The sequence below is a fragment of the Jaculus jaculus genome, chromosome 23, assembly GCF_020740685.1.
Source record: "Jaculus jaculus isolate mJacJac1 chromosome 23, mJacJac1.mat.Y.cur, whole genome shotgun sequence".
Taxonomy (NCBI): domain Eukaryota; kingdom Metazoa; phylum Chordata; class Mammalia; order Rodentia; family Dipodidae; genus Jaculus; species Jaculus jaculus.
Window position 1 is genome coordinate 1,301,424 of NC_059124.1, and position 251,431 is coordinate 1,552,854.

Sequence of the window (251,431 nt, forward strand, 5' to 3'; positions counted from 1 at the left end):
ACCCAGTTTATAAGCAGTTTTCTTAGTGTTCATACCCATATATTAATGCTACTCTCTCTTTTGGCTAGAGGAGCTTCTCTTTTCAGATGGCGGTGACCTTGGGATGATTCAAAAGTCATCATAATGCTGAGAAGTGACAGTGGAGTGTTCAGCACGAGACATTCCTATCACACCTTCCAAGGATCAGGGTCCAGTTGCGGAAGAAGTGGTGGGCAGAATTAAGCCAAAAGAAGGTTACGGGATGAACCTCCAAACCAGGCAGTTTGTGGGAGGAATGCTATTTATTTGAAGCTCACAGATAGGAGGAAGTTCCAGAATAGTGAAAAAGAGAAAACCCACCACCTAAAGCAAGGACAAAAAAACTGGCAGCTGAGCAACAGGAAACCCAGGCAGAACTCAAAACTCAAGCACTTTGCATGCTTTCGGCTGGGATTTAGATCTGCCCACAGTGACACTTCCTCTAGCCAGGTAGCTGGAAATCCAACAAGTTTTAATGAAACCCCTGAATCTACTGGGGAACATCCATTTAAACCACCACAGAAGGGTAGGACTACTTCCAATGCACTCTTCCAGACACAAAATGGCCTGGATATTCCATGATCTCATAGTGCCTGGCACTCTACACAAGACCATCATAATAGGAGGAAAGGATGACGACATCAAAATAAAAGAGACAGAGAGATATGGAGGGTGAATTTGTGAGGGGTAAAGGTGTGGGGAGATTTATTGTCTATAATTATGGGAGCTGTCAATTGAAACTGTTCAAAAAAATAAAAAAAGAACCAAGCATGGTGGCATATGCTTTTAATTCCAGCTCTTGGGAGGAAGAGAAGGAGGATCGCCGTGAGGATGAAACCCCCCCCCCCCACCTCCAGGCCGAGATTACATATGAATTCTAGAGCGGCCTGGGATAGTGGAAGTACATCGAAAAGCAACAAACAAAAATCAAAAGCAACCTCAAGACACAAGCAAAGCTGACCAATAATACATCAATCAAATCTAATTAATACATCAGTATTTTTCTCTTCAGTTGGCTACATTTGAATTCTTCCCATCCCTGGGAATTCATATTTAGTTTCTGCCCTGCTATGGAAGGTACAGTTAGCATTTTCAGTGCAGGCCTATAGATGTGGCTTTGGGGCAGGTATCATCCCAGTACAAGACAGTCCTGGTAACCTTTTGGGGTGGCTTCCAGTGCCAGTGCTCTTGAGTGTGAGGTTGGTTACTTCTCTGTTGCACTGTGGGCAGGTTAGTTGGTAGATCTGCTCTTCAGATACGCTGTGCTGTGTGGCTGAAGGTGGCTCTGATTTCTTGACTTTTGAGATCTGCAGTGGTTCCTCCTGCATGTGGTTGAGGGAGGAGAAGCTGTGGAGAGTGCCTGAATTTGTTCCATGGCTCCGCTGCTGGTCCCTTGTCATCTTCTCCTTCAGGTTTTGTTTTCAAGGTGAGGTCTTGCTCTAGAGCAGGCTGACCTGGAATCCACTCTGTAGTCTGATGCTGGCCTTGAACTCACAGTGACCCTCCTCCCTCTGCCTCCCCAGGGCTGGGATTAAAAGTGGGTGGCACCCCGGCCTGTTCTCCTTCAGGCTTTGACTTTCCTAGGCTAGTGTGGATGGAGACTCCCTTCACCATTGCTCTGCATCTGCTGGCTCAGGGAGGGTTTGGGGGCAAAGCTCTTCCCAGCGCCACTGGAGCTGCGTCTGGAGCCCATTCTGGCTGCTCGTGTGGTTGCTAGAAGCTCTGGGTCTCTCCTGCTTCTCTGCTAGGGTTAATAATTCCTTATGTGCATTCAGGTTTATTTGTTTGTTTGTTTTCTTGAGGTAGGGTCTCACTCTGGTCCAGGCTGACCTGGAATTAACTCTGTAGTCTCAGGGTGGCCTTGAACTCATGGCGATCCTCCTACCTCTGCCTCCCGAGTGCTGGGATTAAAGGCGTGCACCACCACGCCCGGCTTGCATTCAGTTTTTGATGGCAGAGTGTTTTATTATGTGTTTTTCTGTCCCCCTCCCCCCAGGATTCTTTGGTGTGGCTACTGTTCGGCCATCTTAAGTGCCAATACCTTAACCATATGAGTGGAGCGACCGAAGGCATGTGCCACCAGGCTGACCCTACTCCAGACGCATGTGCCTCCTTGTGCATCTGGCATATGTGGGTTCTGGGGAATTGAACCGAGGTCCTTTGGCTTTGCAGGCAAGTGCCTTAACCACTAAGCCAACTCTCCAGCCCAAGAAAGACCTATTTTTTAAAAAAGTATTGTATTAATTATTTATTTTGGTTCCTGCTCCCAGGTCAAAAGACCACAGGAGGGTGGAGAGATGGCTTAGTGGTTAAGTGCTGACCTGTGAAGCCTAAGGACCCTGGTTCCAGGCTTAATTCCCCAGGATCCACGTTAGCCAGTGCACAAGGGGGCACATGCATCTGGAGTTTGTTGGCAGTGGTTGGAGGCCCTGGCATGCTCATTCTCCCCCCCCCATGTCGCTCTCAAATAAATAAATAAAAAATAAACAACAACAACAATTTAAAAAAGATCACAGGACATAATGGGGACACTTCCAGTCTCTGATAAGTAGTAACTTGTATTTTATTTATTTATTTATTTTGAAGAAGGGTCTCAGTCTAGCTCATGCTGACCTAGAATTCACTGTATAGTCTCAGGCTGGCCTCCAATTCATGGCTATCCACCTACGTATGCCTCCTGAGAGCTGGGATTAAAGGCATGCGCCACCACTGCCTGATAACCTGTGTTCTTGATCAGGAAGGACCTGGAGACATGGAGATGGACTCCAAGTCAGTGTATCTGCAAAAAGAGAGTCACAACAAATACTTCCAAAGGAAGCTGCGTGGTCACATGGACTTCTCTTCCCCTCGCAGACGACACAGCACTGAGAGTTGTAGAGCTCTTCACAGGTTCCGAAGCATCTCTTCTACCATTACTGACTTGTGAAAATGCATCATTAATTTTGGCTGCCTACAGGGTCTTAAACACCCAGCAAGAGAATATAATAACAATATAAATAAAAATGCAGACCAAAGGCTTTCCTGTCTGATGTTGGCTTACAATATTAAGCACTTACATTAATTTATGCCTTCTGCCACTGCCTGGCCCTAATTAGTTAGCTGCTATTTGCATTTATTTATTTATTTTAATATTTATTTATTTGAGAGAGAGAGAGAAGGAGAGAGAGAGAGAAAGAGACAGATAGAAAGAGAATGGGTACACCAGGGCTTCTAGCCACTGCAAACAAACTACAGACGCATGTGCCCCGTTGTACATCTGGCTCATGTGGGTGCGGAAGAATCAAACCAGGGTCCTTAGGCTTTATAGGCAAATGCTTTAACCACTAAACCATTTCCCCAGCCCCATGATTTCTTTTAAATAAAAAAGTATGGAAATGGTCGCACTGGTTATGTTTACCTGAAGGTTACTGATTTGTATTAGTTTGGTATCTCCTTGTTATGCCTTATCACAACAGAAATGTTTATTCTGTGCCTTTATGTGTTAAAAATATGTAACTTTGAGCCGGGTGTGGTGGTGCATGCCTTTAATCCCAGCACTCGGGAGGCAGAGGTAGGAGGATCGCCGAGAGTTCGAGGCCACCCTGAGACTACATAGTGAATTCCAGGTCAGCATTAGCCAGAGTGAGATCCTACCTCAAAAAACCAAAAAAAAAAAAAAGTAACTTGTTTTGATTTTACAGGACATACAGTTATCAGACAGTCCTAAATCTCAGATGAGACTTGGGACTTCAAAACAGTCTTAAAGTTGGTAAAGGTATGGAGACCCTAAAACTTGAACCAAATACAATTTACATTATGAGATGGTCATGAGTCTATGGGGACCAAAGACAAAATGTAATGATTTATATTTGTGGCCCTGGGCCAGGCATGGTGGCACATGCCTTTAATCCCAGCACTTGGGAGGCAGAAGCTGGGGGATTGCCATGAGTTTGAGGCCACCCTGAGACCATATAGTGAATTCTAGGTCAGCCTGTGCTAGAATGAGACCCTACGTTGAAAAACCCATGGTGCATACCTACCAGCCAAGATACATGGTATAGAATCATCACACCAGAGACAAGAAGACAGTATCCTCAGCCAATTATAATGGCTGATAGTCCCCTCACAGACAAGCTCCAGGACACTTTCCCCTAATAAGGAGGCTGTAGCTCTCTGCTCCAGTCACAATCCTGGAAGCTGACTTGTGTCCACGTGTGGCAGAAGCCTGAGGAATGTGATGTAAGATACTTGGGAAAATGGTCACAATGTCCACCAGTCCCACTGGAACTATTAAAAAAAAACAAAAAACTCTAACCATGTTCCTTATGTATTTGCTGTGCCTGGTTAGAGAATTTATATGTTTCTTATAACAGCTTGTGCACTATTAAGTTCTATAAGTCAGAGATAGTGATAGACACATGATAAGGATCCTGGTTTCTTCCATTTGCTGGCCCCCTCCTGATGCTCATTGCAGTGCTTCTGTTTGGCCCTTATATTGTCAATAATGATAGCCAAATAAAATTCCAAATACTCCTCCAAGAATATCAAGGAGTTAACATCTGTGATGATAACAGAATAGGTGTCATCACTTGGTAGTATTTACAAAAGACATCAAAAGGGGGGAATGTGGTAGACGAAATTTAACAAAGAAATGAGACCCAGATGACACTCTAAAATACAGTTTCTATTGTACAAGCTTTACCAGGGAGATAGCATGACCCTGAATCTCCTCCTTATTTGTGCAGCTGCACCCTGCTTGTATGTTATCTGGTTATTGTAGCCATAGACACAAACACCTCTTTCTCCTCATTTGTTCTTTTTCTTTCTTTTTTCCTTTTCTTTCTCTCTTTCTTTCTATCCTTTCTTCAATGTAGAGTCTCACTCTAGCCCAGGCTGACCTGGAATTCACTATGTAGTCTCAGGGTGGCCTCAAACTCACAGCAGTCCTCCTACCTCTGCCTTCCAAGTGCTGGGATTAAAGGTGTGTGCCACCATGCCTGCCTTTTTTTTTTTTTTTTGTGCCCCCAAATCACATAACCTTAGAAACTTGTAACTCACCAATAGTGTAAAGAATTCAATAATAATAATAAAAAAAAAGAGATCTGGGCATTGTGGCTATGAGCTTCAATAAATCCCTTCCTCCATAACTGTTCTGAAAGTTTATCTCAGTGAACCTGAATCTGACTGCTACAGAACTTGGTACAAGGAGTGGGTTGAGATGAACCTGACCATGTGGATGTTGATCTTTTGGAACCTTTGCTTTGGAGGAATGGGCCTGGACCTGGTGCTTGCAACTGAAGATGCCTTCTGGAGTGATAAGCCAAGTTTTATGGACTATTCTGATCAGAGTTTGAGAATGCTAAGTGCAGACAGTATTGAACTTCAAGGGTTGGCTTATGAACTTTCTAAGGGGAAGGAAAGACTGCAGAGGACTTTGTTGGAACTGGGCTAATGGCATAAGGGCCGGCTGCGTCCTGCTGCCCAGGCCCAGAGACTTTGATCAAGGTTAAATTTGTAATGGACTGATGTGCTTGGCTACAGATATTAAACTGAGAGATTTAAGATTTTAAGGTGAAAAATCTCAAGCACATTAAAATTACAGGCACTGAGACTGGTTTAGGTTACTGAATCTGCTATTGTCAAACACATTAGCAATGTTAAAGGAAGATGGTCCAATTGTTTTACCACGGAAAGGATGCCTGAGGAAAGACTATCATAGAAATGCAAACACTTTTGGAAAGAGTTGACTGGAGAAGGAGCCTGCTTTTCAAGGCTGTGATTTGTTTTGTCCCTGAATTAAGAATATGGCTGTGTCCTGAACACCTGGCACTGGTTTCAGAAGCATGAACAATGTGAGGAGTGGTCGTGAATTGCACACAGTTCAAGAGCCGCTGCTGAGATGCGCCATGAGGCAGAGTGTGATGCCATGATCGGCTGAAAGAGCCTTTGGAAGATGGACTGTGACTTGCATGAGGACCCGAAGATATTTTGGATATACCAGGGTTGGGCAAGGGCTACCATGGAGTGCACTGTTAGCCTGGGATGGACGTCTTCCCTGGCTACTCTGCCCAGCTGGAGGGGCGTAATTGGAAAATCTGGAGACTGTCAGTCCCTCATTGTATTGAACTCGAACTGACAAAATTTGATGTTTTTTTTTTTTTTTTTTTTTTTTTGGTTTTTCGAGGTAAGGTCTCACTCTAGTCCAGGTTGATGTGTTTTTTGATGGTGGTTGAGTATGCATTGTTTTAGTCTCTCCTTGCTATGCCTTATACCAGTTGAAATGTTTACTCTGTGCCTTTATATGTTAGAATTGTTTAACTTGTTTGATTTTACAGGTCTTAATATCTTAAATTGGTCAAGACTGTAGGGTCCTTTGAAACTGAACTGAGTACAATTTACAATGTGTGATGGTTATAAATGTATTGGGGACCAGGGGCAGAATGTGATAGCTTGAATAGATGGCCCCCAATGCATTCAGATTTTTATTGTTTGTAGTTTACATCTGCAGCCACCTGGCTGGAGGCAGTGTCACTGGGTGGATCTTATGGTGTGGTGGTGGGTTTCAGATTTCAATCTAAAGATATGCAAAGTGTGTCTAGCTGGAGTTCCTAAAGTGTGCTATGAGATGTTGGCTTTTGGCTTGTGCTTCTTTCTCTCTGCTTGGTCCTGTGAAGGCAGGCCAGCTTCTTCTGCCATTTATGGAACTTCCCCTGGATCTGTAAGCTTCAATAAATCCCTTCCTCCATTAACTGTGCCTGGTCTGGAAGTTTATCTCAGTGAACTTGAATCTGTCTGCTACAGTGGCACACACCTTTAATCCCAGCACTCAATAGGTAGAGGTGGGAGTTTGAGTCCACCCTAAGACTACATAGCAAATTCCAGCTTAGCCTGGGCTAGAGTATGACCCTACCTTGAAAAAAAAACAAAACAATCTAAGGGGTTATGAATAAGTCATATGGAAACCCAATTTTTACCCAGAATCCATAGACTGTTAATAGAAAATTTTCAGTGCCAGGGATGGGATACCTTCCAGTGAGGTGTTGGTCAGGGAGGTCCCTGATGATCACCAAACATTACAGGATCCCCACCAGGAATTGATGGTAAGACCCTATTGCTGAACACTCCACATGCTTGGGCTGCAAGGTCACTGAGAAATCCTGCTGGAGCTGAGCTGAAAATCTCTTCTGTGTAGACCAGCTGACAGAGAGCTGGAAAAAGCTATGCAATAGGAGAGAGAGAAGTCATCATTGGAAATAAACAACAGTGGACACTGCAAACCTTGCTTGGCCAGCCAGGCCAAATGAGCCAATGGATGCAATAGTAGCATGTCCATCATTTGGGAATCCAACCTCTACAATTGGACTGGAGACCTCCTTTACAGGAAGGGAATACATGCCTGATACTGAAAACCTATGATGGGGGAAGTCATGAGACCTAGGGATGTAACATCTGCTGGTGTTTGCCTAATTGTATACACTGTGCTCACCAAACTGCCTGTGAAGCACTTCTCTTAATGGTCACTCCCATATGTTAATGCTACTCTCACTTTTGGTTAGATAAGCTTCTCTTTTCAGATGATGTGACCTTGGGATGACTCAGAAGGCACCATAGTGCTGAGAAGAAGTTACAGAGGAGTGTTTTGCACTGAAACATCTCTTTCACACCTTCCAAGGCTCAGGGTCCATTGCAGAGGAGGTGGCGGAAAGAATGTAAGAGCCAAAGGAAGGGTAGGACTCTTACAATGCACTCATCCAGACACAAAATGACCTGGATATCCATGACATCGCAGCACACTACCTGCACAAGACCAATATAATAGGAGGAAAAGATGATGACATCAAAATAACAGAGAGGAGCCAGGCATTGGTGGCGCACGCCTTTAATCCCAGCACTCAGCAGGCAGAGGTAGAAGGATCACTGTGAATTTGAGGCCACTGTGAGACTACATAGTGAATTCCAGGTCAGCCTGGGCTAGAGTGAGACCCTACCTCAAAAAGCAAAACAAACAAAACAACAACATTAACAAAAACCCCACACAAACAAACAAACAGAGTTTGATTAAGAGGGGGAAGGGTTATGATGGAGAGTGGAGTTGTGAAGGAGAAAGTGAGGGCAACGGAATTACCATGGTTTATTTTCTATAATAATGGAAGTTATCAATAAAAAAAAAAAAGAATTCAGAGCTGGGCATGGGGGTCCACACTTTTAATCTCAGCACTTTGGAGGCAAAGATAGAATGATTGCCATGAATTTGAGGCCATCCTGAGACTACATAGTCAACTCTCAGCCTGTGCTAGAGTGAAACCCTACCTTGAAAAAACAAGAACTCAGATTGCTTGGCATACAGTCTGTAAAGCCTCTGAGCTGTCAGCGCTCAGGACTCAGGCTTTAGAAGTTATTCCCCTGAGTCCATGTTGGCATGAATGAAATTTCTGATTCTGCATTCTATCTCTGGTACCATCTCTGTGCGTCACGGTTTCCTGTAATAGTACAGCCATTGTGGAAATCAGTGTGTAGGTTCCTGGGCAGATGAAAGTAGTTTTACAATATGACCCAGCTATTCCACTCCTTCATACATAGTATAAGGATTCATTACTATTGCAATATTTACTCATCCTTGTTTACTGTTACTCTGTTCACAATATCTAGGAAATGGAACCAGCCTAGGTGCCCATCAACTGATGCATGGATAATGAAGATGTGGCACATTTACACAATGGAGTTTTGTTTGAATGGAAAGAAAAAAATGACATCATGAAAATTTCAGGAAATGGATGAATCTAGAAATATTATACTTTGTTAGGTAGTTCAGGCTCAGTAAGTCAAATACTACACGTACTCTCTCACATAGCTCCAAATGCTTCCATGTGTAATTAAGTCGAGGAAAAGTTGAAAGTAGTGGCTAGGAATCTACAGAGAGCCCTGACGGAGGGAGGGTATAGTAGATGTGTAGAGTTGCTGAATAACTGGGCGGGGGGGGGGGGTCAGTGGAAGTGATGGAGAAGGGGGAATGAGAGAGAATTAATCAAAATGGACAATGTTGCCGGCATTTGGAGGAGCACACCTGTTACTCCCAGCACTTGGGAGGCCAATGTAAGACGACTGCTGTGTGTTCAAGGCCAGCCTGAGACTACATAATGAGCTCCACATAGTCCTAGGCTAGAGAAAGACCCTACCTTGAAAAGCAAACAAAAATAGGACAGGAGAGCCGGGTGTGGTGGGGCACGCCTTTAGTCCCAGCACTCAGGAGGCAGAGATAGGAGGATTGCCAAGAGTTCGAGGCCACCCTGAGAGTACATAGTGAATTCCAGGTCATCCTGGGCTAGAGTGAGACCCTACCTCGAAAAACCAGAAAAAAAAAAGACGGGAAAATTGAAGATGTTATGAATAAGCCATTTGGAAACGTAGTTTTCACTAGGTAATACGTTTAGAAAGAGTCTAGGCAGAAGTATGCTGTGGGGGTAGATAATGCTGTGGCCAGAGGCCATAGACTGTTACAAGGAAATTGGAGTGGCAGGGTGGGAAACCTTTACAGCAAGTTGTTGCTCAAGGAGAGTTGTTGCCCCCTAGAACAACATAGGCGACTGCCAAGGCTCTTGGTTGTCCACCAGAACTAGATAGAAAGAGCCTACTGCTAAACACTCCACATGCTGGATCTGAAGGTCACTAAGAAATCAAGCTGGAGATGATCTGGAAGCCCCCTCCCCATTGAAGAACTGTCTGGATGCTGGAATTGCACAGCCTGTTGGGGGGGAGAAGCCATCAACGACCTTAACCAGCAGTGGCCCCTGCAAGCTGTATGGCTGGCCACTCGGACTAAATATCCTAACTGGTACAATAGGAGCATGTTTGTGTACAGAGAAATCACCTGCTCTCTGGACTCGAGGTCCACTCCATGGGAGGGAATTCCCGCCTGGTATGGAAAACCTAATCAGAAAGCCTATGGTGCCAGGCGTGGTGGCTCATGTCTTTAATCCCAGCACTCTGGAGCAAAGAGGTAGGAGGAGCGCTGTGAGTTTGAGGCCAGCCTGAGACAACATAGTGAATTCCAAGTCAGCCTGGGCTAGAGTGAAACCCTACTTCGAAAAACCAAGCTTATGGCTTGAAAGGTAATGGGTAATGACTGTTGCCTGGCTAAGTGGGTATATTATGTCAATATATTAATAATACTCTCACTTTTGGCTAGAGTTGCTTCTCAGATGGCAGTGACCATTTGAGAGACTCGGGACTCAACAAATGCTGAGAGGAAATTAGAGCTGTGTATTCACTGAGATACCTCTATCACACCCTCCAAGGCTCAGGGACCCTTGTGGAAGAGTTGGCAAAACAATGTAACAGCCAAAGGAAGAGGGTGTACTTTGCCATATTGTCTCCCAGACACAAAGTGGCTTTGGTATAGTGACCTCACAGTGGCGGATGCTGTCTGCACAAGACCTGCATGCTAGGAAGACAAAAGACGATGACATCAGAATGGAAGAGAGACTAGCTGGAAAGGAGAAGGGGTTCCGTGGAGAGAGGAGTTAGGAGGGAAAGGGGATGGTAGGAGGGATGATGGTTATGTTTTGTTATATATATGGATGTTGTCAATAAAATTGAAAAATGAGCCAGTTGTGGTTAAAATAATGAGCCAGGTGTGGTGGCACATACCTTTAACCCCAATACTCTGGAGGCAAAGGTAGGAGGATCGCTGTGAATTGGAGACCATTACCAACAAAAATAAATGAAAAAGAACTCTAAAAAGCAGTGTAATTTACATGCCAATTGAAAAGTGAATGTCATGTTTTGTTACATCAATATTTATATGTATGAAGCCGGGCATGGTGGCACACACTTTTAATCCCAGCACTCGGGAGGCAGAGGTCGGAGGATCGCCGAGAATTCGAGGCCATCCTGAAACTACATAGTGAATTCCAGGTCAGCCTGAAATAGAGTGAGACCCTACCTTGAAAAACAAAACAAAACAAAACAGAAAAAAATTCACACGTATGATATACAAACAAGAGGGTTATTGATTAGTTTGCATTGCAAATATTTTTTCTAGTAGCTGTTTACAAATGTTGGAAATAATACCATTACTTCTTTTAGCAAGAAAACCTTACACTTGAACTTGAGTAAAATGAAAACCTACCTGTAACATTACAGACAAGTGATTTTGCAAAGGAAAAATCTTTTGAATCTCTGTGAATAGAGGGGGAGGATCTGAGAAATCGATTTGCCTTTCTTCTTACCTAAGTTTTACTGCTGGTCACCTCTTCATAGCCTGTAAAAGCGTGACTGCCTCATCCTACTGACTTTCTCCATAGTCTGTTAGCTGCCTTTTGTTGTGAGGGCCCAGAGCAAGATGCATGAAGGATTCCCTTGGGGAATGCAAGTAGGAAAATGATAATTAGGAGAGCAGATGTTTAATGTCCTGGTTCCCATTATTGTAAGGCTGAGCAATGGGAGTCATGTGTCCTCTTATATTTGTGTCTACGGTTTTTTTTAGGTAGGGTCTCACTCTAGCCCAGGCTGACCTGGAATTCACTCTGTAGTCTCAGGGTGGCCTCGAACTTGTGGCAATGCTCATACCTCTGCCTCCTGAGTGCTGGGATTAAAGGTGTGCATCACAGCGCCCTGCTTATGTTTTTAATATGTATGGTTCTCTGAGACGTGGAATCAGGCCAAAGGGCTGTCTTGTCCAGGCACAACTGGGGCACTGATTTCTTCTAGTCGGTCGGTGACAGCTAAACATAGTCTAACAGGAGTCATTTCACTCATGTACATAGTCTCACTATTGAAAGATGGTTCTAGCCAGGTTAGCCCTTCACTGGTATCTTTCTATACTAGGCCTCATTTTCCCCATGCTGGGGGTTGTATCCAGACCCTTTTATTTTCAGGATAGGGTAGGGTCTCACTCTAGTCTCAGGCTGGTCTTGAACTCACAGTAATCCTCCTACCTCTGCCTCCTGAGTGCTGAGATTAAAGGCGTGCGCCACTACGCCAGGCCCCAGATCCTTTTGTAGGTAAGTGATCTACCACTGAGTCATATCTCCAGTTCTCTTTCTACTTTTTAAAAGAGTTGGGCTGGAGAGATGGCTTAGCGGTTAAGCGCTTGCCTGTGAAGCCTAAGGGCCCCGGTTCGAGGGTCAGTTCCCCAGGACCCACGTTAGCCAGATGCACAAGGGGGCGCACGCGTCTGGAGTTTGTTTGCAGTGGCTGGAAGCCCTGGTGTGCCCATTCTGTCTCTCTCTCTCTCTCTTTCTCTACCTGCCTCTTTCTCTCTCTGTCACTCTCAAATAAATAAATAAAAATGAACAAAAAAATTGTTTAAAACTATTTTATTTATTAGAGATAAATATGAGAGAGACCCAGAAACAGAGAAAGAAGCAGAATGTGGGCATGCCAGGGCCTCTTGCCACTGTAAAAATCTCCAGATGCATGTGTCTCTTTGCACATATGGCTTTAGGTGGGTACTAGAACTGAACCTGGGCCAGCAGTCTTGCAAACAAGTATCTTTATCCACGCAGCCATCTTTCCAGCCCTATTTTGTGACAGGCTTCACTAAGTTTTCCATGCTGGCCTTGACCTCCCTCAGCAGCTCAGGCGGAGCTTTGGATTCTTGTCTCCTCAGTAGCTGGGATCACAGGCCTTTGCTACCTGGTCCAGCCTTGACAGGCTTCACATTCACGTTTTTTCAAAAATTGTGTTAAGTTTAAAAATTTTTTGTGTGGCCAGGCATGGTGGCGCAAGCCTTTAATCCCAGCACTTGGGAGGTAAAGGTAGAAGGATCGCTGTGAATTGGAGGCCACCCTGAGACTACAGATTGAATTCCAGGTCAGCCTGGGCTTGAAAAACCCCACCAGATAAAAATTTTTTGAGGACTGGAGAGATGGCTCAGTGGTTAAGGTTCTTTGCCTTACAACCCTAGTTTGATTGCCCAGTACCCATGTAAAACCAGATGTACAAAGTGGCGCATGCATCTGGAGTTTGTTTGCAGGGGTTAGAGGCCCTGGCACACCCATTCTCTCTGTTGGACCTGGAGGCACATACTTTTAATCCCAGAACTTGGGAGGCACAGGTAGCAGGATTGCTGTGAGTCTGAGGCCACTTTGAGAGTACATAGAAAATTCCAGGTCTGCCTGGGCTAGAGTGAGACCCTACCTTGAAACCACCCCTCTCAGAAAAAAAAAAAATTTTTTTTATGAGGTACATTTTCATGAGTGGTTGATATGTGAAGACCATAGTCTTCGAAGCTCATCGAGTTTCTTGGCAGAATTTAGTTCCTCATCTCTGTGACGGAGGGCTTTGGTGCTTTTGCCAGTTGTGTTCTCAGATCAGTTGAACACACAGACTTCCTGTAGTCACTTTGCCATGGGACTGCTGTATTTATTAAGCTAGTTGTTTTGGGAGCCTTCTCCTGGGGAGGCATGAACTAAAGTCTTCACCCCAGATAGGGTTCAGGTGACAGAACAAAACTACACAAAAACTAGTTTTGGTGAACCAATGGGTTTATTCGGGTTACTTACAGATTCGGATGAGGATTGCTTTGGTGACCCCATAACTGCTGCACCACCAAGAAGGCCCATCCCACCCTGGGGGACAGCCTCCCCACAGGCACTTCCTGGTTTGGGATTACCCCTGCAGGTTTTAGGTTGAGGCCGCACCAACAGAACATGGAGACGCCATTGAGAACCACTGTGAACCATTGAGAACTCGCATCTCATGTGGGCGATGGCCCAGTGGCAGCTGTGTCACTGGGAAGCCCACTTGGGGACCAGCGAGGACTCAGGGACCCTTCCTCTCTGGAGCACACTGCACCACCCAGGCAGCTCAGGGAGTCTGGAGCGCACCCCAGGACTTGCAGGCAGCTCAGATAGTCTCCTCTCAAACCACCATTTTTTTCTTCCCTTCGTCTAGCCTTAGGGTAGGATTTGCAACCTTTTTCCAGATTTGACTTTTTGATTCTCTGGAACTTCCTTACTGCCCCCATCCAGGAAGGAGGGTTTCAGCTTCTAATTAACATAACCTTGGTGTGATTGTGTGACCTTTAAGTCTCAGGTCTCCCCAACTTGACTCCTGAGTCAGAGCCTCCTCCTCATTCTCCCTTCTGGAGAAGACACTGCAATTCAGCGGGTTCTACACAGCACCAGCTAAAATCTCAGGTAAGGTCCATTTATTTAATTAATTGATGAATTCATTTATTTGTTAAGATAGGGTCTCTACCTCACTCTAGCCCTGGCTGACCTGGAACTCATTCTGTAGTCCCAGCCTGGCCTTGAACTCACAGGATCCGCCTACCTCCACTGGTGCTGGGATTAAAGGCCATGCTTAGCCTTTTTTTTTTTTTTCTTCATGAGAGCCCTTTTCTTTTGCCAGATAAAGTTGGGTTTACCCAAGATAATGTTTCTTTTTGATGTACTAAAAAGCAATTTAAGATCTTAATTTTCCTGGACCCATACTCTATTCCCTATGAGCCAATCACAGATTCTGTCCACCTTCAAGGGACAAGGATTATACAGAACTTGAAGGTATGGGTGAGGTGTCCTGGGAATCATCTTAGAGTTCTGGCTACTCAGGGCCCAGGTTCCCAGTAAGCATAAGGCCCTGAGTTCAATCCATTGTAGTGAAAAATAAAGGCGGGGTACATATATAGCATGTTTGAGGCCCTATGTTCAATCCCAGCACTGAAATACATATGTGTATATACAGATCTGGCTATTGCTAGGGGTATAGGTCATTTGGCAGAGTGCGGCTCATCTCTCATGCATGAAGCCCTGAACCCATTTCTTAGCAACTCATGGAATAGGGCATAAACATAGATGCCTATATTCCCAGCACTTGGTCGGTGGAGGCAGGAGGGTCAGAAGTTCAAGATCATTCTTAGCTTCTTAGTGACTTGGGGCCAGCGTGGGACACATGAGACTCTGTGTTTAAAATGGGATAATTTTCCATAGATTAGTGCTGCTCTCAGCTTTGGTAAGAACAGAGACTCATAACCACTCATGTTATGGGAAACTGAGTCAAACTATGGCACCAGCGATAAGAGTGGATAATTAGAAAATTTATTCCTGTCGGCATGGATTTAGGGAATAACTTTCAAAGCCTCAGCTCAGGGGTTTTGTAGACTGTGTAGCAGGCAGTTTGACATCATCTTGAATTCATTATCCTGTTTATTGGTAGGTTACAAGGTTCTAAGGTTACATGATTTGGGGGGCACGAACAGAAAATTCCTTAGCAGAAAGTCAGTGATAAGAAAGTACAGTGTAGAACAGAAAGCTGTTTGTTCAGGGTGTTTGTGGCTGCGGCTGCATCACCAGATAACACAGCAGCAGGCCGCAGCCGCAGAGATAGGGAGGAGACCCAGGGCCCTGCCGTCTCCCTGGTGAAGCTCGTGCAACAGAAACTGTGTTTGGAGGATCATCTGGGCCTGGATTGTTCAGTTTCTTCCCAGTGCTGAGAATAAGTGACTGGGGAGTGCTCAGCCCTGAAACCTTTCTAGCTGTCCCTCCCTCGCCACCCAAGGTCCAGTGAACTTCGGGGAAATGTGGAGCGGGAAGAAGTCAGCAGCCGGAGGGAAGGGTGGAGCGCTGTGGAGGGCCGTCCTGGGGCCTGACGTGGCTGCCGCGCTCCCGGGACTCCCAGCAGTTGACTGTCTTCTCTGCACAAGATGGGTCCTAGCCAACATTTTGTTGTTGAGGGGCGAAAGGTTCTATCCACGTCCTTACAGGGAGCTGGCAGTGGGTGGGGGGAAGGGATTAGCAGGCCCCCTAGCATCTGGACAGCGACCCGAGGCTGGGGGCGGGGCTCCCGGGGATTTGGACGGTTAACGGCTCGCACCTGCGAGGCCCCGCCCCTTCCGGGTTAAGTCTGTTAAAAGCGGTTAGCTGGGCGGGGCTGGCGAGGCCCCGCCCCTTCCGGGTTAAGTCTGTTAAAAGCGGTTAGCTGGGAGGGGCTGGCGAGGCCCCGCCCCTTCCTGAGGATTTATAGTGGTGTCCGGCCTGTGCTCCTGTGAGCCTGTAAGTACCCTCATCAAACTCATTAGTTTTCTCTCTCTCACACACACAAAGTTGGGAAAAAGATACCCAACACGGGTGGGAGAGGCATAAGAGTAAATAAGGAGGGGGTGAGTATACTCAAAGTATGTTACAGGCATGTATGAAAATGTCCGTATCTATGCTAATAAACAAATTCTTATTTTTCTTTAACCTATTTCATCTTTTGTCTTCCTTTTTTTTAGTTTTTTGAAGTAGGGTCTCACTCTAGCCCAGGCTGACCTGGAATGCACTATGGAGTTTCTAGGTGGCCTTGAACTCACGGCAATCCTCGTACCTCTGTGCTGGGATTAAAGGCGTGCGCCACCATGGCCGGCTCATCTTTCTTTTTTTAAAATTTTTCTTAATTTTTAAAATTTTTTATTAGTTTTGTACTCATCAAATACAGTCAGTTTGGTACCATTATTAGGCTCATTGTGACCTACCCCCTCCCCTTGGCCCCTCCTTGTTGAGGTATATGGGTCATGCATTGTGGAGTTGGCCCACAGTTGTGGGTAGGATAAATGTCTCTGCATATCATGACCTAACATGTGACTCTGACATTCTTTCTGCCCCCTCTTCTGCAAAATTTCCCTGAGCCATGTTGGGTTCATTTTTGGTCTGCTTCAGTGATAAGGTGTTGGGAGCCGCTGAGTCTCTGACTGATTTGCTAGGAGTTGATTTTTCCCTGTGTTAATCTCCTTCACCCTTGTGCTGTACCCGGTTCAACAGGAAAACAGCACCCTTGCTTGTTTTGCCAAGTTTTCTTCGTTTTAGCTGGGGCCCTTTTGAGGTATGATGGGGTGGTCATCTTTCTTCTTGAAGAAAGGTCCTTGGCCCAAGCAGACCTGGAAAACTTACTCTGTAGCCCCAGGCTAACCAAGAACTCACCACTCTCCTTGTGCTGCTATCACAGGCGTGAATCCTAAGGAGCTGTTTCTTTTGTTTCTTTTCTTTTTTCTATTTTTAAAATTTTGTTGTAGTATATTTATTTATTTGCGAGAGAGAGAAAGAAAGAAAGAATGGGTGTGTGGGGGGGCTCCAGCCACTGCAAAGGAACTCCAGGTACATGTGCTCCCTTGTGTATGTGGTTCTGGGGAATCAAACCAGGGTCCTTTGGCTTTGCAAAGAAGCATTTTAACTGCTAAGCCATCTCTCCAGCCCTGGAGCTGTTTCTTCAAATTAAATTTCCCAGGTTTGCCTGCTTAGTATCCCAACCATTTTGTTATAGGAGGTTGAGATTGATTGCTTTCTTCTTTCTTTTCTTTTCCTTTTTTTTTTTTTTTTTTTTTTTTTTTATGTATTGTGCTAGCTCAGGCTGGCCTTGAACTCACAGTGAACCTACTACCCCTGCCTTCCTGAGTGCTGGGATAAACCATGTCTGCCATCACTTCCAGATAACTGTTTATTTGAGCCCAGTTATCACTATTTTAGAAGTGAGCTCAAGTGAGAGAACTGAGGAGTCACCACTTTGAAATAAAACTTTATTTTTACTTACTTATTTGAGAGAGAGAAAGAAAGAGGGAAAGAGAGGGGCCTCCAGCCACTGTAAATGAACTCCAGAGGTACATGTCCCCTTGTATATCTGGTTTACTTGGGTCCTGGGGAATCAAAGCTGGATCCTTTGGCTTTTCAGGCAAGCATGTTGGGAGCATATGATTAGTACTGCTGTCACAAATCACATACAAAAAGATGTTTTCTACGTATCCTGATTAATACAGTTCAATTATAATCGACATAAAAAAAAAAAGATGACTCCCATAGCCCTAGTACATGGCAGACTAAGGAAGGAGGATCACGAGGAGGAGACCAACCTCAGCTACATAGTGGGTTCCAGGACCAGACTTGGCCTAACAGTATGACTTTTCTCAAAACAAAACAAAAAATTAAAAAACAAACTAATGAATAAATTAATCTAGGACTCCAGATTTTTTTTTTTTTTTTTTGAGAATCTCTCAGCTTTTCTAATTTATTTCCTTCCTTTCTCCAGTCTCCTAGAGGGTTTTCCTAAAGTGCTATCACCAAACTGAGGAATCTCCAAATCAACAACAAAAAAAACCCAACAAAAACCTTTACCTTAGTGGGGGGGTGGAGGGGGAAGGCAACAACAACAAAACCTTCATAAAATGCAACTGGCAAAGCCACAGCGCCACCACCTCAGAACTTCTCCTTTGCAGGGCTGGCGTGAGCGGGGCGGGTGGGGCGTGGCCAAAGGCCCTCATTCAAATTAAAAAGCCCTGATATTTGCATAGGGAGTAGCCATGTCTCGCGGTGATTGGTCGCGTGGGAGGTGGGCGGGGATTTCCAGAGGCCCGCCCACCTCTATTTGCATAACGGCCCCGGCGCGTGCGAGCGGGGTTTGTGTTTTTTGAAACCCGCGGAGGTGGCGGCAGTGGCGGCGGCGGCGTGTGGAGCGCGCGCGCGAGCGAGACTTGGGGCGGCAGCGTCGAGGGACGGCTGCGCGTGGGGGGGACCGACTCCGTGGGGCAGGAACTTGGTTCCTAGACGCCCTTCGCCTCCCGCCCCGGCAGGTATAGGGGCCCCTGTTGTCAACCACGCTGTTTTTTTCTCTCTCGGAAAATTTTACTATGGTGTCTCGGAGGAGGTCAAGACGCGAGCGCATCATGGCGGCCGCGGGCGTGCAGTGTGCGCGTGCGCGCTGCCGGCGGGGCCGCGGGCGGGCCGCTGCATGGGAGCACGTGATCTCCGCGGCTGGGCGGGGCTGCGCGGGGCGGGGGCTGCGCAGGCGCAGCGGCGGCTCTCCAGATCTCATGTTCTCGTCGGGCGCCATTCGGGTTCTAGGTGTGATTTTTTTTCATCGTTCTTGAAGGCTTTATTTTTTCTGTTCCCGTCACCGTCAGCTCGCCTGGTGTTTTCTTTTCCTTCCCCCCTCCCCGAGGGCGCCCGTCTCGCCCCAGCCGTCGCACGTCGCTCTCCGTGGTGCCGGCCCCGCGTTCTGGATCTGCGTCCCCGCGAGGCTGTGCAGCGGCTCTCGGGCGGAGGTTCCCCGAGGTTCCGGGTTCTAATCCCGCTGTTGCCCGTCGCTGCCGGCTGCCGCGCGTTCCGCAGTCGGGCGCGCCGACGGTCGTTGCCTAGCGGCGTCGTCACGGGAAGTGCATGCACTCGAGCTGCATGGCTGTAAATAAATTTTAACCCCACTTCTGCCGGTTCTCATTGAGCGAAGGTGTTCGAGGAGATGCTTACAGAATAGAAACAAGTTTTTTTGTTTTTGTTTCTGCTTTTGGAAAATTTTTGCGCTACAGTGAAAGAATGTGTAAAGTAGTTAAAAGCGAAATCTCAGTTTCCTCAGGTATTATTTCTTTTTTTTTTTTTCCCTTGAATCTGATCTAAAGTCAATGATAGTTTAATTTTAATCAGTTTGTGCGCTGGGCATTTGTATGTTGTTTATTTTTAGTTCTTTTGCTCACTTGTCCATTATTGCTTCAGTTAGGTAATTTCTTTTTTTAAAAATTAACTCATTTTCTTAGCATGTTGTTTGGGTTATAAATAACCTATAATACATGGTAAATTTTTTTTCTGTCCAAGAATTCTACAAAGAATTCCAACTTGCACTGAGGCCTTTATGAAGAAATCAGGTGAATCAATTATTGACTTGAAATATGAATACTGTACTTGAGATTTTATATATATGTATGTATGTATGTATATACATAAATATATGTAATTTTTAGTTAAGTGTTTCTAGGATTTTTTTAAATTTTAGTTTAGTTTCTTAAAGAAGATGGTTTTCAATGTGCTCTGACCAAAATGTCATTGTCTCTAAATTTAAGTCATATAACACACTTGGGGGAATGTATATGAGATTTAATATGATTCTCCTGTTGTGCTAATTGTTACTAGGCTAAACACTTGTAAATGGTTTCATGAACTTCATTTGTGGTTCATGTATATTGTTGCTTTCTCTTTTGATTAAAATTTGGATCAGTCTTGCTGTCAAATGGAAAGTGGCTACTGTTTTATAATTCTGCGTTGTGTGGGTTATCTTTATCACCCCAGACTAATACCCTTTGTAAGCATGAACTACATGGAATTGAACGGAGCACTTTTGGTTGGTAGGTTTTTCAATTGATGTCACATGAGATAAAATGGAATGATTGGGAAGGTTTTCTTTTCTCCTCCCCAGAATCTTAATTTCACCAGATGTGATTCTTCTACCTCTGTTGTTGACACCTTCATGCTTCTGACATTGTTAGCCCCTTCACTCACACTTGCACACTATTACACTGGCCAGTAGATTCATCCTTACGCTTTCATTTGAATATGCAGATAATTGAATCTTGTGTTAATATTGGAGGTCAATAAGAAGTACAAGAAGAGCATACATAATATATAATTTAAATGTTGATAGAATAATTTTGCTGTCAGTTTCTTAGCAAAAATGTAACTATAAATTTATTATAAGAATGAATTGTCTGAATATCAGTGACTTATTCTTTCGTACTTTGTAAAAATACACATTTAGAAACTTTGAAAACTATGCCTCAAAATTTTGACACATGTAGCATATTAAGACTAGGTTTCCTTTTTTTTTTCAAGGAAGGGTCTCAAGGCTGACCTGATTCACTATGTAATCTCATGATGACCTCGAACTCAGGGCTGGGAGTGCTGGGATTAAAGGTGTGTACCATCACACCAGGCAAAGCTAGGTTTCTTTTTTCTTTTTTAAACTTTTTATTAACAACTTCCATGATTGTAAACAATATCCCATGGTAATGCCCTCCCTCCCTCCACTTTCCCCTTTGAAACTCCGTTCTCCACCATATTCCCTCCCCCTCTTAATCATTCTCTTAATTTTGATGTCATGATCTTTTCTTCCTATTATGATGGTCTTGTGTAGGTAGTGTCAGGTACTGTGAGGTCATGGATATATATCCGGGCCATTTTGTGTGTGGGGGGGTGGGGGGGGAGAAGCACGTTTTAAGGAGTCCAACCCTTTGGCTCTTAATTTTTTCTGCCATGTCTTTCGCAAGACTAGGTTTCTTAATGAACACTATTCAAGTTAATTGAAATCTTTATCATTTTGTAAATTTTATAAACTTTTAGTTTTGAGAAAACAGACTTGAATATTTTACCTGTAAATCGTCAAATTGTGTTTTTGTTTCAGTTTGGAGTAAATGTTTTTAAGTATTTAACATATTTATTTTTTTTGTTTTTCTGAGGTAAGAGTTTCACTGTAGTTCAGGGTGGCCTTGAATTCACAACAATCCTCTTACCTCTGCCTCCTGAGTGCTGTGATTAAAGGCGTGCATGCAAGCCTTTTTTTTTTTTTAAAGCGTGTGTGTGTGTGTGTGTGTGTGTGTGTGTGTGTGTGTACTCAGGCTAGGGCCTTTCCCTGGTGCAAATGAACACCAGGTGCTTGCATCACTTCTCTCTGTCCAGCCATATGGATGGTGTGGGAATTGAACCCAGGCAGCCAAGCTATGCAAGCAAGCGCCCCTAACTGCTGAACCATCTTCTTAACCCCTAAATATACTTTTAAATTTACTTATATTTTTATATATTGTATATAGATGGGTTGCTAATACACATTTTTTTTCCCTAGTTTTACTAGAATTTTATGCTGCTGGTGCATCTTTTATTACTCTGGTTCTTCCTCTCCCCCACTGGGGATCGAACCTAGGGCCATACGCATGTTCATGTATGTATGGTTGCTTTTGTATGTGTGCATGTGTGTGGAGGCCCGAGGTCTATGATGGGATATTTCTCAGTTACCTCTACCTCATTCTTGGTGACAGGATATCACTGATCCCAGAGTTTATGGATTTGGCTAGATTAGTCTCCCCAGTGAGTCCCAGAGAATTCTCTGCCTCCTGAGTGCTGGGGTTGCGGGTATTTGCCCCACATGGCATTTTACATTGGTCCTGGGGATCAGAACTCAAGTCTTTATGTTTGCAGGGTGAGCCCTTTATACCCTGAACTATCTTCTCCATTCCCATGCTTGCTTTTGTTGATCATCTCTTAGGTATTCGATTTGAGCATACAGTTCTGGTTCATCCCGTAGGGTTGTTTAACCTGGCGTCCAGTGATCTCTAGGGTTCTATAGATAAGCTTAAAGAGTTACACAGATTCCTTTTTGCTTTGTACAATTGCATTCTTTTTAAAAATTGGAACAAGGTTAAAGATTTTATTAGTTTTTCAAAGGAATATACTTTATTTACTTATTTATGCTATGCTGTTTATATGTTTTGCAGTACTAGGTATTGAACCTAGAGCCCTTTTCATAAGTAGGAAAGCCCCTTACGACACTGAGCTGTATGTGTGCCCAGTTCTACTTGGCAAGCAGGTGCTTTAAACTGCTGAGCCATCTTCCCAGGTCCTCTACTTTCTTTAAAAATGGTCTTAACACTTACTGGATAGTGTTATAGTGTTGTTGTGACAGTTAAATGAGATAACATAGAATACTCAGAAAAGCCTGGTGTGGTAGCATATGCCTTTAATCTCGGCATTTTTGGGAGGCAGAGGTAGGAAGATCACTGTGAGTTTGAGGCCAGCCTGAGACTAAATAGTAACAATTAAGCCTGGGTTAGGCTAGAGGGAGACCCTATCTCAAAAAAAAAAAAAGAAAGAAAGAAAAACAGAATATTCAGCATTTATGCTTGACGTGTTTTTCTAGCTTAAGTCAATTACGATGCAACTATGTAGAAACAACCCTGCAATGCAGTTACATTTAAGGAAAATCATATTCTTGGCTTCTAGAGCTAGTATTCATAAAATAATTTAGAAAAATAGAGTTGATAATAAATACCACTACAGAATCTAAGTATTGAGAAAGTAGTTGAGTTGACTTGCAAGTTTTGTAACAATCTGGTTTTAAGACTAAATCTTAAAAAAAAAATAAACAAATGGGTCTTTAAGGGAGAAAAATCCATTTAAGCTTACTAAAGTTATTAAATTTACAGTAAACTTTATCATGGTAGAAAAGCAGCTGCTTTTTCAACATTAATTATATCTAGAAGGTTTTACATATTTCTTCAAGCAGTCTTTTTTGTCAAAGCTAAGAATGAAGTCATTTATTTTATTTTTATTTATTTGAGAGAGACAGAGTCATACAGAAGGAGAGAGAGAATGGGCACGCCAGGGCATCCAGCCACTGCAAATGAACTCCAGACACATGCACCATCATGTGCATCTGGCTTATGTGGGCCTTGGAGAATCGAACCTATGTCCTTTGGCTTTGCAAGTAAGTGCCTTAACCTGTAAGCCATCTCTCTAGCACTGAAGTCATTTATTTTGAAGACCAGAGCCATACTAGATCCATACCTCTTCTTTACTTTTTTTAAAATCTCAAGAGTGCAAAGTTCTCCTCTTCCCCATGTCACTTTCCCTCTAGTTTTAGAGTTTACTGGACAAGTTTGGCATGATAGCCAGCAGGCTTGGCAACCAGGGGGCTAAGTTAGAAGGATCCATGAGCCCAATAGTTAGTTCTGTGTGAAGCCTAGGCAACAGTGATACTCTTAAAATGAGAGTTCCCTTCCTCCTTCCCTCCCTCCCTCTGTCTTCCTTCCTTCCTCCCTCCCTCCCTCCCTCCCTCCCTCCCTCCCTCCCTCCCTCTCTCCCTCCCTCTCTTTTGGAGATGGTCTCATGCATGCTACAGTCCAGATGGATGTTTTCACAGTTCAGGCCTCACTGAAGCCTGCCATTTGCCTGTCATGCTGGGTGTTACTATACCTATTGTCTAAAAAATAATGATTGAGGCAAAAAAAAAATTGTCTTGTTCTTTTCTATAGATTTCCTAGTAACTAAACTCTTTAGACTTCTAACAGATTTAGCCATATAGGGAGATCTACTGATTTTCTAGTTGCGTTTTGTTGCTGCTGTTTTTGAAACAGGGTCTCATCTCATGTAGGGGAGGATGGAGGAGGATGAATTTGAACTCCTGATCTCCTGCCTCCAGTTCCATGCCAGGGATTCCAGGCATATGTTACCCAGGCCTAGTACTAATTCTACATCTACTTGCTATTTTATTTGATCACTTACTGTTTTAAATAGGTCTAATTAGGTATTAATTTCAGAACTAACTGTGTCCTGTTATCTTATAAAATATTACATTTTATATGGATAGAGGATCAGAAAACAAAAGCAATCTGAATTGTCTAAACAGATTCTCATCTGCAGTGCTTATACTATAGTAGGGTATTACAGTTCTCAGATTCTCTCATGTCAGTTCCTGTCCTCTTAAGAACAGATATTGTTTATTCCCTTTAAAAAATAATTTTATTTATTTATTTGAGAGAGAGAGAGAGAGACACAGAGAGTGAGTATGGGCATACCAGGGCCTCTTGCCACTGCTGGTGAACTCCAGACACATGCATCATTTTGTGCATCTGGCTTTACGTGGGTATTGGGGAATTGAACCCAGGTTGTCAGGCTTTGTAAGCAAGTGCTTTTAACTGCTGAGCCAACCCTTTATTTCCTTTCAAGCTTGGACTCTAACTTATAGAAGAGGTGCTAAGTTTATTTCCTGTGGAGACTTACTGTGTATCATTTCTACATGTGAAATATCATACCTAAATATGACAAACGCATTTATTTTCAGATGTTATATTTTTGTTTATTTATTTGAGAAGGAGAGAATGGGTGCACCAGGGCCTGTAGCTACTGCAAATGAACTCCAGATGCATGCGCCACCTTGTGCATCTGGCTTATGTGGGTACTGTGGAATTGAACCTGGGTCCTTAGGCTTCACAAGCAAGCACCTTAATCACTAAGCCATCTCTCACAGCCCCAGGTTTGTTTTTAAATGCTGCATTGTTGTTGTCATAATTACAAATTTGATTTATCCAGTTTTATACTGGTGGAAAGGAAAACAGATCCTTATTGAATCTGTGTAAGCTGACTTACTAAAAATAAAAATAAGAATGAGCTGGGCATGGTGATACACTTGTTTAGTTTAGCACTTGAGAGGAGGAGCACCTAAGTTCAAGGCCAGGCTAGGGTACAGAGTGAGTTTTAAATAGTTCTGGGTTAGAGTAAGACCCTGCCTTGAAAAACAAAAAACAAGAGAATGGGTTATGGATGTTTTATGTAATACTTAACATTGTTCTGAGTAATACTTGTCCACAAAACTATTCTTAAAATGTTTGTGATAGTTACTCATGTATTGCCTATGTGATCATTATATTTCTCTTTGAGCCATTTAAAACAAGCATAATTCATTTAGTACTAAGTAACTCTTGATTATTGATTTTGGGTTAAGTAAAGTACTTTCACAAAACTGGCTGCTCTGTATTAATAGAATCAAAAAAAAATCCTGATCTATTCCTTTGATACAGTTCTGGCAAATTGATTCATGATGGTAATACCAACCTTATATCAAGATGCCTGTATCCATGTAATAGTAGTAGTCCAGATGGTTTGATACAGTTGTTTTGTGTGTGTGCATGTACGTATGCACTTGTTCTTGTAATATGCTGTGCATCAAACCTAGGGCTTTACACATGCTAGGCAAGTAAGTATCCTACTACTGCACTACATCCCTGTCCAGTTTGATGTATCTTTTCATTTATTTATTGATTTATTTTCAGAGGCAGGGTCTTACTCTAGACCAGGCTGACTTGGAATGCACTCTGTAATCCCAAGGTTTGCCTTGAACTCACAGGCATGCACCACCACACCCAGCTGGGTGTAGAACTTTGCTGAGGATATTTTGGTATTTACAAGGTGCATTCCCCTCAGGTTCTGTAGCAACAAGGGTCTTGATTCACATTGTTTCCTTTGACTCATTGCTAGTCTGGTCTGTCTTGTATGCAGCAATCATGTGTAGAAGTCTGTTCACTATCACAGAAATTTTCTTTTCCCTTGGACCTTTGTTGTTCATATGGTATGTATTTTAATTGACTTCTTCTGTCTCCAGGGTGAGGGGGAGCTAGGTGTGATACTACATTCTCTAGTACCTTTTTGGGGAATGGCACGTTAAAGGTTTTTTTTTTAAAGTCTATTTGCAATAGAAAAAATTCCATATTTTTATGCTGGATTGATAGTTTGGCTGGGTATAGAATTCTAAGTTGAAAACAGTTTTCTTCAGTTTTTTTTTGTTTATTTGTTGTGCAGTGTAAGATTATACCTAAGACTGCTAATATGCTAAGCAAGTATTCCACTACTGAGCTCTGGCACGTTTTCTTCTCTCTCTCTTTTTATTTTTTCGAGGAGGGAGGGGTCAATATTTGTGGGAGGGTCTCACTATAGCCAAGGCTGACCTGGAACTCACTTTGTGGCTGGCTACAAACTCATGGCAATCCTCCAACCTTGACCTCCTTCCAAGTTCTGGGATTCAAGGTGTACCACCATACCTGGCTGTTGGAAAGTTTTCTTTAGTGATTTTTTTGGCCATATCTATCTTCTACTGTTTTTCATTCTACTTTGAATTTTTGTATAGATATTTCAACTGTATTTTTTCCCTTTATTTGTACTTCTTTTTTACACAAATATACTTCTTTAGTTTTATCATTCAATTTTTTTTCATTTCTTTAATTTCCATTTCTTCATTTTTGGCTTATAGTTTTTTATTCTCAACTCAAGAATGTAATATTTTTCTATGTATATTAGTGGTTTTTGAGGTATTCTTCCTGTATAACCTTGTCACTGTGTTTTTTTTTTAACTTGTCTATCTTCCATGTTAATGACTTCTTTCTCATTTAGCTTTCTTCTTGGTTAAAGGCATAACGTGATGTGGAAGAATAAAGTTAAAGGCTGAAGGGATGGCTTTGTGGGTAAAGCACTTGCCTACAAAGCAAAGGATGACTTAGGTTCGATTCCCTGGGACCCACATAAGCCAGATGCACAAGGTGGTGCATGCATCTGGTGTTCGTTTGCTGTGGCTGGAGGCTCTAATGCACCCATTTTCTATCTGCTCCTTACTCACTCTCATAAATAAATAAAAATTTAAAAAAAAGAATAAAGTTCATTGGAATATCTAAATTTAGTAGCTTTCAATTGCTCATGGGATGATCTGGATGATTTTTTTTTTTCTTTTGGTTTTTCAAGGTAAGGTTCTCACTCTAGCTCAGGCTGACCTGGGCCGGGAACTCACTCTTTTCTTAGGCTTGCCTTGAACTCGCAGTGATCCTCCTACCTCTGCCTCCAGAGTGGTGGGATTAAAGGCGTGCACCTGGCAAGTTAAGTACCAGCAAAGGCTTCAAAAGAGTATAGATTCTGGGTAGTGGACAGGGCCTAGAATTCCTTGCCTTTGCTTGAAATTGCCTGTAGAAGGCTGCTGCAGGAGAAGGGAATATGGAAGGAGGGGAACCTCAGTGAAGAGGGGCTCCAGTGCCAAGCTGCTGGGACTCCTCAGCATTCGCCTAGTGCCTGGGGCCTTGGTCTCCCCATCCTCATCTTTATCCCCCTCCCCCATAAAGCACTCGTCACCACCGCATCTTGCAATAGTGTTTTGAGAATTGCCAAATTTGTTGCCATTGGCTCTGCTTAATTTTTGTTTTACTGAAAGAAGTTTCTTTTCTCACTGTTGTAGAAGTTAAGCATTCAAAAGTACTTTTGCTAGGTTGTAGACACAGCTCAGTGGTAGAGTATTTGGCTAGCATACGCAGTGGTAGGGGTGTGAATCCCATTACCACAAAACAAAACCTTTCAAAAAACTACTAGCTGGGCGTGGTGGTGCACACCTTTAATCCCAGCACTTGGGAGGCAGAGGTAGGAGTTTGAGGCCAGCCTGAGACAACATAGTGAGTGGACATCCTGGACTACAGTGAGACCCTACTTTGAAATAAGCAAAAACTAAAATAAAACAAAACAGCTTTTACTGTATAATTAGTAGTAGCATTTGATGACATAAAATGAAATGAAGTGCGGTGTTTCTAGTTTGTTTGTTTGTTTGTTTGTTTTGTGAGGTAGGGCTTCCTGAGTGCTGGCATTAAAGGCTAGAGCCACCATGCCAGGCTCTAGTTTGTATCTTAATACCTTTCTCTCTGTGTGTGTTTTAAAGATGTACAATGTGATAATAGTTGGTTTTGAATATCCCAACTAAATCAATGAAACATTCTCTCATAACATAGTGAAAGTTTTACCTGAGGATTTGTGTTGTTACTCCTGCACATAAAAATTGAAGATAACACTTATACGTTACATGGTCATTATAATAATGAAATAAAAATTGAAACACAGGAGGTATTTATTTATTTGACAGAGAAAGAGGGAGAGAGAGAGTGAGAGAATGTGCATGCTAGGGCCTCTAGCCACTGCAAACAAACTTCAGATGTGTGTGTTCCCTTGTGCATCTGGCTAATGCGGGTCCTGGGGAATTGAACCTGGGTCCTTTGGCCTTGCAGGCAAACATCTTAACCTTTCAGCCCCATAGTAGCTTTTAATTAGGAAGAGATTAAACATGAGACAGTCAGAAATGTTTACCTAACATTAGAAATTCTTTCTGAATAATGTTTCCACAATTATTCTGTCTAAAATTTTATAAGATAATATGAGGATAAATAATCAAGCATTATTTAACATAGCAGTTTTAATAGAATTAAAAAAATTAATATATTTGCAAGGAGTATGAGAGAGAGAGAATGGGCACACCAAGGCCTATTTTGTGCAGCTGGCTTTATGTGGGCCCTGGGGAATCAAACCCCGAGTCATTAGGATTTGCAGGCAAACACCTTAACTGCTGAGTCATCTCTCCAGCCCTATTAATAGAATTTAAAAGCAAATAATTCACTTATATATACCTATTACTTTGAATGTTGATTAAAAAACAAACCCCTAAAAAACAAAGCAAATGACTCATTTATGTAGCTGCTGTGGAATACCTATGAAAACCCTAGAAACTGTGAAGTGCTCTACAAAAGGTGTTTTCCCATTTTGGATTCTGAGCTGCAGAGGCTTTTAGCATAGAACTAAAACTTCAGTTGACTACTACTTTCTAGAAAGTAAAAAACAAAGACTCTAAAAGTAAAGGTTCTTCAAGATGTCAAATTTTCTGAGTTTGTTGTGGTAGTAACAAAACAGTAGGAATTAGTTCCAATATTTCTGTATAGAAACTAGTTTTACATTCTTGAGTGGAAAATATTATTCAAATAAAAGATGAATTAAGATGTTATTTCTGTTACACATTTATTTATATAATGAAATGTGATAGGTGCAAGTGAAGATGGGAATTAAAGATCTTGAGAGACCAATGATGCAAGCTCTGAGGCATGGGCAGAGAAAGAGTAATGAGACTGTAGTAAGTTGGAAGCTAGGCATGATGGTCATGTCTACAATCCCATTACTTGAAGATTGTTGTGAGCTCCAAACCAGCCTGGGCTAAAGAGCAAGGTATTTTCCTCCCTTCCCCCAAATTGAGGGAATCCTGAGTAGAATTCTTCAGGTGAGCTAGTCTAGTTTCTTTAAGATACAGAATGAAAGATGTGGGGAGTGGCTTCATTTATTGGAATAATACTTTTCACTTTCCATTCTTGTTTCCATCAGACAAACAGAATCAATGTATGAAGGGATGGGTGAAAATGTATGGATTGAGTCTTGAGTGTTGTATGGATTATATATTAGAGAGGGGAGGGAGGGAAAGAATGGGCATTCCAGGACCTCCAGCCATTGCAAACAAGCTCTAGATGCATGTACCACCTTGTGCATCTGGCTTATTATGTGTGTCCTGGGGAACTGAACCTGAGAGAGAGAGAAAGAGAGAGAAGGAGGGAGGGGAAGAGGGAGAGAATGGGAGTGCTGGGGCCTTCAGTCAGTGCAGATGAACTCCAGATACATGTGCCACCTTGTGTGTGTGGTTTACACGGGTCCTGGGGAATCAAATTCTGGGTTTTTTGGATTGGCAGGCAAGAGCCTTAACCACTAAATCATCTCTCCTGCCCTTCTCTCTATTTAAAATTTCTTTTTTCTTCTTTTTTTTTAATTTTAGAGAGAGAGAGAGAGACAGACAGACAGAGGATTGGTGTGCCAGGGCCTCAGTCAATGAACTCGAACTCCAGGTGCTTTTGCCACCTATTGGGCATGTGTGACCTTGCCTCATCTTTGTATGTTAGGCTTACATGGGATCTGGAGAGTCAAATCAGGGTCCTTAGGCTTTGCAGGCAAGCGCCTTAACCGCTAAGCCATCTCTCTAGCCCTTCTTACTGCTTTAAAAAATATATATTTGTTTTTGTTTATTTAATTTGGTTTTTTGTTTGTTTGTTCTTTCGAGGTAGGGTCTCACTGTAGCCCAGGATGACCTGTAATTATTTTGATTTTTTGATGTAGGGTCTCACTCTAGCTCAGGCTGACCTGGTATTCACTCTGAGGTCTCAGGTTAAAATACATTGGGAGATAGGAAGGGGGTAGAGTGTGTGTGTGTATGTGTGCATGCCCATCAGGGCCTCATGCCACCACAAACTTCAGATGTGTGTGCCCCTTTGTACATCTGGCTTTACATGGCACAGGGTCAAACCCTGACTGGCAAATTTTGCAAACAAGCTTCTTTAACAGCTGAACATCTCTCCAGCACCTCTTTTTTTAAAAATTTTTTTTTTGTTACTTTTATTTATTTACTTGAGAGCGACAGAGAAAGAGGCAGAGAGAGAGAGAGAGAGAGAGAGAGAAAGAAAGAGAATATGGGTGTGCCAAGGCCTCACCCACTGCAAACGAACTCCAGACTGTCCTGGGGAATTGAGACTCGAACCGTGGTCCTTGGACTTCACAGGCAAGTGCTTAACGGCTAAGCCATCTTTCCAGCCCCCTCTTCTCTTTTTAAATCCATGATGTCACTCTTTCCCAGGCTAACCTGGAACTCACAGTGATCCTTTTACCTCAGCCTCCCCCATGCTGGATTATAGGCATGAACCACTGGACCCAGACTCATTGTTTTTTTCCTAATACAGTTCTTGGAGCACTCTAAAATGCATTATCCCACTTGCCTTGTGGAAAATTGAACAAGAACTTTTCGAGGCTTGAGTAATTAAAACTTATCGTGGAAAATGTCAGACGTGTGCAGGAGGATAAGGTACTGATCCACAAGGGCTCGTTACTCAATTTTAGTGATTTGGTGACCTCATGGAGCCAGCCTCCCACTAGCCATATTCCTATCACTTAAACAGCTGTAGCAAATAGCTACATTTCATAATGGGTAGAAATTACACAGGATAGCTAAAATTGAGGACATCAGGCCAAGAACAGTGAAGAAAGATGTGGGCTGTGGTTGATGGGAACTCTCAAACCAGTGTGTCTTTTTCTGTGCTTGTATTTGGTCTTTTCTTCCCTTCCCCCACCCACTCCAAGGTAGGGTTTCATGCTAGCACAGGCTGACTTGGAACTCATTCTGTACTCCCAGGCTGGTCTTGAACTCACAATGATCCTCTTCTGCTTCTTGATTGCTGGGATCAAATGTGTGCACCATGACACCCAGCTTTGGCCTTTTCTTTTTTTGAGGTAGGGTCTCACACTAGCCCAGGCTGATCTGGAATTCACTATGTAGTAGTCTCAGGCTGGCCTCAAACTCCTACCTCTGCCTCCCAAGTGCTGGGATTAAAGGCATGAGCCACTACACCCAGCTCTTTTCTTTTTTCTTTTTTTTCCAGCTCTTTTCATGATGGCTGTGTTACTCCCAAGAAAGGTTTGCTCGAAATGTTCTCAGATTGTTTTATTACCCACTTTCAGATTGGGCTGTACCCTTTTGTGCTTGCTGCTTTTCTTCTTGGTGTTGTCTACATTCATTATTTACTTTTCACCAGTATTAAAATGTTGGGTAGTCTGTGGCAGGGCATGAAATGTAATTTGTCCTGGGACCAAACATTCACCTGAAGATGCATTTGTAATGTCTGCACAGCCAGGAGAAGAGTTCTTTTACATTAGGAAGAATTGCTCAGAGTGAGCTTTGTTGCCATCTTATTTCTAAAGTTCCATTGTCAAGATTAAAAAATGTGATTATAACCTAGCCATTCTGCTAGCTTTGAGTACTTTGAAGCTTAGGTTCTGTGGGGAAATCTTTAATTAGCTCTCTATAAATTAAAACTAACTTGATCCAATGAATATGAGTATTTAAGTAATTTGACTCTTAGTGATGAAAGATAACATTAAAGGTGGAAAAAAAAATAAAGAAAGAAAAAGGAACAGAAAAAAAGGCCTTGAGCAAGGTTTGACTTTTTTCACCCCTTTTTTTTCTGGACTGAAATGGAAGCTTTCTTTCAGGCGAATTCCCTGATGTTTGCTCTGTGTGACTTGGCTCCATATCTGTTCCTGCTAATATGTGGCATGGATTTGAGGTGGTTTGGGATCCGGATGTGCCCAAGTCTGTATTGCAAGTCGGGATTCACAGGCATTTTGTTGTAAAACTGGCTTGCTGCCTTCTGTTTTCCCTTTCTATCCTGAGTAGCTGCATTGTTTGTTGCAGTATATGCATTAGCTGTCCTCTGTGTTTAGTTTCCTGTAAGCTGACAAAGTGGGAGGGGCTTTATTTGATCCATGGCTGAATTTCACTGTATGAGTTCTTGAGTGTACACTGCAGCCATCTTAATTACACTGCTGTGCGACTGAGACTGTGCAGCTGTCTCAAAATGGCTGCTGACCCAATCTGTGTAGCTGCCTGGGCAGCAAGTGTGCAGTGAGGAGCCTTGTCACATGCACCAGGATCAGAGGTAAGAAGCAGTTACTCTACATTTTAAACATTACAGTCAGTAGACATTAGAATTTAACTAAGTTTATGTAGGAAAGTGAACTTGCTTGTGCAAAAGTTGAAGTGTTTGCTAGAACCTTTTAACCTGCATTATAGAAACAGTACACAGGATGTTGAGGTCAAAGGTTAATTCCTGTGATTTCTCACCATTTCATGTTGTGTCATTGTCTGGTCATTTGATCACCACTGTATTGCTTTTCTGACCCCACCTAATTTAATGTTCTGTTTGTGTTGTATATTTAGTTTAATTGATATTTGAAGAAATTCAAATAATATATTAATGCAATAGTTTTTTTAAAAAAGAAGGTATAACCCTTGATTTAGAGAAAAGCATGATTTTTTTTCCCTGCTTTTCAAAATAAATTATTATTTGGAAGCTTTCTAGGAAGGATAGTAATTACATAAATCATACAAAGTTTTTGGTATTGCCTTTTGCTTTTCTTTCTCTTTTGTTTTCGCAGTTTGGGCTCTAATTCTTTGTTAAACCTGCTGCCTTCTGGTACTCTTCTCTTAAATTTTTATAGTGTCTCACTTTATCCTTCAGAATTTTTTTTGGCTTAAAATGGAATTCTGATTCAGATTTTAAATTTAGGAATAATTTTACATCTAGACCTCCATAACTTTTTAAATTTAATGTATTCTTATGCCAAAAGAGCTGGAGTAAGTACTTGTTTTAGTTAAATGACATTATGTGCATTTATAGTAATATTGCAATTTTATATTATAATTTTCAAAAATATCTTAGCCTTGTTGTAAAGTAGAAATATTTATTGAGCTACTATAATTCCATTATTTCCCAGAAAATTGGGAGTAGGAATTAAAAAAAATTTTTTTTTGAGACAGGTCTCAATGTTGCTTTGGCCTGTAACTCTCTAAGGCCCTCATGGGCCCACCTTGGACCTCTGATCCTCCTGGCTCTACTTCTTAAACACTGAGTTTATAGACCCCCTACTGCCTAGCCTTCACACCAGAGAGAATGAAATTCTTTTTCACATACTTCAGATAGCAGAACAGTTACACTTTAAGTAGTACTTACATTGCAGTACTTATTAAACTTAAAAAAATATTTATTTATTTATTTGAGAGATAGAGGAAGAGAGAGAAAGAAAGGCAGATAGAGGGAGAGAATAGGTGTGCCAGGGCCTTTAGCCACCACAAACAAACTTTAGATCCATGTGCCACCTTGTGCAACCGGTTTATTGGTTTACATGGGTGCTGGTGAATCCAACTTGGGTCCCTGGGCTGTGAAGGCAAGAACCTTACCTGCTAAGTCGTCTCTTGCATCCTAAGTTGTTTTAAATGACATTCCCCCCCCCCCCCGCAAATATGCTAGAGTGATGGGAATATATTACTATTATGATACAGAACAGTAAATTCTGAACAAAGGAATTCTTTAGTTTTTTTTTTTTAGTTTTTACTCTCTCCCTTTTAGTTTTTACTTTCTCTCTCTCTCTCTTTTTTTTTTTCCCCTGAGGTAGCCCAGGCTGACATGGAATTCACTGTGTAGTCTCTCAGGGTGGCCTCGAACTCATGGCAGTTCTCCTACCTCTGCCTCCCGAGTGCTGGGATTAAAGGCGTGTGCCACCACACTGGCAGTTTTTACTCTTTTACACAATGCCTCATATACCCCGGGCTCACCCCCAATACTTAAATACTTGCTTTGTAGCTCAGGCTTGCCGTGAACTTGCAGTCTTCCTGTTGCAGCCTCCCAAGTGTTGCGATTACCTGTGTGCCCCACTATACCTAGCTGTAGAGCAACTGGTTTTTTTTTTTTTTTTTTTCCTCTCATGGTGGGATCTTACTGTATCCCAGGCTGACCTAGAACTCACTCTGGAGTCCCAGGCTGCTCTCAAACTATAAGTGATTCTCCTACGTGTGCTGGGATTAAATTTGTGTGCCACAATGCCGATTAGAGTTAACTTTTAGAACATCAACCTTTTGCAAATTAAATACTTATGGGGCACCCCAGCAAATAAAAAGGGTGCACATGGTATTTTATTGGAATGTACTTACTCTATAGTATAAATTTATAACATGTTTATAAGTATGTTTAATAAAAATAAAATGAAAGTGAGCAGTTAGGTTGAATCAAACTTTGAAATGAAATGACATATGACTCTTAGGGCTTTATATTAGTGTCCAGGTCTAGTTTGCTTATTTGTAGAACTTGAGTCTATAAGAGATTGGAATTCTGTTTGAAATTTATTCTAGAATTTATTAACCTTATAATGTTCTTTTGATTTTTACAATGGTCTGGAGTACAAGAGATACATATTAGATTTAATAGCTCAAAATTTCTGCCTTGTTGCAAACTTGTGTTTATTCTTACTATTGGTTATGATTTTATTATTTATATTTATTTATTTTTTCAAGGTAGGGTAGCCCAGGCTGACCTGGAATTTACTATGTAGTCTCAGGGTGGCTTCCAACTCACAATAATCCTACTTCTGTTTCCCATGTGCTGGGATTAAAGGCATGCACCACCATGCCCGGCTTGGTTTGTTATTGTAAATGTTGGATAAAAAGTTACTCAGTTGAAATTATTGAGCACGTTATGTTGGTTTTCCGTGGAACCCTAGGGAAATTTCAGTGATCCATTTTCTTTGCCTTCTATTGTGGACTAAAATCTACTCCTATGCTAAATAACCTTGTCACTTATCATGGGGAAACACTAACGCTCTGTGGTTACTTACTCTGTTATTACTAACGTTTTTCACTGCCATGTTGCAGTTTTGTAGTTGTAATATAAGCTAGACTTCTGGGATTATTACTTTCTGTCCAGTTGGTGGTACTTTTTCTGTATTGAATTACAGGTTTTGGGAACTGAATAATTAAGCTTGTGTATTACTCTGTTTTGTCATTCCCATTTGTTTATTATTTTTTATAAGTTGTTTTATTAGCATAAGCCTCAAAAAGGAGTAGCTCAAAAGTAGATAACTCATTGACCAAAAATATAGACCTAAATTTGAATCCCTTTCTGGCTACTTTTTTCTAATATTGACCAGCTAGTTCCATCTTGTTTACTTATCTATTAAGTCTGGGAAAAAGCCCTATTTGGCAAACATAAACTGAGAATTAGTTTACACAGTGTTTCTGAATAGTATCGTGAAATATTCTACAAATATCAGGTGTTCTAATTTTCCCAGTAATATTTGAATGTTTCTTAGTTTACTGATTTTCAAATGTCATCATATACTTTGTTATGTGTGACTAGAGTATTTTGAAAAATCTTGGCAGATTTGTCATATAATTCATGGTCAAAGGTAAGAAGTACTAAATAACATCAGTTTTTTACTTACTACAATTCCTTATTTATGTCTTTACTTCTGGGTCCTACTCTTGTTACATAATTAACCATCCTTTGCTGTGTGGGGATAATGATAGATGTATTCATAAAGTCAAGCCAGTATATAATGTTGTCATTACAGAATTGGAAGTGTAGGATAAATGTTTAAGTTCTAGTCTGGCTGAGTCTTCCACATACATTGTAAGAAAAATATCTCTATAAAGTGATAAGCCTAGTGTTTTGGATATTCAGTACAAATGAGAATCTGAAGAACAGCTCTCTTCAGTGGCTTTAAACTGACAGCTGCCAGATTTAGTTTTACCCTTTAACCATTACCCCATTTCTCTGTTGCTAATATTTAGTTGTCAAATTTAGCACAAATATCTAGGAAAAAAATGTTAGAATGGCAGACTTGTTTTCCTCTTGAGCACTGTAATCTGCATTGAATAAATGCTGCTCCTTCCTACAGGGCTTTACACCGGATTCTCCTCGTTAATTCATAGTGCGCTCCTGGCCAAAGGCAGTTCCTCTTCACTCTCTTTCATGCTTATTTAATGGCTGATTGTCAGTCCTCAGTATTTTAACCAGGACTAGTATATGCAAAGTAAATCTATTCTCTAGAACATATGACACCTTTGATAGCTTTTCACTCTGTCCTAATTTTTTAATGTTAAGAGTACCGTGGAGGCTAATTGAAAGGAGATTTAGTGACATTGTCCTAAAGTGACAATTGATTTTAAGTGAGAAGATTAAAGAAGTGCCCATTAGAAACATATAAAAGGACTCCTGAGGTCGTTTATTGTGATGATAATCTGTTTTCTTTCTATAAATGTTTTCACTATGCTAAAGACATTATTCCTGTCAACTTAATGTTTTTAATGGTGCTACTGAATAAGAAAGCATTTAATTGTATTCTAAAATGCAGTTTACTGAACACGTAAATGAAGTAACATTTTATAAATGATTGTTGCTGAGATTAATTGAATTCATAAATTTTTACATGGATTAAATTTTCTAATAGAAAAATTTAATTGAAAATGTTTTCTAATAAAAAGATTCCTTAAGTAAATTAGATAACATTGGAAGCCACTATACACAATTTTTGAGAATTCATGTTTACTTACAATAAAGTACACTTACTGTATTAGCTGTGTAAGAACTGCCTTGGTGTTGCATGAAGTATTGTAGTTTATAATCTTTTTATTTATTTGCTTATTTGAGAGAGAAAGAAGCACATAGAGAGAATGGGTTCACCAGGGCCTCTAGCCACTGTGAAGGAACTCCAGACATGTGTGCCACCTAGTACAGGTGGCTTACATGGGTCCTGAAGCCTCAAACCTGAGTCCTTAGGCTTCACAGGCAAGCACCGTAACTGCTAAGACCCTTAGGCAGTATATCTTTTTTTCAAATTTTTATTAACAACTTCCATGATTATAAAAAATATCCCATGGTAATACCCTCCCTCCCCCCACTTTCCTCTTTGGAACTCCATTCTCCATCATATCCTCTCCCCCTCTCAATCTGTCTCTTTTATTTTGATGTCATGATCTTTTCCTACTTTTATGATGGTCTTGTGTGAGTAGTGTCAGGCACTGTGAGGTCATGGATATCCAGGCCATTTTGTGTCTGGAGGAATGTGTTGTAAGGAGTCCTGCCCTTCCTTTGGCTCTTACATTCTTTCTGCCACCTCTTCCGCAATGGACCCTGAGCCTTGGAAGGTGTGATAGAGATATTGCAGTGCTGAGCACTCTGGTCACTTCTTTCCAGCACCATGATGCCTTTTGAGTCACCCCAAGGTCACTGCCATCTGAAAAGAGAAGATTCTCTATCAAAAGTGAGAGTAGCGTTAATATAAGGGTATGAACATTAAGAGAAGTGTTTACTGGGCAGTTTGATAAGCATAGTATATACATTTAGCCAGACAGCAGCAGATGTTACACCCCTAGGGCTCATGACTACCCCTCTTTTAAGTTTTTAGTATCAGGGATGTATTCCCTCCCATGGAGTGGGCCTCCAGTCCAATTAGAGGGCATTTGGCTTCCACCATGACAGATGTGCCACTATTGCACCCGTTGGCTCATTTGGCCTGGCTGGCCAAATATAAGCTTCCAGTGTCCACTGTTGAGTATCTTCACTGGTGATTTCTCTTTCTCCCATTGAACTGCATGCAGAATGGCTTCTTCCAGCTTTCTGTCAGCTGGTCTACATGGAGGAGGTTATCAGCTCAGTTCCAGTAGGATTTTTCAGTGGCCTTGCAGCCCAGGTATGTGGAGTCTTCAGCAATAGGGTCTTACCATCTATTCCTGGTGGGAAACCAAGGGTTAGGCAGTATTTTTATGGGATGAGGAAATTACTTGTTTCTAAGACATCAGTTTCTTATTTTAGAATGGGGATAATGTATTCCTTATGGAGCAGATACTGGAATAACCAACATAAATTATATAGTTCAGTGGGGCACCAAGTAGGTGTGAATTACAGTGTTTACCTTTCCTCACAGGTTCCTTGTAGTAGATTTTTTTCTTTCTTCGTTTTTTCTTCCAGTAATTTTTTTCAGGAAGAGTGGAGTTGAAGAGAAATGTGGGCTGCTTGTTGCTGTAGAAAAGAGTCTTTAGGGATAGGGGCTTCTTGAGTGACGTACGACAGTTCCCGTGAGCAAAGTGTTCAGAATCTCAAAGCAAACACCTTAAATGAAAGCCTGTAGTGGCAGCACAGGGCTATGATTCCAGCCCCTGGGAAGTAGGGGCAGGAGAGTCAGGGCTTCAAGGCCAGCCTGGGCTACATGAGAGCCTGTTTCATAAAACACACACACACACAAACCCAAAACTAAACCAAAACAAAAACCAAAAAGAGCTGAGACGATGGCTCAGTGGTTAATGATGTTTGCTTGCAAAGTATGTTGGCCTGGGTTTGATTCCCCAATACCTACATAAAAGGCAGATGCAAATGAACTCCAGACACATGTACTGCCTTGTGCATCTGGTTTATGTGAGTACAGGAGAATCAAACTGGAGTCAGGCTTCACAGGCAAGCGCTTTATCCCCTAAGTCATCTTGTCAGTCCTGAGATCTCAGAGATCCTTTTGTTTGTTTGTTTGTTTTGAGGTAGGGTCTTACCCAGGCTGACTTGGAATTCACTAGGTAATCTCAGGGTGGCCTCGAACTCACGGCAATATTCTCCAGTGCTGGGATTAAAGGCATGTACCACCACTCCTGGCCAGAGATCTTTAAAAAAAATATTTTTGTTGTTTTTGGTTTTTTCTAAGGTAGGGTCTCACTCTAGCTCAGGCTAACCTGGAATTCATTATGTATTCTCAGGGTGGCCTCGAACTCCCAGTGATCCTCCTACCTCTGCCTCCCGAGTGCTGGGATTAAAGGCGTGCACCACCACGCCTGGCTACTAAATATATTTTTTATGTATTTATGAGATTAAAAGTTAGACAGTGTGTGCTATTGCTGCTTATATGAATTCCAGACACATGTACCACTTTGTGTGTCTGGTGTTACATGGGAATTGGGGACTTGAACCCAGGCTGGCAAGCTTTGCAAACAAGTGCTTTTAACTTTTGAGCCAGCTCCCCAGCCCAGTGCAGAGATCCTGAGATAAGAATATAGCCTGGGTAACATTTAAGTTATCTACCTGTTAGTAACCTACATTAATCTTTTTATTAGGTCTTCATTATATATGGTGGGGTGGGGGTGATCTCCACTGTAGCCCAGGCTGACCTGGAAATCATTATGCAGTCCTAGGCTGTTCTTGAACACACGACTATCTTCCTACTGCTGCCTCCCATGTGTCAATATGTCCAGTGAAAACGCACATTTTTACATTAATTTATTTATATGTTTGTGTATGGACATGATAAGGTCTCTTGACACGCAGATGCAGGTGCCTCTTGGTGTTTGGCTTTTATGTGGGTGTTGGGTGTCTGGCTTTGCAAGCAGTCTTCTCTAGCCACTGAGTCATTTCTGTAGCCTTGAATGATTTTTTTTTTTTTTTTTTTTTTTTTGGTTTTTCGAGGTAGGGTCTAACTTTAGCCCATCCTGAGACTATCTAGTGAATCGCATGTCAGCCTGGGCTAGAGTGAGACCGAAAAAGTGGAGATGTAGAATTATATAGTCATAGGTCATAAAGTAGCGAAAAGCCATTTATTTTTTAATATTTATTTTTTTGAGAGATAAAGAATGGGTAGGCCAGGGTCTCCTGCCTCTGCAAACAGAGTCCAGACATATGTGCCACCTTGGGCATCTGGCTTTAAGGGGATCAAGAATCAAACCTGGGCTAGCAGGTTTTGCAAGCAAAACCCTAGGCCATTTCTCCTGTGCTCTAAAAGCATTTTAAACAAAGACATTCACATGCATACGTTCTTGCCCAGTAAAATCTGGCTAATATAACTATGTCAATGATGTAGGGTTTAAAATTTTTTTAATTACTATTTTTCATTTTTTTTTTTTTTTTGAGGGTAAGGGTCTATGCTGACCTGAAACTCACTCTCTAGCCTAGGCTGGCCTAGAACGCACTGGGATCCTCCTACCTCTCAGCCTTCCTGAGTGCTGGGATTAAAGATGTATGCTACCACAAAAGGTTTAATAATGTAGTTTTGACAAGAGTGAGGCACTGACAAAATAGGTCCTTGTGAGGATGTTTGTACTTTAATGTGTCTGTGTTTTGATAATTAGAACATACATGCTTTAGTGATATTACTAAGCAGTAAATTTATTGAATTATTTGACCATTATAATGATATCTTTTGAGTATGCACATGTCTTATTTGGTGAACTATGTTTCTAAGAGCAAATCTGCTTAATGATATTTACTATCTAATTGATTAATAAAATTTGAAAAGTTATTGTAGATTAGAGTGAGGGATACTTTTTGGTAGTATGAATTACAGTTTTAATGATTGTAAAATAGCAACTGTTAAATTTCATGTGCTTAGTAGTGTATAACACAATTAAGCTAAAGGTTTTTAGTATCTTTGAAGATTAAATTTTTATGTGCCTGGGGTGGAATTTCAGCTATATAAGAATTATAAACTCATTTTACTACTTGAATTATGTTAATAAATACATATATTCTAGAACCAGTCAGTGCTTGTTGGGGAATGAATGGGGAGGGTTTACTTAGGAGTGTACTCTCTTAGTTTGGTCTTGAAATTGGGACTGCTTTATGTAAATTGTTCTTACTGGCGCCAGCTAGCTGTAGCTGCAGTCTGGCTGTGTTAGGGCAGCGAATAATATGTGTCATGGATTTTCTCTTTGGAATGTATAAGAATTCAGCCTTGGACTCACTGAAAGAACAGAGTTGGTGCATTAGAATCACAGTAGTGAGACCTCCAAGGTTGGCAGTGAATATGTGGAACAGTGAGCGCATATAAAAACCTTTTAAACTTTTAGTTCTGCTCTTAAGGATTTCTGCCTATTGATTCTACTGGGTAATATGTGAGAGGTTCTTAACTACATACAGTTGCTGCAGATCCACAGTGGTTGACATCATTGAAAGCAGTACAAAGCATATGGATTCTAGTCATTTTCTCTTGAAACACTCATTTTGGAGATAAACTGTGTGTTCTGTTAGCTTCTTTGATGTATTGAATGACTTTTTTTTGGCTTTGTGTTTAATGGGATATTTGCTGCACAAACTATACAACAGATGTGAAACATCATCGAAAGGAATTTTAATATGTAGCCAGTCTATATTTCTGTTCTTTTTTTAATGAATATGAACCAAACAAGAAATCTAAACTCAAGAAGGCTGAGCTAGAAGTCTGTTAGCTTTTAATGTTTATAAAAATGAACTAATAGCAGTGGCTTAAAGAAGAGGAAGCCTTTCACAGGATCAAGCTGCCCACAGGTAAGAAATAGATTTAGGCCCTTCTGTGACACCTCTGCTGCCCCTAGGTGTTAGACCTAGTGTTTTTATTTTTGTTTCTAGTTGTAGTAATAACAGGTTGGTAGATTGTTTAATGTTAATATTCAGGAAAATTTGAGTGCCATGTTTGGATTTAGTCTTTTATAAAAATGTTATTTTCATCTTTTCTTTATTTCCTCACAGTTGAGTTGAAATGAACAACAATGGGCTTCATATGACTGTTACTCATGAATGTAATTTGTTCATACCACTTAGAAATAAGTTATAGATATTTTTTCACTGTAGTCTGTGTTCTCAGTTGTACTGACAACCACTGGTACATGTAGAGAGATAACATTCTATAACTTTACTAACTGTAAATTTTATTTTGTTTTACTTTTTTGAGGCAGGGTCTTTCTCTAGCCCAGACTGACCTGGAACTCACCCTGGAGCCCAGGCGGGCTTCAAATCATGGTGACCCTACTACCTCAGCCTCCCACATGCTAAGATTTAAGGTGTGAGCCATTATGCTTAGCATGTATAAATTCTCAGTGTCAATTGAACCCTTTGTATTGTACAAATTGGATTGCTTAATGTACATTAGACAACATACGTTTACACATGCGTAATCATCAAGCTTCTCATTCCACATTAATAACCATTCCAACATATTTAAATTTTTAACAAAATGAGTGTAAAACTAACATGAATGTGTTAATTAGAAATTTCCTTGCACTTAATACTTTATTTCATAAATTCACCAAATGGTGCACAGCATTTGTTATTCTTTCTGATTTTTGTGAGGTAGGGTCTCACTCTAGCCCATGTTATCCTTTTTTTTTTTATATCTTCTAAAATGCTGTGTATAGGAAAACAGACCCAGTGAAATAAAAACAAACAACTATATAAAATAAAAGCTATATATATCTTTAATGTTACGGTGTGAAAGTATGTTTGTGAAGAAATGCATGTATGCATGTCCATTGCCCAAAAATAAATTATCTCACTTATTTATTTAATCATTTTGGGGGAGTTGGCATAGGGGAATAAGAAAAATTCATTAGGCACTTTCCTGATCTTTTCCTTAAAACAATAGACTCTGCAAAAGTGTTCATGCTTGTCAGGTGTTGGTGGCACTGAGGTAGGAGGATGGCTGCAGCGAGTTTGAGGACAGCGTGGGCTGCTGAGCGAATTCTAGGTCAGCCTGGGCTGGAATGAGACCCTGCTTCAACAATGACAAAAAGTGATAGTGTTAGGTGGGGTTCCAGTTCTTTAGCTTCTGAGAGGTAACTAACTGGTTATTTATTACTATGTGGTTGTGTGTTTAAAACTTGAAAGCTAGCTGTTGTAGAATACAATCAGATTTCAAGAGCATGAACTTATTTTGTTGCCTTTTGGCAAAGAGAAAAGTCATGAAGATACAAGTGTATAATTTGTGAGACTGTTGAGATTTGGTGTATGTGACCCAAAATCTGGGGCTTATCTGATGTCGTCACTCACACTGCTGGTAATCTCAGCAATTGGAAAGTTGAGGCAGGAGGATTAAAACGCCAGACAGGACTACTTAAGTGAATTCAAGGACAACCTGGATTACTTAGTGAGACTTCCAAAATAACAACAAAACCTAAACCAAGCTGGGCTTGTTGGTGCAAGCCTCTAACCCTCAGCATTCTGGAGGCAGAGGGTAGGACACTTGCTTTGAATTTGAGGCCAACCTGGGACTATAGAGTGAGTTTCAGGTCAGCTTGGGCTAGAGTGAGACCCTGCTTTGAAAAATAAAACTAAACAAGCAAACAAAAACCAACCCAAGTCAAAATCTGGAGGATAAAAGTGAGTTTTTTAGTCCTTTATTCCTTTTAGACAATAAAATTATTAAGCATACGGTGTAGAACCACAAAAGTTTTTGACATGATATGCGCCAAAGTGGATGAGTAGCGCTTACATTCACTTTGCGCAGGACTCCACTGCTCCTGACAAGTGATACTTCATTTCTGCTTCAGCATTTAAAAAATTTATTAACTTGAAAGACAGACAGAGAGAGAGAGAGAGAGAGAGAGAGCACGAGAGTGAGAGAGAAACATGGCATGCCAGGGCCTCTAGTCACTGCAACTGAATTCCAGACTTAGGAGCCACTTTGTGTATTGGGCTTTATGTGCATACTGGGGAATCAAACTCTGGTCATCAAGCTTTGCAAGCCTCTAAATGCCAAGCTGTTGCCTCTGTTTCAGCATTTAAAAAATATTTATTTATTTTACAGAGAGAGAGATTGGGGGGGGGAGAAAACGAGGGTGCCAGGGCTTCCAACCACTGCAAATGGACTCCAGACGCATGGGCTACTTGTGCATCTGGCTTATATGGGTTCTGGGGAATCAGACCTGGGTTCTTAGGCTTCAAAGGCAAGTTCTTTAACTGCCATCTTTCCAGTCTTGGCTTTAGCATTTTTAATGGCCAGTTCGATCAACTCTGATTTCATAATCCACCTCCATTTTTTTTTTTTTTTTTTTTGGTGGACATCCGACAAACTTGTTTTAAGACAAAATTGCCTTTTACCTTACCTTGTCACTTCCATTTGCCTCATGTCTGAGTTTGCCTGAAACCATTAAAATTTCCATATCTTTTCTAGGTTAACTGTGATTTCTTTTCCCCAGGGTTATTTGTATATGTCACAGACTATTCCTTGGCATGGCTATCCTCTTAACTCTTTTTGTTTTTAAATAAATTCATAGTTTCATTAAGACAAAACTGACAGTATACCATGAAGTTTACATTTAAACAAAATTTTTGAACATTTAACACATGTCTAAAATGATTTAACAATGTAGCTATAGATGCAGGTCTAGACGATATGGAGAACTGATGAGTCTCATGATTCAAGACCAAGCATTTTGGGTATCGGTTAATCTGAAGATTTTATATTGTGCTTTCTTTTTTTTTTAAAAAAAAAAATATATATATATTTTTAAGTCCAAGCAGAAAGCGATAGAAGAGACAGAATGGGCGTGCCAGACCCTCCATTTGCTTTGTGTGTCTGGGTCTACATGGGCACTGGGGAATCAGACTCAGGTTGTTAGGCTCTATAGGCAAGTGCCTTAACCACTGCACAATGTCTCCAGCCCGATATTGTGTTTTCAAGTCAACCACTACCCCAATATGAAAATTAATTGTCTCCTGAGACCAGGGCTTTTGAAGTATTCAACCCTTGAATTGATTCAGTGAAATTTGTGTTGTCTATGACTGAATTCTGCCATTCAATTTCAGAGTTCAAATTTGGGGGTGGGGAATGGGCTCCAAGAGGTTTACCCCTTAAGAAAAGGGTTTCCTATCTCTTATGCTACCCCTTGCCCTTCCCACAGTGCTTCAGCCAGTGGCTTGGATGGACAAACTGATACAAAGTTTTTATTTTTATTTATTTGAGACAGAGAGAGAGAGACGGGGGGGGGGGACACAAGACAGAGAAAGTGTGTGAGAGAGAGGCAGCCAGCGAGAGAGAAAATATGAATGGGTACACTTAGGGCATTCAGCCACTGCAAGTGAACTCCAGATGCATGCACTACCTTGTGCATCTGGCTTACGTGGGACTTGGAGGACTGAATGTTAGGCTTTGCAGACAAACACCTTAACCACTAAGACATCTCTCCAGCCTTTTTTTTTTTTCAAAATAATTATTTAATTTATTTGATGGATGCACCAGGGCCTCTAGCCACTGCAAACAAATTCCAAATACATGTGCCACCTTGTGCATCAGGCTTTTTGTGGGTACTGGGGAATTAGACCTGGGTCTTTTAACTTTGCAGGCAAATGCTTTAAGTGTTAAGCCATGTACCTCTCCAGCCCTCAGGCCTCTAATTTTATCCAAGCCCATGCTGTTCATCCCTACTCCTCCCTACCCCATCCCTCCCACCCCTAATTAATATACCAGTAATAGCCAAAAACTATACTAAGAATTAATCTTTCTCTTTTTTGTCATCCTCCTCCAAGGGCCTTTCCTCATAGAAGGATGTGACAACCTGTGGGCATTGATTGACATTGGCTTCCTTGCAGGGACCAGGTCAGCCGCATCCCCGGGCTTGCATTTCCTCGGGAGCATGGGCTCTCCACTGGACTCTAGTACAATAAACCACCCTGGCTGCACACCTTGAGCACAGCCTCGTGGCTTTTCCGACTCTGGTTTGTTCCCCTCTCCCTCCCCTCCCCTCCCCTCCCCTCCTCTCCCTTCCCCCTCATCTCTCCTCTTAGCATGTCAGTTGGTGTTTTTTTTAAATTAATTAATTAATTTATTTATTTGAGAGTGACAGAGAGAAAGACAGATAGAGGGAGAGAGAGAGAATGGGCGAGCCAGGGCTTCCAGCCTCTGCAAACAAACTCCAGATGCGTGCGCCCCCTTGTGCATCTGGCTAACGTGGGTCCTGGGGAACCGAGCCTCGAAGCGGGGTCCTTAGGTTTCACAGGCAAGCCCTGTTTTTTTTTTTTTTTTTTACTTTTTAGAGTTTGTATATTGAAAGTTGAAGCAGAAAATGAAAAATAAGATTTTTACACAATTTCATTAAGTTTCATACTTTAAGAACTAAAATATCCTACAAAGCTATGCTATATTTATATACCAACATACGTTATTTTCAACTACTTTTAAAAAGTATTGGCAATTTATTTTTAGATTCTTATAAAGAAGTATACAGTTATTTTTAGCTCTAGAAAGGATGGAACTCTTTCATTGTACAAATTAAAACATGAAATAAACTTGTAAATCTATACTCAATCACTTAATTGTTTTTGTTTTTTGTTTGTTTGTTTTTTTGTGGTAGGGTTTCACTCTAGCTCAGGCTGACCTGGAATTTACTATGTAATTTCAGGGTGGCCTCAAACTCTCTGGGATTAAAAGCATGTACCACCACTCCCAGCTTCACTAAAATATTAGCATACATATAAGAGGACTGCTTTCTCAAACTTATCATTTTGGTATGACAAACAGGAGTCTTCTGACATTTACATGAAAGTCAGAAGTTTAGCTAAAATATATCCTAAATAGTAATAAATGAGTCGGGTGTAGTGGCACACGCCTTTAATCCCAGCACTCGGGAGGCAGAGGTAGGAGGATTGCTGTGAGTTCGAGGCCACCCTGAGACTCCATAGTGAATTCCAGGTCAGCTTGGACTAGAGTGAGACCCTACCTCGAAAAAAAAAAGTAATAAATGAATTTGGGATGGGAATAAAAAAAAAAAGTTCCAAAGTCTCTTGAGCAGTGAGAGTGCCTTAAAATATGGAACACTTCACGAATTTGTGTGTCATCCTTGTGCAGGGACCGTGCTAGTCTTCTCTGTACAGTTCCAGTTTTATTATATGTGCTGCTGAAGCAAGAACCCATTTTGAAATTTTAAAGATAAGTTTTATGCTGGGCGTGGTGGCACACGACTTTAATCCCAGCACTTGGAGTTCAAGGCCACACTGAGACTACATTGTGAATTCCAGGTCAGCCTGGGCTAGAGTGGGACCTTACCTTGAAAAAACAAACAAACAAAAAAAAACCAAACCATAATATATATGTTTTACATAGGTTTTATATGTCTACTCTTTGATTTTTGGGTTAGCATTTGTCTTGCATAACTTTTCCATACTGCTTTATTATTAGATATGCATCTTGTATATGGTACTTAACCTGATAATATTCTCATCTTACTAGCTTGAAGTCCAGCTACTGTCTTTTTTCCTGATAGTTTTATTTCTGCCGTGATAGTCCCCCGCCCCCATATTCTGTAATCCCTAAACCCTCTAGCTTCCACGTTGAAATTTCTGGTGATTTAATTTTAATTCTGATTTTTTTTTTTTAATTTGGTTTTTCAAGTTAGGGTCTCACTTTAGCCCAGGCTGACTGTGTAGTCCATGTAATCTTGAATTGAGAGTGATTCTCCGGCCTCTGCCTCCCAAATGCTGGGATTAAAGGCGTGTGCCACCATGCCCAGCTTTAGCTCTGAAGTTTAAAAATGTATTTGTGTATGGAGTACAGGTATGCCTGTGCCATGGTGTGTGCGTGGAGGTCTGAGGACAGCTTGGGGCTGTCTTCCCTATTCCACCACATGGAGACGGTTTCTTCTGGAACCCGCTCGGCCTTTGTTCTCTGGCTGCTTCCTCTTTGTTCACCCGAAAGAGGCCTCCATCAAAGTGCGAGGATCACAGACGCGCACCATGGCTTCTGTCTTTCACCTGGCATTTAAGGATCCACTTCAGGCTGAGGAGGCAAGCACTTTAGCCACAGAACCGTCTCTCCAGTCCTGAAAACTTACTTTAAGCATGATGAATCTGCCAATCTACATTTATTTCAGCCTGTCCTTGATTTTTTTTTTTTTTAGCATTGTTTTCTTTTTTTTTTTTTAATTTTTTTAAAATTTATTTATTTGAGAGCGACAGACACAGAGAGAAAGACAGATAGAGGGAGAGAGAGAGAATGGGCGCGCCAGGGCTTCCAGCCTCTGCAAACGAACTCCAGACGCGAGCGCCCCCTTGTGCATCTGGCTAACGTGGGACCTGGGGAACTGAGCCCCGAACCGGGGTCCTTAGGCTTCACAGGCAAGCGCTTAACCGCTAAGCCATCTCTCCAGCTCGAGCTTTGTTTTCTTTATCAGATTGTTTCTTGGGGATTAAAAACAATTTAAAAAAAAATTTATTTGAGAGCGAGAAGAGAGAGAAAGAGAATGGGCATGCCAGGGCTTTCAGCAGCTGCAAATGCACTCTGGTCACTTGCGACACCTTGTGCATGTGGCTTACATGGGTCCTGGGGAATCAATCCTTGGTCCGTTGACTTAATGGTTAAGCCATCTCTCCACCTACTTCTTAGGGATTTTTGTACCTTTAATATATCCTCATGTAATTATTTTATAGCAAAATTTTCCCACTTAGAAGTAGGTATTTTTAGTTTGGTTGTTAATAGAGTTCCAGGGAAAAAGTTATTTTCCTTGAACTTTTAGGTTGTTTACTTTAGCATTTAGTATTGCTCATGACAAGTCTGATGTCAGTTTATGTTTTGTTTTTGCATGTGTGGTATATGTGCATGGATGTATGTCATATAGATGTGTGGGTGCATGTCTGTGCGTTCTCATTAGGTGTCTTCCTCCTTTATTCTCCACTCTCTTTTTGGAGACAGGGTCTCGTTACACCTGGAGCTCACCTGTTGGGCTAGATGAGCTCAGCTCCAGGGATATGGATCTCCTTGCATTGAGATTCCCAGCACCGCCACACATGGTTGTATGTGGGTGCTAGTGATCTGAACTCAGGTCCTCACGCCTGTGTGGCCAGTCCATCTTCCCAGCCCCTCAGTTTAATTCTCACATCTTTTTTTTTTTTTTTCGAGGTAGGATCTCCTAGCTTGTGCTGACCTGGAATTCACTGTAATTCTCACATCTTTCTAAAGGATTTTTTTAAATGTTAAATTTAAGAACTTTAATATATGAACATATTGTACAAACCAAAGGTATTATTAGCATTTTTCATCAGCTTTCTGAAAGTTACATGTCTAGATGATAGCAAAGATTTTATTTTACTTGATTTTAGTCTTGTGACACGCAGTAGTAGTCCTAAGCCATTAGAAACCTTTACATTTCTTTAGTTCTTATTTTTCTTCTTACTTTGTTTTTTTCCTACCTTTTTCCTTTTTTTACCCCTCCAGAAAACTTGTCAATGAAAATTACTATTTCAGTTTCTTCGTATTTTGTAGCTTTAATATATTTCCTTTCCTGTCGTGAATTACTTTTTCTTCATTGTATCTTTAGGTATTTGAGTTTGTACTGATTTGGTTAGGATTGCTACAACATTGAGTAAAATATCACACTTTTGTTTTTGCCTTTAGTTTATACACTTATATTATTTTTTAAATTATTTATTTATTTACTATCAGAGAGAGACAGACAGATAGTGGGTGCACCAAGGCCTCTAGCTGCTGCAAAGGCCTGTAGATGCGTGTACCACTTTGTGCATCTGGCTTTTACATGGGTACTGGGGAATTGAACTTGGTTCATTAGGTTTTGCAGGCAAACATCTTAAATGCTAAGCAATCTCTCCAGTCTGCCTATGACCTTTTAGTATGAAGTCTGATGTTTTCTGGGTGTAAGTTACCTTTATGCTGTAAGGTTTTATTTTTCTCCATGTTTACTTTTTCTATTTTTGATTTTTTGAGATAGGATCTCACTCTAGTGCAGGTTGACCTGGAACTAACTGTAGCTCTAGGCTGTCCTCAAACTCATGGAAATCCTCCTACCTCAGCTGCCCAAGTGATAGGATTAAAGGCATGCGCCACCATACCTGGCTTCCATACTTAATTTTATTTTTTTCTTTGAGGTAGGGTCTTACTCTAGCTCAGGCTGACCTGGAATTGACTTTGTAGTTTCAGGCTGGCCTCAAACTCAAGGAGATCCTTCTGCCTCTGCCTCCCAAGCACTGAGATTAAAGGGGTTCGCCACCCTACCTGGTCATATTTAATTTTTAATGAATGAATAAATGCTAAAATACTGTCTTACTAATTTCTATTGAGAAGTGACAGATAATTTTTGTAACACTATGAGGTTATTAATAAGATTCCTAAATTTTATAATTGTTAGAAGTTTCAAATTGAAAAATGGTGTGGTCTGGTGTATAAACTTAACTCATCTTTAAAAAAATTATTTAAGAGAAGCCTGGGGGGGAGGAGAGAATGGGCAAGCCAGGGCATTTACCACCTGTGTATCTGGCTTACATGGGTCCTGGCAAATTGGACCTGGGACATCAGTTACGCTTCGCATATAAGCACTTTAACTGCTAAGCCATCTTTCCAGCTCTTAGCTCATCTTTTTGGAGTTAGCTAGGCATACAGGGATAAAAGAATGTGAGGAAATGAATTTTGTCTGTAGTCCATGAAGAGTTAATTAATCATAGTTACTTCCCACATAATGCTGCCCAATTCTCTGCAAGGGGTTATTCTTTTTTTTTTTGGTTGAATTTAAGAGATGAATTTATTGGTAGATAATATTAACATCTATTTCAATATACCCAAAATTCACCTTATATATGTTAAACAAATGCAAAGAAAAAGAATACTGAAAGCAACACAGCCAGCTAAATATCCAGCTTACAGATGAGTTAAGTTCCAAAATACTGTTTAGTATCTGGTGCATGGAGGTTTTCACAAACCTTTAGAAACAGTAAGTTCCCTATGAGCCCATAAAGGCCATTTAAATAGTGTAGGTAACTATAGTGCTAAGGCCATCACAAAGTAACCTTCTCTATATCATATATGCATTTGTATGTGAAGTTCACTGTATCTCCATGGAAACCTTTCTACATACTCACCTTGGTGCCAGCACTGAGCACATCCTCTCTATGTAGGTATATAATCAACATTCCCTTTGATGGTCCCCAAGTTGTGCTCAGAACTTCAGAAGAGAAATGGATCAAGATTCTTAATCATTTTAAGTAACTGAGGTAGAATAAGTAACCTCCAAGGACACCTTCCAGATGCCCCAAGTCTGTTTTTCCTCCACCCCAAGCAAGGGGTATTCTTTACACCACACACACACACACACACACACACACACACACACACACACGTTTGTGCTGTTAACAGTGGCTAGTCAGTTGTTTGTTTGCTTACCAGAAGAGTACCTTTCAAGTTATAGCAGAGAAAATTTGGTAAAAACTTTTGAGGAAACTGGCCTGGAGAGATACCTCAATGGACAAGAATGCCTTTGGTGCATGTGTGAGAACCCATGTAAAAGGCCGGGCATGGGTGGATGGACACGCATATAACCCCATTGAGGGGGTGGAGTTGGAAGATCGCTGTGGTTCCCTTATCAGAAAGTCTAATTAAAAAAATGAGTTTGTCTCAGAAATAAGTCAGAAGAATAATCGTGGTGGTCACCTGAGATCTTCCTTTGCCTCCACATGTGTAGGTGTTTGCATTTGCACACACCTAAAAACACACAAACCTTGAGAAATGTAAGTATTTGGAAATATCCAAATAAGGTCCTGGGTCTGAAGTTGTGAACCCTTGAAAAGAGTTTAATTGTGTTTGGCCTATTCTTATTGGATGTCCTTGTGACATTTTTCATTTCTCTATTCCTCCTACTTCTCTGCTTTATCTTCTTCTGCTTGTTTAAATTCTGGAGGCTCTAGGCTCAGTTAAATCCTTTAATGTGGCAGAGAGCCAGATTTCCAATAGGCCCAAACTGAGCATGCTGCTGTTGCTTAGCAACTACTCGTGAAGTCTTATGGCTATAACTGAATTATAAATAGGGTTATGAGCAGAAGTGCATTAGAGATTGAGATTGCAAAGAAAGGCAACCTTTTATTCTACCAATTGAATTTGAGTGTTTAAAAATTTTTTTTAATGTGTTCAGTTTTCAGAAATCTATGTAAAATTTCATTGAAATTGGGAAGTGTTTACCAACCCTATCAAGACAATGAGAAATCCATAGAGGTCATATCTGTAGTTAACATTAAAAAGTCCAATTTTGATTATTAGTATTTAATACTCTAATGGCAACATGGCAGTTCATGAAAATTATGAAACTTCTAAATTTGATGGTTATACATGTAGAAAAAGATCCATACCATTTTATTTTCCATATGTATGTATATTCCATAGAAGGTTAACAATTTGTTAGACTATTTTTGTATATTTAATATTATTATTTCTTTATAGCATTTACTTAAAAGTTTCTGCTCTTTGGCTGTGTGGATATAGATGCCCATCAAATCGCCTACTAACTACTTAGATCTATGAATATATTAGTATTTTTCTTAACTTTTTTTTTTGGTTTTTTTGTTTTTTTCGAGGTAGGGTTTCACTCTAGCTCAGGCTCTCCTGGAATTCACTATGTATTCTTAGGGTGGCCTCAAACTCAAGGTGATCTTCCTACCTCTGCCTCCCGAGTGCTGGGATTAAAGGCATGCGCCACCACTTCTGGCCTCACTTTTGATTGGAAAAATGTCTTTTCTAATGGAAGAGATTGCTGGGAATACTCAACTCATCAAGGTGTTGAGAAGTAGTATTTGAGTACTCAGCACTTAGTCAGTCATCTCATCAGTGACTCAGAGACTCTAGGGGAAGAGGTAGTAGAAAAAAAAGTCACAGCCGACGGGCTGGGAAAAGGGCCTTTGCTGGCTCCTGGGCGTAAAGTGCTTGTTGCCTCACTACCTCACAGTGGCTGTTGTGACCTGCACAAGACCTGCATGATATTGGGCCCATCGACATGTTATTGTGGATGATTGAGGAGCACCTAAAATAAAATAATAAAATGAATAAAATAAAATAGAAGAGGGCACAGTAGGAAAAAGAGTGAGCATTAAATGGAGGCATCTGGGGAGAGGGCAGAGGAAGGCAGTCTGAGGGGGTTATGTAAAGTTTTTAATAATGTTTTTAAAATTTTTATTTTTATTTAAGAGGCAGAAAGAGAAGGAATGGGTGCAGCTACTGCAGACAAACTCCAGACTCATGCATCACTTTGTGCATCTGGTACGTGGGTCCTGGAGAATTGAACTGGGTCCTTTGGCTTTGCAGGCCTTAACCACTAAGCCATCTCTCCAAAATTTATGTAAAAAACTTGAGCAATGCCAAGAATGTGGATAGATCAGAGCCACATTCTGGCTTTGATACCTATAGCAGTTTTTAGTCATTAGCCTCGTGTTGGAAGCTGAGCTGCTCTGAGGTCTCTTGGATTAATAGCAAGTCTTTATGGAGTAGGTGCGTTATGTCAGGCAGAGTGCACTTGATGTTATGTACACCCTGCTAACCTTCCCAGCACCCCAAAGTTAAATACCCCTCTTTTTCATAGAAGAGGAAACATGTTCCAAACAATCATTCATTTGCAATCATTGAGTAGTTACTTCAGTGCTCAGATTTATTTCAAGCTCTGGGGGTGTGTCAGTAGCTTGCATTACTGCAGGGGAGGATAGAAAAGACCAATTAAATGGTACAGATTGTCAGTGGTGTTAAGGACAAAGGAACAAATCAAAAGGAAAGGAGGCATCTTTTTTTAAAAATATTTATTTGAGAGAGCAAGAGAGAGAGAGAAAGAGGCAGATAGAGAGTAAGAGAATGGATGCACCAGGGCCTCTAGCCACTGCAAACAAACTCCAGACACATGCTCCTCCTTGTGCATCTGTCTTACGTGGGTCCTAAAGAATCGAACGTGGGTTCTTAGGCTTCCCAGGCAAAGGCCTTAATCCGTAAGCCATTCTTCAGCCCACATCTTGGTTTTAATTTGCAGATTAAGGAAGGCTTCATTAAAGAGGTGACTTGGTGAAGGAGCCTCAGAGATAGATCTGGGTATGGCATTAGGTGAAAGGAATAGCAAGGCCAGAGGCTATAGAAAGTGACTCATCTTTTTTATTTTTATTTTTTTCCTTTAAGAAGATAGTGTTCTATACTGGGTATGGTGGCATCACATGAGAGGCTTATATAAGAGGATCTCAGTGAGTTTGAGGCCAGCTTGAGCTACAGAGTTCTAGGTCAGCCTGGGCTAGAGAGGGACCCAGCTTAAAAAAAAAAATGTTATGTAACAATGTCCTTGGTGAAGCCAGACTTGGTGGCCCATGCTTGTTGTCCCAGTGCTGGAGAGGTGGAGGAGGGAGGTCAGGAGTTTAAGATCATCCTTAGTACATAGCAAGTTCAAGGCTAGCCTTGGTACCAGCCGTGTCTCTAAAACAGTCATAGGGCTGAGGAGATGGCCTGCAACTCTAAAGTACCTACATGTGGACTCTCAGAACCTACATAAAAGCCAGTAGCTGTGGGGGGTTTCTGTAATCCTAGCATGCTGCGGGTAGAAAGGTAGGTGGAGGTAGATAATTTCCTTTGAGGCTGCTACAGGAGAACAATGAGAGTCCCTGTCTCAGATGTGGTGGAAAATGAAGGCCAACTTGGAAGCTGTCCTCTGACTCCTACACATGAGTTGTGGCACAGCTGTGCCAGCATTCACATGCCAACTGTCACACATACACACAGAAGTAAGTAAATGAACAAACTGATGATGATGTACCTAGTAAATAGTGTGTACATGAACAAAACCCACTGTAAGTTTTTGTGGTTTTTTTTTTTTTTTTTTTTTTTTTTTTGGCGGTAGGATCTCACTGTAGCTCAGGCTGACTTGGAACTCACTCTGTAGTCTCAGGGTGGCCTTGAACTCACTGTGATCCTTTTACCTCTGCCTCCTGAGTGCTGGGATTAAAGGCGAGCGACACCACGCCTGGTCTTTAAGTTTTTGTTTTGTTTTGGTTTTCGAGGTAGGGTCTAACTCTGATCCAGGCTGACCTGGAATTAACTCTGTAGTTTCAGGGTGTCCTTGAACTCATGGCGATCCTCCTACCTTTGCCTCCCGAGTGCTGGGATTAAAGGCGTGCCCCACCATGCCCGGCTTTAAGTTGTTTTTTAAGAGCACGAGTTTTGTAGCAACATTTATTTAAGATGTTAGTAGAGAATAAAAGCTTGAAAGGTTTTTTAAGGTCCTTAACGCCCCCAGATTTCAGTCAGGAAATTGCCTGAAAGTTTTCTATATCCTAGTTTTAATTTTAATTAATTTATTATTTTGAAGTTGGGTCTTGATCTGGCCAGGCTGACCTGGAATTCACTATATAGGCTCAGGGTAGCCTCAGAATCACAGTGTCTTCCTATTTCTGTCTTCCTGAGTGCTGGGATTAAAGGTGTGTACCACCACACCCGGCCATATCCTAGCTTTTGATTTTGTAAAACATTTAATTCATTTGCAAGGGGAAAGGGGGAGAGAGAGAGAGGGAGAGAGAGAGAATGAGAATATGAATGAATGCCAGGACCTCTAGCTACTGCAAATGAACTCCAAATTTTGTGCTTTTTTGTGCATTTGGCTTTACCTAGGTACTGGGGAATCAAACCTGGGTTGTTAGGTTTTGCAGGTAAGTGCCTGAACTAACCACTGAGTTATCTCTCCAGCCCTAGTTTTTGATTTTTGTGTTGGAATAGTCTCTTACTTATGGATACATGGCAGCTCTTTTTTTGTACTCATATTTCATCAGTTTCTACAAATACTATTTGAATTCCATAATTTTATAGCTGAAGTGGAACTAAATTCACTTAGTACCCAGTTCATAAATAGGTTTAGGTGAGAACAGAAACTGAGTGCTTAGTGATTTGTGTCAGTTAATGTTTTTGCAGAAAGAACAAAGAACTTTGGCTCATTGATAATGGTGATGATTAGAAAGAGATTGCCCAAAGTGAGTATGCTTGTGTGTGTGTGTATGTATGTATACACACACACACACGCACACGCACACAAACACACATATATATCAAGACGGATCTCTACAGATTGTTATTTGGACTGACTTTTTAAAAAAATATTTTATTTTTATTTATTTATTTATCTGACAGAGAAAGAGGGGGAGAGAGAGAGAGAGAATGGGCGCAACAGGGACTCCAGCCACTGCACACGAACTCCAGACGCATGTGCCCCCTTGTGCATCTGGCTAACGTGGGACCTGGGGAATAGAACCTAGGTCCTTTGCCTTTGTAGGCAAATGCTTTAACCGCTAAGCCATTCCTCCGCCCTCTCTCTCTCTCTCTCTCTTTTTTTTTATAAATACTTTTTAAGTATTTTTTTTTAAATTTTATTTATTTATTTGAGAGCGACAGGCACAGAGAGAAAGACAGGTAGAGGGAGAGAGAGAGAATGGGCGCTCCAGGGCTTCCAGCCCCTGCAAACGAACTCCAGACACGTGCGCCTCCTTGTGCATCTGGCTAACGTGGGACCTGGGGAACCGAGCCTCGAACGGGAGTCCTTAGGCTCCACAGGCAAGCGCTTAACCGCTACGCCATCTCTCCAGCCCCCCTCTCTCTCTTTTTGAGGCAGGATTTTACTCTAGCCCAGGCTGACCTGGAACTCACTCTGTAGCCGTGAATATACAGCAATTCTACCTCAGCCTCCCCTCCCAAATTCTGGAATTAATGATGTGTGCCACCATGTCATGCTTGTTTAGATTCTGAAAGGTGAAATTACTTAAGTGGTAATTTTTAGTTTTGGATAGCTCTGTGTTTTCTAAAAATATATCATACTTTTTATAACAGCTGTAGCAACCCAACTTAGGAAACTAACCTGCTTCAAAACATTTCCATTATCCAGTAGATTGCTATTGCTGGTAAAATTTTAGAATGGGAATTAAATTTTTCCCCTTTTATACTCATAGAGATCTTGCTATAAAAATAAAATGTTAAATTAATTAAAGGGTTTTTGTCTTTTTTTTTTTTTTTTTGGTCTTGTTATTTCTTTCTAAACTACATTTGTTGTCTATTTTTTTACCATGTTGGGGTTTGAACCCAGGCTCCTACCTCCACCTTCCGAGTGTTGGAATTAAAGGCATGTGCCACCATGCCTGGCTTTAAGATGTTTTCTGACACCAAAGCTTGGGACTCATACATATATATGTGTTAAGCTTATACTAGATTCATAATGAGATTTGTTGTAGTGCTTCATACATGAACATAGGTTTTAGAATCCAATTGTATATTTCTAAAATGTTATATTTATTTAAAGTACTGACCAGTAAATAAATGGTGGCAAGACGCTATAAAGAAAACATTAAGATACGACGAAAACTATATGCAACTCCAGATAATTAAAGTAATGTACCTCACTTAGAAACAAATTTATTGGACCTGGAAAGATAGCTCAGCAGTTGAAGGTGCTTGCTTGAAAAGCCTGCTGGCCTGGGTTCAGTTCCCAAGACCTCTATTCTCAAGCCATTCATATAAGCCAGACTCAAAAGATGGTATAAGGTCTGGAGAGATGGCTTAGTAGTTAAGGCCTAGGGATCCAGGTTTGATTCTCCAGTACTCACATAAAGCCAGATGCACAAGGTAGCTGTTGTGTTTGGAGTTTGTTTATAGTAACTAGAGGCCCTAGGGTGCCCATTATCTCCCCCTCTTTCTTTTTAGAAAATATTTATTTATTTATTTATTTATTTATTTGACAAAGAGAAAGAGGGAGAGAGAGAGAGAATGGTCATGCCAGGGCTCTAGCCACTGCAAACAAACTCCAGATGCGTGTGTCTCCTTGTACATCTGCCTTATGTGGGTCCTGAGGAATGGAACCTGGGTCCTTTGGCTTTGCAGACATGCAGACAAATGCCTTAACTGCTAAGCCATCCTTCCAGCCCTCTTTTTTTTTTTTTTTTTTTTCTTGAGGTAGGGTCTCAGTCTATCCCAGGTTGACCTGGAATTCACTATGTAGTCTCAGGGTGGCCTTGAACTCATGGCAATCCTCCTACCTCTGCCTCCAGAGTGCTGGGATTACAGGTGTACACTACCACACCCGGCTCTTTCTTTTTTAAAATTTATTTATTTTTATTGACAACTTCCATAGTTGTAGACTATTCATGGTAATTCCCTCCCTTCCCCCACTCTTTTGTTTTTTCTTTCCTTCTTTCTTTCTCCCTCTCCCTCCCCCCTCCCTCTCCCTCCCCCTCCCCCTCCCCCCTTCCTCCCTCCCCCTCCCTCTTTCCTTCTTTCCCTCCTTCCTTCCTTCTTTCTTTCCCTCCTTCCTTCCTTCTTTCTTTCCCTCCTTCCTTCCTTCCTTCCTTCCTTCCTTCCTTCCTTCCTTCCTTCCTTCCTTCCTTCCTTCCTTCCCTCCCTCCCTCCCTCCCTCCCTCCCTCCCTCCCTCCCTCCTTCCTTCCTTCCTTCCTTCCTTTCTTTGGTCAGGGTCTCACTGTATCCCAGGCTCACCCGGAATTCACTATGTCATCTCAGGGTGGCCTTGAACTCATGGCCATGCTCCTACCTCTGCCTCCCAAGTGCTGGGATTAAAGGTGTGCGCCACCACGCCTGGCACCCCCCAGTCTATCTGTCTCTCTCAGAAAAAAAAAATGTGTCCCTTTTTTGGCTTGTTTCATTCCTTCATTTTGTGTATTTAATGCACATTACTACTATCCTGTAAAATAAACATACTATAGAATTTTGACTCATTTAGCATAAAGAAACAGACTGGTTGTTAAACATAAGTACCTAAAAGGCTAATGTTGATACTATCTTCCATAATGTTGATTCTGTCTTTTTTCATAAGCAAAAGTATAGCTATACTCACTGGCCTAAAAATGTAAACTCCCTACATTATGAACAGATAAACAGGTTTTTTTTTTCCCTTTAATGTTAAGTCTGACCCAGCAAAACAGGTTAGACTAAAAATACAAAAGTAAAACACGCAATTGAAGTTTTGTTGGTGTTATTTCTAAAATATCTCAATTATTGAAATGCAGTTGATTTATATTATTTCAATTCACCTTTATTTTTTTTTCCCCTGAGGTAGTGTTGCCTGTGCCCAGACTGACATGTAATTCATTCAGAAGTCTCAGACTGGCTTTGTAACTCAGGGCTTTGCTACCTCTGCCTCTCAAGTGCTGGGATTAAAGGCATGCATCACCATACCCAGGACAATTCACTTTTTAAAATTTTCATTTATTTGTTTGAGAGAGAGAATGGGTATACCAGGGCCTCTAGTCGCTATAAATGAATTCCAGATGCATGTGTCCCCTTTGGTTTATGTGGGCCCTGGGGAATTGAACTTGAGTCCTTTGGCTTTGCATACAAGTGCCTTAATGGCTAAGCCATCTCCTCAGCCCATAATTCAGTTTTTAATGGTGAATAATGCCTTGGCTTTAAAAAACACATTTACAGAGCTATGTATCTATTACCATGATCAATGTGGTAACATTTTCATTACCCTACAAAGGGAGTTCTAGTCCCTTTAACATCCACACCTTGTTTTTTTCACTAAGCCTTTAGGCCCAGCCAGTCTATAATCCATTTTCTGTCTTGTATGAGTGAAACCATTCCAGTATGTGGTCTTTTCAGTGCTTAGTCTTTCCCCTCAGTATATTTAAAGTTCAGTCATGTTGTGTCAGTATTTTATACCTTTTAATGTGTAATACTCCATTATATGGATATACACATTTTCTTTGTCCTTTCATTGGCTGCTGGACATTAGGTTTGTTTTCAGTTTTGGGCTTTAATGGGAGCAATGGTGATAGGAGCATTTGTGAATGAGCTTTTGAATACCCATTTTTTTTTTCCTTTTACGTGTAGTCATGGTATTGAACAGCCGAGTTGTATGGCACATGCATGTTTAATATGCTGAGGAAGTGCCTCTTGTTCCCACAGCAGCTGCAGCATTTTATAGTCTCACATGCATTGTGTGACAGAGGGTTCATTTCTTTACATTTGTAACATTACTGTTCTTTGTAAGTTTAGCTCTCATGGAGCATGTGGCATGCTATCTGTTGCAGTTTGGATTTATGTTTCCATGGTGAGCATCTTCTCATGCTTATTCTTTTTTTTCTTTAATTTTTTTGCTTATTTTTATTTAGTTATTTGAGAGCAACAGACAGAGAGAAGGGGGGAGGGAGGGAGGGAAAGAGAGAGAGAGAGGGAGGGAGGGAGGGAGGGAGGGAGGGAGGGAGAGAGAGAATTGGTGCGCCAGGGCCTCCAGCCACTGAAAATGAACTCCAGACAGGTGCGCCCCCTTGTGCGTCTGGCTAATGTGGGTCCTGGGGAATCGAGCCTCGAACCAGGGTCCTTAGGCTTCACAGCCAAGCGCTTAACCACTAAATCATCTCTCCAGCCCAATGCTTATTCTTTATAGAGTATTGTTGGCAGATTTTTTAATATAAATGTGTATTCAAGTCCTTTACTGATGTAAAAATTGGATTATTTTATTATTAAATTATAATAGTTATTTTATATATTTTAGGTACAAATTGCATCAGATGTGTGATTGAGATGTGTGATTTACATAAGTTTTTCCCCATTATATGACTCTTCCTCCTCCCTCCCACCTTCCTGCTTTTTTTTTTTTTTCCTTTTGAGATAGGATCTTGCTGTTGCTCAGGCTAGCCTAGAACTCAAAGTGATCTTCCTATCCCTGCCTTCCAAATGCTGGGATTAAAGGCCTGTGCTATCACACCCAGTGCCATTTTGGTTTTGATGTAACATTTCACGAACATGATTTATTCCTACTTTAAGGAGTTACTTGCAGAGAGAAGTTTACATATTTCATTTGTTGTTGGTTATTTAAAAAATTAGATTGAAGATACTCCTTTCCACATTTTATCACCTGAGGTATTAGCAGGAGATTGACAGAATTATTTGTTGGCGTGCCACATATTATGACAGGTCAGTAATTTACTGAGTTGTGATTATTAAATTGATAAAGAACAGATTTTGCTCCCTCTTTTTGTTATGGTGGCAGGAGAGCTACTTAAAGAACATTTATGCCATTTGAAAGAACAATAGCATAGCCAAGTTGAGTAACTGTGACTCATACGTGGATCCAGATCATTAAGTAACAATAATTGCCCAGTGCTTTGTGAGTGACTAGGAAAGAGATCTTCTAGAGCATAAACAAAAGAAAAGACAAAAATCTGCATGGGATCATTAACAGCAATAACAAAAGTGGTGATATTTTTTCAAGTGAAGTTTTAGAAAGAAAATGGATATTAAACAAAAATGACAAGATATATGCCTCTTTCAAAGGAATAAATAAAATGTTTAAAAAGACAAGATATTTTTTCAGACAAAAGTTTAAAATTATCCATATAATATGCATTAATTTTGAGTAGATAAGGTCAACGTGGTGAGTCATTGTATTGTCATATTGACCATTTTAATTAATGGCCTGTAACAGTAAGACAGTATTTATTGTGTAACACTGATTATTATTATTATTATTATTATTTTCCGAGGTAGGGTCTCACTTTAGCCCAGGCTGACCTGGAATTCACTATGGAGTCTCAGGGTGGCCTCGAACTCACGGCGCTCCTCCTACCTCTGCCTCCCGAGTGCAGGGATGAAAGGCGTGTGCCACCATGCCCGGCCCCTCCCCTTTTTTTGAGGCAAGATCTCACACATAGCCTTTGCTGTGCTTGAACTCATGATGGTTTGGAACTTTTGGCAGTGCTCCTGCTTCAGCCTCCCAAGTGAGGCACCACATGGGTCTTAGACATGAGATTCCTTTTTTTTTAAAAAAATGTTTATTTAATTTATTTATTTATTTGACAGAGAGAAAGAAGACCGAGAGAGAATGGGTGCGTCAGGGCCTCCAGTCATTGCAAACGAACTCCAGACGCATGAGCCACCTTGTGTATCTGGCTGACATGGGTCTTGGAGGAATCGAACTTGGGTTCTTTGGCTTTGCAGGCAAATTCCTTAACCACTAAGCCATCCCTCCAGCCCCAAACATGAGAATTTTTTTTTTTTTTTTTTGGTTTTTCAAAGTAGGGTCTCACTCTAGCCCAGGCTGACCTGGAATTCACTATGGAGTCTCTGGGTGGCCTCGAACTCACAGCAATCCTCCTACCTCTGCCTCCTGAGTGCTGGGATTAAAGGTGTATGCCACCACACCTCATTAACATGAGATTCTTTTTTTTTAAAATTTTATTTTGTTAACAATGCCAATGATTATAAAGAGAAGATTCTCTACCAAAAGTGAGAGTAGCATTAATATAAGGGTATGAACATTAAGAGAAGTGTTTACTGGGCATTTTGATGAGCATAGTATATACATTTAGCCAGACAGCAGCAGACGTTACACCCCTAGGGCTCACGACTACCTCTGTTGTAGGTTTTCAGTACCAGGGATGTATTCCCTCTCATGGAGCGGGCCTCCAGTCCAACTAGAGGGCAGTTGGTTTCCACCATGACAGACATGGCACTATTGTACCCATTGGCTCACTTGGCTTTGCTGGCCAAATATAAGGCTTGCAGTGTCCACTGTATCTTCATTGGTGATTGAACTGCATGCAGAATGGCTTCTTCCAGCTTTCTGTCAGCTGGTCTACATGGAAGAGGTTATCAGCTCAGTTCCAGCAGGATTTCTCAGGGGATTTCTTAGACATGAGATTCTTTTTTTTTTTAAATTTTTATTTATTTATTTATTTAAGAGAGACAGACACAGAGAGAAAGACAGAGGGAGAGAGAGAGAATGGGCGCGCCAGGGCTTCCAGCCTCTGCAAACGAACTCCAGATGCGTGAGCCCCCTTGTGCATCTGGCTAACGTGGGACCTGGGGAACCTAGCCTCGAACCGGGGTCCTTAGGCTTCACAGGCAAGCGCTTAACCACTAAGCCATCTCTCCAGCCCAGACATGAGATTCTTATAGAACCAGTGGAGTAGCTGTGTTTCTAAATAGGTTAGGTTACATGAATGATGGTTAACAGAACTTTATTTCTAAATTGGTTTGTAATCATTGCTGATGATTAAAATGATTACTTAGGAGTAGGTCATTATTAGTCAGGCTTGTTGAATCATACTTACTTAAGGCATTTAAGAAACTCGATTGCTGGGTGTGGTGGCACACGCCTTTAGCCTTTTAATCCCAGCACTTGGGAGGCAGGCAGGAGGATTACCATGAGTTCAAGACCACACTGAGACTGCAAAGTGAATTCCAAGTCAGCCTGTGCTAAAGGGAGACCCTACCTTGAAAAACTAAAAAAAGGAGCTCAATGTTGAATAAAATTTATTTTCAGCATCCCATTATTCAGAAAAATATTACACTGTTGTTCTTTCCAGCATGAATATTGTTAAAGTGTCTGTGTTAAAAATGAAGTACTACGTTTACTTAGATTTCCTTAATGTCTTCCAAATTTTTGTGTTTTGTTTTTCAAATGCTATATCAGATGATATTACTTTGAATTAATATAGTATTTGTGGTCTGCATTTTGAACCAGTAAGTTTAGTATATACTTAAAAAGAACCAAATTAAGAAACAAATGTGTTGTTTATACAAAGCATTTGGTATTATAGTAGTAATATGTTTCAGTTTTACTACCTTTATTTTCACATCCTTTGTATTCTTGGTGGAGCACTTGTCCTCATCTGCTTTCCTTGTTGCTAGGTAAGACTTGTGACACAGCTGTCTGATTGGTTTTAGGCAGCTACGGTTTTCAGCCAATCAGACAGTAAATTTCAGTTCCCTCCCAAGACTGAAGCACTGAAGCAGCTGTTGATTTATTTTTCTTATGGGGAGATTATATAAACTAACAATATGGCTGCAGCAAGCTCCCTCCTGGGTTTGTTTGAAAAATTACAAGGTTCATCTGTATCGAAGGGTTTGGGAAGATCAGAATTCTTTTTACAATTTGTTAACTAAGAAAATCTAATATAGGGAATTTGAGAAGATACTCTGATCACAGATTTTCATTGAAAAATATTTCATCAATAAAACCCCTGTGGAAGTACTTTGTAATCCACACATTTGTTTTATTGCTTCAAAAGCAAAGCTTATATAACCTTTTCCTAGCCTGCTGTGAAAGGCATTTAATTGTACTTATTGTAGCTACTGTATTTATACCACTTAACTCACCAAGAATCAGACATTTTAGTCTCATTGAATGAATTAAACTGAGTCAATTCATTGCAGTAGACAACATCATCCTTTACCATCCAATCCATAGTAACCCTTAGGGGCCAGAGTACAGAGCCGTAATTCATGGTGACTATCAATAATGGTAGGTGGTTATGAAAAATAATCTGGCTAATTATTTGCATTTCAATTTTTGCCAATATTTTATAAGTTTTTCATAAATGTAAGAACTCTTAATCTTTTATAAGAAATAACATCTGATCTTTATAGGTTCTAACTCATTGTATAGAGAAGCAAACTTTTACTCATTGTCCATGCTTAACTCATTCTTCATGTAGAAAATCATATTTCTAGAAACACTCATGCACATTAATTAAGCAACATAAAATATGTAAATCTTGTTTATTAATGTGTACCTTATATTTAATACAGATAATGGCTTTACGCTATGCAAACTATGTTCTAGATTACTTATTTCAGACAAAGAACCATACAGATGTATTTCAGATCCAGGTTTTGTTTAAGTATGCTTCTCTGACCTTATTGTCTGTCTCCTGTTGCCGGGCAGGAATCAGAATGCCATCTGCTGATTGGTTGAATTTGTGCTCAGCTTTTGAGCAGCCACTTAAATTCTCGAGTTTTTTTTTTTTTTTTTTTTTTTTTGAGCAGGGAGATTGTAAACTAAGACAAAACAGCCTCCCTTTGTTGTTTCATAGCTATGATATCTTTGCTAGAAAGAAGAGTGAAAGAAGTAGGTGGAGGGTGATGAAGCCAAGAAATAAACGTTTTCACTTAAAAGAAGAAGCTTGTTGGGTTTTCTTTAAAAAGAATTTATCCAAAATTTGAAAAAAAAATATTACAAGCCATAGAGACATATTTTCAGGTAACACACCTTTCTCTGGTCATTTACATATACATTTCTATATAAATTATTTTATGGTGATATTTACCAAAGTTTTTGAATCTGAATATGTAGAGTTAAGGACTTAAGAATTATTTTACTTAAAAAAAAAACACTTTTAATGGAAAAAGTACTTCCAGGAAAAACTACCTCATCACGTCTTGTAATCACTTCTAGATATGGCAGACATTTTCTGCTGTAAAATGTAAATGCTTTTCTTGTGAAGTGAATTACAGTCATGTGGAAGCTTCATGATTGCAGTGTTGCTACCTTAAAAGTAGCATTTATTTTACAGAATATATTTATGAATGGCATTTTAGATCCAGATAACAGTATTTAAAATGATCTACCTTGTCTAGTAGTACAGCCATAGAGACATGTTTGCACGTAACACACCCTTCCCTTCTCTAATGTTTATCTTGTTTAAATGAGCTTTGTTTATGCAAAATAGATGTCTAAAAGCAGATTGCTGATTGGTGTGCATAGATCCATGGCTGAACTAGTTTGAACTGGTTGCTCATGCCACTTCCTCTGCTTTGTCTGTTTTTTATTATACATAGAACCCATGATCAGTCTGGTAAATGGCTGTAGTATGCACCCTTGTGGGTATGAATGGTAGTTACTCTGTTGTAGTATAACTGAATTTAATAATTTTGTTGCTAAAACCAGCTTGACTCAGATTATATTTATTTTTGTTGTTACTTGATGAAATTAAATAAGGTTTACATGTTGGATTTTCAATTCATACACAAAATATCAGAGTTATTTAAGAGAAATCTGACTCTAAAGTTTATGGTTAAAAACATGTTGAATATACATAGGCTGGAGATGATAATAATCTTGAGTGTTCATTATGTTCTAAATGCTTATCTTTTTTGTATTTCTTACCTTGTTGAAAACAGGGTCTCTCTTAGCCCAGTTGGCCTTGAATGTACAATGATCCTCCTGCCTCATTCTCTCAGGTGCTAGGATAGCATGTGCATGTCACCACACTGGCTTAAATGATATTAATTAATGTAATTATTATTAATTAGTTAAATCTCATTTAATTATCAGCAAAATCTCTGTGGCAGTACTCTTCCCTTTTTAAAGTAATTAAAACTAAGAAATTGAAATGTTAGATAACTTGCCCCATGTCATCCAGTTAAATATTTGGGTGAAGTGGAGTTCAAATGGAGGAATCTCTGCAGAGTTTATGTCCTTAATTGGGTTACTAAAAGTTCTGAAGACTTTTTTCAAAGGAATGATGAAAACTGTTGGCTGCACAGGTATTTGTAAAATGTGGGTAGTAGGAAGTCAAATTCTAAAAGAATGTTATTTCAGTATTTAGAAATATTTAAAGGATAACCACATTACCAACATATGATAAATTTATTGTTTATGTTTGGAGTCAGCAAAGAAAATGAACGTAAAACTTGTATTTTCTGGGATCCAGTTCAGTGTTAGAGCACTAGGCTAGCAGAACAGAGTCTCGACTTCAGTACTCAGCACCAAAAGGAAAAGATGAAGATACTGTATGTTCTATGCCGAAAATTTTGCATTTTACATGACATTGAAATGGTTGAGAAAGGAAAAACCTTGAGGTTTTAATTCTAGACTGTAATTTATTATTATTTTTATTTGTTTTTTATTATTTTGGGTTTTCAAGGTAGGGTCTCACTCTAGCCCAGGCTGACCTGGAATTCTCTATGTAGCGTTAGGGTGCTTGAACGCACTATGATCTTTCCTCCCTCTGCTTCCTGAGTACTGGGATTAAAGGCATACACCACCACGCTTGGCTAGACTGATTTATAACTCTTAAAATTGTGCCTGTAATAATTTTACATTGATATTCTATGTAATTGAAAGCCAGTTTGGGAAAGTAGTTTTACTTGAGTTCTGTAATTTAAATGAGGCTGGCAAAACTATGTGTCTTCAATTATTAACTTAAAGTCAGAAAATTAAAGCAGAATGTATCCCAATCTAGAACTTTTAACAAAAGTCCAAGAGTTTAAAAAAGTTAGACGGTTACATTTTTATTTATTTATTTTTAATTAACTTATTTTTTATTAAAAACTTCCATGATTATAAGCAATATCCCATGGTAATGCCCTCCCTCCCCCCACTTTCCCCTTCACTCTCCATCATATCCCTTCTCAGTCTCAATCGGTATCTCTTTTATTTTGATGTAATCATCTTTTCCTCCTATCATGATGGTCTTGTGTAGGTGTGTCAGGCACTAAGAGGTCATGGCTATGGAGGCCATTTTGTGTGTGAAGGAGCATGTATGTTGTAAGGAGTCCTACCCTTCCTTTGGCTCTTATATTCTTTTTGCCACCTCTTCCACAATGGACTCTGAGCCTTGAAAGGTGTGATAGAGATGACAGTTTCATTTTTTAAAAAATATTTTATTTATTTGACATGGACACACCAGGGGCTCTAGCCACTGCAAATATACTCCAGATGCATGCACCACCTTGTATATCTGGCTTTATATGGGTACTGGGGAATCAAACCTGGGTCCTTAGGCTTTGCAGGCAAGTGCCTTGATCACTGAGCCATCTCTCTAGCCCCACCCCATTTAATTTTTTAATTGTTTTTTTTTTTTTTTTTTTGACTTGGAATTATGTAGTCTCTGGGTAGCCTTGAACTCATGGCGATCCTCCTACCTCTGCCTCCAGGGTGCTGGGATGAAAGGCACCACCACGCCCAGCTTTAATTTCTTAAATATTTTATTTATTTGAGAGAGATAGGGAAAGAAGCAGATAGGGAGTGAGCCACCAGAGTCTCCAGCCACTGCAAACTAACTATGGACACATGCATCTGGCTTATGTGGGTCCTGGGGAATCAAACTTGGGTCTTTAGGCTTCATAGGCAACTGCTTTAACCACTGAGCCATCTCTCCAGCCCCAATTTTTTATTTTTAAATATTTTATGTATCTATTTGAGAAAGAGACAGACAGAAAGTAGATTATTTGATACATGTATATTTTGTATTTACTTATTTAGAGAAAATGGATGCCCCAGGTCCTCTAGCCCCAACAAATGAACTCCAGATATGTGCATCATCTTGTGCATTTGTTTTTATGTGGGTACTGGGGAACTGAACCTGGGTCTTATGGCTTTGCAGGCAAGCACTTTTAACTGCTAGACCATCTCTCCAGCCATATAATATGTTTTGATCTTATTCACCCTCCATCATGTTTTTCATATGTACCTGTGTATGTATTTACATGGATTTATAGGCATAGGCCACCATGCTGTTTTATGTGGTGCTGAAGATTGAACCCAGGGCTTTGTGCATGCTTTGTCAGCCCTCTACCAACTGAGCCACATATGTATTTTGACATTAACTTTTATTTTTATTTATTTATTAGAGAGAGGGAAAGAGGCAGGTAGGCAGGTAGAGAGAGAATGGGTATGCTAGGGCATCTAGCCACTGCAAATGAATTCCAGATGTGGGAGCCACCATGTGCATCTGGCTTACATGGGTCCTGTGGAATTGAACCTGTGTCCTTCAGCTTTGCTGGCAAATGCCTTAATTGCTAAGCCATCTCTCCAGCCCCTGACATTAACTTTTACTGCCAAATCACTAATAGATATATGAAGAAATCATAATGAAATTTAGAAAATATTTCAGCTGAATGATTATGAGGTTCAAATAAACATAGCCTCAAAATGTGTAGCTTCATATCCATACATACCTTTCAAAGGATAAAAAGGTGCCAGGCAGGATCATTGTGAGTTTGAGGTCACCCTGAGGACTACATAGTGAATTCCAGGTCAGCCTGAGCTAGAGAGAGACCCTACCTTGGAAAACCAGGAATAAAAAAAAAAAGATAAAAAGGTAAAAATCAGTGGTTAAACTTTGAACTTCAAGGTAGTGAATAAATACATTCCCAAAAGTAATTAAGTGGTGAATATTAGAGGAAAACAAATGAAACAAAAAAGCAGGTGTGTAAAATAGCAAAAGCAGCAGAGATGAAAGTTTATTCTTTGATAAAGTGACAAGACCTAGCAAAAGTTTAGCAAAAAAGAGAACAGAGACAATATATAGATACTTTTACTTTTTGACACATTTTATAATTTTTTGTTTTGTGTCAAGCCCAACAGACTGCCCTTTATTAAAATGTGCCTGTATGTGAGAGAGAAAGTGACCGGGAGAAAGAGGAAGGGGAGGGATAGGGAGGAAGGAGACAGAGAGGGAGAGAGTTACCGCGCCAGGGCCTCCAGCCACCGTAATCTAACTCCAGAGGCTTGTGCCATCTTGTGTGCATGTGCAATCTTGCACACTTCTGTCTCTAGTTTTTGGGGGCTTACATAGGACCTGGAGAGTCAAGGGCCTCAACTGCTAAGCCATCCGTCCAGCCCTGTTTTTGGTTTTTCAAGTTAGGATTTCACTGTAGCCCAGGCTGACCTGGAGTTCATTATGTATTCTCAGGGTGACCTTGAACTCATAATGGTCCTCCTACTTGTGCCTCCTGAGTGCTGGGATTAAAGGTATTCTGCCACCATACTAGGCTGTTTTTTTTTTTTTTTGTTTTTTGTTTTTTGAGGTAGGTCTTACTCTAGTGCTGAAACACTTACTGTAATTCAGGCTGGTCTTGAACTCATGACAGTTCTCCCATCTCGGCTTGTCAAGTACTTGGATTAAATCTGTGAGCCACCATGCATGGCTTATTGTACAACTTTCAAAGCAAATACTTATTTATTTATTTGCAAGCAGAGAGGTTCACATGCAGGTGCATACACACACACACACACACACACACACACACACACACACACACAGAATGGGTGCACTAGGACCTTCAGTCACTGCAAATTAACTCCAGACATACGTGTGCTACCTTGTTCATCTGGCTTATATGGGTACTGGTGAATTGAACTCAGGTCATTAAGCTTTGCAGGCAAGAGCCTAAACTGCTGAGCCATCTCTTCAACCCCCTAATTGTACAGTTTTTAATAGGTGAATTTTATGTCTCTAATTATATCTTATGAAAAAAAGTGCTAGGTATGGCTGCTTACAGCTTCCGTCACATTACTGAGGAGGATGAGGTAGAGTATTGCTGTGAGTGCATGGTCAGCCCGGGCTACAGACAGTTCCAGGTGAGCCTGGGCTAGAATGAGACTGGTCTTCAGAAAGAAAGCGGGGGGAGGAGGGGTGGAGAGGAAGGAAAGAAAGGGAAAGGGAAGGGAGAGGGAGGGTTAAAAGCAACCCAAAATATATAATGAATTTATTTTCAGTATATTTATAGAGTTGTGTAGCTCTCACTACAATGGTGTTAAATAGAATATTTTCATTACTTCATAAATTAATTCTGTATTCTACAGCATTCACCCTTCATTTTTCCCAAATATTCCATACCCAGGCAATTATTAATGTACTTTTTTTGATATGTGTGTGTAATATGTGTGGTGTATACTTGTACCTGTGCACATGTGATGTCCATGCACATGTGTGCAGAGAGAATATCTGGTTTCCTTCCCTCCCACATACTCTATCACCTTATTTCCTTGAGACAGTCTTCTACTGAACCTGCACTTGCCTATTTTCATAGTTAGGCTGGCTGACCCGCATGCCCCAGCTGTCCTCTAGTGTCTGCCATTGAGGGCTAGGAGTATAGCCATGGTTTGTTCATGGGTGCTAGGGGTCAGACTGAGGTACTCATGCTTGCACAGCAAGCTCTCTTACCCACTGAGCCATTTTTCTAGCCTCCCAATTTTATTTATTTGTTTATTTTTATCTTTTCAATTTTTTTATTAACCACTTCCATGATTATAAAAAATAACCCATGGTAATGCCCTCCCTTCCCCACTTTCTGCTTTGAAACTCCATTCTCCCCCTCTCAATCAGTCTCTCTTTTATTTTGATGTCATGATCTTTTCCTCCTCTTACAATGATCTTGTGTAGGTAGTGTCAGGCACTGTGAGGTCATGGATATCCAGGCCATTTTGTGTCTGGGGGGAGCATATTGTAAGGAGTCTTACCCTTCCTTTGTCTCTTAAATTCTTTCTGCCACCTCTTCTTCAATGTACCCTGAGCCTTAGAAGGTGTGATAGAGATATTGCAGTGCTGAGCACTCCTGTCACTTCTTCCCAGCACCATGATGCCTTCTGAGTCACCCCAAGGTCACTGCCATCTGAAAAGAGAAGATTCTCTACCAAAAGTGAGAGTAGCATTTATATAAATACATGGACATTAAGAGAAGTGCTTACTGGGCAGTTTGATGAGCATAGCATATACACTTATTCAGACAGCAGCAGACGTTACACCCCTAGGGCTCATGACTACCCCTGTTTTAAGTTTTCAGTATCAGGGATGTATTCCCTCCCATGGAGTGGTCCTCCAGTCCAATTGGAGGGCAGATGGTTTCCACCATGACAGACATGCCACTGTTGTACCCGTTGGCTCACTTGGCCTGGCTGGCCAATTATAAGGCTTCCAGTGTCCACTGTTGAGTATCTTCATTGGTGATTTCTCTTTCTCCCATTGAACTGCATGCAGAATGGCTTCTTCCAGTTTTCTGTCAGCTGGTCTACATGGAGGAGGTTATCAGCTCAGTTCCAGCAGGATTTCTCAGTGGCCTTGCAGCCCAAGTATGTGGAGTCTTCAGCAATAGGGTCTTACCATCTATTTCTGGTGGGAAACCAAGGGCCTCGGCAATGGCCTATAATGTTTTGTGGGCATCAGGGACCTCCCTGTCCAACAACTCTCTGGAAGTATCCCATCCCTGGCACTGAAAATTTTCTAGCAACAATGTATGGCTCCCAAGTGTTCCATTGTCCAAAATTTATTTTAAAAGAATATATAAAGTAGTTTCAATTAACAGCTGAGTGTGGTAGCTTATGCCTGTAATCCCAGCACTGTTATTCCAGAGGCCAAAGCATGAGGATTGCCACAAGTTTGAATCTAGCCTGGGCTATGTAGTGCGTTCCAGGGCAGTCTCAAAAAATCCATTGGCAAATAATGTATTCATGTTTGATGGTAATCTCTTATTAATGTGTTTCTAGTTCTATTAGTCTCTTTAAGCTTTGTTTAGTTAACCTTTTTACATGTTTAATTTTTCCTTATTTTAGCTGTCTTTTGATTTTTATTCTTTAATTTTTCATTGTCATTTTCTTCACAATGCTTTTCTATTTCCTAGACTCCAAACCACACACTGAGATTGAAAACTAGCTCCCTTATTACTAGTAATTGATCATCTGGTATCATCTATTTCCTTTATCACTTGTATAGTTTACAAATTAGTAAATATAAAAATTTATATACACTGAGGATTACATTTTCTGTGTGTCACTTTCAACATTATTTCAAGCAGTATACTGTTTGCTTCCCTTTTTTAGTAAGTCTATTACTAGGCATCTTCTATTTCAGTGATTAAACTCTTTCTCTCTCTTTCTTAAAGATTCGATATGGATAGTATAGAAGAGCCTCAAAAGAGAGTCTTCAAGGCCCGGAAAACAATGAGAGTGAGTGACCGTCAGCAACTTGAAACTGTGTACAAAGTCAGAGAAGAATTGCTGAAAACTGATGGGAAACTTCTAAATGGCAACCATGAAAATGGAGATTTGGACCCAGCTTCACCTCTGGAAAATGCAGATTCTGTGCAAGATAGGGACGAAGTGAATGGCATTGAAGCAATTTGTTTTGAGAGTGAAGAGAGTAAAACAGAATGGAAAGAAGCACCTTGTTTCCTAAATGCTAACATCAAAAATGAGCAGGACGATGATTTAAGTTGTGAGCCTTTGTCTGCTAATAATGTAACTCCTGACCCTGCATCCAATCTTACCACTGAGCCAGCTCCTGGTGAGATAGCTTCCAGTGACCTGATGGCTGCAGAGCTGGTCTCTGGGGATCCTGTCTCTGGTGATCCCCATGCTGATTCCTCCCTTGCTAATCTCTCCTCTGCTGACCCCACCTCTAGTGATCCCTCCTCTGGTGATATTGCTTTTCAAGAATCCACCTCTGAGAATCTTTCCCCTGGCAATTTCACTTCTGATGAAGTGGTTCCTGGTGATTCTGTTTCCACTGAACCAGTTTCTGATGAGCCAATTTCTGGTGCAGTGACTGCTTGTGAACTGTCCTCTAGTCCAGCAGCTTCTGTTGATTGTGCTTCTGATAATCTAGCCTCTGACCCCCCTCCTTCTGAAGAACAGCCTTGTGGTGACCAGCCTTCTGGCGACCCTGCCTGTAGTAGACTCACTTCTGAAGACCTAGTCTCTGATGATGTGGCTTCTGATGAACTCGTCTCTGGTGCTTCGAACCCTGGTGAATCAACTTTAGAATCACCCTCTGATAGTGCTTTTAAAGCAAGTTCTGTACCAGTGGGTGGGCCAGACCCTGAAACTGATAAGACAGAGCACAGTAGCAATAAAAATGATGAGTTTTTTGAAAAACATGGAGATGATGAAAAGTTAGACCAGACTGAAAGTAAAGCCTCATCTGATGAGGAAAAGAAAGCAGATAGTAACACTGATGATAATAAAGATGCTGTAGAGACAGCTAGTGCAATGATTTGTTCCGATCTACCTCCTGAGAACGAGAAGAAGGTTGAGGATGATCCTGATACCGAGCTTGCCGTTGGAGAAGAAACCATCTCTAGCAGTATGGAAATTGACCAAAGTGAAAAGAATGAAGACGAAAATTCTGCAGAACTTGTAGAAACTGTTAGTGAAAATGTTACAAAAGATGATAAAAATGAGGATATCTTAGAAAATACAGATTCTATGGAGACAGATGAAATCATTCCTATTTTAGAAAAACTTGCACCTGCTGAAGATGAACTTACATGTTTTTCTAAAACTCTCCTTCCGATTGATGAGACAAATCAAGATTTAGAAGAGAAAATGGAAGGTTCATTTGGTTCACTATCAAAACAAGAAAGTAGTGAGAGTCTGCCAAAAGAAGCTTTTTTGGTTCTATCTGATGAAGAGGATATTTCATGTGAAAAAGATGAATCTGAAGACCCATCACAAAATCAGACATGCTCTCCAGGTTAGCAGATTAATTCATTGTTTTTAAAATTTTTTTTTGTTCATTTTTATTTATTTGAGTGTGACAGAGAGAAAGAGACAGACAGATAGAGCGAGAATGGGCGTGCCAGGGCTTCTAGCCACTGCTAATGAATTCCAGACGCGTGCGCCCCCTTGTGCATCTGGCTAATGTGGGTCCTGGGGAATCGAGCCTTGAGCCAGGGTCCTTAGGCTTCACAGGCAAGCGCTTAACCCTTAAGCCATTTTTCCAGCCCAATTGTTTCATTTTAATGCTTTGTTGAGTATAACATGTTCAGTAATCTTAGTAGCAAACACTCCTGAATCAGCCAAGCATGGTGGCACATGCTAGTCATTCCATCTCTTGGCTGGTGCAGTGATCAGTGAATTTTAGGCTGGACTACATGAGACACTGTCTTTTATTTATTTAGTTCCAAGGAGAAAAAGAGAGAGAATGAGCTTGCCAGGGCGTCTAGCTGCAGGAAATGAAATCCAGATGCATGTGCCACTTTGTGCATCTGGCATTACATGGGTAATGGGGAATCATATCTGGGTCATTTGAGTGCTGGGATTAAAGGCATGTGCCACATGCCTGGCTCAGATAAATTCTTAATCCTTTCAACCTGATTTGTGTTAAGGTAATATTTAGCTTTTTTTTTTTTTTTTTTGTAGAACTGTTTAGTTCTTTACTTCGGTGCTCAAGTGGCAATTGATGAAGTGCATTTTTTTTATTTTTGTTTATTTATTTATTTGAGAGTGACAGGCAGAGAGAGAGGGAGAGGGAGAGGGAGAGGGAGAGGGAGAGGGAGAGGGAGAGGGAGAGAGAGAGAGAGAGAGAGAGAGAGAGAGAGAGAGAGAGAGAGAAAGAAAGAAAGAAAGAATGAATGTGTGCACCAGGGCTTCAAGCCACTGCAGATGAACTTCAGACATGTGTACCCCCTTGTGCATCTGGCTAACGTAGGTCCTGGGGAATCAAGCCTCAAACCGGGGTCCTTAGGCTTCACAGGCAAGCTTTTAACCACTAAGCCATCTCTCCAGCCCTGATTGATGAAGCACATTTTGAAACGGAAGTGGAAGAAGAAGAAGAAGAAAAGTTTTAAATAATTGCTGTTGCCCAAATTAGATACCTGTCTGAATTTAAGTGTGCAGTATTATATAGAAAAATTTTGGAGTAGATAGCATACAGTCTTGGCAACATGAAGTCCCCCAAGACTGAGTGTAAAAGGAGATGACAGGATTTAAGAACTTCAGCTGTTTAAAGATCACTGTGAAGAACCCAGAAAGAGGTGAAAAGAGCAGCTGTTGAGGAAAGAAGATGACAAATAATTTTAGTTTTCTAGAAGCTAACTAGATAGGATTTAAAAAAATATTTTATTTTTATTTAGTTATTTGAAAGAGGTAGAGAGAGACAGAGACAGAATGGGTGCATCAGAGTCACCAGCTGCTAGACTTGAACTCTAGATGCACGTGCCACTTTGTGTGTCTGGCTTACATGGGTCCTGGGGCATCAAACCTGGGTACTTTTGGCTTTGCAGGCAAGCACCTTAACTGCTAAGTCATCTCTCTAGCCCAGGATTTTTTTCATTCTTCATTGTGAAGGATTGACCCCAGAGATTGGTGCATGCTGGGCAAGTTACTCTCCTCTGAGTGTATTACATCCCCATAGTCGTAGAGACTGCTTTGAAGGAAGGCTAAATTAACTGCTCATTCTGTCTGGTGGCTTGCTATATGCAAAGTTAGATGAAAGAGAAATATTTAACCAGATTATTGGTGACCGACAAAGAGCAATTTTGGTGACTGCAGAGTAGAAATCCAGGTTTATTTGGATTTTAGATAGGATGGGAGGAAAATTGGAGTAAACAAAATGTAACTTTCCTCCTCAAGGTTTTTGCTTTATTTAAAAGACAGAAACTCACTTGGAACAAGGGGTTTGAACTTCTGCAGTGGTGAACAGCTTGAAATGTCTAAGGAGGCCGTGTCCTCTTGATGCCATATTCCTCTCACTTGTTTTCTAATAGTAAGGCTCGTTCTATTTAAAGGCCTTTGGTGTTTTCCCATGTATGCTTTTCCCATTTATTTTCTTTGCCTTTTTAATTTTCCTGATTGGTATATGTCTTTTAGCTGCATAAGAACTAGTGAAAAGTATCATTAGTGTTCCAGTTTTTGGTATATGTCTTTATTAGCCTATAGAAATTTGTTTTGTTGAAATATTCTCATGAATCCAATAGTCTGAAGCACGGAACTGTCACCTTTCGGCCTCATGTGATTTTTAAACAAAAACAAAACAAACAAGTAATAATAACAGTAATAGAGCCAAGGCTATTTATTTCCCTTTTCTATATTGTGGCTTATTGCCAATTGCTAACACAGGTTGTGTCATAGGCTATATAGCCCTTTTGGCCATTTACAAAACCATTTACCAATTTCTAATCTAAGGTTATAGATTCATTATTTTGTTGGAAGAAACATCTAGAAGATACAATTCTGAAAATGAGAAATTAATTCTCCAGTGTTGTATGTCTTAATTCTTTACAACATACTTATTTTCATACTTATTTAATGACACCTCACTAAAGATAGTAATTACATAGGTATTCAATATCTAATTTATTTTAGCCCTTTCTCAAAGGTTAGGGTCACCAAAATAACAAGATCTGTAACTTGCATTTGGTGACCTTACTGGGTAGTATGGTTGAATGGTAACAGCTACGCCCATAGAAGATATCAAAAGACCAAAATAGTCATGACAGAAACGTGCCCATGAGTAGGAATAGATGCTAAAGTACTGATAAACTAATAAAGCTTTAGAAATAGCATAGGTTCTTAGGTAACTAGAAACTATTGAAATTATATACAAAATTCCCTGTGTACTACATCCTTTGGTTATTATTTTGTGTCCACACAGTCAATTTTCAAGAGATTCTTTTTGAACAAAAATGTTAAAGAAACAAAGGGCCTTATCTTTGCTTAATAATCGTTAATACCAGTTTTTCTAATCCCAAATTGTTCATATGATGGGACATAAAACCTTAGCACAAATTGTAATCTTTTAATCTGCTCTAAAATGCAATAAATATTTTCAGGGCTTCAAATCCCACTATTACTTCTGGATATACCTGAAACATGGGAAATCAATGTGGGTAGAGAGTTTTGAGTAAAATGAAGGGATCTTATGCTAACCCTAACATATTTGTAAGAAGAAAGAGAACAAACATCCGTAGAGGCAGACCTGAGCAGACCATTGTACTTCTGAATTCTGGATGCTTTGACTTGCTAAATGAAGATCTGCCTCATTATGTGCATTTTGTGAGGATTGGCCAAATGAAGCCATGTAAACCATATGCTCTATCTCTGAATGCTGTGGAAACTAGAAAGCTTAGGATGATAAGTGCTAAGTATTAAATAGAAGGTTGGGAAAAGCATAGTAATGTATTATAATAAGTTTGTCATCTATATATAAGAAAGCAAAACAAATTTTCATTTTATTGAAATGGGCTGAGCAGTGGGATCTTAAAACATTTATAATGACCAAGAGTAAGTAGTAAAGGGAACTTAATTTTCTAATACTCATTAAAGTTACAGATAGCTTTATTAATACTTAGGCACAGTATTAAAATACAGTTTTATGTTTGTGAATATATTTTTAAAGCTTTATTAGTTTGTCATTCTGGTCCTTACTTATTTTCACCTGAAAGGTCTTTGAAATGTTTTTAACCTTTATTTCTGCCATTGGGACTTTGTTTTGCTAAGGCAAAAAATAGTCATGCTGACTAAGTAGTGGTTTATGCGTGTCTTCTTATCCCCTATTTGGTGATTAGGTTAGTTGAAGAATTGATTGAACAAATGCTATTTCTAGTTCATGTGGGCTTTCATTTGTTGTAACATAACAATATAGATGTCTTAACTATGTTTGTAGCGTTCTTTTCTTTTCTTTTTTTTTTTTTTCGAGATAGGGTCTCACTGTAGCCCAGGCTGACCTGGAATTCACTATGGAGTCTCAGGGTGGCCTCGAACTCATGGCGATCCTCCTACCTCTGCCTCCTGAGTGCTGGGATTAAAGTCATGCGCCACCACGCCCAGCTTGTTTGTAGCTTCTTTAAGTGGCATGTTTTATTCTTTATACTTTTGAAAATTACTTAACCTTCTTGTATATCTTTTGGTTTTTCGAGGTAGGGTCTCACTCTGGCTCAGGCTGACCTGGAATTCACTATGGAGTCTCAGGGTGGCCTCGAACTCACGGCGATCCTCCTACCTCTGCCTCCCGAGTTCTGGGATTAAAGGCATGCACCACCACGCCCGGCTTCTTGTATATCTTATCACTTGCATCATTTATGTCATGGTAAAAATACTGCTTATTATTAAGTCAATTTTTTATTTAGGAGAGGCTTTTCATTCCTTGCTTACTAACTGTCCTCGAACTACTAAAATAACTTAGTGGTTCTTTGTAGTTAAAATATTTGTTTTGAATTTACCAGTAGCTTCTAAGCTTTTAAAATTATTTTGGTAATTGTTGTAGCCACTATATTAGTTTAATAGTTGAACATAAAGAAATCTGGATGCTTTGCAATGTTATTTATTTATTTATTTTGAGGTAGTTTCACGTGAATCTAGGCTGACCTGAAATTCACTGTGCAGTCTCAGGGTGGCCTTGAACTTACAGTGATCCTCCTACCTCTGCCTCTGAAATGTTGAGATTAAAGGTGTGGGCCACTGCACCTGGCTGCAGTGTCATTTCTACATTTTATTAGTATCATTGCTAGTAAACAATTAAGATTGCTGGCTTTAAAATATTTTTCATAAATTTAGAACAGTTGAATATGAACTTTGCAATTTCTGTCAGTTTGTATGCCCATTTTAAAATTTCATATGCTGAGACTGGGTTTTTTTTCTTAATAAAAGTTTTGGTAGCTGAGTAGTGTAAGTTGATGAACTGTAATGCATTTCAGTAGAAAGATTTCCTTTTCTATTTTTATTCTAGCAGAAGTAGAGAAGAATGAAAAGGACAGCAAGCCTGATGAAGAAGAGCAGGAAGTCAGTGAAGAAAATGAAAGACCTGAGAAAAGTATGTATTTTTTGGCAAACTTGGACTATTCTGAAAAGTGGTGATTATTGTTTCTGGCTTTTCAAAACCATGGGTGATTATTTTCTGCTCATGAGACAATTACAACATTTTCCAGTTTAAGCCACTCGTTTTGTTGGTGACTAACTCAAGGATCTTTGAATGTATTATATTATATTCTTCACTGTTTTTTACATTTATATTCATCCCACCAAAGGATTTAGCATTACAATTTAAAGTACTGAATGTCTTAATAGAGGTGTATTCAATTTAAATTTAAAGAATGGCACTATAAGTGTGGAGTCAAAAAACAACACCAAAACCAAAACAAGACAGAAACCTGGATAGTGATAAACATGCCTTTACTACCAGCACTCTTGAGGAGGAGGCAGGAGAATCACTGAGGCAGCCTTGGGCTATGGAGTGAATTCCATATCAGCTTGGGCTAGAGTGAGACCCTGCCTCGAGAAACCAAAACAAAAGAATTTTGGTGAGCTGTTATAACTGAACTGAAGTGTGTTTTAGACTATAGGATAGGGATATAAGCAGGTAGATATGGGTATAGAGTGAAATGAAGAAGGGTTGGTATGATTATAAAAGGGTTTATTTTTGGGGAGGGGATATTAAAAAAACAGATAATATTTACTTGTAGCACACTTTAAATAATATTTTTATTTTTATTTATTTTTGTGTTTTGGAGATAAGGTCTCTAGCCCAAACTAACCTAGAATTCACTATGTAGTTTCAGGGTGTCCTCAAACTCATAGTGATCTTCCCTCCTACCTCCACTTCCCAAGTGCTGAGATTAAAGACATGTGCACCACACCTGACTTGAAATTTTTAATGACAAATCTTTGACATTGATTTTTATGTCTGAAATTCATTAGGGCATATTAAGAATAGCTATCAAAGCCATTCTTAAGACTACATGGTGAATTTCAGGTCAGCCTGGAGTAGAGTGAGACCCTACTTCAAAAAAAAGAGACCTATTAAAGTATATTAACTTTTCCCTTAGGTTAATTAAGATTTTTTTAAAAATATTTTTTGTTCATTTTTATTTATTTATTTGAAAGTGACAGAGAGAGAGGGAGAGAAAGACAGAAAGGGAATGGGCGCGCCAGGGCTTCCAGCCACTGCAAACGAACTCCAGACGCGTGCGCCCCCTTGTGCATCTGGCTAACGTGGGTCCTGGGGAAACGAGCCTCGAACCAGGGTCCTTAGGCTTCACAGGCAAGCGCTTAACTGCTAAGCCATCTCTCCAGCCCCAATTAAGATTTTTTTAAACTTTTTTATTGAGGAGGAAGAATTAACTAATTCAAGCTGTGCATAGTTGATAGGAATCTCTGACATTAAGGTCAAATCTACTTTGTTAGAGCCTTCATGTGTGCTATGAAAGTTAGTAGAGGGAAGGATTGTGAAATGACCTCTGTCTTCTGCTTCTCATAGCTGTTAGGCAGCTCTCCACTTTATTAATTTTTTTTAAGATTTATATTATTTATGAGAGACAGGGGGAGGGAGGGGGGAGATTGGGGGTGCATCAGGGCCTCTAACCACTGTAAACAAACAACAGACACATGTGCCACCATGTGCATTTGGCTTATGTGGCACCTGGAGAATAGAACCTGGTCCTTAGACTTCACAGGCATGCACCTTAAGTGCTAAGCCATCTCTCCAGCCTAGCTCTCCACTTTAAAATGAAATCATCAAGGTAAGATTGTACTGTTTACAGTGTCTATTATTAAGTGATTACAAAGTTCTTATTTAGGGAATGGAGAGATGGATAAGAATTTAAGGCCCTTGCCTGCAAAACTTAAGGACCCATATTTGACTCTCCAGATCCCACGTAAGCCAGACACACAAAGGTGAGGAAAGTGCAAGGTCTCACATGGCCACTAGGTGGTGCAAGCGTCTTGAGCGATTGCAGTGGCTGAGGCCCTGGTGTGCCAATTGTCTCTCTAAAACAAAAAAAAAAACAACAGAAAAAAACAAAGAAGTTCTTATTTAGCATACTGAAAAGTGTTTCAAGTTTAAAGCCAAAACCTATGTGCCTATTTTTCTGATCTCAAAAGCAATAAAATAATTGGTTGAGAATGCTCTTGTATTAAAAAGTAACTTTGCTAAGGATTACAGTATTAAGTCCTATAATTTAGATGTCCAATGAATCATTAATTTTTGTCTTCAGATGACTTTTCCAGAAGAAAACGTTCTAAATCAGAGGACATGGACAATGTACAGTCCAAGCGTCGTCGATACATAGAAGAAGAGTACGAGGCAGAGTTTCAAGTGAAGATTACAGCCAAAGGGGACGTCAACCAGAAGCTTCAAAAGGTGGCGTGATTATGCAAAAAACTGAATTTGATAAAAAGCATCACTGGGTCTGGAAAGTTGGCTTAGCAGTTAAGTGCTTGCCTGTGAAGCCTAAGGACCCTGGTTCGAGGCCCGATTCCCCAGGACCCACGTTAGCCAGATGCACAAGGGTGCGCATGCATCTGGAGTTTGTTTACAGTGGTTGGAGGCCCTGGCACATCCATTCTCTCTCTTTCTCTCTCTGTCGCTCTCAAATAAATAATGAACAAAAAGTTTTAAATAAAGCATCACTGTTTTTATTACTCTGGATCTTTGAAATAATATGCTTAACATGATATATCCAGCCAGAACTTGAAGAAAATCGTTGACCTTAGGAAATCTGTGAATATTTTTAGTTAACTTTTAAAATTCCTTTTGACTCACTCTGGCTACATCTTTTCTTTTTATTTTTTTAAGAGACGGTAGTGATTATTAAAATGAAAAAAAAAGATTGACATTTCTTTGTTGTAACAAAACTGAGCAGTTTTTTACAGTTCTGTTGTTCTTCCCAAATTGAACTTCATTTATAGTGGAAGGAAAACAGGTCTATGCACTAGTTTTTAAATATTTATTAATTTTTATAGTGGTCTTAATAAGTTATGTCTGAATATCCTTAAATTCATGTTTAGTTACTAGAGAGTGAGGCTCATAGAGAGACTGGGCCTGCAAGGTCTCACATCTACTGCAAGTCAACTCCAGATGCATGTGCCACTCTGTGCATCTGGCTCTATGTGAGTCTTGGGGACTTTAACTCAGACCTTTAGACTTTGCAAGTAAACTCCTTAAACACTGAGCATTCTCTCCAGCCTTCTAAATTATTATTATCATTATCATTATCATTATTATTTTGTTTTGTTTTTTCAAGGTAGAGTTTCACTCTAGTTCAGGCTGACCTGGAATTCACTATGTAGTCTCAGGGTGGTCCAAACTCACTGTGGTCCTCCTACCTCTGCCTCCAGAGTGCTGGGATTAAAGGCGTGTGCCACCATGCCCAGCTTATTTTTTAAATATATATTTAAAATTTTTATTACTTTATTTGAGAGAGAGAGAGGCGGATAGAGAATGTGTGTGCCAAGTGGTCCAGTCAGTGCAAACTAACTCCAGACACATGTGCCACCTTGTGCATCTGGCTTTTGTGGGTCCTGGGGAATCAAATCTCAGTCCTCTGGCTTTGCAGACAAGCACCTTAACTGCTGAGCCTTCCCTCCAGCCCCTAAATTCATTTGTATGTACTGTAGTTTCAGTATGAATAATGGTAGGCTTTAGCAGCACCAGTGAAAGGGACTATTCAGACATAGAGGGAATGAAAAATAATTAGTGTTACATATATGCATCAAAATGTGCTCACAGGCCTTTTGTAGAAAGTCATATGAAAGTCAGATGATACTAGTGCGTGTGTGTGTGTATTTTGAGATAGGTTTTCAGTGACTTAGGATGGCCTGGAATTCACTATGTATCCCAGGCTGGCCTTAAATTCATAGCAGTCTTCCTGCCTCAGTCTCTCCAGTGTTTGATTAGAGATGTGAATTACCACACCTGGAGTTTGTTTAATCATGAAATAGTAGGGGCTGGAGAGCTGGCTCAGCAGTTAAGTTACTTGACTGCAGAGCCTAATGACCCAGGTTTGATTCCTCTGTCCTTTGTAAAGCCAGGTGCATACAAGTAGCACGTGCATCTGGAGTGACTTGCATTGGCTAGAGGCCCTGGCACACCCATTCTCTCCTCTTCTCTCTCTACTTATAAACAAATAAATAATATAATAGAAGTAAGTATATAAATATAAATAAATATAAATAAATATAAATATAATAAATAATTATGAAATAACAAATCAAAGTTCTTCCATTAAGATACAATTAAAAACAAAGTTCTGCCTCTTCAATCCTCATTTCCTTTTCTTCTGCAGATCAAGATAAGAATGTTTATTTAGTCTTTCATATAAAGCTATTATAATATAAAGATAAATATTTAAGGAGAATTTGACAACTTAGTGTGCTGGGAGCTTATTTCATCTATTTTTATTATTTTTTATTGAGAACTTTATTATATGAACATATATTAATTTGATTATGTTCCCACCCCTTTATCCCTTTTTTGTCACCTCATGCCACCCCTCTCTTCTATCTCCTGAGGAGCCTTGTTATTCAAGGTAGACCCTTCCTCTGTTTTGTTGTCTTGTTCCCTTTGTACTCTTTCATGTCCATGTCAAAATGTTGATGGACTTGGGCATGGTGGTGCATGCCTTTAATCCCAGCACTGGGGAGGCAGAGGTAGGAGGATCACCATGAGTTTGAGGCCACCCTGAGACTACAGAGTGATTTCCAGATAGCCTCAACTAGAGTGAGACCCTACTTTGAAAAAGGGGGGAAAAAAAGTTGATGGGCTCAGAACAATGCTGGTCTTGTGGGGATATCAGTAAACCACTATTTGTTCACAAATGCCCCAGTCAGTTCATGTTGGGAGAATGAACATTAACTTGAGAATAGTTTTTATTCAGTTACAGTGTATGGATATGTGCCAGGGACCTGTGGGTCCACAGTAAGGTAATATGTGAATTTTTTAAAAAATTTATTTATTTGAGAGCGATAGACAGATAGAGGGAGAGAGAGAGAGAGAATGGGCGCGCCAGGGCTTCCAGCCTCTGCAAACGAACTCCAGATGCGTGTGCCCCTTGTGCAGCTGGCTAACGTGGGACCTGGAGAACCGAGCCTCGAACCGGGGTCCTTAGGCTTCACAGGCAAGCGCTTAACCGCTAAGCCATCTCTCCAGCCCATTATGTGAATTTTGAATAGACATTTATAAATGTTTTATCAAATGTGATAGTGCAGTAGCATTCTTAGCATCTGTCTCACAAAGTAATTTCCCTTATATTATTTGAGCATAATAAGAGAGCATGAGGAAAAATATTAAAACTTCAAATTATTTTCAAAATTCTAGTCTCTAGAAATTATATATTTTTTTTGTTCATTATTTATTTATTTATTTATTTGAGAGCGATAGACATAGAGAAAGACAGATAGAGGGAGAGAGAGAGAATGGGCGCGCCAGGGCCTCCAGCCACTGCAAACGAACTCCAGACGCGTGTGCCCCCTTGTGCATCTGGCTAACGTGGGAGCTGGGGAACTGAGCCTTGAACCAGGGTCCTTAGGCTTCACAGGCGAGCGCTTAACCGCTAAGCCATCTCTCCAGCCCTTTTAATTGTTTTTGTTGTTGTTGAAATTATATATTTTTATCATATATAACCTTCAGATAGATGTTTTATACTTGAAATGGAAAATTTCAACAGATAGCAATGATGATGCTGATTTTATTTATTAAGTTAGTTGGACATGATTTATTTATTAATTGAGGTACTGTATCAGTAGTGTTTTTGTGCTTGCTAAATTGCCTTTTTATAATAAAATAAAATGCATTCTTTTAGGTCATACAGTGGTTATTAGAAGAAAAATTGTGTGCCCTACAGTATGCTGTATTTGATAAGACTCTGGCAGACTTGAAAACACGAGTAGAAAAGATTGAATGTCACAGGAGGCACAAAACAGTTCTTACTGAGCTACAGGTATGTATGCTGAGTTTAATTTCATTTTTACAGTTTATTTTGTGATTATTATATATCATTATTTACATACATACTTACTTCTTGTGTATGCTTGTAGCAAGTGGTGTGTGTGTGTGGTCTTTGCATGTATATGAACAAGTGCAGTGCCCCATGCAGCGTTGTGCAAAGGACAGAGGAAGATGCCATGCACTCCTTTAGTTTTCTTCTACTTTAAAAGTTATTTTTGATTTTCTTCTACCTTCTTACTTTCTTTAGACAGAATCACTCACTGAACCTAGAGATCACTATTTTCAGTTAGATTGGCTGGATTAGTGAGCCTCAGAGTTCTTCTGTGTCCACTCTGGAGTAACAGTTGCAGCCATTCCCACCTTTTTCACAGGTGCTGGCAATTGAACTCAGGTCCTTGTGTTTGTGTGGCAAGTGCTTTTACCACTGATGTTAAGTTTTTTGAGGTAGGGTTTCACTCTAGTCCAGATGACCTGGAATTCGCTATGGACTCTCAGGGTGGCCTCGAACTTGCAGCAATCCTCCTACCTCTGCCTCCCAAGTGCTGGTATTAAAGGCGTGTGCCACCACACCTGGCCCCATGTTCATATATTTGATGTTGACTCTAAAATACATTCAATTTCTAGGTGGCTTAGTGGAAAGCTCTGGTTCAATTTTCTAGCCACTCATGGTAAACTGGATAGGCATTAGTTTGAAGTTGCAAGAGACTTTGGTGTGCCTGTGCACACAAGCATATATGTAAGTATACATTCAAATTCTAGTTGGCTAGTGAATTGGCTTAGTGGTAAGCTCTGGTTCAGTTCTCTAGCCACTCATGGTAAACTGGACAGGCATTAGCTTGAAGTTGCAAGAGACTTTGGTGTGCCTGTGCACACAAGCATATATGTAAGTAAGTCAGTAAATAAAGAAAAATGTGAAGGGAAAAATAAATTCAAATTCTAAATTTAAGAAGTAAAAGGATTTTGTATTAGTTTTTGATAAGAGTTGCCATGAGAAAAACAAAACCATAAACTGATGGCTTTATCAGCCATCAATTCTAGGATTAGAAATCTAAGGACCCAGGTTTGATTCCCCAGGAACCACATAAAGCCAGATGCACAAGGTAGTGCATGTGTCTGGATTTCATTTGCAGTGGCTGCAGGCTCTGGTGGGCTCATTCTCTCTCTCTCTTTCTCTCTCTCTCTCTCTCTTTCTAAACCCTGTCCCCACTTGCAGATTTATTTTAATCATTGAATAAAGACTGGCATTACAGGATGCCATAACAATACAAAATAAATATTTATGAGGAATTCCTTTCATATCCTCCCTCTGGATTTTAAAGGATTAGCTTACTAATCTTCATATTAATAAGAGCTACTTTTAATGTTTGCTGATGTAGCTATTAGTATATAGCACTAGAGGCAGTATTACATATTGACTTGCCTGTCATGTTATTTTTAGCAGTATTTGTTTGATATGTGCTTATATATGCATATGAATATATAGGTGCATATATGCTTAAAATCTTAAGTACTGACTTAATGGATTGGTCCTTTTATTAGTGTGTAATTGAATTTCTTTGTTCTAATTTTAGCTTGAATTCTACTTTTTCAGATACAGATATAGCTAATATCCCTTACTTTCAGATTCCATTTGGAATATATTTTCATCCTTTTACTTTACTGTATATTTGCCAATGAGGTGTGTTTCTTGCAGACAGTAGTTGGATGATTTTAATTTTTTTTTTTTTAATGAGAGAGGGAAAGAGAAAGAGAAAATGCATGTATGAGTACACCAGGGCCTTTAGACACTGCAAAAAAAGTCAGACATATATGCTAGTTTGTGCATCTGGATTTGGGTGGGCCCTGGAGATATGAACCCTGCACTGTCAGGGTTTGCAAACAAGCACTTTCAACTGCTGAACCATACCACTCCAACCCTGGATGTCATTTTTTTTTTCTTTTTAACTTTTTAAAAAATATTTATTTATTTATTTGACAGAGAAAGAGGTTAAGAGGGAGGGGGAAAGGGAGAGGGAGAGAATGGGCACGCCAGGGCCTCCAGCCATTGAAAACGAACACCAGACATGTGTGTCCCCTTGTGCATCTGGCTAACGTGGGTCCTGGGGAATCGAGCCTCGAACTGGTGTCCTTAGGCTTCACAGGCAAGTGCTTAACCACTAAGCCATCTCTCCTGCCTCTCTCTTTGATTTTGATGTCATGATCTTTTCCTCCTATTGTGAAGGTCGTGCCAGGCACTGTGAGGTCATAGATATCCAGAACATTTTATGTCTGAAAGATTGCATTGTAAGCAGTCCTACCCTGCCTTTGGCTCGTACAGTCTTTCCACCACCTCTTCCACAATGAGCCTTGGAAGGTGTGATAGAGATGTCTCAGTGTGGAACACTCCACTGTCGTTTCTTTTCATCCCTTTGAGTCTTGAGTCATCCCAATGGTTACTGCCATCTGAGAAAACTCCTCTAACCAAAAGTGAGAATATCATTAATATATGGGTGTGAACATTAAGAGCATTAATGAACATTATAGAGCAGTTGGTTTCCCCCATAATAGACATGCCACTATTGCACCTGTTGGCACCTTTGGTTGATGTTCTTCTTCTTCTTTTTCTTTTTCTTTCTTTCTTTTTTTTTTTTTTTTTTTTTTTGGTTTTTCGAGGTAGGGTCTCACTCTGGCTCAGGCTGACCTGGAATTCACTATGTAGTCTCAGGGTGGCCTTGAACTCTCGGCAATCCTCCTACCTCTGCCTCCCGAGTGCTGGGATTAAAGGTGTGTGCCACCACACCCAGCTGATGTTCTTTTTCAATAAGCTTGTCTATGTGTTTCCCCCCTTCCCCAGGGTAGGGTCTCACTTTAGCCCAGGCTGACCTGGAACTCACTATGTAGTCTCAGGGTGGCCTAGAACTCAGAGTGGTCCACTGCCTCCCAAGTGCTTGGCTTAAAGGCGTGTGCCAGCACACCTTGCTATGTCTGTATCTTTTAGGATTTTTATTTTTTTTTATTTTTATTTGAGAGCAACAGACAAGAGAGAAAAGAGGCAGAGATTGAGAGAGACAGACAGAGAGAGAGAAAGAATGGGCATGCCTGGGCCTCCAGCCACTGCAACAAACTCCAGATGTGTGTGCCTCCTTGTGCATCTGGCTAACGTGAACCCTGTTTTTTGAGGTAGAGTCTTGCTGTAGCCCAGGCTGACTGGAAATTCACAATGTAGTCTCACGGTGGCCTCGAATTCATGGTGATTCTCCTACCTTTGCCTCCTGAGTGCTGGGATTAAAGGTTGGCCACCACGCCTGGCAAGGATTACTTTAATCATCTTCTGTGCTGCCTTAAGCAGTTTGAGATTGATTTCATTTGTGATTATCTTAGAATGTGTTTTCTTTCTTTCTTTGATTAAATTATAAAGAACAGCTTTGCTGGACTTAGCATTCTTGTTCAGTTGTTACTTACTCTCAGGTCTTTTAATGTATCTTTCTGTACATTCTTGGCTTTCAGGGTTTAGGATGAGAATCTTGATCCAATTCTGATTAATTTGCCTATATAAGCTGGCTCTTCTCTCTTAGAAGTAACAACATTCTTCCCATTTTAACTATATTGTGACATTGAGAGTTTCTTTTCTGCTCATCTCTGGTCAGGGTTACTGGTCAGGGTATTTTCCATACTTGGGTGTCCATAGCTTGCCCTAGATTAGGGCCATTTTCTGCCGTCCGCAGTTGAATGGTGTGTGTGTGCGCGTGCATGCACGTTTTTTATTTGTACTTAAGCTTAAGCTTAAGGGTTGTTACCTTCTTTTGTCCCTCTTCCTCTCTCCCCCATCTTCTGTGTCTCCTCCACTGAGTCCTTTCTTTCTTCCAACTAGTCCCTCTTGTTCTTGATATCTTTTTTTAACCCACTTTAACAATCTGTGATGATATGTGGTGGGCCCGATAACCATTACAATAACCGTTGTAAGGTCATGAGTGGAATGACACTGTGACATCCAGAAGACAGCATTTCAAAGCACTTGTCCCCATCCTTTTGTCTCTTACATTCTTTCCAACCCCCTCTGTCTTTTTTTTTGGTTTTCCCGAGGTAGGGTCTCATTATAGCTCAGTTTGATCCAGAATTCACTGTGTAGTCTCAGGGTGGCCTTGAGCTCATAACAGTCTTCCTTCTCTGCCTCCCAAGTACTGGGATTAAAAATGTGTACCACCATGCCCATCTTTTTTTTTTTTTTTTCCTGAAGTAAGGTCTCCCTCTAGCCCAGACTGACCTGGAATTCACTCTATAGTCTCAGGATGGCCTCAAATTTATGGTAATTTTCCTGTTTCTGCCTCTGTGCTGGGATTAAAGGCGTGTACCACCACGCCTGGCCCCAGTCCCTCTTTTTTTTTTAATGTTCTCTGTGGAGCACTCAGCAGTTAATTCAAATCAGCACTTTGATGAGTTTTGAGTTTCCCTAGTACTCATCACCATCTGCCAAAAGCTGCTTCTCTGATACAGGTGAGAGTGGTGCTAACTTGATAATCAGAAACAAAAATATCTAGAAAGCAACTTGATGGACACAACATATCCAGTTAGAAGTTTGATTTAATGAGAGCATCCCAGAGCTTTAAAAAATTGATTTCTGGGTTTTTTGTTGTTGTTGTTGTTCTTGATTTGTGACTGAAAGAGAGGGAGACTTGAATGACTCTGGGTGTTCCAAGGCCTCTTTCTATTGCAAATAAACTCTAGACACATGTGTCAGTTTGTTCATATGGCTTTACCAGGGTACTGTGGAATTCATTCTTGGCCAACAGGGTTTGCAAGCAAGTGCTTTTAACTGCCAGGCCATCTCCCTAGCTCAGTAACTTTTTTTTCTCAATTTTTATTAACATTTTCCATGATTATAAAAAGTATCCCATGGTAATATCCCCCTCCCCCCACTTTCCCCTTTGAAATTTCATTCTCCATCATATCTCCTCCCTATCTCAATCAGTCTCTCCTCTATTTGGATGTCATGATCCTTCCCTCTTATGATGGTCTTGTGTAGGTAGTGTCAGGCACTATGAGGTCATGGATATCGAGGCCAGTGTTTTGTCTGGAGGGAGCACATTGTAAAGAGTCCAACCCTTCCTTTGGCTCTTACATTCTTTCCGCCACCTCTTCCACATTAGATCCTGAGCCTTGGAAGGTGTGATCGAGATGTTACTCAGTATTCCAGTCACTTCTTTATAGCACTATGATACCTTCTGAATCATCCCAAGGTCACTGCCATCTGAAAAGAGAATGTTCTCTACCTAAAGTGAGAGTAGCATTAATATAAGGGTATAAATATTAAGAGAAGTGCTTACTGGGCAGTTTGATAAGCATAGTATATACACTTTTCCAGACATCAGCAGATGTTACACCCTTAGGGCTCATGACTACCCCGTTTTAAGTTTTCAGTATCAGGGATGTGTTCCCCACCATGGAGCGGGCCTCCAGTCCAATTGGAGGGCAGTTGGTTTCCATTATGATAGACGTGCCACTGTTGTACCCGTTGGCTCATTTGCCCTGGCTGGCCAATTATAAGGCTTCCAGTGTCCACTGTTGAGTATCTTCACTGGTGGTATCTCTTGCTCCCATTGAACTACATGTAGATTGGCTTCTTCCAGCTTTCTGTCAGCTGGTCTACATGAAGGAGGTTATCAGCTCAGTTCCTGCAGGATTTCTCAGTGGCCTTGCAGCCCAAGTATGTGGAGTCTTCAGCAATAGGGTCTTACCATCTATTTCTGGTGGGAAACCAAGGGCCTCGGCAATGGCCTATAATGTTTTGGGGGCATCAGGGACCTCCCTGTCCAACAACTCTCTGGAAGTATCCCATCCCTGGCACTGAAAATTTTCTAACAATAATCTATGTCTCCTGAGTGTTCCATTGTCTGAAACCGGAGGATTCCATATGATTTTTATTTGCATCCTATTAGATTTTGATTAGCTGTCCCTCCACCTTTCCTTTACTCAATCTCTTCACCTGACCTCACTTTGGGCCTTTTCAATCCCGTTAACCTATTCTTCTATTTACATATATACAATACCAACCTATTAAGTACCCTCCTCCCTTCCTTTCTCTTCCCTTTATATCTCCTTTTTAACTTACTGGCCTCTGCTAGTGAGTTTTTCCTCCTTACACAGAAGCCCAATCATTTGTAGCTAGGATCCACATATGAGAGAGAAAATGTGGCGCTTGGCTTTCTGGGCCTGGGTTACCTCACTTAGTATAATACTTTCCAGATCCATCCATTTTCCTGCAAATTTCATAACTTCATTTTTCTTTACCGCTGAGTAGAACTCCATTGTATAAATGTGCCACATCTTCATTATCCACTCATCTGTTGAGGGACATCTAGGCTGGTTCCATTTCCCAGCTATTATAAATTGAGCAGCAATAAACATGGTTGAGCACGTACTTCTAAGGAAATGAGATGAGTCCTTTGGATATAAGCCTAGGAGTGCTATAGCTGGGTCATATGGTAGATCAATCTTTAGCTGTCTCAGGAACCTTCACACTGATTTCCACAATGGCTGGACCAGATTGCATTCCCACTAAGTGTAGAAGGGTTCCTCTTTTTCCACATCCCCGCCAGCACTTATGATTATTTGTTTTGATGGTAGCCAATCTGACAGGAGTGAGATGGAATCTCAATGTAGTTTTAATCTGCATTTCTCTGATGACTAGGGATGTAGAACATTTTTTTTAGATGCTTATACGCTATCCGTATTTCTTCTTCTGAGAACTCTCTATTTAGCTCCATAGCCCATTTTTTAATTGGCTTGTTTGACTTCTCATTATTTAACTTTTTGAGCTCTTTGTATATCCTATATATTAATCCTCTATCAGATATATAGCTGGCAAAGATTTTTTCCCATTCTGTAGGTTGCCTCTTTGCTTTATTCACAGTGTCCTTTGCAGTACAAAATCTGTGTAATTTCATGAGGTCCCAGTGGTTAATCTGTGGTTTTCTTGCCTGAGCAATTGGGGTTGTATTCAGAAAGTCTTTACCAAGACCAATATGTTGAAGGGTTTCCCCTACTTTTTCCTCTAGCAGTTTCAGAGTTTCAGGTCTGATGTCTTTAATCCAGAGAGAGAAGAATCTATTTTCACCCTTATACAGATACATATCCAGTTTTCCCAGCACCATTTGCTGAAGAGGCTGTCTTTTCTCCAATGAGTATTTTTGGCATTTTTATCAAATACCAGGTGGTTGTAGCTTCCTGGACTTATATCTGGGTCCTCTATTCTGTTCCATTGATCTACATATCTGCTTTTGTGCCAGTACCATGCTGTTTTTGTTACTATGGCTCTGTATTATAGGTTAAAGTCAAGTATGGTGATACCTCCCGCCTTATTTTTGTTGCTCAGTATTATTTTAGATCTTTTAGGTTTTTTTGTGATTCCAAATGAAGTTTTGGATTGCTTTTTCTATTTCCGTGAAGAATGCCTTTAGAATTTTGATTGGGATTGCATTAAATGTGCTTTTGGTAAGATTGCCATTTTCACAATATTGATTCTTCCAATCCAGGAACCAGGGATGTTTTTCCATTTCCTAGTGTCTTCTGCAATTTCTCATTTGAGTGTTTTATAGTTTTCATTGTAGAGATCCTTTACTTCCTTGGTTAGGTTTATTCCAAGGTACTTTATTTTCTTTGATGCAATTGTGAATGGGAGTGATTTTCTGATTTCATCCTCTTTATGTTTGTTGTTAGCATATAGGAATGCTACTGATTTCTGTGTATTTTGCATCCTGCTACAGGGCTGTAGGTGTTTATCAGCTCTGTTTGCTAGTAGAGTCTTTAGGGTCCTTTATATATAGAATCATGTCATCTTCAAATAATGATAACTTGATCTCTTCCTTTCCAATTTGTATCCCTTTTATGTGTGTCTCTTGCCTTATTGCTATGGTTAAGACTTCCAAAACTATATTAAACAAAAGTGGGGACAGTGGACACAAGGGTCTTGTTCCTCATTTTAGTGGAAAGCTTCGTTTTTCCCCATTTAGTAATATGTTGGCTGTAGGCTTGTCATAAGCAGCCTCTATTAAATTGAGATATGTTCCTTCTATTCCCAGTCTCTGTAGGACTTTTATCATGAAAGGATGTTGGATTTCGTCAAATGATTTCTCTGCTTCTAATGAGATTATCGTGATTTTTGTACTTCAACCCGTTTATATAATGTATTACATTTATAGATTTGTGTATATTGAACCATCCCTGCATCTCTGGGATAAATCAGGGTGAATGATCTTTTTGATATATTCTTGTATTCTGTTTGCCAATATTTTGTTGAGAATTTTTGCATCTATGTTCATGAGGGAGATTGGTCTATAATTTTCTTTTCTTCTTCTTCTTCTTTTTTTTTTTTGGTTCTGTCTTTGCCTGGTTTTCGTATCAGAGTGATGCTGGCTTCATAGAAGGAGTTTGGTGGAATTGCTCCTTTTTCTATTTCCTGGAAAAGCTTAAGAAGCAATGGCGTTAGTTCTTCCCTGAAGTTCTCGTAAAATTTAGTAGTGAATCCATCTGGGGCTGGGCTTTTTTTAGTTTGGAGATTTTTGATAACTGTTCGGATCTCCACGCTTGTTATAGGTCTTTTTAAGTGATTAATGTCATCTTGATTTAATTTACGTAGGTCATATAAATAAAGGAAATCATCCATTTCTTCCAGATTTTCATACTTTGTGGAGTACATGCTTTTATAGTATATCCCTTTGACTTTTTGAATTTCTCTGGCATCTGTTGTGATGTTACCTTGTTCATCTCTGATTTTATTAATTTGTGTCTCTTCTCTCTTTTGGTCAGATTTGCTAAGGGTTTATCAATCTTGTTTATCCTTTCAAAGAACCACCTCTTTGTTTCATTAATTCTTTGGATTTTTTTTGTTTCTATTTCATTGATTTCTGCCCTAATCTATTATTTCTTCTATCCTACTGATTTTTGGTTTGCCTTGTTCTTCTTTTACCAAGGCTTTAAGGTGAAACATTAGGGTGTTTACTTGTGACCTTTCTAATTTCTTAATATAGGCACTTAAAGCTATAAATTTACCTCTTAGAACTGCCTTCATTGTGTCCCAGAGACTTTGGTATGTTGTGTTCTCATTACCATTTGACTCTATAAATTTTTTGATTTCCTTCTTGATTTCTTCATTGACCCATTCATCATTTCGTAGTGTGTTGTTTAATTTCCATGATTTTGTGTATACTCTATAGCTTTTCTTGCTATTGTTTTGTAGTTTGATTCCATTGTGGTCAGATAGAATGCAAGGAATTATTTCAATTTTCCTGTATTTGCTAAGATTTGCTTTGTGTCCTAATATATGGTCTTTTTTAGAGAATGTTCCATGTGCTGCTGAAAAGAATGTATATTCTGCAGCCTTTGGATGAAATGTCCTATATATATTTGTTAGACCCATTCCTTTTATGACTTCATTTAGTCCAGATGCCTCTCTGTTTATTTTTTCCTGGGATTACCTGTCAATTGATGAGAGTGTGGTGTTGAAGGCACCTACTACCACTGTGTTTGGTGTTATCTGTGACCTTAGTTCTAATAGTGTTTGTTTGATGAATTTGGGAGCCTCCATGTTAGGTGCATATATGTTTACGATTGTAATGTCCTCCTGTTGGAATGTGTCCTTAATCAATATAAAGTGACCTTCCTTATCTTTCTTAACTAATGTTGGGCTGAAGTCTACCTTGTCAGATATTAGGATAGCAACCCCTGCTTGTTTTCTAGGCCTATTTGCTTGAAACACTGTTTTGCAATATTGCACCCTAAGATAGTGTCCATCCTTTGTAGAAAGGTGGGTTTGTTGGAGGCAATAAATTGAAGGATCCTGCTTTTTTACCCAGTCTGCGAACCTATGCCTTTTGTTTGAGGCATTGAGGCCATTGATATTAAGAGATAATATTGAAAAGTATGTATTCATTTTTGCCATTTTTTGGTAGTTCTTCTGGGTTTGCCTTTGCTCTTTTGTGTTAACTAGTATTTGAGTGTTGTTTGTTTTTTCCCGGTTCCTTATATGTGTGCTTTTCTTTTTCTTCAGCATGGAGGATTCTTTCAAGTATTTTCTGAAGAGCTGGTTTTGTCTCCAAATTCTCCTTTAGCTTGCTTTTGTTGTGGAATGTCCTTATTTCTCAGTCTATTTGAATGGATAGTTTTGCAGGATAAAGTAACCTTGGTTGACAGTTGTTATCTTTCAGGACTTAGAATACATCACTCCATGCCCTTCTGGCTTTTAAAGTTTGTGTTGAGTAATCTGCTGTCATCCGGATAGGTTTGCCTTTGTAGGTAACTTGATTTTTCTTTCTGACTGCTTTCAATATTTTTTTCCTTGGTTTGTGTGCTTGGTAGTTTGATTATAATATGGCGAGGAGAGGTCCTTTCCCGGTTTTTTTCTGGCTGGTCTTCTAAAGGATTCCTGTATCTGCATTGGCACCTCTTTCCCCAGTTTGGGGGAAGTTTTCTTCTATGATTTTTGTTGAAGATGCCTACTATGCCTTTGGAGTGAAATTCTTCTCATTCTACTATGTCCTGAATTCTTATGTTTGATCTTTTCATAGTGTCCTGACTATCTTGAAATTCCCACTCACACTTTTCTATTAGTTTGTCTTTTTTTTTTTTGTTGTTGTTGGACTGTATTAGATCTGCCACCTGGTCTTCTAGCTTAGATATTCTGTCCTCTCCTTCATCCATTGTACTGGTGAGATTGTCTACAGAGTTTTTTATTTCATTAACCGTGTTCTTCATTCCTAATAATTGTGACTGATTTTTCTTTATTATTTCTATTTTCTTATTTATGTCTAGTATTGACATCTTTATTTCATTAAATTGGTGTCCTGTGTTTTCTTTGATTCCTTTGATTTCCTCTTTGACTTCATTGAACATATTTATAATTATTCTTTTGAAATCTTTCTCAGACATTTCCTCTAACTCGTTGTTACTGGAGGTCATTTCTGATGTATTAATGTTTTTTGGTGGATTTATATTGTCTTGATTTTTGGTGTTTCTTGTGTTATAATGTATATATTTTTGCATCCTGGATTATTTAATGATTGGATTTTCTAGTTAGCTGGGTATCAGATAATCTAATGTTATATAACTTCAGGGTAGGAGCTTAAGGTGTTAGGTGTGGCTCTCAAGACTGTCAGAGTATTTATTCTGGAGTAGGTATTATGACAACCAGATCCTCTAACTGTCTCTTAGGGTGTGTGGTACCCCACCCACATCCTTAATCCTGACATCAAGGCTTCCAAGTTAGCTTGTGACCAGGTGAGATCCTTCCCTGGTGTAATCCCAGTTACCTCTGCTCCTGCTTGGGTCCCGCTGTCGGTTCAAGTTGTCGTGGCCTGGTCCCTGGACCACTGCTCTGTTCGCTCAAGCTGTGCACTGGTGGTGGGGGAGGGGAGGCTGCTGATTCTGCTGTAGTTCTCTCGCTGTTCCACGTGTTCTTCTGTCTTGTGATCTGCTCCTCCATTGTTCACTGCTGCTCTCTGTTCATGTTTCTTGAGTTTTCTGGTTTTGTTTTTTCAACATAGGGTCTTGCTCTAGCCCAGGGTGACCTGGAATTTACTATGTAGTCACAGTGTGGCTTTGAGTTGTTGGAAATACTCCTACCTCTGACTCATGAGTGGTGGTATTAAAGGTGTGTGCCACCATACCTGGCTCCTCCTCTTTTTCTTTTAATACTACATTTATAAAACAAGACTCCTTAATACGCTTGTAAAATTTGCTATGTTTAAGAATTTATTAAGAGATTAGGCATAGACATAAGTAATGTAGACTTCATAAAGGTTGTCAACCAGAAACTCAAATTTATTACTAGCTCCTCAAAAATATTTTCAGTTGCCTTTGTACACAATGTAATGAGACAAAAATAAGTAAATGATTGTTAAATAGGAACCTGCTAAATTTATCATCTACCTAATATAGGAACAACATAGTAGTAACTTTCTGTTACACCAGTAGTAACCTGTTTCAAAGTGTAATAAAGGCCTGGCGAGGTGGCTTAGCAGTTAAGGCACTTGTCTGTGAAGCCTAAGAGCTCATGTTTGAATCTCCAGGTCCCACAGAAGCCAGACTCTCAGTGACACAAGCATGCAATGTTGCACATGTGCACAAGAGGCAGCACGTGTCTGAAGTTTGTTTGCAGTAGCTGAAGGCCCTGGTGCACCCATTCACTTCCTCTCTCTTTCTCTCTGCCTCTTTCTCTCTCAAATAAATAAAGAAACATAGTATATAAAAGCCTTTTAAAATGTTAGCTATTTTAACTACTTAAGAATAAATTCTAGAAAGAAATTTTTAAGGTACTTATGAAGACAAACGACAGTACAAGAAAAAAGTTGACAGCCATGACACCATATGTTGTTGTTGTCTTGTTGTTGGCACAGAGCACCTGACCAAAAGCACCTTTTGGTAGGAAAGGGTTTGTTTGTGCTGATAGACTTGAGAGCAAGCGCCATTATGGCAGGGGAAAGCATGGCCTGAGCAGATGCTGGGCAGCACTAACTGATCAACATTAGGCAGACAACAGCAGCAGGATATTGTGTTGAACACTCAACTTAGAGAAGCTGGCATAACACCCATAAGCCCCCTAGGAAAACATCCCTCCAGCAAGAATACTATGACCTAGGACACATGAGGCTTTGGGGCACACCTAATCCAAACATCCACATTTTGCCCTGGCCCACATAAGCAGACGACTGTCCACGATCTAAAATGCAATGCATTGAGTTAAACCTCAGAAGTCCCCAAAGTTTTTGTTCTAACACTGTTCAAACATCCCTATAGTCCAAGGTGTCTGAATAGCTGTACAACTAAAAAAAAAGCCATAATGGCTCAGAGTAAACATTTGTACTTCGAAATATGGCACTGGGCATAGCAAAGAAAGATTGAACCAATACAAGATTTAGAACATATAGGGCAAACATCAAGTTCTATAGTTCTAAGTACAGAAAGTGTGACAGCTCTAATCAGTGATGAGTCTCTGGAACTTTCAGTTCTGCCCCTCCAGCTGAGCTGCTCCTAACCCTAGGAAAATTCCATCCTGAGCTGGCAGCATCCCACAGTCCTGGCATCTCCACTGGGTCTCTGCTGAAACCCTATGGTTCATCCTCACGGCTTCACTGAGCCTTCATTCAGGGACCTCCAATAAGCCTGCTTCACACTGCCCATGGCTATTTCCCAAAGCAAAACCACATTGCAAATCCAGTGACCCTGTCTTTCCTACGTTTGTTATCCTCCTTAGTATCAGGTGGACTACCAACTTGTCAATTGGAGATGAGGTGGGGGATAAAGCCAACTTCGATGAGCTGGAAACTCCTTCAGCATCCTGGCCACCTCCTTTCAAAAGGATTAGCATTATTGTTTTGTTGTTGTTGTTTTTCGAGGTAAGGTCTCACTCTAGCCCAGGCTGACCTGGAATTCACTGTGTAGTCTCTCTCAGGGTGTCCTCAAACTCATGGTAAACCTCCTACCCCTGCCTCCTAAGTGCTAGGATTAAAGACAGGTGCCACCATGCCCTGCAAAAGAGTCAGCATTATTCTTGCTGTCCCAATGCAGATCAGCTGGTTCAATCTCAGTGGTTATAATCTTTTAAGCAATTCCACCTGAACAGGCAGCAGTTTCAGCCTAAAGATTAGATTTCTTTCTGTGCCATATATATTTGCTCACACCAGTCCATTTCTATGAAATGCAACATAGTACAAGTTCTCAGGACACAGGCAAACAGAATGCAGCAAACTTCTCACACAAATTGCCTTTTGACCAGTCCCAATAAAGCTGTTTCTTCCCCTCATAAGCCAAGCCTCACAGTCCATAGTTCTTACTGCATTCAAGTCTTTCAACTCTGACCAGAATGGTCCATGAAACTCTGCCTTCAGTGTTATAAGGCATCTCTCAGAGCAAGTTTTCTAATTCTTCCACATTCCTCCCACAAATCAGTTCCAAAAGTTCAAAAGCCACACAACTAGGTTTTTAGCAGGAACAACTCCACTCTGGTACAAATTTTACTCAGTTTACCTTTGCATGCTGGCACAATGCACCTTTTATTTTGATATCATTGTATTTTCCTCCTATTATGCTGAATGCTCCTCTGTCACTTCTCAGCACTATGGTGCCTTTTGAGTCATCCCAGAGGTCACTGCCATCTAAGAAGAGAAGCTTCTCTAACCAAAAGTGAAAGTATCATCAATACATGGGTATGAACTTTAGGAAAAGTGCTTACAGGGCAGTTTGGTGAGCATAATGTATGTACTTAGCCATTCAATGGCAGGTGTTAACTCTCCTAGGGCTCATGACCTCCCCTGCCATAGACTTTTGACTAGGTTTTCAGTACCAGACATGTATTCCTTCCTGTGGAGCGGTTCTCCAGTCCAGGTAGAGAGTGGTTAGTTTTCTCTACAACCTACATGTCACTATTACACCCGTTGGTTCATTTGGCCTGACTGGCCAAACTTGAGGTTTTCAGCTCAGCTCTAGCAAGATTTCTTAGTGACCTTGCTGCCCAAGCATGTGGAGTCTTCAGCAATAGGGTTGAACAGACACTTTCTGTAAGCAATATAGATACTAGTTTCACTGAACATTAAAGCTAATAAGATAATACTTTATCAAATTGTTAAGAAAATAATAGCCGGGCTTGGTGGCACACACCTTTAATCCCAGTACTCAGAAGGCTGTGGTAGGAGGATGTTCATAAGTTGAGGCCAGCCTAAGGCTACAGAGTGAATTCTAGGTCACAGCTAGAGTCAGACTATCTGAAAACCAAAAAAATTGCTAGAATACAAAATTAGATGTTTCAAAAGGTAATGTATGGCCTCTTCCCTCTATACTGATGTTGAGTTAGTAAAGCCTTTTTGAAAAATGTTTAGACAACAGTTAGAATTTTACCTTAGTGGATATTCACTAAAGAAAACTCTGAAAGAGCAGAGCCATGAATTACAGCATAGCAGTGTTGGTTCATAGCAGGACATTGAGAAACATTGAGCTCATCCACTAGAAAGAAAATACATGACTACTTATATGCTATACATACATCCAAGTAGTTTTTTCCAGGGTTTTTTTTTTATGGTTTACATGTGTTTTCTCTATATGTCTCAGTAAGAAAATTAAATGTGGTAATAACAATATTGAAAAGTAACCCAAAAAACAAGCTTAAGTATTCTCAAATATCTTGGTTGTGAGTAAATGCGCTCAGTTCTGGGGGAAGACAAGCTAATATCTTTATAGTGTTCACATTTGGTTGGATTGCAATGTGCCCCTTTAAAGTTTTTGTCTTTACCAAATAAATATTTTATAATTATTTTATAATAAGCTTATCTTATTTTCTTTGCCCCGGGCCACCTTCTGAAAATCCAATCAGTTTTGGTTTCCTTTCTGATGGGGGGCAGGGGAGAAAATGGGTGCACCAGGGCTTCTAGCTGCTGCAAACGAACTCCAGATGCATGTGCCACCTTGTGCATCTGGCTTTACATGGGCAATGAGGAATTGAACCTGATTCATTAGGCTTGACGGGCAAGTGCCTTAACTGCAGAGGATTTTTTTTTTTTTTAATTGTGTTTGCACAGTCTTTTTACTACTATCAGACCACCTAATTTCCTTTCATTTTTTTGTTTTCTTCCAGGCGAAGATAGCCAGACTAACCAAACGCTTTGGAGCAGCCAAAGAAGATCTTAAGAAAAGACAAGAAGTAAGAATTCTGTTCTGTCATATTAACTTTAGCCACACATAGTAATCTGAGGAAATGTTGAATTAAGATGAGACTTTTTCTTCATTTAGCTGAAGCTCTAGAGCTACCCCCCCTTCCCCCCCTTTTAAACTTTTTATTTTATTTGTTAGGGAAAATGGACACACTAGGGCCTTCAGCTGCTGCAAATGAACTTCAGAATCACATGCCACCTTGTGTATCTGGCTTAACATGGGTCCTGGGAATCCAACCTGGATCCTTAGACTTCGTAGGCAAGCACCTTAACCACTAAGCCATCTCTCCAATCCAGGTTATTGAATTCTTGGGAGACATTTTCTGACTACAGTTAGAAGGCTGGGATGTAGCTCAGTTGGTAGACTGCTTGTCTAGCATGCACAGACTCTAGGTCCATTCCTTGCACTGCTTAGACTGGGCATAATGGCACACACAGCACTTAAGAAGTGGAAGCAATAGGGTCATAAGTTGAAGGGCATCCTCAGGTACAAAACAAGTGTGGCTCAGCCTGAATTGCATGAAGCCCTGTTCAAACACACTGTGTCCTTGTGGTTTGTCTTCCCTGTTTCTTTGTACTTGCTGGTCATTTTCCTAATTTAGTTTTACTTTCCTTTAAAGCATCTTATTATTCTAGCACTTTTGTGTCCCTCTTCTTCCCTATATAGTCAATCATCTACTATACTGTTATTACAACATACATGCAGAGATTATGTTAAGACATTTTTATTGCCTTAGCACATATTTTAAAGTATAGAACAGAGTCCAAACATGATAGTACAGCCTTTGTGTTCTAATCTGTCCTTTGCTTTCTGTTGTTTGCTTTATTATCCCTTGGCTATTTATAATGCCATTAATTTACTCATAATTCGTTACTCATAATTAATTATAATGGGTTACATTACTGTTTTAATTGGATTTCTTTTTCACTTGAATTTATTTTTATTTGAGCAAATTATATTTCCTAGTTTTGATAGCTCCATTTTCTAGCATTATAGTAATTGTCAATAGGAACAGTCATTTCAGTAATACCTGGAGCCTTCTTCTGTACTGACGTATTTTTATGTGTTCTTTATTTGAATTTTTTTTAATATTTTTTGTTCATTTTTTATTTTATTTTATTTGAGAGCGACAGACACAGGGAGAAAGACAGATAGAGGGAGAGAGAGAGAATGGGCGCGCCAGGGCTTCCAGCCTCTGCAAACGAACTCCAGACGCGTGCGCCCCCTTGTGCATCTGGCTAACGTGGGACCTGGGGAACCGAGCCTTGAACTGGGGTCCTTAGGCTTCACAGGCAAGCGCTTAACCGCTAAGCCATCTCTCCAGCCCTATTTGAATTTTTAAAAGAGTTTATTTGAAGTAATTACATACTCACATGAAGTTTGTTCTGGGTCTTCATCTAGTTTCCTCTCCAGGGTGAGATGACATGTAACTGTAATATGACCCCAAAAGCAAGAAATCAGTATTGTTCTATAAGAAAATGTAAAAAATCTCAGTCAGTTTCCCCTCCAAGATAGGGCCTTACTCTAGCCCAGGCTGATTTGGAACTCCTCTGTAGTTTTAGGTTTGTCTTGAACTGTTGGCAGCCTTCCTACCTCTGCTTGCACCACTATGCTCAGCTGTGCAGTTTTTATATTGATTATATTGATTTCATTTTCTTGCTCTGTGTGTGTGTGTGTTTCTGTGTAATTTGGTTCCATATTTGGATTTATGTAAATTCCATTAAATCTTTGTTCTGCACAGAGTAATCTCACCAAATTATCATTTAGCAATCTCCCCCCCCCCTTTTTTTTGGTTTGTTTTTGTGCTTTTGTTTCTCGAGGTAGGGTCTCACTCTGCTCCAGGCTGACCTGGAATTAACTATGTAGTCTCCGGGTGGCCTTGAACTCATGGTGATCCTCCTACCTCTGCCTCCCGAGTGCTGGGAGTGCTAGGATTAAAGGCGTGCACCACCATACCCAGCAATACCCAAAATTTTATTTAATGTTTTTATTTACTTGAGAGAGAGAGCGAGGATAGAGGATAAAGAAAATGAGCACACTAGGGTCTCCTGCCATTGCAAACAAACTCCAGACTCATGGGTTCCTGTGTACATCTGGCTTTATGTGGGTACTGGGGAATTGAATTGGGGCCATTAGGCTTTGTAAGCAAGTGCCTTTAACCACTGAGCTATGTCTCCAGCCCTCCCAAATATTTTTATTGTAGTCTTTCATGATATAATTGTTCTAGCTAATTTTTAGCATTTTTCCTTTGTTATAATGTAAAAATTGAGTTATATTTAAAATAATTATAGTTATAGTTTATTTTAAAAACAGTTTATTTCTTATATCTCTGCCAGACATTTCGCTTTTTACTCTTTAAAAAAAAAATTCTTGATACCAGGCGTGGTGGTGCACATCTTTAATCCCAGCACTCGGGAGGCAGAGGTAGGAGGATCACCATGCGTTTGAGGCCATCTGAGACGAATTTCAGGTCAGCCTGAGCTAGAATGAGACCCTACCTTGGAAAACAAACAAACAGAATTCTTGGACATCTTCCATAAATGTGAACAATGTACCATGATCATAATCCCCTCTCGCCACTGTCCATTTACTTATGTATTTATTTTATGTGCTGTGAATTTATATATTTTTCTTTTTCATTTTTGTGTTGGAAGTAAGCAAAATGCAGCTCATGGTGTACTTTTTTGTCTGTTTATTGATTGGTTCACATGTGTGTGTTGGCATGGCAGGGCTCTTTGCCCCGCGAAGACCTCTAGATGCATGCACCACACTACTCTGTGAGTCTGGCTTTAAGTGGGCACCAGGGAATCCAACTTGGGCCAGCAGGTTTTTCAAGCATGCTCCTTTCACTACTCCTAGACCATGCTTTTCAATTTTATGGTTTTATTCTCAAATACTGCTTTCTAATTTTCTGATTTATTTATTTTGTCCAAGAAGATAAGCAATAACATTAAGGAATAAGAATGAAATACTTCAATCCTTGAAGAGTTTGGGTTTTGGAGATAAAGATGTAATAGTAAAATGAGGAACCAGATGCTGTCTATATAATTCTTAGATATTGGAAATGATTACTTCAATTGTGTGTGTGTATCTGTTTCTTTCTCTTTCTCCTCCTCCCCCCCTACCCCCCTCGACAGGATCTAGCTTTGTAGCCCAGACTAGATCCTTTTCCTTTGGTCTCCCGAGTGCTGGGATTACATGTATCCTCTATGCTGGCTCTGCCAGGTTGATTTAAAAAAAAAAAAATGAAATTGCTAACTAAAAATCAAAAAAAGGAATTGTTTCAGCTTTTCGCTAAGCCGGGAAAAACTACTCAGGTAGGATCTCACTAGTCGCACACACTCATCTAGTGTTACCTTACCATTGCCTCAGATCTTACTCAGGGTATAGCCACTACAACTGGTGAAAACAGCTGTCCTCTGTAAGCTAATTGTTGTCAGCTCCTTGGGATTGAAAAAGAAAACACAGCTGGGCATGGTGGCGCATGCCTTTAATCCCAGCACTTGGGAGGCAGAGGTAGGAGGATCGCTGAGAGTTGGAGGCCAGCCTGGGACTACAGAATGATTTCTAGGTCCGCCTGGGCTAGAGTGAGACCCTACCTTGAAAAAAGAAATTAACTGAAGTAAAAGAAAAAAGAAAACAAAATGCCTGGTGTCATACCTACCATAATGAAAGTAATAGACGTCAAGAAGTAATCCATCCAAGAAAAGCAGACTATTTTTGAAGTTTTTTTTTCAGACAAACGAAACTAAGAGAGCCTTAGATTTCATATATACTCAAGAACTTGAAGAGAAAGTTTGTGAATGTAGAAGATTTGAAATTGATCATGGTGTTCCTGCAGCACAGTCCTCACCTTTAAACTGTGAGAAGAGAGAAAACTTGTTACCATTTGTAAGAATGGTATACTTACAGGTATTTTATTTTTGTCTTAGTTTTAAATGTGGAGTGAAACACATTATTTAATTATTTAAAGGAAGAAACAAGCTCTCAAGGATGAAGCAAATCAGAAAATAAGGGAAATCGCAGAGAACATCCTTCAGCGAGTTATGAACTTAAATAGATTACTGTTTTCCATCACTTCATTGCCCAATGCCTCTTAAATTATGCTAATGCACTTACCACTCAGAGAAGGCCCCAGTTAACACTCTCAGGGAGTTTAACACTCTGTATGAAGCACATTTATGGCATAAAAAGACAAGTTAAATGTGGCAGAGAAGTAAGGTAAAGTAGGGAAAACATCATCAGAACAGGGAAATGAGCGAAATTAACAACATATGGAGACTGACAATGTGAGGAGTTCTGAAGATTATAAACAAAAATTTTCCAAGGGAAATAAAAATTGACATTTTCTCACCTAGTAATGTTGTCCACTGTAGTAGATCAGTAACAGAACAGACTATATGTTAAGAAAGCACTTAAAGTTCTTTTGTATTTTTAAGAATTCCTAATTACTGGGATTTTACCTTTTTTTTAAATAAAGAAAACAAAATTTCTAAAATATTTTATTTTTATTTATTTGAGAGGAAGAGAGAAGAAGAAAGAGAGAGAATGGGTGTGCCAGGGCCTCCAGCCACTGCAAACTCCAGATGCCTGTGCCCTTTTGTACATCTGGATTATGTGGGTCCCGGGGAATTGAACCTGGGTCCTTTGGCTTCACAGGCAAGCACCTTAACCAATAAGCCATTTCTCCAGCCCTGGATTTTACTTTTTACTTGTTATTTCCCTCTCTTTCCCCAGAACCCACCAAACCCACCCTTATCACCAGGAAAGCCTGCCAGTGATGTCAACAGCAATAATATGACCTATAGGTAAGAACTCAGTTTATTTTTCTGGTTTTAAATAACAAAACAAGGTGCTTGCTTAAAAACTTCTGGTAATATAAGTGTAAATATTTATGTAGATGTGTTTGGCAGCCAAGTGATAACCTTTTCTGCTTTGTTAAATTGTTTATATATGATAATTTGGTAATTTCATTAAAGGCATATATATATTTTGGTTTTTTGAGTTAAGGTCTTGCTGTAGTCCAGGCTGACCTGGAATTCACTATCTAGTCTCAGGTGGCCTTGAACTCCAGTGATCCCCCTACCTCTGCCTCCCGAGGGCTGGGATTTAAGACGTGTGCCATTATGCTCGGCCTTTGTTACTGTGTATTTTTGTGTGATGCTAAGGGCTAGGGCATGTAGGACATGTACATGATAATCAAAAACTGGACAGTTGAACAGAGACCCCAGTTGCCTACCTATTTCTGTAAGCACATGTTCTTAATAATAATTTTCTCTTCAACAATTGAGAAATACTGTGGTCCAGGATGAAAGATGAATGCTTGTACCTATGCTTGATATGCAGGTTAAGTATTGATGAGTGCAGACAAAGATTTCATAATGTCATGGACCTCAGCATTTAAGAATTCTGTGCACCAGCCATGCCTTGGTGTATTTGCTTTTGCCGTAGGATTCAAAACTGAAATCTCACCAGCTGCTTTATGGGTAGTGTTTTTCCTATGATTTACTTGGTTTCCTCTAAGGTGGCACAACCGTTGACTCTTTATATACATGTTTCTTAGAAATGCAGGCACAGTGAGACAGTTGCTGGAGTCCAAAAGAAATGTGGGTGAGAGTGTCCCACCATCCTTTCAAACTTCTGTGAACGCAGGTAATATTTTGTATACCAGGAAAACATTAAAAGTGGAAGAGACCTAAAGCTGTCAGAACCCAAGAAAAAATTCTTTTGTGGTTAGAAATAGTCTACAAAACTAAGCATACTGGTTTAAATAGAAAAATATTATTAAAAACCCAGGTTCATAAATAAGCATGCACAAAAATACAGGTATTCAAATTCTTAGTATTCTCGTTTATACAAACTTTGTGGTCTCTAAATTCTTTATAAACTTAAACTATTCAGGACTCCTAGGAGCTATACTAACTAATATTTACTGTCAGTTGAAGTTCAAACAAATTTTTAGATAATATTTTTATTTTATTTATTTGCAAGCAGAGAAAGAGAGGGGAAGAAGGGCATGTTTAGGGCCTCCTGTCACTGCAGAAGAACTCCATATGTATCCACCACTCTGTGCATCTGGTTTCATGTAGGTATTGAGGAATTAAACCTAGTTCTCAGGCTTTACAAGCAAGTGCCTTTAAACTGCTGAGCCCTCTCTCTAGCTCTAAAACAATTTTTTTTTTCTTTGGTTTTTCAAGGTAGACTCTCACTGTAGCCCAGACTGACCTGGAATTCACTATGGAGTCTCAGGGTGGCCTTGAACTCATGGTGATCCTCCAACCTCTGCCTCCCGAGTGCTGGGATTAAAGGTGTGCAATACCACGCCTGGCTAAAACAAATTTTTAAAGTTTTTTTTTTTTTTTTTTTGCTTATTTAAGGGTCAACCTGTAATATATAATGCAAAGAACATTTTTAATGAAAAATAGCTGTATTTTCCAAGATTTAAAATATTACTGAGGAGCATTGTTGCCTCTTATTTTTATGTATTTCTTTTAAGTTTTGCTTAAGGTCTTAAGAGAGCTAAAGCTAGATGCATTTATGAATATCAGCTTTCAGTTTCTGTCATGCTGACGTGGCTTATAAGAAAGAAATCCAGCCTCATTCTAACAGGTAAATAAATGGAAGGGCAGCTTTTATGTAACTGGCTGTTCTTTGATAGTGTTCAGCACTTGTTTCTTTGAGATTACTGCACAGCAGAGTCTGAAGTTATATTGCAGACTTTATTAATTTTTCTGATTTGTTCTTTCCAGAAAAAAGGTTTAGCTGTCAGTACTGGGACCTTCCCCTAACCCTAGTAGTTCATTTCCCAAGGAATTCAGTAAAATCAGCTACATGTGCAGGCTTCTTTTTGAGTCAAACAGTAAACTATTGTGGTTCATTAATGATAGATTTCTTGCCTGTGTTTATGTACTTATGTTACAAAGCACTTGTGATGGTTTTTAATGAGGCTTCAAAAATCTTTGCATATTTTTACTTAGTTTCCAGTATTCTTAGTTGTTTTCTAGTTATTCTGAATTGGATGTGGTTATTTTTCTCCATATTAAGTCATGCATCATTTCATAATATAGCAAATGTATATGCAGAAATGTTTCTAAAATTTTTAAGGATTTCCAAAACTTAACCCTAGAAAAATTCTTTATTCTGACAGATATTATATATATATATACACACACACACACACACACACACACATACACACACACACACACACACACACACACACACATATATGTCATATGATTGTAGGTGATCATTTAAGATAGTTACTTAAACTGTGTCTTCATTTTCCTTGCATAGCATCTTCAGCCAGTCTTGTTACCCCTCCAGCCATTGTCAGTAGCCAGCCTAAGTTGCAGACTCCAGCGACCTCAGGTTCTCTGACCGCAGCTCCACTGCTTCCTGCACCCAGCACAGCCACAGTCGTGGCTACTACTCAGGTGCCCAGTGGAAACCCTCAGCCTACCATCTCTCTGCAGCCTTTGCCAGTGATTTTGCATGTACCTGTTGCAGTGACCTCTCAGCCTCAGCTCCTACAAAGCCATCCAGGGACTTTAGTGACCAATCAACCATCTGGCAATGTTGAATTCATATCTGTGCAAAGCCCACCTACAGTGAGTGGTCTTACCAAAAATCCGGTTTCTTTGCCATCCTTGCCAAATCACACGAAACCAAACAACATGTCTGCAGTGTCCAGTCCTAGTATTCCAAGGAACTCATCTACCAGTGCTGCACCGCTGGGAACAACGCTTGCTGTGCAGGCCGTTCCAACCGCTCATTCCATTGTACAAGCCACCAGGACTTCTCTACCCACCGTGGGCCCTTCAGGACTCTACAGTCCATCAAGCAGTCGAGGCCCTATACAGATGAAAATTCCAATATCTGCTTTTAGTAGTCCGTCATCTGCAGAGCAAAGTAGCACTACCACCCCACGAATTGGTAAGTTATGTGTATGTGGTTAGTAATAGATGGCTAGACATGCTAATGGTCTTAGGTGATTGATCTTTCTTGAGTAAGTAGTTAGTAGCATTATTGGAAGAACAGGGTAAGCAGAATTTCCTTGTGATCATTTTCAATAATTTTCTGGATAACTAAAGTGGAGTTTGAAACGGAGTTACTTCATTTTATTTCTCAATTAATAGATGATATTTGTATACCTGTTTAGAGTTCATCATGATTTGATACACATATGTAACACGTAATAATCAAATCAGAGTGATAAGCTCTTCTTCCAGTGTTAATAATTTTTATATGTTGGAAGTTCATACTCTTTTTTTCATCATTTTGAAATCTAGCATAGATGGTTTTAGCTAGAAACAAATTTCTGCTGTACCTTAGAAAGTCAGTCTTCCTGTCTTACTCTATTTTGGTGCCCTTCCCTTTTGTCCTTCCCAATCAGAAAGGGGTTATTTTGAGTGAAAAGGTAGCATTTATGCTTTATCTTTTGGTAATTTTCTTAGTTTTGGTGTGTTTTATATAGCAAGCATTGAGTTGTTTTAAATATCTAATTGAAACAATACATATTTGCAAGAGACATTAAACTGTGCATCATAGCTGGGTGTGGTGGCTGATGGCTTTAATCCCAGAATTTGGGAGATAGAGGTAGGAGGATTGCTGTGAGTTGTGAGTTCAGAGCCACCCTGAGACTACAGAGTGAATTCCAGGTCAGTGTAGGCTAGAGCAAGACCCTACCTCGACAAACAAAAGCTAAAACAAAAACCAACCAAACAAAAAAACCCAAATGTCAAAAACAAAACAACAACAACAACAAAAAAACCCAAAAAAGGTCCACTTCACTCTTTGCTGCTCTGCCTGCCTTCCTGCCTCTCTTCCCTCGGCCACAGGGACACACATGAGTCTAGGAAAGCATAAAGCTGTTTCTTGGTCTGGGGAACTCTTCTGCTTGCCTCTGCTTCTGCTTTATCGTTTGAGGTAATTCCTCACTGTCATTACATCCATGATTTTTCTCTGGTCTCCTAATCTACCACACACATATTTCCCTCACCTCAAACCGACCAAATGGGTGCTTTAACCAACTGTAGGTCTGCTGCCTGTGTGATTTCATTAAATTGAGAGTATTCATGAGTGTAACTTTTATTACTCACTTCTCCTGGATTTCTTGGCCTCTGTTTGATGTTTTCCCTTCAGCCTCACCGTTGGCCCTCTTCTCTCCACAGAAAAGCACGTGGCAGATATTATGTGTGTTCTTCTAAGTCTCTCTACAGATATACCTAAGTTCTGTCTTCCGTGGGCTTGCGGCTCTACTTCAGTCTTGCCTTGAAAGCCTCTGTTTAACCTTGATGTGCTTGAGGTTCTACTGCAGTTTTCCCCTTGAAACCTGTTTCGCCTACATGCACCTTCTAAACTATGCAGTGTTCCAGCATGAGAGCATGTTTCCTGCTTCCCACATGTTTATGATTCTGCTCTAATCTTCCTTCCTAGATCCCAGTTTCCCTTAAATAAACCCCATAGTTGTGATTTCTCCCTAAATAAACTGACTAATTCATTAAGAAAAAAGTTGGGCATGGTGGTGCACACCTTTAATCACAGCAATACATAGTGAATTCTAGGTCAACCTGATCTAGCTTGAAAAAATAAAATAAAATAATTTTTAAAAAAACCCAACATGTATCAGGCTGGAGAGATGGCTCAGTAGTTAAGGCACTTCCTTATAAAGCCAGATGCACAAAGTGGTGCATGTATCTGGAGCTTGTAAAGCCAGATGCACAAAGTGGTGCATGTATCTGGAGCTTGGAGTCCATTTGAAGTGTCTGGAGGCCTCGGTGTGCTCATTTTACCTGCCTGTCTTTCCTTTCTCTGCTTGCAAATATATATATATATAATATGTATCATCCTTATCCATTTGGAAAACCTTGTGCATTTATCACTCAACAGTTTCGAATTTGGAACAATTTAAAAATGGCTTATTCCTTTTCTTGTTTATTACAAAATGCTTGACTTCTTATTTTCTCTTTTCTATTTTATATATATACACACACAGTATTTTATTTATTTATTTATTTGTTTGTTTTTCGAGGTAGGTCTCGCTCTAGCCCATGCTGACCTGGAGAGAGCCAGAGAAAGTGGCAGATAGAGAGCATGTCAGAGAGAAAGAGATAGAATGGGCAGTTGCATTACCTTGTGCATCTGGCTTACATAGGTACTGGTGAATCAAGCCTGGGTCGTTAGGCTTCACAGGCAAGCACCTTAATGGCTAAGCCATCTCTCCAGCCCACCAAATATATTTTTCTAAAAATAATTTATTTACAAACAGAGAGAGAGGAGAGATACAGACAGAGAGAATAGGTGTGCCAGAACCTCCAGCTACTGCAGATGCATGTGCCACTTGACTCAAACTCCAGTAGTTAGGCTTTTTAGACAAGCGCCTTAACTACTGGGGCCATCTCTCCAGCCTCCTCTCCCATACATTTATTTTTTATTTTTTAATTTTTATTTATTTGAGAGCGACAGAGAGAGAGAGAGAGGGAGGGAGGCACATAGAGAGAGAGAGAATGGGTGCGCCAGGGCCTCCAGCCACTGCAAATGAACTCCAGACGCGTGCGCCCCCTTGTGCATCTGGATAACGTGGGACCTGGGGAACCGAGCCTCGAACCGGGGTCCTTAGGCTTCACAGGCAAGCGCTTAACCGCTAAGCCATCTCTCCAGCCCTCCCATACATTTTGTATGCATTCTTTTTCTTTTCTTTTTTTGAGGTAGGGTCTTGCTGTAGCCCAGGCCAACCTCAAATTTACTGTGTAGTCTCAGACTGGCCTCAAACTCACAGCAACCCTTCTTTTTGTTTTCTGAGTGCTGTGATTAAAGGTGTGCATCACCACGCCTGGCTTGTATGTATGCAGTCTTGAGCCTCGTAATTTTCTTTTTTAACTTGACTTTTCTCTCTACTTTGTTTGGAAAGATAGGCAAGAGTGGACAGATATCACGTATATAATGAAATTCCTGCAGTATAAATATAAGTCATAGATTCTGTCGTACGAAATTTTACTTATAAATAGATGTACACATTTTTATTTTGTCATGTATAAGTTAGTGTACTTAATCCCTAAATGTGTTTTCTCAGGTAAGACAGTGATGATACTTTGCATAACTGTCAGGAAAGTGTATGAGTAGTAGAGCAAAATCAGTGTTGGGCTGAACCTGAGTTGACCATCAGGTATGAGTGTAAATTGATAGGCTGCATGGAGATGGATGATTAAGACACTTGCACTTTAAGTGTGCAAGAACAGTATTTTTAGCATTATCTGCTTTCACATTGTTTCTGTGACATTTCATGTGTGCAATATTAGAGCTGAGGGTATAGTTCACTGGTTGAGTACTTGCCTAGCATATATAGAGCCCTGTGTTTGTCCTTCATCAGTGAAAAGGAAAAACAATAAAAAATGTTAATGCTAACAACACTGAAAATGATGCTGACTTTTAATTCAGGTCAGTTGAAAAATACACTTTGTTTTTCTCTTTTAAAAAATTATATATTTTCTAATTGTCATGCTTTATGCTGGGCACTACTTTCCATGTTTTGAAATGTATATTGTTTATGAAATTTTGAAGCAGGTTTGCATTACTTTTAATTCATGGTCATCTGATAAGATATTCATAAATGTGGAACTTGACCTGAAAAACAATGGCAAATTTCTTTGTTTCTTTTTTTTTCTAAATATTTTATTTTTATTTATTTTAGAGAGAGAAATAGGCCGGGAGAGAGAGAATGAACACACCAGGGCATCCAGCTACTGCAAATGAATTCCAGATGCATTTGCCCCCTTGTGCATCTGGCTTACATGGGTCCTGGGGAATTGAACCTGGGTCCTTTGGCTTTGCAGGCAGGTGAATGGCAAATTTCTTATGAACAATGCACAAAAAATTAGTTTGCTGGACTTGAGAGATGACTCAGCTGTTAAAGCACTTGCCTGTACAGCCTAAGGACCCAGGTTCAATTCCCCAGGACCCATGTAAGCCAGATGCACAAGGTAGTACATGTGTCTGGAGTTTGTTGGCAGTGGCTGGAGGCCCTGGCATGCCCATTCTCTTTCTTCTATATGCCACTTTTTCTCTCTAATAATTTTATAGTGTATTTCATTTACTTTACTGTTATCTTTTTGAATATAAGATTAGTATGTCTAATAAATACTATATAGCATTCCCCCCGCCTTTGTTTTGTCTGATTTTTTTTTTTGAGGTAAGATCTCACCCAGGCCAGCCTGAAATTCACTATGTAGTCTCAGGCTGGCTTTGAACTCACAGCAATCCTCCTACCTCTGCCTCCCCAGGGCTGGGATTAAAGGTGTGTACCAACACACCTGGCTACTATATAGTATTTTTAAAAAATTTATTTATTTATTTATTTATTTGCAAGGAGAGAGAGAGAAAGGGGATGCCAGGTCCTCTTGCCTCTGCAAATGAGCTCCAGCCACATGTGCCACTCTGAGCATCTGGCTTTATGTGTGTATTGGGGATTTGTACCCTGGCAATCAGGCTTTACAAGCAAGTGCCTTAACTGCTGAGCTATTTGGTAGCCCAGTATAGCATTTTGTTTTAGAGATAGATTACACTTACGTTAAAAAAGTTTTTTTTTTTTTAATTTTATCATGTATATTAATGCCTTTATTCTTTATAAAGACTATATTTCAGCTTACAGATTTTATTTTATTTATTTATTTGCAAGAGAGAGTGGCAGGTAGAGAGAGAGTGGGCACACCATGGCCTTTAGCCACTGCAAATGAACTTGAGATGCATGCACCACCATGTGCATCTAGCTTACATGGGATCTGGAGAATCAGACGTTGGTCTTTAGGCAAGTGTCTAATTGCTAAGCCATCTCTCCAGCCCTAATACAGACTATATTAAGGATGTCTTCAGTTGCTTATAACCTATTTGAAAATTAATTTTTGGACATTAGTAATAAACATGAATGGCAACTTTGTTTTCATAATGTTGGTTAGAATGATATTCTACATAAATACAGTCTTTGATCATGCTTAGTTTGGGATGCCAATATAATAAGTATTAAGGTATGCTACCTTCTTTGTGAAGATGTCAGAGGACATGGGAATTCTTGAAGAGTGTGAGCTATGGCAGAGAACTTGGAGAAATGGGGTTAAATTTTTTCTGTAGGGAGAATTGTGATATCCTTCATAATTTACCAATTGAAGATTAGATATTAAGATAAATGCTAAATTCAAAGATGATTTTGACCATTAAGTACTAATGTCATTTACTAAGATAGACATTAAAGAGTTGATTTGTGAGAGAATTACATAGTTACATAGACTTCACTAAACATCTCATTTCAAAAGTACAGAAAAACTAGAGTTTAAATAAAACAAGACAGTGGCTCCTTCAACTATAATTTCCTTTTAGTTTTTTCAGAAAGAGTTAAATTAACATTTTTGCTCTCTATTTATTTATGTTCATAGAATAGTTATCCAGACCTCTAGTAAGTGATTATTACCAGTTTATACTTCCATGAAGTACTTGTATGACTACTGTAAAAGTGTAGTGCTGGCTTTAAAATTTTCAGTTTTAAATAGCCCTTTAAGGGAAACATAATAAATCTGTACCTATAGATAAGAAGCTTATTTTAATTTATTTTTAAAATATATTTGTATGTATTTATTTATTTAAGAAGAAGAGGGGGAGAGAACGAGCAAGAGGGAGAATGAATGCACAAACAAACTCCAGATGCATGCGCCACCTTTTGCATCTGGCTTATGTGGGTCCTGGGGAATCAAACCTGGGTCCTTTGGCTTTGCAGGCAAGCGCCTTAACTGTTAAGCCATTCCTCCAGCCCAAGAAGTTTATTTTTTAATCTTGACAACCTCTATACATGCACCATACCACCCTTCTTTGTCATTCCTATTTCATCTTCCTCTCCACTGAACCCCTCTTCTTTCCAATACAATAGAAGGATGAGTTATCATTTCATTTTACATCCTGATTAATTCTGCTGCTCAATAGATGATTTCCAGCCTCTAATTGTTAGAAGTATTGTGTCGTGATTAATCATTTTCTTGTATTAGAACTTTCAAGTATTGTAATATCTTCAGTTATTGTTCCTAGGTGTTTCTTAGGATAGAGTTTAAGTTGCTGGGTCTATGAAGTACTTAAAAAAATTTGTGAGTTTTATCTTTCTGAAAGAACTATTGTGAGCTATAAGAAAAGCCATTTATGGATTGACATGTTGATGAAAAAGTAGTTGCAGATTACATACATTATTTTATATAAAGCAACCTAATTTATACATTATAGTTTTTTTCAAAGTGGCTTTTCTTTTTATTCTCAGAAAACCAGGCAAACAAAGCAACAGATGTTTCTGTTAATAAGAAAGCAGCTGATAGCACATCTCAGGTAAGACTTTGAATAGCAATTCTCTAAGAAGTAATATTAGTTTATTCTATTCCTAATGGTTGGATTATACAATTGAACTTGACTGCTAGTGTATTTGCCTGCATAGTCAGGATTGCGTCTACATCACGTGCAGTTTCTTTCAGACCATTCGTGTTGACGGGATCTCAGTGCTACCTCTCTTGCCCGTCAGCCTTGCTCCACATAGCATTTTAATTTCTTCAAAGGTAATCTTTTGGGGAAGAAAGTGGTTTTTTGTTACCTTATTTGGTCTTTGCTATCTTTGCTAGTGTTATATTATAGTATTAATACTTTTTTGTTGTTGTTGAGGTAGGGTCTCACTCTAGCCCAGGCTGATCTGGAATTCACTATGTAGTCTCCAGCTGGCCTTGAACTCACAGCAATCCTCCTACGTCTGCTTCCCAAGTGTTGGGATCAAAGGCGGGCGCAACCACACCTGGCAGTGTTAATGCTTTTTTATTGTCTTAACTTGAGGCAATGGAGAAACTACTACTTTTATTCAGTGTTTTTCCTGGTTCTTGTATGTTGCCTTAGGTGTAATAGATTTACAGTGAAGTCATTAGGTTGTTGGTAGTTTCATCTTCTTCAATTTGTGTATATATCCATGATTGGGTGTATATAGGCATGTGTGTGTGCAGGTGCCCATGAATGCATGTATGTGGAAACTAGAGAGAGCTGGGCATGGCGGTGCACGCCTGTAATCCCAGCACTCGGGAGGCAGAGGTAGGTGGATCACTGTGAGTTAGAGACCACATAGTGAATTCCAGGTCAACCTAGGCTAGAATGAAACCCTACCTTGAAAAACCAAAGAAACAAAACACAGCTGGGCGTGGTAGCACATGCCTTTAATCCCAGCAGAGGAAGGAGGATTGCTGTGAATTCGAGGCAACCCTGAGACTCCATAGTGAATTCCAGGTCAGCCTGGGCTAGAGTGAGACCCTACCTCAAAAAACCACACACAAAAAAACCAAAAACAAACCTAGAGATCAGTGTTGGGTGTCTTCCTTAATCATTTTCCACCTTACTTTAAAATTTTATTTTTCCCTTCATAATTGTTATTTATTTTCAAAATGTAAACTTTTTAAAAAAAATCATTTATTGGAGAGGGAGGGAACAAGAAAGAGACAGAATGAGAATGGGTACTCTCGGGGCCTCTAGCTGTGCAACTCCAGACGCATGCACTACCTTGTGTGTCTGGGTTACGTAGTTACTGAGGAATTGAACTTGGGTCCTTACGCTTTACAGGCAAGTACCTTAACTGCTAAGCCATCTCCTCAGCCCTAATTTTTTTTTTTTTTTTTTGTGGTAGGGTTTCACTCTTAACTCAGGCTGACCTGGAATTTTACTATGTAATCTCAGGGTGGCCTCGAACTCACTGTGATCCTCCTATCTCTGCCTCCCAAGTGCCTGGGATTAAAGGCATGCACTACCATGCCTGGTTCCAGCCCAATTTTTAAAACTTTTAAAAAATGTATTATTTATTTATCTATTTGCAAGGAAAGAGGGAGTGAATGTGTGAGTGAGTCAGTCAAAGGAGACAGGAAAAGACAGGAAAAAAGAATGTGAGTATTCCAGAACCTCCTATTGCTGCAAATGCATTCCAGATGCATGTGCCACTTTGTGCATCTGGCTTTATGTAGGTTCTGGGAAATCGAACCTGGTACAGCAGACTTTGCTAGCAAGCATCTTTAACTTTAATCCCTGAGCCATCTCTCCAGTGGACCCCCCCCCCCTTTTATTTTGGTGCTGCGATTAAAGATGTGTGCCACCATACCCGGCCACACTCTAGCCCTATTTAAAAAATATTTATTTACTTATTAAAATATTTATTTATTTATAAATGACAGAGGGAGGGAGATGGGTGCGCCAGGGCCTGCAGCCACTGCAAACGAACTCCAAACACATGTGCCACCATGTGCATCTGGCTTACATGGGTTCTGGGGAGTTGAACCTAAATTGTTAGGTTTCACAGGCAAGTGCCTTACCATTAAGCCGTCTCTATTTATTTATTTGAGAGAGAGATGCAGATAGAGAGAAAGAGAATGGATGTACCAGGGCCTCTAGCTACTGATAATTAATTCCAGATGCATGTGCCACCTTTGCATCTGGGTAATGGGGATATTAGAGGATCAACCTGGGTCCTTAGGCTTCTCTGGCAAGTGCTAAGCCATCTCTTCAGCAGCCTAGCCCTATTTTTATTTTTTTTTTAATTTTATTTTTTGGGGGGTGGGTTGCTAGAGAGATGGTTTAGTAGTTAAGGCCATGTTTGTGAAACCTAAGGACCCCAGGTTTGATTTTCTAGGTCCCACGTAAGCCAGATGCACATGGTGGCACATGCATCTGGAGTTTGCAGTGGCTAGAGGCCCTGGCATGCCCATTCTCTCTGTCTCTCTCAAATAAATAAATAAATAAATAAATATATTAAAAAAAATTTTTTTTCAAGGTAGAGTCTCAGCACAGGTTGACCTACCATTCATTCTGTAGTCCCAGGCTACATATCTCTGCCTCCTAAGTGCTGTGATTAAAGGCATGTGTCACCACACCTGGCTTAAAACCTTTTACTGACAACTGTTTTTTGTGTTTTTTGGATTTTCAAGGTAGAGTGTCACTGTAGTCCAGGCTGACCTTAGGGTGGCTTCAGACTCATGCTGATCCTCTTACTTTTGCCTCCCACATGCTGGGATTAAAGGTGTGCGCCACCACACCTGCTTCTACTGACAGTTTTCGTTCATGTACAGTGTATGTTTTGTTCACAGTCACCTCTCATTACCTTCTTTTGTTCACTTTTTCCTTTTACTATCTTTCCTCTTCTTTCCATTCACCTTACTTTTCTGAAGCAGGGTCTCACTGAATCTAGAGCTCACTGATTGAAGTAGCCTAGTAGACTAGCTACCAGGTCCTGGAGATCCTCCTGTCTCTGCTTCTCCAGCACCAAGGCTACATATGTGCTAGCTACAATGCTTGGCTTTTTTGTAGGTGCTGAGGATCCAGATTTTAGGCCTTTATTACTTAATAACAATTATTTTACCCACTGAGCCATCTCAAGTTTTAAAAAATTTTTATTGGTAGGAGTGATTATGCATGTTTTTGGAAGGGGTTTTGCTATGCTAACTAGACTGGCCTTAAGCTTCTGGCTCAAGTGATCTTCCTGACAGTCTTTTAAGTAATTAGGAGTATAGTTTTAAGCCCATTTCACCTAGGACTATATATAGGAAATCCTTAATTAATTAACTTAATATTTTATGATGCTAAGGTTCAAACCCAGTATTCCATCTTTTTTTTTTTTTTTTTTGATCTAGCCCAGGCTGACCTGGAATTCAATATGTAGTCTCAGGGTGGTCTCAAATTCATGGCGATCTTCCTACCTGTGCTTCCTGAGTGCTGGGATATTTTAAATTTCTTATGTTTTATTTTTCTTTTTATTAGAGAGAGAGAGAGAGAGAGAGAGAATGGGCATGCCAGGGCTTTTAGCTGCTGCAAACAAACTCTAGAAGCATGTGCCATCTTGTGCAACTGTCTTACGTGGGTCCTGGGGACTCAAACATGCATCATTAGCTTTGCAGGCAAGTGCCGTAGCAGCTAAGCTGTCCTTCCAGCCTCACTCATATTTTAAAATAATTTATTTGCAAGCAGAGAAAGAGACAGAAAGAATGAGAATATGGGTGCTCCAGGCCATTCAGTGATACAAATGAACTCCAGATACATATACCAGTTCCTGCACCTGGCTTATATGGTTACTGGGGTATTGAACCAGAATCTTAAAGCTTTACAGGCAAGCTCCTTAACAGCTGAGCCATCTCTCCTTTCCTCACTCATCTTTTCAAAAGTTTTAGTTTTATTGTTGTTGTTATTATTATTATTATTATTATTTTTTTTTTTTGAGAGAGAGGGTGAGAGACACACACACACTGATAGAGAGAATGGGCCCTCTAGGGCCTCCAGCTGCTGCAAACAAACTCCTGATGCATGCACCATCTTATGTATCTAGCTTATGTGGGTCTTGGGGAATCAAACCTAGGTCCTTTGGCTTTGCAGACAAGTGCATTAACTGCGAAGCCATCCCTTCTCATTTTTAAGTGATACCCATAGACAGTCTTTATACATTATGAAGTCAACCTAAAAGTTAACAAAAAAGTTTATAGTCTTATTTCCTTTAGCAGGCTTTTTTTTGGCCTTGTCATTTCACAAGCTAAGTAACATTTCACTTCAAAATGAGCATTATATTGACTATATATTCCCTTATTTTATGAAGTGCTAATTAATTTTTTAAAATTTTTACTATATACATACATACGTGCATGCATTAGGGTTATGGGATTCACTGTGGAGTCATGAGGGCCTCAGTCAGTCCCCCATGAGGGAGTGGGCAAGCATGCTTCAGGGCATTCCTCCTCACTCTGAGGCTCTTACAATCTTTCTACCCCTTGTTCTTTTTTAAAAAATATTTTATTTATTTATTTGAGAGTGAGGGAAAGAGGAAGAAAGAGAGAATGGTCACATCAGGCCCTCTAACCACTGGAAACGAACTGTAGACATAAGTGCCACCTTATGCAGGTGGCTTATATGGGTACTGGGGAATCGAACCTGGGTCCTTAGGTTTCACAGGCAAGTTCCCTAACTGTTAAGCCATCTCTCCAGTCCCCATATTAGTTCTTAAAGAGTAGTGCTGCCTAGTCATATGTTGCTATTTTAAATTCAAGTTAGAAGTTTGTTTTCTTGGCAAAAATAATTTCACTTCAAGGCTCAGGCTACTGAGTGTGTTATAGCTAGGAGCTGCCATCTTAGGTAACAGAGTATATACTCACTGTCAGTAAAAGTTGTGTTAAGCTGCATTGTGTAGAGGTTTTGTATAAGTGCAGTTTATGTAACAAATGTTTATATGAGATTGAAATGGATATAAAAATTTGCTATACTTTTAATTCAGGGAAAAACATAAAGCAGCCCAAAATCCAGTGGTACCCAACTGTTTTAGAAAATATATAGTATTATGTCTCATGGCTTAGGTTACATTACAGTTTATAACTCACATGTTTGGAGAAACAACTTGTATCAGTTGATCTAAAACATGTAACAAATTGAAATTGTCTTCACCAGGTAGCAGAGAAAATATAGCTGAATGTTAAGCTTTTATTAGCTATATATTTGCACATCTTTATTCAGTACTAGGATGTAAGAACCATATAGGGACTTAGGCAGAGTAGCTAGTCTGCTAAAGCAATACCTTATCAAAAGTATCAAGGTGCCGGGCATGGAGGTGTACGCCTTTAATCCCAGCACTTGGGAGGTAGAGGGAGGAGAATCACAGTGAGTTCGAGGCCACCCTGAGACTACATAGTGAGTTCCAGGTCAGCCTGGGCTAGAGTGAGACCCTACCTTGAAAAAACAAAGAAAAAAAGTAGCAAGGTTACACCTTTGAATGCTTGCTACTTATTGATAGGAATAGTAAACACAATGACAGAAAGTCATTAGGGAAGTATATATATGTGCTTCCAATTTAAATTTACACTTGGGGCTGGAGAGATGGCTTAGCAGTTAAGGCACTTGCCTTCAAAGCCAAAAGACCCAGGTTAGATTCCCCAGTACCCATGTAAGCCAGATGTAGAAGGTGGCACATGCGTCTGGAATTTGTTTGCATTGGCTGGAGATCCTGGTGAGCCTATTCTCCCCCTCCCTCCCTCCCCCCTCCCCTCTCTCATAAATAAAAATAAAAAATAAAAAATTCACACTTGTCTGCTTGAATTTTTTGTGAGCAAATAAAATTTCTGTCATTGTGATAAATACCTGAATTAATATGAAGCTATTGATACTAACTTTTTTATTGGCATCTTCCATAATTATAGACAATAAACCATGCTAATTGCCCCCCCCCCGCCCACTTTTCCCCTCGCAAATCCACCCTCCTCATATCTCTATCAATTAGTTTCTCTTTTATTTTGATGTCATCATCTTTTCCTGTTATTATGATGGTCTTGTGTAGGTAGTGTCAGGCACTGTGAGGTCATGGATATCCAGGCCATTTTGTGTCTGGAAGAGTGCATTGTAAGCAGTCCTACCTACCTTTCCTTCGGCTCTTAAATTCTTTCTGCCACCTCTTCTGCAATGGACCCTGAGCCTTGGAAGGTGTGATAGACATGTTTCAGTACTGAGCACTCCTCTGTCACTTCTTCTCAGCCCCATGGTGCCTTCTGAGTCATCTGAAAAGAGAAGCTTCTCTAACCAAAAGTGAGAGAAGCATTAATACAAAGATGTGAACATTAAAAGAAGTGCTTACGGGACCATTTGGTGCATTTGGCCAGACACCAGTAGATGTTACGTCCCTAGGGCTCAGGACCTCCCCTGCCATAGGTTTTTGACTACGTTTTCTGTGCCAGGCCTGTATTCCCTCTTGTGGAGCAGGCCTTCAGTCCAGTTAGAGAGTGGTTGATTTCCCTCATAACGGCCGTGCCACTGTTAATACCCGTTGGCTCATTTGGTCTGGCTGGTAAACTTACAATGTCCACTGCTGTTTATCACCCTTAGGACTTCTCTCTCCCTTAAAGCATAGGTATTTCCAGCTTTCTGTCAGCTGCTCCACAGCTGGGAGGAGCTTCCAGCTCAGCCCCAGCTTGCTTTCTCTGACTTGCAGTCCAAGCAGAAGCCCATTATTTAAGTTTGCTTTAAAAATTAAAAACATTCAAAATGTGGTGTGTCATTCATGTTGAATTTATTATATCCTTACTCCCTCTCCTCCCCCCTCCTTCCCTCCAGGTAGGGTCTTGCTCTAGCTCATGCTGACCTGGAATTCACTGTGTAGTCTCAGGGCAGCCTCAAACTCATGGCAGTCCTCCTACCTCTGCCTTCTGAATGCTGAGATTAAAGGAGTGTGCCACCACGCTTGGCCCTTTCCTTCTTTGTAGACATGCTAAACACTATACTGAGGACAGAGTTCCCCATTGTCCTGGAGCTCAAATTTAGGCTAGGCTAGGCTGGCTGGATGGCTAACCCCAGATTTCTTTGTGCCTTTCCCTCACCAGCACTGGGATTATACGCAGTCACCACCACACGTGGCATTATTTATGTGAGTTCTGGGGCTCCAACTCAGGTCCTTATGCCTTCAAGGCAAGCACTTTGCCAACTGAGCCATTCCGCAGCCTTAACTGCTCAGTAATTTAAGTGACAGACGTGAATGTTGTCTGTGTTTCATTATATAGCCCTTTAAGCAACTGATAATAGCTCTGTGAAATATATAGCTTTTTAATACAAAAAAACTAGGATTTTATTTGAAAATATTAAAAAAATTATATCTTACATGCCAATACTTGTAAGTCATGAGTATCCTGTGGCATTTATCAAACTCTTCAAGTAAAGTATGGCTCCACATTGAGCTAGGACACTCTTATCCTTTTCCTTTCCCCATTACTGTATTTTTCCTTTGTGCCTGCCAGTTATGCCTGAATTTTGTTTTTCAGAGTGGAAAACCCACTGGCAGTGATTCAGGTGGTGTCATTGATCTCACAATGGATGATGAAGAGACCGGAACCTCACACAGTAATGGTATAAGAGAATACCCTAATCACATTTTCCCTCTTGATATACCATAATATTCTGTAATGACAGATCTCTATAGCAATGGTGTATTATACGCACTTTTTTTTTTTTTTTTATGTGCTAATTGAACCCAGAGCCTGACACATGCAGGCCATTGCTTTACCCTTACTGAGCTACATCTTCAGACCTTCTGAGAGTGTTGCTCTTCTTGATAAACGCCTTTTTGACTGAACAGGTTTAAATTTAGCATGAGTATGAATGAGGTATAGAAGAACACATCAATTAGGAGCATATTTTACTGTCTGTTCTTTTCAGTGGCCTTTGCCATGCTCCTTTCCTAGACTTACATAGGAGAGACCTGGAATCAAATCTAGGTCTTTGGGTTCATTACAGATTCATCCTCGCTCCCTCCTTCCTTCCCCACTTCTCTTCCTCCTCCTCTCCTCATGTAGACAGTTATAAATGTGTGGCCATTTTAGATTATTTGAATTAATTCCTTTAGTGCTACATAAATAAAAATGGAAGTAAAAAAATGTTCATATCCAGAACTGTTAGAATATTCAGAAACTAAATTGATTAGCTACTGTATCATATTTCCAGTCTGCTTAGAAAGTCCTAAGTTAAATTTCAGTGGGTCTTCTTATATAAACTTCTCTGAGCTTTTACTATGCCAGTTTATAAACCTCTAGTTATGATTCAAAATGTAAAATATTTCTCAAATTATTTTACTGACTTTGTTCATAGACATAAAAACTAGGTATAATGATGCATTTTGGGAGCTTAGAAAAGTCAAATGCTAGTTGTTACTATCATGAAGTCATTAAATGTAATGATTTTAAAAGTCAGACTTTAGGATATAAGACAGTGTAGTTGGTTTGGAATAAACTAAATTAGACGTACAGTTGATGAGCTAGATGGCAGTACTTTTTTGTAACAAAACTGAAGGATAGTTGGTTCAGTTGGGAAATTTATTCCATCCTTCAAGGTTGACCTCACACTTGTCTGATTATTCTTTTAAGAGCCTCAAATTATCTTTTTCTTTCTTTCAAGGTAGGGTTTCTAGGTCAGGCTTACCAGAATTCACTGTATAGTCTCAGGGTTGTCTTGAACTCAAGGTGATCCTCCTACCTCTGCCTCCCAAGTGCTGGGATTAAAGGCATGTGGCACCACCATCCCCAGAACTTCAAATTATCTCTTTTGCTTTCAGTATTTGTTTTAGATGGCTCTGACTGTAACAGACCCTCAGAGAACAAAAATAAATGTTAGGTTTTTTTTTGTTGTTGTTGTTTTGTTTTTAAGGTGGGGTTTCATTCTAGCCTAGGCTGACCCGGAATTCACTCTGTAGTGTCAGGGTGGCCTTGAACTCATGGCAATCCTCTACTTCTGCCTCTCTGAGTACTGGGATTAAGGGCGTCCATTACCACACCCAACTTAATGTCAATTAAAAATTTTTTTCTTTTTAAAATTTTATTTGAGAGTGAGAGAGAGAGAGAGAGAGATGGGTGAACCAGGACCTCTAGCCACTGCAAATGAACTCCAGATATATGCGCCACTTTGTTCATCTGGCTTATGTGGGTCCTGGGGAATTGAACCTAGAACCAGGGTCTTTAGCTTCACAGGCAAGCACTTAACCACTAAGCCATCTCTCCAACCCAATTGTTATTTTTAAGAGGATACAGGAAGGGCCAGTGCATGATAAAATGCTACATCAGCAGAGATTGTTCTTGTGCTCTTGTCTTGTCTCTTACCAGCATGTATCTCCTGTGGTGGATTTCATTGCCTCACCTTTGACTCTCAAGTCTTCTCTCTGAAATAGTATTGAATTAAACTATCCCTTGCTAAAGCCTGGCATTTTATTTATGTTTTAGTGGGAATTTCATAGGCAAAAGCAGTTGGGGATCATTTTAGGTAGAAAGTAACATACTGTATTTTAGGCCTACAGTGCTTTAAGAGATTTCTTGGAGGCATAAGCATTTATTTCATAGGGTCTTACTTCTTTTTAATTTTCTTTCTTTCTTTCTTTTGGTTTTTTGAGATAGAGTCTCACTCTAGCTCAGGCTGACCTGATTTTTACTATTTCATCTCAGGGTGGCCTTGAACTCATGGTGATCCTCCTACCTCTGCTTCCCAAGTGCTGGGACTAAATGCACCACCACACCCGGCTCTTATTTTATTTTTTTGAGGCAGGGTCTTACTACTCTAGCCTAGGCTGGCCTCAAACTCACAGTGATCCTCCAATCTCTACCTCCTGAGTGCTAGAATTAAAGGCATGTACCACCACACCTGACTAGAGGTTTTTTTTGTGAGGCTAGATACTGTATTATTTAAAGAGTGGACAATGGTGATGAGCAACCGATTACATAGGATCATAAATACCACCAAATAATTGAAATTCAAAATCACAGGAAAAAAAACTCATAAATTTATGCTGTTTTTTTAGGAGAATGTCTGTTGTGTTTTGTTGTTGTTGTTTTGTTTGTTTTTTTGTGGTAGGGTCTCACACGATCCTGACCTGGAATTCGCTCTGTAGTCTCAGGTTGGTCTCATACTCAAGGCAATCCTCCCACCTCTACCTCCCTGAGAGCTGGGATTCAAGGTGTGCGCCATCATGCCCAGCTTGAGAATGTCTTTAATACAGATACATAGGTACATTACCTTTACACATGCAAGTCATTAAGTTATCCTGGTTGACATAGTATATTGGATCCAGAAGTAAGATTCTTTCATTTAATGAATAAGTACATAAATCAATAAATAAAACTGAATTTGCATAAGCACAAATTGGAATCTATTTTTAATTTTTAAAAATTTTTATTTATTTATTTGAGAGTGACAGAGAAAGTGGCAGTTAGAGTGAATGGGTGCACACCAGGCATCCAGCCACTGCAAATGAACTCCAGACGTATACAACCCCTTGTGCATCTGGCTAGTGTGGGTCCTGGTTAATCGAGCCTCAAACTGGGGTCCTTAGGCTTCACGGGCAAGTGCTTAACCACTCTCCAGCCATCTCTTCAGCCCTAGAATATATTTTTAGAAGTATGTATGAATTATTAAAATAGCTCCTGGCTTAGTTTTTTTTCCCCTCCTCAGGTAGGGTATCACGGTAGCTCAGGCTGATCTGAAATTCATTATGTATTTTTGGGTGGCCTTGAATGCACAGTGATCCTCCTAATTGCTGGGATTAAAGGCATGTGTCACCATGCCTGGCTTAGTTTTTCTTTAAAATAATAATAACATACACATACACACTCACATACATACATACATACATATAATTATTTAGTTATTTATATCTGAGAGATCAAGAGAATGATTGGGTGTACCAGCACCTCTAGCCACCGCCAGTGAACACCAGACACAGGTGCCACCTTGTGCATCTGGCTTATGTGGTTATTGGAGAATTGAACCTGGCTCCTTATGCTTCATAGATAAGCGCTTTAACCACTAAATCATCTCTCCAGCTCCCAAAATATTATTATTTACTTATTTATGTGCAAGCATAGAAGAGAGGCAGATAGAGAGAATGGGCATGCTAGGGCCGCCTCTGCTGAAAATATACTTGCAGATACTCTAGATGCATGTGCCGTCCAGCTTTTTGTGGGTATTGGAGAATTGTACCTAGGTCATCAGGCTTTTCAGGCAAGTGCCTTAACTGCTGAACCACTTCTCCAGCAAACTAAGTGGAGTTAGAACAGAAAGAAATTGTTCTTGGGACTAGGAAAATGGCCCAGTGGTTAAAGGCAATTGCTTATAAATCCTGTAGACTCCAGTTCAATTTCAAGACCTTCACATAAGCCAGTAGCAAAAAGCAGCATATGAGCATGTGTTTGTAGCAGAAGCAGCTGTGATGTGGTGCATGTACACACACACACACACACACACACACACACACACACACACACACACACAAAGTTAAAAATAAAGTTTCTTAAAGAGGTAAATATGACATCTTAGTAGTAGCAATCAAAATCAAATTCTCATTCTAAAAGGGCCTGTATTTTCTTTCTTTCTTTTTTTCCTGTCATTAATCATGTATCTCACTTTTAATTAGCAGAACCCAAAAAGCTAAATCATACTCCTGTGTCAACTATGAGTTCTTCTCAACCTATGCCTCGACCATTGCAACCCATCCAACCAGCACCACCTCTTCAGCCATCCGGGGTGCCAACAAGTGGTCCATCGCAAACAACTATACACTTGCTGCCTACAGGTAACTGCCAAATCGCTGGGCAAAAGCTGTACTTTGAGTGCAGAGAGCTATGCTTAATGTCGTTCAGTAGGAAGATTAGATCATAATAAGAATAAGTCTCAGTGTTATTTTAAGACATATATAATCATGCACATGATTATAAATAAGACTTAATCTGTATAATATCATCATTAGCAACTATGAAGGGCAGAAACAATGTAATTTCTTTGGAAGGGCTGGTTAGACTGACTGTTCTGTATATGAGCCAAAAATTTTAAATGCCCAGACAAGAATTTTGTTTTTAACTGTGTGTGGTGTGCACACGTAAGGTGTGGGGGATGTGCCGGGCGTCGTCCTCTGTCACTCATCAGCATGGCTCCTCTGTGTGGGGCTTCTCACTGAACTTGGAGCTGCTGCTGTTCTGGCAGGACTGGCTGACCATTGAGCCCCAATAATTCTCTGGTATCAACTCCTCATAGGACTGGGGTCACAGGCATGCATGACCATGCCTAGCTGTTTACATGTGTCCTAATCAGGGTGAAGCAGCTCCTCCCACATCCTCATGCTTGCCCAGAAAACACCCACCTGATGAACATCTCCCTAGCCCTAGAGGGACTTTTAACTGTCACAACATACCATTGGAGTAAATGCTGATATTTTACTTGCTACATATGAAGAAACTGTGTATCAGGTTTCTCAGGATGTAGCTTTTATCACTCAGCTGTTAAGAAGGCAATCAAGACAGTCAGGCTTCTTGTATGTTTGCTTCAGCATCTCTACAAGATATTAGAGGCTCAGAGCAGCATGGAAGATGAGGAAGAAACGTGCTGTTGCCAGTTTCCACAGTCTAGAGAAAAAGATCATCAGGCTGTATGTCACACATGATGGACATATCTCCGTATTAAACACAAGAATAAAAAATAAATGCGTGGAATTGTTTAGCTTTTTCTTTCCAAGTTTGCATTGTTTAATTGAGTAGTATAAATTAAGGAACAGAAGGCCATAGGGATGTCTTAGCGGTTAAAGCACTTGCCTGCAAAAGCCAAAGGACCCAGGTTCCATTCCCCAGGACCCACGTGAGCCAGATGCACAAGGTGGCGCATGCGTTTGGAATTCGTTAGCATTGGCTGGGGCCCCTGGCGTGCCCATTCTCTCTCCCTTGCTCCCTCTTTCTCTATGTCAAATAAATAAATAATGTAAAAAAACTTTTAAATTTAGCGAGGTATGTGTATTGCCAAACCTGATAATCTTACCTCCTTTAATTTTTCTCACATTCATTTTAAGTTTTCCATCACAGGAATCATAAAAAAATTATATGTATACTATATGTCGCATTAAATACTACTTCCAAATGCAGTTGTAGAAAAGTGTTAGAGTCAAATATTCAACTTAACAAATAAGACAGGAAATATGTGTGATGTGCTAGGCATTGTTGTTTTCTTAGTTTGTGTGTGTATGTTCCTGTGTGGGGTGCACGTTTGTGTGCAGGTACACATGATGGGTGCACCAACATGTAGAGGTCAGAGGTTCACCTCAGGCGTCATCTTGGAGCATGCCATCTGCCTCTTCTTGACTCTGGGTGTCTCATTGGTCTGGGATTCACCAGTTAGGCTAGACTTGCTGACCAGCAAGCTACATCACTGTCTCCACATCCCCAGCACTGGAATTATGGGTCCTAGGATGCTTGATATTTAAGTGGATACTGGGGCTTGAACTCAGGTCCTCATGTTTACAATGTAAGCAAGACTGAACTATATCCTCCACCGAGGGTTGTTTCTTTTGCTAATGATTTTTAGCTGTAATACCACTGAACTGAAAAGTAGGTCATCTTTGAGAACATCCAAAAGAAACACATTTGTCATGATAAGACATTACTACATTTTTACTACACCTGTCTATTATCTCCACCCCTGACACCTTAGAAGCTTTGAGATTTATGGTATTCTCATGTTGACCACAAGAAAAATTCAAGAAGAAATTACTTTTTTTTTGAGATCACAATTTTGAGATCACATAGTTATGCAAATTCTGCTCCATTTCTATGCAAAACTTGAAACACATCTACCTTTATTATTGTCAGTCAGATACTTTTCCAAGAAACAGATTGAAATGTGTGCAGCTAACTTGATTGACCTCAACCCTACAGTAATGAGAACTTTAATGTCCTTTTACTGGGGTTCAAGACAGTAGGGAAGGAGGTCAGAGGAAAGGATAAAAGCTACTACTAACCCAGATACCAGTCTTTGTTTGTTTGCACCACACTGCCACGGGATCTTTATGCATAAGCATGGCGACATAACTTTCAAGCTCAATAAATCATAAATCTTAATGTTTAAAAATTTCCCTGACTTTCATTTTTCACTATAGTAGCAACCAAAAGAATTAGATAAAACATACAGGAAAGGGTAGTATGAAACCCACTTTGTTAGAGTTGATTTCTTTTCTAAAGATTATTTAATTAATTTATTTATTTGAGAGAGAGAAAGAGGCAGAGAGAGAGAATGGGGTGTTCCAGGCCTCCAGCCAATGCAAATGAACTCCAGATGCATGTACTACCTTCTGTATCTGGCTTATATGGGTCCTGGGGAATTGAACCTGGGTCCTTCAGTTTCTCAGGCAAATGCTTAACTGCAAAGCCTACTCTGTAGAGCCAGAGCTGATTTCTTAATGGATTAACTTATTTAATATTTATTTTTGAGATAGTATCTCATTCTAGCCCAGGCTGTCTTAGAAATTAGGTAGTCCAGGTTGCCCTCAAACTCAGAGTGATTCTCCTACCTCAACCTCCTGAGAGCTAGGATTAGAGGCATGAACCACCAACTTTTTTTTTTAATTTGAGAGAGGGAAAGATGCAGAGAGATAGATAGGAATATAGAGGGAGGGGGAGAGAGAGATTGGGGGTAGGGAATGAGAATGAGAATGGGCACGCCAGGGCTTCCAGGCACTGCAAAGGAACTCCAGATGCATATGCCCCCTTGTGCGTCTGGCTTACATGGGACCTGGGGAAATGAACCAAGGCCCATTGGTTTTGCAGACAAGCACCTTAACTGCTCAGCCATCTCTGTAGCCCTCCATTTTTATTTATTTATTTTTTTGTTGTTTTGTTTTCTTTTTTGAGGTAGGGTTTCACTCTAGCCCAGGCTGACCTGGAATTCACTGCATAGTCTCAGGGTGGCCTCAAACTCACGGCGATCCTCCTACCTCTGCCTCCCGAGGGCTAGGTTTAAAGGCGTGCGCCACCACGCCCGGCTCCTTTTTTATTTTATTATTTATTTGAGAGAGGGAAAGAGGCAGTGTGAGAGAGAGAGAGATCCACCCACTTTAAGAAATATATATTTAATTCATTTATTTGAGAGTAAGAGAAAGTGGCAAAGAGAAGGAGAAAATGGGCACACCAGGGCCGTTATCAACTGCAAATGAACTCCAGATGCATGGTGCACATTGTGCATCTGGCTTATTGGGTACTGGAGAATCAATCTTGGACCCTTAGGCTTTGCAGGCAATAACCTTAACTGCTAAGCCATCTCTCCAGCCAGAGCCACTCACTTTTACTAGACAAGGGCTAAGGCTCTTATGGGTTAGAAGATCACTTTGAGGCTTACAGAATCATTTTGAAAGCAAGTACCCTTAACCACAGAGCCATCTTCCTCACACAAGAAGATCACTTTGAATTCAGCATTGCATAATTGCAGATAGGATAAGTGCTTACAACAGGTTAGAAGTAAATTAGTTTTCAAGCCCAAGTGATATACATGATTTAAAAAGATCTAACAAACTGGGCAAGGTGGCGCAACGCCTTTAATCCCAGCCCTCGGGAGGCAGAGGTAGGAGGATCGCCGTGAGTTCGAGGCCACCCTGAGACTACGTAGTGAATTCCAGGTCATCCAGGGCTAGAGCTAGACCATATCTCCAAAAACAAAACAACAAAAAAGGAACTAACAACAATGAATTCCATTTCCAGGTCAAAAAAGACAACTGCAGGGCTAGAGAGATGTCTCAATGGTGTGGGCATTTGCTTTCAACGCCTAGTGTCCAGGATTAAGAAATCACTAGGACTCAGGCAAAGCGAGATGCACAAAGTGGCACGTGCATCTGGAGTTTGTTTGTGGAGTGGCAGGAGGCCCCTGGCATGCCCATACACTCTCTGACACTCTCTGTCAAATAAATAAAGAGAGAGAATGGCAAACAGACTTAAAACTTTTTTACTTTTTTCTTCTTTGGTTCTTTCGAGGCAGGGTCTTACTCTAGCCCAGGATGACCTATAGCTCAGGCTGGTCTCAAGCTCACAGGGATCCTCCTACATCAGCCTCGCAAGTTGCTGAGATTAAAGGCTTGCTCTACCATGCCAGGCCATGACTTTTTTTTTTCCAATGCCAGTGTTGGGCTGGAGAGATGGCTTAGTGGTTATGTTGCTTGCTGGCAAAGCCAAAGGACCAAGGTTTGAGTCCCCAATACCCATGTAAAGTTAGATGCACAGGTGGCATATACATCTGAAGTTCATTTGCAGTGGCTAGAGACCCTGCTACACCCATTCTTTCTTTGTCTCTCTAAAATAAATAAATAAATAAATTTTTTTTTAAAGTGCCAGTGTTCTAAAACATCAAATAAAACCTTGACCCAAATGCCAGTGATTTCAGAAAAGAATTTGGTTGGAGGGCAGAAAGCGATTTCGTAGTATGGTGGTTGACTGTCACACGTCCTGGTAGCCTCACACTTAGTCCCTAGCTGGTGCAGTCTTGGGAGGTGGAGGAGGTTTGTCACTGGAGTTAGACATGGGGGTTTTATGATCTGGCCCCTCTGGCCAGAGTTTAGGTCGCTCACTCTTGCTGATTTCTCCCTGTTGATGTGTCACTATTTGAGCCAGCTTCCTGGTTTTACTATGCTTTCTTCACTGTAATGAAGTTTCCCTTCAAAACTGTAAGTTAGAAATAAAGCTTTTCCTCCTGTAAGCTCTTCTTGCTCAGGTGTTTTGTTATAGCAGTGACAAATTACCTACTGCACGTAGAAAAAGAATAGCCAGTGTCTTTGTCCCAATTTTGAACCATGCCATTTAAACATAGGTAGCTACCATAACACTTTGTTCTGATATATGAAACAATAACAAGATCTAGATACATTTAATTACATATATACATATATATATCATTTTAGATACATTATATTTTTAAAATATTTTTAAAAAATTTATTTGTAAGCAGAGAGATGGAAGAGATACAGACAGAGCATGGGTGCACCAGGGCCTCCAGCCACTGCATACAATCTCCGGATACTTGCATCACTGTGTATCTGGCTGTATATGGGTATTTGGAAATTGAACTCAGGTTGTTAGGCTCTGCAGGCAAATGCCTTAATCACTGAGCCATCTCTTCAGCCCATAGATAAATTATATTTTTAAATATTGGCTCAAGGCTTTACATAAAAATAGCACCTTTTTTCCCACCCTACTTTCTCTTCCTAAATTATTACACATATTCCACAACATCTGCAGCCACCTGGGAAATTTTATATATGATCCTGATTCCTAATCACTGGCTCTTTGGGTCAGTAATAAAAGGTGAGAACCAGCAAAACTGGTGGTTCACTTGAAGTAGACAAGGAACTTTGTCTCAGTTAATCAAAAAAATGAAACCACCACTGCATCAAGTGGCTCCATTGAGGAGGGGCGTGTGAGGAACGTCATTAGCTGGTCGTCTGTACAGTGCAGGTGACGGTGTGCAGACAGGCAGAAATCAGGAAGACTTCATGCAAGCTGGAGGATTTAAGGCATTTTCCTATCTTCTTGGATTACAGTATGTGATATGTGCATGGTCTTGACAGCTTTCTTCCTATTGTTACATTTTATGCAAAGTTAATTACTATGTTGTACTGCTTAACATAGTGTTTGTTATATTTCTTTTTTTGAGGTAGGGTCAGCCCAGGGTGACCTGGAATTCACTGTGTAGTCTCAGGGTGGTCTCAAATTCATGGCAATCCTCCTACCTCTGCTTCCTGAGTGCTGGGATTAAAGGCGTGCATGACCCCGCCTGGCTACATTCTTTATTTTATTTTACTGGTTTGAGTTTACTGCATTCTTGATATCTTTTTTTCTGGCTTCCACTAGCTCCAACTACCGTGAATGTAACACATCGTCCAGTAACTCAGGTGACCACAAGACTTCCTGTGACACGAGCTCCTGCAAACCACCAGGTGGTTTATACAACTCTCCCAGCACCACCAGCTCAGGCTCCCCTGCGAGGAACTGTTATGCAGGCTCCTGCTGTCCGCCAGGTCAACCCTCAAAATAGTAAGAGACTCTTTCCTTATCCATGGCTTCAGGGTGCACATGCACTCCTCAGACATTGACTTAGAGTGGCCCATGTGTTGACATGAGGTTTTTCAACAAGTACTTGTGGTTGTATATTAAAACTATTATGATAGATAATAGTTAGATATGTTAGACAACAGTTGTATGCTGTAGTTAATAACAATATATTGTGTACTTGAAAAATGGTTAATAGAATTCATTTTAACTGCTCACACCACAAAACATTATAAGCACGTGAGGTCATGCATATGCTAATTATCTTGGCTTAGTCATTCCATAATGTGTACATATTTTTTTTTAATTTTTATTTATTTATTTATTTGAGAGCGATAGACACAGAGAGAAAGACAGATAGCGGGAGAGAGAGAGAATGGGCACGCCAGGGCTTCCAGCCTCTGCAAACGAACTCCAGACGCGTGCGCCCCCTTGTGCATCTGGCTAACGTGGGACCTGGGGAACCGAGCCTCGAACCGGGGCCCTTAGGCTTCACAGGCAAGCGCTTAACCACTAAGCCATCTCTCCAGCCCCATAATGTGTACATATTTAAAATCTAATGTATACCACAAACATATAGTTTTGTCAATTTAAAACTAATTTGTTAAAAATGTCAGAAAAGTGCTGGAGAGATGGCTCAGCAGTTAAAATTCTTGCCTGTGAAGCCTAAGGACCCAAGTTCAATTTCCCAGTACTCACCTAAACCAGATGCACAAGGTAGTACGTGCATCTGGAGTTTGTTTGCAGTGGCTAGAGGCTCTAGTGTGCCCATTCTCTCTCTCAAAAATAAGTGAAAATAAAGTATTAAAAATGTCAGAAAAACAATTGTTCATTTTTTCTCCCTTCATATTTAAAAATGAGGAATTGACCATATATACTGTAGGACCTGCACTTTAAGTGTTATCTTCAATTTAACTTGATTCATGGCTTGTAGTGCAGTGTCCTAGTCAATGCTGGTCCATACTACTACCTTTAACATGTTTTTATTTTATTGTTTTAAATTAATTTATTTTTTAATTGACAACTTTCACAATTGTAAGAAGTATCCAAGAGTAATCCCCTTCTTCCCTTCTCTTTTTCCTTGGAAGTTCCACTCTCCATCATATTCCCTCCCCCTCTCAATCAGTCTCTCTTTTATTTTGATGTCATCATCTTTTTCTCCTATAATGATGGTCTTGGGTAGGTAGTGTCAGGCACTGTGAGGTCATGGATATCTGGGCCATTGTGTGTCTGGAGGAGCACGTTGTTGTAAGGAATCCTACCCTTCCTTCGGCTCTTTCGTTCTTTTCGTCACCTCTTCCACAATGGACCCTGAGCCTTGGAAGGTGTGATAGAGATATTTTAGTGCTGAGCACTCCTCTGTCACTTCTCAGCACCAGGGTCATTCCAAGGTCACTGCCATCTAAAAAGAGAAACTTCTCTAACCAGAAGTGAGAGTAGTAGTATATATGGATATGAATAAGAGAAGTGCTTACTGGGCAGAAATTTTATTTTATAAAAGGTGATTCTCTTTTATCCCCTTACCCCTGCTTCCATATCTCTTGGGGCCCTCCACAGTATTGGTAGTCACTTTGCTGTGGGGTCTGAAGGCCTCAGTGTCTGTGTGTTGGAGAGACCGTCCCTCAGGGGATTCCTACCCACTGTATGTAGCTCTTTCAATCTTTTTTGCCCTCTCTTCCACAGTGTTTCCTGAGGCATGGCAGGTGTGTTGGCAGTCTGATTTAGTGTTGAGTTCTCTGTAGCTTCCCTACTGCACTCTTATTAACAGCCGTCCCACTTAAAATTAGAATGATGAGTTGCAGCTTAGCCTAAAGATGGAAATCATGGTAAAGAGGTAGCCTCTACTGAAAACAAGGCTTCACAGTATAGAGAATGGCTGAAGAAATTATCTCAAATACATACATTTACATATATTATCATAATAGATACTAATAGTTATATATGAAAACCCGCACCTTTCTAAAGTGTAGGGACCTTTGTGGTCCAGGGGTGGAAAGACTATGGGGCAGGCGGTTGAGGAGGAGGGCTACAGAATGCTGACAGTGACCTTAGTGACAGCTGCAGGGCTAGAGAGATTGCCAAGGGGCTAAGGCACTTCCTGCAAAGCCTAATGACCTGGCTTTGATTCCCCAGTACCCACATGAAACTAAAGACAACTCTAATTTTTCTGTGTTTTGAGTCGCCCTCTTCCATTTGGTCTGTTGTTAGCTTTGTACATTCTAGGGTTCTAGGCATTTTGCTTGTAGTTCTGGTGAAGAAACATATTTATTTCCTTGCTATTCTTTTTGTTTGTTTGTTCTGTTTTTCAAGGTAGGTTCTCACTGTGGCCCAGGCTGACCTGGAATTAACTATGCAGTCTCAGAGTGGCCTTGAACTCACAGTGATCCACCTACCTCTGCCTTCCGAGTGCTGGGATTAAAGGCATGCGCCACCACGCCCGGCTCCTTGCTGTCCTTGTATCTCATGTTTTCTCTCATATTGATGGCACACACCCTGAAGTACTATAATTTATTCTTCCTCATGCTTAAATGATAGTTGGCTAACTATAGACTTTTACGTTGTAAATATTTTTCCTCTTGGATTTTAAAATTGTTGTACTGACATTGTGTTTATTGGTACCAGAACAAATTTACAGCAGAGTTCTAATACTGGCCTTTAATTTTCTTTTGTAGGTGTTACAGTTCGAGTGCCTCAAACCACCACATATGTTGTAAACAATGGACTAACCTTGGGTTCAGCAGGACCTCAGCTCACAGTGCATCACCGACCACCCCAAGTGCACACTGTAAATGTTTGTTCTCAGCTGTAATGTGAACAAGTGCTACCTTAGTGTTTTCCTTGCAAGTGGTAGCAGTGAGGGAAAATGGTCATTCCTTCTCCCCTCAAAAGTAGAAGTTTAAGCAAGTGGATCTTACTTTCTGAGTGAACAGTACTAGGAATGCTATTGCCGAGCGTGTGTGCCTGGGCTGTGGGTGTGCAGTGTATAAAAAGAGTCCATAGCTAGGTCGTGGGAAGTGAAATAGCCTATTTAAAACTTGTGTTTAAATTAAAAAATAATTTTTATATATCCATGTCATAACCTCATTCTTTTCTTAAACATCTGTCATTTCTTACTACTGTATTTCATCAGTTTGTTTAAAACCATTCTCTTGTATTAGAAATGCATTGTTAAGGACAGAGAAAATCAAACTATAGGTTTAGCATCTAAAGCAGTGTTATTCTTGCCATCTTGTCACAAGAAGACCACAATTTTCACTGGTGTACAACAGAAATGTTGGCTTTATGAGAGGGAAAGTGAGAGGTAACTTAGAACCTAGCAAAACATCCTTTAAAAATACTCATAACAGCAGCTAGCATTTATTGAGTGTATGCTATGTTTCAAGCATTGTCAGTATACTTGTGTGTCATACAAGAGGCCTTTAGGACTATTGCCAAAGGAATTTTCTTTTTAATCTTTTATTATAGATGTTGCAGCTAACATTCAGAGATTGAGTAACCAACCCAAGGTCGCACCTTTCAAGAACCCATGCATTCCAGCTCTAGAACTACAGTCTTTAAATTTTTAAATTTAATTTTGTTTGCCTTTTATTCAGTGAATTAATTAATTTGCACTGCTAGGGATTTAAATGAACTCAGAACCTCACAAATGGTAGGCAAGTGCTCTACCACGGAGCTGTATCTCCAGCCCTAAAACCTATAGTGTTTTATTTATTTTGTCGGGGGGGGGGGGAATCTCGGTAGGGTCTTGCTCTAGCCCAGGTTGACCTGGAATTAGTCTCAGGCTGGCCTCAAACTTAGAACAATCCTCCTACCTCAGCCTCCTGAGTATGAATTAATGGTGTTCACCACCATGCCCGGCCCTATAGTCTTAATAGCTATTACTTTTCTTATTTAGTTTTAGTGACAAAAGTAATATTGATAACAGAACCACCATGTACCAGCCGTGCCACTAAATACTCCATGTATATAACTTGATTTAATCTTCATACTCCCATGAGGTTTAGAATTATTACCCTCTAGGTAAAAAATAAGTGAAAAGGACACTGTCATAAAAATGTTCAGTGGTTACTCAGTGTCATTACTCAAGCTAGTGTCAGAGCCAGCCAGAGCCATTTAAAAGTGAAGGGATCTGATCTCCGCCTCCAGAGTATTCACAGTGCTTCAGTTCTGACTGTTTTAAAGTATGTGGCAAGTATGCCATTACTGTTTTTGTAGCTACAAATAAGTTTTTATTTTATCTTTCTTTAGTCAACATATAGGTAGTGTTAAATGATTTGTTTATAGAATAGATTTTGCAAATTTTATAACCCACCAGAGATTTTAAACTTACATTTTGTCTTGTTTTGTTGTGTTTTGAGGTAGGGTCTCACTTTAGCCCAGGCCGACCTGTATGTCACTTAGTAATTCCAGGCTGACCTCGAACTCATGGTGATGTACCTCTGCTTCTCCAGTGCTGGAATTAAAGGCTCAACACTGTTACAGTCAGGTTTGCATTGCTGGTAGAAATCACTCAACCAAGAGCAGGTTGTGGGAAAGAGGTTTATTTTGGCTTACAGGCTCGTGGGGAAGCTCCACGATGGCAGGGGAAAAGATGGCAGAAGCAGAGGGTGGACATCACCCCTGGCCAACATAAGGAGGACAATAGCAACAGGAGAGTGTGCCAAACACTGGCCAGGGGAAACTGGCTGTAACACCCATAAGCCCGCCCCCAGTAGTGCACTGCTTCCAGGAGGCTTTAATTTCTGATTGCCAGCAGCTGGGGAACCTGGCATCCAGAACACCTATGTCTACTGGAGGCACCTTATTCAAACCACCACATTCTCCCCTGACCCCATAAACTGATATCCATACATGATATAAAATACAATGCATTCAGTCCAACTTTAAAATCCCCATAGGTTTTATCAATTCCTGTGATGTTCATACATCCCCATAGTCCAAGGTCTTTTAACTGAGTCATAATACCAAATAAATCCTCAAAAAACCTGTAATGGCACCGAATAAACACTGCAAAAGATGGCATTGGGCATAGCAGAGATTATTCAGTCAATACAAGGTTTAAAACAACCAGGGCAAACATCAAGTTCTGTAGCTTCAAGTCCAGCAATCCTAATCAGTGAACAAAACTCCAACTCTGATAATTCTAACCCAGCAACAAGTCTGGTATTCCAATTCTGCCCCTCCAGCTAGGCTACTCACAGTCCTGGAAAACTGCATCTGGGCTGGCAGCTGTTCTTAGCAGCCATCTCGTGGCCCCATGGGGTCTCCATGCAGGCATCCAGCAAACCCGCTTCCCACTGCCCATGGCCGTTTCCAGAACACAAGACCATGTTGCAAACTAGACGACCCTCTCTTTCCTATACTCCACAGTTCCAGATATGAGTCTAATTTGTTAGTCCAGGGGCAATAAAGCAGACTTTGCAGAACAGGACACTCCTTGAGCAATCAGGCCTCTTCGAAAGAGTTTACATTCTTTCTGTTGTCCCAATGCAGGTCAGCTGACCCAATCTCAAAGTTAGAAATCACCCAACCAAGAGCAGTTTGGGTGAAAAAGGTTTATTTTGGCTTACAGGCTTGTGGAGAAGCTCCACGATGGCAGGGAAAACAATGGCATAGGCAGAGTGTGGACATCACCCCTGGCCAACATAAGATGCACAATAGCATCAGGAGAGTGTGCCATATACTGGCAAGGGAAACTGACTATAACGCCCATAAGCCTGACCCCAACAGTACACAATTCCAGGAGGCTTTAATTTCCAATTGCCATCAGCTGGGGAACGCAGCGTTCCAAACACCTAAGTTTATGGGAGACACCTGAATCAAACCACCACAACCACCATGCTCAGCTAAAATTGTTATTTTTAAATTTTAATTTATTTGAGAGTGACAGGCAGAGAGAGAGGAAGAGGCAGATCGAGAGAGAGGGAGGGAGAGAATGGGCATGCCAGGGCCTCCAGCCACTGCAAATGAACTCTAGACATGTGCGCCCCCTTGTGCATCTGGCTAACATGGGTCCTGGGGAATCGAGCCTCGAACTAGAGTCTTTAGGCTTCACAGACAAGTGCTTAACTGCTAAGCCATCTCTCCAGCCCTAAAATTATTTTTAAAACTATAATTCCACATGTGGAATATTTTATTTTGCCAGTGACATGGGCATTCTTTTAAATTTCATTTTAATGCAATAAAAACTTAAAATGCATGATTTCAAGCATACATAAAAGAATGATATAACCATTCTTACCCAGATTTCAACAGTTATCAGCATAGGGCCAGTTTTACTTTGTCTGTTGCCACCTACCTATTCCCACAGCCTGTGCATGCACGTAGATTTCTTTTGTTCTTTGAGACAAGTCTCCTGTATAGCTGAGGCAGGCCTTGAACTCTCCGTCCTCCTGCCTCAGCCTCCCAAGTACTTATTCTGGGACTGTGTAATTACATCTGTCTATGCTGATTATTTTTAAGAAAATGCATGGTGACATATTATTCCACCTCTGGCAGTTCAACACAGACCTCCACTATCGGGGTAGAAGCAAAACAGAAACTCTGTTGACTACGTTTCTGCTGAGAGTAGATTCAGAGTCACAGAAGAGTTAGAAGGACTACTGCAGGCCTTGTCAGCTGTGGCACTCTCCTTCGGCCTCTTCTCTTAGATGTTAGCTATGTATTTGATAGGATTCACTGCAATGACGAAGTCATCATAGCAAAAGAGAATTTGAGAGGAAATGTAGTGGCAAGGATAGTCATCAATCTTAATTTTATTTTAATAAAGTAGGGAGTTTTTTCCCCTCAACTTTATATTGCCTTTTAACTGAGTGTATCTTTTTCCTTATGTATTTTCCTAGGAGATATAATGCATTTCTTCAAAAAGATTTGTGTTCTTTTAAGTTATTCAGCATTGTCTTTCTTGTGTTCTATATGTAGCTCATTTGTACTATAGCATGAGATTCTTTTTGGAGGGAGGGACCTTGGTTTTTGAGGTAGGGTCTCACTCTGGCCCAGGCTGACCTGGAATTAGTCTCATGCTGGCCTTGAACTCATGGTGGTCCTTCTACCTCCACTTCCTGAGTCCTGGGATTAACGGTGTGCACCACCACATTCAGTGAGATTCATTTTTAAATTTTTATGTATCACACATCTTCTACATATTAAGAGGGTTCAAGGTGCTACTTTACTAAAGCCTAGATGTCATCACAAACAGGGCCCTGCGACCAGCCTGCCAGGACTAGGGCCTCGGCAACCTTGAGTTACTCCTTCCCTTGCCCCCACCCCTGCCCCGGGGTCCTGTGTAGTGCCTTTGGTGCTTCTAGCAAGTATAGGCCATTGCCAGGTCAGGTCACATGGAATAGAGCATTCCTCCCCTCCAGCAGAAGTCTAAAACAAAACTGCCTCACTGTGTTCTTGCTATTTCCTGGGCCCCTCTGGCTTTGGGCCCCAAACCCCATCACACTACCTGGGGTGTTACTTTTGCCCAACTCTCCGGATACAGGTCCAGTTCCAAAAGGGCATCTATCTGCTCTTAGACAGCCAGACTACTTCCGCTCAATGATACAGCATGCCCTTATCAACCTAGCATCCCTTTTCCATACCCTCTTCTTCCTGATCTCTCAGCCACTGCTTTTTGTTTCAGAAGACCATATTTTTGTTTCATTGATTTTGGCTTTTTAAGCCTTTCATATTTTATTTATGCCAGGCATGCTGGTGCACACCTTTAATCCCAGCACTAGGGAGAAAGAAGTAGCCTGAGACTACATAGTGAATTCCTGGCCAGCCAGCCTGCGCTAGAGTGAGACCCTACCTTGAAAAAAAAATTAATTTATATCTACTCTGGTCTCTGTTATTTTAGTCTATTCATTTCTAAGACCTTGAGAATATCATGGGTTTATTTGAAGTCTGTCTGTCTGTCTCTCTCTCTTTCTTTCTTTTTTTTTTTTTTTTTTTTTGATGTAGGTTGTCATTGCAGAATCTTTTTATCACTGGTTTTGTTGTACACAAATTTTTATATGTTGTATTTCCATTTTCATTTGTTTGGTGAGTTAAATTTCCCTTTTCTTCTTGAGCCCTTATTTATTCAAAAGTATGTTGTTGGAGCTGGCTTAGGTGGTAAACTGCTTGATGCATGAGCTTGGGATCCTAGAAGTCATGTAAATGCTGTGTGATTTTAACTAGGTACATTCTCAAGGCAAGCTAGCTAGCTAGTCTAGTCCACAAGCTCTTGTGGGTTTGTCGAGAGACAGTGTCTTAAAAAATAATGGTAGAGTGTGGTACAGACAGCTGACGTCTGCTCTCCACATACAGGTCTGCATGTTTGTCTACACACAAGAACACATCTGCTCTCAAGCACACACTCATACACAAAACCAAGACATGAAGGAAAAAAAAAACAAACCTTGATCATTGTATTAGGACCTTTTTTTGTGTCTTCTAACACTGTTACATTAAAGTTTATTTTGTCAGATATAAGCAGAGTTACTCCTGCTTATTTTAAGGTTCCTTTTTTTAAAAAATAATTTCATGTTCAGTCTATGTGTATTTTTATTGGTGAAGAGAGTAATTATAGGCTGCATACTGTAGGATTTTTTTTTTATATCCATTTGGCCAGTCTTATATTTTAATTAAGAAGCTAGTTTGAAGCCAGGTATGGTAGCACATGCCTTTAATCCCAGCACTCCGGAGGCAGAGGTAGGAGGATCGGCATGAGTTCGAGACCACCCAGAGACTTCATAGTGAATTCTAGGTCAGCCTGGGCTAGAGGGAGACCCTACCTCAGAAAAAACAACAACAACAAAGGAAGCTAGTCTGTTTATATTTTATAAAGGTCACTATTGCTAGATAGGACTTAATTCCTGTCCTGTTGATTTATTTTAGTTGTTAGGGCTCTTTTCTTGGTCTTTGTTGTTGATTTACTGGGTTTATAATGTTTGATTCTTTCTATCTCTTTGTGGAGCTGGGGATAGAACCCAGAGTTTTGCACATGCTCTGCCATTGAGCTTCATCCCTGGTGCTCTTTTTCTCTTTGGCATATCTCCTCCTATAGTAGGATTTAGAATTTTGAATGCTCTTTTTCTTGATGTTAACTTTCTGTCTTTCATTTCTAGATATAGGACTTTACATTCTCGGTGATTTAGGTAATTATAAATTACCTAAATTATAAGAGAGTTTTTATTTCTCCTTCATTTTTAAAGGCTAATTTCATTGGGTATACTAATCTTAGTTTGTTGGTATTTTGTTTCAGGAATATCATTGCTTTCTTTCCTGGCATGTAGGGTTTCTGCTTAGCAATGTTTGTTAGTTTAATGGGAATATCTCTAAATATGACTTGGTACTTTTCTCTTGCATATTTTAAAATAATTTATCTTGTACTTTTAATATATATATATATATTTTTTAATGACAAGTTCTATACTTACATATAACAAACCATAGTATTTCCCTCCTCTCCCCCACCTTCCCCTTCATAACTCTGTTCTTTGTCATATCCCTCCCTTCTCTCTATTGGTCTCTCTTTTAACTTGACATCATCATCTTTTTCTCCTATTATGAGGGTCTTGTGTGGGTACTGCTAGGCACTGTGAGGTCATGGATATCAAGGCCAAATTCTGTCCGGATAGTAAGGAGCGGTATCCTTCCTTTGGCTCTTACATTATTTCTGTCACCTCTTCCGCAATGGAACCTCACCCTTGGAGGATGTGAGATGTTTTAGTGCTGGACTGATGTTTCAGTGCTCCTCCGTCCCTTCTTCTTAGCACTGTGTTGCCTTTGGGGTCATCCCAGTGGTCATCGCCATCTGAAAAGAGAAGCTTCTCTAACCAGAAGTGAGAGTAGCATTAATATATGAGTATGAATATTAAGTGTAGTGCTTTCAGGGCAATTTATCCAGACAAGAGCAGGCTTTATACCTCGAAGGTTCATGACCTCCCCTGCAATAGGCTTTAAATTAGGTTTTCAGTACCACACATGTTTCCCTCCCATAGAGTGGGTCTTCAGTCCAATTAGAGAGCAGTTGGTTTCCCCCAGAACAGACAAGCCACTATTTCACTCATTCAGTCATTTGGCCTGTGTCTGGACAAGGTTGAGGTTTCCAGTGTCTACTGTTTTCCCTGTTGACTTCTGTCTCCCATAAGACTGCATACAGTGCAGCTTTTCCCAGCTATCAGTTGGCTGGGCTTCAGGAAAAGGTTTTCTGCTCAGCACCAGCTTAATTTCTCAGTGACTCTGCTGCTCAGGCATGTGAAATCTTCAGCAATAGGGTCTTACCATCTCTTTCTCACAGAAAACCAAGGGCCTTGGTAATAAGCCCATAATGTTTTGGTGGCAACAGGGACCTCTCTGGCCAGCAACTCACTGGAAGGTATTCCATCCCAGGCACTGAAAATTTTCTAGTAACACTCTATGGCTTCTGAATGTGCCATTATTCAAGAAAGTAGATTTTCATATGCTTTAGTCAGAATATCTTGAATTTTAATTTACCCTCCCCCCCACCTCTCTTTTATACAATCTTTTCCCCTGACCTCACTTAGGCTTTTCCCTCCCTATAATGTGTTCTTCTACTTACACATATATCATACCATCCCCTTAAGACCTTTCTTCTCCTCCCTCCCTTATGCCCTTTTTCTAGTTTATGGGCCTTTTCTACTGATTGTTGGTTCCAGATCACACACAAGTCTATACATTTGTAGCTAGGATCCACATATAAGAGAAAACATGTGACGTTTGTCTTTCTGGGCCTGGGTTACCTCACTTAGTATAATCCTTTCCAGATCCATCCATTTCCCTGTAAATTTCATAATTTCATTTTTCTTTATTGCTGAATAGGACTCCATTGTGTAGATATATATCACATCTTTATTATCCATTCATCTGTGTATGAACATCTAGGCTGGTTCCATTTCCTAGCTATTGTGGGTAGAGCCGTAATAAACATGGGTTTGCAAGTATCTCTAAGGTAGTGAGAAGAGTCATTAGGACACATGCCTAGGAGTGCTATAGCTGAATCATATGGCAAATCTAGCTGTCTCAAGAACCTCCACACTGATTTCCACAATGGCTGTACCAGATTACATTCCCACCAACAGTGCAGAAGGATTCCCCTTTTACCACATCCTTGCCAACATTTATTGTCATTTGTTTTCTTGATGGTAGCCATTCTGACAGGAGAAAGATGGAAGTTCAAGATAGTTTTAATTTGCATTTCCCTGATGGCTAAGGATATAGAACCTTTTGTAGATGTTTAATTAACATCTTCCTTGATTATAAAAAATACGCCATGTTAATACCCTCCCTCTCCCCACTTTCCCCTTTGAAACTCCATTCTTCATCATATCCCTTCCCCATCTCAATCAGTGTCCATTTTATTTTGATGTCATGATCTTTTCCTCCTATTATGATGGTCTTATGTGGGTAGTGTCAGGCACTATGAGGTCATGGATATCCAGGCCATTTTATGTCTGGAGGGAGCACGTTGTAAGGAGTCCTACCCTTCCTTTGGCTCTTAAATTCTTTCTGCCACCTCTTCCGCAATAGACCCTGAGCCTTGGAAGGTGTGATTGAGATGTTATAGTAATGAGCACTCCTGTCACTTCTCAGCACCATGGTGCCTTCTGATGTCACTGCCATCTGAAAAGAGAAGATTCTCTACCAAAAGTGAGAGTATCATTAATATAAGGGTATGAACATTAAGAAAAGTGCTTACTGGGCAGCTTGATGAGCATAGTATATACATTTAGCCAGACACCAGCAGACGTTACACCCCTAGGATTCATGACTACCCCTGTTTTAAGTTTTCAGTATCAGGGATGTATTCTCCACCCGCCCCCCGCCCCCCCCCCCCCCCCCCCCGTGGAGCGGGCCTCCAGTCCAATTAGAGGGCAGTTGGTTTGCACCAGACAGATGCACCACTATTGCACCCATTCTATAGCCCATTTTTTGATTGGGTTGTTTGATTTCTTATTCTGTTTTTTGAGTTCTTTGTATATTCTGGATATTAATCCTCTGTCACATGTGTAGCTGGCACAGATACTCTCCTATTCTGTAGCTTGTCTCTTTGCTCTATTCACAGTGTCCTTTGCTGTTCAAAAGCTTTGTAATTTCATGAGATCCCACTAGTTGATTATTGGTTTTATTATCTGAGCAATTGGGATTATATTAAGAATGTCATGGGCTGGAGAGATGGCTTAGCAGTTAAGCGCTTGTCTGTGAAGCCTAAGGACCCCAGTTCGAGGCTCGATTCTCCAGGACCCATGTTAGCCAGATGCACAAGGGGGTGCACGCGTCTGGAGTTCATTTGCAGTGGCTGGAGGCGCTGGTGCACCCATTCTCTCTCTCTATCTGCCTCTTTCTCTCTTCTCTGTCCGTCACTTTCAAATAAATAAATATAAACAAAAAACTTAAAAAAAAAAAGAATGTCATTACCTATGCCAATATATTACAAGGTTTCCCCTACCTTTTCCTCTAGCAATTTCAGAGTTTCAGGTCTGATATTAAGGTCCCTGAATCACTTGGATTTGATTCTTGCGGATGGAGAAAGACAAGGATCTATTTTCATCCTTCTACATATAGATATCCAGTTTTCCCAGCACCACTTGTTGAAGAGGCTGTCTTTTCTCCAATGAATAATTTTGGCATTTTTGTCAAAAATCAGATGGTTGTAGCTGCCTAGATTAACATCTGGGTCCTTTGTTCTGTTCCATTGGTCTACATGTCTGTCCTTGTGCCAATGCCATGCTGTTTTTGTTACTATGGCTTTGTAATATAGCTTAAAATGGGGTATGGTGATTACTTTTGTTGCTCAAAATCACTTTGGCTATTCAAGGGTTTTTGGTGCTTCCAAATTAATTTTAGGATTGTTTTTTTCTAGTCCTGTGAAGAATGCCATTGGAATTCTAATGGGGATTGCATTAAATGTATAGATTGCTTTTGGTAAGATTGACATTTTCACAATATTGATTCTTCCAATCCAAGAACATGGGATGTCTTTCCATTTCCTAGTGTCTTCTGCAATTTCTCACTGAGTGTTTTAAAGTTATCATTGTAGAGGTCCTTCACTTCCTTAGTTAAGTTTATTCCAAGGTACTTTTTTTTTGAGGCAGTTGTGAATGGGAGAGATTCCCTGATTTCATTCTCTACATGTTTGTTGTTAGTATATAGGAAAGCTACTGATTTCTGTGTATTTTGTAGCCTGCTATGTTGCTAAAAGTGTTTATCAGCTTTAACAGTTTGCTGGTAGAGTTTTGAGGGTCTTTTATGTATAGAATCATGCCATCTGCAAATAGTGATAATTTGATCTCTTCCTTTCCAATTTGTTTCCCTTTTATGATTATCTCTTGCCTTATTGCTATAGCTACGACTTCCAGTACTCTATTAAATAAAAGTGGGGACTGTGGACACCCTTGTTTTGTTCCTAAATTTAGTGGAAAAGCTTTGAGTTTTTCACCATTCAGTATTATGTTGGCTGTAGGTTTGTCATAAATGGCTTTTATTATGTTGAGATATGTTCCTTCTAGTCCCAGTTTCTGTAATACTTTTACCATGAAATAATGTTAGGTTTTGTCAAATGCCTTTTGGGCATCTATTGAGATGATCATGTGAGTTTTTTTGTGTGTGTGTCCTTCAGACCATTTATATGATGTATGACATTTATTGATTTGCATATGTTGAACCATCCCTGCATCCCAGGGATAAAGACAACTTGGTCGGGGTGAATAATCTTTTTGATTTATTCTTGTATTCCATTTGCCAATATTTTATTCAGAATTTTTGCATCTATGTCCATGATATAGATTGGTCTGTAATTTTCTTTTTTTGTTCTGTGTTTACCTGGTTTTGGTATGAGGGTGGTCCTGGCTTCATAGAAGAAATTGGGTAGAAATCCTTCCTTTTCTATTTTATGGAAAAGTTTGAGAAGCATTTTGTTAGTTCTTCCATGAAGGTCTGGTAAAATTTGCCAGTGAATCCATCTGGACCTGGGCTTTTTATTAATTGACTTTTTAAAAACTGCTTGTATCAATACTTGTTGTAGGTCTATTTTAGTGGTTTATCTCATCTTGATTTAATTTTGGTAGGTCATATGAATCAAGGAAATCATTTCTTTCAGGTTTTAAAACTTAGAGGGATATTCTTTTTTTTTTTGGATATATATTCTTAAAACATGTCCTTATAATTGTTTGAATTTCTTTGGCATCTGTTGTAATGGTACCTTTTTCATCTTAATTTTAGTAATTTTTGTCTCTTCTCTCTTCTTCTGGTCAAATTTGCTAAGGATTTATCAATCTTGTTTATCCTTTCAAAGAATCCATTCTTTGTTTCGTTGATTCTTTTTGGATTGCTTTTTGGTTTCTATTTCATTAATTTCTGCCCAAATTTTATGATTTCTTCTTACCTACTGCTTTTTATATTGCCTTGTTCTTCTTTTTCTACAGCTTTAAGGTGGAACATTAAATTGTTTATTTGTAAACTTTCTAACTTCTTAGTATAGGCACTTAGAGCTATCAATTTCCCTCTTAGGAGTGCCTTCATTACATCTCAAAGGTTTTAGTATGTTGTATTATCATTTATTCTATGAATTTATTGATTTCCTTTTTGATTTCTTCAGTGATCCACTGATCACTCAATTGTGTATTGTTTAGTCTCCATGGATTTCTGTTTGCTTTGTAGATTTTCTTGTTGCTGATTCGCAGTTTATTCCCATTGTGGTCAGATACAGTACAAGGGATTATTTCAGTTTTTCTATGTTTGTGGAGTTTTGCTTTGTGTACTAATATATGGTTTATTTTAGAGAATGTTCCATGTACTGCTGAGAAAAATGCAGCATTTGGATGGAATGTTCTGTAGATATCTGTTAGGTCCATTTGTTCCATGACATCATTTAATTCAGATGTCTCTGTTTATTTTTTGCTGGAAAGACCTGTCAATTGATGAGAGTGGGGTATTGAAGTGTCGTACTACAATTGTGTTTGATGTTATCTGTGACCATAAGTCTAATAGTGTGTGTTTGATGAAACTGGGAGCCCCCATGTTAGGTGCATATATATTTAGGATTGTAATGTCCTCTTGCTGGACAGTTACAGTATAAAATGACCTTCTTTATCTTTCCTCACTAATGTTGGTTTGAAGTCTATCCTGTCAGATATTAGGATAGCAACCCCTGCTTGGTTCCTAGGCCCATTTTCTTGAAATACCATTTTCCATCCTTTCACCCTAAGGCAGTGTCTATCTTTTATTTAGAGATGAGTTTCCTGGAGGCAACAAATGGCAGGGTCCTGCCTTTTAATCCAGTCTGCAAGCCTGTGTCTTTTGGATGGTGCATTGAGGCCATTGATATTAAGAGTTATTATTGAAAGGTATGCATACATTCTCGCCATTCTTCTTATTTTGTAGTGTTTCCTTTACTTGTTTGTTTAAACTGTGAGTGTGGTTTATTTTTTCCTATCTCCTGTGTGTGTTTTGCTTTCTCTTCGGCATTAAGAATTCCTTCAAGTATTTTTTGTAGAGCTGGTTTAGTTGTCATAAATTTCTTTAGCCTGTTTTTGTTGTAGAATGTCCTTATTTCTCCATCAATTTGGGTAGGTAGCTTTGCAGGATAAAGTAATGTTGGTTGACATTTGTTATCTTTCAGAACTTGGAATACATCATTCCAAGCCCTTCTAGGTTTTAAAGTTTGTGTTGAGTAATCTGCACTTATTTTGATGGGCTTGCCTTTGTAGCTGATTTGCTTTTCTCTATCTGTTTACAATATATTTTCCTTGGCTTGTGTGTTTTGTAGTTTAATTATAACATGGCTAGGAGACGTTCTTTCCAGATTTTGTCTGTTTGGTGTTGTAAAAGCATCTGCCTTGGCATTTCTTTCCTAATTTGAGGAAAATTTTCTTCTATGATTTTGTTGAAAACACCTACTAAGCCTCTGGATTGAACTTCTCCTTCTGTCATACCCTGAATTCTTCTGTTTGATCTTCCTGTAGTGTCTTGGATATCTTGAAGTCCCATTCATACCTTGCTCTTAGCTTGTCTTTCTCTTTGTTGGACTGTATTAGATCTGCCGCCTGGCCTTCTAGTTTAGATACTCTGTCCTCTCCCTCATCCATTCTACTGGAGAGACTCCACAGAGTTTTTTATGTCATTGGCTGTATTTCAGAGCAAGGATTTCAGTCTGGTTTTTCTTCAGTATTTCTGTTTCCTTACTCATGGCTTGTAATGACCTCTTTATTTCATTTAACTGGTTTCCTGTGTTCTTTTTCAGAAGTTTGTTTTATTCTTTAAGTCCTTTGTTTTCTTATTTGATTCCCTTCATTTCTTCTCTGATTTCTTTGAGCATAGATACCATCATTTTCTTGAAATCATTGTCAGGCATTTCATCTAAAACGGTCTCATTGGTGATCATTTCTGATGGATGTATAGTTTTTGGTGGGACTGTATTGTCTTGATTCTTTGAGTTGCTTGTATTGTAGTGACTTTTGCATACTGAATTGATTTGATGCTTAAGTTTTCTACTTATCTGCAGTGTTCTCCGATGTGGCAATCCACCTCTATATACTGTCAGGATATGAGTTCAAGGTGCCAGGTGTAGCTCTTGTCCCCCAATCAAGCCACAGAAGTAATCCTAGGTGTTGAGTTTGCTTGCTAAGCAAGTATTCTAGTGGACTGGGTGGAATAATTTACTGGTAAATTCTAAACTTCAACCAAGTAACATACACAATCAATTAAAACCAGCACAACTTATACAATTGTGGGGATTAAAACAGTCATATAAAGCCAAAATCCCTAAGGGTGTGTGTTCTACACCATTAATCTTGTCAGCCGGGAGGTTGAGATTTCTGTTCTGAATTGGGTTCTAGGTCAACCTGGATCTGGATCAGACCTTGCTCCCAATAATGAGAGAAGCCAAAAACAAAGGCCCAATATATATGAAAGCACCAAAAGCAACAAAATCCAACCCCCAAATACAGGTTATTTGAAAATGGTAAAGGCAACCAAGAATATACACTCCGTAACCCACCCTGACAAGGAAAGAGAGATTAGCTCTTGCAGGTCTGTGTATCTGTTGTTGTTTTTTTCCCTTTGGTCTGACAGCCTTGTGACCTTTTGGGGTGGCTTCCAATCTCACCAATGCGGAGTGCCCACCTCGATGCCTCTGTGTTGTGCTGGGCGGCTGCACCTCTGATCAGCTCTGCTGGCTGCGCTGCCACTGGGGGCTGAGGGCTGGAGGCTGGAGGGTCTGGCGGTGGGGGATGGGAGAGCGCAGACTTCTGGAGTTGCTGGCACTTTCAGTAGCTCTTTAGTTGATCTCAGCTGTCCTGCCTTCAGATTTCTTCACTTTGCAAGAAGGCTGATGGAGTTGAAAAACCTGTTGCTTGCTCTCTGCTGTTGCCTCCTGGCGGGACTGTACGGGTGGGCCGCGGATCGTGGGTCACAGATGCCTCAGTGGGACCCTGGCTGTTCTCTTCCTGCCTGGTGCATCTTTGTCTTTCCGGCTTCTCCACTGCATCTAAGAATAACCTATACTCCTTCACTTTTCAGAAGAAGAGTGTATTTTGCTGGGGTTTTGCTTAAATCCCGTCCTGGGCTGGTTTGGCCTGGCTCCTGTGCCACCATCTTACCCGGAAGTCCTTATCTTGAATTTTAGTAGTTTTGCTGTAATAAGGAATGGGGATTAAAGATGTTTTGTTCCTTTACATAATATACCAATTCATGTGTGTTTCCCTGATAATGGAATACTAAACTGCTCTGTGTTTTGGCTGTTGGGCATTGGATCAGGGCCTCATGCGTGCTAAGCACAAGTGTTGCCAGCTTGCTGCGTCCCTGCCCAGAAATATATATTAAGACATGACTTCTGGTATAAAGTCAGTGAGCAATAAATTCCACTTAGGAAACAAACCGTACGTAGTTTTGTAGCTCTCACTTTTTTGAGGAAATTGTTTTCACTGCCATCTTAAAACTTAGATATGCCATTTGTAATAATGTTAATATCAGGGCTGGAGGGATGCCTTAGTGGCTAAGGTGCTCGCCTGCAAAGCCAAAGGACCCAAGTTTGATTCCTCAGGACCCACATAAGCTAGATGCACAAGGTGGTGCATGTATCTGGAATTGGTTTGTAGTGGTTGGAGGCTCTGGCATGCCCCTTTTCTCTCTTTCTGTCTGCCTCTCTCTCCCTCTCTTAAATAATAAATAAATATAAAAAATATTTAAATAAAAAAGTTATATCATTCCAGTGTTAGTTATTAGGGGTTTCTAGGGTTAATATTATGCTATTAAATCACCTAGCTTTAAACCTACCTTTCCAGATCGGTCTTTTTGTTGTCATCGTTTTGGTTTTTTGAGGTCTTCCTCTAGCCCAGGCTGACCTATGTTGTCTCAGGGTAGCCTTGAACTCATAGCAACCCTCCTACCTCTGCCTCCTAAGTGCTGGAATTAAAGGTGTGCGCCACCACGCCGGGTTCAGATTTGTCTTTCTTATTCTTATATACCCTATGTCAAAGAAAATGTTAGCACTCACTCTTGTCTGTAAATCCCCTGTTTTGCCTATCCCCATAGCTTTGCTTATGTCCCATCTGTTGGCTGGGTGTTCTTACTTATTTCTGTGTCTAACAATCCCATCTTTCATTGTCCAACTTAAATACATTTTTCATGCAGAATGGTCAAAAACATAATGCATATTCAGCATTAAGTGTGCTTATTTACAAGAATATGCTACTGTCCTTTTTTGGCAGGATGGCCTTTAAAAGGCATCGTAGTGGCATATGTTTATTAAAAATTAAAATCTGGTATGGTACATTAAATCATTATTTATTTATTTATTTATTTATTTATTTATTTGAGAGCGACAGACACAGAGAGAAAGACAGACAGGGGGAGAGAGAGAATGGGCGCGCCAGGGCTTCCAGCCTCTGCAAACGAACTCCAGATGTGTGCGCCCCCTTGTGCATCTGGCTAATGTGGGACCTGGGGAACCGAGCCTTGAACCAGGGTCCTTAGGCTTCACAGGCAAGCGCTTAACCGCTAAGCCATCTCTCCAGCCCAAAATCGTAATTTTTTTAGAAGTAGATAATTTCTACTTGCATCAACAGTGTCTCCTTACATTATTCCATCAGGGAGGACCTTTTGTTTTCCAGGAATAACTCAGGATTGGGGGTCTAGGAAATATAGTAGGCATAACCTCAGCACCCTTGCTTTGGGGATGATTGGCTATAGATTGCTGAAAATAGAACTTACCAAAATTGATATATTACTAGTTTTTTCCAGATTTCTTAGTGTAAGGTAATATTTCTGTCTGTAGACTCTGAGGCATCTAACGTGGCTCTCTGCATTGTCACTAGGAGCCCCCACGTCCGATGCATCCAGCACCCTTACCAGAAGCCCCACAGCCACAGCGCCTGCCCCCAGAAGCTGCCAGCACGTCTCTGCCTCAGAAGCCACACTTGAAGTTAGCAAGAGTTCAGAGTCAAAATGGCATTGTTCTGTCATGGAGTGTTCTGGAAGTGGATCGAAGCTGTGCTACCGTGGATAGCTACCATCTCTATGCTTACCACGAGGAGCCCAGTGCCACTGCGCCCTCGCAGTGGAAGAAGATTGGGGAGGTGAAAGCTCTCCCCCTGCCCATGGCCTGCACTCTCACCCAGTTCGTGTCTGGCAGCAAGTACTACTTTGCTGTGCGAGCCAAGGACATATATGGGCGTTTTGGACCTTTCTGTGATCCACAGTCAACGGATGTGATCTCCTCGTCCCAGAACAGTTAAACCTTGGAGCCTTTATCTCTTCTTTAAAAACTTCATGGGGGGGGGGGCTTGTTTTTCATCTTGTGCATGATTCCCAATATAAAATCCACAGTGTGCAAGATTTATTGGACAGATGTGTGTAGACACTACATTTGTTTATAACCAGAAGTGTAATAAACTCAGCCCATAAAAAAGAGTCTTCCCCTGAACAGTTCAAGCTTCAGGGTTTTGAAATGCAAACGTGTAATTTGCTTTCGTTTTGTTGAGGCTGGGGAATATGTATGGTGTGTGTGTGTGCTTTCTTTTTTCCCTATTTGTGTGTTTATTGCAGTGCAATCTCCATTGTCAATCTCAAATTTACCTCTCTTCCAGTATAAAGTCAGTAAATCACAGGATCTGAGGTAGGTGACTGGCATGCTTCTGCTTTTAAAGGATCAAATTGATGATTTCAATAGAATTAAATGGAATCTAAACAAAACCCAAAGAAATAGAAAAGGAAAATGGCCAGCTCATGTTAGGTTCATTGGAATGCAGGAAGATTCTTTTCCTTGTCCTTACTTTCTTCTCCTAGGCTGCTGATGAGGAGAAAATGACCTGCAATAAACCCCACCCCATTCCTGATCTGGCTTTGACATTTATGTTGTGCCTTAAAACTAACTATAGAAATAAACATGGCATGTGTCCATTGTTTACTCTTTCACGTCTTCATCTTCAGATATGCCACATACCCTTTAAGTAACTTATAAACCAGTGCATAAATGTGTGTGTCTGTGTCCCATAGTTCTGTGGCATTGTGGCATTTAACTCCGAAAATTTGATTTGCTGTTTCTTCTAAGAATATACTTTTGTTTTGATTATTATTTAACTTCGCATTATACTATGTATGAGAAATTTCCATCAAACCAGTTTTAATATCCACGTTATACACTGTTAAAGATTCTAGAAGCAAGCTGGGTGTGGTGGTGCACGCCTTTAATCTCAGCACTTGGGAGGCAGAGGTAGGAAGATCGCTGTGAATTTGAGGCCACCCTGAGACTACAGAGTGAATTCCAGGTCAGACTGGGCTAGAGCAAAACCCTACCTCAAAAAACAAAACAAAACAACAACAACAAAAAAAATTCTAGAAGCAACTCACTCATAGTATAATATTCTTTCAAAGCATTAAATAGTAAAATTCATAAAATACAGAGGAAAGCTCAATTTCCTCTCCCTTCTCATGCCATCCTTCCTGTTTTAGCCTTTTAGCTTTGTTTTGATAGTGCCAAGTTGAATCTGATTTTGCCTTTATCAACTATGAGTGGAGCTGAAAAGGATATTCTTTGGGGTCATTTCAGGTCACAGGTGAAGCCACCTCAGTATTTTCACTGCTCTGCAAAGTGAGTGACGTTCAGTTCAGGCCGTGGCTTGTCCGTGAGCACAGGCTTTAGTGGTTTGGGGCAGGTGCTGTGCGTGTGGTAATTGAAGACACGAGGCTGGCGTACGTTTTAGGGATGAGTGTGTAGTTGGGGTGTTTTGAAAGGTATTCATGGAGTTTGTGAAATAACTTTTCAAGTCGTCTTCTCTTACAATATTTTAACTCATATTTATATCTTCTCAAGAATGAATTACTCACTTATTTGCCCTGGCATTGTAAGAAGGAGCTACATTTCTTTCATTGATGCTGACTGTTTAGTTTACAACCTTGATGACTTCAAATAGGAAGTAGTCTAGTTGAAATGAAATTGTTTTGAGTGGCCTTTACTGGTCACTGTGATGACATCTTAGGTGTGAGGTGTGATTGATGGTGAGAGAAGCCTACAGGTTCAGTGCACTGGCCCTCCCTTGACTCTCAGAACATGAGACCACACCAAGAACAGGGCTGTCCACCAGTTAAACTTGCCAATCAGCTGTGTAGATTGAGGCATTCTAGAACGAATGATCATGCTGAAGCAATCGCTACCATTATGGCAACAAAAATTTCAAATGGAGGAAATGATTTTCTAGATTATATGAATTCCTGTCTAGATGTGCATGTGTAAGTGTACTTACATTTATGATGGTGGCAAAAGTCAGTACTGTGTGTACAAGGCCATTGCTGTTGACAGAATTGAAAAACCCATGTTCAAAATTGATTTTTACTAAGTGGTTTTATAGTCTTGTGCTAACAGTCTGCTTACTAGCCACAAGAAAGTTTTCTTGATGAATATTTTTATTTATATTCACAATTATTTTCTATGCACTAATTTTTAAAAGTTTTTATAACATAATCTAATATAAGAGCTCAGTGGGATAAATCTATTTTATTGTTTTGGCTTCTATTTGGATTTTTTTTTTTGTTGTCAAAGGGAAAAAAATTCTCAAAAGGTAATCCAAAATGTAGATTTACTGCAGAAAATAATTACTTAAAACTTTTCATTCCTGATTGAAAGGAAGATATGAAGAAAGATATAGTTACTTAAAGGAAAATTATACCTGTTATAATATGGTCTCTTAGAATTAACCTGCCACGAGGCTAGTGGACAATAGCCATGTTGGGTTTACTGGAAAGTGCTGGGTTAGAATGCTGGGCTTTCATGTGGGGCAAGGTTCGTGCTGATAGGTGCTGGCTTTTTGTTTGGCTTGTTTCTTGGGGAGAGGTAATGGAAGACTCAACAAGAAGCAGCTACTGATTCCAGAATTTTTCCTAGCAGTTCACACTCCGTGGTTATCTTTTTTACTTCATGGTATCTTTTCACAAAGTATTACAAATAAGCTCAATTGTCCCATTTTGGGAGTGCAAGTTTGCTACATTTTTAGCCTGACAATACTGGTAATTGGTATTGCGTTAATGGAACTCCTGGAAACTTGTGATATTTCAACATGAAATGTATGATGTTTATGTGGTAATTGATGGTAACAGTAATGTTTATTACTCTCTACTTTGCAATTGTCAGAGTAATTTTCACCCTGTTTTAAGTGTGAGTCTCTTTAAATTATGTTCTTGTTAATTTCATACAAAGACAACATGTGTTGTTAGTGACTATGAGGTAACAATTCCCCTGTTTCTGGACTTGAGTTTTAAAATACTTCTTACTCTTGAACACAGTGGGACTTTCTGAAAGAAGTAAAGAACTCTTCCTTAGCACGTGAGCATCTGTGGCAATACCACTGACAGGCATCCTTCCCCTTCCGTCCCTATTTCAAGTAATTAATTATCCTGAATAAAATGACCTAAAGCAAGCTTAAAATTTTATTTTGACACATCTCTGAAATCACTGAACAAGTGTTAACTTAGTTTTGTTAACACGTTTTGTTCTTTTGCTTTAAATACTTTCCAGATTATCACTTATGTAGCCAGGTTAGTGTTGCTGTTGCATGGTGGGCATTTAACTTTCTCCATGATTTTCCAGTACTGTACAAGATTACCAAAATAATGTCTATGCTGTCCTCATCTCTCCTCATACTTACTGGGCCTCAGCACAGTTGGGTACTACAGAGAAGACCTGCTAAGCATTCTCCCTGACTTTTCTTCTTGGGCCATTCCCGGGTCCTCAGCACTATGGCTTCTATTTTTATTTTCATCACTAACCTGTGGTTGTTTGGCCTGTGTAATTCTCATTTTTAGGAAAACACATGTCCCAGCGTTAGATTATAGCAAATAACTGTGTGATTCTGCCTTCATTAACTACATACTGGGCATATACTTTAAAAAAAAAAATGATATACACACAGATTAGAGCAATTTTCTGGAGGGATTTGTTAGTGTGGCTGACTTCCCAATGACTGAAACTAGTTGTCCCCTGGAGCCAGCCCAAAGGACAGGAGTAGGACATTGCAAACACGTGTTTAGTATTCTCTTCAAAATTTGATCACGTTAGAGCTTTTGTTTCTGTTTGTAGAGACAGCTATCATTTGTATTTAAATGTATTTTGTTTTTGTAAATAAGGTAACAGCAATCAAACACCTTTTGGGGATCCTAGCTTTAGTATTTTATCAACCAATTCAAAAGTAAATATGGAAATCCTTTGTAGGAAACTTGCATCCTGATTTTTGTTTATTACAGTTAAAAGTGTAAATAAGACAATGTAAGATCTTCTTGATGTCTAATATTAACTGGGCTGTAGCAAGTTGCCCTACTTTTATTACCTTTTAAAGGTTTTTTTTAATTTCCTTTTTTTCTTTCCTTCTTAAATGTACAGTAGAGTGACGTCTGTGTAAGTGTTAACTGTAGTGGGGATTTGTCCAGCAAGCCTGAAAATTTATACTTTGAAATAAATGACTGGGTTTTTAACATCCTGAGTATCTCTGATTCATTCCAGTTATTCTCAACTCTGTTCTTCTTCTTGAAAGTCGCCCACATCGTTTAGAGTCTCCCTTACATACTTACGCAGTAGCCCGTGTTGGCACTCTCATGGCATTAGCCTACGTGGAGCTCACCAGCTCAGGTGGCCAGACACCAGCACAAGGTGCACTTTGCTAGCTTTGTGTGCAAGCACTGACTGTCCAGGAGGAGGGGGCACGCCTCACCCCAAGCCTGCGGGCCAGCAGCTGATCATGTGACACAACTCCCTTAGGGACCCTGGTGGCTAGGATGTGTATACAGCCATAAACAGAAAATGGTGGACTTTGACAGAGGGTTTCTGTAGCTAGCTTGTGGGCGAAGCCTGGGGCTTGTACCACATACAACGTTTCCTCTGCAGCACGCTACACTAAATGCCCTGCCAAACACAACAAAATCAATGGAAAATGGAAATGAACTTAATGTATTTTATTAAGAGTACTGATGGGGAAAACAGCTGACAGAGTGCTTTCTTTGGTATCTTGTTTCCAGCTTTCATGCCTCATCTTGCTCCTTCATTGGATGGCACGGCTCAGAACTGGTTTCATGATAATAAAGTCAAAGTCGTAGGCTTCTGGCATGCCCTGATGGAGGGTTTGGTTGAACCGGCTCCAGCGGAAGACAGGGAGGCCTCCCTGAATGGTGGGACCACTGATGGCATAGGCGGTGTACTGAGCTGCGAGATACATGTCTGCCACCTGCAGGGAGGAGAGCCCACATTCTAGAAAGCCATTTCACTTAACTGCACAGCCATCCGCTTCCTCCTTTCGAATAATCTTCCTACCAGCTGTGTCATTTCTGCGGCACGCTCTCCTGTGCTGTTTGGTGTTCAAATGTGAATTACCTTGTAGAGGACGTTAGCAGCGGAGCCACAAGCGACTCTCAGCTCCCAAACTTCCTTTAAAAATCACACAACCCCTGTGATTCAGCTTCCCCACTCAGAAAGTAGTGAGCTCACAGAATGGCAGTGAGAATTCTGAGCATGTGTTCTACCCTCCACAATAGTGTCTAGTCAAGACAGTGAGGAGGCATTGGGTATCTCAAGCCGAGATCACAGGCTGCTGTCACCACACTTAGCTTTATCGGTGTTGGGAATCAGTCTTAGGGCTTCAGGCATGCTATGAGGCCTATTCATTGAGCCATTCACTCATCAAGAATTTTAAAGTAGCTGGGCGTGGTGGCGCACGCCTTTAGTCCCAGCACTCGGGAGGCAGAGGTAGGAGGATCGCTGTGAGTTCAAGGCCACCCTGAGACTCCATAGTGAATTCCAGGTCAGCCTGGGCTAGAGTGAGACCCTACCTCAAGAAACCAAAAAACAAGAATTTTAAAGTAGAAGGGGCATGCTATCAAAATCCCAAGAGGGGCAGCTGGAGGGATGGCTTAGCAGTTAAGGCGCTTGTCTATGAAGCCTAAGGACCCAGATTTGATTTTCCAATACCCACATAAAGCCAGATGCACAAGGCAGTGCATGTGTCTGGAGTTCATTTGCAGTGGCTAGAGGCCCTGGCAGACCCATCGTCTATCTGCCTCTTTCTCTCAAATAGATTAGAAAAGAATTGGGCTGGAGAGATGGCTTAGCAGTTAAGGCACTTGCCTGTGAAGCCTAAGAACTCACGTTCGAATCTCCAGGGCTGCTAAGCCAGATGCACAGTGATACAAGTTTGCAATGTCACATACGCACAAGGGAGCGCGTGCATCGAGTTTATTTGCAGCGGCTGAAGATCCTGGTGTGCCCATTCTCTTTCCCCCAACCCTGTCTCTGCCTCTCTCTCAAATAAAAACTCCTAAGGTTCTCAAAACACCAAGCCATTGTATAGAAGCAGATCTTCACCTTACAGCAGAAAACAGTCATGCCTTTGAAATGACTGAAGAAAAATTCCATTTTTTTATTATTATTTGAGGTAGGGTCTCACTCTCGCTCAGGCTGACCTGGAGTTCACTATGTAGTCTCAGCGTGGCTTTCAACTCTCAGCGGTCCTTCTACCTCTGCCTTTTGAGTACTGGGATTAAAGGCGTGCACCACCACACCGGGCTTTTGAGAAATTCTATTTTAAACTCATCCCTTTTGGCAGATGGAACCTTGGCTTGGGCTTCCCGACGCAAGGCAGCAGAGGTGATTTTCCCTGGGTTGTCTGAGACAAATCTAACGCTGCATACGCTTTGCAGTTTAATGTTTGCAGATACCACGAAAAGGGAAAGAAACACTCGAACATTCACCCGGGCTTCGTTGAGTGCCAGGTTTACCTTTTTATTCTTTTCCCTTAGACACACTAAGCATCATCAGGGCTGAAATGTTGCTTTCGTATGTAAATAGAAGGTTGAGCTGGATCCCAAAACACTTGCATCTTTTATGTACTAAGTTGATGAGAAATAAATGTGAAAGTATTGTCCACATTCCTCTGGTTTTGTGTGAGCCAAGTAGAACAGCTCACACTCTTGGCACGTTTCTTTGAGAGCTTAGGTCAGGGTCAGCAGGGCTGCTCACGCCCTTGCACTGCACCATCTCGTCGTGCCCAGGAGCAACTGGCGCCAGGGTGAAAGGCCTTCGCGTCCACTGCTCCCTGCTCTCGGTGGATGAGGGCCTGCTCAACATCACTGCTGCTTCTCCAGACACTCATGAGCACGTGTCTGCAAGCCAATGCACGCCTGTATTACCTAAGATACTATCTGCGATATTACAGCACTTTTTTTTTCAAATTTATTTGAGAGTGAGAGAGAAAAAAGGCACATCAAGGCCTCCAGCCTCTGCCAACAAGCTCCAGACACATGTGCCACCTTGTGTACTTGGTTTACATGGGTGCTGGGAATTGAACTTGGGTTCTTTGGTTTTGAAGGCAAGTGCCTTAACCACTAAGCTATCTCTCCAGCCCAGCCCTTACCAACTTTACCATGACGAAAACCTTTGGTGCTTTGGACACCTGGTCCAATACCTTCAGCTAAGTTCATGTTTAACATAAAATCATATTGCTGTAAACAGTAGATTCTTTATTTTCTTTCCATCTGGTAAGGCAATATCATCATCGTGATTATATACATTTATGAATAACTAAATACTGTTCTGAGCATTTTATGGATATTAAGGGGTTATTCTTAAATGCTATCCCATGAGGTAAGTACTGCTATTTCCATCTTATAGACAAGAAGGTGGAAACGCTACAAAATCATGAAATTTACTATTAAGTGGCAGGGCAGGGATTTCTGATCTGATAGTGGGACCTGTTGTCAGGATCCCAGAAAAAGCTGGTTCCTGATTTTAGCTTATGGTTACAGGCATCAGAAAAGAATTGGAGAGGGTCTGGAGAGATTGCTCGGTGGTTAAGGTGCTTGCCTGCAAAGCCTAAGGGCCCAGGCTGGATTCCCCAGGATCTGCATAAAGCCAGGTGCACAGTGGCATGTGTACCCGGAGTTTGCAAGCAGCTGGAGGCCCTTGCATGCCCATTCTCTCATTGCTCTCTCTCAAATAAATAAAAATATATTTTATTCGAGGTAGGGTCTCACTAAAAATAAAAATATTCTGGGCTGGAGAGATGGCTTAGCGGTTAAGCGCTCGCCTGTGAAGCCTATGGACCCCGGTTCGAGGCTCGGTTCCCCAGGTCCCACATTAGCCAGATGCACAAGGGGGCGCACGCGTCTGGAGTTCATTTGCAGAGGCTGGAAGCCCTGGCGCGCCCATTCTCTCTCTCTCCCTCTATCTGTCTTTCTCTCTGTGTCTGTTGCTCTCAAATAAATAAATAAATAATGAACAAAAAAAAAAAAATATATTCTTAAAAGTTAAAAAAAAAAAAAGCTGGGTGTGGTGGTGCGCACCTTCAATCCTCGCACTCAGGAGGCAGAGGTAGGAGGATCAGTGAGAGTTTGAGGCTCCCCTGAGACTACATAGTGAATTCCAGGTCAGCCTAGGCTTAGAGTGAGACCCTATCTCAAAAATAAAAGAAATAAATAAAGTGAAATAAATAAATAAAATAAAATAAAGCATCTGAGACATTGAGGTTTATGCCAAAAATAAAAAATAAAAAATAAAAAAAACCCTTCTGCAGCCTTTGGCCTAACTGCAGACCAGAAGTAAATTCAAGACCCAACAGCACTCACCTTTGTATCATAACAACCTCCAGGGCTTGGGTTCTGTGAGTTCAGGTCCTCACGGCAGCAGATGGTACTGCAGGGGTCACCTTTACTGTAAGGGTCCGTCTTATAATCTAGGAGACAGTGATGGGAAAGGGGGGTGGGCATTGACGCTTCGAAGATACACTTCTCCGCTGTACGATTCTTGGAGGCGCATGTCCCCGCGGAGCTCTTTAGCCCAGCCCTGCTCCCAGACACACGCGTTTCTCTCAGTTTGTGCTAGATAAGTGTGGCCTGGGCTGTGCTGTGAGTCCCCTGCCCTGGGCTCAGCCTGCCTCACACTGGCCCTAGTGGAGAGTGGAAGGAAGAGAGAGAAGATCCATGTGCATCAACATTTTCCAACAAGAGAAATTCAGATGAGATTTGAGATCTTTCATCAAAAAGTAAAGCAAATTTCATAACTTCATTTTTCTTTACCGCTGAGTAGAACTCCATTGTATAAATGTGCCACATCTTCATTATCCACTCATCTGTTGAGGGACATCTAGGCTGGTTCCATTTCCCAGCTATTATAAATTGAGCAGCAATAAACATGGTTGAGCACATACTTCTAAGGAAATGAGATTTACAGAAAAATGGATGGACCTGGAAAGGATTATACTAAGTGAGGTAACCCAGGCCCAGAAAGCCAAGCGCCACATGTTCTCTCTCATATGTGGATCCTAGCTACAGATGATTAGGCTTCTGCGTGAGAATGAAAATACTTAGTAGCAGAGGCCAGTAAGTTAAAAAGGAGACATAAAGGGTAGAGAAAGGAAGGGAGGAGGATACTTAATAGGTTGATATTGTATATATGTAATTACAATGATTGTAATGGGGAGGTAATATGATGGAGAATGGAATTTCAAATGGGAAAGTGTGGGGGTGGGGAGGGAGGGAATTACCATGGGATATATTTTATAATCATGGAAAATGTTAATAAAAATAAAAATTAAAAAATAAAAATTAAAATTAAAAATTAAAAAAAAAAGAAATCCAAATTAGAGGACAATGACATTTTGTTCATTGGTTCATTTGGACTTTATTCTTGTGCATGGAGAGAGATAAGGATATATTTTCATCCTTTTCCATATAGATATTCAGTTTCCCCAGCCTTTGTTAAAAGTCTGTCTTTTCTCCAAATTTTTGCATTTTTTGCATTTTTGTTCAAAATCAGATGTCTGTAACTACTTGGATTTACATCTGGGTCTTCTATTCAGTTATATTAACCTATGTGTCTTTCTTTGTGCCAGTACCATGCTGGTTTTGTTACTATGGCTTTGTAATATAACTTAAAATCGGTTATGGTGATACTGCTGGCCTTCTTCTTCTTCTTCTTCTTCTTCTTCTTATTGCTCAAAATTGCTTTGGCTGGGGCTAAAGGAATGGCTAAGTAGTTAAGGTGTTTGACTGAAAAGCTGAAGGACACAGATTCAGTTATCCTGGACCAATTTAAGCCAGTTGCACAAGGTGGTGCATGTTTCTGGAGTTCTATACAGTGGCAAGAGTCCCTGGTCCTCCCATTCTCTCTCTCTCTCTGATTCTGTCAAATAAATAAATAAAAGTGTTTTGGATAAAAAAAAAAAAAAAAAAAGTAAAGCAAACCCAGCATGGTGGCATATGCCTTTAATCCCAGCACTCAGGAGGCAGAGGTAGGAGGACCCCCATGAGTTCAAGTCCACCCAGAGACTACCGAGTGAATTCCAGGTCAACCTGGGCTAGAGTGAGAGCCTACCTCGATAAACCAAAAATACAAAGTAAAGCATTTATGACCATTTTTGGATTTTTAGCTGACCCCACATGAGTTATCTTTTCTAAGTGCTTTACATGTAATTGTTTTATTTTAGTTAAAAAAAAAAAACACAAACAAACCTGTAGAGCCAACCATGTGGCACACACCTATGATCCCAGGACTGTATTTGGGGGGCAGAAGCAGGAGAATCAAGAGTTCAGGCCATCGTCTGCCACATGAGTCAGAAGCCAGCCTGGGTTACATGAGACCCTGGCTCAAAACCCAAATAAAACCTGTAGGAGCTTCTCTGATTTTATAGAGGTAAATGCCCATTGATTGACCATAAAATCTGTGAAGTACTAACTGAACACTGAATACTTAATTCAAATGACTTCTTACAATTCCTTCTAGTACAGAGGATAAACATAGCTGCTTTTATCCATGGGCAAGGGAAAGGAGTTTTGAAGAGTCTTGGGAAATGGGCTACGTACTGTTGTACCGCATGATATATTTCATGGAAGCCATATCAGTAACTTTTCCTTGGTCACGCCTGAAGATTTTGGCCCGTGGAGCTAGATCATAGGAATAGTCCAAACCCAGCCTTTGAACCAGCAGTGGGTAGCCGCTCCAATTGTAGATCTTTTCATGGAAAGGAACATTGTAGGACGGCCAGTATCCTGAGTTAGAGTGGAAGAGGAAGGATTGAACAGAGAGGAAACAACACAGGAAGCTATTTCATAATGGCACATTTTTATTTTTTTTAAATTTTTTTTTTTGCTCATTTTTATTTATTTATTTATTTGAGAGCGACAGACACAGAGAGGAAGACAGATAGAGGAAGAGAGAGAGAATGGGTGCGCCAGGACTTCCAGCCACTGCAAACGAACTCCAGACGCGTGCACCCCCTTGTGCATCTGGCTAACGTGGGACCTGGGGAACCGAGCCTTGAACCAGGGTCCTTAGGCTTCACAGGCAAGCGCTTAACCACTAAGCCATCTCTCCAGCCCTATAATGGCGCATTTTTAAATGTGCATGGTGTAATTACAAACCAAGTGACAGGAGATGGACCTTTGGCTATGGGCCCTGGGGTCACACTGGCTCTTCAAGGTCTCCAGTATTCGTATAACTCTAGGCTATTTTTAAAGGGAGCATCAGGAGCATTTGGTTTGCACCCCAAGTTGGTTTTGTTGTTGGTGGTGTTGTTTTCGAGGTAGGGTCTCACTCTAGCCCAGGCTGACCTGGAATTCACTATGGTGGCCTCGAATTCATAGTGATGCTCCTACCTCTGTCCCCTGAGTGCTGGGATTAAAGCACCCCAAGCTTTTAATGAAAATTTCAAGCCAGAAGTAACTTTATTTCTTTAAAAAGATGAATTATAAGGGCTGAAGAGATGGCTTAGTGGTTAAAGTGCTTGCCTGCACAGCCTAAAGAACTGGGTTTGATTCCCCAGTACCCATGTAAAACTAGATAAAGTGGCACATGCATCTGGAGTTCATTTGCAGTAGCTGGAGGCCCTGGCGCACCCATTCTGTCCCTCTCCTTCTCTTCCTCCCTCCTTCCTTGTAAATAAATAAATAAAATATTTTTCAAAAATGAACTATAAGGGGCTGGAAAGATGGCTTAGCAGTTAAGGCACTTGCCTATAAAGCCAAAGGATCTCAGTTTGACTCTCCAGGACCCACGTAAGCTAGATGCTCAAGGTGGCGCTTGTGTCTGGAGTTCATTTACAGTGGCTGGAGGCCCTGGTGTGCCCATTCTCTCTCTCTCTCTGCCTGTTTTTCTCTCTCAAATAAATAAATAAAATATATTAAAAAAAATATTTTTAGGGTTAGAGAGATGGCTCAGCAGTTAAGCGCTTGCCTGTTAAGCCTAAGGACCCCAGTTCCAGGCTCAATTTCCCACGACCCACGTTAGCCAGATGTATAAGGGGGCGCATGTGTCTGGAGTTCGTTTGCAGTGGCTGGAAGCCCTGGCGCACCCATTTTCTCTCTCTCTCTCTCTCTGCCTCTCTCTCTCTGTCACTCTCAAATAAATAAATAAAAATGAACAAAAAATTTTAAAAAATGAACTATAAGGCAAAGGGTTCTGGGAGCTCACTGAAGTCATTTTGGTTACTGAAATGTCAAAAGTTGGCTGTCAGTGTGGCCCTAAAATAGAAGGCAGCAGATGTTGGTCAGTAATGGAGGTGCAGTGTCGACGATCGTAACCTAGATCCTGGGTTCATGGATGAGTACCAGGTCGCAGACGGTTAATGCCCTTTCTTTCGACTTTTGTGTGAGGGCGGAAGGGAGGCCTGCGGTGGGAGGATGGAGGATGGCCTTTCATGTTCCAGCAGCTTTTAATTACTCGGACTACAGTTTAAAAGTCTCATCTTCACTGCTGGGCGTGGTGGCGCACACCTTTAATCCCAGCACTTGGGAGGCAGAGACAGGCGGATCACCGTGAGTTCAAGGCCACCCTGAGACCACATAGCGGATTCCAGGTCAGCCTGGGCTAGAGCGAGACCCTACCTCAAAAACCAAAAAAATAAAAATTAATAAATAAAATAGAGCTACCTGTGCTACTCTTGAACAGGCCCAGAGGAATCTTAAGTCATCACAGAGTGGATCTGCACATCCATGTTGATTGCAGTCCCATTCACAACAGCCAAGTCTAGGTACTGGCCTGTGTCCATCAACAGAGGAATAAAGCAAATGCTGTGTACATATAAAATGTGGTTTAGGGCTGGAGAGATGGCTTAGCAGTTAAGGCGCTAGACTGTGAAGCCTAAGGACCAGGTTCCATTCCCCAGAACCCTCATAAGCCAGATGCACAAGGTGGTGCATGTCTCTGGAGCTCCTTTGCAGTAGCTAGGGGCCCAGGCATGCTTCCCTCTCTCATAGCTGTTTTTAAATGGGGTTTATTTAGCCAAAGAATGACATTACATCATTTGCAGGAAAACAGATATACCTAGAGGTTTCTATAAAGCAAAACTAGCCAGACTTAGACAAATAGGTCTTCTCATCACACACACACACACACACACACACACACACACACACACACACACCTACTGTGGAAATAGAAGTGGGACTGTTTGGACAAAGGAGAGGGGCTAGCAGGAGGAGGAAAGAGGAAGAAGGGGAAGTGTATGGGGGTGAACATGGTCAACGTGCATGATACATGATAGACTTGAGTTGAGAGAGAGAAGAGAGGGGAACACTTGAACCGCTAAGCCATCCCTCTAGTCCCTGAAAATGTTTCCATGAAACCCATCACTATGTTCCCCCAAGTCTGGGTGTCTCCACCTCAGGAAATAACTTCCCTCTTCTGTGTCCTCCAGATCTCTGTATGTCTTTCTCCCTGCTGTGGTGTGGTGTCTCTACTGAGACAAAGCAAATGGCCACAGTTCAGTCTTGCTATTTGTGGGTCTCAGAGCCAGCGTCCAGGAGAGTGGAGGTGGCAAACACAGCATTGAAATTACAAGGTGAAAAGATTTGCTTCTAGGACACATCTCGGTCATACAGCCCTGAGAGTTAGTCTGTCTGGATTTGAAATCTAGTTCTGCCATTATTAGGTATGTGACTTCAGACAAATTATTTAATGTCTCTGTGCCTTAATTTCTTCATCTTTGTAATGTAAGTAGTCAAACCATATATGGCATCATATAAATAATGCTTATTGCATAAGGATCATTGTGGGGATTAAATGTGTTCAAACACATGAAATACACATGATAGTGCTAATCTTAATAAACAGGTTAAGATTAGTTGTTAGGGGCTGGAGAGATGGCTTAGCGGTTAAGCGCTTGCCTGTGAAGCCTAAGGACCCCGGTTCGAGGCTCGGTTCCCCAGGTCCCACGTTAGCCAGATGCACAAGGGGGCACACGCGTCTGGAGTTAGTTTGCAGAGGCTGGAAGCCCTGGCGCGTCCATTCTCTCTCTCTCCCTCTTTCTCTCTGTGTCTGTTGCTCTCAAATTAAAAAAAAAAAAAAAAGATTAGTTGTTAGAACACTTCACGTGAATAATAGAAATTTCTTTTTTTTAAAAAAGATTTTTATTTATTTATTTGCAATGAAAGAGAGAAAGAGAATGGGTGCACCAGGGCCTCCAGCTGCTGCAAATGAACTCCACATGAATGCACCACTTTGTGCATCTGGATTTACCTGGAGACTGGGGAATTGAACCTGGTTCCTTAGGCTCTGCAGGCAAGTACCTTCACTGCTAAGCCATCTCTCCAGCCCTATGAACTCTTTTTATACTTGAAATTTTTGTAAAGCTTCATGATTTGCAAAAGGATCGAAAATTGAGCAACTTATTTCCTCTTATAACAAGCTGGTGATGTTACAACTGTCACCTTTCTTTGTAAGGAAGAAATAAGATCAGAGAGGCCAGATAGCTAATCCACCATGTTAGTCAGACAGACCAAAGAAGAAAGTGCCACTCCTAGTAAGCATGTGTCCCTTAAGGCAGGCCATCTATTGTTTTGGGTGTTGAGAAGCCATCCTGGACAGCCTTAAAAATCAGACAGCTAGATTCTCAGTTTGAAATTTTCTTTTCTTTCTTCCTTACTTCCTTTTTTTTTTTTTTGGCTGCTTAGGTAGGGTCTCACTCTAGCCCAGCCTGACCTGGAATTCACTATGGAGTCTCAGGCTGGCCTCAAACTCACAGCCATCCTCCTGCCTTAGACTCCTCAGTGCTGGGATTAGAGCCACGTGTCTCCATACCCGGCTCAGTTTGAATTTCATGTCAAATAACTTCCTTCATAACTTGGCTGTTTAGGTATTTCCTCAATAAAAGATAATAGGTCTTCTTGGCAGGATATGACTGTCTGAAAAATCAAAATTCCCATCTTAAAAAATATGTTTGGGGCTAGGGAGATGGCTCAGTGGATAAAGACCTTGCTGCACAATTTGAGTACCCGAGGTCACATCCCTAGACCCCGCATAAAAATCCAGAGGAAAGGCCGAGGAGATGGCTTACTAGTTAAGGCCTGTGATGCCTCAGGACCTACGTTCAATTGCCCAGTACCCACGTTAGCCAGATGCACATGGTGGCACATGCGCCTGGAGTTCAACTGCAATGGCTAGAGGTCTGGTGCACCCATGCTTGACTTTCCAGGTCCTGTGGAAGCCAGACACGCAAAGTGACACAAGCATACAAGGTCATACATGCGCACAAGTTGGCACATGCGTGTTAAGTTTGTATTTCAGTGCTGGAGGCCCTGGGGTGCCAATTCTCTCTCTCATTAAAAAAAAAAAAAAAAAGTTACAGGTTGGGAATGGTGGTGCACACCTTTAATCCCAGCACTGGGGAGGCAGAGGTAGGAGGATCGCCGTGAGCTCGAGGCCTCCCTGAGACTCCATAGTGAATTCCAGGTCAGCCTGGGCTACAGTGAGACCCTACCTCAAAAAAAAAAAAAAATTAAAATTACAAAAAAAAAAAAATGTTTGAGGTTTACATGCTGTGATGCTGTATTGAGCCTGGTATTCTTACCCCATCTCACACTCACACAGCACACCTTCCCTCGATTCCCTCGTGCGCACACACGCTCCTCAGCCCGCAGCTGTGGCGGGAGAGAAGGTACCTTTCCGTAGAACATCAGTTTGCTCAGAATATTCCACATATGTAGGGATTTGCTCCACAACGTACAGAGTGCCTTTGTCCAGGCTGCGTCTCAGCTTCACCTTCTTCAAGTCCAGGACCATGTACTGGTTGTTGTAGGTGCCTAAGACGTTGGAGACACAGGCACAGCATGACTGGTTAACTGGACAACATCTCAACTGGTTAACAACTCTAAAGCCAGCCCGCCTTCCATCCCAGCGCTCGGGAGGCAGAGGTACGAGGATCGCCGTGAGTTCAAGGCCACCCTGAGACTACATAGTAAATTCCACGTCAGCCTGGGCTAGAGTGAGACCTTACCTCAGAAAACCAACGACAACAACAGAAACCTCTAAAGCTAAACATGCACGCATGCCTAAAAGCCATTCAGAGGAGCCACTTACCAGAATTGTACTTGGAAAAGATCTCCGCCCACTCTTTGCCTCCACTGGCCATCATATTGGCCACACGGACTCTCTGCCAGGCCAGGAGAGTCTGAGGAATCACAAGCTTCAGTAGGGTCTTATTATACACACTGTTTGTGGTCTGCAACAATATCAAACCACTGCTGAGAATGTAAAAGTCATCCAGAGATTCCAAAAACCCTACAGAAAAGACAAAGAAGCAAGTCATTGCATGCATGCATATCACACGGAATCTCTGCTGTCAGAACGGTATTTATTTTGTTTTTATTTATATGAGAAAGAGGAAGAGAGAGAAAAAAAATGGGTGCACCAGGGCTGCTAGCTATTGCAAATGAACTCCAGATGCATGCACCACCTTGTGCAGCTGGCTTTCGTGGGTCCTGGAGAATTGAACCTGGTTTCTTTGGCTTTGTAGGCAAGCACCTTAACAGCTAAGCCATCTCTCCAGCCAATAGATAGATAGACAGACAGACAGACAGACAAACAGATAGATAGATAGATAATGGTTTTTTGAGGTACGGTTTCACTCTAGCTCAGGCTGACCTGAAATTCACTCTGTAGTCTCAGGGTGGCCTCGAACACTTGGCAATCCTCATACCTCTGCCTCCTGGGTGCTGGGATTAAAGATGTACACCACCGCGCCCAGCTTCAGCCCCAGTTTTTTTTTTTAATTTTTATTAGCATTTTCCATGATTATAAAAAAAATATCCCACGGAAATTCACCAGTATTTTTTTTTGTAACTTTTTTTATGTATGTATGTGAGAGACAGAGAAATTGGTGCACCAGGGCCTCCAGCCACTGCAATCAAACTGCAGACATGTGCGCCACCTTGTGTACATGTGTGACCTTAGGCACTTATGTCACCTTTGTGCATCTGGCTTACACGGGACCTGGAGAGTTGAACATGGGTACTTCGGCTTCACAGGCAAGCGCCTTAACCACTAATCCATCTCTCCAGCCCAGAATGGTAATTTTTAAATTTTATTTATTTATAGAAGAGAAAGAGAGGGAGGGCGAGCTAATAGGCATGCTAGGGTCTTCAGCCACTGCAAAGGAACTTCAGATGCCTGCACCACCTTGTGCATCTGGCTTACATGGGTCCTGGGGAATTGAAACTGGGTCCTTAGACTTTGCAGGCAAGCTCCTTAACTGCTAAGCCCTTTTTTCCAGCCTGGAGTAGTGTTATGTACACCATGCATTTGGTGAAGTATCAATGATGACTTTCCTTTGTCCAGCCCATCCCAGCCTTAGCTCATCTTGGTGGTAGCTACCCAGCTGCTGTGTAAAGAGGTGCTGGTCAACCCCCACCCCTGGACTCTCTATCAAAAAGGTCTGACTTAACTATCAGAGATGACAAGCATACACTCAGCCAGGAATAGTGCAAGTTTCCAAAATAATGACCAGAAATGAATTTCTATTTTCCAGGAGAACATTTAGTTAGGGAGACTCTCAATAGGATCCATTACTGGATCATGAAGAAGATAGATCCCTTCTTTCTTCTCTACTTCTCTGTATTTCATGAGCTTTATTTTCATCTATATGCTTTTTGGAAATGGAAGACATCTATCTAAATGAAAGTGAACATGGCTCTTTTCAGGTGGTGGTGACCTCTGGGATGACTCAAAAGACACCATAGTGCTGAGAAGAAGTGACAGAGGAGTGCTCAGCACTGTAACATCTCTATGACATCTTCCAAGGCTCAGGGTCCATTGCAGAAGAGGTGGCAGAAAAATGTAAGAGCCAAAGAAAGGGTAGGACTCCTTACAATGCACTCTTCCAGACACAAAATGGCCTGCACATCCATGACCTCACAGTGCCTGACACTACCTACACAAGACCAGGATAATAGGAGGAAAAGCTCATGACATGAAAATAACAGAGACTGATTGAGGGTGGGGGATATGATGGAAAGTGGAGCTGTGAAGGGGAAAATGGGGGGGGATTATCATGGTTTATTGTCTATAATTATGGAAGTTTTTAAAAAGTATTTTTATTTATTTATTTATTTGAGAGCGACAGACAGAGAAAGAGGCAGAGAGAGAGAAAGAGAATGGGCACACCAGGGCCTCCAGCCACTGCAAATGAACACCAGATGTGTGCGCCCCCTTGTGCATCTGGCTAAAGTGGGTCCTGGGGAATTGAGCCTAGAACCAGGGTCCTTAGGATTCACAGGCAAGTGCTTAACCACTAAGCCATCTCTCCAGCCCAAATTATGGAAGTTTTTTAATAATAATAAAAAAAACTTTCAGGGCTGGAGAGATGGCTTAGTGGTTAAGGCGTTTGCCTGCAAAGCCAAAGGACCCAGGTTTGATTCCCCAGGACATGTGCAAACCAGATGCACAAGGTGGTGCATGCATCTGGAGTTCATTTGCAGTGGCTGGAGGCCCTGGTGTGCCTATTCTCTCTCTAATAAATAAATAAAACATGTTAAAAAAAACTTTCAGAAAAAAAGTGAACATTGGGCTGGAGAGATTGCTCAGTGGTTAAGGTGCTTACCTGCAATGCCTAATGACCTCAAGCTAAAAATATGGGATCATGGCCACGTGCAGCAGCACCCACCCACAATCCTAGCCCTTGGGAAGCGAAGACAGCAAGATCAGAAGTTCAAGGTCATTCTCAGCAACATAGTTTGAGACTAGCCTGAGCTACATGAAATTCTATCTTAAAAACAAACAAGAGGGCTGGAGACATGGCTTAGCAGTTAAGGTGCTTGCTTGCCAAACCAAAGGATTTAGGTTTGATTTCCTGGTGCCCACATAAAGCCAGATGCACAAGGTAACACATGCGTCTGGAGTTCATCTGCAGCAACCGGAGGCCCTGGTGTGCCCATTCTCTCTTTCTCTCTCTTTTTTTTTTTTTGCCTCTCTGTATAAAATAAATAAATAAAATATTGCCAGGTGTGGTGGTGCATGTCTTTAATCCTGGCACTTGGGAGGCAGAGGTAGGAGGATTGCCATGAGTTTGAGGCCACCCTGAGACTACATAGTGAATTCCAGGTCAGGCTGAGCTAGAGCCAGACCCTACCTCGAGAAACCAACCCCCTCCCCCCAAAAAATCCAACAAAGGCTTGGAGAGTGGGCTGGGAGATGGCAGGCCTACATTCCAGCTCTGTGCATGTCCCTAGCAGACTTGACAACCCCCCTCTGCCTTCGGTAACCTGGGACTATGTGATGTCATTCAGCTCGAGCTATCCAAGCTCAAGTTCCCATTTCTGAGCAGGAAAGTTACATGGAGTAGACAACTGGCTTGATGAGTTTCTCCACAGGCTGAGTTTGGGCTACACCGAGATTTGTGTGCCTGGATGAGGTCAAGTACTCCAGGTAGACAAGGCTTGCCGGCTCTTCTGAATGAAAATCCTCTCTGGGAAGACACAGTTTGGATATAGACGGAGTGCAGGGCCGTTTTCGGTGACTGCCCGTTCATTTCTTAGGCTAGAGTCCTTCTTCAGGGTTCGGACTGCACAAGGGCGCTGGGCATCCGTATGCAAGGCTTGCGGGGGGCAGTCCTTGGACTAGTGCGGTTCGTGGCACGACTGTTAGCCGACTCACTCCTTGCTGTAGCGGCCTCTGGACACTAGAGGGCAGACGGTCTTCAACACGCGCAGACGAATGACCAGGGCGAAGGCTTGGGGAATATGTGTTCACGTTAGAGCAAGGATCTTTAATAGAGACTGGAAGACGGCGGAAATACGGGCCGTATAGAGTTCTGGTACCAAAAAAGATGACTTGATTTGCAAAAACTAGCTGAGAAAGACAAGTATATATATATAAGCGGAAATGGACTTCTATTTTCCAGGTTTTTACAGGAGAGCTTTTAGTTAGGGAGACTCTCAATAGGATCCGTTTATATATGTTATATATATTATATATGTTTAAAGATAATATAGAAAAGGCGTAGGAACCAAATCTCTCTCTCTTCTTCTCTCTCTCTTAGTTTTTTGAAGTAGGGTCACATCTTGCCACAGCAGCTGGCCGCACAGAATGGGCTGAGCCCTGGCAGAGAGGAAGCTGGCCGAAACACCCTTTAAATGCCCTCAGAAATACACCTCCTCCAGCAAGGGTTCCACCTCCCGGACTGCCACTTAGCTGGGCACCAAGCCATCAAAACACACGAGTTAACGGGAGGCATCTGATTCTAACCAGCACAGCCTCTCTGCACCACCCTGGCCTTTCTGCTCCGCTCCTCCCACACTCAGTGCTGTGCAGGCTTCCCAGGCCCCTGGTTGGTCCTCGAAGCCAGTGTGACAATCAACCAGCATTTATTGGACACCAGCCGAATGCCACTCACACACTACTCTGGCCACGGATGGAATCAGAATTCAGCAGTAGGCTGCGCCAGGCCACGCCTCTCCCCTCCCAGAGGCGTCCTTCAGAGCCCTGTTCAAGGGTCACGGCTGCAAGGCAGCTGTCAGCTTGTTCCCTCCAGGAGGAAACTTGTGGGTTCCCTGTCCTCCCAGGACACGGTATTCCATGGCCCCCTCCTTTGACAGCTGCCACCTTCTAGCTCACAGAGGGCTTACTGGCTTCTCTACCTGCCACTTAGTCCCCTTTCCTTCCCTTTTCTCTTTCCCCTTTTGCCTTGCTTTGCCTTGCCTTCTTTCTTTAAGCCAAGCCCAATAGACTGGCCTTTTTTTTTAATGTGCCCATCCTCTCTATCTGCCTCTTTCTCTCTCTGTCACTCTCAAATAAATAAGTAAAAATAAACAAAAAAATTAAAAATAGTTATTTATTAAAGAGAGAGAGAATGGGCATGTTAGAGCCTCTAACCACTGCAAACGAACTCCAGATGCATGCACCACCATGTGCTGCTGGCTTACATGGTTCTGGGAGTTGAACCTCGGTCATTAGGCTTTGCAGGCAAGTGCCTTAACTGCTAAGCCATCTCTCCAGCCCAAGGAAGAGATTTTTGCCTCATTGGCTGCTGCTTGTTCAGTTCGGCCTCAAGAAAAGGTCTTGAAATCACTGTCAGAGTGAAGAAAAAGGAGACAATAGTGACCAGTGTTTATGAAGCATCTATTACACGTCAGATATCTTTCTCTAGAAGGGTGGAGGCTGTCATTTCACACACACACACACACACACACACACACACGAGCTTAGATGAACCATTCAAGCCACTTGAAGCATGTCAGGAATAAATCTACGACTGGCTGTCCACGAGCCTTTTCTATTTTGTACACGTGGTTGGCATGACGAGAACAGGTATGTAGTCACACAGACTGTGACAGGGCTCACGCCCACGTGTAACGAGACAAGCACCTTAGGAGCTGTTGAGAAAGGCAAGTCGTGGGAGTTGTGTGTTTAGACAGGGTGGAGCTGAGGGGGTCGCTGAGTGGCGGCCAGTCAGTCAAGAAATGTATGGGAGGGCTGGAGAGATGGCTTAGCGGTTAAGTGCTTGCCTGTGAAGCCTAAGGACCCCGGTTCGAGGCTCTGTTCCCCAGGACCCACGTTAGCCAGATGCACAAGGTGTCGCACGCTTCTGGAGTTCATTTGCAGAGGCTGGAAGCCCTGGCGCGCCCATTCTCTCTCTCTCCCTCTATCTGTCTTTCTCTCTGTGTCTGTTGCTCTCAAATAAATAAATAAATAATTAATTAAAAAAAAAGAAATGTATGGGAAATTCAGTGGGATTTCTAGAAGGATCTTTAAGGGATGAAGCTCTCTGAGCCAGGTGATGAATGATGACAGACTCGTGTGACCTGCAGTGGACATCGTACTCTGGGGCTGCGCCGAAGGAGAGGCGCTTGAAGAAAGGAACTAAGGCACTAGAGCTCGGGAGGCAGAGGCAGGAGGATTGCCATAAACTCGAGGCCACCCTGAGACGACAGAGAGTCTCAGGCCAGCCTGGGCTAGAGTGAGACCCTACCTGGAAAACAAACCAACAAACTGTTGGGCCTTGAGAGGCCCGGGCGTGAGGCCTGGTGGAACTGCCTGAGTCTAGCTAAAGCTTGGCGACCTGTCTCTGGCCAGCTAGGACTCAGCAAGACGCCTAATGGCTTCGGGCCTGCCACGTCCGCGCAGGAGTTGGAATGATCAGTTCAACAGTCACGGTTTACTATGGGCTCTTCCCTCTCCCCCGTCCTAGCATCTGTGGCTTTTGTACTTCTGAACGGGTCATATATCCTAGTGGACACACTGTGTGGCTTTTGACCTTTAGGCTTGTGCTTCTCTCTCTCCCTCTCTCTCCCCCCCCCCTCTCTTTTTCTGCTTGGGCCTGTGAAGGCAGGCCAGCTTTTTCTGCCATTATGAAAGTTTCCCTGGATCTGTAGGCTTCAATAAATATCCCTTCCTCCATAACTGTGCCTGGTCTGGGAGTTTATCTCAGCGAACCTGAAGCTGTCTGATACAGAACTTGGTACCAAGAAGCGGACTGAGATAAACCTGACCATGTGGATGTTGATCTTTTGGAACCTTTGTTTTGGAGGAATAGGCATGGACTTGGTGCTTGCAACTGAAGGTGTCTTCTGGAGTGGTATGCCAAGTTTTATGGACTATTCTAATGAGAGTCTAAAAATGCTAAGTGCAAACAGCATTAAACTTCGAGGCTTGGCTTATGAGCTTCTTAAGGGAAAGGGAAGGGCTGCAGAGGACTTTGTTGGAACTGGGCTACTGGCATACGGGCCGGCTGCGTCCTGCTGCTCAGGCCCAGAGAGTTCAACCAAGATTAAATTTATAATGGACTGATGTGCATATGTAGGAAAAATTTTCAGGCTAAACCTAAATGCCATGCCTAAAGTTAGAGATTTTTCAATTGTTTACAGACTCTTAAGGATACTCTAAAAGTTTTATATAGGGACATAGTCTTAATCGAAATTCATCTTACATTAGACATAGGTGATGCCTATGCTAGGTGGGTCACAAAGTCATAAGTACAGACATAATTGGAGGTTTAACCAGATTAAACATAGACAAGAGTCTATCACCTTGTGTTTTGCAAATGGGTAAATTTGCTATGTAAAAACAAACAACTTCAGATTAGGATAAGGAATGTCAGGATGCTTATCTCTCTGCTCTGTAATTTCATTTTGCTCTTGCTTTCCAACATATGCTACTTAAATTCATGGAAATCTGGACTCTAAAAAAACGGATAAAACCCCCTTTATCTCAGACCCCATACAAGTTTAAGCTATGTGTCCCCCAGACTCTGACTAGAGACAAAATGGCCAATTGTCTCTGACAAAGAAAAAGGAGTACAGCATATAACTGTGGTTCTCTTTAGTTCTTCTCTTTTAAATACCTAAAGTCACATCTGTTAGATAAAATTTATCACTAGGCAAAATGTTAAATAGGTCAACTGAGTCAAGGTATTTGACCAGGTTACAAACTCCTTACATATGATAAGCATCAGATTTACCTAATGTGTATATCAGGGAAAGGGCCCCTTCATTAAGACATTTAATTGGATTAAGTCTAATGTTTACCTGATGCCAAGGTTCTAATCAATGGAGAAACTGAGTCTTATAATAAGACCTCACTCATTAACAGGTCACTGATGCTAATTTGTTATGATTTAAGGGTTATAAAACTGGCTTTAAGACTCTCTCAGTAAAGTAAATTAGGTTCTTCTTTTCATCAAGGTTTTAACTATTCCTAAGATAAAGGCTCACATAGAAGTGGTTATTTTCCTAAGGTGAAGTACTCATACCTAAAGACATTGTAACTTTAAAAATAGCTCTGTCTTATTTATGCTAATTCTATTGAATGGTCATAACTAGGTTTAATCACTTAGGTTTAAGTGATTTAATTTCAATAATGATAACTTTCATCTTCCTGGGATATGCTGGTATAGCTTGCTTAAGATTTATCAAATTTGGGCTGGAGAGATGGCTTAGCGGTTAAGCGCTTGCCTGTGAAGCCTAAGGACCCCAGTTTGGGGCTCGGTTCCCCAGGACCCACGTTAGCCAGATGCACAAGGGGGTGCACGCGTCTGGAGTTCATTCGCAGTGGCTGGAGGCCCTGGCGCACCCATTCTCTCTCTCTCTCTCTCAGCCTTTCTCTCTGTGTCTGTCTCTCTCAAATAGATTTTAAAAAAAAAAGATTTATCAAATTTAAGTCATGGGTAAAACATAAAATTGTTTTATGTTAATAAAAGTTCCTGTGGTATATAAAATCAATAACTATCAAGCTTAAGCCAAAATCATGGGTTGTCAAATAATGTTTTTTCTTTTGAAAAGATTTATCAAGGGTTATATTAAAATTTAGCTAGCTGTTTTGATTTTTAAAACATTATTAAACTCTATGGTTCTATTTCCAATGTTCTCTGGGTAATTTGTACCAACACAGGTATCTAAACTAATCAGAGATGTTTTCAAACACAGGTATTAAAATTTTCTAGGTTAAATGAGTTAGTCTATAAATCAATTGGTACTGTTTTTAAGACTGGTGACAGGTTCTTCCTGTGTTTATAAATGTTAAATATTTAAAATGTGAGATATTTATAAGTGTTAGCTATTTAAAATATGAGATATGTCTACTTTCTATACCTCATATATAAGGCTTATACTACCATAGTACAACTAAAATTTTAAAGATAGGATAATCAGACTCTCAAGTCTCAATTACAAAAACAAAAGGGGGAATCCTTAACCCCACACGACCAACTAAAAAAGGCATTATTTACCCTAGATATTTTAAAGTTTTCTGAAGAAAATAAACATCCCTTTTTCAAAAACATTGGTCCTCATTATCTACCTCGTTACCTACAGTTCTATCTGGGTAAGATGGAGGGACCCATTGACTGGGGCCTGGAGCTGGCTTTGCCTCTGATCTGGCCCTCCCCGGCTGCTTGCAGTACAGTTGCCCATACGACCTTAAAAAATTGCTCAGCCACCTTCCCCATCCCCGTCCAGCTTTTCCCAATGTTTCCTCTGGAACTTGCATTTGGGCCCCACCTTTCCCTAATAATTCCAGTATAGATGTGGGATACATTCATCCTTCCTTCTGTACTTTTAACACAACTGAGCCCAGTGCTCAACGCTGCCCGCCTTCTGGAATGGTTTATGTTTGTGGAGGCGGGATGGCCTATGACTTTCTGCCCACCAATCAGATGGGCCTTTATGCCCCAGCCACCTTAATCCCAGATGTAGATATCATTTTTGGAAATGAGGCCCTCTCTATGCCCTCTTGGGATTATATTGGAGGGAGACCTATCTCCAACAACAGCTAGATTCCCTGGCTGAGGTAGTCCTACAAAACAGGAGGGGACTAGATCTACCAATGGCCCAAAAGGGAGGCATATCCTTGTTTTTACAGAAAAAATGCTGCTTTTACGCCAATAAATCAGGAATCATCCAGGACAAGATTAAGAGGCTCCAGGAAGACTTGGAGAGGAGGTGGCGGGACCTCCAGGACAGCCCACTGAGGACGGGCTTACATGGCTTCTCACCCTACCTCCTCCCTCTACTTAGGCCCCTCCTTCCCCTCCTCCTTATCCTCACTGTTGGGCCTTGTGTAATTATCAAAATTACACAATTCATTCACCAGCGGCTAGAGGCAATAAAACTCCATCAGGTTGAGATACATTACCACAGGCTGGCAACTCAGGAATTAAGTTCCTCAGATGACCCACTTCCACCTCCTCTGCCCTCCATGTGACCAATGACGGGTAAGATCTCAGACTGACTGAGGCAACCTAAGACAGGCCATGGAGTGGGTTCTCAGTGAGCTAAACACATGGTACCCAGTGACAGGAAAGATTCCCAGAGGGAGCAACCTAAGACAGGGGCCATGGTGACTAATGCTCTTACAAAAACAAAAGGGGGAGATGTTGGACCTTGCAAGGCCTGGATGTGAGGCCTGGTGGAACTTCTTGAGTCTAGCTAAAGTTTGGTGATCTTCCTTGGACTCAGCAAGACGCCTAATGACTTCTGGCCTGCTACTTCCACACAGGAGTTGGAATTATCATTTCAATAGTCACAGTTTACTATTGACCCTTATCTCTCCCCACCCATCCTAAAATCCCCGCCTTCGTTCCCAACATTATACAGGCAACCGCCTGTAACGTAACAATAAAGTGAGTTCCTGCTTTGACAAGACTCCTGACCCAATGTGGTTTTTCTTTGGTGACTAGGACAGGTTCTGAGTCGTCACCTTCTTCCTCAGCCCCTTGGGAGGAATCAGCGGGCCTGGCCCCTCCGCAGCCAGCAGCAAACCACAACCCCCTCTGGAATATACGTTACACTTGTGCTCTCTCATAGCTCTCTCTCTGCTTGCACATAAATAAAAATATTTTTAAAAGTTTTCGAAAAAACAAATTCCAGGAAACAAACAAACAAAAATCAATTAGTAAACACTAAAAGAAATAGAAACGCACAAGCCAAACATTAAAGTCACCAGAGGACTGTTGAGATGGTTCAGCCGTTAATGGTGCTGCTGGGAAAGCCTGACAGCTCCAGCTCAATTCCCCAGGGACCGTGTAAAGCCGGATGCACAAAACGGTGGGGGTGTCTATAGTTTGTTGGCAGTAGTTAAAAAAAGTCATTTCTTCCTGTGATCTGGCTTTCAAAAGATTTTTTTTGTTGTTCATTTTTTATTTATTAGAGAATGACAAAGAGAGAGAAAGAGGCAGATAGAGAGAGACAGAGAGAGAGAGAGAGAGAGAGAGAATAGGCATGCCAGGGCCTCCAGCCACTGCAAACGAGCTCCAGATGCGTGCACCCCCTTGTGCATTTGGCTAACGTGGGTCCTGGGGAACCGAGCCTCGAACTGGGGTCATTAGGCTTCATGGGCAAGCGCTTAACCACTAAGCCATCTCTCCAGCCTGATCTGGCTTTTTAAATTTTTTGGTTTTTCAAGGTAGGGTCTCACTCTAGTCCAGGCTGACCTGGAATTCACCATGTAGTCTCAGGGTGGCCTCGAACTCATGGTGATCCTCCTACCTCTGCCTCCCAAGTGCTGGGATTAAAGGCGTGCGCCACCACGCCCGGCCCTATCTCCATATTTTTAACCTACATCATAAGAGGATGTAAGTTGTGACAGTCGAAGATGGATGTTATGATCTCTAGAGCAAGCACAAGAATGCAGTAATGCAAACAAATGCTGGAAAACCAGCGAGCATTAAATACCTGTGGTGCGTTGTTGTTTGTGTGTAGTGTTGGAGTGTGTCGTGTGGTCTTCATGTGTGGGTACAGGTGGGCACACATGTGCACACGTGGAGGCGGAGGAGCGCTGTGGGTGTCCTCTGAATCACTCTCCTGCTTGCTTCCTGGAGACTGTGCTGCTCACTGAACCCAGAACTGCTGGGGTCTTTTTTTCCGTTTTAAAATTTTTATTTATTTATTTTTAGACAGAACAAGAGGCAAAGAGGAACAGAGAGAGAAAGGAGGAACAGGGAATTGGCACCAGGGCCTCAGCCACTGCCCTCGAACTCCAGATGTTTGCGCCACCTAGTGGGCATGTGCGACTTTGTGCTTGCCTCACCTTTGTGTGTCTGGCTTACGTGGGATCTGGAGAGTGGAATATGGGTCCTTAGGCTTTGCAGGCAAGTGCCTTAACCACTAAGCCATCTCTCCAGCCCAAGAGCTACTGTTTTTGGTCAGACCTGCTGACCCACCAGCCCCAGGGATTCTCCTGTCTCTGTGTCCTGCATAGCACTGAGGTTACAGGTGTGCCTGGCCACACCCAGCTGTCTACGTGGGCACTGGGGACCTGACTCATGGTGAATCAGGCCCTCGTGCTAATAAGGTAAGCACTCTTAACCCACGGAGCCATCTCCCAAACCCTAGGATTTTCTTTTTCCTTTTCCCTTTTTCCCCTTTGGAACAGTCTCAGTAGGTACTAGGCTATAGTCCACAGCGGCCTCAAACTCATGGTTCTCCTGCCCAGCTTGCTGAGGGCAGGGTGCAGTGTGAGTTTTAAGTTTCTACATGTATATTGGCACTCTTCTAAAAGAGGAGGGCCCTGATCTTTTGTCTTTGAATGAGTTGGTCATAATATCTTATATGTCTCTTTTTTTTTTTTAACTTTTAAAATTTATTTGAGAGAATGGCACAGGGGCTGGTGCACCGGTCGTGGCGGCGCACACCTTTAACCCCAGCACTTGGGAGGCTGAGGTAGGAGGATGCTGTGACCTCAAGATCAGTCAGAGACTACATAGTGAATTCCAGGTCAGCCTGGGCTAGAGTGAGAATCTGCCTCAAAAAGCCGAGAGAGAGACAGAGAGAGAGAGAAGGGGGAGGAGGGAGGGAGAAAGGGAAAAAATGAGCACACTAGAGCTTTCAACCACTGCAATCAAACACCTGACGCATGCGTCCCCTTGTGCATCTGGCTTCTGTGGGTCCTGGGGAATCAAACCTGGGTCCTTTGTCACCTCTTCACTGAGCACTGCCCTGGGTTCCAGTCTTCCCAGAGTCACCTCACAGCCGTGGGCTCCAGCATGGATGGGGGCTGGCTCTTGTCTGTTCTCTGGGAAGTCTCTGCCCTGTGAGTCCCACCGCTGGTCTGGCGGTGCCACCTCAGCTCTGCAGGCTGGTGAACGGGTGAGGAGTCCTCCCTGAGCAGGCTGGCAAACGGGTGAGGAGTCCTCCCTGAGCAGGCTGGCGAACGGGTGAGGAGTCCTCCCTGAGCAGGCTGGCGAACGGGTGAGGAGTCCTCCCTGAGCAGGCTGGCGAACGGGTGAGGAGTCCTCCCTGAGCGGAGCCCTGTGGACTCCTGAGGCCTTCAGGGAACTCCATTTCAGAACACAGCAGGCCTTTGCACTTCATCTCTTGCCTTTTGTTGATGAGCGACTTCCAGCCCTCGTGGGAAAGGCTTCGCTCAGCTGGATGAACATTCCTGGTGCGCCTGGAACCACCTTTCCGAAGAGCTGTAGCGCACTGCTCACTGGTGGGAATGCTGGCGTCTTCAGGACCCATCTTCTATTATTTTATTTTTATTTTATTTTTTGGTTTTTCAAGGTAGGGTCTCACTCTAGCCCAAGCTGACCTGGAATTCACTCTGTAGTCTCAGGCTGGCCTTGAACTCAGTGATCCTCCTACCTCTGCCTCCCGAGTGTTGGGATCAAAGGCGTGCGACACCACGCCTGGCTTTCTTCTATTATTCTAAATCTGCGTTGATAAATTACTTTGCCCTACCTATTTTTTTCTTGTTATTTTAAAAAATATTTTTATTTATTTTTGAAGAGAAAGAAGCGGAGAGAGAGGGAGAGAGAGAGAAAGAGAGAATGGGTATGCCAGGGCCTCCAGCTACTGCAAACAAACTGCAGATGCATGCACCATCTTGTGCATCTGGTTTATGTGGGTCCTGGGGAATTGAACCTAGATCCTTTGGCTTTGCAAGCAAGCACCTTAATGGTTAAGCCATCTCCTCTTGCTTTTTTGAAGTAGGGTCACACTCTAGCCCAGGCTGACCTGGAATTCACTATGCAGTCTTAGGGTGGCCTTGAACTCACAGCGATCCTCCTACCTCTGCCCTCCCGAGTGCTGGGATTAAAGGCGTGCGCCACCACACGTAGCCCAACTTTATTTTGAGATAGGGTCTCTCACTGGCCAGTGAGCCCCAGTGGCCTGTCTGTCTCCCTCAGTGCTGGGATTAAAAGTGGACCTCACCACACCTGGCTTTATTATTATTTTAATTTTTTTTTTTTTAACTTTGGAAACAGAGAGTGTCCACAGAGAGAGAGGGAGAGAGAAAATGAGAGAATGAATGGGTGCACCAGGGCCTCTAGCCACTGCAAACAAACTCCAGATGCATGGGTCACTTTGTGCATCTGGATACTAAGGAGTCACATCCGGGTCTCAGGCACTGCAGGCAGGCCCTCCGGCCCCGGGCCCCCCCCCCCCCCCCCCCGCGCCCCAGGATTGAACTCAGCCTTCTGCTTCTGCCGCAGCACTTCTTCAGTCAGCCACCTCCGCAGCCCTGCAGCTCCGTCTCTGCGGGTCACATAATTCCGAAGGAAACCCTACTACTTCCGTTTCTGCTTGCCATGTTCGAGGTCTGGAGCTGGTCACTGTCTTCCTGGTGTCCCCGTCACCTTCTCCTGCCTGCCTGCTGTTTGTGGCACGTGCCGCATCTGCCCGTTCTCCCTGGCATGGCTAAATTGTCTCTTGTGCATCAGTTTAAATATTACTGTGTCAGGAGCCATCCCAACTTCCTAGATCAGTCTTCTCTCTCATCTCACAAATGATTCTTCACTGCCATGGCTTCATTTTATTTGTCGCTTTCTGGCCAGAATGCAAGATTTTTATTCTCTCTCTGCTTCTCTCTCTCTCTCTTTTCTTTTTTTTCTGGATTTTCAAGGTAGGGTTTCACTCTAGCCCAGGCAGACCTGGAATTCACTATGTTGTCTCAGGGTGGCCTCAAACTCACAGTGATCCTCCTGCCTGTGTCTCCCTAGTTCTGGGATTCAAGGCGTATGCCACCATGCCTGGCTGTGAATCTCTATTTAAAAAAAAATATTTTTATTTATTTATTTGAGAGAGAGAGAGAATGGGCGTGCCAGGGCCTCCAGCTACTGCAAATTCCAGACACCATGTACCTCCTTTGTGCACCTGGCTTACCTGGGTCCTGGGGAATCAAACCAGCGCATTAACCACTAAGCCATCTTCCCAACCCAGAATCTCAATTTTTAAATATGTTTTATTTATTTATTTGAGAAAGGGTGGGGGAGAGAGAGAGAGAGAAAGAGGGAGAGAATGGGTGTGTCAGGGCCTCCAGCTGCTGCAAACAAACTCCAGATGTACGTACCTCCTTGTGCATCTGCCTTACGTGGGTACTGGAGAGTTGAACTGGGATCCTTTGGCTTTGCAGGCAAACGCCTTAACTGCTAAGCCATCTCTCCAGCCCCAAAATCTCAAATTTTAAAAATGTTTTTATTTACTTAATGGTGAGAGAGTGTATGGGTGTACCAGGCCTTCTTGCCAGACACATGTACCTCTTTGTGCATCTGGCTTTACATGAGTACTAGGAAGTCAAGCCCAGGCTAGCAGGCTTTGCAAGCAATTGCCTTTAATTTCTGAGTCAGCTTCCCAGCTCTTATATGGCCTTTATTTAATTTTGCTATAATACATGAGCTAGTATCTTAAAGCAAACATTGCATATGTTCAAGGTCTCCAACAGGTCCTGGCGGACACATGCATAATGTCGTGACTGTCACAGCCAAGACAAGCAGCATGGTCATCACCTCATGCAGCCACCTCTGTGGGGCTCTGGGGTGAGAGCCCTTAGCTGCTGGTAGTGATGCCACACACCTAACATACTACTGACTCAAGAGTTCTTACTGCCCCCCCCCCAGATCAGTGCTGGCTTCCAGGCCCACCCCGCTCCACACAAAACTAACACCGCACAAAACTAACACTCCACTCCTATCCCTCCCCCCCCCACCCACAGAATGTAACTTGTTCACCAAGGAAAGGAAAACATGCCACTATGGCCGGAATCCCACATGTCCAACCCCTTCATCAGCCAGTTTGTGGTACCATGACTACATTAGCCTTGCACTTTCTGTTGAGAAAGAGCTGTCCAGAGACCACGAATCCCATTGTTCTTCTCTTGCAAAGACAATGGGGGAAGGGGAGCTGGAGGGATGGCTTAGTGGTTAAGGCATTTACCTGCCAAGCCAAAGGACCCAGGTTCTATTCCCCAAGACCCACGTAAGCCAGATAGACAAGGTAGCACATGAGGTTGTTTGCAGTGGCTGGAGGCCCTGGCATGCCCATCCTCTATCTCTCTCACGCTACACATATATATCTGCCGATTTCTCTCTCTCTCTCTGAAATAAATAAATAAATAAACATAAAAACACCTGGGGGATAAAAATGCCTTTGGTGCTGGGTGTGGTAGCTCACTAGAAAGCAGCAGGAGGGTGGGGGACGCCCGGCTGCACAGCAAATCCTTGTCTCAAAAAAAAACCCTTATTTTTTCCTCGTTGCACTTTCAATTGCTTTGTCAAGCTTTGTACTGTCTATGTTATCTGTACGAATATCTATTATTTTTATTTATTTATTTGAGAGATTGAGAGAGGCAGATAGAGAAAGAATGTGCCAGGGCCTCTAGCTGCTGCAAACAAACACAAACTCCAGACACATGCGCCACCTTGTGCATCTGGCTCATGTGGGTCCTGGGGAATCACACCTGGGTCGTTAGGCTTCACAGGCAAGCGCCGCTAAACCATCTCACCAGCCCACGTGTATCTATCGTTGAGGGTCGAGAATGCCAATGTGAACAGGTTCTTAATGTGGGCCATTCTGACTGCTGAAGAGCGATGCTCTCCAGAAAGACGCCCAGCCAGGACGCAGCGTCTGAGCAGCGCATTTTATCACAGAAAAGAGGGAGAGAAAACGTTTGACTGGCCTCAACCTCCCGTTATCCTTAGATGCCACCTAAAGGAACTTCAAGACACAAAGTACACCCAAACTCAGAGGCCTGCCCCCTACCCTGCGATGCTAAAACAACGATGGAATCCAAGTGGTTCCAGAGGAAGGACTGGGTCACAGGGATGGGACCTGGCTGGACTTCCGGAAGAACAGCGTGAAGACCACCGGGGGTCATACCAAAGGGGCGCCGATTCTCTGATCAAGGTAGAGGGGAGCTCGGCATAAGCACTCGGAGATTGTCATGCTGCCGTTTTCCCGGAATTGAAACCTTCCTCCAAGAAGAGAGGAGAGGGGGCTGGGGAGATGGCTCAGTGGCTAAAGGCCTTTGTTGGTGAAACCTGGCAAGTGAGGCTCAATTCTCCAGTACCCATGTAAAGTGCCAAGTGGTGCATGTATCTGGCATTCATTTGCAGTGGTAAGAAGCCCTAGGTGGCCATTCTCTCCCTCTCTCCTTTCTCATCCAATAAATAAAACAATATTTTTTAAAAAATAGGACTGGAAGGGCTAGAGAAATGGCTTACCGGTTAAGCACTTGCCTGTCAAGCCTAAGGACACCGGTTCGAGGCTTGATTCCCCAGGACCCATGTTAGCCAGATGCACAAGGGGCGCATGTGTCTGGAGTTTCTTTGCAGTGGCTACAGGCCCTGGCATGCCTATTCTCTATCTATCTATCTGCCTCTTTCTCTCTGTGTCTGTTGCTCTCAAATAAATTAAAAAAAAACAAAAAACTTGCTTAAAAAAATAGGACTGGAAGCCGGGTGTGGTGGCGCATGCCTTTAATACCAGCACTCAGGAGGCAGAGGTAGGAGGATTGCTGAGAATTCAAGGTCACCCTGAGACTACATAGTGAATTCCAGGTCAGCCTGAGCTAGAGACTCTACCTTGAAAAACCAAAAACCAAAAATCAAAAAAAAAAAAAAAAAAAAAAAAAGGGCTGCAGAGATGGCTTAGTAGTTAAGGTGCTTGCTTGCAAAACCAAAGGACCCAGGTTTGATTCCCCAGGACCCACGTAAGCCAGATGCACAAGGTGACACATGTGTCTGGAGTTCGTTTGCAGTGGCTGGATTCCCTGGCAAACCCATTCTCCTCTCCCTGCCTCCTTTTCTCTGTCTCTCAAATGAAAAGAAGAAGAAGAAGGAGAAGAAGGAGGAGGAGGAGGGAGCCAGGCGTGGTGGCACATGCCTTTAATCCCGGCACTTGGGAGGCAGAGGTAAAAGTATCGTCGTGAGTTTGAGGCCACCCTTAGACTACATAGTGAATTTCAGGTCAGCCTGGGCTAGATTGAGACCCTACCTTGAACTACCCCCTCCAAAAAAAAAAAAAAAAAAAAGAGTAAAGAAAGGGCTCAAAGGCTTTGGGAATCTCATGAAACATACAAGATTCTTAAGTCATTCCCCTCCCCTATATCAGCAATAAACGTTTGCTGTGGGGCAGGGACGGGGGAGACTCTTCAGTGGAGCTGCCTACAAGTTGCGCAGGGAACTCCAGTGTAGGTGCTTGACTTGTCACCCGTGATGGGGTGAGGCTTTTGTGGTGATCCATCTGCTTGAGAGTCATGTGTGCTCCTGTGAGTGACCCCAGTAAACTTCTTGGCTTACCAAGCTAGTCTTGGATGGACTTGTTTCTTTGGGTCCATCATGGGTGCCCTATCAGGGCTGAATAAAGGTTTGTTCGTGTCTCCAGGAAAAGTCACACAACACAATACAATGCATCATTAGGGGCAGAAATGTCCTGACTACATCCGTGTGCACTCTGCATGCTCAGTAAGGGTGCCCCCTTATCTGTACTCTCTGTGTTCCCTGGGCAGCTGCAGATCTGCAACCGAGGGACAATTCCAGGTCATAGCAGGCTTTGTTAGAGTTTTGCTTTTCTAAATCTACAGATCTGTCAAGAATCTGGAACATCTGGAAATACAGGTCTACACACCCTGGACCACGTCACTCATCCCGTTTGATGTGTCAGGCTTGCTACAGAGAGTCTCCTTTCTGTTCCTCTTCATTCATTTACATCCTCTGCCGCTCTCCTCTAGGCTTCTGCAATGCCTCCTCTCAAAGGCTTGCTTCCATCCTTGTACCTCTGCTAATTCTAGCCACAACTCACTGCCCATTGTAAATGTCAGCCTCTCACTCCTTTACCCCCAGGCTGAGGGGAACTCTCCATCACTGGCCAGTGCCTAACATTTGATACATTTTTGTAGCGTATAAAGAATCCAGTGGTATTAGGATTCTCTAGGCTGTACTCATATGGCTGACTATAATGCCAGGTTTCTCAGCCTACCCACTGAGTTCTCTGTTCATTTAGGAAAACTGTAGGACACACTAGGTGTCACGTGATTGGTGACGTGCTGTGCGTATTACAGTGAATGAGAGAAACAGACAGAGGCTCCAGGGAGGTACCGAGAGCAGGCTCTGTCCTGCTCCCTTGGCTAACACTTTCAGGTCTGAGGAAGTGTCTCGGACTTAATAGGCATTCAGCTGGCATCGGTTGAAGTGAATTCAGATGCCATCTATCCACACGGACACATCATCCTCTCCTGTCAACTCCATTAACTCACTTACGCCATTCTCCTTCTAAATAAAGCGATTCCAGCTAGATTTCTTCAAGGAGCATTGTAAAAACCAGAATGCAGCTAGAGACATTTAGTCTTTCCTTCCCATGAACTCCAAAATCACTGGTGTTTTATTTTGCAAAAGTGCTCAGGTGCCCCTCCGAGTTGATTTACCTGGATAGCTGCTAAAAGAGAGCCGACTGCTGCTGGTGTCTTTGTCCTTGATGTTGAAGTCCCAGTGTTTATATATCCTGAGCATGGCTGCGTATGTGTACCAGCTTGAGTGAGAGAATAAGATGTTCTCGAACCCAGGGAGAACCTGCAGCCCAGAAGCACAGTTAATAGTTGAGGCAGACTAACATTCACTGACCATGAAGCACACGTAGGAGGTGCACGGGGACTGTGTCAACTTAGGTAAGTGTTTATTGTTCTCTTTATTATTAGAAAACATGGCCAAGGAGGTCAGCATGTACCCCAGCCTAGCCTCAGACTTGCCGTGTAGCTGAGGGTAACCTTGAACTTCTGATCCTCTTGCCTCTACCTCCTGAGTGCTGGGATTAAAGGCATGTGCTACCACACCCAGTTTATGTGCTGCTGGGGCTGAAAGGTGGTGTCTCACATGCACCAGGCAAGCACTCAGCCAACTGAGCCACATCCACAGTCCCAGACTCTTTCCTTCATGTGCAAAATGGAAGAATCTGGAAGGTTAATGTAGCATAGGAGGAATGGCAGAAGAAACCAGTGCATCACCTGTTTCCAGTTCTTTCCAACAAAGTTCCTTCCAGTTCTTGACTTCTACATAGAGGACCAGGTAGCTAGCCAGGGGTGAAAAATGCTTGCTATACATAGAAGATGTCAGAAAAACAATCTGTGTGAAGGGCCTGGTGATATTGTGAGATGGGGCTCAGCAAGTGGGCTGGAAGCCTGGACTAGACACCATCGAACGGCGGCTGTCTGGGAATCTGAGGAAGATCAGTGAGGGAAGAGGAAACGGAAGAGAACCAGAATCCATTGATAAGACAAGAAGATAGTCAACTGCCCACCATGAGACGTGCCATCTCTATCATACCTGTCAGGGACCAGGGAGAAATTGCAGAAGAAGCAATGACACGAATACTGCTTTTTTTTATTTTTTATTTTAGAGAGAGAGAGAATTGGGGCATCACCTAGTGGGCATGTGTGGCCTTGTGCTTGCCTTACCTTTTTGTGTCTGGCTTTTGTGGGATGTGGAGAGTTGAACATGGGTCCTTAGGCTTCGCAGGCAAGTGCCTTAACCATTAAGCCACCTCTCCGGCCCATGAATACTGCTCTCACTGCTACCCTGACAACCAGCTCCAGGGCGATGATGACAAACACAGTAATGAATCAAAGCCCATCAAAGCAGAAAGCCAGGGGCTCCAGACAACTTGACATTACATTGCATTCCCAACTGGCCTGCCCTGACTCAGGAAGCTATGGAAGGGGGGCGTAAATACTGTCAGAGCCACAGAGTGGCCAGGAGCTCCAGAGGCATGGTTCCTCCACTGCCCCACATGGACTGACTGAGGCCTTCATGACCCCACAGTGAGTACCATAAACCCACTGAGGAGGGCCCTACAGTAACAGGAGCAGAGAAGAAGGGATAACCTGGGCTGGAGAGATGGCTTAGCAGTTAAGGCATTTGCTTGCAAAGCCAAAGGAACCTGGTTTGATTCTCCAGGACCCATGTGAGCCATATGCACAAAGGGGCACACACATCTGGAGTTCATTTGCAGTGGCTGGAGGTTCCTGGTGTGATCATTTTCTCTCTCTCTGTCCCTTTCTTTCTTTCTCTCAAATAAATAAATAAATGTATTTTTAAAAAGAGTATAACCAGTTGTACTATATATGAAATAAATTTTTGAGAAACCATCTATGTGGGGTCAGGCATGGCGATGCACACCTTTAATCCCAGACTTGGGAGGAAGAGGTAGGAAGATCACTATGAGTTTGAGAGCAGCCTGAGATTACATAGTGAATTCCAGGTTTGCCTGGGCTAGAGTGAGACCCTACCTCAAAAAAACAAAAATAAAAAATAAGTCTATGTGGACAGGAGAAAGAGAGGAGCACCCGCATCTTACCTTAATAAGAGCAGAGCAGTGTCCCATGTCCCATCTCTTAAACACCTTCATGCTGGTATCCTCTGTGGACGTTAAGGCAGGAATGAGATCCAGCAGGTCTCCAACGGCATTCAGGAACTGAATCTGGAACATACTCATGGGCTGGGAAAGGACACACTGTATTTAGCATCAGTTTGTGACACGTGCCATTTTCTAGTCTCTCTCTTATTGAGGGGCAAACAAAAACATGGTGGAGGGGGGTCTATAATGTGACAGATGTACCAGATAGTCCTGTAATTTACAAAATGATTTTCTGACCTTATAATTTAGAGAAGATGTCAGCATGCTCTTAATATGGACCGATTTGGGAAGTGATTCTTAGAGAATAGAACAACTCTGTTTGCATAACTCCATAGCAAGGCTTCTTGTTGTCCGTATTATTCATACTTTGGTCCAGATTATTTATTGATTCCCAAGGGGAGATAGAAGAGAGGCAGAGAGAATGGGCACGCCCAGGCCTACAGCCACTGCAAGCCAACTGCAGACACATGCGTCACACTGCACTTGGCTTCATGTGAGGACTGGGGAATGGAACCTGGGTTGTTAGGCCTTGCAGGCAAGTGTCTTAACTGCTGAGCCATCACTCTAGCGTTGGTCCTGATGATTTCTTCTTTTGTGAGAGGCCAAAGATGTAAGATGTAAGCCATGAGTGGCTTCCAGCCTCTAGATATCAAAGCAGCCTTTTGTGTTGACAATCAAAACGTGTCTCTTCCCTGATGGGAAATCTTCCCAGGTCAAACTTTTTTTTTTTATTTAAATGAGAGAGAGAGAGAGAGAGAATTGGCATGCCAGAGCCTCGGCCACTGCAGTCGAACTTCAGATGTGTGTGCCACCATGTGCACACTTGCACACTTGTGTCACCTTGTGCATCTGGCTTACTTGGGGTCTGAAGAGTCGAACATGGGTCTTAGGCTTTGCAGGCAAGCACCTTTAGCTGCTAAGCCTTCTCTCCAGCCCCTAGCTCAATCATTTTACAGCAAACATTTCAGCTCAGGTGCTTCTGACGTTTGTCAGTTATTTTATTCGTCCATTTGCATGTGTGTGTGAATGGGTGTGTCTAGGGGCATTGCCAGAGTTTCTCGCTGCTGCAAACAAACACCGTACACTACTGCCACTTTTTGCATCTGGCTTATGTAGGTGGCTGGGGAATTGAACCCAGGACTGACAGACTTTGCAAGGAAGTGCCTATAGCCACTGAGCCATCTCCCCAGCCCCTCTGGATTTTGATCACGACTTTACTACAGAACAAGCTAACAGAATACAATTAACCCTGAAGCGACGGCCAGTCAAGAGAAATCTTACACTTGAACAAATTCACATGCTGCCGGGCGTGGTGGCCCTCACCTTAATCCCAGCACTTGGCAGAGGAAGGAAAGTTGTGAATTTGAGGCCATCCTGAGACTTGATCAAAAAAAAAAAAAAAGCAAAAGTCCCATCGGGTGCAATGGCACACGCCTGTGGTCGCAGCACCCAGGAGGCTGAGGCAAAAGAATTGCAAGTTCAAGGTGGCCTGCGATGCATAGCAGGACTTTGTTTCCAAAAGCAAATCCTCAACTCGATAATTATGTGACTACACCATTGGTTTGCTTTTGGGGGTTAGTAATAATAATTTATTACTCAAGATTTAAGAGGCTGTAATAGGGTCTCTAGTAGTAAATCCTTCTTTGCTCTGGTCTCATTCAGTCTCTAGTTTTCCAACTTAAAAGCTTTAAAACTCTGGTTGCGCGTGCGCGCGCGCGTGCGTGTGTGTGTGCGCATGCACGTGCACGTGTAGGCACACTGAGGTGTCTCGCAGCTGCAAATCCACACCAGACATTTATTCTGTCTTTTGCATCAGACTGATGTGGGTTGCTTGGGAGTTGAACTCAAGCCAGTATGCTTTGCAAAGAAGCACTTTTAACTGTGAGCCATTTCCCCAGCCCCCAGTTTACCAATTATTTTTTCTTGTGTATATCTTAGGGTCTTTATCATATTACAAAAACAGTAATCGTAGTCCATTTCATGCACTGCTGTTCACCTCAGCTTTTTTTTGTGTGTGTGTGTCTTCTCATATTAGAAATGAGTCTCATTTTCAATATTTTATTTATTTATTTGAGAGAAAGAGCGTGAGAAAGACAGAGAGAGAGAGAAAATGGGCGTGCCAGGGCCTCCAGCCACTGCAAATGAACTCCAGATGCATGTGTCATCTTGTGCATCTGGCATTACGTAGGTCCTGGGGAATTGAACCTAGGTCCTTAGGCTTTGAAGGCAAGTGCTTTAACAGTTGGGTCATCTCTCCAACCTAAAAGTCTCATTTTCTCCCACAGCATTCAAATGGCATCATTGTATTTCAGTTATACAGATTTACTGACCAGCTTTTGGGGCAGGGGGTCCTGCCCTTGTGCTATTATAAATAATGCTATGATAGTTAATCTTGAAAGCTTTGGCAGGTAGGAATAAAATACATTCCTAGAAGAACTTCTGATAGGGGCCAGGCATGGTTGCACATGCCTTTAATCACAGCGTTTGGGAGGCAGAGGTAGGAGGATCACTGTGAGTTCGAGGCCACCCTGAGACTACATAGTGAATTCCAGGTCAGCCTGGGCTAGAAGGAGATCCTACCTTGAAAAACCAAAATCAAACAAACAAAACACTCAAGACATTTTGATTTTGATTAAGGAGTCCTCATAGGAATGCTCTCAGTCACACCCTGCCAGTCTTAACAACATGCTATTTCATTCATTTCCAAGCTCATAAGCTCATAAGTGGTGGTTTAATTCATTAACTTAGGTGTTCTGAATGCGAGGTTCCCAGCTGATGGAGATTTGAGAATTAATGCCTTCTGGAGGCAGTGTCCTGTTGGGGGCTGGCTTATGGGTGTTATAGCCAGTTTCCCCTTGCCAGTGTTTGGCACACTTTCCTGTGGCTATTGTCCACCTTATGTTGGCCAGGGTGTGATGTCCACCCTCTGCTCATGCCATCGTTTTCCCTGCCATCGTGGAGTTTCCCCCTCAAGCTTGCAAGCCAGAATAAACCTCTTTGTTCCCACAAGCTGCTCTTGGTTGGGTGATTTCTACCAGCAATGCAAACCTGACTGCAACAGTAAAGTGGTCCCAAGGAGTGGGATTGCTGCTAGACACCTGACTGCGTGGCCTTGGCCTTTTGGGGCTGATTTTCAAGAGGAATGTGGAAGGATTTGAAACCTTGGCCAAAGAGATGCCTTGCAGTGCTGTAAGTACAGCTTGATGGACTATTCTGGTCAGAGTTCAAAGACCTGAATGCTGTAAGAACTATGGACTGTGAGGTTTGGCTAATGAGGGTGAGAAAGAGCTTTGCCTGGACTGGGCTAGCAGTTTGTGTGGGAAGCTTGCTGTTATGCCCTTGTCCTGAGAATTTGTGCAGGGTTGCTTTGAGTAGAAATGAAGTGGTGTGAGCAGAGGAATATGGCACAGAAAGAAAAATCTTTGGGTGAACTGTTTCCCATTCAGCTACAACTGAGAGATTACAACTTTTGAGATTGGGCCAGCTGACCTGCACTGGGGCAACAGGAAGAATGTAGACTCTTTTGAAGGGGCCTGAGTGCTCAAGGAGTGTCCTGTTCTTCAAAGTCTGCTTTATCCCCCCTGGATTAACAAATTGGCACCCTACCTGGTATTGTGGAGTATAAGAAGTGCAGGAAAGAGAGGGTCACTCAGTTTGCGACACAGTCTTGTGTTTTGGATATGGCCATGGGCAGTGTGAAGCAGGTTTGCTGGATGCCTGCCTGGAGACCCCATGGGGCCATGAGGATGAACCGTGGGTTGCAGTGGAGACCCAGTGGAGATGCCAGGACCACGAGATGGCTGCCAAGGAGAGCTGCCTGCCTGGATGAAGTTTTCCAGGACTGTGAGTAGCCTAGCTGGAGGGGCGGAATTGGAATGCCAGAGACTTGTTGCTGGTTAGAATTATCGGACTTGGAGATTTGTCATCGGCTAGAGTTGTTGAACTTGGAGCTGCAGAGTTTGATGTTTTCCCTGGTTGTTTTAAATCATGTATTGCTTGAGTATTTCTTTGTTATGCCCAATGCTATCTTTTGCGGTGTGAATGTTTATTCTGTTCCATTATGGGTTTTTTGAGGTTCTTTTTTTTGGTATTATGACTCAGTTAAAAGATCTTGGACTATGGGGATGTATGAACATCATTAGAACTGATAAAAACTATGGGGACTTTTAAAGTTGAATGAACGCACTGTATTTACATCATGTATGGATATCAGTTTATCGGGGTCAGGGGCGGAATGTGGTGGTTTAATTCAGGTGCCCCTATAAACTTAGGTGTTCTGAATGCTAGGTTCCCAGCTGATGGAGATTTGGGAATTAACACCTTCTGGAAGCAGTGTCCTGTTGGGGTGGGCTTATGGGTGTTATAGCCAGCTTCCCCATGTCAGTGTTTGGCACACTCTCCTGTTGCTATTGTCCACCTTCTGTTGGTCAGGGTGTGATGTCCACCCTCTGCTCCTGCCATCGTTTTTCCTGCCATCATGGAGCTTCCCCTCAAGTCCGTAAACCAAAATAAACTTCTTTTTCCCACAAGCTGCTCTTGGTCAGGTGAGTTCTACCAGCAATGTGAACTTGACTGCACTAATAAGTGAAAACATTATCCTATTGTAATTTATATTTGTATTTCCTTTTTTTTGGAGATAGGGTCAGGACCTAGAATTCACAATGTAGTCTCAAGGTGGCCTCAAACTCACAGTGATCCTTCTACCTCTGCCTCCTGAGTGTGTGTGCCACCACGCCTGGCTCCGTATTTCCTTTTGATATGTAAAAAGTTAATTTGTACAATTAGTTTAAAAGCCAGTAGGACTGGCTGGAGAGATGGCTCTGCAGTTAAGGCACTTTCCTGCAAAGTCGAACAACCCAGGTTCGATTTCCCACATAAAGCCAGTTGCACAAAGTGGCTCATGAGTCTGGAGTTCATTTGCTGCTGCTAGAGGCCCTGGTACACCCCTTCTTCCTCTGTCTGTCTCTTCTATCTCTTCCTGCTTCCAAATAAATAAATAAAAATATTTTGTAACCAGAGCATTTATTATGAAAAATATGGAATGCTTCACAAAGTTGCGTGTCATCCTTGCCTAAGGGGCTATGCTAATCTCTGTATTATTCCAATTTTAATGTATGTACTGCAAAAATAGCATATAAAACATTTTTTTTTTTTTCAAATAGCCAGTTCAGGGGGCTGGGGGAAAGGCTTAGCAGTTACGGCATTTTCCTGCAAAGCCTAAGGACCCGGGTTTGATTCCCCAGGACCCATGTAAGCCAGATGCACAAGGGGGCACATGTGTCTGGAGTTTGTATGCAGTGGCTAGAGGCCCTGGCATGCCCATCCTCTCTTTCTCTCTCATAAATAAATAAAATGTTTTTTAAAAATCCAGTCCACTTATTTCTTAGTTTTTCTTAGTTTTTTTTTTCCAGGTATGGTTTCACTCTAGCCCAGGTTGATGTGGAACTCACTCCGTCGTCCCAGGCTGACCTCTAACTCACAATGATCTTCCTACCTCTGCCTCCGGAGTGAGTGCTGGAATTAAAGGCGTGCGTCACCATGCCCGGCAAGGCCAGTGCATTTAGACAATGCTTTTAAAGCTTACCTAGTGCAGTGCTACGAAACTGCAAAACAATACTCAGAAACAAGTTATCTGTATTTTGCACTGTAAGTTTGGTCAGATATATATATTATATGTAAAAAAAAAATTTTTGGTGACAAGATCTTACTATTAGCTCAAGTTTTTCTGAAACAAGACAGTCCAGGTTGGCCCTGACCTCGGGCTCTTCCTGCCTCCGTCTCCCGAGCGCGTGTGCGCGCACCTGGCTGGCTTGTCCCTTAGCTACCTTGGTCTTCGCCGCCGCCGCCCTCTTCAGCGCTCCCACGTGAAGCCCGTCCGCCTGCGCCATGACGTAGCCGGTGTGTCTCCAGAACGGGTCGTTCCTGTTTTCTTTGATGTTTTTACGAGTCCAGTGATCTTGCTTTCTGGAAGAGAATTAGGTAGCGCTACAGGTTTCCATGTGGCTCATCCAAAGAGAACTTTAACTAAAACAGGTGACTTCTGAGAAAGGAGTCATAAGAATTCTTAGAACTAGGTGTGGTGGTGTGTGCCTTAATTCCCGCACTTGAGAGGCTGGTGTGGGGGTGTGCTCTTAAAAGTAAAGCCAGCAGGGAAACAAAGACCACCAAAAAACCAAAAACCAAAAACAAACAAACAAAAAAAAGCCAGGCGTGGTGGTGCTCGCCTTTAATCCCAGGCGGATCACCGTGAGTTCGAGTCCACCCTGAGACTACTTAGTGAATTCCAGGTCAGCCTGAGCTACAGGGAAACCCTACCTTGAAAAAACAAACAACAAAAACAAGAAAAGTAAGACCAGCCTAGGCTACATAGCAAGACCCTATACTCCTACATCCCTCCAAGTTAGAGCTTTAGATTTTAGCCAACACCCAGCTAGGGTTAGTTGCAGGGTCCAGGAGACGGAAGCCCCATCTTTGGATGGTATCTTCCAGCAACCTGGCCTGTGAAAGAGCTGACCTTCAGGGATGTTTGAGCACCCCATTGTCATGCTTCTGTAAGGACAGCTCTGCGGTGAGATAGAAAAAGAATTTGGCAAAGCCAGGTGTGGTGGTGCACGCCTTTAATCCCAGCACTCGGGAGGCAGAGGTCGGAGGAGCGCCCTGAGTTCAAGGCCAGCCTGAGACTACACAGTGAATTCCAGGTCAGCCTGAGCTAGAGTGAGACCCTACCTCAAAAACAAACAAAAGCATTTGACAAAGCAGTGATTGCTGTTGGAAATGACGCGCTGAGGACTGGCGGTCTTAGCAAAGCAGGAGGGGAAGCGAGCACGTACTTCATAAAGTCCCGCACTTTATCCATAACGGAGGGTTTCTTGATCAGCTGCGGGTAGAGGTTGGTGAAGTGGTCATACATGTGTCTGAAATGACAGGGGACACTTATTACATTAGCACAGTAACTTATGTAATCTTTTGGCTAACTGGAATGCCCCCATTGCAGTTTAAAATTTTAAATAAATCAGCCCAATGTGGTGGCACACACCTTTAATCCCAGCACTCCAGAGGCAGAGGTAGGAGAATTACCATGAGTTCGAGGCCATCCAGAGACTATATAGTGAATTCCACGTTTAGCTTGGGATAGAGTGAGATTCTACCTCAAAAAAATTAAATAAATCAAATGTACAATTACAAATGAAGATGTGGGCTGGAAAGATGGCTTAGCAGTTAAGATGCTTGCCTGTGAAACCTAAGGATCCAGGTTTAACTCCCCGGAGCCCACATAAGCCAGCTACACAAAGTGACACATGTGACAGGTCACGCATGCACACAACGTGGCACATGGGTGGTGCGTGCATCTGGAGTTAGAGTTCAGTAGCTAGAGATCCTGGTGTGCCAATTCTCTCTCTCTCTCTCACTCTCTCTCTCATAAAATTAAAGAAAAATAAAGACGTATTTCCAACACAGAATATGACACCCAAGTTTCTACCACCTAACTTTAAGAAAAAAATTAATATATTTTGCCATATGCATTACAAAATCCCCAAATATGTATTATATAGACCCTGTTTCAAAACACACAAAAGGGCTGGACAGATGGCTCAGCGGTTAAGTCACTTGCCTGCAAAGCCTAATGACCAGAGTTCATTCCCAAGTACCCACATACAGTCAGATGCACAAAGTAGCGTGTGTGTCTGGAGCTCGTGTGCAGTGGCTGGAGGCCCTGGTATGGCTGCTCTCTGTCTCTTTCTGCCGGACGTAGTGGTGCACGCCTTTAATCCCAGCACTGAGTTAGGAGGATCACTATGTGTTCTAGGCCAGCCTGAGACTACGTACCTCGAACCCCCCACCAACAAAAAACAAAAAATAAATAAATAAATAAAAACTACAAAAATTTTAAATGTCACATATAATAAATATTTTTAATTTCTGGAAATAATTCATTATATTTATTGGAATTTTAATACTCTTGGACTTATTCTGTACTTTTTTCTGTCTTCCATTTTTTTTTTTTACAATTTTCTTTGCTCTCTCAGGTTTTCCTTATTTAAATAATACTTTTGTCATCTGTTTATTTCTGCTTCAAAACTATAAATAAATTTTTATTTTTAAATCTTAAGTTAATTTAATTTTTATTACTATTTACTTATTTATTTAAGAGAGAGAGAAAGAGGCAGATAGAGAGAGAATGGGCATGTCAGGGCCTCCAGCCACTGCAAATGAACTCCAGATGTATGCTCCACCTTGTACATCTGGCTTATGTGGGTCCTAGGGACTCAAACCTGGGTACTTTGGCTTTGCAGCCAAGTACCTTAACTGCTAAGCCATCTCTTCAGCCCTTATTTTATTTCTTTGCAAGTAGAGATAGAGAGAGAATGGGTGTGTCAAAGCCTCCAGCCACTGCAAAAAAACTCCATATGCATGCCACCTGTGCATTTGGCTTGACGTGGGTCCTGGGGAATCAAACCTGGGTCCTTTGGCTTTGCAGTCAAACACCTTAACCACTAAGCCATCTCTCCAGCCAGAATTTCTATTCTTTTTAATATACATTATTTTTATTCATTTATTTGATAGAGGGATAAAGAGAGGTAGAGGGAGGGAGAGAGAAACAGAGAATGGGCACTCCAGGGCTTCAGCCACTATAAACTAACTCCAGACACATGTGCCACCTTGTGCATCTGGCTCATGTGGGTCCTGGGGAATTGAACCTGGTCCTTTGGCTTTGTAGGCAAATGCCTTAACTGTTAAGCAATTTCTCCAGCCCCCTGAACTTCTATTCCTTTAATGATCATTTTAAAAACATAACTGAGTATCTTTGTCAATCACTCTCCATCATGTTTTTTGAGACAGGGTCTCTCGCTGAACCTGGTACTTTCATCCCACCATGATGGACTGACTGTAACCCTTCAAACCATGGGACAAAATAAACCCCTCTTCTTTTAAGCTGCTTGTTGCACACTTGTTATCACAAGAACTAACACTACAGGCTTCCTCTACCATACACTTCCACCACCTTACACCCCAGTGACTAAGGATTGAAGTCTGAAACCCTGAGCCAACATAAGCCTTTCTTCACGTTAAGCTGACTGTCTCAGGTGTTTTTCTGCCACAGTAATGGAAACATAACTAACTTAGAACCCGAGGCAGGGTTGATGATTTGAGTTAATTGCTCAGGGCAACAACCTCACAGTTTCCTATTCCTTTCTGTGACTTCTGGAAAGAGGTCAAAAGTTCTGTGCAGCCTAGGGTAAAATGAATGAGTAGACACTGGTCCCTTGGGCCCTCTGAAGGCATGAGTGGGGCAACCTCAGGTGACAGTGACTACACAGCCAGAGCTCAGAGTGACCATGGAAGTCTCACCAAGTGTCAGATGAGAAAATTCCCAAGCCAAAGAATAAATAAGTTCTATTTTGGTAGATGCCAGAAAAGAACAAGCAATGATTAAACATCTCTCTCCCTACAGTAAGATGGACCCATTCTGGGGAAAACTAGCTAGAGGGAAAGTGGAAAATTCTGAACTAACTTCGTCTAAATGATACCATGTTTATGTTACATAGAAATGACTATTCTTTTTTAAAATATTTTATTTTCATTTATTTATTTATTTGAGAAAGAGAGAGAGAGAGAGAGAATGGGTGCTCCAGGGTCTCTAGCAACTGCAAACAAACTCCAGATGCATGCACCCTCTTGCACATCTGGCTAACATGGGTCCTGGGGAATTGAGCCTTGAACCAGGGTCGTTAGGTTTCACAGGCAAGCACTTAACTGCTAAGCCATCTCTCAGCCCATAATCTTTTATTTTATTTTGAAAAAAAATTCATTTATTTATTTGAGAGGGAAAGAGGCAGACAGGAAGAGAAAGAGAGAGAATGGGCATGTCAGGGCCTCCAGCCACTGCAAACAAACTCCAGACGCATGTGCCACCTTGTGCATCTAGCTTATATGGGATCTGGAGAATCAAACCTGGGTCCTTAGGCTTCAAGGGCAAGTACCTTAACCGCTGTCATTTCTCCAGCCCCAAAACTAGTAATCCTGACTTGGAGGCTGCTAAGGATGGTGGCATAACAGTAGATAGGACAGCTGGAGACAGGAAGGAAACTCTGTTAGAGTCACTAAAGTCCTCTCTCTCTCTCTCTCCATCTATCTATACATATAAATGGGAAGCTAGGCACAGTGGCGCACGCCTTTAATCCCAGCACTCAGGAGGCAGAGGTAGGAGGATCGCGGTGAGTTTGAGATTGAGGCCACCCTGAGAATACATAATGAATTCCAGGTCAGCCTGGGCTATAATGAGACCCCCACCTCAAAAAAAAAAGAATGGGCACACCAGGGCCATTGCAAACAGACTCCAGACACATGGCTTTACATGGTACTGAGGAATCAAACCCAGGCCTTCCAGGCTTTGCAAGCAAGTACCTTTAACCATTGAGCCATCCCTCCAACCCAAGTCTTATTTTATTTTTATTTTTTGTGGAGACAGGATGTTTTGATTCTGACATTCAGGGCAGGGGCCGAGACACCTCTACCTCAAGCACGCAAGCAGGGGAGGGGTCCACTCACCCCTAGTCAGGGGCTCTGAGGAACACTGTCCCCTCCATGAGGTTCTGGTCCGACCCCTGGCCTGGGGCCGTGTGTTTTTAGAGTGTAATGGTGGCGCACGCCTTTAATCCCAGCACTGGGGAAGCAGAAGTAGGAAGATCATTGTGAGTTTGAGGCCACCCTGAAACAACCTAATGAATTCCAGGTCAGCCTGGGCCAGACTGAGACCCTATCTTGAAAAACCAAAAGAAACAAAACAAACAAACAAACAAAAACACAGACTTTGAATCTGCGTTCCAATCCTGAGTACACTAATTGAACCTTGAGACTATAGGCAAGATCCCTGTCTTCTCCACACTTGTGAATCTCATGTAACAGAGCTGTTGGGAAGAGGGTACAGTTAGTGTGACTGGACCCCTAAAGGAAAAACAAAGCAAGAAAGTGGGCCCTTGCTAGAAGTCAAAGATGACCTGACTTCTTATCTCTTGCCTCATCCCCTACACCTGGGAGGGGTCTTTCATAGGATTTAAACATTGTGGTTGCCAGGTGTGGTGGTGCACGCCTTTATTCCCAGCACTCAGGAGGCAGAGGTAGGAGGATCTCTGTGAGTTCGAGGCCACCCTGAGAATACAGAGTGAATTCCAGGTCTGCCTGAACTAAAGTGAGACCCTACCTTGCAAAACCAATAAATACATAAGTCAATAAAATAAAACATTGTGGTTGATCAAGTTCAGCCCCCGGAACTTGGTGTCAGGGCTAGCCTCTTCCCGAGACAGCCCCCAGCCCTTACCGACCAGCTGTCCCTGACCTTCACCTGAGCTGCAAGACAGCCACCACCATAAGGTCGTAAGCACCTCTGCAAGGGGAGGGCAGGCTCTCTGACCACTTGGGAACTTCCAGCTGCGGCTGAGTTTCCCCTCGGCCGGGCCTGGGCTGCCTGGCTGAGCCGGGGAACCCCTAGCATGTACTCTCCACATGGGCTCTTTCATCTCCTCCAGCGCCCCACATGGTGGGAGCCCCTTGAACCTTCTTTTCTCTTCCTTGCATGGTTTTCCCCCAGGCCCTCCATGTGGGATCTCTAGCCATGTGGGTGCCTTTCCTTGGCTCTGTACTTCCCTCAATAAATATAATGTGGGCTGGAGGGATGGCTTAGCAGTTAAGGCGTTTGTCTGCAAAGGCAAAGGACCTCAGTTCAATTCCTCAGGACCACGTAAGACAGATGCACGAGGCAGCATCTGCACCTGGTGTTTGTTTGCAGTGGCTGGAGGCCCTGGCGTACCCATTCTCTCTCTTTCTTATTTCTTCTTTATCTCTTACTCTCTCAAATAAATAAATAAAATGTCATTTAATAATTACCCTTCTCAGTCTTCTTTTTTATCCTATTCTTTGATTAAAATTAGAAATGAACCTAGGGTTTGGGGTTCAAGGCCTTTCCTGGACTGCACCCCGTTCAGTGTCACGTGCAGGCGCGTCATGGATGTGCCCGGTTTAGCGTCAGCCTGTGCAGCGCAGTCTTCAGGAAGTTTCCTCCTGAGTTGGATGTTCACATCCACCACACTCATCCAGATACAAGGCTCACAAAGACAATGCACGCCCATCTTTCCCCGACTCTTGTCACATGTGTCTCACTGCTTAGCGCTTTCATCTTCCTTCCTTTCCTTTCCTTCTTTCTTTCTTTCTTTCTTTCTTTCTTTCCTCCTTCTTCTCCTTCTTCTTCTTCTTCCTCTTCCTCTTCCTCTTCCTCTTCCTCTTCCTCTTCCTCTTCCTCTTCTTCTTCTTCTTCTTCTTCTTCTTTTTTTGTTTTTCGAGGTAGGGTCTCACTCTAGCCCAGGCTGACCTGGAATTCCCTATGTAGTCTCTCAGGGTGGCCTCGAACTCATGGCAATCCTCCTACCTCTGCCTCCCGAGGGCTGGGATGAAAGGCGCGCACCACCACACCCGGCTCTACTTGTCCTCCTCCACTGTCATCTCTTTCCTACTGGTGTGGCCGGTCGAGTCCGGGATGGTAAGGCTGCGCCTTCGTATTCCCATAGTAACGCTAGTTGTATATTCGCATCGTGAGCAACTTATGACTAAGTTGCCCGGCTTCCATTCTCGTGCCCTGCTTGTTAGCTTTCTGACATTTGCCTAGTTTCTTACAAGTTTCTCTGTGTCCAAGTTTCATCTTGCTGTTATGAGAAGAGCCATGATGTGTACCTCGCGACTGAGTAGCTCAGCACGCAAAACGATGCCCGGGGCGTGGGGGCACTACAGGGACGAGCTCTGTAAGCCTCGCGGCCAGCTGCCAGCGCGTCTTCCTCGCTGCAGGCACGTCATCGTTACTCTGTCATCCCTGTTAAGTGCCAGATAATGAGTAGCTAATAGTGCATTGAATATTTCTGAGAGTGGGTGGAGCCTAATTATCTTTGTTTTGCCTACAGATTAGCCGGGGAAGCACACCACAGCCACAGCCTTAGCAACCGTTGTCTCAACATACTACCAATCCACGGAAGAGTCTTTTCTTCCCCCTGCATTTTAGGGCCTGGTGCAGGGCAACCAGCAAGTGTGTGTGTGTGTGTGGCACTGCGTTAACTCCTACACCGTGGGTAAGTCCAGGGCTAGTTTCAGCAGCCTTAGCCACTTGATCACATTTTATTAATTATTATTATTTGGGTTTTTGATGTAGGGTCTCATTCTAGCCCACAATGAACTGGAATTCACTACGTATTCTCAGGGTGGCCTCAAACTCATAGGGATCCTCCAACTTCTGCCTCCCAAGTGCTGGGGCTAAAGGCATGCCCAGTTTAAAGAAAAGCTCATTACTTGATCAAACCCGACAGCATCCCAGGGCTGCACCCCCTCAAGCACCCATCTTTCCAAATAAGGGTCATGTCTCATTTAATTTAAAAATCAAGAAGCCAAAAAAAAAAAAAGAAGGAGAAGCCCGGCATGGTGGCGCAGGCCTTTAATCCCAGCACTCGGGAGGCAGAGGTAGGAGGATTGCCGTGAGTTCGAGGCCACCCTGAGAGTACATAGTGAATTCCAGGTCAGCCTGGGCTAGAGTGAGACCCTACCTCAAAAAACCAAAAAAATTATAATAAAAACAAAATTAATGCATAACCATGTATCATCTTTACATCATCATTAAAACATTGGAGACGGAATCTGTGACTTGGTTGCCAAATGGAGTTGAAAAACAAAGGGAGAGTCTATAATTACAGAAGCTGTCAATAAAAAAAGTTAAGCCACCACGCCCAGGTTAGAGTAAGACCCTACCTCAAAAAAAAAAAAAAAAAAGTTAAACCGAGTGTGGTAGCGCACGCCTTTAATCCCAGCACTCAGGGAGGCAAAGGACCATCACGAGTTCAAGGCCACCCTGAGAATACATAGTGAGTTCCAGGTCAGCCTGGGCTCGAGTGAGATCCCTATGTCGAAAAGCCAAAAAAGAAAAAAGAAAGAAAAGTTTAAAAAACATAAACAAAGGAAGAAATTCAATTTGGTTGGAGCTGCCACCAAGTCTGTTGCATAGAAATATGTGTCCTTCTCATTCACCTTGGATAGAATTGCAACAACACGCTTCAATTACGCCCGGCAAGAGCGTAATTAAGTAACTGCCGGAGGTAAAGTCCCGAGCCAGGTGTCTGGGTCACGTAAACATGACGAAGACAGGACCCTGCCTGCCACCAAGGCCCTGACCCATGGTGCAGGGGAGAGAACGGCTCTAATGTAGGTAGGGATGCAAACATAAAAACGTCAGCATCAATATCTCTATCACACCTTCCAAGGCTCAGGGTCCATTGCGGGAGAGGTGGCAGAAAGAATGTAAGAGCCAAAGGAAGGGCAGGACTCCTTACAACATGCTCCTCCAGACACAAAATGGCCTGGATCTCCATGACCTCACAGTGCCTGACACTACCTACACAAGACCATCATAAGAGAAGGGAAAGACCATGACATCAAAATAAAAGAGAGACTGATTGAGAGGGGGAGAATGGAGTTCCAAAGGGGATTACCATGGGACATTGTTTACAATCATGGAAGTTGTTAATAAAAAGAACTTTTAAAAATGTCAGCATCATTGGGTGTGGTGGTGCATACCTGTAATCCCAGGATTTAGGAAGTAGAGACAGAAGGATCAATAATCCTTGGCTACCTAGGGAGTTCAAGGCCAGCCTAGGCTATGTAAGGTATTGTCTTGAAAATTAAATAAATAAATAAATAAATAAATAATTAAATAAGAGGGCCGGAGAGATGGCTTAGCAGTTAGGGCTCTTATCTGTGAAACCTAGGGACCCGGGTTCAATTTCAGGACCAACGTAAACCAGATGCACAAGGTGGCGCACGCATCTGGAGTTCTTCTGCAGTGGCTGGAGGCCCTGGTATGCCCATTCACTCCTCTTTCTCTGTGCCTCTTTCTCTCTCTCAAATAAGTAAATAAATAAAAATACATAGAAGAATGATGGCTTCTGAACAGCAGAAAGACTTCTACAGGTAGCTTTCTGTCATCTGCCTTTTGGTGTTTGCTTTGTCTGAAACTCACAGTCCTCCTGCCTCAGTCTCTAATATGCTAGACTCACAGGCAAGGGAACCAGTGAGAAATGGTTTTGAGAAGGGCGTGGTGGTGCACACCTTTTTTTTTTTTAATTTTTTATTTATTTATTTGAGAGTGACAAACACAGAGAGAAAGACAGGGAGAGGGAGAGGGAGAGAATGGGCGCACCAGTGCTTCCAGCCTCTGCAAACGAACTCCAGACGCGTGCACCCCCTTGTGCATCTGGCTAACGTGGGACCTGGGGAACCGAGCCTCGAACCGGGGTCCTTAGGCTTCACAGGCAAGCGCTTAACCGCTAAGCCATCTCTCCAGCCCGGTGCACACCTTTAATTCGAGCATTTGGGAGGCAGAGGTAGGAGGATCGCCATGAGTTTGAGGCCACCCTGAGAATACAGAGTGAATTTCAGGCCAGGCTAGGCTACAGCAAGATCTTTCCATGAACCCCCTCTCCACACAAATTTCTTAAAAAAATATTTTTATTTATTTATAAGGAGAGAGAGAGAGAGAAATAGGTGCACCAGGGCCTCTAGCCACTGCAAGCAAACTTCAGATGCATGTGCCACTTTGTGTATCTGGCTTTATGTGCACTGGGGAATCAAATTCTGGTTGTTAGGCTTTGGAGGCAAGTACCTTAATTACTGAGCCCAAAACAACATTTTTGGGGGGCTGGAGAGATCACTTAGCACTTAAGGTGCTTTCCTATAAAGACCCGGAATCCACATAAGCCAGACAGACGAGGTGATGCACGCACAACGAGGTGGTACATGCATGTGGAGTTTGACTATAGTGGTTAGAGGCCCTGGTGTGCCAGTTCTCTCTCTCTCTCTCTCTCTCTCTCTCTCTTAAGACAAAGTAGTTTGGGTTATTTTTTTAATATAAATATTTTATTATTATTTATTAATTTGACAATGAAAGGGGGGTAGAGAGAGAATGGGCAGGCCAGGGCCTCCAGCCACTGCAAATGAACTCTAGACGCATGCGCCCTTTGTGCACCTGGCTTACGTGGGTCCTGGGGAGTCGAACCTGGGTCCTTTGGCTTTGCAGGCAAACACCTTAACCCATAAGCCATCACTACAGCCCAAAGTCTTAGTTATTTTTGATTATAGCTTTTCTTTTCCTTCCCTCCCTCCCTTCTTCCCTCCCTCCCTTCTCCTTTCTTCCATCTGTCCTTCCTTCTCTTCTTGCTCTCTTCTGTATTCTCTGTGTCATCTCCTTCTACCTCCTTCTTTTCATTTAGAAATATTTTATTTTTATTCATTTATTTGAGAGAGGGAGAGAGAGAAAGAGGCAGAGAGAGAAAATTGGCACATCAGGACCTCCAGCCACTGCAAACAAATTCCAGACCATTGCGCCACCTTGTGCATCTGGCTTACATGGGTTCTGGGGAATTGAACCGGGATCCTTTAGCTTTGCAGACAAAGCTAAGCCATCTCTCTTCTCCTTCTTTTATGTATCTGTATATATACACATAACATATACATATATAAGGAAATACATGTATATAACATAGTACATGTATATGCATATATGACAACACACATAAATAACACACATGTATACATACATCAGATAATACATGAAATATGTAAGATAATACATGTATATACATATGAGATAATACATGCATATACACTTAGATCACATGCACGTGCATGTATAACACATGTATACACACATATATAACACATATATTAAGGGCTCAGTTTCATCTGGCCCCTCAGCTACTTCTCTCGCATCTTGTCTATCAGCATCTCCTATTCTGTGATATATAGCAAAGGCTTTCCGCAGAACAGGAGGTCTGCTGAGACTGCGGTGCCGCGTACATGGAGACTCCGAGGCAGGCGGAGACGGTCACCATCGCCATGAGTGGCTGCCCTGAATACAGCAGTCAGCTCTCAGGTCAAGAGAAGAGACCTTTGCTCTGTGGTCGAAGCAGGAATGCGGGGTGCCGATGGCTCACCACCCCAGGCTACCCACAGGGCTGCTCACACTTCGTGGGTTTGGCTGGGCTGGGAGGCAAGCCCACCATCCCCGTGTGCATTCAAGTGCCCGGCGACTGAGCCGCATTCCCAGCCTCCCGTCTGCACTTCGCCCCTCGCTCACCGGGTACAGAGTGGATAAAGAGCTCAAGGGGAACCCTACCCCTAAGAAGACAAAACAAACAAGCCAAATAATCCAAGGGCAGCGAGGTACAGATTTTTATGGGTATAGTATAGCTTTAGATGTTTAAAAACCTTTTCCTGTGGCCCACACCTTTCCAGCATTTAGGAAGCTGAGGTAGGAAGATCACTGTGAGATCGAGGCTAGCCTGAGACAATTCCAGGTCAGCCTGGGCTAGACCAAGACCCTACCTCAATAAACCAAAAAAAAATTTTTTTTCCAAATTATAAAGTTTCCTACACTTCTGAACCACAGGCTGTTAAGGGAATTTGTATGGTAGAAAAAGCTGGGTACAAGGCTGGAGAGATGGTTTCGCCATTAAGGCGCTTGCCTGAGAAGCCCAAGGACTCACATTTGACTCTAGGCCCCACATAAGCCAGACACACAGCGATGCAAGTGTGCAGGGATGCACATGCCCACAAGGGGGCCCCCGTGTCTGAGGTTTGATCGCAGTAGCTGGAGGCCCTGGCACACCAGTTCTCTCCCTCTCTCTGTGTGTGGGTCTCGCTCTCTCTCTCACTTTTTCTTTTTTTTTGGGATAGGGTTTCACTCTAGCTCAGGCTGACCTGGAATTCACTATGTAGTCCCAGGGTGGCCTTGAACTCACAGCGATCCTCCTACCTCTGCCTCCCGAGTGCTGGGGTTAAAGGCGTGCGCCACCACGCCCGGCTCTCTCTCACTCTTGCATTAAAAAAAAAAAGGCAGTCTGTTGGGCTTGCCTCAAAGGAAAAGAAAACAACTGTGTATCAAAATAACAGGAAAGGCGGGGCTCACCAGACCCCCACCCCCTCTGAGAATCTTCTGGCAGCGAGCGCATGGCTGCTGTGAGAGGAGAGGCGTCTCTCCGGCGGCACAGCTCCGGGCAAGTCGTCCATGCTGGGTGAGCAAGCCCAGTGACACTCACTGAGCCACACACAGACAGACAAAAATGACGTGGAGAGGAGAAGGCGAACTAGCTGGGAAGAGAAAGTAGGTCACAGGCGTGTGAGTACGATACAAGCGGGTAATGGAGGTGAACATGGTCAAAGTGCATTATATGCATGTATGAAAAGCTCATAATGAGGCCTGGAAAGATAGATCAGTGGTTAAGTTGCTGGCCTGCGAAGCCTAAGGACCCAGGTTTGATTCCCCAGGACCACGTAAACCAGATGCACAAGTGGCACATGCATTTGGAGTTCATTTGTAGTAGCCAAAGGTCCTGGGGCACCCAATCTCTCTCAAATAAATAAATAAATAAATAAATAAATAAATAAATAAATACTCTAAAAATCTAAAAAGCAGGTCATGCCGGGCATGGTGGCATATGCCTTTAATCCCAGCACTTGAGAGACAGAGATAGGAGGATCGCCGTGAATTCAAGGCCACCCTGAGACTACATAGTGAATTCCAGGTCAGTCTGGGCTAGAGTGAAACCCTACCTCAAAAAAACCAAATAACGACAATAACAACAACAAAAGGTCATAATGAAAGCTGTTATGTATAATTAACATATAATTAACATATGCTAATAAGAACTTAAAACAACAATAGGAATTTGTGGAATTTGTGCAGCCAGACCACATGTCTACAGCTCACATCCAGTGAACCAACAGCTGATTGAGACTCAGGGACTCAAAAACACATTAAAACCAGCGCTTCCCCTCCCACATCCGGGCTAGTAAAACCCAAGGAAGGTCTGATAGACGGCATTTACTAACTAGGTCACAGAAAATAAAAGAACTAAGCCATGCCAGAAAGGTATTTGTGTGTGTGTGTGTGTGTGTGTGTGTGTGTGTGTGTGTGTGTGTGTGTATGATTCGCCATGTACGTACACGTGCACGTGGAGGCCGGAGAACTTCACGTGCCTACTTTTTTTTTTTTTTTTAAATTATTTATTTATTTATTTGAGAGCGACAGACACAGAGAGAAAGACAGATAGAGGGAGAGAGAGAATGGGCGCGCCAGGGCTTCCAGCCTCTGCAAACGAACTCCAGACGCGTGCACTCCCTTGTGCATCTGGCTAACGTGGGACCTGGGGAACCGAGCCTCGAACCGGGGTCCTTAGGCTTCACAGGCAAGCGCTTAACCGCTAAACCATCTCTCCAGCCCACGTGCCTACTTTTTAAAGAAATATTTTATTTATTTATGAGAGAAAGAGGTAGATAGAGAGAGAGAATGGGCATGCCAGGGCCACCCATGTGCCTGGGGAATTGGGCCACAGTCCTTAGGCTTTGCAGGGAAGCGTGATAACCACTATGCCAGCCATTCTATCACTCCAATGTGCACTTCTTGGAGATGGAGGCCCACCTCAACCCAGAGCTTTAGTTCTCAGCTCAGGCCAGTAAGCCCCAGGGTGCTCAGGTCTCAAGTCCTGCTGCGATCCCAAGTGACTCACTGGTCTCCACCCTCACAAATGGGTTTTTCACATGATCACACCTAGCTTATTTTTTAAATTTTATTTATTTATTTATGTATGTATGTATGTATTTATTTGAGAGAGAGAGCAAGAGAATGTGTGTGCCAGGGCCTTCAGCCACTGCAAACTTCAGACACATGTGCCACCTTGTACATCTGGCTTACATAGGTCCTGGGGAATCGAACCAAGGTCCTTTGGCTTTGCAGGCAAGTGCCTTAACTGCTAAGCCATGTCCCCAGCATCCCCTCCCCCCTTTTTTTTGAGGAAGGTTCTTGCTCTAGCCCAGACTGACGTAGAATTCACTAGTAGTCTCAGGCTGGCCTTGAACTCACAGTGATCCTCCTCCTATCTCAGCCTCTTGAGGGCTGGGATTAAAGGTATGTCACCACTCTGCCTTTAAATGTTATTTTTAATGACTCTTCCCTGCTCTGTCCTTTTCAATACGTCATTCCACTTCTTACCTGCTTTAGACCAGGCAGCGAATGTCTGTCTAGTATGATGAATTGAGTTGATTGTCTTTTTGTTGTTGTTGTTCGAGGTAGGGTCTCACTCTGATCCAGGCTGACCTGGAATTCACTATGTAGTCTCAGAGTGGCCTCGAACTCACGACAATGCTCCTACCTCTGCCTCCCGAGTGCTGGGATTAAAGGTGTGTACTACAATGCCTGGCCTTTTTGTTTTTTTGAGATAGGATACTGCCCTAGCCCAGGCTGAGCTGGAATTCCCTATGTAGTCTCAGGGTGGTCTAGAACTCACAGCGATCCTCCTGAGTGGAGGAGTGCTGGGATTAAAGGCCTGAGCCACCACACCTGGCTCAACTTGACTGTCTTTTAACATGGTTTCATGAGAAGGAAGGTTTCAAGCAAGAATTGCAACACAGGGCTGGGGAGATGGCACAGCGATTAATGACACATGATTCACAAACTTGTCAACCTGAGTTCAATCCCCCAAATTGTCATGAAGTCTGGTGCAAAACGGCACACGCATCTGCGATCCCAGTGCGTCCAAGGCCCATGAGGATCCAAAGCCAACCAGACTGGGCTTCCCAGTGGCAAAAAGACAAGGAGAGACCCTTTCTCAGAAACAAGGTGATAAGAGAGGACCGACACTTTGAAATTGTCCTCTGATGTCCACACACTTGCCATGACATGCGTACACCCACCCATCCACACAGTCAGGGAGAGAGAGAGAGAGAGAGATTGGGGTGCGGAGTGCCCTTTGTACTTTCTCTAAGCAGACACAATTATAGGCACACATGTGGTTCTAACAGCATCTCTGTCACCTCAGCTGCCTCCCAGTTCTAACACATGATGACAGGTCAGCCAGAGCCACTGTGGGGCAAGGACAAGGGACAGAGGGGCCTGGCAGTTGTTCCACAGCTGGACTACTTACGGGGCAGTGAGGTAGCCCTCTAGGAAGCCGGCCACAAACATGATGACCTCGTTGCTCAGGGCCTGCGAGCCGTACCCGGCCCTGATCTCCAGAACGCCCCAGCCCGTGCTGTTCATGGAGTTGTTGTAGAAGCCGTAGGCATCTCCACTCTTGTCCAGAACGTTTTTCACCTCTACGGTCTTCTCAGACGGACTCCAGTATGCAGTTGCGCAGTGCACGCCTGCAAGAAAAGTTGTCGTGATGGACTGTCCCTCACGGAGAGGGCTGTGCATTCCTCCCCGTGTCACCAACTGTTCGCGCGCATTTCCTTTCAAAGATTTCCAGTCTAAGCTGGGCATGATGGTTGGGGTGTGCGTGCCTGTGAGATCCCAGCGCCCAGGAAGCAAGAGGTGCAAAAGTTTGTCGCCTGTATGGACAGTATAGTGAGACCTTGCCTCAAAATCAAAATAAAATAATAAAGTAAAATAAAAGAAACTAGTAAAATATAAAGGCTGGAGAGATGGCTTAGAGGTTAAGGCACTTGTATGTAAAGCCAAAGGACCCAGGTTTGACTCCTCAGGACCCATGTAAAGCAAGATGCACAAGGGGTGCATGCACCTGGCATTTATTTGCAGCAGCCTTTGCATGCCCTTTCATCTCTCTCTCTCCCTGCCTTTCTCGCTCTCAAATAAATAAATAATTAATTTTTTAAAAGGCCAGGCATGGTGGCACATGCCTTTAATCCTAGCATTCATGGAGGCAGAGGTAGTAGGATCTCTGTGAGTTTGAGGCCAACCTGGGACTGCAGAGTGCGTTTCAGGTCAGCCTGGGCTAGAGTTAAACCCTATCGTGATGAAACCCAAACCAAAATAATAAACTCCAGATGCATGTGCTACTTTGTGCATCTGGCTTTACATGGGTACTGGGGGAATCAAATCTGGATTGTTAGGCTTCGCAGGCAAGTGCCTTAACTGCTGAGCCATCTCTCCAGCCATGTTTTTTTTTTCTTTTTTGAGGCAAGCCCAACAGACTGCCTTTTTACAGTTAGTTAATTAATTTATTTGAGAGAGATACAGAAATAGGCAGGTAAAGAGAGAGAGAGAATGGGCTCACCAGGTCCTCCAGCCACTGAAAACCAACTCCAGCTGTGTGTGCTCCCTTGTGCATCTGGCTTACATGGGTCCTGGGAGTTGAACCTGGGTCCTTTGGCTTTATAGGCAAGCACCTTAACCACTGAGCCATCTGTCCAGCCCTGCCTTTCTTTTAAGAGCATGCATGCGTGTGCATGCACAAGAGAGAGAGAGAGAGAGAGAGAGAGAGAATTGGCACACCAGGCCCTCCAGCCACTGCAATTGAACTCCAGATGCTTGTGCAACCTTGGGCGCTCACATCACTGTGTGTGGGACCTGGGGAGTCGAACCTGAGTCCTTAAACTCTGCAGGCAAGTGCCTTAACCACTAAGCCATCTCTCCAGCCCTTCTTTTTGAAGATGGTGGTGACTACTGGGGAGACCCAAAACTTATCAAAGTGTTGAGAATAAGTGATTATTGAGTGCTCAACACTAAGAGAGACGCCTATATCCCCCTTCAAGGCAGGGCACACTGCAGGAGTGTAGGGTTTGAACAAGTGTAAAATCCAGAGGACAAGGAATGGTGCTTGGAAGGCTGTCTTCTTGATGTGGTGGAGCCATTGCATTCAGGGCCTCACGGTGGCGTCATTACGTGCACAAGACGTGCTCACTATTGGGCTCATTAACATGCTGTCGTGTATGATGGAGGGCAGCAAAAAAAAAAAACAACAAAAAAAAGACATCAAATTAGAAGAGGAACTGGGAAGAAGGGGTGTATGGAGGGGGCGGGGCAAAAGAAGGTAATGAGAGGGAATTATGATCAAAATACATTGTGCTCATGTACAAAAATTGTCAGTATAAAGTTACAAAAACAGCAAAAATACTAAACATATTAAAAACTAAACACACATGCTTCTGGTAATAAAAAAAATGATCTGGCTGCTAATGAAGTCAACCAGTCACATTTGTTTTTTCTTTTTCTTATTTGGATTTTCAAGGTAAGGGTCTCGAGACACTCTAGCCCAGGCTGACCTGAAATTCACTATGGAATCTCAGGGTGGCCTCTAAATCATGGTGGGATCCTCCTACCTCTGCCTCCCGAGTGCTGGGATTAAAGGCGTGCACCACCACACCCAGCAACGAGCCACAATTTGACAATTGACAATCATTTTCATGGAAACCTCCGTTCTTTCCAAAGGCAATACATTTGTTTTCCATATGTATTTCTGACTCCAAAAGCTATAGCGTGAGCTCCCTGCTTCCTCACACACTCTCTGGGCCTCCTCCAGGCTTTGTAGGGAAATGAGGAAGCAGGGCTTGCTGGTTAGCTAGAAGGAGCCATAAAAAGTGGTGGCTGACTGGGCGTGGTGGAGCACGCCTTTAATCTCAGCCCTTGGGAGGCAGAGGTAGGAGGATCACTGTGAGTTCAAGGCCACCCTGAGACTACTTAGTGAATCCCACGTCAGCCTGACCTAGAGTGAGACCCTACCTCGAAAACCCAAAACAAACAAACAATAACAACAAAAAAGTGGTGGCTGGGGGAGGCACTCAACAGGAACTGTAAGAGAGAAAGCGGAAGGGCTGGAAAGCCTAGTGTCCTCCAGGTCTTTGACCATGGTGCCAGCTTTCTCTTCTCTAAAACCATGGTAGCTCTCTGGGGCTCCAGAGCTCTGTCACCCCCCAGCCATTTATTTTTATTTATTTGACAGAGAGAGAGAGAGAGAGAGAGAGAGAGAGAGAGAATGCGTGTGCCAGGGCCTCCAGCCACTGCAAATCAACTTAAGACGCATGTGCCACTTTGTGCATCTGACTTGTGTGGGTCCTGGGGAATCAAACCTCAAACCTGGGTTCTTCGGCTTTGCAAGCAAATGCCTTAACCACTAAGCCATCTCTCTAGCCCTCCCTTTTTTTTTTTTTTTTTTTTTTGTTATTTCTGAGGTAAGGTCTTACTGTAGCCCAGGCTGACCTGGAATTCATTACGTAGTCTCAGGCTGGTCTAGAGACTGGAGCTTTGACTCTGGAGGCAACCACGCCCAATGCCTTTTTAAAAATGATTCTGGGGAGCTGGAGAGATGGTTTAGTGGTTAAGGCACTTTCCTGCAAAGCCAAAGGACCTCAGTTCAATTTCCCCAGGACCCATGTAAACCAGATGCACAAGGTGGTGCATGCCTTTGGAGTTTGTTTATCGTGATGGAGACCCCTCTCAAATAAATTTAAAAAATTAAATATTAATTTTGGGGCTGGAGAGATGTCTCAGTGGGTAAGGCACTTGCCTGTAAAGTCTAACGACCTGGGTTGGTTTACCCAGTATCCACATAAAGCCAGTTACACAAGGTGGCGCATGCATCTGGAGTTTGTTTGTAGTGGCTCGAGGCCCTGGTGCATCCATTCTCTCTCTCTCTTTCTCAGTCACTTTTTCTGTCTCTCTGCCTCTCCTTCTCAAGTAAGTAAATAAATAAATAAAAATTAAAAAAAAAGAATTGGCTTCCTCTTCATACATAAGTGCCTCTATACTTTTAAACACATACTTATGATTTCGTTGCCTGAACATTGTTTTAATTCATGAACCATCTCTCCAGCTCCAAAATTCACAAATCAGCCAGGCATGGTGGTGCACACCTTTAATCCCAGCACTTGGGAGGCAGAGGTTGGTGGATTGCCAAGAGTTCGAGGCCAGCCTGAAACTACATAGTGAATTCCAGGTCAGCCTGGGCTAGAGTGAAACGCTACCTCAGGGGGAAAAAAAATTCACAAATCAGTTATTTTCTCAGTGGCTCGGATGATTAGTCAAAGCAAGTCTAAAAACCAGGAACAATTTCCTGAGAGCCCTCACAAAAAGAGAAGTGCCAAGGTGTAGGCCACTAAGCCACTAGCTGGATGCATACGAAAGGGGAAGTGATTCAAAGGACCGGTAAACTGAACTGAACGCAATCCGAACAGACTGAATTTCAATAATATTTTTAAATCTCCTCACACACACTCCACCTGCTCTCTTTCATTTCGTTCTCTTCCCTCCCCCCACCCCTCTGGCTGAATGAAACTATTAGGGCATCACTATTGCTTAGGGTTGGACATCACTAAACCTTTCATAAAATTAGGTGCTAGCAAAATTAGGTTTAAAATATGGAAGAGCCAGCCACTGACACTCAGGAGGCTGAGGCAGGAGGATGATCATGAGTTACATGATCTACATAGTGAGTTACAAGGCAGCCTGGGCTGCAGAGTGAGACCCTGTTTCAACAAGAAAGAAAAGGAGGGGGGGGCTGGAGAGATTGCTCAGCAGTTGAGGTGCTTGCCTGCGAAGCCCAAGGACCCAGTATCCATATAAACCAGATGTGCAAGGGGGTGCATGCATCTGGAATACATTTGCAGTGGCTGGAGGCCCTAATGCACCCATTCACTCTGTCTCTTCCACTCTCTCAAAAAAAAAAAAAAAATTTTAAGTGGGGACTAGGGTCATTTAAAGCATTTACAACTATCTTACAATTTCATAAGGGTTAGGACTCTTTTCAACTTAAAATAATAAACTCTGCAGAAATTAAAGGCCACAAAGGCCAAAGTTTAATTTAGGCATTTGGGTTTTTACATATAGCTAACATCAAAATGGGGAGATGGCTCAGTGATAAAGGCACTTGCTTGCAAACCCATGTGGTCCTAGTTCAATTCCCCTAGTACCCACAAAAAGCCAGATGCACAAAGTGACACATGCATCTGGAGCTCATTTGCAGGTGCAAGAGGCCCTATCACACCCATTCTCTCTCCCTCACTGTCTTTCTCTCTGTCAAAAAAGTTTTGTTTTTTTTTTTAATGAATGGGAATTTCCTACCCATATGGAGAGAAGAAAAGTGCTCTTTTTCTAAAGTCTTATCCCATTCACCCAACAAATGTTTATCACGTATGTGGATTTTGAGAACATCAACATGTTTGTATCATTCTTAATTTCTACATCTCTAAAGAAAAATCAGCACTCAGCACTTGACCTCAGACTGGATAGAGGAGCAGAGGTGGAGCCATCCTGCTGGCCTCCTGTGCACACTTTCAGACAGAAGTGCACACGTTATCATAAACGGAGAAATGAACACTTCCATCAGCTTGCTTTTTGTTGAAAGGATGTATGTGAGTAAGGTATGGGTGTACATGCCTGTGAATTGGGGGGTAGAGGCCAGAGGATTGGGAGCTCAAGGCATCCTTAGAGACTGTTCATCCATCCATCCATCCATCCAACCATCCATCCATGACACATTATATGCATTGTAGATTCATCAGAGAAACCTCGGAACATGACTTTATGGGGGACACTGCACCTTGGTGGAGGGGTGAGTAGACACCACACATACTTTTATTTATTTAGTTTTTTTTTTTTTTTTTGAGGTAGGGTCTCACTCTAGCCCAGGCTGACCTGGAATTCACTCTGTAGTCTCAGGGTGGCCTTGAACTCACGGCGATCCTACCTCTGCCTCCCAAGTGCTGGGATTAGAGGCGTGCGCCACCACGCCCAGCTCTTCGATAGAACTGCATCAGATCAGCCTGCGCTTTGAAGGATGCCCTATTTCCCCATTTTTTTTTTCATGATTTCATTTTTCTTTCCATCTGCCCCCAGCACATATTTTTGGCGTGTGTATGGCACGTATGGGGTGTGTGGATGTGGCACGTGTGACACATGCATGCATGCGTGTAGCCCATGGGCACCCATGCAGAAGCCAGAGGAAAGCAGGCGCCGTCTTCTGTCTCTCCTCCACCTCTTCGAGAGTCTCTCACTGCAGTCGGGAGTCCACGGCTTGTTAGTCAGGCTGGCTGGCCAGTGAGCCCCAGTGAATCTGTGTCTCTGCCCCCAGCACTACAGGGTAGGTGTGGTCACACCCAGTCTCTTGTTAACGTGGTCTCAAACTCAGGGCTTCATGCATTTGCAGCAAGCACTCTTACCGCACTGAGCCACCCCAGCCTAGGAGATGACTTTGAAGTACTCGAACAGTGGATGGCTTAGCCTATTAAATGACTTAAGAAAACCAGAAAGTAGCAAGGCTGTTAGGACAGCGCGTGAAGGAGGAGTGGATGAAGTCCACTAAGGGTGGAGTGAAATGTTCAGATTCTAACTTATTTCTCCCAGCCTCAGTTTTCTCACATACAAAATGGACATGATAATTGTATGCCTCCTCCGGGTCCGGTGAGTAGGAGACGTGCCTAGGAGCCGCTGTCACTGCTCTTCTTAACCCAGGGCAGTGGCGCGCGCCTTTAGTCCCGCACTTGGGAGGCGGAAGTAAGAGGATCTCCAGGAGTTCAAGGCCAGCTTGGGCTACAGAGGGAGTTCCAGGTTAGCTAGGGCTAGAGTGATTAGACCCTGCTTTAGGAAACCAACCGATGTCTTAGCAGTTAAGGCCCTGGCATGCCCATTCTCTCTCTCTCTCTCTTCTGTCTGAAATAAAAACAATTTTAAAAGGGTGGAAGGAGAAAATCAGCATCCCAAGGCTGTTCTCTGACAGCCCACGTGCAGGCACATATCCACATATAGTCACAAAATAAAACTACGGAAAAATTTTAGAAAGCAACGATAAAAGACAATGCATGGACAGACTTTTCCTTCACCATGGCCCAACATTTCTGAGGTACACACCAGAATGTCAAACACGGGGTTCAGAAAGTGCAGTGTCCTAGGGCACAGTTTTGGCTATAATTAATTTCACTGAAATCACCTTATTTTTTCCTAAATGCATTTTTACCAGCCATGCCTGTTCTAGAATTTTCCAACTCTTTCTCTTCAGTCTCACTAAGTCTTCTTGCGGCTCCTTTACCTGGTCTTTGTGTTTCACACCCAAAGCAGTCAGTGCTCCCTGGAAGCATGAACACACTCTTGCGCTCTCACCCTCTTTCAGTCTGCTTACGAGGGCGGGGGAGGGAGAATTGGTGTGCCAGGGCCTCTAGCCACCGCAGTGTGGGCCACCACCTTGTGCACATGTGTGACCTTGTGCACTTGCATTACCTTCTGCATCTGGCTTAAGCGGGATCTGGAGCGTTGAACATGGGTCCTTAGGCTTCGCAGGCAAGTGCCTTAACAGCTACGCCATCTCTCCAGCCCTGTTTTGCTTTTAGACACAGGCTCTACGTGGCCCTGGCTGGCCTGGAACTTGCAATGTAGACCAGCATGGCCTCCAATTTACGGAGGTCCTCTGCCTCCCAGTACTGGGGTCACAGGTGGGCACAGCCACGCCCAGCAGCTTCGGTTCTCTTACTCAACCCATATTTTGGCTCATTTGGTCATTAGATATACTTGTGTGTATTTGGTCAATAAACTTGATTATAGGCTCCTTGCAAGTGCAAGGTGGTAACTCGGATTAACTCTATCCATCCCCTCAGACCTGGCACAGTGCTTTCCTGATTACATGGCCAGTTAAATCCTGAACTGTCACACTGACTGAGAAGGTCATACATGGTATCAGACTCCTGTGAAGTTCGTAGTATACAGATTCTTGTGGTTTTGGTTTTTTGAGGAAGGGTCTCACACTAATCCAGGCTGCCCTGGAATTCACTCTGTATTCTCGAACTCACAGTGCCTCCCAAGTGCTGGGATTGAAGGCGTGCGCCAATGCCTGGTTACAGATTCTTTTCTTTTATATTTTATTTTATTTATTTAAGGAAGAGAGAGGGAGAAAGAGAGAGAGAGAGAGAGAGAGAAAGAGAGAGAGAGAATGGGTGGGCCAGGGTCTCTAGCCACTGTAAAACAAACCCCAGATGCATGTGTCACTCTGTGCATCTGGCTTTACATGGGTACTGAGGAATCAAACTTGGCCATCAAGCCTTGAGAGCAAGTGCCTTTAGCTGCTGAGCCACCTCTACAGCCTGGGTACTGATTCTGGAATGGGGAGAATGGATTAGAACTTTGATAACTCGGGCTCACAGAGGGAACCTTGCTGAACTCAACTTCCCAAAGCTGAATTGCGCAGGCATCTGCAAGGCTGGTGGCGACATCTCAGAGCAAGGCAGCCTCCCTCAATGACATGCTCATTTCATTTTCAAATCTCTGTCAGAAGACCTCCACAATTTCCCCTAGGAGAATGCCACCCTATTCCTGTTGCGGGTGTAGACACAGAGTTTCAAGTTTCAGGCAAAAATTTCCTTACCTCTATTTCAGTTTGTCACCAGTTTTGCCATAATAATGCAAAGAAACCACATAGCCACATGAATGTTTTCTTTCTAGCCGGGAGTGGTGGTACATGTCTGTCACCCCTGCCTGCCCTGGGGAGGCAGCAGTAGGGGTGAGTGCAAGCTGAAGGCCAGCCTGACAACACAGCATACTGCAGGCAAGCAGGGCTACATGGGGAGACCCTGTCTCCAAAAGGAGGGAGGGGAAGGGCTGAAGAGATGCTTACTGGTTAAGGCATTTGCCTGTAAAGCCTCAGGATCCAGGTTTGATTCCCCAGGACTCATGTAAGCCACATGCACAAGGGGGTGCATGCATCTGGAGTTCACCTGCAGAGGACCTGGTGTGCCCATTCTCTCTTTCTCTTTATCACTCTCTTTCTCAAATAAATACATAAAACTTTAAAAATATTTTTAAAAAGGAAAAAAATTAAAACCTAAAATTTTCTTAGCCACATTTAAAACTTAAAATTTAAAACAATTAAAATTTTTTTTTTTCTTTTGGGCTGGAGAAACGGCTTAGCGGTTAAGCACTTGCCTATGAATCCTAAGGACCCCGGTTCGAGGTTCAATTCCCCAGGACCCACGTTAGCCAGATGCACAAGGGGGCGCCCGCGTCTGGAGTTCGTTTGCAGTGGCTGGAGGCCCTGGGGTGCCCATTCTCTGTCTCTATCTGCCTCTTTCTCTGTCTGTCACTCTTAGATAAATAAATTAAAATCAAAATTTAAAAAGAGTTTAAAAAATTTTTTTCTTTTGATTTGTTTTGTTTTGTTTTTTGGGGTAGGGTCTTACTCTAGCTCAGGCTGACCTGAAATTCACTATGTAGTCTCAAGCTGGCCGCTAACTCACGGTGACCCTCCTACCTCTGCCTTCCCTGTGCTGGGATGAAAGGCGTGTGCCACGCCCGGCAGTCCTCCCTCTGTCTGCTGCACGCTAAGGCTTGTTCAGGGCAAGTGAAGTACTCAGATACTAGGTAGTCAGTCGTGTGACCAAGTGCCTCCTTTTCCTGACCACAGGAACAAGCTTCTGCTGAAATGTATTTATTTGACCCCAGTGTACTTCCATTCATGAGGAAACCTTAGCCCAATCCTCAAGAGAATTCAGGGATGAAAACTGACCACAAACATTTCAGCCCATGCTGAGAAACAAGTTAAAATCTGAACATTTCACTCCACCCTTAATGGACTTCATCCACTCCTCCTTCAAGAGCTGTCCTAAACATCCAAACTGCCCTCATCTTACTTAGGAAGACTGAATGGTTTTCAGGACAGTAAACTCTTCACCAACTAAAACTGTGACTTGGGGCTGGAGAGATGGCTTAGCCATTAAGGTGCTTGCCTGCAAAGCCAAAGGACCCAAGTTCGATTCCTCAGGACCCACATAAGCCAGATGCACATGGTGGCATCTGGAGTTTGTTTGCAGTGCCCATTTTTTCTATCTGCCTCTTTCTCTCTCTCTTCCCTCAAATAAAAATAAATTAAAAAGATAAAACAAAAGTGTGACTTGTCTCAAGAGAGGGAACCTGTTCATCTTAAGTACCCATTGGCAAACTACAGGTGTATGGGAAAGCATTTGCCCACTATTGGGGCACCTGGGCCTGGCAAGCGCTGCCCAGTAGGGTCCCCGCCTGGCTGATGCAGGTGTCCAAGGCCTACTGGGAGACAGATGAATCAGGCCTCCGTCAAGGCAGCCCCTGATAGTATCTGCCTACGTGGCTTGATGACAGTGACAGATGACTAGGTAGATAGGCTACACGCGCATCAAGCCTGCCTGACAGTTATGTTTCTAGTGAGGCATGACCATGTGTCTGGTGAGCAGATCTGGGTGTACATCGGGGTGAATCATTGCATTTAGATCGTATCAGTCCTCCAGTGCTGGAAACACTCAGCTTCTGGAGTCCAGCCCTGCAAGAGCGATGGCCAGAACTGGAACCAGTTTACCAAGCTGCGTGCCACGGCTGTGGTCTCCGAGTCAGCTCGCCTCTGTCCTGAGGGAGCAGCTGACCTCACTACACATGCCATTCAGAAGAACTATTCAAGCACGGCTGGGAGTGCGGCTCAGTGGTAGATGCAGACACCCTCAGTTCAATGCTCAGCAGCAAACACACAAAACTGTACAAGCAAATCCTTCAAATATTTATGGGAGCCAGGCACGATGGCTCCCGCCTGTCCTCACAGCATTCTGGTGCAGAGGCAGGAGGATCAGCGCAGGTTCCCAGCCCGGCCGTTCTGCACCGCACGCTCTAGGCCAGCAAGCGGCGGCAACAAACACAACAACAGAAAAGCATGTGTGGGCTGCAGTGATGGCTTAGCTTGCCTGCGAAGCCTGCGGTCTCGTGTTTGACTCGCCAGGTCCCACGTAAGCCAGAGGCACGAGGTGACACTGGCGCACAAGGTGGCACCTGGAGTCCGGTTTCAGTGGCTGGAGGCCCTGGCACACCAGTTCTCCCTCTGATATAACATAATGACAAGGAGCACGTAGGAGCACGTAGGAGGCTTTTCAGTTTGGACAGAAGTAGGTCATGCTGCTATGTGTGTGGACAGTATAGCAAGGATGATGGGACAATTATGTGCCAATTCCTGAGATTAAAAAATAAAACAAGGGCTGGAGGGACAGCTTAGCCATTAAAGTTTTGTCTGCAAAACCAAAGGACCTAGGTTCGATTCCTCAGGACCCACATTAGCCAGATGCACAAAGGGGCACATGTGTCTGCAGTTCGTTTGCAGTGGCTGGAAGCCCTGGGACACCCATTCTCTCTCTCTCCCTCTTTCTCTGTCAAATAAACAAATAAATAAAAAATATTTAAAAAACAAAACACAGTGTAGCAGTTCATGACTTTAATCCCAGCACTCAGGAGGTCAAGGTAGGAGGGTTGCTATGAGTTCAAGAGCACCCCGAGACTACATAGTGAATTCCAGGTTAGCCTGAGCTATAGCAAGATTCTACCTCAAAAACCCAAAACCAAACCAAACCACAGAAACCAACCTTCAAACATTAAAGAAGTCAGGACTGGGAAGATGGCTCAGTGGCACTTGCTGAGTAAGTGTGACCAAGTTCAGATCTCAGAACCCACAAAGCCAGATACTGCAGTGCTGGCATCTGTAACCCCAGGGTGCCGAGGGGCAGAAAAGGGTGGAGAATGCAGAATTCCCCAGAAGCTCATGAACCTGGTAGACACAGTGAGGGAGAATGAAAAGAGAGGCCTGCCCCAAGCAACATGGGAAGTGAGGACTGATGTCTGAAGTTGTCCTGTGATCTCCACACGCACGCTGTGGAAGCATGCACCCACTCTCACACACATGAGCACACTATCTCACACACACACACACACACACACACACACACACACACACGTTATTTTTTAGTATGTGCATGTTGTAGGAGATGAACATAATTCCAAGGGGACAAAAGCAGTCCTTTGGAGTTTATCAAGTCCAATATGGTACACATTGTTCTCTGAGTATAGAGAGTATAGTATCTTGGTCACAGTGGCTGTGGCTCCTGATCACTGCAGGCACAGAAGGGGTGATGGGGACAGTCATTAGACACTGTCACCTAAGATGCCAACACAAGCTCCCCTTCCTGAGCCTCTATCCTGACTGTTCCAGCTAAAGCACTAGAGAAGAAAGAGTTACTGAAGGAGGACTCCATCTATGGAGAAGATCACCGAGGGAGGACTCCATCTATGGAGAAGATCACCGAGGGAGGACTCCATCTATGGAGAAGGTCACCGAGGGAGGACTCCATCTATGGAGAAGGTCACCGAGGGACGACTCCATCTATGGAGAAGGTCCCTGAGGGACGACTCCATCTATGGAGAAGGTCACTGAGGGAGGACTCCATCTATGGAGATGGTCACCGAGGGACAACTCCGTCGATGGGGAAGGTCACCAAAGTAGGAGAGAGAGAGCAAAGTCCCCATTCTCTACTCAAGTGGTAGGCCGGGTACTGAAGGTTAAGAATTGGGCAGGGAAAGCTGAACCAAGGAAGCAGAGACCACATCTACCTCAAGCAGCCAGCGGGGAGAATCCTCTGATGTCCCTAAATGGAACTTAAAACGCTTTGCAGGATCACCGAGGCATAGTGCCCTCCCAGTCATTTGACAAAACACCCTAGGGTCCAGTTCCTCCTTTGAACTCTAGTCCCTCCATGGGCTCCAGTCCCTCCCTTGGGCCCCAATTCCTCCCTGGCTCCAGTTCAGTCCTTCCCCACCTTATTCTTGCATAAGGTCAGCACAGAAAAGATTATGAAATAAAATTAATCCTCTCTTGGGTTGGAGAGATGGCTTAGCGGTTAAGCCTGAGAAGCCTAAGGACCCAGGTTCGATTCTCCAGGCCCCATGATGCATAAGGTAATTCATGCATCTGGAGTTTGTTTGCAGTGGCTAGAGGCCCTGGCATGCTCATTCTCTCTGTCTCAAAAAAATAAAATAAAATAAAACAATAAAAAATAAAATGAAATAAATTTAAAAAGAAGGCAAAAGAAAATCCTCTTTGTATTTTACTTTTGAAGACTTTCTGGTCCCTATAGGTAGGTCACAGTTAATGTTGAAAATGAAAGTCACAGATCCTTTTTTAAAATTTTGTTACAAGGGTGTAGGTTAGAATGGACTCCTGTTTGAATTAAACCAGTTTTACCAGAGAGGAATCTACACCAGTGCCCTGTGGCATCCCAGCTGTCTTCACTTGTGGCTTATCTTATGCAAATCACTGACTTCCTTCCAGTCTCCATTTTTTCTCCCTTGTGTCTGGGGTTATAGTCCTGTAGCACCCTCTTACCCAGGCAGTCGTTCTCTTAAAGCAAAGCCACAGATGTCAGCCCGGGGTCATACCTCCGTGTGATCTGGATAAATATATCCAACATGGCTTTTGGCCTGAGGTTTTTTTTTGGATGAGCCACGGCTCTATGCGGCCAAGAGTTTCAGGGGCAAATGCCAAGCCCATGTGTCTGCCAAATTGACAGTCGCCTGCCCCGTGCCTTTCTCAAGTGCCATCAAGCCAGGGCTGGGGCGAGAGAAACTTTAGGGGAGCGACCCTTGGGAAGCAGACGCCCGGAAAGCGAGCGGCGGCTCCGGAGCTCACCTGCGGGGCACCGGGGCTCCCGGGCGGCCGCGGGCGGCGACAGCAGCAGCAGCAGCGGCAGCAGCGGCAGCGGCGACGGCGGCCCGAGGCTCGCGCGCGGGCTGCGGCGGGGCATGGGCGCGGCGGGACGGCGGGCAGCTGCGGGCTGGCACCGCGCTCCGGGGAGTGGGCAGGAGCCGCGTCTGGCGGCCCGGGACGCGCTCCTTTAACTTTCTTCTTGCGCGAGCCGCGCCAGCCCGGGTTTTAGTGGGTGAGGACGCTCCACGTGGCCTCGGGGTCCAGCCTCCGTCCTACCGGGCCCAGGCGGGGGGAGGCGGGCCCTTTCCTGCCCGACCCTTCAGCAGCCTGTGGGGCTGGGCGGGGAGGTTCTGGCAAGTGCGGAGAGGCCGGCAGCTGCTTGTCTGGGTCTCCTTCCCGCAGGGTGCGTGCGCGCGTGTGTAAGGGGGCAGGACCTGAAGGACTCAGTGGACCCCAGCAGCCTGGACCCCTCGGACGGCGGGCGAGGTCCCCCGCGCGGGGACGGGACTCCGGCCGGTGCCCACGCGCAGCCGCCTCCCCCGGCCCTTCATGGGTCCGCAAGAGGCTGAAGCTTAGACCGTGCGGCTGGAGCGGAGTCGCCCAGGGTTCAAACCGGACCTGTCCCTGAAGCCCCTGTGTAAGTCCCCATTTCTGGGCAGGGTCCCTTGAAAGGGGACTTTGTGAAGTAGGGTGACATTGTGAAGTTGCAGGGGGTGGTGCCCTAGGTGACATTGTGAAGTAGGCAGAAAGACATTGAGGCACTGAACGCGGCCTGGATGCATCTTGCTTGCAGGTGATTAAAAAAAAGACAGTTAAAAGCATGCCCTACCACAAGCAAGAAGGGAGATGCTGCCTTGGAAATGGACTTTACTCTGAGGGCTGTACAAGCTCTATGCTTGGGGCTGGGGGATGGATTCTCCCCCCTCAAAAAAAAAAAAAAAAAAGAAGAAGCTGGGACTGGAGTTTAGATTCCCAACACCCACGCCTGCCTGTGTCCGGGTGCTTGGGAGACAGAGACGGGATCCCTGGGCAAGGTGGCCAGCCGGACTGGCTGATATGGCTTCGCCTCTGTTTCAGTTAAACAAAAAAATACAGAGAAGAAAAGAAAAGCCGGGCGTGGTGGTGCACGCCTTTAATCCCAGCATTTGTGGTAGGAGGTGGAGCAACCTCCGCTCTTCGCACACTCGTGCATAAGCAAGTGAACACACGTATGCACGCGCAAATACGCTACATACATACCACATGCAAAATAAATAAATAAAAACTAAAAACAATCTGTGTTTCAATTTCAGTGGATGTGGGGCTGGAGAGATGGCTCAGCTCTTAAGGTGACTGCCTGCAAAGCCTAACCACTGGGGCTGAATTCCCCACCCAGGGCCCACATGGAGCCAGATGCACATTTACAGCAGCTAGAGGCCCCGGTGCACCCATTCTCTCTCTGCTTACAAATAAACAAACAAAACCATTTTTTTTTCATATATTTTAGGGATGGAGAGATGGCTCTGTGGTTAAGGCACTTGCCTGCAAAACCTCATGCCTGGGGTTCAATTCCCCAGGACCCACCTAAGCACACAGTGACACATATATCTGGAGTTTGATTGCAGTGGCTACAGGCTCTGACATGCCCATTCTGTACCCCCCCCCTTTGCAAATAAATAAATAAATAAAAACACTGAGCTGGAGAGATGGCTTGGTGGTTAAGACACTTGTCTGTGAAGCCTAAGGATCCAGGTTCGATTATCCAGGTCCCACATAAACCAGATGCACAAGGTGGCACATGCATCTGGAGTTCATTTGCAGTGGCTGGTGGCTGTGGCTCATTCATTCTCTCTCTCTCTCTAATAAATAAATAAAATAAAAAACCTGAATATAAAAATAATTAAAAATAGCCCTACCTCAAAAAAACAAAAATATTTAAAAATATGTATTTAAGGGCTGGAGAGATGGCTTAAGCAGTTGAGATGCTTGTCAGCAAAGCCAAAGGACCCGTTTGATTCTTCAGTACCCATGTAAATCCAGAATCACAAGGTGACACACACATTTGAGTTTGCAGTGGTTAGAGGCCCTAGCACACCCATTCTCTCTCTCTCTCTCTCTCTGTGTGTCTCTTCCTCTTTCTCTCTCTCTCAAATAAAATATAAAAAATAAAATATTTAAAAAATTTTTTAAAGTTCAGTAGAAACCAGGAGGGGACAAACCACTAGCCATAATTCTTCTCTCTTGGTCTTTCCTCTAAGTTTAAATCAAGGTGACATGGGGACAAAGAAGGCCTAATAAAGGCCAAATAAAACATACCTGTATGAAACTGGGTGTGGTGGCTCACACCCTTAATCCTAGCACGGGAAGGCTGAAGTAAAGGGCTCACTTAGGTCCCAGGTCAGCCTGGGCTACAAGAGTGCGATCCTGTCCCAAACAAAAAATAAATAAATAAATAAACTCCTAGCAGATGAAATATATTTGTAACTGTTAGAAAAGACAGACCACATTATGCTACATCAAATCCTTGTGTGGGCTGAGAAACCCAAGTCTGAATTGTGTTGAGGACATTATAACAATTTCACATCTTCCTTCAGGTTAGAAAAATAAGAACCAAGGGAACTGTGAGGGAGCCTTCAGCTGCGTCATATAGGGAAGAGAAGTCGATTTAGATTGGCACATTCAGGGAAGTTGCACCACCCCAAATATTTCAGCCATGCTACCAATGAGCCACCTTCCAACTCCTTACTAACTCTTCTGCTCCAAGGAGCCAAGTGTCTTGATGAAATAGTGCAGTCAACACGCTGAATGGGAAGTACGGAGCATTCACCAGTGAAGTATTTGGTCATTGAACAGTTGTTGACTACGATATTCCAGGATTACAGCAGTGAGCCTGACATAGTCCCCAGAAGATGCAGGCTAATAAAGGGAGGAAATAATTTCCATAAACAAATTAACTGGATGAGAATTTCTCAACCTCAGCACTGTTGAAATTTTGGACTAGACGTTTCCATGAGGTGTGTGTTGGAGGAGGGGTCATTGTGTGTGCTGCACTGGCTTCTCACACTATACGCTCCTTGAAGCACTGATGTTTCCAGGGATCCTCAGATGGTCCCCTGGGGTGAACAAGTTGCCCCTAACTGAGCATCACTGGCTATTTTAAAAATATTTTTATTAGGCCGGGCATGGTGGCGCACGCCTTTAAGCCCAGCATTTTGGAGGTAAATGTTGAAGGATTGCCAAGAGTTCGAGGCCAGCCTGAGACTACATCGTGAAATCCAGGTTAGCCTGGGCTGGGCTGGAGCAAAACCCTACCTCAGGGGGAAAAAAAACATTTTGCAAGGCAGAGAGAGAGAGAGAGTAAAAGTGTTGGGTGTGCTTGGGTCTCTTGCCACTGCAAATGAACTCCAGACACACACCTCACTTTGTGTGGGTTACTGGGGAATTGAACCTAGGCCAGCAGGGTACTGTAACTGCTTAGCATTCTCTCCAGCCCAGTTTGGCATCTTCAGCAGGTTTTAAGTAGCTGAGAGAAAAAGGCACAGTGTACCCATTCAGTTGATGGTGAGGAGGACCAAACATATTGGTTGAGTGGTAAGTGGAGTTTTTAGCTCCACTCCTGAAGTCCTAACAGGACAGCTGCCTGTCCCCAACATTTCAGTCAGACAAATGAGTAATAGTGAAAAACAGAGATGTCTTCAATGTGGCCATAGGAGAGGAACAGATACAGGGGTCCAGAGACTCCAAGTCTGTCTTCGTGTCAGGGAACTGACATGAGCTTTGGGTTCAAAATAGAAGAGTTGGGGGCTGGAAAGGTGGCTTAGCGGTTAAGGTGCTTGCATATGAAGCCTGAGGACCCAGTTCGATTCTCCAGTACCCATATAAGCCAGATGTACAAAATGGCACATGCATCTGAAGTATGTTTTCTGTAGCTGAAGGCCCTGCTGCACCCATTTTCTCTCCCTCCCTCCCTCCCTCTCTCTCTCAAATAATAAAATGTTAAACAGAAGAGTTGGGCTGGGCATGGTTGGGCACACCTTTAATCCCAACACTTGGGAGGCTGAGTTAGGTGGAATGCTGTGAGTTCAAGGCCAGACTGAGGCTACATAGTGAATTCAGGTCAGCTTGGGCTAGAGTGAGACCCAACCTTGAAAAACCAAAAACAAAACAAAAACAAAGAAATAGCTCTGCTTGATAATGGGAGCTGGGGCAGAATAAAACCACCAGAGCTGGGGTCACCGCGCCTGGAGGCGGTAAAAGGACAGGCTGAGTAAGTCTCCTCACCCCAAGAGGCTGAAGGTTCCTTTCAAATTTTGATTTTTTATGTGCATTTTTTGTATTACAAAGAAAAGCATAGTAACCTCAAATTACAAAAGATGAAAGCAGGCTAGAATAATGAATGAATCACTTCAGCCTGGAAAGCAGATACTTTCAATAATATTAAAAACACAAACTCATTCAAGTATTGTACATTTTTCTGTCCTTTCAAACATTCTTTTGAAAATGTTTATTTATTTATCTAAGAGAGAGAGAGAGAGAGAGAGAGAAGTAGAAACAGATAGAGAGAAAGAGAGAATGGGCACACCAGGGCCTCCAGCCACTGCAAATGAGCTCCAGACGCGTGTGCCCCCTTGTGCATCGGGCTTATGTGGGTCCTGGGGAATCATACCAGGGTCCTTAGGCTTCACAGGCAAGTGCCTAACCACTAAGCCATTTCTCCAGTCCTGTCCTTTCAAATTTTTATTGTAATGCTTTTTTTTTTTTTTTAATTAGAAAGGAAAATAGGGCCAGGCATGGTGGCGCACGCCTTTACTTCTAGCACTTGGGAGGCAGAGGTAGGAGGATCACCATGAGTTCGAGGCCACTCTGAGACTCCATAGTGAATTCCAGGTCAGCCTGAGCTAGAGTGAAACCCTACCTCAGGAAAAAAAACAAACAAACAAAAAACTATAATTACTACAAATTACAAAGGATGAAAGCAGGGCTAGACTGACGAATGAGCCACTTCAGCTTGGAAGGTGGACGTCGAAGCACAGGGAAGTGGGAAGCAGATGTAAACCCAGGTCTTGGGAGGGTCACAGGTCCAAGGCCAGCGCGGGCCGCACGGTGAGATCCGATCTCGAAAAGAAACAGACAAACAAACAAAACCACACACACAACTTATCCACTGGTTAAATCAATAAATAAGTTAGAAAATCCGAGCTAGACAGATGGCTCAGTGGTCAAAGGCATTTGCTTGCAAACGCTGATGGCCTAGGTTTGACTCCCCAGTGATTCCACGTTGCGCTAGATGCACCAAGTGGAGCATGCGTCTGGAATCTGTTTGCAGAAGCAGGAGACCCTGCTGTGCCCAAGCTCTTTCTCCTTTGCTCTGTCTGCCTCTTTGTCTCTGTTTCAAATAAATAAATAAATAATTTAAAAATGAATAAAGATAGAAAATCATTATCTTTAGCTTATAAGAACTGCATTTTGGCCTAATCCTTAACCTCCTCTGTCTCTTCCATTCTTTCCTCCTTTCCTTGCAGTCAATGTTAATTTGGGGGGCTTATTACTAACCTGCTTTTGAGGGAGAGGTCTCCTGGGTGAGTCCCACTCTTGACATAGCAGCTTCCTCTAGGTTAGGTGGCTTGTCACCTAGCTATCAGGAATGACAGTGCCGCTATCTGTCCTTTGACCTCGGGATGAGATTCCCACATACTCTGAGCATTAATTAGGGTAATGCTATCTATGATAACAAATAAACTCCCTAGATTCAATGGGCTAATGGAGCAGAAGTTTATTACTCTACCATATGATGTGGGAGTTCTTAACTGGTAAGTGGCTTTCTTCCAAACAGAAATTTGGGAACCCAGTGTCCTGTTATCTTTTGGCTCCACCATTCCATAAGGCAGAAATTCCCAAGCATTCTTGGATTATAAATGCCCTTAGAGTCTCTGTATTGTATTTTCAGTGCTTCTGACCAAAACAAATTACTTGAGAGTTAATTTTCTAAAAAATATTTTGCTTATTTATTTATTTGAGAGAGAGGGAGAGATTGAAAGAGAAAGAAGCAGAGAGAGAGAGAGAGAGAGAGAGAGAGAGAGAGAGAGAGAGAGAGAGAGAATAGGCATGCCAAGACTTCCAGCCACTGCAAAAGAAATCCAGATGTGTGTGCCACCATGTGCATCTGGCTTACATGGGTCCTGGGGATTGAAATAGGTCCTTAGGCTTCTCAGGCAAGCCCCTTAAGTGCTTAGCCATCTCTCTAGCCCTTATTTTTGTTTTTCAAGTGCTGAGGGTCAGTTTAATATGAATCATTTACTCAGCATGCAACTGCACTGTGATTCCTGGTGGAAATGTGAAGTGTCTCCAGGAGCCTTTGGTTCCTTGTAGGGTGCTCTGTGATTCCTGTCCTGCCCCCAGGAACATTGAGATATTGTCTGGAAGTGGACTGTGTTCCTCAGAGTCCTTTCTTGAGATCAGTGAAGAGCCAAAGGTCCTGGGGAAAGTTACTTCTTTTTCTTTTAAGTGCTCACCACTTAAAAAAAAAAAAAAATTATTCATTGAGAGAGAGAGAATGGGCAAGCTAAGGCCTTCAGCCACTGTGAATAAACTCCAGATGTGTGTGCCCCCTTGTGCACATGTGTGACAATGCACACTTGTGTCACTGCATCTGGCTATGTGGGACCTGGAGATTTGAACATGAGTTCTTAGGCTTTGCAGGCAAGCACCTTAACCAGTAAGGCATCTCTCCAGCCTGAAAGTGACTTCTTCTTCTTCTTTTTTGAGGTAGAATCCAACTCACAGTGATCCTCCTACCTCTGCCTCCCGAGTGCTGGGATTAAAGGCGTGCACCACCACGCCTGGCCGAAAGTGACTACTTCTTAATCACTGTTGCTCCCCTTCCTCTGGCAAGAACTAGACGACTGTCCTATGAAGATGCCTACAAGGCTGGGGGGATGCAGCCTGTACCTGGGATGCCACCCCTCAGTGTGGAAACAAGAGCACACACACCTCTTTGGCACTACCTATCCAGTCTACCTGATTTAGATCCTACTGGCAACTTGGCTCATCCTTCGATCCCTCTGAGCCCCGAGGCTGTGGCAGGAGGGACTTAAAAATACCCTAGTGGGTGCACTGGTGAGTTTGCTCTGGCTCGTGCATGGCCCAGGGTCATGCGGACACATGGCTGCTTTCAAAGGCTTGCAAGTCCATGGGATACATGGTGGGAGGTTTAGATGTCATCTCCTGTGGTCTGGCAACTCTAAACCTGTTCTGCATTTGCTTGGTAAATATCTCCACACCCTGAACCACCCATCAAGAAGAGGACCCACCCTTAGGCTGCTAGAACCTTCAGCTTGACACTGTTTCTCTTCCAAACTCTTCAAATTATTTTCTTCTGTAGATAGGATCTAATCCCACAGCAGATGTATTCTTATTCTAATTACTGCTCTCAGTGTACTCTATGCCCTTTTACTCTAGTCTATGTATTTCCATTTTCTTTGAAAATTATTATTATTATTATTATTATTTTAACTTTCCAAGGTAGTGTCCCACTTTGGTACAGGCTGACCTGGAATTTACTATGTAGCCTCAAGGTGGCCTAAAACTCACCTCAATCCTCCTACCTCTGCCTCCCAAGCGGTGGGATTGAAGGCATGTGCCTCCACGCCTGGCAGTACATTTTTTTCTCTTTTTTTTAATTTGAGAGAGCGACAGATATAGAGAAAGAGGCAGATAGAGAAAGAGAAAGAGAGAGAGAGAGAGGAGAATGGGCAGCCAGGGCTATTGCCAATGTAAATGAACTCCAGATGCATGTGCTACCTTGTGCATCTGGCTTTTCTTAGGTACTAGGTAATTGAACCCTGGCTGTCATGCTTTGCAAGCAAGTGCCTTTAACCTGTGAGCCATCTCTCCAGGTCCCATTTCCACTTTCTAAATCAAGCTTTTGAATATTTCAAAACAGTTTTTTGCTTCAATTCATGGATCTTACAATTTAGTGCCCTTTGGAGATAATTATCTCTGTGTATGTAAGACCTTTAAAAAGCTACAAAATGAACCAGGCGTGGTGGTGTGTGTCTTTAATCCCAGCACTTGGGAGGCAGAGGTAGGAGGATTGCTGTGTGTTCAAGGCCAACCAGAGACTACATAGTGAATTCCAGGTTAGTCTGGGCCTGAGTGAGACCCTACCTTGAAAAACCAAAAACACAAACAAACAAACAAAAAGCATGTAAAAAGCCACAAATTTTACTCTGGTTTTCCTGTGTTTTTATCTTCTTTGCTTTTATATTCTTTGAGCAATAGGCTTTTGGAATGAGTCTCACCATGGAAGGAAATCCTCCAGTTAAAAATGTGTAGGACACAATGATTGAGAGGGGGAGGGGACATGATGGAGAATGGAATTTCAAAGGGGAAAGTGTGAGGGGGAAGGGGGCATTACCATGGGATATTTTTTATAATAATGGAAAATGTTAATAAAAATTGTGAAAAGAAAAAAAAAAAGAATCTAAGAGGGAAAAAAAAATGTGTAGGACAGCTGGGCGTGGTGGCGCACGCCTTTAATCCCAGCATTTAGGAGGCAGAGGTAGGAGGATCACCATGAGTTCGAGGCCGGCCTTGAACTACAGAGTAAGTTTTGGGCCATCCAGGGCTAGAGTGAGACCGTAGTTCAACCAACCCTCTCCCCAAAAAAGTGTAGGACAGTATTTCAGACAACTTTCCAACTACTCTTATGCTTATCCATATCTGCCATTGGTTTTCTTTTCCTTGTCTGTCTGCTTTTGTGTACAGGTTGTGTTGTAATTAAACATGCCATTTGACTCTCTCTGTCTTTCTGCTTGTAAATAAATAACTAAAATATTGAACAGAAAATAAAAGGCTGGAGAGATGGCTTGGTGGTTAAGGTGTTTACCTGCAAAGCCTAATGAGCAGAGTTTGGTTTCCTTAGTGCCCACATAAAGCCAGATGCACAAAGTGGTATGTGCATCTGGAGGTCACTTACTGTGGCTAGAGGACCTGGCATGCTCATGCGTTCTCACTCTCTGTCTGTATCTCTCTGCTTGCAAATAAATAGACAAAATGTGTTTTAAAAAAAGCCATCTGGCCTCTGGGTGTCAGAATACTGAGTGTAACTTGTTGCAGATCTAAAGAAAGCGTGAACATTTCAGAGATACAGGTCTGGGCATATGCCTGCAGAGCCTGCTGGACCACTTATGCCAGTCTGTGCTGCCAGCCTTGGCCAGCCATGTTACCAACCATTGTTAATTTCCAGCCTGTAGGTATCCTAGCAATCGGGCACCCACAAGTGGGTGGGGGGGGGGAAGGCTGCCATTGATGGGTGCACCATGCTATAAGAGCTGAGATGTGAGCTGACCACGGCAGGAGAGGTTTCTGGGCAAGCTGGATAATGATTCGGTGGTTTGCTCATTTATTCATTTTTTTCTTTTGTGTGTTTTGTTTTGTTTTGCTTTACTTTTGGTTTTTGCCAAAGTAGGGTCTCAGTCTAGTCCAGGCTGACCTGGAATTCACTTTGTAGTCTCAAGGTGGCCTTGAACTCACAGCGATCCTCCTGCATCTGCCTCCTGAGTGCTGGGATTAAAGGCGTGCGCCACCATGCCCAGCCACAATTCTTTAAAAGAAAACATGTTAGCCTGGCATATCAATGAAAAAATAAGTGCTCGATAAATATTTGATGAATCTGGCTGGGATTGATTAAGTGAAAACAATAAGAAACAACTTATGCCACCAAACCCAATAAAACTTAATCATTAAGGGGACTGGAGAGATGGTTCAGCAGTTAAGGTGCTTGTGTGTAAAACCTAAGGACCTTGGTTCAGTTCCCCAGTAACCATATAAAGCCAGATGCACAAAGTGGCATATGTGTCTGAAGTTCATTTGGTCCATTCTTCCACTTTCCTGTTTATTGTTGTGCTTATATAATTACTTTCAAGGAGAGAGAAAGAAAGAGAGAGAGAGAGAGGGAGAGAGAGAAGTTTCTTGACACTGTAAAGGGATTCCAGATGCATGTAGCACTTCATGCATTTGGCCTAAAATGGGTGTTGAAGAAATTGAACCCAGGTTATTAGGTTTTACAAGCAAGCACCTTTAACCACTGAGCAATCTATCTAGTTCCACTCTTTATTTTTTTCAATTTTTTTTATTAACAACTTCCATGATTATAAAAAATACTCCATGGTAATGCCCTACCCCCCCCCCCCACTTTCCCCTTTGAAACTCCATTCTCCATTATATCCCCTCCCCCTCCCAATCAGTCTCCATTTTATTTTGATGTCATGATCTTTTCCTCCTATTATGATGGTCTTGTGTAGGTAGTGTCAGGCACTGTGAGGTCATGGCTATCCAGGCCATTTTGTGTCTGGAGGAGCACGTTGTAAGGAGTCCTACCCTTCCTTTGGCTCTTATATTCTTTCTGCCACCTCTTTTGCAATAGACCCTGAGCCTCAGAAGGTGGGATAGAGATATTGCTGTGCTGAGCACTCCTGTCACTTCTTTCCAGCACTTTGATGCCTTCTGAGTCATCCCAAGGTCTCTCTGCCATCTGAAAAGGGAAGGTTCTCTACCCAAAGTGAGAGTAGCATTAATATATGGGTATGAACATTAAGAGAAGTGAATACTGGGCAGTTTGATAAGCATAGTATAGCATTTAGCCAGACAGCAGCAGACGTTACACCCCTAGGGCTCATGTCTACCCCTGTTTTAAGTTTTCAGTATCAGGGATGTATTCTCTCCTATGGAGCAGGACTCCAGTCCAATTAGAGGGCAGTTGGTTTCCACCATGACAGATGTGCCAATATTGCACCCATTGGCTCATTTGTCCTGGCTGGCCAGATGTCAGGCTCACGGTCTTCATTGGTGATTTCTCTCTCTCCCATTGAACTGCATGCAGAGTGGCTTCTTCCAGCTTTCTGTCAGCTAGTCTATATGGAGGAGGTTATCAGCTCAGTTCCAGCAGATTTCTCAGTGGTCTTGCAGCCCAAGTATGTGGAGTCTTCAGCAGTAAGGTCTTAGCATCTATTCCTAGTGATTCCCCTCTTTATTTTTTAAAACAAGATCTCACTATGTAGCTGAGGCTGATATTGAACTTGAGGTCCTCTTGCTCCTGCCTCCTGAGTCCTTCACATTTTATTTTTTTCTTTTTCTGAGTCCTTTACTTTTGAACTCAGTCTCATTCAAAGTCTCAGGGCATAGTCAAAATGTAAGGTGTTTTATTTTATTATTTTTTTTTTTTAGGTAGTGTCTCACTCTAGTCCAGGCTGACCTGCAATTCAGTATGCAGTGTCAGGGTGGCCTTGAACTCATGGTGAGTCTTCTGCTTCTGCCTCCCAAGTGTTGGGATTAAAGACATGAGCCACCAAGCCTGGCTAATTTTTATTTTAATTCTAAAAATTTAAGAGGTGCACTGGAGAAATGGTTTCATGGTTAAGGCGCTTGCTTGTGAACCTAAGAACACATGTTTGAATCTCCAGGTCCCACGTAGCCAGACACACGGTGCTGCAAGCATGCAATGTCACACATGTGCAAAAGGGGGCGCGTGCATCTGGAGTTTGTTCATGGTGGCTGAAAGGCCCTAGCATGCCCATTCTCTCTCTCTCTGAAAAAAATAATAAATGAAGAAATGTAAAGGAAATGGCCTCTAGTCTGCTTCCCAGCAATCTCTGTTCCCATCTGAAACCTCAGGAGCGGGTTCTTTACGATCCATGATTCTGACGGCATTCTGATCTTCTGAGCACCACCGGCATCATCATTTAAGCTAAGCTTGGCTTCGTAGCTCTTTAAGCTTTCTCTAGCCTGACTCGCCAAAGTTTTCCAGATTCCTCCTGCAAATCAGTTCCAAAGGCTTCTGAGCCACAAGGTCCTGTCTTCACAGCAACAACTCCACTTTTCTGGGACCACTATGTTGTGTTAGTAAATTTGATCACTGCTTAACCAAATATCTGACATACACAACTTAAGGGGCAGAAAAAAAAAAGGTTTTTGACTCCTGGTTCCAGAGATTTCTGGCCACACACTTTGCACCATTGATTTTGGTGTCATGGCCGTGGTAGTCTGTAGGGAGGGATAATCTTTTTATTTATTTACTTATTTAAGAGAAAGGGAGGGGGAAGAGAGAGAGAGAATAGGAGCGTCACTGCAAATGAACTGCGGATGCACGCGCCACCTTGCGCATCTGGCTTACGTGGGTCCTGGGGAAGTGAACTTAGGTCCTTCAGCTTTGCAGGCAAGGCCTTCACTGCTAAGCCATCTCTCAAGCTGGAGAAGACTCATCTTTTGATAGACAAGAAGCTGAGTGAGACACAGGAAGGGAACAACCCCAAGGGCCTACATATCAACTGGGGTCCATGATTTTGGAGGGGGGACTTTGTAATCAAACTGTAACAAAAGGCTATAAGGAAAATTAGATCTTGTTGAAAATGGAGGCAGTGGTTTGAAGAACAAATTGACATAAAAATGGGAATGTCAATGCCTCTTTCATGATAACTGGTTTCATTTCCTTTGGATTCATACCCAGTAATGGGATAGCTGGACTATATGATAATTTTATTTTTAAGTTTTTGAGGAAGTTTCACAGACTTTTTCTGTTTGTATGGTTTTTATTTGCAGTGAGGAGAGGAATGAAGGGCTTCACTCTACCACTGAAATGCACCCCAGCTTTCTACACTTCATGTTTGTGTGGTTTTTCATGATAGGGTCTCGCTGACCTGGAATTCACTATGTAGTCTCAGACTGGCCTTGAACTCACAGCGATCCTCCTACTTCTGAGTGCTGGGATTAAAGGCGTGCACCACCACGCCAGGACAGTCCTTCTCTTACCACAGCTTCTTTTACCGATACCGCAGACTTTGTTTTTTAAAGCAATCCCAAGAGACTGGCTTCTTTTTCTTTCTTTCTTTTTTTTCACGGAAGGGAGTGAGAGTGATAGCAAGGAGGGGTAGAGAAGTGGTGTGCCAGCCACTGCAGTCAGCTCCAGTGTGTGAGCCGCCACGTGTGACCATGCGCGCTTGTGGCACTTCGCGCATCTGGCTTACGTGGGACCTGGAAATTCAAACATGGGTCCTTAGGCTTCACAGGCAAGAGCCTTAACTGCTAAGCCATCTTTCCAGCCCCACCTTAGGCTTTTGACTTAGTTTTCAGTACTAGGCATGCACTGTAGTGGGCCTCCAGTACAATTAGAGAGTGGCTGGTTTCCCCCACAACAGACATGCCATTATTAATGTCCTGGCTAGCCCAGCTTAAGGCTTATAGTGTCCACTGTTGTTCTCTTGTTCATCACGCTTGATGACTTCTCTCCCATAGGGCGGCAGGCAGCACAACTTTTTTCAGCTTTCTGTCAGCTGGTCTATAGGGAAGAGCATATGTGAGTGGTACGTATGTATGTATGTATATATGCATGTATGTGTGTATGTATGTATGTATTTGTATGGTATGGCCACATACGTATGTGCAGGAATATAGAAGCCATTGATCATCTTCCTCAATCACTCTCCACTTTACTTTTATTTATATTTTTTTGATTTTTCGAGGTAGGGTCTCGTTTTAGCCCAGGCTGACCTGGAATTCACTATGTAGTCTCAGGATGGCCTTGAACTCACGGTGATCCTCCTACCTCTGCCTCCCGAGTGCTGGAACTAAAGGTGGGTATACCACACCTGGAAATTCACTTGAATTTTTTATATTTATATTTTTATTTATTTATTTGAGACAGAGATAGAAAGAGGGGGTGGGTATGGGCATGCCAGGACCTCTAGCCAGTGCAAAGGAACGTCAGATGCATATGCATCTGGCTTACGTGGGTTCTGAGAAATTGAACCTATGTCCTTTGATTTTGCAGACAAGCACCTTAACCACTAAGCAATCTTTCCATCCCTTTTAAAATATTTTTGTTTATTTATTTGCAAGGGGGAAAGACAGAATAGTTGTGCCAGAGCCTCTTCCCTTTGTAAATGAACTCCAGATGCATGCACCAGTTTGTGCACCTGGCTTTACATGGGTACTGGGGATTTGAACCTAGGCCATCAGGCTTTGTAGACAGGTGCCTTAACCCCTGAGCCATCTCTCCCCAGCCCCCACTTTATTTTTTGAGTTCGGGTCTCTCACTGAAGCTGGAACTCAGCAAGCCTTGGGGATCTCTTGGGATCTAGGGTTAGAGGCATGCGCTGCTGTGTCTGCTTCTATGTGGGTGCTGGGAACCCAAAAGCAGGTCCTCATGTATGGGTGGCAAACACTTTACTGACCAAGTCACCTGCCCGGCCCTGTGTTTTGCAAGGGCAATGAAGTGGGAATGCTAGCTAGAGAGAGAACGGGGTCCTCAATGAAGTGGGAATGCTAGCTAGAGAGAGGACGGGTCCTCAATGAAGTGGGAATGCTAGCTAGAGAGAGGACGGGTCCTCAATGAAGTGGGAATGCTAGCTAGAGAGAGGACGGGTCCTCAATGAAGTGGGAATGCTAGCTAGAGAGAGGACGGGTCCTCAGTGAAGTGGGAATGCTAGCTAGAGAGAGGACGGGATCCTCAATGAAGTGGGAATGCTAGCTAGAGAGAGGACGGGTCCTCAATGAAGTGGGAATGCTAGCTAGAGAGAGGACGGGTCCTCAGTGAAGTGGGAATGCTAGCTAGAGAGAGGACGGGTCCTCTGTCAATCATATCACAACGCTTTTTTTTTTTTTTTTTACTGTAGCATGCTGTCATGGACATCTCTCTATTGTAAGACTGGTTATTTATTTATTTTCTGAGGAGGGGTGTTGCTCTGGCCCAGGCTGACCTGGAATTCACTATGTAGTTTCAGGCTGGCCTTGAACTCATGTTGATCCTCCCACCTCTGCACCCCACTGCCACCCCCCCAGTGCTGGGACTAATGGCGTGGGTCACCATGACCTGCTTAAACCATAATTTTTAAATATCCACAAGAAAGTTCATTCTACATGAACAAAAACCATGTTTTTGAGTAACTTTACTGAATAAATCCTTCCAACCAGAAACTTTACATTGGTTTGAGGTTTCTTCTGTTCTATGAGATAAAATATATTTCACATCAAGCCTATACACTTCGAATAAAATTTTAATTAACAGTGTTATTCCTGACATTTTTGTTGTAATGGTTGCATTTCCCCACCCCACCTCTCTCCCCCAAAGTCTCTCTGTGGCCAAAAGCCAGATGAGTCATGTCAGAAGCTTTTAAAAAGTACTGTTGCTTAATGCCCTTATCATACCTTCTAGTCTGATCTCACTTGGCCTGGTATTTAAACGCCTTCCCAGAACACTTGCTTTCCTGTGGGCATGTGGAGCTCCAAGCCCCAGCCTTCACAGTCTAAATGCTTTTCTAATATTTTATTTATTTATTTGAGAGAAAGAGGGAGAGAGAGAGAGAAAGAGAGAAAATGGGCACGCCAGGGCCTCCAACCACTACAAACGAACTCCAGATGCATGTGCCACCTTGCACATCTGGCTTACGTGGGTCCTGGGGAATTAAACTGAGGTCCTTTGGCTTTGTAGGCAAATGCCTTAACTGCTAAGCCACCTCTCCAGCCTCCTTTTTTTCCCTACAAATATTTCATTTATTTATTTATTTGTTTTTTGGAGGTAGGGTCTCTCTAGCTCAGGCTGAACTGGAATTCACTAAGTAGTCTCAGGGTGGCCTCGAACTCATGGTGATCCTCCTACCTCTGCTGGGATTAAAGGCATGTGCTACCATGCCCAACTCTAATATTTTTATTTTTATTTATTTATTTATTTATTTATTTGAAAAAGTGGCAATTAGAGAATAGAGAGAGAAAGAGTGGGGGTGGGGGGAGAGAAAGAATGAACACACCAGGGCCTCTAGCCACTGCAAATGAACTCCAGATGCATGTGCCACCTTGTGCATCTGGCTTATGTGGGTCCTGGGGAATCGAACCTTAGGCATTGAAGACAAGTGCCTTAACCACTAAGCCATCTCTCCAGACCACTCTTTGTTTTCGAAGAGGTCATTTCCCTGGCTTATCTCTGTCTTTCCTACCCAACCAACCTATACAGTTTGGGTCTAGCTCAAATCAGGTATGTTCAAACACTATGGTATATATTTTTAGAAAGATCTCTAGGTTGAAAGCTCCCAGATACTGTCCTGGAGGGATAACTCTGAGTAGAATTTAGTAAAGTACCCAAATTACTGCCCTGCCAGGCAGAGGAATGTCAATGCCAAACAGCCAGTCCCAGCCCTAAAGGGTCAAAGTAGGGGAAAGTAAGCCCACCAATCCCTCACCTGCTTCAGTTTTAGCAGACAACTCTCCTTTGTTAAGTACCTGTATTTATGATGTGTATGATTGATTTGGACCATTACCAATTTCATGAGTTATAGAAATGGCCTTTCCTCCAATTCCTTGAAATCAGGGTAAGCCTGTGGTGGGTTGAATGTAAAATGTCTCCCGTAAGACTCACGTGCTTGCATATTTAATTCCTAGTTGGTGGCGCTCTTTGCAGTGGTTGTGGAACCTTTAAGAGCAGGCCTCGAGATGCCACAGCCCAGCTCTGCTTGCTGCCTGCCGGTGTGATGGTGAGACATCGGCTGTCTGCTCCTGCCATTCTTCCCACCATGATAGACTTCTCCTGTGAGCTGAAAATAAACCCTTTCCTCAGTCTGTTTCTGGTTGGGGATTTTATCCTAGCAATGAGAAAGTAACTGATATAAAGTCTTTTTTTTTTCTAAGGTAGGGTCTCACTCTAGCCCAGGCCGACCTGGAATTCACTATGGAGTCTCAGGGTGGCCTTGATCTTGTGGTGATCCTCCTACATCTGCCTCCCCAGTGGTGGGATTAAAGGTGTGCGCCACCACACCTGGCTTTTTTTTTTTTTTTTAATTAACTGATTTAGGGAGCTCCACATGGTGGAACATGCCTTTAATCCCAGCACCCTGGAGGATGAAGTAGGAGGATCATTGTGAGTTCAAGGCCAGCCTGGGACTACAGAGTGAGTTCCTGGTCAGCTTGGGTTAGTGATAACCTACCTTTAAAAAAGTGGGGCAGTTGGGGGTGCTGGAGAAATGGCTCAGTGGTCAAGGCACTTGCCTGCAAAGTTTAGTGACCTGGGTTCTATTCTCCAGTACCTGTGGAAAGCCAGATGCATGAAGTGGCACATGTACCTGGAGTTTGTTTGCAGCAGCGGGAGGCCCTGCTGTGCCCATTTCTCTGTTTCTCTTCTCTTTATCTCTGTCTGCTTGCAAATAAAAGTAATAACTAAAAATGTTATTTTGAAAAAGTTAACTAAGGGCTGGAGAGATAGCTTAGCTGTTAAGGCATATGCCTGCAAAGCCTAAGGACCCAGGTTTGATTCTCCAGGTCCCATGTAAGCCAGCTGCACAAGGGGGCGCATGCGTCTGGAGTTCGTTTGCAGTGGCTGGAGGCCTTGACATGCCCATTCTCTCTCTCTGTCTCAAGTAAATAAATAAAATAGATAAATAAATGCTTTTAAAAAAGTTAACTAGTTACTTTTCAGGCTTTATTTATTTATGTTGAGATAGGTTCTTGACCTTGAACCATGACAGAGCCTCAGCAGCATGAATGATGGTCATACAATGACCATCAGGGGAGGGCTTTCAACTCACCGTCTCCCATCAAGAGTTAGTCTGTGTTCTCTATCAAAGCGGGAAGCCTGTCTGCTGCAGCTGCATGCTGCCTTCACACATGAAAGTTCTGGAACCCTTATAGACGACAGCAGGGTTTTGTTTGTGGGTTATGTTTTTTCGTCACACCACTTTTTGTTTGTTTTTCGAGGTAGGGTCTCACTCTATCTCAGGCTGACCTGGAATTCACTATGGAGTCTCAGGGTGGCCTCGAACTCACAGCGATCCTCCTACCTCTGCCTTCTGAGGGCTGGTTTAAAGGCACGCGCCCCGCGCCCGGCTCAGCACACCACTTGTTGGCACGAGGGCCAGGTGACTTTGGAATCTCTTCTGCGCCCCCCCCCCCCATGCCTCCCTCACTCCGATCAGGGAGCAATGACAGGCAGGTACGTATGGCTTTTAGGACCAAATCAGACTGGTTAAAATTTTTGCTTTGCCACCAATGAGGAAGTAGCTTCACAGGCTCTTGGCTTTGTTTCCTCATTTGTATATGAACTAACAACAGCAACTACTTCGTGGGTGTTTTCTTAAGTATAATTGAGTTTAGTTTTGCTTTTCTGAGATAGGGTCTCTCTGTAGCTCAATTTGGGCTTGAATTTCCTAGGATGCTCAGGCTGGCCTCAAAGTCTCAACAATCCTGCCTTGGTTTCCCCAGTGCTGTGCTGTGTTTCACAAGCAAATGTTGCCCAACCTATTTTGAAGTCACAGCTAACATCTCTCAGTTCCCCTTTGCAGCCAGTTTGCTAAGTGTTTCCCCTGAGCCACTTCCCCTATCAGGTTCCAGTTCCAGCTCGCACATCCATCCTTGGGTCACAATATCCAGCCCTGCACCGTCCGGGACCCCGGACAGCTAACGCTCCTTCGAGCCTGCGCAGGCTCCGGACACCCAGGAGGCCGCAGAGTCCACGCGGCCCATCCACTAGCCAGGCTGCCCTGCCCGCGCTTCTGCCCAGCACACTTCCCTAGTTAGGAGCTCCGAGAGGTGAAAGGGTGGGTTTCATCTATCCATGTGGGCTGGTTTGATCCCGGTGACCCCATAAACTCAGGTGTTCTGAATGCCAGGTTCCCAGCTGATGGAGATTTGGGAACTTACACCTCCTGAAGGCAGTGTACTGTTGGGGGCGGGCTTATGGTGTTACAGCCAGTGTCCCCATGCCAGAGTTTGGCACACTCTCCCATTGCTGTTGTCCTCCTGATGTTGGCCAGGGGTGATGTCCACCCTCTGCTCATGCTGTTGTTTTCCCTGCCGTCATGGAGCTTCCCCTCGAGCCTGTAAGCCAAAATAAACCTCTTTTTCCCAGAAGCTTCTGTTGGTTGGGTGATTTCTACCAGCAATGCAAACCCATGTCATTGTGCCGTGTCTGAAAAGCCTGTAATCTGATACTGTGTAGCTTTGAAACACTGTGACATGTGCTAAGAACTCAGTAAATGTTTGCCTGTTAGCTTTAATTTAATTTAATTTATTTATTTGAGAGAGAGAGAGAGAAAGAGGCAGTTAGGGAGAGAATGGGTGCTCCAGGTCACTCAGCCACTACAAATGAGCTTCAGACACATGCACCACCTTGTACATCTGGCTTACATGGGTCTTGGAGAATTGAACCTGGATCCTTTGGTTTTGCAGGCAAGTGCCTTAACCACTCAGCTGTTCTCCAGCCTGCCCTGTGAAGACTGGCTGACCTCCAACTCACCAACTCACGCTCTTCCTGCCTTACCTGCCTTACTGCTGGGATTCCAGGCAACTTCCTTGGCTCTTTAAAAACAATGTTTTAAAATTTTTAATTTTTTGTTTTTCTCAAGGTAGGGTCTTGCTCTAGGCTGATCTGGAATTCACTATGTAGTCATGAACTCTCAGGGTGGCTTCAAACTCACAGCAATCCTCCGACCTCTGCCTCTTGAGTGCTGGGATTAAAGGCATGTGCCACCATGCCTGGCTTTAGTATGGTTTGGATTCTTTTTTTCAAGAACAAGCTATTTTATTTCTAATTTCTATAAAATGTTTCACACTTAAATATTGTAAAATGATTTATTTTTTGCTTTTTATTTTATTTTATTTTTTGAGATAGGGTCTCACTCTTCCCCACACTGACCTGCAATTCACCATGTAGTCTCAAGCTGGCTTAAAAATCATGGTGATCCTCCTACCTCAGCCTCCCAAGTGCTGGTATCAAAGGCATGCACCACCAAGCCCAGACTATAGAAGGCTTTTTAAATCCCAGGCCAAACAAGATTAGACTGAAAAACATTAATATATGGGCATAAATATAAATATTTAGAAGGCAATTTGGTGGCCATAATATCTCAATTTAGCCAGATAACTGTAGTAGCTTGGCCCCTTAGGGCTTAGACCTCCCCGCCATACGCGTTTGATTAAGTTTTTGGTATCAGGTGTGAATTCCCTCCTGTGGCCCTAAAATCTACTAAGAGAGCAGTTACTGTTCCCACGTAACAGACTTGCCAGCATTGTGCCATTTGGCACATGTGGGCTGGCTGGCCAGCCATACAGCAGGCAGGGTGTAGTGCTGGTTAACACACTGCCGACTTTCCCCCGAGTCTTCACAGCCCTCTCCAGCATCCTGACAGCTCATCAGAAGGGCTCCAGCCCAGCTGCAGCTTGATTTCTCTGTGTCCTGCAGCCCAGGCACGGGGTGTCTTCAGCAATAAGTAATTATTTGTTTATCTTTATTTATTTATCTTGAGGCAAGTCCAACAGACTGACCTTTTAAAAAAATGTGTGTGTGTGAGAGAGAGAGCGAGCGAGCGAGAGAGATTGAGAATTGGCATGCCAGGGCCTTCAACCACTGTAATCCAACCCCAGATGCGTGTGCCACCTTGGGCACATGTGCAACCTTGCACACTTGCATCACCTTGTGTGTCTGGCTTATGTGAAATCTGAAAAGTCAAACATGAGTTCTTAGGCTTCACAGGCAAGTGCCTCAACCGCTGAGTCATCTCTCCAGCCCAATAAGTAATTTTAAAAATAGTTTAAAAATTTATTTGCAAGGAGAGAAAGAGAGAGAGAGAGAAGGAGGGAGAGTGAGTGAGTCAGGGCTTCCAGCCACTGCAAATGAACTACAACAAGTGTGCTGCTTTGTGCACCTGGCTTTACTGGGCCCTGGGTAGAGCCAGACACTACCTTGAAAAAGGAGATAAAACAAACAAAAGAATCTGAAAATCTCACTTGCATAAAGGTCACACCAGTTGACATTTCCACCAGCAGGGGGAGTGTTAGTTCCTCCATGGACTTGTCAACAGTTGTTAAGCTCTCTAACTTGAACCATTATGTCCTCATTGGTGTGTAGCCAGTCAGGCCGTGCTGCTCTGTCTCCCTGATGGCTTGCCGCACGACACATCTTTGCAAAGTTCACTTGTTATCTGCGCATCTTCTTCTGGGAGGTGTCTGTTCAGGTTTTTGGTTCATCTTTTCTTTCTTTCTTTTTAAAAAATATTTAATTTATTTAACAGAGAGAAAAAGGGAGGGAGGGGGAGAGAGAGAGAGAGAGAAAGAGAGAATGGGCTCCCTGGGGCCTCCAGCCACTGCAAACGAACTCCAGCTCCAGATGCATGCACCACCTTGTGCATCTGGCTTACGTGGGTCCTGGGGAATCAAATCTGGGTCCTTCGGCTTTGCAGGCTAATGCCATCACTGCTAAGCCATCCCTCCAGCTCTGGTTCATCTTTTTTAATGGAGTTCTTTTGTTCATTGCACGTGTTAGAACAGGCCCTTGTCAGACACCATTTGCAAATAGTTTCTCCCATTGTGTGGCTTGTTTTTACCTTCTCATATTTTCTTGCCATTGTCTTTCACCAAGTAGAAGTTGTTCATGTTCTTGAAGTCACTTTATCAGTTGTGTTCATAGATCTTTAGTGATGAGCCTACAAAGTCATCGCCACACCCAAGGCCATCTTTCTTCCCCTAGACTACTACCTTCTAGAAGGTTCTCATAGTTTTGAACTTCAAGGGCAGGCACGGTGGCACCCACCTATGATCCCAGCACTAAGGAACTGGAGACAAGAAGGTCAGGAGGTCAAGATCATCCTTGGCTTCATAGTGAGTGTGAGGTCAGCCTGGGCAATGTCAGATCAAAAAAATGTTTTTTAATTATTACTTTATTTTTGAGAGAGAGAAAGAGGCAAAGAGAGAGAGAGAGAGAGAGAGAGAGAGAGAGAGAGGGCATGCCAGGGCCTTTCAGCTGCTGTGAAAGAACTCCAGACTCTTGTGCCCCCTTGTACACATGTGTAACATTGCATGCTTTTATCACTGTGTGTCTGGCTACATGGGACCTGGAGATTTGAACAAGCATTCTTAGGCTTTGCAGGTGAGTTCCTTAACTGTTAAGCCCTCTCTCCAGCCCTCTTGTATTTCTTATATTTTTATTTTTGGTTTTTCGAGGTAGAGTTTAACTCTATCTCAGGCTGACCTGGCATTCACTATGTAGCTTCAGGGGGGCCTCGAACTCACGGTGATCCTCCTACCTCTGCCTCCCGAGTGCTTGGATTAAAGACGTGTGCTCCCACGCCTGGCTTCCCCTCTTGTATTTTTTTAAAATTAATTTGTTTATTTATTTGAGAGTGACAGACACAGAGAGAAAGACAGATAGAGGAAGAGAGAGAGAATGGGCGTGCCAGGGCTTCCAGCCTCTGCAAACAACTCCAGACGCGTGCGCCCCCTTGTGCATCTGGCTAACGTGGGACCTGGGGAACCGAGCCTCGAACCGGGGTCCTTAGGCTTCACAGGCAAGCGCTTAACCGCTAAGCCATCTCTCCAGCCCTTTTCTGGTATTTTTACTTTTTATTTATATTTATTTAATATTTTAAAAAATATTTTATTTATTTATGAGGGAGAGAGAGAGAGAGGGATAGACGGAGAGAGGGAGAGAATGAGTCCACCAGGGTCTCCAGCCACTGCAAACAAACTCTAGATGCATGTGCCCCTTTGTGCATCTGGCTTTATGTAGGTACTGGGAAATCAAACCTGGATCGTTAGGCTTTGTAGACAAGTGCCTTAACCACTGGGACATCTCCCTAGCCCTTTTCCTTTATCCTTTCTTCTTCTTCTTTTTTAAATTTTTATTAACATTTTCCATGATTATAAAAAAAATCCCATGGTAATTCCTCCCTCCCCACCCCCACACTTTCCCCTTTGAAATTCCATTCTCCATCATATTACCTCCCCATTACAATCATTGTAATTATATATATACACAATATCAACCTATTAAGTACCCTCCTCCCTTCCTTTCTCTTCCCTTTATGTCTCCTTTTTAACTTACTGGCCTCTGCTACTAAGTATTCTCATTCTCACGCAGAAGCCCAATCATCTGTAGCTAGGATCCACATATGAGAGAGAACATGTGGCGCTTGGCTTTCTGGGCCTGGGTTACCTCACTTAGTATAATCCTTTCCAGGTCCATCCATCTTCCTGCAAATTTCATAACTTCATTTTTCTTTACCGCTGAGTAGAACTCCATTGTATAAATGTGCCACATCTTCATTATCCACTCATCAGTTGAGGGACATCTAGGCTGGTTCCATTTCCCAGCTATTATAAATTGAGCAGCAATAAACATGGTTGAGCACGTATTTCTAAGGAAATGAGATGAGTCCTTCGGATATATGCCTAGGAGTGCTATAGTTGGGTCATATGGTAGATCAATCTTTAGCTGTTTTAGGAACCTCCACACTGATTTCCACAATATCTGGACCAGATTGCATTCCCACCAGCAGTGTAGAAGGGTTCCTCTTTTTCCACATCCCCGCAAACATTTATGATCATTTCTTTTCATGATGGTGGCCAATCTGACAAGAGTGAGATGGAATCTCAATGTAGTTTTAATCTGCATTTCCCTGATGACTAGTGACGTAGAACATTTTTTTAGATGCTTATATGCCATTCATATTTCTTCTCCTGAGAACTCCCTATTTAGCTCTATAGCCCATTTTTTGATTGGCTTGTTTGATTCCTTATTATTTAGCTTTTTGAGTTCTTTGTATATCCCCTACATATTAATCCTGTATCAGATATATAGCTGGCGAAGATTTTTTTCCCATTCTGTAGGTTACCTCTTTGCTTTTTTCACTGTGTCCTTTACAGTGCAAAATCTTTGTAATTTCATGAGGTCCCAGTGATTAATCTGTAGTTTTCTTGCCTGAGCAATTGGGGTTGTATTCAGAAAGTCTTTGCCAAGACCAATATGTTGAAGGGTTTCCCCTACTTTTTCCTCTAGCAGTTTCAGAGTTTCCGGTCTGATGTTAAGGTCTTTAATCCATTTGGACTTAATTCTTGTGCATGGCGAGAGAGAAGAATCTATTTTCATCCTTCTGCAGATATATATCCAGTTTTCAAAACACCATTTGCTGAAGAGGCTGTCTCTTCTTCAATGAGTATTTTTGGCATTTTTATCGAATATCAGGTGGCTATAGCTACTTGGGCTTACATCTGGGTCCTCTATTCTGTTCCACTGATCTACATGTCTGTTTTTGTGCCAGTACCATGCTGTTTTTGTTACTATGGCTCTGTAGTATAGGTTAAAATCAGGTATGGTGATACCACCAGCCTTATTTTTGTTGCTCAGTATTATTTTAGATATTCGAGGTCTTTTGTGATTCCAAACGAATTTTTGGATTGTTTTTTCTATTTCCATGAAGAAAGCCTTTGGAATTTTGATAGGGATTGCATTAAATGTGTAGATTGCTTTAGGTAACATTGCCATTTTCACAATATTGATTCTTCCAATCCAGGAACAAAGGATGTTTCTCCACTTTCTAGTGTCTTCTGCAATTTCTCACTTGAGTGTTTTAAAGTTCTCATTGTAGAGATTCTTTACTTCCTTGGTTAGGTTTATTCCAAGGTACTTTATTTTTTTTTTTGATGTAATTGTGAATGGGAATGATCTCTGATTTCATCCTCTGTGTGTTTGTTGTTAGCATATATGAAGGCTACTGATTTCTGTGTATTTATTTTGTATCCTGCTACATTGCTGTAGGTTTTGATCAGCTCTAACAGTTTGCTAGTAGGGTCTTTAGGGTCCTTTATGTATAGAATCATGTCATCTGCAAATAATGATAACTTGATCTCTTCCTTTCCAATTTGTATCCATTTTATGTGTATCTCTTGCCTTATTGCTATGGCTAAGACTTCCAAAATTATATTAAATAAAAGTGGGGACAGTGGACACCCTTGTCTTGTTCCTGATTTTAGTGGAAAAGCTTCCAGTTTTTCCCCATTTAGTAATATGTTGGCTGTAGGCTTGTCATAAATAGCCTTTATTATATTGAGATATGTTCCTTCTATTCCCAGTCTCTGTAGGACTTTTATCATGAAGGGATGTTGGATTTTGTCAAATGCTTTCTCTGTGTCTAATGAGTTGATCATGTGATTTTTGTCCTTCAATCCATTTATGTAATGTAATACATTTATAGATTTGCGTATGTTGAACCATCCCTGCAACTCGGGGATAAAGCCTACTTGGTCAGGGTGAATGATCTTTTTGATATACTCTTGGATTCTGTTTGCCAATATTTTGTTGAGAATTTTTTTTTTTAATTTTTATTAACATTTTCCATGATTATAAAATATATCCCATGGTAATTCCCTCCCTCCCCAACCCCACACTTTCCCGTTTGAAATTCCATTCTCAATCATATTACCTCCCCATTACAATCATTGTAATTACATATATACAATATCAACCTATTAAGTATCCTCCTCCCTTCCTTTCTCCACCCTTTATGTCTCCTTTTCAACTTACTGGCCTCTGCTACTAAGTATTTTCATTCTCACACAGAAGCCCAGTCATCTGTAGCTAGGATCCCCATATGAGGGAGAACATGTGTTGAGAATTTTTGCATCTATGTTCACGAGGGAGATTGGTCTGTAATTTTCTTTTTTTGTTCTATCTTTGCCTGGTTTTGGTATCAGGGTGATGCTGGCCTCATAGAAGGAGTTTGGTAGAATTCCTTCTTTTTCTATTTCCTGGAAAAGCTTAAGAAGCAATGGTGTTAGCTCTTCCTTAAAGGTCTGGTAAAATTCAGCAGTGAATCCATCTGGGCCTGGGCTTTTTTTAGTTGGGTGATTATTGATAACTGTTCGGATCTCCATGTTTGTTATAGGTCTATTTAAGTGATTAATCTCATTTTGATTTAATTTAGGTAGGTCATATAAATCAAGGAAAGCATCCATTTCTTTCAGATTTTCATACTTTGTGGAGTATATGCTTTTATAGTATGTCCTTATGATTTTTTGAATTTCTCTGGAATCTGTTGTGATGTTACCTTGTTCATCTCTGATTTTATTAATTTGTGTCTCTTCTCTCTTTCTTTTGGTCAGATTTGCTAAGGGTTTATCAATCTTGTTTATCCTTTCAAAGAACCAACTCTTTGTTTCATTAATTCTTTGGACTGTTCTTTTTGTTTCTATTTCATTAATTTCTGCCCTAATCTTTATTATTTCTTCCTGTCTACTGATTTTTGGTTTGCCTTGTTCTTCTTTTTCCAAGGCTTTAAGGTGAAGCATTAGGTCATTTACTTGCGACCTTTCTAATTTCTTAACATAGGCACTTAAGGCTATAAATTTACCTCTTAGAACTGCCTTCATTGTGTCCCAGAGATTTTGGTATGTTGTGTTCTCATTATCGTTTGACTCAATAAATTTTTTGATTTCCTTCTTGATTTCTTCATTGACCCATTCATTATTTAGTAGTGTATTGTTTAGTTTCCATGATTTTGTGTATGCTCTATAGCCTTTCTTGCTACTGATTTGTAATTTAACTCCATTGTGGTCAGATAGAATGCAAGGAATTATTTCAATTTTCCTGAATTTGTTAAGATTTGCTTTGTGTCCTAATACATGGTCTATTTTAGAGAATGTTCCGTGTGCTGCTGAAAAGAATGTATATTCTGCAGCCTTTGGATGAAATATCCTTCTATGACCTCATTTAGTCCAGATGCCTCTCTGTTTACTTTTTCCCGGGATGACCTGTCAATTGATGAGAGTGGTGTGTTAAAGTCACCCACCACCACTGTGTTTGGTGTTATCTGTGACCTTAATTCTAATAGTGTTTGTTTGATGAATTTGGGAGCCCCCATGTTAGGTGCATATATGTTTAGGATTGTAATGTCCTCCTGTTGGAGTGTGCCCTTAATCAATATAAAGTGACCTTCCTTATCTTTCTTGACTAACGTTGGACTAAAGTCTACCTTGTCCGATATTAGGATAGCAACCCCTGCTTGTTTTCTAGGCCCATTTGCTTGAACCACTGTCTTCCAACCTTTCACCCTAAGATAATGTCTATCCTTTGTAGAAAGGTGAGTTTCTTGGAGACAACAAATTGTAGGATCCTGCTTTTTAACCCAGTCTGCGAATCTATGTCTTTTCGTTGGGGCATCGAGGCCGTTGATATTAAGAGATATTATTGAAAGGTGTGTATTTATATTTGCTTTTTTTGTGTGTGTGGTTCTGGTTCTACCTGCGCTCTCTTCTGTTAACTAGTATTTGAGTATTGCTTGTTTTTTCTAGGTTCCTTATATGTGTGCTTTTCCTTTTCTTCAGCATGGAGGATTCTATCAAGTATTTTCTGTAGAGCTGGTTTTGTCTTCAAATACTCTTTTAACCTGCTTTTGTCATGGAATGTCCTTATTTCTCTGTCTATTTGAATGGATAACTTTGCAGGATAAAGTAACCTTGGTTGACAGTTGTTATCTTTCAGAACTTGGAA

At 42.2% G+C, this 251,431-nt stretch overlaps 2 protein-coding genes, 1 non-coding gene and 1 pseudogene across 8 annotated transcripts; 1 reads left to right on the forward strand and 3 right to left on the reverse strand.

Annotated features, from left to right (window-relative positions):
• The first annotated feature begins 18,406 nt into the window (after positions 1-18,406).
• LOC101604446 (activating transcription factor 7 interacting protein) lies at positions 18,407-156,967 on the forward strand. 6 transcript variants are annotated; one of them, XM_045139816.1, is made up of 15 exons: positions 18,407-18,538; positions 72,394-73,982; positions 78,957-79,040; positions 81,220-81,365; positions 84,805-84,942; positions 100,549-100,614; positions 105,363-105,433; positions 106,189-106,277; positions 107,922-108,560; positions 114,919-114,983; positions 122,450-122,534; positions 126,580-126,738; positions 132,818-133,000; positions 135,688-135,800; positions 152,320-156,967. In XM_045139816.1, exons 2-15 carry the CDS (start codon positions 72,401-72,403, stop codon positions 152,737-152,739), a joined length of 3,840 nt encoding a protein of 1,279 aa, XP_044995751.1. In that variant the 5' UTR covers positions 18,407-18,538; positions 72,394-72,400; the 3' UTR covers positions 152,740-156,967. The 6 variants fall into 6 exon arrangements, with proteins under 6 accessions (XP_044995751.1, XP_044995752.1, XP_044995750.1 ...); XM_045139817.1 differs by lacking the exon at positions 18,407-18,538 and adding an exon at positions 18,983-19,317; XM_045139815.1 differs by lacking the exon at positions 18,407-18,538 and adding an exon at positions 32,456-32,596 and having other exon boundaries at positions 126,583-126,738.
• Positions 47,019-47,121, reverse strand: LOC123456501. The gene has a single exon (XR_006634576.1). It is a non-coding gene; the product is annotated as a U6 spliceosomal RNA (small nuclear RNA).
• A 462-nt stretch (positions 156,968-157,429) lies between the features above and the next one.
• On the reverse strand, positions 157,430-224,251 carry Plbd1 (phospholipase B domain containing 1). The gene is made up of 11 exons (XM_045139773.1): positions 224,137-224,251; positions 210,874-211,093; positions 196,696-196,779; positions 195,691-195,829; positions 189,806-189,946; positions 187,881-188,025; positions 168,831-169,031; positions 168,413-168,553; positions 163,340-163,525; positions 161,105-161,211; positions 157,430-157,713 (listed from the first exon to the last, which is right to left on the reverse strand). Exons 1-11 carry the CDS (start codon positions 224,249-224,251, stop codon positions 157,531-157,533), a joined length of 1,662 nt encoding a protein of 553 aa, XP_044995708.1. The 3' UTR covers positions 157,430-157,530.
• On the reverse strand, positions 194,896-194,996 carry LOC123456487 (annotated as a pseudogene).
• Positions 224,252-251,431: the final 27,180 nt, after the last annotated feature.

Excerpts from the sequence above, each read along its gene's own strand:
- LOC101604446 (XM_045139813.1), top strand. Across the intron at positions 84,943-100,548 it reads CAGTTCTTACTGAGCTACAG|GCGAAGATAGCCAGACTAAC; the intron begins GTATGTATGCTG and ends GTTTTCTTCCAG. Across the intron at positions 100,615-105,362 it reads ATCTTAAGAAAAGACAAGAA|AACCCACCAAACCCACCCTT; the intron begins GTAAGAATTCTG and ends CTCTTTCCCCAG.
- Plbd1 (XM_045139773.1), bottom strand. The coding sequence starts at position 224,251 with ATGCCCCGCCGCAGCCCGCGCGCGAGCCTCGGGCCGCCGTCGCCGCTG. Across the intron at positions 196,780-210,873 it reads GAGGGCTACCTCACTGCCCC|ACACATGTATGACCACTTCA; the intron begins GTAAGTAGTCCA and ends CTGTCATTTCAG. Across the intron at positions 168,554-168,830 it reads CTTTTCCAAGTACAATTCTG|GCACCTACAACAACCAGTAC; the intron begins GTAAGTGGCTCC and ends CCAACGTCTTAG.